Consider the following 215,545-nt stretch of genomic DNA (forward strand, 5'->3'; position numbering starts at 1 on the left):
CATGTTGTGATCCATGAACAACGGCAACCGCAGGGAAGCGAACCAAAAAACGCAACTTCACAGAGGCAGAAATCGATGCATTAGTGAGTGAGGTGGAGAGTCGAAAAATTATTTTGTTTGGTAGCCACAGTAGTGGCGTGACAAATAAGAGTAAGTGTCGTGAGTGGCAACACATAGTTACCTCAGTTAACTCTGTGAGCGGGACAGAGCGGACCATGGCGAGATCAAAAAGAAACCATCAATGAACTGAAGGAAATCAGAACAACACTGCATAATTTGTGTGACATTATGTTCGACATTTCAAACACATTAAAAGAGCTTGTGAAAAAGTGAACCTTATTGTCTGCTTAATCGCTGCATGACCTCCTCACGGAGCCGTGCCCCGTGTTGGAACTCCCTGTGTCTGGGAGGGGGCTGTGGGTGAGGGTCGGCATTCCGAGGAGGGGGGAGGCCAGGAGGTAGTTGGATGCCGTGCCTCAGTGCCAGGTTGTGCAGCACGCCACACGCCCTCACGATCCTGCGCACCTTTTGGGGATGGTACAATAATCTACCCCCTGACGCATCCAGACACCGCCACCGGCATTTTAAAAGGCCGATGGCGCGCTCTACAGTTGAGCGCGCACGGGAGTGAGCGGTATTGAACAGGGTCTCCTCTGCGCTCTGGGGGTTTGGGAAGGGGGTCAGGAGCCAGCGCCGGAGGGGGTAGCCACTGTCCCCTGCATTTCAATGAAACAGTGCATCAGTGGTTGTCAATATAAAGTTATTGTCTTACCAAGAAGCCAGCCATCACGTACAGCGCCTGCCTGCAGTCTCTTCTCTACACTGCTTTGCGCTAGGATGTAAGAGTCATGTGTAGAGCCAGGCCATCGTGCAACTACATTTGTCAACATCATGTTGGATTGACATATGACTTGAACATTGATAGTATGCACATGCTTCCTATTGACATACATGAATTCATCGACATATGGGGCCCTTATAGCAATATGAGTGCAGTCAATTGCGCCGATTACATTAGGAAAACCGGACATTGCTGCAAATTGCCTTTTAATGTCGGCCTGTTCTCCTGCAATATAGAGAAATTGGATGTGGAAGAGTGTAGCAGGACGCATAGACAGCGGAGACGGGTTATGAACTCTTGCCGGGTTGAAGTCATGCACGCTGACCAGTGAGCCGAAATCACATCTGCGGTCATACAGCCAGAGCGCAAAATTAATTGGAGACATGGTGACAGGACCCCACGCTGCCACAAGAGGACTCTGGATGCAGTGTGTTGTTAATTCCCCACCTCTCCATCTGTGTCGCCAATTCCCCCAGCCTCCAAAACCAGCGTACGCATGGGTCAGAGCTGCCGTGAAAGACCGCACATTTTCACGTCAAGTTTGTTTTTTATAAATCACAACCTTTGCGTGAAAAGAGGCGTACGCCAGTTTCAGGCCCCATTTTGTGCGTACGCAACGGTTATAAATGAGACCCCTGGTGATTTGAGAAATTCAGAATTTCATGTAGCATCATTTGCAGTTGAATGGAAATGTAGCTACTGTTTCTCTGTGTGTGTGTCTGTCGCTGTCCTCCAAACTGCCTTGGCCGTAGGATGCCCCCACATGCCCAGGGGTTTCCATCTCATCGTGTTGTTGCGCCGCATTCTTGCCCTGTTTTTAAATCGACAGCAGCTGCTCTCAAACAATATGCTGTTTGAGCAAAAAGAGCCCAGTGGTCAAAAATGCATTAAAAAACACACTTTTTGTTTGTATGCTTTTTGGTTCTTTGGTGCGCATTTTTTTACTTGCACATTTAGCTTTGATACAGCTTTGTACGTCTGTTTTTATGACGTGTATTTATATGTTCTAATCGTGTGAAAATGGGTGATTTGTGCGAGTTGTGTTAGCCAACGACGACATCTGACAAGTTTTTAATTAATAGTCTTAACAGGTTTTCTATTTTTAACATTAATGTGGGGTGATTGATCAGTGTTGTTGTGCACGGGTGTCAGTGATGAGTGAAAGGATTGGCTGCAAATGAAAGAAATGCTTCTTTTAAAACATCCGAATGTGGACGAATTAAACCAGCTTCTAATATTTGAACCTGTATTGGTTGGTGAATGGGTTTAAATTCATCGAATCAATGACAGGATTTCAACATTACAGTGATCCCAAAAAGTATTTGAAGAAACGTATTATTTGATAAGTTGATCATAATGTTTCCAGTATATAGCACATATAGTAAATGGAAACTAAAAATCTGGTGTTTTTGACCAAATTGAAAGGGAAATAATTAAAAAAAGTAAATAATTTCCCTTTGTAATTATAAATCAAATGTTAATCATGATTTTGTTTCCACTTTATTTAGAAAAATTGAGGTATTTAACTAAAACTGAATCTATTAAACAATGATCAGTGGCAGCCAAACATGCTGACATTTAGGCTCAAAGTCCATGTTTGAGATTAATTGTTTTATACACGCTTTGTGTATTCTCTGTAATGAAAAGTTTGCTTGTGACAAGACTGCAAAATTTACACAACAGATAATTCACCAAACCCAAACCCTAAAAAACAGACCCCTTAGGCCTCTGCACATATCATAAACTTACATGAATATGATTTATCTTTAGGCAACAACACGGAGAGGAGTGTCAGAAAACTAACTTGACAATCCTAAACTTATCTTTGCTTTCTCACTCTCATTTCTCGTAATTTCGCTGTAGCAGAGCTTAGATATGGCTGAACTAACCATATGTGTGTGTTTTTTAGCTTTTTCCTCTCGCAGCCACTTGCTGTGTTCAAAGCACAGCTGGACATATCATTACGACTGCAGGTCAAAATGAGGAGCTCATTACTGCAGCAGATACACTGTAAAAACACAACCACCAAACTGTTAACACATCATCACACGCTCTGTTGATTGGAGGGGCAGAAAAGTTTTCTATGGCAACATTAGCTACTTGCCATGTGGCAGCAAGTTAAGGTGTACTAGTTGTAGCTCAGCCACAATTTACTTAGTCTCATAAATGTGCAGCTAGATTAACGACATATTGTTTCTTCATTCTGATATCAGATTATAAATATTCAAAATGAAGTCATTAGAACTGCTAAATTTTAAGTTTTTTTTTGTATTTCATAGAACTTTTAACTTTTTCTTTTTAATAAGCTGACAAAATTAAATACTCACGCCCCCATCATGCTAAACAAACATGGGCTGCTTCTTCTTCAGTAAGTCTGTTCAGTTCAAATACACTTAAATGTATTACTGAATTATTTCTAATAGTTTAATCAAAGCATGACAGAGGCAATGGCCCGAATACTGCAGGTGACTGTAAAACTTTATTTATGGTAAATATTTCTTGTTGGAATCACAATCAGCCTTAATGTATGTAAACTAAATGTACTCATTGTAAACTGCACGTAGACACAGGTTTTCCAAATCTTGTATTTATTTATTGTATAATAAATTATTTAATAATTCAGATATAAACATAAATGAAGCAAAGACATTCAAATTTAAGATGCAAATATTAAAAAAGATTTTGAAGAAGTGGCAGATTTGTGGGTTCCTAAATGAAGTAGCTTTCGATTTTCAAAGTTACTTTAATTTATGCCTGTTTGCACAATGAGTATTTAATTTTTATTTTTTGCCAATTATTCCATGTTGTTCAGTCTTGGTTGTAGAAACACAACATCATAGTGCAACAGCTCGCTAACTGTCCCCATGCAGCTAATAGCGTGTGTGTGTAAGTATGTGTGCGTGCATGCATGCATTTTATAGTGAACTCTGATTGTGTGTCTGTGAGTGCCTGCAAGGCATCTTTACATGAGTGTTTTATTAGACCAAGTGAGGTGTTCACACACATAAAATCTTTGTTTACTAAAGATATCCAAATAATATATTGTATGCTCGTCATATCTTCTTAACAATGTGCACTATGTTTGCATGTACAGTTTTACAAAGGATGCACCAGTTCCTTTTGTTGAAAACTGAGTGTTTTGAAATATACAAATCTATATGAACATTAACTGTACAAAATGGCCTTAAATCTTTCACTGATTTTCTTGGAATTGTGTGATGACTTCTTCAGAAAAATGATTTGCTTAAAGGAATTGACAGGTATCTATTTTGTGTCAGTGTTTCTATTGCTTTCTAGTGTATTTTCTTTGCACAAGTTCAGTTACTGGAAAAAATATCTTGTACTTTTTTGAAACCGTGATTAATCAGTTAAAGCATGGCTGAAGTACTGATTGATAATATATAGATGACTATTTCTGTATTAAACTATGGATTTTTAAATAAATATTCATATCAAACTCAAAAATGCTGGATTGCAGTGTTTTGTTTTTTTCTTTTTTTTGTGTGTCATGGGCAATTTCACTTAACTATTCATTTACTATGCTTTTTTTTTTTCTTTTTTCCATTAGATCATATTAGAACTGGTATCTGGTTTGCTGACTGGGGTAATTATTGCACAGGAAAGGACACTGCACATAACTATTAACTTTAAAACATCTATTTTTTTTCTATTTAAGATTCTTGTTTTCTGATTTATTGAGCATCCATTTTCTATATGTCTGAAAAAAAAGCTTTTTATTTTATTTTATTTGTTTTTTGTCTAATCAACACCTTGAAAGTAGTGCAACCATCAACGCCCTGCCACACAGAAATACCCATATTTGTAGTTAATGTCTGCAGGAGGTTGATGGGATCATTAGCAATTGCTGACTCAGCAAGAGCATTGACAGGTGCTGAGACAGAATTTCACAGTCCAGCTTGTTTTTGTCTCTTTTGAGCTGAGTGGTGGGGGTTACAGAGTTTTGTTGAACGGGGCCTTTCTGCTGCAGACAGAGTTGGGTTCAAATATAAAAAATTTAAAGCTTGATTTCTACAAGAAAAACTATGCCCCTCATGTTATGTCAGGAGCTTCAGATTAGTGACTATTAGCTTAGCTTTGCTAATAGTCACCAATAAAACTAAAACTTTACGGGACTCTTGATATGGGTAGAAAACATAATTTTTTAAGAAAGTAAAACTTAATAACACTGCGGATTATATTTATTTAAACAGACGTAAAGATTACTTCATATGTGTTTGCAGTGTTATTTTATAGCTTCCAACTTGATTAACCTTTATTGTGTGCTTGTTAGCAACATTGCTAACATTGTTATCATATGGCTATTTGCATGAAAATGGCGTACACAGATGAGATGAAGATCAATCCTAATCCCTTCAGCAGGGGTTTCTGGGGTCTAGTTCTGGCTAGTTAACTACCACTCCTTGATCCAAAGGAGAAGAATTATGGTGCATTCAAATTATACTTGGAAGTCAGATTTTCCGAGAAGCAGAGTACTGCCCTTCACCCTTGGATCCCCAACAAATGAAGACAGTACATTGATCATCTGTTGAATATGAAGTTCAGATAGGATAACTTAGGTAGATCAAACACTGGAATAATTCATTTTGAGTAAAACCTGAATGTTGCTGCGTTTTTACGTTGCCTGGTAACCATTTTAAATTTTGGTAGACTAGATTTACATAAACTCATTTTGACATCCTAATATCATCCTAATTCACTCGCTCGTCTGAATATAATGTTAATTTTGGGAAACTCTAGGTTATAATTGAGCAGGATAACTTGACCATCAACATTCATGACCAAATCACCAAGCCGTTGTTTACTGGTGTAAATGCAGGCTGATTTGCCAAAAAGCACAAAGGTTTTGAGACTCCAGATCAGAGCTGAAGTCAGAACAGCATCTGTCCGAAAGCATTATTATTGGCTTAATTTTTCAGACCTGGAGATACCATCCATCTTTTATGCACAAAGTCTATGGTTTCAAGGAAAATAGGGAACAAATTGTCCTACAAAGACAGCTGATAAAACCAATTTTTGGGCAGTATCAACATGTTGCACAATAAAGAGTTTAAATCTTTAGTAGATATAAAGTGCTTTTTCTTTTAAATCTCAGTGTTTGGTTATGGCCGTTATTACTCCTCTCTGCATCCCCACTGACATTTCACTAGTCAAGATCATTTTATGTGATTTAAGGGCTAAACTATAATGATTTAACTGGCTGCACCTCTCGACTCAACTTTAAAATAACACTTTGTCCTTTTGTATGAATTTCATTCCTTTGTTAAAGCTATAAATTTAAGTTGCTTTTGCTTTCACTGTATGAAAACAAAGTCATGAAAAATTGTTTGTCACAGAAAAATCAAATACTTTTTAGCTTTTCTTTGCTTTTTGTGAGAAATGTGTGTTTTATGTCATCTTTGTTGCTGTTCAGAATAAATACAAACTCAGATATTTTACTCATCATTGCAACTTAAGTGGGAACTTACTGCCAAGAACAATTAGTCTCACTTCTAATTTACTTCCCTCTGCTTCCTACATATTCTTTCCAATTCATAATACAATAAGAGGCACCCTGACATGTGCATATGAGCTGTTGTTTTCATGGCAACTGCATTCATTTTTTTTTATGCCATATGCCTGAAAGTTCCAGTTAGTGTTACTTCTTTATACTCTCATGTTGCCTATTAGCTGGAAACAAATGCTAAGAACATTATGATCTATAATAGTCTGTATGTTGGCTAACTGGCACCGTCAAATGTGTTGCTTTGTAAATAGAACGGATATATAGAAAGAAAGGGAGCATCTGTTGCATTTGTTCCTAATTATCTCCTTGAGGAGCAGCACAGAGGATGTCGTTGAAATACTTTTAAAAGTAAAACACGCCATAAGTGCCTTATAAATACTTTGCAGATTTAAGCCAAAAACTTCCATCAATTTCTGCTTATTCCTAATCCATGGTCAGGGCAGAGGGAGCAAGCTAAAACTACAAACTATTAAGTGTAAAATATTAATTTTCAATGACAAGCTGTAAATTTAGCAAGTGTATGGCAAACAGTATTGCATTTATTACAGAAAATAACTGATTCACACTATGATTTCACTAAAAACGATGAATGCAAACTAGTAAAACATCAGGTTAGCGTTTCAAAGTCCCTTGTCTCGGGTAAGTGAGCAACCCACTGTCAGCATGCCAATGTTACGCTGATAGTGACAAAAATAATTAAGCATGCGTACGGCATTGCTGCTATTCACAGGCACCCAATTAAATCAAAATCAGCCCTCTTTTTTTCTTTTACTAAGATGTCAGGTGTTGACCTTCTATTTCTCCCGTCATAAATGCATTTAAGGAGATGAAATGTGCTAATGAGTCTGTCTTATTACAGACCCATGTTTGTGAGATAAATTTACTCAGCCTGCTTCATATTTGGCCTACTAAAAGAAGGAAGTTTTAAACTGTGGTTTGGCTGTGCCAAGTCAAACCAAGATTATTATAAATGCCATGAAAACAACATTTTAATCTCAGTATGGACTTATGAGGCATGCAGGATGTTATTTTGTATGTAAAATTTCACCATTTCAGATGTTTTCAGGGATGCAGAGGGATGTGGCAGGTAATCAGAGAAACTCACCTCAGCTGGTTTGATTCACAGCTGCTCCTTTTAAAAAGCGGTAGTCATGCAGTCAACTTAAACATTTAGTGTATTACTCATGCATGGTTTCCATCTTCTGTCCCCTCTCTTTGTCTCTCTATGAGAAAATATGCAAAGTCCTCTTCGTACTGGGTCAAATCCCTTTGCAGCTACATGCTGTGTGACAGATTTGTCAACCACATTGAAAACAGTTCACACCTGTTGGCGGTGTAGCAGATGCAGTGGGTCACAACATCAACATGTCTCCTATGTCTGTGCTGGTTCTGATGTCCACTTAGAATACACCAAAACAATGAAAATGTTAATTAAACCTTAAAATAGGAATAGAATAAGGGAGAAATTAGGACAAGTGACTGCTAAGTGAAATTCAGGAAAAACTGAATGAATGCAAAAAGACCTATAAAGAAAACTTGGCTAATTAGCCAGGTACATCTTGGTTAGTCTTTAAGTGCTTACTTAATTTGGTTGTACAAGTTTTTTAAACAAGTTTATGCTCAGTTACTGATAAATTGTGGTGGGAAACAAATGAGGCAGGCTAATTAAGCTTAATCTGCTTCACCAGAGATCCTGTAACATCGTTCCAATAGAAAAGCACGAGTTTGATTCACTTCACTGGCATGTTGCCTTATTATCTGACTATTAATCACTGTCAAGCATTATTATTATATTGTACTATTGTACAAATGCATAACATTATCGTATATTTATTCAGTTAAGGATTTGAGCTATGTGATTTAAACTCACAAAGCTACTGTTCAGAACATCTTAATTCTCAAAATAATTTTGTTTAATTTTGTTTTTAATCTGGTTAACACAGATTTTGCTCACATCATGAGCAGAAAAAAGGGAAACAGATATTGACGTTTGCTGTAAATCAGCCTCAAGACAACCTAAGACATTTTATGATCCTCATCATTTTATTACATTTATGACATCGAAGTAATTCAAATATGACTTGCGTTTTTTTGTTCCTGCACAGGGAGAATCTTGTGCATGCCTCAGGTTGCTATAAATAGCTTTATTTTCCCACCGCCCCTGAGGTAAAGGGAAGAGATGGATGGATTGATTGTGGGTTGAAGAGAGGCAGAGTGAGGAAAAGGTGCTAATATCCCTGTCAGTCAAAGCCAGAAGAGAGAGAGGGAAAGACAGACGGGGAGGTATGGCACACAAAACCCTACACAACATGCACAAACACACAGAGGGACAGCATGGTTCGTGAACAGAACTAAAGCAAAAGATAAAGGAGAATATACAGCAGGGACTTTTTTATATGCATCTATAAAAGTGCAATAATATGCTAAATGTGTTTTAAAGAGAAATTAACCAAACTTAAGCAAATGGAGGAATAATACTTTGCCTGTGCATCAAACCCTTTACACAAAGAAAAACTCCCTTTTGCTTCTTAACTGCTGAAATACTGATTCATCAAATTATTATGTAGTTAAAAGTTGATACAAAAGGTTGTGTCAGGTTTTCATCCCTGAAAAAGACTTGATGCCTTAATGCTTGAGTAAGTCTAATGAACACTGTGTTCGATGTCTGTCAGCCAGGGTCGTAATTATGTAAGCTTGTCGCTTCCTGACACAGTCCGTAGCTTAGCAACCTGCCACAGAGACAGAGCTAAAGTTGGATCTCATTTGAATTTTCCTCAGAAGTGAAAAGAAACAGAATATCAGGTGGTATGGATGACACTAACTGCAAAAAGGTGCACTTCTGCAAACTTGAGTGGGATTTGGAAAAAAAGGCCGATTCTCTTCCTATCCTTCCTTCAAACTTTCAAAGACGGTATAGAAGTGGTATGAATGTGGGCAGGTTGCATAATTACCGTGTGCCGTTAATTAAACTAAACATGTTTTGATCGCTCCTCCAGTCCAACTCCCACCACTCTTTCAGAAATAGACTATTTTATTATGTGCGCTAATTGTTTTTGCTTTAAAAAGTGCAAAGAGATGACATGTTTACGGTCAACGTGTTTCTTATATAAACTGCCTTATAAAATATTTGGATATATATAACATCTAAATAAGATCTTTTTCTGTTAAATGCTGCTGTGAAATCAATGTCACACTTTTATTTTCTTGTTGTAGTCACAAAACTCTGTTTAAGTACATTTTCATCTTCAAGCTGACGCCTACATACCCTGACATTTACTTCCTTTATTTTCCCCAGTCACTATTTTGAGTAAATGCTGTTGTTGCCAGTGTGTGATTACATGTTGAGCTTTAGACCGCTGTAACCAGAAAGGAAATACTTTATTCAACTATTCTCATAGACCAGGGATCTCAAAGTCCAGTCCTCCAGGGCCAAAGTCCTGCAGGATTTAGATACACTACTTCTCTGCTCCAACACAACTAATTTAAATTAAATGGATTCAGCAGTTTGTTCTATACAATGACTCATCAAACTGTGACAAGTGGGGTGAATATTTTCAAAGGAGATTTCAGAATTTTTTTGTATTTATATCACAAAATTATTATTGTGAATGCTTTACGGAGGAGATAAAAAACTCCTAACCAGGGTTTCCCCATATTTCCTCCATCTAAATAGTTTCTTATCCAGATATTAGCAACCCAAAACCATCTGTCCCTACACATAGCTTCATCATTGGGATGATGTTTTCGTTGTGCTGGCGAAACGCTGCATACAAGTCAAGCTACAAAACATTGTCCCAATAGTGTTAGTGAGACTGTTTTCCCATGAATGCCTGGATATTAAGTTATCTGTAAACTGAGGTTACTTTGTAAGATTTAGTAAAAGTAAGAATAGTGTTTTTTTGTTTTTTAACCTATGATCCCTGCCGCTGTAGGATAGTCATTTTAAGTCTCTTTCATGTCATAGTAACATATGCTGTCTTCTACCACTCCATTGTGTTCTTTGTTTCTCTGTGTACCTGTTCTTTGAAAGAGTAATTTACTGTAGGTTAAAACTACATTTTTTTTCCCCTAATTAAGGTTTGATTAAAAAAAATAAAAAATAAAAAAAAAAATAAAATAAAAAAATAAAAAAAATAAAATAAAAAAAACCCTCCAAATGACATCAGTAATTTGGTTTGTAATCATGATTACAGAATGAGATAATTAAGGGGAGACCACAATAAACAAAGCAAAAAAATTAGGTCCTTTGTCCAGTTTCTGAAGTTTTGAATGAATCAAAATCACACAAAAAAGCCACTTTAAAATCAAACGTGTAGCTTAATTTGCAGTGCACAAAAAAAAAAAAGAAAAGAGAATCGAGTTGGTTTGTAATGGTTTGTGAGGCACCACAGAGAACAGAAAACCACTATGTCTCAATCAGCACGACACGAGGCTACTTGCCCTTCCAAACTTGACTTAATATGTTATGGATCGCAGCTGCTGAGTGTTTCCACTTTGGAGAGTGATGCATTATATATGGAGACACAAAGCAGATGAACGGGGTGCTTGAGGCTTTGTTGCCTTGTGGTGTTTGTGGGAGAGAGATGGTAAGGTCATTTGAGAATCTGGCGTGTTGCTGAAGCACACTTGGAGTATTTGTTGCCGTGTTTGTGGTCGCTCCAGCCACACATGAAGTCTACGAGGGTTTCCTACCCAGACATGTGAATACATGTATGTGTGCTGACATGAGGACGTAGGAGTGGGAAGCTGACTGATGTACAGTGAAAGGGTCAAGGGTGTCTTGGGGAGTTAGAGAATAATTTGACAGCAATGACTTCACTGTGACTGTGCTGAGTCTACACCCTCACATATACTCACACACACTTATGCACGAGTGCACTGCATGCTGATCTTCTTCAACTCAGAGGAATTAAAGAAGTTAAAACTGTACAAATTAAAGTGCAAAGAAATTAGGAACGATCAGTTACTCATTGCAAAAGGGCCACTGCTTTGATTTTTACAACCTATTATGATTAAAGTTGATTGTTTTATGTAAAATACACATTTCAACATACACTTTAAACATTTTACCAGCAACACTATGTTAAATATAAATTAAATCTAAATTGTTGAAAATAGTTTTAATTTTTTTTTTTATGAATCCACAAAAATTTATTGGTATTAGAGTTTTAGCCTTGTATTGTTTTTAATTCCTATTTAATTTGTTTCTACCATGTTTGATTCTTTCATTTCGTACAGTAAACAGAGATATATTCAGATGGTATAAAAAGCACAATACAAATAAAGTCTGATTGATTTTAATGACAAAACAAATCATTTTAGATTTTGTAGAGTGGCCAGTCACGGCAGGGTGGTAGTCATGGCAACCCCTTAGCTCAGCCCCTGCTGTGTAAGTGCAAAAGACTTTGCTATATTTTCCTCAATTCATCCAACACTGTCTGTGCCATGAACATCTTTCTGCTGTTTTGATTTCATACAGGAGGCAACAAGTAGCTGTTTTTAGCTAAAACCTTCAACAGTATGCCTTTTTGCAAACAGCGGTCAGGCTATTTTTGTGAATATGGTGGAGAATAGCCTGATATTTCCCTAGAATAGTTTGTGGTGATCAAAATGGAGCCACATGGACTGTGAGAAAACAACTCCAAATGAGGCCATATACTATCCATCCTGAGAAGAATCCTGAGTCTTTGTCAATATTTGCTAGGAAGCAGAGGAAGCTAGCTAATTACCTGGGTTTCCATTACCTTTTTACAGCCACAATAAAAATATGTTAATAAGAAAAAGTGGTCTGAGTTGTTATATTTCAGTGTCAGATGTTTTTTTTTAGGTTTTCATTTGGGCTTCCTTGAGTTCAGGATGGGATTTCTGTTGTTCTGTATTGCTTTTAGTTATTTTATGTTCAGCACTTTGTTCAGTGGCTGCTGTCTTAAAGTGCTTTATAAATAAAGTTGGCTTGGCTTGGCTGTATGAGAGGTTCAGTTTAATTGTATTTATTTTTCCTTCCTGTTTAATTTTCACAATTGTTCTGTTGTTTTTATTTCCTGCTTCCCTGTCACACCAAGTCCTCTGTTTTTGATGACCACACCAGCTTCTTATTTAGTCATTAGCTCCCTCAGAATAAATAATCAAAAATACTTCCTCCTTTCATCCTGTTTAGGGTCACAGAGGGTTGAATCCATCCCAGCTACCAGTAGCAGAGCATTATATTCAAGTATAATTCCATTTTTAAAGCCTACATCTGTGGATTTGTTTTGTAGTTTTAGGCAACTATGAGATGGTTCAGGAAACTGTTTTAAAATAGACCCCCTCAAAACATAAGCCTGCCCATGTTTGAAATCATCTTTTTAGCTCAGGATTGCGGCTCCTGCTTCTTCCCATTCTACCAATGACACAAAATGTTATGAAAGAAACTCTTATCTGAAACACACTCCTTTGAAATGTTCCATCTCCACACTGTCATTTTATGTCCATTTCACAATTTACCTTGAGTCACATTACACAACTTTCTGTAGAGAAATATTTTATGATGCTCACCAGACAAGGACTTCAATAACGTTTTGAAATTATTATTATTATTATCATTATTATTTATAAAAGGCAAGCCACTATTCTCTCAGCAAAGGGAGCAGAGTGGAAAATGAGAAGGTCTTGGTTGGGATCACTCACTGTAAGGGTGAGAACAGTTATCTGGAATGGCAGGCTTCTTGCTTTAGACATAATGTCACTGACAGTGAGAGCTCTATTACTCTAAGAGAATCTGCTATAGACGCTGCGATATCCTGTTTCACACAAACGTCTCCATAATGAAAAAGGAAGCCAAAAGACCAGAAAGCTGCTGATGCACAGACATGATCCTGAGAGATTATTTCCGTCTTTTTGACTTTTATATCCAATAAGTTATTTTAAATTAAAATAAAGAAAAAAGTTTTGCACAGGGAACAAGACTGCTTGTATAAATCTGAGAGAATAAACACAAAACGGTTTTTATTGTGAGTTCACAATAAAGTTATGTGGAAGTTACATTTGTCAACAGAGAATCTTAAAATTCTTGTCCAAAGCATATTCAAGCCATCACTGTGCTCAACAGCTGAAAAGAGACATGTATTTTTTATAGACTGATATTCATTAAAGCCGTATGTTGTAGTTACAGCATATGGATTTAATACATCTTCCTTTTATGCACCTTTATGTGTAATTTCTTCTGTAAAGTTTTTGTTGATATATGCGATCTCAACTTAACCTCCTCTGTTCTTACATTACTAAAGAAATTTCTATTTTGGAAAGCCCAACCTCTTTCTGCTTTCTGGGCATCCTTTTGTACGTAACTTCCACAATGCTCTGCAGCTGCTTCAACAAAGGTTTACCGGTTATTATTTGGAAGAGTGAGCATATTTATCAAGATTTTACATTTGCAGAGAACTGGTCAGTCAGTCTGCCGGGGCAGCAGAGCCAGAGACTTGACACTCAACAACCTGATCAAGAAGGCTGGTTCTGTGCTGGTGGAGATGATTGTTCAGAAAAGAATGCTGCTGAATAATAATGGAAGTTTCTTTGCATTCTCTACACAACACAGTGAAGAAACAACAGCGTGTGTTCAGTGTGAGGCTTCGTTTAGTCCAATACAAGACAGGAAGTACTGGAGATCATTCCCACCAGCAGCCATTGCCCTCCGGAACAAGGCAATATCTTCATTTAATTAATTATTAATGGTTTTATTTAAAAAAAAAAAAAAAAAAAACCTGAACAAAAAACCTTCTTTGACATTGCAATTTTCTTCTGGGATTAATAAAGTATTTTTCATAACTTTAATTTCATAATATCTGATTGTGTTTGGCCTCAGATCTTTTTTACAAGTTACTCTCAAAGGTTTGTTAATTTAGTACAATGTTACGTTATGAATGTATAGAGAGAATAACTGATAGAAGCATTCAGATAATAATTCAAAAACTTTTTCTTTTTTTAACTGGAAGAGCTAATTGTGCATTGTGCTTGTCATTTACCCTTAACATGTCCTTTCTGTTTCCCATCCAGGTGAAAATTACTAACTTTTACTTTGCATCAGGAAAAAATACAAAGTCCTAAAAGACCTCGTTGTCTCCATCATGGGTTTTAATTTTCTAAATGCCAGAACTCAGTGGTGAAAAAGACTAGTGTAAACTTTCATCTCCCTCCAAAGTGAAAATCAGTGAGGGAAAAGAGAGACGGAGCCTCAGTGAAAGTCTAATGCTAAATTTTTGTAAATACCAAGTGATTTTCGTTCTGTTGCCCAAAAACTGCACACACACACAGCTGGTTCACACTACCGGAGTGGTGCAATCAGCATTTAGGCAATCATCCCAGTTTGATTTTATTAAGTCTCTCTTGAGAGGCGGCCCCACACAGCTCAAGGTAATAAGGATCTGGGAATGATGCAGCACTGGGAAGATGGAGAGCAATCAGCATTATGCTTGTTTTATAGAGAAGTCGAGCTTCAGTTTCCACTCCACAGTCAGACTTCTGGGATCAGTTTGCTTCCTCTAGACAAAGACTTTAAGTCACAAAACTTGAAGTGCGACTCCACACAAAGCAAGTAGTTTCATTTTGTTTCTTTTCTCTTTAACCTCAGGAGACTTAAGAATTACAAACTTGTTGAATCACTGGTTTGGTATGTGGAATTACAAGATGCTCACAGGAGTATGCAGCTTTGTCTTAAAGCGCCTCCTAGTGACTGATCTGTAGCATTGGTTTAAGTCAGACTGAAACATCCCATCTCTGCTTTGAGTCCTACAGAACAGCTAAGAAAACAAAAACATGGCAGATAATGTTTAAAATTTTATTTTCCACCAGAATGCTTGAGTGGAAAGAATGGAATGACCTGTCGTGGGTCCAGACCTCAACCCAAGTGAACACTTGTTGGATCAGTTTGGTTGTGCTGTACGTCCTTGTGACCAACACAATCACACTGCTAGACTATTAATGCATTGTGTTATTTCCTTATTAGTCTGGGATACCACCCAATCCATCTAGCAAATCAAAACAAGGGTGAATATCTACCTACAGGAGAATATTGCAGGGAATTTGTTTAACTGTGTTTTTTATTCCACAGAAGCATGATTCTTACAAGTAAGGTGAATAGTCAAGCAATACAGCACCAACTGGTGTTATTAAAATGGAAAAGTAATCTACCAAACACAAATTTCCTTACTTTTTGTGATATGTTTAAAGGTGTGGCATTAACTAAATCAGGTCAATGACAGAAAATTTTCATGTATCATTAAAATCTGTGTATCTATTGGTATCTAATCACTTTACTAAAATAAATAATTGTTTTTCTCTTAGAATGAACCATAAATTTCTACTTGACATGGGTCCATTGGCAGCTGCCATATTTGTGCCACCAATTTTACTGTGGTGTCTTTGAATCAGAGTAAGTAAGTCTAGTCCTTGAGATCTACTATCCTACAACTTTTAGACGCCATTCATTTGATTCAGGTGTGTTGGAGATGGGACACATACAAAAGTAAAAGGATTGTAGCTCTTGAGGACTGGACTTGGGCATCCCTGTACTTAATAGACAAATAACTGTGTCTTTGTGTGAGTGAGAATGTTCTGAGCTTTAAAACTGAAGTACCAGAGCACTGTTTGGGATAGGTAATGCCTTAAAGCAGTGATCCCCCAACTCCAATCCTTGAAGCCCACTATCCTGCAGGGATTATATGTTTCCCTGCTGCAACACCTGATTCAAATTAAATGGATCTCTGAACAAGGCTGCTAATGAGCCATTAATTTGAGTCACGTACTAAAGCAGAGAAACATCAAAAGTCTGCAAGACAGTGGGCCTTGAGGACCGGAGTTGGGGATCCCTGTCTTAAAGGGGCACCAAAAGACCTGTGGGGCTGTCATCGCCACACCTGAGGCCACCGGATCTACTCGCAGATGAAAACATGTTTATGTCTGGAAGAATTTTGGATACAACATTTTATTCAAAAGTTCTATCAACATGGGAGCAGCATACTTACAGCTGGATGGACAGTGTGGAACAAAATGGCACAAAAAGAATCACTTACAATGACAGAGGCTTAACAATTCTTTTAACAATTCAAGCAAAAATACTGCATTACACTTTTTTTGTTTTGGGGAGGGGGTAAGCAAAAGTTTAGACCAGGGCCGTCAAAAGCACAAATTCTACAGAAATAACTGGCAAAAAACTGGAAAAACTCAGCACTAACAAACTGTTAATCTAGTATAATGCCACTGAAGGGTACCCAAACTTTTGCTTCAGGTGCTTGTTATGAAATTGTAGAAGATTTAGAAAAAAATTCTCAAATATATTTCTTCACAAAGCATCATCTTTAACCACACGTCTGCATGTCACTGCACAAAATTTTGTTTAATATTTGATAAAACATGGTCAGAAAGGAAACTGAAAATGACAGATTGCCCATTAAATTTAGCCTTAAATCCCAAAACAATTTTCCAAATTTCCTAAGAAACACTGGATGGTAACAGCAAAACTTAAGCACATGTGCAGAAAGCTGGAATGATCAGAGGTACATCGCCAAGAACAAAAACATGTTCCTACATAAAAAGCAAACATTTAAATCAACAAGATATTTCTCAGGTATCTCCACTGGAACTTTATGGCTTTTCTTAAAGAAAAAGAAAAAAATCAAAGTAGAAACCAATAACTAAATCATCAAATAGTCCCATTATTTTAAATTCTTATCCATGTGTCCATCACTGTTCTTCACTGGCAAAAATCAAAAGCTTCGTTGATCCCTCAAACACCACGTACAACAGAAATTCCAACATTTACAATATGGCTGTGATTGTTTTTGGTCTCTTTTGTTTAGTATTTTGTTTAATAATTACTTCTTGCACTGCATCAGAGTTTACATGGTTGTGTCCTTTAAAACCATCAACAGTTCAGGCAGAAATGTGTTTGACTAACTTCCAAATAGACTGAAGATTTCAAATCAGTACCAAAGATTTTACAAGGCTGATAACATCACAGTTCTGCCAACTTTAATATTTTTTTAATAGAAGAAATCTATTGATATTATTATGTAACCATGAAGTGACTCACTAAAAAGGCAGAACTGTGTTTGTTGTTTTTGTCACTTTGAGCTAAAGCCTAAATATGAGCTTCATAAATCCCCAATACTCAATATTCAGTTACACTGCAACCTCCATTTGGATCAGACATTGACATGTAACAGATGCTTTGCAGTGATTTCTGAGATTTTACATGTTGGTTCTCTGTAAAGAAATGGAAAATCTCCCATCTTCACCACATGAATCTCTGAGTGGCTGTGCTGTCTGGCCAGTTGAAGGTCTTAGTGATGAAGATGTAAATGGTGGCGGCATTTACAGCTGTGTACAGGAGGAACTCCAACATGAGTCTTGGAAGAGAGGGCAGAGGCATGTGCAGACGGTACATCAGATATGGAACAATGAAGTATCTGAACTCCAGAAGCTTCTGGGGGACGGTGGCGGACAGGAGGCACGCCAGGTAGGCCAAGCTCCAGAAGAGTGAACGCGTCTTGAAGGAGTCCAGAAAATTCCACCCAGCAAAGATGTACGCAGGGATGAGGAGGAAGCGAACTAGCTCGTGCCTCTGGAACAATTTTTTCCATACATAGAAAGGATAGTGGCGGTTATCTGCCAGGAGATACTTGTGGACAAAAGTGAACTTCCACACCAGGAGAAAGGAGGCGGCCATGATGAAAAGGAAGAAAAAGGGTTGTCTTTTCAGGGCCTGCAGGAAACGGAGGACTCTGTGGTAACATAGCGAGATGGGGAGAGAGAAGAAGAGGGAGAAGGAGAAAAAGTAGAAGAGCTGAGGAAAGTTGAGGCAGGGCTCGTGGCTCGTCCTGTCACCGACCACTATCCCATCATTCAGCACCACAAACACGAGGAAACCAGCGCCAACCACTGCGTAAGGCCAGGCCACCAGCAGGACCGCCTTCACATGACTGGGTGAGGTGAGAAACTCCAGGGAAAAAAGCAGCACTTTCTTAGCTCCACTAAAGGACAGCGGGACCTGGGACGGTGAAGACTTCTCATCTCTCTTTTTTGTGTGCTCCACCCTCCATGCTTCATCCATTTTGGAAGCAACAAGAGTGCCTGCGCAGAAGGCCACCCAGATGATGTTGGTCTGGCGGAAGAGCACAGAGCAGACCCCGAGGAGCGCAGAGGCCTTGTGGCATCCATACAGCGTCATGAGGTAGGTGAAAAGGATGAAGAATGTAGATCCAGCATCAGTGTAGTAGAGAAAGTTGAAGAAGTAGAGCACAGGAAAGGTGGACAGAGACAGCGCTGACAGCACCCGACGTGAAGTTGTCCGTGTCTGGAATGTAAGAACAGTGGCATCAGACGACAAGAAAACCAACAAAGCTGCATCATCATCCTCCTCATCTTTTGGTCTTACCTTCTCTCTGAGGTGCAGCCTGCAGATGAGCAAATAGATCAGATAAAGGTTGCCGCAGTTGAAGAGCAGGTTGATGAAGCGCAGCATGGCTGTAGAGCACACCACATGTCCTGTCAGGTCAGCGAGCCACACCACTGGCTTGATGACACCCACAGAGACAAGGTAAAGGCCCGGGAGAGTCGTGATCATTGGGTCCCACTGCACAAATTACAACAACATTAAAGAAACATTTAACACATGAAATGGGTTTACTGCCTGTTTGAAAACAGACAAAGATCATCAAGAGTAATGAATTCCTTTCTACAGAGACTAATTTGTAACGATAATCCAGCTGAATATAAAAGTTCAGCAAGTTTTAGTCAGTGATAAGGGAAACCAGAAATGGGTTACATGCTGGTCAAATAAACATAACTGTAGCATCATATGTTGTAGGTTGTTGTATTTGGTAGCTGATGAGATGAAACAAGTTGCAGGAATGAGATATTTACCTGTGTGGAAATATTTAGAAATGTTACAGCCAAAGGAGTAAAAATTTCTTATGTAAAATGTTTATCTTAATAATAGCTTTAAACAAAGATAGGGATAAATGGGGTCTTGAATAACTTGAACTATTATGCAATTATTAAATTAAATTAAACTTTTACTGATATACTGCACTACACCACAAGACTTAAAATTAATCAGCAGGTGTCACCACTGAGCACTTAAAGCCTGAGAAATTAACCCTTTTTAAGCACATTTGGTTGTTACTCTTCATTTGCTCCCAGAAGCTTCATCTGTTCATGAATACCCCTGCATCTTTACGATCTTTTTTGCCGATTTAAAGCAGCTGTTTTCACAAGGACAGAGGTATCAGATAAACCTTGTAGGCCTTTACACTGATCAAGAATCCACCAATACCTTTAAATAAAGTGTTTATAAGTTTGTTTTAAATACATATTTAAAAATCAATGTATAATATATAATAACTTAATCCAATGCATATTGATAAACTGGCTCGCTATTTTTAAAGGGGGGTTGTCTTTTAACATAGTCACATGTAATTTTCACAGGATTGTAAAGGAATTAAAGGAGAAAAAAGCCATTAGTCTATAAGCTCTACTTTACTATAAACTTATTTATTTTTGTTGAAGCTAAGCTGTGTATAAAGTACAGCATGCATAGGCTCACAGCTCCTAATGTCACTGTATATATCCGATATGGAGATTAAAAACATTACATGCTGCCATGTCATTTTAGTTAAGCCCCGCAGTTGGCTAACCTTAATCCGCCTAACAATGATGGAATCACTTTGATGGCAACAATGACTGCGAGAAACCGAGCTTACCTCGTTGAATTTACCATCGCAGTATTTCTGAGCTTGCGGAATGTGAAAAATCTCATCCATGTACGGCTCCCTTTGCTCCCGTGTGATTCTGGAAAACAGCAGGCACGATATCAAGAAGTTGGTGCTGCAGAGAGCAGTGAAAATATAGCCCTCAAATTTATCCATGTTTGGCGAGAAAACTCGGCGTAAATGTAAAATCGATACACAGTTAACTGTTATACTGTTATATATAACGCATATCGTTTAGACTTGCTGATAAAAACCCAGCAAACGAAATCTATTCTGTGTTACTAAAGAAAGAGTTTTGATTTTTGACTGCTAAAGGTCCGCTTCGTAAACATGCTCGGCGGCAAAACGCCGATTTGACCATTAGTTCCTATGTTGTGCTTAACACTCAGTTGCGTTGATTTAGTTTAATTAATTATCACAAAATTCGTGAGATTTATTGTGGAATTTAAAGCACTACATGTTAATTTCTTATACTGTGTCCTCTGGGAGGAACGTCTCTTCTCATGCGGTGTCACAGTGTAACAGTTCCCCCAGTGCGTGCGCCTTTCCCAAGTATAGCAGAGTTGTCCAAAAAAAATTGCTCCACTTGGTGGAACAATTGTCAGCATGCACCTTACACAAGAGCTACAGCTTTTTCCCGATTACAGGGTGACTCAAATGCTTTTCAAAGATGTAAGAAATGCGGCAGAGTTGAGACAATATGCGGTGGAGGGAAAAATAAATGGCGCTTTGATCAACCCAACAATGGTGAGCCTAATTTTTCTTGGTTTTTGCTAAATTATTCTAAAATTTAAAGCACACGAGTTAACATAGTGAACATATTTACTAGCGAAGGATCTTTGTAGTTGGTGTGCCAAAAGCTAATACACACTATAATGTGCCTTACATTCAAGATGTACAGTAAAACACCGTTTTTATTTACAGGTGGTGAGTTCTTTTCAAGCAATGGTAGCTGCCAACAAAGCTGTCCACTTAGAAACACTTGGAAAAATGAAAACAAGAAGCTTAAACTCAGAGATAATCTTCAACCTGTCACCTACTAATAATGTAAGTAATGGCAAAAAAAAAAAAAAAAAAGGTCTAACTTAAACCTTAGTGTGGTCAAAAATTACCCAAAGCATTTTCTAGGAACTTTTAATTCTTATCAACTCTGACTGTCGGTATACATTCACTGTCCCACTTACACATCTGATGTCAGTAGTCTCACCACCCAGGAGATAATTTTTCCACTGCAACATACCTGCAACATATCTTCATTTATTAACTTATTTTCCACAACGATTCAGTGATGGAGTATAATGTGTTAGCTAACAAGAAAGTAGGCACTAGTTAGCAAACTACAAAGTAATGTTAGTACTTTAATGTTAGCTATTGTAGTAAGGTAGCAAGCATTACTGCATTTGTTGTGTAGAGAGCGAGGCTCTAACTGTATTTATAACTTCCTTGTGATAAAAGCTGACCCGTTAGGTAGCTTGTTATGAGATTATTGATTATTCATTGATGTGTGCGGGTGCACGCTCATGTGCATGTATGTCTGTGCATTTACTTACATATTGATTTATAGCTTGTGTGCCATTCAAACATTGTCATTTTTATGTTTTCTCATGTCAAGTACCATGGCTGCTAGGAGTCATTGCCTCAGGATCTGACATCTCCAATGTAGAGAACCCAGACTATTGTCTACCTAGAGATGTCATGCTGCCTGGGAATCAACCTCCCCCGAGTGAAAAATATCAGTCAGACACAGAGGAGTCCCCTGATGAGGAAATTGATATCTTGTCCAACAGAATGAGCCGCAAGGTCTCTTACTGGACAGTTACCTTCCAGCCAGGCTAAAACGCAATATTCTGAGAAGTCAATCAGGCCCTGCACCTGGGTTTAGCACCGTCTTCCCAATAGATGTATGGAAGCTGTTTATCACTGATAATCACTGACATGCACAAACATGGAGGGTCAAAGAGTAGCAAAAGACAGAGGAAAAGAATGGAAAAATGTAAGCTAAGATGAGCTCATGGCCTTCATTGGATTGGTCAGTCTTGCAAGAAGTGAGAAAAACAAGGACCAATCTTAAGTCTTTGGGAGTGCTCTAAATAACCCAATGTACAAAGCCACTATGTTAATTAGAAGATTTGAAGATATTTACTATTTCTTGCGCTTTGATGACGAGAGGACCAGAGCCTCCCGACTGCAGTACCTGTGCGTGCAGTGGTCACAGCCATAAGCAAGTAGTTTGTGACAAATGCACACAATGAGAACAGAGAAGATGTTTGTGTGTGTGTACGAACATTTTAAAACATGAAATCACTCTTTTGTTGACCTAAATATAATGAAAATCATCATCTTTAATCAAAATGAAAGAAATTTCTTAAATTTAGTGCAAAAACACATTGAATCTAACTGGGGTAATTTTTTGACATGTTTCAACTCCTGCAGATTTCAGAGGCCTTTAAAAGATTTGGGATTTCAGATGGCGATAACTCTGTCCTAGTGGTTGTGGTACACAACAAAGACGAGCTGCAGTTTCTATCAGACGTCACAGCCAGGGTAGATGGACGGCAGGTTCCAGTGGAAGAAGTTTCCTCGTTGTCAGACGTTGCGAAGATCAAAAAGGTTTCATGTCTCTGTTTTAGTAGTTTTTACTCATTATAATACTAATATGAGCATATCCATGTATTTTCTCCATCTCCATGTAAATTTTACAGCATGCACTAGTACACCACCCTGTCGCTCTGCAGGATATATAGACTCTTCCTCTGTGTTCAGTAAACAAGTATTACAGATACAGCTTTCATATTATAGAAGTGATTAAATGTCATTTCTTAGAAACCTGTATACAACCCTCTTTCCATAACAGCTGACACAATAAAATGTAAATACAAACATAATGCACAGATTTGCAATTAAAAGGCATAAAACTGTTTATTAGAAAAGCCGAGGCAACACTGGTAAAAATGTGTGCCTGTTTGCTTTTTTAAAAGCATGTTTCCATTTCTATATTTGTTGTTGTCCCTCTACCACTTCTGATTAAATTTGGTGTTTTAACGGCCTGTGAATAAAATCCAGGGGTTGATTATTTACACTTTCACCGTTCATTTCAGGAGTAGCTAATAGCTAATATTCTTTTTTCTGTCTCTGTTACAGCTGTACAAAGTCACTCCTCAGGAGGAGAAATGTGGGAGTCTGCTAGATGCAGTTGTATGCAGAATGGCCATCAAGGATATCTTGTAGCTCCTGCAGTGCATATTTATTGCTCAAATTGAAAATATATTGTATTTTTGTCACATACGAATGGGTCGTGCTTCATGTAAACTGATTCAGTCTATTTAAATTTATCAAGTATCTGTGAGAACATGTGTTCATTCCTACCTACTGGATCTTTTCCAGTGAAATGGGTACAAAAAAGGTTTTAGAGTCAGTTAGGAAGTTTCCAGCCCAGAGTTTAGCATTATACTGCAGCTTTTTATCTTCCTCGCTGCTTCAAATTTAGTCTGTGGCATTTGTTTTGAAGCTGGCTTGAGCCTTTCTGACAGCAGGGGACAGTGATATAAACCAGGTCTGGTGTTGAATAATGGATCCAAAGTGCTGTGGGCCACATATCAGCGAAATCTCTTGAGGATTAAAAAATAAATAAATGAAAAATCTCCTGTCCATAGTATTGACATGAAAGCCTTAAACTTCAGTCACACTGTCAGCATAAGAAGAAAAGAATAATTAATAGTCCAGTCATCTGTCAACTTGTCTTCTTTTTATCACAAGTTTCACTTTTAGATTTAAAAATATAAAATTAAAAAATTTCACATCTGTAGACTGGATGTTTACCATCGGTAAACAGCAGTTAATTGTCAGCTTTTCGTTTTCATACTTGGAACTGTATCCAGGAGGTTATGAAGCCCCATGTCCTACACTGGTAATTCTGTCACGTAAACCTAAATTCCAGAAAAGTTGGAAATTTTCTCAAATAAAAAAAAAACTTAATCTGTCTTTTGTTCATTCATTGTTAATCCAACAGATAGAAGACGGAAGAAATAATTTTTTTGTCTTTACTGACTAGCTTTATTAAGAAAATTTAAAATTGGTTCCTGCATTACATGCTTAAAAGTCTTGGGCACATAAAAGATTTTACAATCAGCAGATTCATCTGCAACACGTGATTATGTTCGTTTGCCAGGCTGGACTGCATAAGAAACTGTCATTTCACCATGATCAATACAGCCCCCTAGGCTTAGAAGTACCTCGGCCATTGTCCTGCAGGTTTAAGATGCCACCTAATTCAAATTAAATGGATCCAACAGCTTATTGTCAAGTTGTTCCCAAATGATTCATTAAGCTGAAGCAAAGAAATGTGTGAAACCTGCAGTTGCCTTCAAGGACCGCAGTTTGAGATCCCTGCCATTTCACAAAGTTAAGAAAGACCATCTCAGCTGTTTTCTACCTCTGTCATGGTATTGGGATGCACTAGTGTCCATAGCATTGGGGACTTTTTACATGTATAAGATTCTACCTAAAATTAAGACAAACTATCATCAAGGCACCTTCTTCAACTGGGTGATAAAGTACTTGTTTTAGAAGAGCCATGCTAAAGTTTTTAGTCTGGAAAGTTGGCGAGCTCGTCTTTTCCAATGTTTCCTCCGCTGAGGATGCACACAATGTTCTTCTCCTCCATGTCAGGTATCTTGTTATTATCAATGGCAGCAAAGGCAGCAGAGCCTGATGGCTCCACCACAAGTCCAGCTCTATAGAGGGTGGACACCGCTGTCTTTATTTCCTCATCACTCACCAGGATGATCCCCTCCACATAGCGCTGACACAGCTCATACGGCAGCCTGCCTGAGATGAAAAGGAAAGAAGTCACTAAGTTCAAACTGGTGGTAGTAGGAGAAAATGTATATCAAAACCTGAAATGAGGAGAGCAAACTGGCAGAGACAAACCTGCAAAAGGAGGTGCTAGACCAGAGGCGATACTCTTGGTGTCCATCCCAACTGGCTTCTTCTCAGTAAAGCTTTTGTACATTGTGCAGGCTGAGTTTAAACACAAAAAAACTCAATGAATTAAAACTGAGCTGGTTTTGCAGATGGCTCTTAAAAAGACATTTCTCAGTTTTTACCTCCTTCTGGTTCCACGCCATAGATTCTGGTTTTATCGCAACCTGACAGTTTGATTGCAGCAGCTACTCCGGCCAGCAGCCCGCCTCCACCACAGCACACCACCACCACGTCAGGCTCCGGCAGCACCTCCAGCACCTCCATGCCCAGGCTGCATACACACCATTGATGGTTCATAAGATGATCTTCAGCATATGTGTGGAAAACTGTCACCTGGCATCACAAAGCGTACCTGGCATGTCCAGCTATTAGATCCAGATCATCATAGGAGTGCAGGAAGGTCATGTTGTCATCCTGCACGCATCGGTTCACTACGTTCATCAGACAGGATGTAGGAACTCGTTCCACCTCTACTCCAAAACTCTGAGGATAAGAATTGCATCACTTTATTTTACTCAAACAAATTAAGATGAAATCAGTGAAGTACACATCATTTATTCCATTTTCTGTATATCTTGTGGCTTGTCTTTTTTCCAGTCAGGCAGCATTATGGTCTCTGACCTGTATGAGGATGGACTTGGACTCTGGGGCAGTTTCCGGCATAACCACCTTTCCCTGTGACCCATAATGTTTTGATGCATATGCAAAAGATTTCCCATAGTTCCCTGCAGACATAGTGACAAAGCGTCCTCCCTTTGGTCTCCTGGCAAACTGATTGGCCACCCCCCTTATCTTAAAAGACCCTGTCAATCATAAACATATCAACCAATCAGTGAAAGAGAATGTGAGAAACAAGGAGAACTGAATCAAAGTGATTTCCACCAACCGGTTCTCTGCAGGTTTTCCAGTTTGATCTGGATGTTGCAGCTGACACTCAGAGGCAAAGTGGTCTGGGACCAAGGAATCATGGGAGTGTTGATGACACCCAGAGGGCTGCGACTCACTGTCTCTCGGGCTTCTCTTAACATGTCCAGGGTGACGGAGTCTGCGGATGTCTCATCCATCTGAGTCAGTATCACAAAAATGGACAGTGCACTTAAAAAGTTCCCTAACACTGATATAGTTATCTAAACCGTAATGACACCTTTGCCTTAGTGTTTTTTACAGGTTAAATAAAGCTTGAAAGAAAGGAAAATAGAGTAAGATGGCAAAGAAAAAAAAAGAACAAGTTTTTACTCACTGCAGGTTATCCACTCCTCAAAAATAGTGAATGACAGCAACAAGATATAAAATGGAAATATTGTCCTTTTGAATTAGTTGAAACATAAACTAATGTTTTTAAACATTCTGGACATATTATATAGACATAGCAGAGGAAGAAGAGGGTATGGAGACCATACTGGTCTGCCTGCAGTCCTGACAAGTCCCCCAAGAGAAAATTTTAAAAGGAAACATGTGACTAGGTTTTTGTGGAAGAGCACACCTTAAGATGAATTTGAAAGAATTGAAACACTTCATCTCTTTGTATTTTAAATACTAGAATATCTATTAAATGTTTTAGAAGAATTGGAATAATTGTGAAGTTACAAAAGCTTAACTAATGTGCTGTAGTTTTGAAATGCAAAAATGAAACACAAAAGTCTACACTGTAATAAAAACTTGGCATATTAATCCATTGAAAACCACTAAAAGATTATTTAAAAAAACTGGAGAGCTACTGTAAGCACATAAAAGACATACTCTAAGTTAAATAGACTTCTCAAATTTTTGATGGACTTGATAGATCCTGGAACTTTGTAATCGTAAAGAAACAGACCGTATAACTTAATCTCTTTTGTTATATTCTGTAACCCGCATTGTTTGTAATTTCGTAATTGAGACCGCTGTAATGTTTTTATTACATGAAAATACCATTATCTTAAATATAAAAACAAAACAAGAAAAACAACAACAACAAATGTCATTACTTGAAACAGCATTAATGTATTTAATAAATTAAAAATTATAGTACATTGGAAGATGTGAATACTTCAGTAGATCTTTGTTCCGCTGTAGAAATTAGAGTAATCCACAAACAAAACTTTTGGAAAAGCTGAACGTTAAATTAAAAAGCTAATTTGGAAAGAAAATCCTTAATTCAACCATAACCACGTCCAGGGTATTCAGTCTATTTTACACTGACCTTATTTTTATTCTGCAAGCGAGAGATCCGCGATTTCTCATAAGTGTTACAATATTTGCGGCTCCCTTCTGTTCAATCGTTCCTTCTTATAATGTGTTTCATATCGGACGTTTTTTGCACGCGGACCGTGAGCATGGCGGCTCCTGCGATTGGCAGGATAGTATTGTTGGCTAAAATGTCTTAGTTACGCAAGCAGTTCATATATTGACAGAAAATACTTAACTTGGAAACAGGATGGGGTTGATAAGACACGTTGTGTGCGCCATGTCCGGCGGAGTTGACAGCTCTGTGGCGGCTTTGTTATTGAAGAGAAGAGGTGAGAAAACCTGTCTTGACACACACCTGAGGTGGTTTGTCGGCAAAAAAATGTTTAACTACGCAGTTGGAAAAAAAAGTTCAGTAGCCAGAAACGTAGCTGCTTATTTTTATGAGCTGTACCGCCCAGCACACGTCCAGCTGTTGTTCCTAATGTACATGTTGAGGTCACATGTTGTTTTGTCCTCTGCTGTGTGAAGGCTACAGTGTGACTGGGGTTTTCATGAAGAACTGGGACTCTCTAGATGAGATGGGGGTCTGTTCTACCGAGAAGGACTGTGAAGACGCATATAGAGTGTGTCAGATCCTGGACATCCCTTTTCACCAAGTGTCATATGTCAAAGAGTTCTGGCATGAGGTTTTTAGGTATTATGTCTGCCATTTTTAAATAATCATTGCATATATTGTTACTGCTGTTTATTATTATAAAAAGTCTAATTTTTCTTCATCCAATTGCAGTAATCTGTTGAAGGAGTACGAGAAGGGCAGGACACCAAATCCTGATATTTTATGCAACAAACACATAAAATTCAACCATTTCCATAAATATGCCATCAGCACTCTAGGTATGTAGTAATATTTATGATTATAAAGTCAATAGATTTGCTTTCTATTTCTAACATTTGCTCATGCAAGACACCACAAAGTTAATAGGCTTAAGAGTTTGCGATGTTTGGCTGCTTTGCTTCCAGATACCATGCAATACTATACCATTTTTTTTATTTATAGCACTTTTAAAATAAAGTGCTGCACAACAGATACAATGCAGGACAAATTATGTCCTCTTTCAGAAAATTTTACTGTAACTTGTTAGAGAGGATTTTATCTGCTTTGGATGGCTGTCAGCACATATATTAGTCTGACGAATCAGGGAGGAATTCTGTCAGGAGAAACCAAGCTGGTAGCTGCTCAAAAAGGGAATAATAAGAGTGGATTTTTATCTTCTATGAGCTCATTCCTGACAGGTTGATAAGGAAACAGAAAGGAAAAAAATCAATATCTCAAAATTAGGAGATAATTATGCCAAAATTCTGACTTATAATCTCAGAATAATGAGATTTTAACATTACAAATAGGCATGATTTCTTTGCTTTATTGAATGTAAAGCTGAGGAATTTATGGTTGTGAATGGAAGTTTCACTCACTGTAAGAATTAAAAGAAGAAAAAGTCATGAGTAAGTATTTGATTAATGTTTGTTCTTTTCTTGTTTTAGGTGCTGATGCCATGGCAACAGGGCATTACGGCAGGACTTCACAGGAGGACGAGGAGGTTTTTCAGCAGTCATACAAGGCTCCACCGACCACTCTGTTTAGAGACCGTTTCGAGAACAGAAATCGTAAATGTTTGAGTCTCAGCCTCTTTTTTTATTTTTTAATTGCTTGCATTAAGTCCAGCTCATGTCATAATTAATTTCTGTGCTCCTAATCTGCCCCCATCCACCTCCTCAGCTGTGAGGTTGTACAGAGGAGCCGATCTCATCAAAGACCAGACATTCTTCCTGAGTCAGATCTCACAAGATGCCTTGAAACAAACTCTGTTCCCACTTGCTGGACTCACCAAAGAGTTTGTGAAAAAGATTGCTGCTGAGGCAGGGTTGCAGCATGTAGTGAATAAAAAAGAGGTGTGCAGAAAACACTCATGAGGACAAATACTGATGTCTCTAATGTGTAGAATGTGTGACTAAGCATTGGCGTTTCTTTCAGAGCATGGGCATCTGCTTTGTTGGAGAGAGAAACTTTGAAAAATTCATTTTAGAGGTGACAAAGAAGGTTTTTCTTTGTTTTCTTTCTTTCTCTTCAGCTTTAGAGCTGAATCTGCCCATCTGTTTGTGATTAGCTAACATGATGGTAAACCTCAACTGATATTTCCTTTTTTTTTTAGTATCTGGAACCTAAACCAGGAAACTTTGTTTCCATTGAGGATGGGACTGTCAAGGGAACACACAAAGGTATGGATATGCAATGGAGATCTAGCTTTAATATCCTGTGTATCTTTGTGACATGTCACAGTGGATATGGTGCGTCCCTTTTGTGTCTTCTGTCCATCCAGGTTGGTTCACTCTGACATTGGGCCAGAGGGCGAGGATTGGAGGACAGAGAGATGCCTGGTTTGTTGTGGACAAAGACATTGTTACTGGAGACGTAATTGTGGTAGGAAAATATTTCTTATAAGTAAGCGTAAATGATCCTCCTTGACTACTTTCTTGTCTTTAAGTTTGTTGCCTCCTGATGGACTTTACTGTAAAATAGAAAATATGTGATAATTTTGAGTGAGCGGTACATTTATCTTTTTTTTTCTCTGTAGAAAATTCCAGGTAACATCAAGCAAAACATTTAATTAGATTATTTTTTGAAGACATATTCACTTATGTGAAATTAAAAATACGAAATTCATCTGTCTCAGGCTCCAGCTACCAATCATCCCTCTCTTTTCCGTGACACTCTGCGAACTGACCGCTTCCACTGGATAACAGTTGAGCCACCTCTTGAGTTAGCCAGGACCCAGATGTTGGAGTGTCATTTCCGCTTCATCCATCAGATGCCGCTCGGTAAGTTCTGTGTTTACCAGGTGATAATAAAGTGAGTAACCCTCACACCAAACATGAACTTCTGCTGTGTGCTTTGTAGTTCCCTGCACAGTAACTCTGAACATGGACGGTTCTGTGTGGATTTCGCTCTCTCAGCCCGTTAGAGCTCTGACACCGGGACAGGTAACAGCTAACACATCTGTGGTATTAAATGAAACATAACTTTTCAATAGTCCTCTGAAAGACTATAATTTTTTTTTTTATCACTGCTTCAGTTTGCAGTGCTTTACAAAGACGATGAGTGTCTGGGCAGCGGGAAGATCATCCAGCTGGGTCCCAGTGAATACACTCTCCAGAAGGGCAGAGAGCAGTTTGTGGCAGCTGTGCAGCATAAAGAGGAGCTGAACCCTGAACCTGCCAGCTGAAATGAGCTCATGGTCCAGTCGAGATGGAAATGCCCTCTGTTCGGTACATTTGGTAGAAGATCCTGACCAGGAAAAATGCTATTACTAAGAGTGGATATTATTTATAAATGCTTAGTCTTGACAGTGTTTATAGCCGAAGGACAAATGAGGTGACAACCTAAAGACAAGTTAGCTGCTTGGTGCTCAGATAAACCATGTGTGTCAAAGCCAAAGTGTTCAGGAGAAGAGACTTAATGGTGATAAGAGGGTTTACTAGCATCTTTATGTTGTCAAAAACACTGTTTTAACTATCTAACATTACAGGACCGATCTGCACCGGCCTTGTTCTGAATGTGAACAGTTGCATTCAGTGGAGTGTTATTAAGGAGATGGTTAGACCACTCTTATTTTAATCGACTGTTTTACTTTTGGATGGAGACTTCAGTGCAAATAAAACAGTTACTCTGACATTGGAGAACTGTAGGAAAACGGCTGTTATATAATCATTCATTTATAGCTGTGAAATCTAGTTTAACGTAAGACTTTGCAGAGCGAGTCCTCAAGAATAATGGAGAAAAGAAATTAAGCACACACACACAACCACTCTTACTTAGAGAGGAAAAAAAGGACCAAAACTACACTTTTTTTCTATCAGCTGAAAACCTGATAGAAAAAAAGTGTAGTTTTGGTCCTTTTCATATAGACTACCTCTACAGTGTTGATGCAGCCTGCAGTCTGTGTGCCTCTTTAAGCATGCTGTTTAATCTGAGGCTTCTGGCAGAGCTCTGCTTTATTGCAGCAGTAGGACACCTGTAACTTGTCTGGAGAGGAGCATGGCTACATGTAGGTAATGGAATGGACTCATCTATGATTAGGCATATTTGTTTACCGGCTGGGCGGTGGTGTGGTGGTTAGCACTGCAACCTTACAGCAAGAAGGTCACTGGTTAAAGCTTCAGCTAGGGAGGGGTTCAGACAGTGGCCTTTCTGTGTTGGGTTTGCATGAGTTCTCTCCGGGGAACTCCGGGTTCCTCCACCCGTCCAAAGGCATCAAAGTTGATTAGTCACTATAAAATCTCCCTAGGACTGAGTGTGCATGGTTGTCTGTCTGTGTTGGCAGGGTGTACCTTGCCTCTAGTCTGCTAGTTGCTGTGATAGGCTCCAGCTTCTCCACCACCCTGAATTGTGTAGAAAATGAGTGATATTTATTTACCTGTAGAATTTTTTCTTTCATTTCTTAAGCTGGTCAAGCATCCACAATTTTATCTGTCTTCCCTTTGTCTTTTTCTCACCAGCTGCAAACTTCAGGGCTCATAGAAAATCATTTTAGATTTCAAACCAGGTGAGATCAGTTTAGGATTTTATGAAGATCATTAATAAAACAAGGCAGTTTTTTTTCTGATATTACAACTGAAAACACACACAGTTAAAAGATGACAGTCACTTAATTCCCTAAGGCCACATGTCTAAAGTCTGGTAGTGTAACAATCTGTGGTTGTAAACTGAGTTTTTCTGTGACACAAGGGTAAGTGCAACCCATTAATTTTAAAATATAAGCTGTAATCATGTAGATTTTATTTAAGTGTCTAACCATAAACGGCATTTTTCAACACTTAGGCATGTCTTACCGTGTACATAAATTCTGACTTGAACCATTTACAGAAACAAGTGCAGTCAAATTGTAAAGAAGAGTGAGAAATAAAAAAAAAAAACACATTCAGTCATATTTTTATACCATTGTACATCCACTGTTGGCTAAAATTACACAGATTAGAAATGAGGAATCAACGAAAAAGAGCCTGAAAATCAGAAAAAGTGCCTTTTAGTGAACTATCCTAATTTTCCTAAACTATAAACTGTCCATAACTGAAACATGAACAACAAATAAATAAACTCAATGACTGGTGCGGTGCCTTGTTCTTCATTTCCTTGTGTTCATCAGTTTTCCCATTCAGTGTGATTTTATTGTAAGATTAAAAATTCCACTACAAACCAAAACTGCTGTGCAGTTACTGTTTTACAGTGATCAAACCACAAGAGGGCGCTGTTACACAAAATTCACCTGAAAGGTGACCCTGTTGTTATGCAGCAGAAACCTATTGTACATACTAATGACTTCAAATGAGATTCACGCTACAACCGAGTTACACAAGTCTAAATGAAGCATATTTTACTACAACACGGAGTATCTTTTTTGGTAGTTTTAGAAACTTTGGTAAGTGGTTCGCCAGCTTCAAACTTTTTGAGAAAAGGAAAAATAACAGAAAACACTTAACACACAATTTCTCCATGCACGAAAAATAAGTAAAATTCCTTTTAGGCAGTGATATCTAGTGCAAATAAAAGCTTACAAAACAGTATTTAAATGGCAGAATTTCTTAGCTCTGTCATTAAATGTTATTTTATGTTACTCACTTTTTTTTGCTTATATTCTTATATCAGTTAACTGTGATTTTGCTTAAAGAAATGTATTTTTTATAATAACTAGAAATGTCATTATTAAGCGTACGCAAATAAATTATATTTGTAAGGATTTCTAAATGATTTAACTTTAATTATGTACAATTAAACTTTTTATTACATTAACTGAAGATGGAATTTCTGGGACTGTTTGGAAATTACATATTTACTTAAAGAGTACTTTTTAAAAATGAATAACACCTACTTACAACTTTAATATGAAATTTGAAAAAAAAGAGAGACATCTAATTCATTAAGAATTTTACCCAACTCTGACCCCATTGTAATGACAATACCTTTGCGCTTTGGTCACTCTTTAAGTGGCCCTTCATAAATCTACATAAGAAGGAGGAAAATAACCGCTCTCCCATCCCTCCACCCTCGTGAAGGCGTCCCAGAGGGGAAACAGCAGGTTTATGGAAATAAGCCTCCAAGGAGAAGGAGGAGGAGAGCCACGGAGCCATTTTGTACTCATTTTAAACTCAGTGTGGGTTCAGGGAGCCGCTGCGCGCCGTGGATACGCTGAAACTATGGATACAAAGCGTCTTTCCCCAAGTAAAACTTCACAATGAGGGATAAAAGTAAGACGCGGTGTTGGGAGAGGGAGAGTTAATTCCTAACCGGAGGAGTTTCCGTGAAGCTGGGATCTTGCAGGTATACAAGCATGGAGCCACCGATGTGTTGGGTTTGGGTTTGTGTCCTGCTGACTGTACCGCTTGCGGGATGTTTGGAGATGCACCTTTCAGAGACGTTACAGCCCGGGAGTGTTCTGGCAAACCTGTCTCTCGGCCACGGATGGACTTATAAAATTGACAGGACTTTGTCTCCTAAATTTATTCAGAACTTTTTCCAAGTTGAGAAGCACGACGGGGTGATCCGCCTGTCCCACAATGTTAACTGTGCGCGCACGCCAAGGAACCCAGCGCCTGTTTATTTCAGGACAGGTTCCTCAACGCCCGGAGACGTTATCCTGACACATTTTAACGTGTTTGTCCACGGCCAGGACTGTTTTATTAAATACAAAAGAAAGAAAACGTCAGATAAGCCAGATGTTCATATTAAACACATTTTAAAACTGGAGGCAACTTCCTGCTTACCCGCAGGTAAATTCTTATTGAATGTAACAGAACTTTTGCCAACCTTCGCACGGAGCTTTGCCAAATTGGACACCGAATGTGTTGGAAAAGACTTCGTTGCGCTGTTCAAACACGGGGATTTGTTCCTGGTCAATGACTTGTGTCTTAAGAAAAGGGGGAAGCCAGAGGTGAATTTGCACTGCGTCTTGCGCAGCGCTAAACGCAGCCAACTCTACGTGCAGCTGAATTTGACACTTTTAGAAACGTCTGAACATGGTTCCCATTCACAAACTTCTCCCAAAAAGCCTGACCGATTCATCCACAGGGGGAAGCGACAGGTAAATGCATCTCCACAGTTCCAGCTTCCTAACTATCAAGTGTCTGTGCCCGAGAACCAACCTGCAGGCACAAGGGTTATCACCCTGAAAGCAACTGACCCTGATGACGGAGAGGCAGGGAGACTGGAGTACAGCATGAAGGCCCTGTTTGACAGAAGGTCTGATGACTTCTTTGAAATTGACACACAGACAGGAAGCATAACAACCATCCAGCCGCTTGACAGAGAAGTCAAAGACACCCATGTTTTCAAAGTTACTGTGACTGACAATGGCAGCCCTAAAAGATTTGCTACTTCTTACCTCACTGTCACCGTCAGTGACACTAATGACCACACCCCGGTGTTTGAGCAAAATGATTACCGCGTCAGCTTCAGGGAGAATGTGGAAGTCGGCTTCGAAGTGATAACAATCCGGGCCACAGATGGCGATGCCCCCTCTAATGCCAACATGATTTATAAAATTGTGAATGATGATGGAGTCAACTCTGTTTTTGAAATTGACCCCCGGAATGGCCTTGTGAGGATCAGAGAGCGCCCTGACAGGGAAACCCGGGCCCAGTACAAGCTGATTGTGGAGGCCAACGATCAGGGCAAAGATCCAGGTCCCCGGAGCGCCACTGCCACCGTTCACATCTCTGTGGAAGATGAAAACGACAACTATCCACAGTTCAGTGAGAAAAGGTATGTTGTGCAGGTCCCAGAGAATGTGGCAGTCAACACTAAAGTCATCCAGGTGGAAGCAACAGACAAAGATGAAGGAAACAATGCCAAAGTTCACTACAGCATCATCAGTGGGAATGTTAAAGGACAGTTCTACATCCACTCCCTCACTGGTGTGATTGATGTCATTAATTCTTTGGACTACGAGATGATTCGGGAGTATAATCTGCGGATTAAGGCTCAGGATGGTGGCAGGCCCCCACTGATAAATGGCACAGGGATGGTGGTGGTGCAAGTGGTGGATGTCAACGACAACGCCCCCATGTTTGTCAGCACACCTTTCCAGGCTACTGTGTTGGAAAACGTGGCCATCGGTTATTCTGTGATCCACATTCAAGCAATAGATGGTGATTCTGGAGAAAACTCTCGTTTGGAATACCAACTCACCGACACCAGGCCTGGCTTTCCATTCACAATCAACAACAGCACGGGCTGGATTACAGTATGTGAAGAACTGGACAGAGAGACGACTGAGTTCTACACCTTTGGCGTGGAGGCGAGAGATAATGGGATACCTGTGATGTCATCTTCAGCGAGTGTCAGCATCACGGTGCTGGATGTGAACGACAACGTGCCCACATTTACAGAGAAGACCTACTCGCTGAAGATCAATGAAGATGCTGTGGTGGGGACCAGCGTGCTGACAATGACGGCTGTGGATAGGGATGTCAACAGTGTGGTGACATATCAGATCTCCAGTGGCAACACCAGAAACCGCTTTGCCATCACTAGCCAAAGCGGTGGAGGCCTCATTACCTTGGCTCTTCCCTTGGACTATAAGCAGGAACGCCAGTTCGTCCTAACGGTCATGGCCAGTGATGGAACCCGCTACGACACTGCTCAAGTCTTCATCAATGTGACAGACGCCAACACACACCGGCCTGTCTTCCAAAGTGCCAACTACCAGGTGACGCTCAGTGAAGATAAACCGGTGGGCTCTACAGTGGTGGTGATCAGCGCCACTGACGAGGATACAGGGGAGAATGCCCGCATCACTTACATCATGGAGGACAATGTTTCTCAGTTTAAGATTGACCCGGATACAGGTGCCATCACAACACAAATAGAGATTGATTATGAAGATCACGCCTCCTACACTTTAGCCATCACTGCTAGAGACAATGGCATCCCTTATAAATCTGATACTACCTCTGTGGTGATTATAATCCTGGATGCTAATGATAACACTCCCCATTTCATTAGAGATATTTACCATGGGAATGTATTTGAAGATGCACTCGTCTACACCAGTGTACTGCAGATATCTGCTTCAGACAGAGATTCTGGCTCCAACGGCAGAGTAAGTTATACATTTGTGGGTGGTGATGATGGAGATGGGGATTTTATGATAGAGCCGTACTCCGGTATCATCAGAACTGCTCGCAGGCTGGACCGTGAGAATGTTCCTGTTTACAACCTGAAGGCCTTTGCAGTGGACAATGGGGTTCCTCCTTTGAAAGCAGCAGTTTCTGTTCACATTCAGGTCCAAGACATAAATGACAACGCTCCAGTGTTTGAGAAGGATGAGCTTTTTATTAATGTGATGGAAAACAGCCCAGTAGGGTCTGTTGTGGCCCAAATCACTGCCACAGATCCAGACGAGCTCGCCAATGCTGAGATCATGTACCAGATTGTAGAAGGGAATATTCCAGAAGTTTTCCAGCTGGACATCTTTAATGGCGACCTCACTGCACTCATAGACCTGGATTATGAGACTAGGACTGAGTACGTGATAGTGGTCCAGGCCACATCAGCACCACTAGTAAGCCGGGCTGTTGTGCACATCCGCCTAGTTGACATGAATGACAATAAGCCAGTTTTGCAGAACTTTGAGATTATTTTTAACAACTACGTCACAAACAAGTCCAACAGTTTCCCATCAGGAATAATAGGAAAAGTACCGGCTCATGACCCAGATGTGTTGGATAAACTGCGGTACAAGTTTGAAAGTGGAAATGAGTTGAATCTGTTGCTGCTGAACGAAGAAACCGGAGATCTGAGGCTGAACAAGGTTCTGGACAATGACAGGCCTTTGGAAGCACCCATGATCATTTCTGTCTCAGGTGAGTGATTATCTACTTTCTCAAGCTCTTTTCTGATAAAACTGGCACGAGAAGCAGAGTTTACGTGTCTCTGCTTTCAAACGGTGACAAAGATTGAAATTTGACTACCTGACTGATGCATCACATTGCAGAGTCTTATTAGAAGTTTCTATTAAATAGAGACAGATGCAGGTTTCAGCGCAGCTTTGGCTGTGTGATCAGTTAAGTGTTTGCTGCAGGCGCTGTGCAGGATCCGGTTGTGCTGCTTTAGAGTGATAAATGTATTGTGTGCAAGTGGTTGGTTTGGGTAATAAAAAGGTGCTATTAGCAGGGCAACCTCATAACTGAGCTTCTTTGTGGTGCACTTATGTGGGTTTCTGTCAAAAAGAAGAAGTGCACAGATCAAAGAAGTGCAACCATATATATATATATATTGTCCTCAGTTTGTGGCCCTTTGTGCTGAGAAGTTGATGAGATTGTTCCCAGGATTGCAACAAGAGGGCTTGCTTAGTATACATTTCTCCTTTGAATTTGAGTAGAAGATAGGATTGGAGAGGTGTATCTGTGGATCTAAAACCATTTGCACTGCAAGCTCATGAAGAAAGAATTTAATTTCAGCCTCTTTTTTTCCCAAGACAGAGTGAGACTTTGTTCTTTAAAGTTAAAGATTAGTCAGATGCAAACACTTGAGTGTTTGCCCTTTAACTAGCAGCATATCTGCAGCTTGCCCTCTCACATAGCAGGAAAAGCCCTTTAATATGAAACAGAAAGATAAATCTGATACCCTGATGGACTAACTACCCTGTCACGTATTGACAGCAGGTTGCTGAAATCTCCTCTTGTCTTTCTTTCTCATTGTCTCGCTCGGTTTCTCTGCAGGTTAATCTCTCAAAGTGCATGAAGCAAAGCAGCCCAGCATGGTTAGATCTGTTCCTCTTCTCTCTGTGACCAAGCTCAGCAATGACCAAATATAAAGACAAGATGAGCTGCTTGTCTAAAGTGGAGTATGGAAACCAGCATTTTTAGTCTATAAGTGTAATCACACTTTTAATTTTGTTCAGGCTGCAAATAATTGTGATAGCATTAAATAAAGCAGGAGGTTTTAGCTGGAAATGAACCTGCACCATGATGGTCATTTTTCTGATTTTCTGTCTTTTTCTTGCACAGTAAGGCAGATTGTCCTTTTCCTAAGTTCTTTATTGCCTTTGTAGTTGATCTGCAGAGCATCTGAGGAGGCAAAAACTCACCAAGCTACAGCCCCCCCGTCACCCTTACTCACTGCCTCAGAATTCACTCTTGTCAATAACGGCCGACAAGTTTTGGCGTATCCTCGACAACAGGGACCTCGTGATGGTCCCAGCTGGAGCTGGACATTTTCATTAGTTGTAGTCTCTTGCACAGAAATACCTAATCTGGAAGCATGTGTTCATGCACAATTTAACAGATGTGCAATCACACTAAGAACAGAGTCAGCTCCTCCTTTTTAAGGGTTCACCCCGATGTCAAGTGTTAGATAACCATTACCTGATGTCCTGACCTCTTGACCCAGGGCTCCAGGGGGAGGAAGAACTGAGGGGGATTGGTAGGCAATCAGCTCCTTAACTAGCACCAAGAGACAAGACACCAGTTGTGTCCCAAACTGCCTTGAATTCAGGGCCCTCCGGCTACTCTGGTCAAGTATTTTGTCTCTTCATGTGGTTATTGTTTTGACCTTTCCTCTCTCCATGTCTGCTATAAACACAATCTGAGGTTAATTTAATTCTAAAGCACAAAACGGGGTCTGAGTCAGCCCACCTCTGAAATGCACTCTACATAGGTGGAGTCACTTTTTTTTGTCCTTAAAGTCCAAATTAAATCTCCCTGACTTATGCTTGCTGTTTTTGATTGCTTTCCCATCAGTTCTCTTTTCTGGTTTTCTCTTGAAGGTATTGGCTGATATCATCCTTATCAGCTCTTCAGCTGAACATCTCTCTCAGCATGAACATCCTCACTCCATCCCATTAATCATATGCCCGATCAGCAGAACCTACTTCTACTGATTTATCTGTCTCCTTCTGTCGCAACATTTTTTTCTTATAATTTTTTGTTACCAGACTTGCCGTAAAACATGTGCAACAAAATAGTGCACATGTGTTTTTATTCCTGTAAACAGAAGGCCTGAGAATGTTTCTTGAGCCTTCGTCTGAAACACAAGAGCGCCCTGATAACCCTACTGAGATACACTTGTTAAACACACTTTGCTAGCCACAACACTGCTCCATCTGTCTTCCATTTCCCTCTATATATGTGTGTGTGTGTGTGTGCATGCATGATGGTAGCTCTTTGGTTCAATAGCTGAGGGCTATGTGTTTCTCATTGTAAGAACTCCTATCTTAGCTTGTCAAATTTCACTGAAAACCTTTGGCTTTTTCTCTATTTTTCTAAAGATGAGAATCTGCTAGTGTCAAGCTGTTCTTTGCTTTATTCTTCATATATATTTTTTAATCATTTTTGGGGTTTTTAGAGTCATATCTAGTGTTTTCTTCCAATTCAGGACTCACTTGATCCTGATTTCTTCATATGTTGCTATCAAATCTGCAAACAAATGGAAATGTAGTCTATATATTAAATCAAGTTTTATTTATAAAGCACATGAGTACACACATGAACAGCACAGTGCTTTACATAATAAAAACGCAGATTAAAACAATGTTAGCACATTGAAAACAATATAAAATCTCTCGCACACACACCTTCTCTTAACATAATAAGAATATAATCTGGCTTGACCACAGAGGCTACCACCACAGGGACAGCCCAGGTCTGAGCAGACCGGAGCCCACACCGCAGCCATTTGTGTGCCCTCAGCCCCCCAGACAAGAGCCATCCCCATGGCAACAACCCTGTAGACCAAGCAGGCAAAGGTCCGGGCATGGAGGATTCCCATTAGGAAAACACTGGAGTTAAAAGTAAAAAAATCAAATAAATATATATTTTTTTCTTTTTAACTTGTCCTGTCCAGCATCGTAACAAACAGAATGATGGTCTGGCTTGAAAATCAAATAAAAGCAATGTAAACAAATAAGAGCTATAAGTATGAACGTTTAGGTAAAGGAGCTCAGAAAATAATGTGCCTTGGAAAATCGGTCATAAAAAACTGAATTGGAAAAAGTTACAGAAACGGTCAGTTTTTAAATAAGTACATGATTAAGTAAAATAACTATAATATTAATATATTGATAGTGATAATATATATATAATTAAAATAGAGCAGACTAAACAAGAAAAAATAACAATTCAATTAAAAGCTGTGCTAAAAAGAAAGCTTCTTTTTATAAATATCAACAGTCCCTGCAGCCCTGAGTTTCTCTGGCAAGCTGTTCCACAGTCGAGGGCCTCAATCACGCCACGAGGCCTTGCCTTGTTTAGCAACAACTAAAAGGCCGGTACCAGAGGACCTCAGGGTTCACGAGGGCTCATAATTACAAAGGAGGTCAGATAAATAAGAAGGCCCAAGGCCATTAAGAATTTATAAACAACTTAAAGAACCTTAAAGTCATGTAGTATACATTTCTTAGGTTTCAGGAATAGTTTTCCAGGCTTCCTTGATCTCACACTGCATCAAAAACGTTGAGGTCTGGACTCTGTGGAGGATTCATCACTCCATCACCGATTTTCAGACCAGTTCTTTTGTCATTTGGTCTTCCTCAGCCTTATCTCCCTGTTTCCCTTCTATAAAAACAGCTTCTAGGCAACCACCCTTCCATTTCTGATGAGGTTTCAGCAAACAGTACATGGATCAGCTTAGGTTCTCTGCCAGGTCTTTGTCAGATTTTTTCTTTTTTATTTAGGACTTTCATTGTCACTCCTTTTTTTTTCACTCTCTCTACATGTCGAGTTTCCTCAGAGCACACACTGCACACCATGCAGAGATGTAAGGTTTTTGACTAAAAGCTCTTTTGGAATAATAGTGAAGTAATTTTCTACTATTTCATGTCTGGTAAACTGTTATGTTTTTTACATTTTTCATAGATGCAACTAAAGAAATTGGAACAATTTACCTGTCGTGACAAAATTCTAAGTGATTGCGTTTCTTGTCTGCTTCATCCTTTGAGTTACATACTTTTCTTATACTTGAATGATTCGTAGGTCGATGTTAAGTGGCTTAACAAATGAAAACACACATTTTCTCTGAAAACGTTCTAATACAGTGACTGGAATAAAAATGAGCCAATGTGAAACTACCTTCAGGGAAAGTGGAAGAACTTTTGCTCAAGTCCACTTACAACATTGCTAGAATATCTGTCCGTTAAAGCAACATAGAAAGTTTAATTTACATGATATAGGATCTCAAATAGCTACATACCAGTGCTCACTTGCTAACCGAAACCAAGATTTAATGTAATTCACGAGTCTCTATGGTCATTAATGTAAATAACAACTGATTTGTTTAAGTGGCGTTGTAAAGGCTTGGATTTAATTACGCTCAAATGGCCTCTTGACCTTGATGGGAATCTAAACTTGTCCCAAGAAACCAGTTTTTGTTGATGTGGTCAAAGTTAATGCACAGGCATTCATGACTTATTATGAAAGCAAAATAAAATGTTGCATGTGACACAAAAATTAATTTAGCAAGCATAACTAAATGAAGTTTGATGACCTTTATGTGATGGCTTGGGCTCATTTTGAGTGTTTTTCTGGCCCTTCAGGGGTTCAGTTGTTTGTGGAAAATTATTGCTTCATTTGTAAAAGGCATCACCTTATTTCTTTCCTTTTTTTCCCATCTGATAAGCAGGATTTGTATCAGCTAATGTTTAAGCATGCACAAACAGGCTATCGGATGAGTGTCATTGAAATGCAGGATTGTAGATTGCTACTTAAATGATTAGGAATGATTGATGCTATGTCATCTTTTTCCACCTGAGCTCTGATCTTTTTTTTTTTTCTCAGCAAGTGAGATGACATGACACCACATGCACTTGCATCCCCACCCCCTGTCCTCCCTCTTTCTTGTGCTTCCCCGTTTTTTTCCCCATGGGGCTTTTGCTAAGCTTCCCTGCATTGGGTTTGGCTTTTAATCCCATTGGAGGAGTTGCATAGCTCAGCTTTTTCACATTTCTGTTACTCCCGCCTACTCCCTCTAAGATGTCTTTTCTCTTCTTTCTTTCAATCCTTCTCCTTTAATATGTATAAATAGATTTCTACTGTGACACGGGAACTTTTGCTTCAAGCTTTTTTTAAAATTCAAGTCAAGAGAAAACACAATTTGCTGTTGTGCTTCCTCAGATAGTCAGCTCAGACGTTCCACAGACTACCTCGGCTTTTTTAGTTCTCCTTTTATAATGATGCAGATTTTATCTCATCCGGTCGCTGTTTGGTATTTGGTATGATGTGATTCTTCCTGTATGAATTTTGTGGCTGTTTATTAAATCTGTTAAACCACAAAATAATCTAGTCTAGCAAGACATTCCTTTTTTTTCCCCCATTCCTTTAATCTGTGGTCATAATGGTTTCAAGCCATTAATTGACCCTGAATTACAGCCCTGAAACAACCATTAAATTTTTGTAATTTTAAAAACATTTTTTATTAACCAATAAAAATGTCTTTTTCTGTCAATTTTATTGCCCCATTTGATCTTTTTTGTGCAAAACTTTAGTGTTTGCTAGTGTAATCTCTCAAGTTGTTTACTGTATGCCCTGCTATTTTGTTTTAATTAATTAATAAAATTAATTAAAATTACAAAAGAGCAGAATGGGTCTCCTTTGTTAACAAAAGTTTCTAACAGTAGATGCATCTAATTCTGGCTGCTGTGTTTCCTTGAGAAACAGTTAACAGAAGGAGCAGATGCAAATGGTGGAATTGGTGATCGCAGAAAAATACTATTCCTTTTTTATCCTGTTATTTTCTAAAGATAAAATAGAGAAGATTTTGTTCATAGTTTACATTAAGCTCTAATTATTTTGATCAATAATTAGGCGATGATTTTTTTTAGATCTACTAGACAAATTACTCCTCAGAAATCAAGGACAGCATCCCAGTTCAACTTTCTGTTGCACAAAGGCAGGAAACCTAGATTCCTTCTCTTGACTTGAGACCTCAGGTTGTTGGATAGGACAGACACTTAAAATCCCAGTAAAAGCTACTTTTCAACAACCAAAAAGTGGTTTATTCTAGCAAGCTAGCTTGTTTTTATGTGCAGACATGCCTGCTTTTAGCTCTGTATAAAAAAGCCCACGGGTAACAGAGCTACTTACAAATGTTAACACAGTACCCATGAAGTTTAGGATAGTGTGTACTTGGGCATTGTCTGCAGCAGCTCATGAGTTTCCCCATGTATGTGTGTGTGCGCTTCAGGCCTGACATACTCAGCTGCGGATTTTGGGAGATCCCATTCATTCCTTAGATATCACACTCTCCTGGTTCTGAGCGTCACTCCTTGCCACATCCCCTCAGACTCTTCCTGTCTCTTTCTGTATCACTGCCTTTTCCTCTAACTCTCATTGTCTTCCCTCGTTACTTTTCAGTCACCTCTTTTGCTTCCCTAAAGAATATTTCCTTATTGTTCACCACATGCCTGCAGAGTGTTGGTCTGCTGTCATGTGGGTGCCATGGCTGAATTTGTCCTGAGTGGCTCAGCAAATGAATTAAAATACTGCCCACATTAACTGCCTTGCGTTATTATCTGTCTCTGGAAACATTTCTTGTCAGGATTCTTGTCGTTGATTCTTTTGTTCACGAGTGCATGATTGGCCGAATGCTAGTGGCACGGCTCTGTAAATGTTTGGTCCACCATTTCTGCACCAGTTCACAGACTGTCAAATAGATTGCCATGAAATTTAGTCCAGATATGTGTTTTCAGCAGGATGTATTCAGCTGGTACTCTGGTGATATTTGCATTGGTTTTTTGCCTCTATGTTGTGCTATAATTTTAAGACTAATGTCAAGGGGTGTTGTTGACAGAAGTTTTACAGATGTTCACTCCATTTGCCTTGAAATGACAGCCAGCCAGCAGTTTATTAGATTATTACATATCAGACTGAACCACATTACAGAAAGTGAAAACTTTAAATCAGCCTTCCTGTTCTGACTACCTGGCTATGCTCGGCATCTTGGTATCAGCTGAGTTATGATAACATTGTTGATAAGCCAGCTTGTCCTGACACATACAGTCTGATTTGCCTTTGTTACTGGCCTTCTTTCTGGTGTAGAGCAACAAATAAACTTAGACCTCTGTGCTGCTTCTGTACTTTCACACATGACACTGATGCTCAGCAAAGCTGCATCAGTCTCATTTTGAAAGGCACATGTGAAAATGCTTCAAGGCTGCATTTTGACAGCAAGGAGAGAGGTGTTACACTTTGGCTGGCTTAATTTAACAAAGTTATATTGTGCCTTTGTCTTAAAAAATAACCCAGAAATAAAAAAAAAGTCTTTTAAAAGCTAGAAGAAGCTCCAGAACATTTTAAATTCTCTTTGCTTTTGGTCTAAAATGACTAAAGTCAGCCACAAATCAGTAATGTCTCCCACCCTAAGTATCCTTAGCTTTTCTGTTTTAAATCTGCAGAAAAAAAAGTTAAATACAGTTCTCTTAAAATTTTAAGGTGCAAATCATACAATTTACTTTGGTACCTCTTGCAGTAGAAGCATTACACGGTCTTCTCTTGTCCTGAGACAAACAATTAAAGGGAGCTCTAAAAATATTGTTTATCTCACTTTGTCCCTCTGTTTATCTGTTAAGTGAGTGAGAAAGAAATCACATTCAAACCTAATCTTCTATATTCATCACATGCTTTAATTTGTGTTTGTTTTCTGTTTTTACGTTGTGGCCATGGATACCTCCAGGCTGTAGTCTAGAGTTTGAAGTGTAAATACCAGGGGATCAAGAATGGTCACTGTTTGACTCCATTGATGTCTGAATGCTCAATTACAGGCCAGAGAGATGTGGGATGTTTGAGGATGTGAGGCTGTCTGCTGATGTTGGTGTTTGCCAACAGAAGCATTATGGACACACACCAACTCTGGGACAAGTTAGACACAACTTTTAATTTCCCCAAGGCAAAAGGTGGCCTTTAATTTGAGTAAATATGACAAAAAGTCCCTTTGTATGTGTCAAATAGATAAAATTTTTTTGTTAAGAATAGTGTTTTTATTCCACCGTATCTGTCCACCTTTTGCAGCCCAAGCCATCTTCCTCCCGCTCCCTTTCCCCACAAACAACTCTGTGTTTTGTTTCCAACAGGAAATCTCTCTAAGCGGAGCGCTGCTTTCTGTCATTGCTTGGAAAGAAACTTGCAAAATGAGGCGTCTTCCCATCATGCAAGTGTGTTTGCGCTGGGGATTTCAAAGAGAGGTTGTTTGTTTGCAAACACCTCTCCCTGGGGCTCAGGTTATACAGTAAAAACTGGGGAATGCGCCGGGGACTTTGTCATTCTGAACAGTTTGCGATGTTGACTGATTTTTGTAAGTTGGAGTACATAATTGCATGTTTTTAAGAACATACAATTACACACTCTTGAGTTCCATTTTTGTTACAAACACACAAACACAGGCAGAGTTATCTCTTATTTATATGCTGCAGGACAGTGATTTGACCAACTCCAACAGATTTTGGGTGGAGGGGGGTCGTCTGTAACCGAACACACTTCTGAGTTTCCCCTCCTTTTTCATTCTCTCTCATTGAGAGAGGACAATACTCTCCTTTGTCTGTCTCACCGGGGGGCAAGGGGAGCTTCGCGGCTTGCCAACGGCTCACGAGTGTGACATTACATGCGTCACGATGTGCAATGACCAGCTGCTGGAATGTTAAGTGGTGATGATGGGTGGGGGTTCATGGTGCATGTATACAGTGGGTAGCTAAAGTGATAAGTGTGACAGGAAGGAGGAAGCAGAAAAAGAGAGGACAGGTAGATACTTGGAGCCTCCTTTCACTAGTTTTCAGCTGGGCAGGGTTCACCCTGCAGGGCTTCTTGCTTAACTAATTGTGGCTCGAATGTCATTTATATGCGTATTTGAAAGCTGTTGCAACCTGCATAATGAACAACAGAAAGTAAACTTTAATGATCAAATACATCAGCTTTTTGCAAACAATTTCTGCACTTTTGGTTCCATCTTTATTGTCAATTACAAACCAAAAGGTCAGATTAGCTGAGTATTAGTCACAGTTTTTAAGGTTTTACTGGGCACTACTTGGGTAGTTGAATGGCTTTACTGATCTTTTTATTCCAGAGTTTGTGCTGAGGTATCTACACTCTTTAGGAATTCAGTGTTCATCTTCATAGTCCCTAAAATGATTACTAATATGCTTGAGGATCTAAAGCCATTTTACTTTAAGCAGTTGGCCGATTGCATCCTGAAAATCACAACTTCCCACATATAAAACAACATTTGTCCCATAGTAAACAGGATGTTTCTCTGATTCCCTGTTCAGTCAAAAATGGAGTACAATGTGTGTTGCTGGCTGATTGCTTGCTGGGTCATATGTGTAAATATAGCCAAAATCACTGCACAGATGATGTGTTTAACTGAAGTGGACTGTGGTTTTATCAGATGACAGTGCTTTAAAAAAAGAAGAAAAAAAAAAAATTTCAAGATTACATTAGAGCAGAACAGCAGTCTCGCGGTGCCTTCAAAGGCACCATGGTAGAACATGTAGTCCCAATGAATCCATTTTAGTAACAGTTCAGGCTTGTTTTGCCATCACATAACAGAAACAGAAAAAAATGCAGATGAGAGTAGATTTATTGGGAATTTGACTGTTTTTATATCCAGTATAGAAGTGCTGAAAGAGAGAGAGAGAAGCAATATGATGGGAAGGAACAAAGAATGAAAATGTGACTTAATAGTGTTTTCATTATGCTAATTAGTGTGCAAAAAGTTATCAACATTTATTTTTTTAGCAGACTTAACTACATTTCTTTAGAAATAATTCACTGTGGCATCACTGTGTGCAAAACATCTCATTCTTAGTTTAAGGAGAGAAAAACTGTCCACTTTGTGGATGTTATGCAAATGTTGCATTGTATTGTATTTAAGGAGGAAAAGTCAGAAGATGAGTATAGGAACAACTTCATAGGCTTTGTACTATGTATAATGTGTTTTGAACATGCACCCTGAATAAGTTACTTATTTCCATTTCATATCGTAGCCATTAGTAACATTATTCTTTAAAGATTTTGTTACAGTCCTTTAGGCTATGGGCGACATTGGGCTGCGATTGTCAGTGTTTCTAAATCTCAACATTTTCACTGATAATGCAGGTATTAGGATGAATATTAAACAGTTTAAATGGGTTGGGTTGACTGGCACAAACAGACCTATATCTGGTGCTTAATCCAGAGCTAAACTATAACCTGCCCCCTTTTTAAACAGAAATCCAGTTAAAAAAAAAAACAAAACTCATCAACATAGCCTCTGATCGAGGAAAGAAAAGTCAATAATTGAATATTTAGAAAAAATTCAACTTCAAATAGATACCAGGATTAAATGGAAAACTTTTGCAATAGTTTGATGAGATAATTTCTCTCATCAGCCTGAAAATGAATACCTTCTGATAATTGTTTCCCATGGAAGAAAAATCTTTGATTGAAACTTTAATACTAATCCTGAATGTTGATGTTTGACTTTACAAAATGACTTCTTGTCAGATTATGTTCATAGAGTTGTCAGTTTTAGTCATTTTGCCCTGAGTTAGAGAATCAGCTGCTGACAGGTGTAATCTTGACAGTTAAATAGCTCAAGTGTGTAAACTTGTTGATGCAGGCTTGCCTCTTAAATCCTTGACCCCTTTGTATGTGTCTAGGTGTCTGCCAGACTACACTTGACTTTCCCAAAAACACTGTATTTTGATTAAATCACTACAGCTTTTGTAAGATGCAGCTAGTTTATTTTTCCTGCTTAGATTTCTAAGTAGAAGCATAATAGGCTGAAATTTGAGCTTTTTTCCTATTCATAAAGCGCATTATTTTTTTTAGCAATTGTGTGGAAAAAATGTACACACATTTACTTTATAGTTAATTAGCTTAAGTTGCTATCTTTAGTGCTGATTAGCAAATGTTAGCATGCTAGCAGTATGACACACCACTATATACACCAGCTAGTTAGCATTTAGCTCACAGCTCAGCTAGACATAAAGCTTGAGAGAGCAGTCCTGGGCCAAGACTTTGATATTTAATGTATTTAATGTATTTCTTAGTGACAGCTTGAGAAGACCTGTAATACAATATGCTGATCAATTTAAATAACTAGCATGTACAAATAGAGCTATGTGCTGCCTTTTATGTCAGTATATAAACTCTTATAGATGTAACACTTTTGCCAGTAGATTATTCCCATAGATACGTCAGTGGCTTGAACTCTGACTGTCATGAGGGTATCTGAACCTGGATTCAGAGCCTTGCTCCACTGCTGTCAGTAACAGTGTCACCTTTCAACCCCCTGACATCTTTGCCAGTACATCTCTACTGTCAAGTTGAAGCAGAAAATTACTAATGAACACATACTGACATAAATGCATCAATAGTACTGAAGAAACTGACACATAGTCAATGGAGAAATAAGCCATTATTAGCATCTTATACGACACTCAGCGTAGAGGACTACCACTGTGTTAGAAGGCAAATAACATCACTGCACCCTGGGTCACACTTGACGCTTGCAGGCGGAGTGGCTTAGGCCTCTGTAAGCATTTCAAAGGAACAGAGTAAGATGTGCGGATTGAAGCTTTATTTGTTTCCTCCAGCCCCTTAGGCTCTGTCTTTTAACAGAGAGCGAGTGAGAGATTATAGACAGAAGGAGCTCCAAGGTATACTAGTTGTTACTCTGCCTTTTGATAACTTGTCAAGATTGCCCTTTGAACAGAGACATCCTCCTGTTACATTTTGGATAAGGTGACTCATGCACAGACACAGTAACATATTTGCAGACTTTACAGTAGCGTGCATTTGCACTAGACACATAAGACCCTTGGTACCTGCCTTCATGTCCCGCTTGATCCAGATCACTCGGCAGGTAACTGTGGACTTTACAGTGGCTGACCTCCTCCCCTCGAGTATTGATGCCAGGTTTCACACAAAGATCGTTTGCGCTTTTTAAACAACACAAAAAAACTACCTCACCCTCCCTAAATGTCTTCAGTTACTTGTGTATCAGAGTCAAAGCTGTTTGATATTGCAGGAGCTTATTTTACAAATCACATGGCATTCCCCCAAAATAAACTAGGTTTAAAAAACATGTTAATGGTTTTTGGGATGTCTTGCCCTATCACCATCAAAATTATTATGTTATTATGTTTCATTAATTAAAATAAAAATTCTATATTTATCCCTGAGATAAACTGCAACAGTAGCATTTTTTTTTAAAGGAAATAATAATAATTATTGAACAGTTAATGAGGATGTGAAGAATTGTCTATTATGTTTTGCAGCTTGTGCAGCGTTCTTGTCTGTACAGTCAGTCAATCCTGATCAGTTTTAGTTTTTTTACAAAGCTAGGCGAGTCCCGTCAGTGTAAACTTTTGGCAAGATGACTTTGCGCACTCAGACCCTGCTTAACGTGCGAAAAGCACCACAACAACAATGGCTGACATCTGTGTCATTTTTGTACCATTAGAGATTTTTAGATTATTTGGTCTGTTGAAGCAAAACCTGTTTCTGGTAGAACATCTATGCTGTCAGTGAAGACGCAGAGATTGCATGTGCCAGATTACTAGCAGTCGGCTTGTAACGCTTCTGATGTTGTGTTTTGTGGTGAGGACGCTGTAAATGGGTGTGTTGTTGCAAAGTTTCTCTGCCCACCAGAGGCCTGGGTGTTAGATGATGATTTACCTTAATACCAAATTTTGAACTGTATGTTAAAGACACACTATGTAACTTTCCAACCTTAAAACTGGATTCTGGATTCGTTTGATGACACAGTGACATCTGTTATGTACATTTCTGGAGTCGTTCCAGCCTAGCAGCATCCCAAGGCTGAGAAACTAAACTTTTTCTTCTGGGAAGCCGTGCGACATTACAACTGAGCTGAGTTTTATGCAACGTGTCACACATTAACAAGTGGATATAAACTCACCGGCCATTATGAATACACACCGTGGCTGATTTAGCAAAGAAATTTAAGAAGGTGTCCTCTTGAAAAGAGGAGGAGATGAGGAGATGAAAATAAAAAGAAAAAGGAACAGAGCAAGAGATAAGACAAGAGTCAAGATAAGACTGTTTCACTGGCTGGAGAGACCTCACAATTTAGATAAGATCCAAGATGGATGCTGAATTAGTCCAAAACTGACAAAATCTACAAATGTTCTGTAGTGCATCTTTAATGCACAAATATGAAATTATATAGTTATGTTGCTATTTTATATGCTTTTGGATCTACAGTGTATTTTTTCTAAGAGTCCATTTTAATACATATGTCATTAGATAATGTCATTAACTACTTGTTTATTGACTAGGATCTGACTCTAGACAAACGTCACACAGGGAAGGATTTCTGCAAGTTTCTGCTTCTTTATATGTGGTTCTACAAACTACAGAATTATGAGGTGCAGTTAGCTTTTAACGTGTTTTTGTTGATGAATAATGTCATGTTGTAAAATGACATGTGTTATCTCAGGTTAGATTTGTGATTTTAGGACCTATGACTCAGATGTGGGGTTTTTTTTAGACCAAGTCCTGACAAGTAAACTCTTAGACATGAACAAAGGTATGCTTAGTTCTCCACATGACTGTAAATTCTGCCCTGAAAGATTTACATTTTCCTCCTTTTTTCAAACTGTACCAGACACTGCCACACTAATACTACAAATATAAGCAGAGTAGCATGATTTCCTGGTAAGGCATAAAAAAATACATTGATATTAATCCACACACTTCCACATAATATTTCTCATATTTACTAATTATAATTGAACTAACTGAGCACAATACTTGCAGGTGGCCGTGGAAGTGATGTCTTTCTTGTGAGTAATGTGTATTAGATTTGCAGCAGCATTCCTAACGTCCCTTTTAGGAACAAAAACAAGAAACCACAAAGCCTTTCGCTGTTTCTTTTCACCCCATGTGATATTTGAAAATAACATACATGCTGCTGTCTACCTTCAGCAGCGTCTTATCAAATTACATCTTGGGTTACAGTCAGGAATTGTTTATTGGTGTGTAGTTGTGTGGATGATCAGAAAAGTGCAGTTATATCAGGTTAATGCACAGAATTAGCTCATATTTGTTCCTGGTTATAAGAAATATGAGAAGCAAATTTTCTAAAGGAGAGGACAAACTTAAAGTGTGGCCTGTTGCCAAGTCCTTTCTTTTCCTGAGAGCTCTTAGAAGCTGATGGCGGCACTTTGTGTCTGACCACAGGCACTCGTGACTGCTAAGCATTCACCATACACTCTGCTCAGGATTCTTTAAAATATTGCCAGAATTGATTTTCCAAGCTCATAATGCTGCATAATTTCTTAATGCGCTCATTATAGCTCTTTGAAGCTCAGTATGAACTGAGAAGGAAGCTAATCAAACTCAAGCAGTTTGAAAGACAGAGATGCAGGTCAGTGTCTAATCTACACATTGTTATGAGTTAAAATCAAAATGATATACTTCAAGTCATTTAAAGTGCATCCATCTGTCATGTTTAGTCTGTTTTGTGCCTGCTTTCTGTCAAGATTTTAAATGAATGCTGGTCTAACATTTTCAATCAGATAAAGGTCCATGATTGTTGCAGCAGGGGCCTCAGTGGCTCTAAAAAGTCTTATTTGAGTCAACTTTTACTTTCTACTGGCTCATCTGGACACCACTCCTGCCTCATTCTCTATGTTATCAACATAAATAAACTCTTTTCTGATAGTAAATAAACAGCTCTATATTCTCAAAGTTCGTGGAAAATATGACTCAAACTTACCTGCCGTAAAAAACCACAACCATGAGTAATGCCTTTTAATGTGAACCACTTGGTAATCAGGTGCATCTTGTTTTTCTTCCTTTCTTTTTTCACCTATGATGTTCTGCTGGAGCTTAATGATTAGACCAAAATCATTTACACATTATGATAATAATTTACAGCCTTGTGCCTTGTGTGTGAGGAAATTCATGATATTTTAACTAAGCTGTGCACCAGATAAAGTTGGTAAAGCTAAACTAGGTAAAGAATTTCACATTTCAGTCGGAGAATGCCACACCCAAGTTTCAGACTAAACAAAAGTTCCCAGAGCCCACATTAGAGAGTCTGATATGCATTCACAAGCTAGTTGCTAAAACTAACCTCTTGCTTGGTTTGAACATGTCCTGTAACATGTCTTTCAGTGGAGAGGGCCTTTCCACAGCTGAGTCCAGGTGTGAAGTGATTGTCTTACTGTTAGAAGTCTCACTCCTTCTAATGGTATTAAGGCACAGCATTTGAATGGAAGCCTTTTTTCTACAGGGAACAGTGTGAGTGGTTTTGCAGCTTAATGTGCTGTTACACAATCAGAAAGTTCCTTACATGTTCTTTAGCATAATTGTCTGTCTAGTCAGCTAATGCTATGAACATTTTTTGCTACTCTGAGTTTGTCCTTGTGTCTTCTCATGATCTGGGTAAATGTTATAGATCTGAGCCCTGGGTGCTTCCAGTTTGTGTAGTATTATGCAGAGTTTACCATCCCCCTCATTTACCTTTATTTTAACTGTGCCAAAACTGACATCACAGTACCTGGAAGACAGAGTATACCTGGGATGTTTTAAACAGTCATGCATCTCTAGGTTTTTATAACCGGGAATGTGAAATGCATGTGGTGCATAAAAAAAGAAAAGAAAAAAATAGAATAAGAGAATAAGAGAAAGGGTGTGCCACCAGGTCTGTTTAACTGTTTACTGCTGTTTAACTAAAACGAATCAGCTAAAAGTGTGTAGTTATATTTGTCTAGTATTCCTGCAGTATAGCCAGTCTTTTTCTGTTATTTAGGATGAAGTCTGCAGTGACTCCAGCATGCCTCAAAAGCTACTGTAAATGGTTATGGCACTGTGTTAAAGTCACAATTTACTAGCCCCATAACCACATTTACATGAGAGTTTTAACTCCCCTTTAATTCAAAATAAAAATGAAACCCTCTTTAAAATGACCTTGTAAACACCTAATTCCAAATGAAAATGACCATTCCAAATAAACTTAAATCTGAAGTAAGTGGCTGGTTTATTCTGATTTTAAATCTGAATTGAATAATTCCCCGATCATGTATAAGTTCATTCTGCTTTAAATTAATACCGGTAGCTGTGCATATGCTCGTTCCCTCATCCTGTCATGATGACGCACAGGTATCTCTCTTCTTCTCCTCAGCTGACCAAAGTGAAGTTGTATGCTGGTGTCGAAATGCTGCTTCAAAACTTAAACAAAATCAAGGTGAAAATGGTTCTTATCGTGTGGTCTTCCATGTTGTAGCTGAAAAGAAAAGAAGCAGGAACTGGAGTTTGTTTTCTTCCGAAGGATGTAAAAACATAACTTCCATCTCCGTCCAATCAAAATCCCTCCCAACCCCCAGATCTTAAGGAGAATTGAATAAAGGTGATTAAACATGTTTTTCATGTAAACCTCAATTCGGAATTACTATTTCCATGTAAACAGGAAGTAGAAAACTTTAACTCTGAATTATTTAATTCTGCATTTAAAAACATCATGTAACCGTGACCTTTGACTAATGACTTTAGGCCAAACAGTTTCTCTGAGGGTTACATGGACTGGAAACTCCTTTAAGTACAGGACAGTACCCTCAAAGCCTTTGTGGAAGGCTGACGGGACATAACAGCCATTCAGCAGGTGGTAGATAAGTCAAAGTGACATGGTAATTCCTTTCCTGGACACCACTGATGACCCACATCTCTTTGTTTTAAGTTTTTTGAGTCTATGTGGTTAATGTTTTACCAGTGTTTTTGTAAGTTAAGTTGTAGGTTAAGTTGCTTTTACGTTCAACCAATCATCTAACAGCTTTGTCACAGATAGATCCTCTCATGTTGTGAGGGCTCTGCCTCTGATAAAGACTCTGCAGGCCACAGTTTCTGCAGTGTGGACACACACAAAAAAAGAAAAGAAGAACATTAAGAAGAAGAACTTCTACATTAATATGAGTTTAAAAGTTCCTGTAGTAATAAAGCTGCTATGTTCTCTATGGATGGTGTTTTAAGTTCTGAATCTTCAGCTGTACATCTGATACGTCGTGTGTAGTCGACTACACTTTGAGGAGGTATAGCTGAGATACCCAGGGGCTCAATCAGAAGACTCTCAAAGTTCAACTATGTGAATGATGTGAGGAATGAGTTGCTTCAGCTCCAGAGTCCAGTGCTTACAGTTCCCTTACTGAAGACCCAGAGCTGACAGCTGTCTCTTAGTGCCTGGCATACTTACGGCCTCCTTAAAACACATCCATGACTAAACTTACACTCGTAGTGTATATGATAAACAGAGTGGTTAATGTTTAAAATGGGTTAGAGGACAAATTCTGGGCATCTGTACTCCACAGACAGAGCAATTCTACTTTTACTTTTCCATGACTGTGACTGCATAGACGTTCAGAAAGGCCGGTACCAAAGATAGCTTAAATTGGAATTTTAAGTAAAAGCAGCTAAAATTAAGTGGTTCATTCGTTTAAATTTTACTTATTTAAAATATTTATGTATTTATTTACATTTTTGCCAAATAGAAAATTACATTTTGAGGACACAACCTTTGTATCTTGTCATTATGAGTTGACTAATAAGGAAAAAATAGTGACAAACTAATTAAAATTAATCAAATATTAATTCCAATTTCTGTAGCAGTTTTACTACATTTCAAAAAAGCTTTGTTACTTTGAACTAACACTTCGGTGTGGACTTTGCAAACCAAAGAAAAATCTCCCACACATTTAAGAGGGACATTAATACTTCACACCAAGATGGAAAAGAAGATACTCACATAGACACACTGAGAACATAAATATCCAACAGAAATTCAAAAAATGAAGCTCTCAACGGGGCTTTCACAGCTAGACAATGTGGTTAGAAGTCAAATAACTATTTCATGTATATCTTCAACTAAACTTAAATGGGTGTCATAAGCTCCAAAGTTCCAATTTTTGTAAAGACTGAAGCATTTGTGCATTTAAATACAGACAAATTTCTAATGAAGTTGCTCTTGTTCACAGATTTTTCTGTTTCTTTTGTCAGATGGCTAAACACATCAGAAATTGTGACTGAATAGTTGCACATTAAGACTGTGTGTCTACTTCCAGCGTTTCCCATAACATCCTGATTTTATGGCTGCAGTTGTCTGACTAAATCATCATTCAAGTAATTTAACAACATCTGTGCAGAGAATGAAGCTTTATTTGCAAGTACAAATATTTCCCTACAAAGAAAGTTAGAAAGGGCAGGATGTCTAGAATGATTTCTCACACAGTCAACACCATCGCACATCAAATATACTTTAATTATTCCCTTTTAGTTTAGTTAGTTATTCCCCTCCCATGCATGTAGACTGGGACAGAGACAGTGTAACTGTACTTCACCTCAACTGCAGGTAACTCTGCTGACTGCAACAGGTCTGAATGAGTTACAAGAAGCTGGGAAATCTGGTTGGCTCTTGTTTAATTGATACCACCGACTGTCGCATAGTCTTTGTCTGTAAATACAAGATGTATGGAACTTCTCATTCTAAATAAGCAAAGCCAGTGCAGAAACCTGTAATCCTTTTTTATGATTTTTTGTTGCAAAATGAAGTTCAACTAAAAGGTGGGTTGCAAAGTCAGGGAGTGCACAAATATACACAAGGACCATCTGTGTGTTTTCAATGATGGTATTCCACTTGTATCTTGTATTTTCCATGCACTGACACACTGAAATGAGTTGAGGCCTGTCAGTCTTGTGAGACAGTCTCTATAAAATGAGAGAGGAGAGCTGTGGTTAGTTGTTGTGGTTTTGCTTGGGGGGGGAGACCTGGTTTGCAGCTGTACCAATCATCATTTACCACACACATTCACATGCACACATACGCTCAAGCCTGTCTGACTATCAGTACATGCTCCCCTGTCAGAGGGGTCTAGAAGGCTCCAGGGCTGATAAAGTGGAAGTAGCGTATTATTACTAATGCGATGACAACAGCTGTGGGTGTGTATTACACACTGGCATACCTTTTGGATGAGCCTTACCAGGGCTGTTCTGTATTGGAAGATATTACTTATTATTATCTTCCATCAGTGTCACTATAAAGTCAAGAATCTGTACATTTCTTTAAAGTTGTACTTTCCTACTGATGGAAAATAGTCTGAGAATTATTAACATCTACAAAGAGGAGGATTGATTTTTCATTAAGCTGAAACTTCTGATTCTCTGCAGGAAGTACATGAAACCACAATAAAAATGTAAGTTTGTAGCGGCACGAGTGGTGTAGATGTGTGGCTGTCAATAGAGTGTGACCCAATGGGCAATCGTTTCGACCACCATGTTTGTTCTGTCAATGGTTGGATACCATAACAGGTGCAGTGATTTACTGATATACGTGCAAACATAAATGGAAATACAATATATGAGGAAAAAACAGATAAACTGATACTGATAGTAAACAAGAGCCTAAAATACTATTTAAAATGAATCTTTGCTAAGGTGTCTGTGTGTTAGACACAACGTTGGTTCGGTCACTGAGTTATGCACAATTTTTAATGCTTGAGTGGTTCATAAATCAGTATCAAGTGGTTCCATGGGGAAAAAAAATTCTCAGAAAATGGTCATGCAAAAGGCCTGGACAGAAAATTAAGTGAAAAAAAAATGCTGGTAATGTCCAAAGAAAAACCTTGAAGACCTTCAGAAAGCCTGGAGAACTATTGCACAACATCCTTTCAATTAATGTAGAGTAAGTCTGGCTTCTCGAAAGCAAAATATAAAGAAATGAGGGCGGTTTAAGACTCAGCAGAAAATGTTTGCATTTAAACTTAACTAGCCAGATGACCAAAGTGACCGTCAAACCATTTAAACATTAGTGTGTTTGTATGGAAGCATCATGGTATCCTAATATCAGCATTTATATATTAGGATGGGGATTTTCTATTTCATTTTGCAAAAGGCCACTTTTAATAGGGACTCCCTAGAGTTCTCTAGCTATAGTCACCAGGGGGTCTTTAATGTTAGACTGTAGTAGTGCATGTAAAAATGCATGTACATGGTGACTGCACCTGTTTCAGAAAAGATGTAAAGAGTCCATTTAGATCTAATTTTAGAAGTAATGGCTTGTGTGCTAAGAATTCCATCTTTGTCCTCTTGATCGAGTGTGTTTCTGTGTTTTGACTTATAAGAAGGTGCGTATGCGTCCTTTTAGTAGTAATCTTAACGGACGGTGATACCTGTAGTGAGTCTCCCAATAACTACATTCAAAGCTACATTCTAGACGCATTAAAAACCATCCTGATTAATGAGTTCCATCTTTAATAGTATGGATGGATGACTGAAAATTCAGTTCCTCTTCTTTGAGAAAATATAGACCGCCCTCCTAAATTAAACCACATCTGTTAAATGGTGAGGTATCTAAGCATAGCATTTGTATGGTACACACTTAAGTCTTTACCATATAAGGTTCTCTGTCCTACAGACTGGACTGACACAAGAACATGCATTCCATGCAAATGAGCATCCTATAGGCAAACTCTATGATTGGAGGACAAAGGACTGAGGAATTTTCTTTGTTTAAACCCTATATAAGACTGAACGACACATAATGTCTTTAGGTCTTCGTTCTGGCTTTGGGACCTCCAGATTTTGCTGCAGAAATCTGTTTTGATGTCTGAACTTTTGTAATAAACTTCTTTTTATTATTCAAGTCAGCGTCCAGAGACGTTTTTGCCTGAAAGACAATTTTTCCACATCTCCTGATCAAGATACATCAATGGCACATTTGCAGGATCAATAGCAAACACACAGCCACTTATTGCCACACATTTACCTTTGTTCATGTCTCATTCAGTCATATTTTGGATGTTTTACACACACTGCTTAATAGTCTCAGCATTCCAACGTATGCCACAGGAATGACTTCATCTAAAAACAGAACCAAGAAACATCCACATAATTTCTCTAAGAGCTGCTTGTGAGGGTGTGTGCATGTGCTGTCATGCTCTTCTAGTTTGTGTTGAGCTTTTAATCAAAGGTCTTGAGGTATGAACTCAGGCACAAAATCATAAAATTGTGCAAATGTAATGGCCCCCCACCAGGGCTCCAGACTGCGACCAAATGGTCGCGACCAAGTGACTAAAGAAGTGAGACAGTGCGAGTGAATTTTTCGTCTACTCGCTCAATGGCGACCAGTACATTTGCCGGTCTTTTTCTTGTAGTAGTTATAAATGAATTTATTTTGTCCTAACAAACTTCTGCTCCCCTCTTCAGCCCAGTAGTTCGTAGCAATGCGGAAACTAGTGACTGGTTTGCCGACTCAAACTAACTTCAATATGAGAAAAGGAGACGAACACCAACGAAGAAGACGACAGCCGATGTGCGTGTGAGCGGGACGAACGACCACTGTGACTGATTGGCTTATGTGTGGAAGGAGACGGGTTTTGGGGCAATTTAGACATTTGTTTTGAGACCCCTCTTGCGACTGTTTTTTTTCAAAGTGGCTAAAGACAAATCTAGCAACTGTTTCTGATATTATTGGAGACTTTTGGAGACTGACGTGAATGAACTTAGTTTACTCTTCTCAATGAGGAGCGGGTGCTGTGCAGACCCCTCCCCCGTCCACAGGGGAGCTCCCAGCTGCATTCAGAGACGACTTGACCAGGCTGAAAATTAAACTTACAAAGCTGCTGCTGGATGATCCTGCGCTGGCTTACCGTCCGAGCAATGTCTATTAATGAAGAGTGTAGACAAAAATATTTAAAAAGTTAAGTGTTGTGACATGTTCAAAACTCTTAATTAAAAAACAAAATACACTTTCTTTACAGAAGCATCCATTAAAACTATATGTACCAGGCTGATTATGCTAATTAGCGACTTTTAGGACAGCCAATAGCTACTTTTCTTACTGAGGAGTTGAAAACAGCAGCTGGAGGAGTATCAGTCCCTGAAGCTGTTTATTGCCAGGAACTACATGGACAAGTCATACCATGCCCAATGGGGGACGATGGCGACAAAGTTGTCGTTCTACTTCAACTACAAAGTGAAAATCAAATCAAATCTGATTTGATTTGATTTGACAAGTTCTATGTCTACTTGTTTTGTATTAGTGCGGCCAGTAAGATGTTTTTTTATGTTGTGTCAACTGCTGCACAAAAAGTGAGAACTTTAAATATTGTGAAAGTATTTATCACTACTACACTGAAAATGAGAGGAAATGTGAATATTTGCTATGCAAGGTGATTTCAGTGTGCGCCCCTAAATTTTCTGCTTGCTGTCTTAAAAATTTAAGTTAGGGGCCACTGTGCTCCTTGTAAAAAAAAGTTTGTCTGGAGCCCTGCCCAGTAAATTGACATACATGCCTGGTGCAGCATCTTGAAATCAGCAGTTTTAACATACACACACACATTCACATATGCACAAACAAACAGATAGAGCTTGTGATCCTTACTCATTTGACAGTGACTGTACATTATAGTTCATTCAACAGTACTTTGGATATTATCAACATGTAATAGCACAGTCCAAAAAAACTCAAAAGTCTTCACTTCTTCAAGAGCACTGATATTCTGTGATGATTGTGGGGGAGTGCTGGAACCATAATTCATATCACAATTAAAATGAGTCTCTTTGGGGGTTGAGAATTGCTGTGTGATGTTGGGGTATTTGCCTTCAGCTATAGACAAAGGCATAATTTACTGTTACCAGGTCCTAATAAATCCTCAGAGGAGACGGACCAGAGGATAAAGAGGGAGGGAAAGTATTTTAAGGTGACAACAGTCATGAGACTTACATAAATAGTGGAGCATGTGCAGTCTGCCATTTGGGAATACTGTACCACTTCTAAAGTACAAAATTGTTCACATTTGATATATAAATATAAGCTGTTTTGACAGATACACTGCATTTTTTTTAAATCTTTTTCCTGGGGGAGTTGTATGTGGGAATGTCATGATCAGTCTGATTAAAATTTGTGCAGACTAACTGCCATGCTGGCCAATAAATAACCCTTTTTTTAATGCGGCTGTGTGGAGTACTTATTATCAGTCAGTACTTGACAGAGCACTCTGTGAATCTTATGCAGGCATGTGTATATATAATTATATATTTGTAGCATTTGCTTGAACCACTATGAAATATTTTAGGTTTGTGTTGTTGTAGAAGTAGAAAATTCCACGTTGAGACTTACATCTCTGTGCACTGCTTCTCCCAGCCCCTATGATTAGGTGTATTGATGACTTTTGGGGGGTTAGATTTATCAGAAATACAAAAACAATTTGAGCTGTGGGCTTGGTTGTATTTTCTGGTGTTCTTGGTGTTTTAGTTTTGCTCTGCCGTGAAAAACACAGAATATAAAGCGGACAAAGATTTGTGATGGCGGAAAACCATGCGTTATATAAATACGACTATCTTTTGTATCTGTTCTCTTTGTTTTTGGTGTTTTATCCACTTTGGTTTGATATCGGTTGGCATCTTCCCTTTCAGTCTACTACTTACAATGTTCGGAGAATCAAGTCCGAACACCCTCTACACTTCTTGCCAGAAGCTTCTAAAGAAGATTTTCTGAAGAAACTGTCAAGTTGACAGAAACTGATACATCTCTCTGCATTTTTTTCCTGAGGCTGACTCATTATCAGGCACTGTTCTTGTCACCCGGCACAAAAGAGTGACATTTAACTGACCCCGTGAAGGTGAAGAGGGGGAAAGAAAGGAAGGAAGGGACAGATATACAGGGTGAGGCAATGGGAGTTACACATATAGCTGATATGGAGGCGATGAATCTTAGAAGTAAAGTACCATAAAGTGGAAAAAATTTTGAGGAAAGAAATGCATAAAGGGAGAACAGAAAGAAAGAAGGGTTTTGGGTTGGGGTCCGATCAATTCTTTTTCTACCCTCACATTCCTCCTTTTCTAACTTCAAAGACACTCCTGGTGAGAAGGAATTATTCCTCTCCGCTCAACCGTACGGCTTTGTTACACTGCGGTTTTCTCCCTGCTAGCCTTCATCCTCTGCAACCCCCACATGACCACTTTTACTTATTGCTTCAATTGGCAATAGTGATGTAAATGAGATGTTAAGGGTCTTATTGAATAGCTTTTGATGGTCCCTTTGCTACTACCACTGATATATTGTATTTATTTTACTGTATCTACTATATTTCCACCTGTTTCTTTCTCATCTAAAAAGCAAAACTTTCTACTGTCTAAGGACATTACTAGCATCCCCACAGATTAATATGATGCCCTGACTTATAGACCCCCTATAAATCTCAAAGAACACATGGAGAACAAAAAGTCTCCATGACATGCACCTGAACTACCCTCCACTATCTTTGAAAACCTTTGGGGTTTTGAACTATAGAAAGACAGCTCATAAGATGTAACAGATGTGGCTTGTCCTGGCCAGATCAGTCCCTGACATGGAGCCAAAGCAGGATAGAGACATCAAAAGTTCAGCTAGTAGCCAGTAGCTCCAGGTGGGCTGGTTGAATATAAGCAGCCCCCGAGACATCTGCGTCTGTTTTGACACCGTCTGTCTGCTGGCTAGTTTGCTCGATGACCAGCTGATTGAACGAATGCTTGAACGAATTTTGAACGCTTCACTTGCTGTCTGACTGACACTTTCAGTAGTTTAATGAGTGGCTCATTGATTGAGTTCGACTGAACAACCAACTGGCCAACAACATTTGAACAGCTGAGGTGAATTTGTTAATCCCATGTGTCAGTCAAGGCAATCAGGCAAATAGCTGAAGTGTTTTTCTCAAGAGTCTAAACACAGGCTGATGATGCTTATGCAGCTATGTTTTTTTAACATGAGTGTTTTTCTAGTTCAGTGTTCAGTGGCTTTTGAGAAGCACTTAAAAAGCTAATAGCTCAGGAACTTTGTTATGGATATGTATCAAGTCTGTGTGGGCAGAGGTGGATTTACTCCACTGTAATGGAAAGCTGCAATATAAAGGGGGAATTTCCATTAGAGCACATACTAAAAATGCAACTTTAAATAGTATTAAAAGAATGAAAGCTTAATTTAAAGGACCACCCATTTAAATGTTATTGTAGCTCAGAAGACCACATTTATTAATGGAACTTTCTTGTAAGTCAGTTTACAAGCCTTGCTGTGCATGTAAATCTGACAGCTAAAAAACCAGCAGTGCCGTCTTTAGATGATTATTAGCTGTTACTCCTCCTCTGACAGCCTCAAAAATCTGGCTAATATCATGACAATTTATAGTGTTTCTTTAGACTTCCTGAAGTTGACAACAGGTTTGAAAGCAAGGCTCCAGGCCTCAAATACTCAACAGGAGTGGGGGGAGTTTTGCCAATTAGCACTGGAAACTGGAAATTATTGTAAAAGTCACTTTATTCTTCTGTGTTTGATTTTCTTTTTCTTGCCTTTAGCAGTTGACAGCAGATATCAAGTGAGGAATGACAGGTATTCGTTTCATGCTTGTAACAAGCAGAGCTACCTCTTGCAGGGGGTGCAGTTAAACAGAAAAGGGGAGGATATGACTGATTTCCCTTTGAAGGGTTATAGCAGTACAGTTGATTTAAAGGAAGAACCTTGGGAATAAGTAAGCAAAAAAGAATAACTCATAGGTATTGATTCAATTTTCTTTCTTTGCATTTCATATCTGCTGCTTCTAAGTCATATTATCAGTGGGATGTTAAGTGTATTGGAAATGAGTTATGTTACAACTGTATAACTTGTGTCTCCAGTCCTACATTACTGATATCCTTAGGTTTTATTTGTCCAAAAAATGTTTTGTCACTATTTGACATGAACTGTCTTTTATTGGAGCCAAGGCAGAAGTTTGTTTTCAGTGTGGTTTGGCTGTCTGTCAGCAAGATTACGCAAAAAAATACCAAGATAAATTTGATAAAACTCGGAGGAGACGTGGAGCACGGAGAATTACAGATCCCATCAATCTTTGGTATGGATAAGGTTGCTTAAAAAAATGAAATAAATAAATAAAAAATTGCATAATTTGGCATTATTCTATGTTTAGGACATAGCTGTAGATATGTAAGATACTTTCAGGATGCCAATTTTAAGGGAAAGATTGAATAAAATTGCACATAAACAGTTTTAACTTGTGGATGAGATCATCTCGGGTCTAACTGTCCTTTCAGTTGAGCGGCCTCTATGTTAGTGGGTGGAGCCTGGCAGAGAGACACTTAAATGCCAGCAGGGGTGGAGGCATGATGGGGGTACACACAGCAGGCTTTCAGCAGGTGTCGAAAGGATGCTGAGGGGCGTCAGATGGGTCAGTGTCCCAATGAGCTTTGTCTGTGCACTTGGACACACTTGAATACACACATAAATGCCTCAAAGATTTGCCCTATTTACATTGACACAAGTCTCATGGTTTCCCTAGGCGACCCCCACCTTTCACCAACCCAGCCTTCCTCCACCCCTGTTGTCCCCCCCACTTTTGCTTTGTTGAAAAGAGCCAATCGCGCGTCACTTGGTAACTAGGCACCCTATTTATCAGTAACCAGCACCAACAATAAGTGTAACCCGACTCCACCTCTGAGAGAAACAGACAGTGGAAAGTAGAGTTGGAATGAGGCAGAGAAGGAATCCAGTAGAAAGGCAAAGAGAAAGTAAAGAATTATAAAAGTCAGATTCAGTTGAGAATTTCTATTCTTTATTATTTAATATCATTGGATGCATTTTAACATCCACTATTCTTTACCCAGTTTTGACCTTTAAAATAAAAAAAATAAAAAAAACAACTCAAATCAATATCTGTAATTGAACCCCCCCCCCCCCCCCCCCCCCCCCAAAAAAAAACAAACAAACAAAAAAAAAACAAACAAACAAAAAAAAAGAAGCAACGATTAGCAAGAAGGTAGACGCTAACAGCGGAGGCAGGGAGAAAGATTTAGTGTCTGTGTAATGGATACTTGGCTACTATTAGGCCATTCATGGCTGGGTAGCTCTTAAGAGAGCGGTGCAGGCCAACATGTGAGGAGGCTTTTGATCAGTGTCCACCCCCCGAACCAACTATTTGTCCACAGTTAGCTTATCAAATGGGATCAATGCAAGATAGAGTAAGAGAGGAGAGGCATTGTGTGTGTATCTGCATGTAAGTATGTGCGGTGTGTTTAAATGCATGTGTTTGTGTCTGATTAGTGTAAGTGGTGTGTGAACATGTGCCTTTACTTGTCAGCATTGTTGAATTGAAATGTGAGTTCATATGTTGTGTGTGAGGATTTTGTTAAAGCAGAACATGACCAGCTGTTGACGGCTACACTGCATTTAGACAGTGTGTGTGTGTGTGTGTGTGTGTGCGTGCATTCCTGGTTATAGTTGAGTGATTCCTTCTTACAAAACAGAGAAAGGGCCATTTGACTCTTAACCTCTCTGTGATCTGTTGACTAAGTACTTTAGAACGATCTAATACTGCTAATACTAACTAGTCACCACACACAGGCTAAAAGGACCCTCACCATGATGGTGTAATGGCATCTGGTGTGGCAGCTGTCTTAAGATGATATTGAATGCATTTCTGCATGATTATATCTGGTTACCTACAAACACCTTTTCCAGAAAGCTGCTAAAATGATACCTAATTCGAATTTTAAATATAGTGTGAGTAATAACTTGGTTATTTATCATTGCAACTGTTTCTGTGCTGAGTTGATGTATGGCTTTCTTATGGCTTTATATAGCTTGTGGTGGGCTGTGTTTGATGGAAATGGTTTTCTAAAAGATACTCCTGAGCCCATGTGGCGATATTGTTCGTGGTAGTATGACTGCTTCCTATGCAATGCTGCCTGATGGCTCAAATATCATGTGCATCAGTATTGGTTTCCATCCTTGATTGTTATGCTCTGAGATTTTCCCAGACTCACTGAAAGTTTTTTGCACTGCAAAATGTTTTTTTGTAACTCATTATTGAGTTTTGCACAAAAAAAAAGGTAAACCAGGAACCATCCTTGCTTACAACTAAGTCTTAAGTGAAGGTTGCATGTATACTCAAACCTGACACCCTCACTGGTCTCCTATTAATCTGCTGACTGCAGAATCAGATAAACTCTGTTACTTGTTTGTCATTTAAACTTTCCTATCATTGCCTTACTCTCAACTTCTTTTTATTGGCCTAAAACGTCAAATTTGATTATTTTGTTTATATGCTGAGTGAACACACTGGAAAGATTTTTTTGTACCTCTGTTCATAGGATATTTTTCAACTTTTCTCGAAATGAGGATTGTGGTAATCTACACATTCTTTGCCCTCTGCTTGTTGTTTCTGTTTTGAGTTTAAAGTGTGGTTTAGTGGCTGGTGCTGTCTTCAAACCTGCAGTGTGGGTTAGTAGGCAAGACAAAGAAAAAAAAAAAGAATTTGTGATAGATTGCACAGATCTTGCTGAGGGTTAAATGTGTAATTGCAGTGAACTTTGACCAGTGCAAACATTGTTTGCTTCTTCTTCTCATCTCTCAGCTCTGACAAGCCATAATGACGCTCATTATAGTTTTTACATGATGTCAGGAGCTACCAGCTGGAGATGAATTACATTCCTGTTTTGACTTGTGCTGGAAAAGTGCATTGAGAAGGTCATTAACTCATCTGACCCAAGCCAAGTGTTTCTAAGTTGTGTTTTTTTTTTATCCTTTACCTTAAAAAAAACAAAAAAAACCCAAAACTTTATGTACAGTTGCTGCAGCTGGTAGAACAAGAGGCAACAGCAAGGCAGGCTGAATATTGACATGTATTGTGACGTGTAGGGACCATTTTGCATTGGGGCCTTGTGTTGCATGTTAAAAACACGGGTGTGGGGTAAAACTTGGCCCATGCTATCACCTGAAGGGATTTTCTTTTGGCTGCTGTATCATCTTGTGAAAACCAGCCCTGGTGACACCTGGAAACTGTGAACTCTGAACCATTAATAAGAGGAAGTGGAGGGTTTTAACTTGATTAGTCGGCTCAGGAGAGAAGATGACAGGCATGTGAAAGGGACAGTGAGGGCTGACACAGTTTAAACAGTCAGAGCTCAGAGTTCTCCAGCAGAACAGCTAAGTGGATTTAACTGTATCTTAAAATCAATTGAGAAATAAGAACTGCATTGAAAGAGATTTGATGATGTTGGACTAGCTACATATTCAAAGAGCTAATGGTGCTTGATGGCATGCTTTCAGCCCTGAGCTTCTTCAGACATGATGTTGTGCAAAACTACTGGTGTTATGCTCTGAAATGTTATAATTGAGTTTGTGTGAGCCCTGTAAGCCAAGCATCGCATGACACTCGTCAGATTTAGAAGACAAAGAATGTATTCCGCATTGATTTACTCAGGTTGGGTGGCTTAATTTGTTTTCCCACAAAGTTCATCTCTCTCTTCAACTTCCTATCTTCCCATTAGCGTCTTTATCTGTCCGGAGGGTGTTTTCTCAAGCTTCTTAAACACCAGAATGTGGTATATGCTACCAGGTACTGACTTTATCATTAGAAATCTTGTCACAACAACAAACCTGATACCATTCTTCTCATCATCGGTATTTCCAGTCTCTTGTCCATATCCTTGTGATTAAGTATTGTTTTTGGCAGTTGTCTAGCGGGTGATGAGATAACAAGTGCACTAATACTAGTCAACCCTCAGGCGCTAAAACAATCCAGACGTTCATTAGCGTTCATTTAGCACTGTCTGGCCTCCTCATCCGGGCTCGTTTAGTATTGTCTGGAAAGGAACAGTGCTTTCATTCTTCTCACTGCTCTCTCCCAGGGATCCTAAATGGGACATAGATATTCAAGCTGGGTCGATTCTTGGCCTGGCACTCGATGCCCCTGAGTGCTCTGCTTAAGTACAGCCACTAAGGGCACTTGTGGAAGGCTTGTGAAAGTCCATTCTGTTTAAAGGTGAGGGTGGAGGAGAAGTTGATACAGCGGCACAGGCTTCTGAACTCCCTCGTGTGCCAAGATGAAGCTATCAAACTGCTGTGACACAATGCGAGAGGGTTTGTAACATTGCAGATGTGTGCAGATGACCACAAAGCCAACCTCTACATGTTGCATACTAAGCTGAATTTTTCAATTTATTTGTTATTTATACTTGGGTCCTCTGTCACAATGTAGCTGAATTGACAAAGCCTAAAACCTAACATACATGTAATTCATAGCTTCCTTGAATGAGAAGAGAGCTAATTTAGAAACACCTCAAACTTGCATTCTTTCTAATGTTCAGCCTGCAAAACGTCTAATTGTACTGAAGTTTATGATAAAATTATCCTACTTCTCACTTGATTTAATAACTCAGTAATTGGTTTATTGTTTTTGACTGGACTGCAGATATTAGGCCCACCTAGCAGAGCTAAGAGTAAGCTGTCAGATGTTCTGACTTCTTTCTTTTTCTTTTGTTCTTTTTGTCTCTCAGTGTTTGCTGTCAACTTTAGAGGCTCGGTATGGGATCTTGTGGTCTGTAAATGTGTAAAGAAAAACTGAACTGTGCCCATTCTTGTAGCCTTAAGCCTCAAGCACCCTCATTAAAAAAGAATGTGTGCCCCCGTGAGTTGTATTTCCATCAATCCCAATCAGACCCAGAGCTGATAAATAACTGTGACCACCTCAGTCATTTGACACAGGACTAAATGCAGCTTTCCCATTCAGCTTTAAAGCGATATGTTGGCAGACTAAACCAGTGTTTGGTGGCTTTCTGCTTCTCTGGAGAATCAAAGATTGTTTAAAGCTGGGAAAAGATACTGATGTTCTGCATTATCTAGAAAAATAAAACAACCTAAAGTTGTTTAGACTTTGAGATAAAATGAAGCAGCAGTCAAAATCTGGTCAGCTGACAGCTTACTCTTGTTCTCTAATTTGAGATGTTCAAAAGTTCATGCTTTTGCTCCTGATCAGTCATCAGTGGGCTGTCGTCCCATCTGTTTGGTCTCTTTTTGATTGGTCTGGTGACTGCTCCTGGTTCAGCCAGTGTGTCTTTGTGTAATCCCACCTGTTCTCCGGCTGTGTTCAGGATGTTATCCCTCTGACAGCCGCCAACCCCTTACCCAAACCTCACCCACACTCCCCCCCTCTTAACCACTCAACCCTGAGGAGAAAGAAATCTTTTGTGTTCCTTCTTCCACTTTTTCATCTGTGGAAGCTTAAAGGGAAAATGGGAAGGTGAGAGCTAATCCTACTAGCGTGGTCACTACAGTGAGAGTAGGATGAAGGGAGGAGAAGACAGAGTCGGGGAGAAGGGTTTGTTTGGCCTCCCTCAGAGCTACAGGTGCTTTAGGGAAATCAGTCTGCAACAGCTGAGTGTATGAATGAATGAGTGTATGTATAGGTTTAATGATATATGGTCACACATTTACACACAGTTTGGATTTTTCTTTTACAGTTAATTAGCATTATAGAAGATAGAGATACTTTTTTCCTTTCATTCCTTGCTCTAACTCTTTAGCCATGTTTCCACCAGCGGGTGCAGGTCAGGGTTGTTAGGGTGCGATATAGTTTGTAAACTGTAATCTTGTTGCATTCCCACAACTAACCAAAACCTTACCTGAGAGGCAGAGTATCATCCAGATAGTGATAGATGTCTCAGCTACGTAACAGCTTGACTTCCTTAAAGTATAACCAAAACACGAGTCAGAAACAAAGGAGGAGAATGGTGTCATCCAACAGTTTGTGTTCTTTCTTCTTGGCGGTGCTTCGTGACGGCAATTTAAACAGATATAATCAACAAAAAGAAAATCTGTTGCTCTAAACATAGAGCCATTGGTTTTATGCCAGGTCACACCGGTTTTCTTTTTCAACCAATCAATGGATTGCAGTGTATTAAGTTCCACCCTTTTGTGCCAGGTCGGTTAGATTGGTACCCCAATGGAAGGGTCCCAAAAAAGTAGGACAGGTCGGATATTAGCGTCCCGATCCGCCCCGACCTGCACCCATTGGTGGAAACTGGGCTTTGTCAGAGGCTTTCCCACAATTTCCAGGATTTCACTTCTGACAGCTTGTCGGCCTGCAAGTTTGTCAGGTTTATCACTATGTGTCCGTTGTGTTTAAAGCTTCAGCCTCTATGTCCACAACACTTTGGTTAGACAGGGAGATGATCGTACCTGAGAAATATATGACCGACAGCTTGTGGAGATGACATAGGCTGGAAGCTAAGTTATTCTAGCTAAGTACTCTCTCTCTCACACACACATATATACACATAAATGTCTGAGGAGGTGACAACAGAAAGTCGCCCTCCAGTCCGGATTGTAAGCTAAAAGCTAATTCTCAGTGCTGAAGAGTAAAAGTATGGTTCACTTTATGGGTAAAAACTGGCTCTAACTGTTGGTTTGGCAGATTTTGATAGATTGATAAAACCTCACCCAATTGATTAAAAACTGTTTTAGATAAAATCAAGTACAGTAAGAGTCTGATCTCACAACTTCCTTTCTTAGAACCCATAAATTGTTCTGTCTTTTTCTTTGTATCTGTTAACCTGCTGCCTGTGGCATTCCTGTGGTTAATCATCTATACTCAGTTAGCCCATGCTTACATTTGTAATGATTAAAGCTAAACAAGCAACACACATACTTTATGATATGTTTGTGCATAGAGAATACTACTCTTATCAAAGAAGGGTTTTAATGTGACACACTTTTTGATGGGGTTTTAGCTTAAGGTCAGTTTCGATGCTGGATCCATGTTCTATATCTTCAGCCCACTGTTAATCAGCTTTGTTGTGCTGTTTTGTAAATTAGCTTATTTATTTTATGCTGAGAGCTGGACAAAACCATTGACACAAACTGTCTAATAATTTATTCTGATAATATTGGACATCCATAATATTCCTCTGGTGATCTTTAGTGTACCCAACATTAAAGTTACATTAAGATCCTACCATACAGACCACATACAGAGGTCTCATTACTCCTTTCAGGAACTTTAAAATGGTAACTAGCAACGCATTTTGGGACTTTTTGGGAAATCATCTTAGTACTGTCATCAAAAGCATATTTTTCTGCTTGTTTAAGTAACTCCTGTGAGCTATTTGCAAATTATCTTTGCTGTCCATGGTCTATTAGAAATTTTTTGACTTTCTGTGAATTGGTTTAGAACATCCTATCATTTCTAACGTTCCACGTGAGTGGTCATCATTCATGTTAAAATAGCTAAAATCATAGAACAGATGTTATATTTACTTAAAGTGGAAGGTAAGTTTACTAGATAGGGCTGTGGTTCATCAGAGTGGAACAACAGCCTCAAAATGCTTTGATAGTGACTGTTGGTTAATATGTAGTCTGAACAGGCTGCTTTTTACTCTAGGTTTCATTGTCATTTTACCGTCTGACAACTTAAATTAAAAAGCACATTGGTGGACTTTGTGGTCACTTTTAAAAGTCAGTTAAAACATATCTTTTTAAATATACCTTTTACTAATTTCTTTAGGTTTTTTTATTTGTTTTCTTTTGCTTCTTTGTTGGCTCTTGAGAAGCACTCTGTGATTTTATATCTTGAGAGATGCTGTATAAATAAAGTTTTACTTCTTACTTACTGGGAATTTAATTGCATTATTGAACATTATAAGTAACACAGGAAGTAGAAAAGAAGCAAATAGATGTAATGGGTTGGCATAAGCACAATAAAAATGTTATGTAATAACTTTCCAAATTGGCTTATTAGGATATGATGTAATTCACTGACATTTAGAAATTGAAGACTACTTCATTAGGAGTTACTGCTAAAACAAAAAGTAGAAGTCATTTGACTGCTCAAGTGGTGCTTCTAAGGAAACATTGCCACTAAAAGAATAGCTTGCACCTGAGTTTTGGCATTGCTTAAGAACTACCTTATGAATTCAGGGTGTTTCTCACTGAAACCATTCTCATTTCCAGAGGCATTTCTCACTTGTTTCCCAAATAGCTGTTATTTTCTGCAGAGTTGGCTTTTTACATCTTTTGATTGATGATGGTTTGATTGAGTTACTGTCAGTGGCATATTTTTTTTTTTGGAGGGCGATTTCCCTCTGCATTCAGCAAACAGGATGTCTGTCAGTGTGTCTGCAGCCTGCTGATACATGATCTGATGTTGGCGCTGGTTGGAAAGAGAGACAAAATAGGAAAAAGAGATGGGAATTGACATCTTGTTGGAGCCGAGCAAAATGGTTGCAGTTACTGTTGGGAAAAATATTTCCTTTGTGGAAAACAAAAATGTTTTAATGGACTTAGAACTTACAAAGAGGCATTAGAGAGCAGAGAGGACTAGCAGAAAGATGAGAGATTACTAAAATCAACCCAGAACAGCTAAGAGAGGAGATTAGAAGGAATTGTTGCTTTTCTTTCAGCCTTTATGTTTGATTGCAAATGTTTATTTGCCTCTCATGAGGCTGAAATGTTCAGGTATGTCCCAAAAAGGAGGGCTTGTCAGTTGGAGCCCTGCTCCCTGATTGGCTGGAAGCAACTCGAGCTACGTGCTTTGTATTGATTCAAATATTTCAAAGGCATTTCTGTAGAGGGGAGGCAGGGAGAGGAGGAGAAATGGGGTAAACTGAAAGGAGAAGACAGAGAGGGCTTCCTGCTGTTCTCTATGGGATGTTAAAGTAGCTGAGAGGATTTTTCATGGGCTGCGCTGCTGTAAAACTTTAACTGAGCTGTAAAAAGTGTTGCAGGGTGAAGAAAGGTGGAGAGATTTCCACAGTTCCCTGTTGTATAGCCTTCCTATTTTAATAAAGTTTGGCGTCTTTTGTTGTAACATTTTAAGGTCTCACAATTTTTTGAAGTCAAAATAAATGTTATTATCAATTGAACTTGGGCAAATAAACAATTTTTTATTTTGAACGTTTAAAAAACTATTGAAAGAATACATTTTTAAGAGGTTTATAAAATGAAAAGATGAATTACACTGATAGACTATTAGAGATAAATGCTTAGACTGGATTTTAACTTTGAGTAAAGCTTCAGGAACTGTGTGGAAAGGATGAAGCATCGTGGGCTCGTCACCTCTTGGAAACCTGTTGAAGCTACAAATGTTCTGTTTGTTTTCTTTTGTTTTACTGACCGTTCTAACTAACTGACCAAACACTGCTGTTGACTTGACACTATGGAGTTTAGCAGGGGGGGGGCGGCCACCAGAGTAGAAACTGACCCCACCTTGCACTCAACCACAAAACACTACAGAGTAATGTTGAAAAGAAATGTTCACACTGTTCTGCTAACGATGCTTCTGTCGTCTTATTCAAACTAAAACTAATTTTCTCTGATGGACAGATTTTGGCTCATGTGACAACCATGTGGGCTTTCTTTCAATGCGTACACATTGTCTGTCTGTGTTCTGCATATTTGTGGGTTGTTAAAATCAGTGTGTGCTTGTCACCCACAGTGACAGCTGGCACCAGTGTGTGTCAACGCTCTGCGCTGGACTCTAACCACATGCAGAAACCTGTGCATGTTTGTGTGAGAGGAAGCCAGATCTGTGTGCTTGGACAGGGATGCTGACAGTTGATAGACACATTTATTAGCTTTTTGTTTTTCTGAATGTGTGTCCATAAGAATGTGGTCATCTGTCCTTGTACACAAACGTAAGTGTCATCTGTGTGGTTTGCTTTGCAGCTTATTAACAGCTCTTGCGACTTCTTACTGCCCTCACCACCTGCAAAGTCATTAATTCATGCAACTGCAAGCCACCAGAAGCAATTTATGTGAGGATGTCAGTCAACTGATTAGCCTGACACCTTTTAATCCAAATTTAATGATTCTGTAACTGTGTAATGGTGTAATAAGCCACACATAAACCGATGGACAATAGTATTTTTTTTAACTGTGACAAGAGGATGTTTGATTTTACTTATTGTACACTCTCTGTACTAATTAAGTCCTGTTAAACCCATGTCTTTCAGTGTGTATTTGTGTGGCATACTTAGGAATACAGGGTGTTTTTTTCCATGGTGTCTGTCCTGACACACCCTTTCCAGGGTCCAGCCCATCCTTTACATGTGTGTGTGACCCTATGCTAGCAGCTGGTGGGCTCTATAAATAGTGTGAGTTGTGAAGCTCTGAAATAAGGAAAAAGACAAAACAAATAATTATTCTGGAAATAAAAGTGTTCTAAGACTAAATTTCTTAAATACAGCTGTGCCTTTTATTGCACAGCTAGTGTGATTTCATTTGTCTTTTTTGCCAAATAATTGCAATTCTTAGGTTTAAAAAAGTTTGTGTCATCTCAAGGCAAGGCACCTTTTGTATACCATAAATTCACAGTACTTAAACAATAAAAGCATTACAGCAGGGTGCAGAAGAGGCATTAAAAAGTACATTTAAAGAAAAAAAGAAAATTAAAGAGAAAAAAGCTAAAGTAAAATGGGGCTGATCTGTATTAACCCATTAAGGCCCAACACATGAAAAATGGTAAGAAAAGTTCAATTTTTTAAATATGAGGTCTTTATTTGGCCCTTTAACAAAATGTAACAAGAAAATTAACATTTTTTTGGGGGGGGGGGTATCTACCATTTATTACCATGTGATCTATTAAAAAGATTATAATATGGTTTTCTGCTTCTGGGAGTATCAGATTGTGTTCAACAGGATTTTGAGCAAAGTTTATACCATAAATTAAAGCAAAATGTCTCAGAAACTGTATGTGACAAATATGTCATGCTCCTATGGGTTAAGACTTCTGCTGTATTTTGTGGTATCACTGCTATGTTTTTTTCTTCTTGCATATATAAATGAATGTGCTTCAGTAATGCAGCTCCCTCCCTCCGACAGTGAAAATTCAACCCAGTATACTGTTTTGTGCAAAAGATGTGACTAGTTTATTGTTAGATATGGAAAAAATATATATAAAGATGCATGTGTGGTTTGGCCCATTGTTTAAGAGATTGTGTCAGGACCTACTTGGTTACATAGTTGATTGTACTGGTCTAATTTTTGAACTTGGCACAGAACGTGTGTGTCTGTGTGAAACATCAAACCACCTAGGCAGAATTTATTTCCTTTTTTCCCTGACTGTGTATACAGTACAACAGAATCCATGCAGGATGTGTGTCTTAAAGAGGACCAGGTGATGGATTTCTGGCGACAAGTGGGATAATATTGTATTCCCAGACACTCAGAGAGAGACAGGTGTGGAGCGTTCTGCAGCCAGTAGATACTTTGTCTGTTAGCACTGTGTTGAATGAGCACCTAGATTCCACCAAATTACTGCAGCTCAGTATATCACAGCTGCTGCTTAATGTCTCTGGCTTGCAGAGTGGCGTTTTAAAGGTGTAACTACATTTGTGTGAGTGTTTTTGTCACTAAATGCCATCTATGCACTGTAACTTGTATACATGAAGCTAATTGACAGTGATGTTGCTTCCTGTTGTGACTCTAGACTGGTTAGCTGTTAGCTGGAGGCTAGCTGACTGTGTGTTTGCATTTGCGTGTATGTATAAGAGTGGAGTACTTAGGTTCTAAGAAATTATCTCATCTATGGTGTAGTTATGATATATGTGGGTTGAACCTCAACACGACCCTTTTACCTCTCAAACTACACATATGACACACTCACGCAGCAAATCAGTGCAACTTGACCCCTCTCCCTGTGTCGCTTCAACAGTATTATCCCCCCCTTTGAATTTCATCTGGCCCCACCACCTGTCGTCAGCTGTATTTCACTCAGTCTGTGTCTTCTGCAGCCTATAGCCCCCTCTCTTTTCCTCCACAGCCAGCAGAGCGTACAGTTAGCCAGAAGTAAGTATGAGAACCGATCCAAGTCCCCCTCAGGATTGAAATTTAAGACTGATCTAATTACTGTCTTCCAGGCTTGAAACAGACTAAATTTACAGCACCTGGTAATGACTTAATTAGATCTAACAGCAAAAGTGTTACTCAGTAAACAACTCAATCCGCCAGCCTTAGAACATCCACAATGTATTACAACCAAATAAGAAAAGGTTGGGATGGTATGGATGATAAAAAGATACCAACTTAAAGGCAGTGTGTTGGCAGATCTTCCCAATATGCTGCGCAAAGACTCAGCCTTTCACAGGTCCTCTCAACTCACGTTGACGAACATTACCTGCTTAAAACATCTTTATTTAAACGAATAACCTGCACTAAAATGCCAAAATCCCAATGTTAATTTTGTAGTGTGTTGCAGGCCTGAAATGCAAAGATGAATCACTTTTCATTCTTTAATCATTTATTGCATTTTCTTTCCCAATTTTTTCAGATTTTTTTATACAGTTCTTGTTGCTGTTTTCTGTCATAAAATCCTTTTAGCTTGGGAGATGCACTTTTAAATCAAAAAATGACCGCTAAGTGTTTCTTTTTTTCAGTTTTTTAAAAACATTTTGGCTTTCAGATAAATTTGTGGGATAGATTTATGTCTAAAACGATATATCAAACACTGTAACATGTGGAAAAACCCTAAGATTTTGTCTCAGATCCAGAGCAAGAATATCAGTAAAGATGATGTGAATCTGCAATATTTGTACCGTAACTGGATCTTAGTCAGGAAATAGGTGAAGAAAAGACACCCTTTTAAATCAGATTGAATTCCTACTGTATTGTACAGTGAATCTGTTGTCGGTGCATTCAATTTGAAATGACTTTTGATTATTGGGTATAAATATTGACATGGATGCTTTGCTTTTGTTTGCTGTATCTAATTACTTGGCTTCGCATCTCACGATGCATCCACCCTCTTTTAACTGCCATATAAAGCTGCAAAGTCAAACTATACAACATTCGCAACACCCTCTTTTTCTTTCTTCCAGACGGTATCCATTATGTGGAAGCGCTGTGCACCCTACGTGTCACCATCATCACCGATGACATGTTGACCAACAGCATCACGGTCCGTCTGGAGAACATGTCCCAAGAGCGCTTCCTCTCTCCCCTGCTCAGCCTCTTCCTTGAGGGCGTGGCAGCTGTTCTCTCCACCAAGCGGGAAGCTGTGTTTGTGTTCAATATCCAAAATGACACCGACGTGCAGGGCTCCATCCTCAACGTAACCTTTTCTGCGCTGCAGCCTGGAGGAGTGCCGGGTAAAGGAACGTTTTTCCCATCTGAGGAGCTGCAGGAGCAGATCTACCTCAACAGGACGCTGCTCAGGCTCATATCTTCTCAAGAGGTAACACGCCAGTGAAAACTCAAATTAGCATTTTAAAGGACTGAATAACTGTGTGATATTAATGTGACAAAAATTTTGTTGTCCTTCCAGGTGTTGCCGTTTGATGATAACATCTGTCTGCGGGAGCCCTGTGAGAACTACATGAAGTGTGTGTCTGTGCTGAAATTCGACAGCTCTCCTCCGTTCATTGCCTCTGACACTGTTCTGTTTCGGCCCATCCACCCCATAAATGGGCTGCGGTGCCGCTGTCCGGTCGGTTTCACTGGAGACTACTGCGAGACCGAGATTGACCTCTGCTATTCAGGGCCGTGCAAGAACAACGGGAAGTGCCGCAGCCGAGAGGGTGGATACACCTGCGAGTGCCTGGAAGACTTTACAGGTGAGTTAACCACTCTCAAATATGCATATATTTTCATCTTTATTAAGCCAAAATAGCTTTTCTGCTTTGAAAAATCAAGCAGCTTTTCCCTAAAATGATTTATTTAGCCTTTCACAGTGGTTTAAATAACTGGAACAAAACAGCAAAACCACTCTGGCAGGTTATAAAAGCACTCACCACCTATTGTTGTAACTTGAGGTTGACCCCAGTGCAGGAAGATAACGCGTGCTTTGTATTCCTATCTGCACACCTACATCTACACAGTGTAGCAGATTTATTGCAGTACATAATGCTGTAGGTGAGTGGAATGCAGACAGCACTGGTCAGACCAGATACTTCTTGATGACTAAAGTAAACGTAAATTGGTTAAAAGTTCAAAGTGCTATGTCTTTATCATCTTTATTGAGAAATAGTAAACCAGCTTATGGAGTTGATAAGGATTATAAATTTCAAAACTAAACCATCTAGGCTCAACTGATCAGTAATGAATTAAGGATACTGTAATTATTTTTTTAAACAGTGGGACAATGATGGGAGAATAGCCTGACAGAAATAACAGGGCTATAGTTCTTGTCAGTTGGTCCCTCTTTATTTAATTTTTTGTTATCTGACCCACAAGTGTTAGGTTTTTGTTTTAGCTGCAAACCACCACTATAATCCCTGGTGTTTGCAGATTAGCAGGCATGAATTTTAGAGCAAATATCCAGAATTCCAGTGTTAGCTTCGAGCTAGTATACCATCAAGAGCATCTAGAGTCATGTGGAAAATGATTTTCTCTGAAATAACCACAAAAATCAAGGCTGAAGGCTTTTCTTAATGGACAAAATGCTTTTTAACTGCTTTGAGAAATGGTTTTAAAGCAGCAATACTAAACTTTGTAGACTTTTGGACTGTGGCGCCCCCTAATGAAGACTAATTTGGCATCCGTCTTGCATTCAGGCTCTTCTCTTAGATCTTTCCAGTCCGATGTAGACTCTTATTTTATCTTTTGCTCTCTTTCTTTTCTCTTTGACAATGTTCTTGTGGGTTTCTTTCCCATATCAGCTCAAAACAGCTAGTGTGTTGATATCCAGTTGCTAGCATGGGACACGGTGCTGTAAAGCAAAGACAAAGCTGTCTGAGCTGGAATATTTAATCAATATCAGTGTGCCATCAAAACAAGTCAGAAGCACAAAGTTTCAAGGTTGGAAGCTTAAGTAGTATTTCTTCAACTTCTTGTCCCTGTGGTGGTTCATTGTTCTTTTTTATTGAAGTTTGGTCATGAAGATGATAGATACATGGTACTTACAGTTGGTCTTTGAGCACATAAAACGCTACATAGTCATGTTAACTAGGTTTAAAAGTGAACATGCATTAGATGTGAGTCAGATCTTGAAAAAATGCAATATCAAGCATCTGTAGTTTGTTAAAATTTTGTGTAGTTTATCCTAGCTTATTAACCTGGGTTAAACTGCCAGCTATATTTGCCAGCTAGTTATTGCAACTGCACTGCATTCATGTGGCAGATGAGCTGTGGGAAGACTTGCAAGCTTCATTGTTCCCACTAAAATCACTTTTTGAAATATTTCCCAATGTCAGTGATCTTCCTCCCATACTTCCCCCTTGAACATTTGATACCCGATTGTCTCTACTAGGCTGTCTCTCCCTAACAGTGGGACTGTGACAGCCCTCATGCCTCCTCTCCGTCCGTCTCATCCAGCACTCTCTCCTCTCTTTCTCTTCCTCTACCTTATCTGATGTAATTACCTGATTATACCTACCTTTGTCACTCACAGGGCTTCTCGCCTCCTTCTCCCACCACCCATACCCATCTTCTCCGCTAACCCATCATATTTCCCTTCCATTTCTGCATCCCCTCTTTGAAGGTCACAGTTCACCTCAGATAGTCAGGGCCCATCAGGGACCATTATGGCACCGATGACAGCAGGGGCCCGTTCTGTCCTCCTTGGGTTTCCTACATTACAGGGAAACAGATCCTTATAATTCCCCCTCGCAAAAAAGGATTATATTGAGGAGAGAAAGGCCATTAGCTGGTTCCAGACTGTGGTGTTGGGGTCTATGTGTGCTCAGGATGAAGAGATCTTGTCTGGATAGCAGGTTGATGCGGCACCTTTAGAAAATATTACTGTCAGAAAGAGGTCTGAGGAATTTAAATGAGCCACATCAGGAAGCTGGAGTCAGCTAGCTAAGCTTTGGACAAAGCTACATCTACATGGCCATTAAAGAGGAATTTCCCATGCTGGGAATTCAACCCTAGTTTCTGAGCATTTCCTGACTGACTTTATTAAACTCACTCCATAGAACCTTATCATATAAACAAACCACTGAAGCAACTGGAATTAGTTTACTTTGATAAATTGGCCAAAAAGGTTTGATTTCTGCACAATACCAGTTTGTTAATTGCAGGTCCATCATCTTTTCCACTTTGCTTTCTCCATCTCTTCCCTTCTCCATTTAATTTCCCTGTTTTTAACAAAGAAAACAGAAACTAACCAGGATAAACTAGCAAGTGTCCAGGAACAGGATGATGTGCTCTCATTCCAGCATGCAACATGGCATGATGCATTCTTTTAGATAAAACTTCAAAAGTACAGTTTTCAACATCCATTCAAACATGAAGCTCTTTTACAGCACTAAGCTAAATTTACATTTCATTTATGTAACCAGCAACCCCCTGTACAATCTCCCAGAGGCATCTTGTTGGCAGCATGTAGCAATCTTTGTGAAGTCAGTTATTCTTAATTTATAGGAGGGAAATGGGTGATAAAAGTTGTAGACATCCAAACTGCAAATCAATCAATTTTCAATCAAATCTTAATGTTTAAATTATTGGTGTTCTTTCAGATTTCAGCAGGATTACCAGATTTCAGTAGCACAATTTACTACACCAGTGTCTGTGATATATAAAAGTATCTAAAGTGGTCTGATTTTAGCAAGAAATATTCATGCAAAAAGAAGGTTATGACAAGCAGTGGAATCATGTCTAGTGCTTACTGGGAAGGCAAATGTTATTCCAGGCATTTCTAATTGAAGCCGAAGTTGAAGAGGGTGAGGTGAAGTGGGTTCAGATTCAAATTAAACTACTCAGAAATAAACAGGAATGCAGTTCATTCATTGAGGAGGGGAGTGATATTAAGAAGTATTTGGCTGATCGACCATTACTTGATGTTATCAGCATTAATTCAGCCATGGATTTATTTAATGAAGGAATGTTTGATCCTGTGTGTTATCATTTCTCTTTCTGTCTTTCTTATCATCTGTATTTTCTCCATTCATGGTCAAATAACTTTAGAGTTTAGACCAACACTCCCTTTAAAAGGCCTATAAACATGCCTTTAGCAGTGTTGCTCATGTTTAGATAGAGACAAGTTTTCTCAAACTGCTGTTTCAACAACTCCATAAGCAGACAGCGTTGCATTTAACCAGCAGAATTAACGAGGAGGCCATGAGAGAGTTTTATATATGAGCTTGACTGATAATCAAAGGCATCTTATGAAAACAAGTAGATTCCAAACAAGCTTGAAGTCTGCATTTCAGTCAACAGTGAACAGCATGCTTCACAGAGAAGATAAAATGATGACAAATTGATGAGATGTTATCATGCTACTGTTATTGACCGTCTACATTGTGCTGCATGTCATCCCAGATCGACAGCTTATACACACAGACAACTTGGTGTTGCCTTACAGTGTAGCCTATAGATGGGGAAGCAGTGCTCTGAAATTGTGTTAACTAGCATCCCCCCTTTTTGGCATTTTTTTTCCTGTAGGCGAGCATTGTGAGCTGAATGCTTCTTCAGGCCGGTGTGTGCCGGGTGTGTGTAAGAATGGTGGCAAGTGTGTCAACCGGCTTGTGGGTGGTTTCATGTGCCAGTGTCCACCAGGGGAGTATGAAAAACCCTACTGTGAGATGACCACCCGCAGCTTCCCTGGTCATTCCTTCATCACCTTCAGAGGACTACGGCAAAGGTTCCACTTCACCATCTCCTTCATGTAAGATATTTTTCTTCTTCCCTTCTGGCCAATGATGTAAAACCTTCTTGGTGATATTTTAAAAATCCATTTCAGCAGCATAAAGTGCACAGTGCACAACACAGATGCTCTTCATATACATTGATTGTAAAGAGTGTTTGTTTAGGTAACTGTTTCCTTTCTATTAACTCCAACCACTCTGACTATTGTTTTGTGTTTCTGCTATGAATTTGACATTCCTATCCACAGAATTACAGCTTAGTGGATGTTTGTTTTTTTAACTATTCTTTGTAAACCCTGGCAGTAAAAATAAACAGTGTGTGAAATAGCCAAACTAGCCTTTTTGGAGTCAGCATTCAAACCACATTCCTTTAAATTTTGATTTGGTCTTGAGTTTGGTTTAAACTTGACTATGTTCTCTTGAGCATGCCTACATACCTAAATAAATGTTTCTGTCATGTGACTGAATGATTAAAGATGTCCTTTAATGAGCAGGATGAACAGGTGAACTTCACAAAGCAGCTAATTAGTTTAGCTTGCTAATAGTAGTTAAATAAGCTAATATTAGCTCAGCTGCAAAAAAACATGCCTTTCTTTATTATTTTTTTCCCTCTATCATATCCATATTTGTCACTTTTTTATTTTCCAAAAACAAACACTTTAGGTCTCTGGAAAAGGAACTAGTTACCAGCATAATATTTATGTCTGGGACTTAAAGACTGATGTTAGCTAGTTAATTGGATATGCTAATTATTGCAGCTAAGGAGAAAGATTTATAGAAATTGTTATAAAATAGTGAGTATAGTTTTTTAATACGGGATAGCATGTAGGTCTTTATAACTCATTAAATATTTAGCATTTTAAAAGAGTATTTTAAAAAATTTAAATTTCAACAGGACAAGCACCAATCTGTAACACAAGCTAATGAATGTTGCTCGCTAGTTTGATAACCTTCTGCTAGCTCAGTGGCTGAAATCATCTGCCTGGTTTTTATTGTTTCCAGCTAACCTAAAACAAAACTAGTAAAACTTTTAAAAAGAGACAAGATTTTTACACACCTAATATTAATAGGCCTATAGATCTCAAGCTAAAAGTTACACATTCATAGTTAGCTGGACATGCTCATTTTTGCAGCTAAGCAAACATAAGGAAAAACATTTCCACTCCAAAAAACTGAATATTCATCTAGACTTGTTTCTCATGTTAAGTATGGTGTTTTAAAGGTTATTTCTATTAATTTTTTTTTCGCAAACACAAGTAAGTATGCAGTGTTCATAGAAAAATGTAACTTTAACACGGTTGAGTTCAGTGAACTAAAACGTGCGATGGGACGTGCCGAGACACGTACACATTTTCATTGTGTCTTTGTTCCCTCTTCTGAATACACATGCACACAAGCATATAGAAGACTGTGCACTCTGCATGTAAATGTGCCATTTTTTACTCAAACAGACTAAAACTGCTGGAGGATATGTAACCCAGTTCAAGTATTTTGCACCAAGATAGAAGTTGAAGGTTATGACAAACAAAACTTTAATACCTTTTGTTTCCAGTTATAATTGATGTGAGCCTCATGGTGCAAATTCATCAACATCACGGTGAGAAAGGTTTGGAGTGGGGTGAAAACAGGAAAGGCTGCGTGATGAGTTTCCCTTATCAGTGTTTGGTTACAGCTATCCTGACTTCCTGCCTTCCTGGCCTCACTGGCATCTGTCTGCTGACTTCTGTGCCCTCACCTTATACTCCAAACACTGGCACTAGCAACCACATATCTGATCTTTGTACCTTTGTGGAACACACATCAATAGGTGATGCCTAGTGGGTACTACTCATACATCTTTTAAGGCAGGGGGATGGTTTCCTCTATGCAGTGCACATCCTTTTACACACTTTCCTTGGCAAGAGATTTTTCCTCAAGGGCTCCTCAGTCTGTTATCATAAAGCTATCTACAAGGTCTTGAACCTTTCGGTTATGGTCTGTTTGAGTTGGGAAGGTGCTCAGAATTGTGAGAGGAAATGTGAACATAGAGCAATAGAAAACAGGCATAGTTCATTCAGTCTATTCAGTGACACAAATCTGAATGTTTGCTTTTTTTTGGTTTAAGTGTGACTTTTTATCAACTAAAACATCTGAAATCCATGTGCCCCTGCAGGTTTGCTACAAGAGAAAGGAATGCTCTACTTCTCTACAATGGCAGGTTCAATGAGAAACATGACTTCATTGCCCTGGAGATCATCGCTGAACAGATTCAGCTCACTTTTTCTGGAGGTTAGGCCCTTTAATTTGTGTTTGCTTTCCTATGTATGTCATTACCACTTGAAGTAATTGCGTATATCAGGGCATTGTAAGCAGAATACTTCAGATGTGAATACAATTTATCTAAAGTGACTTTCAAAAAGACCTGGTTAAATTGTTCTTATCAATGTTTGCTTTCTTTTAATAAGGGTATGTTGTTTTGTGAGTGAGTGTAACTATCAAAATGTACCAGTTTAAACACAATTGTGAGAAAAAGAAAGTGTATACTCCTATAAAAGTCCTTTCTAGATTTTAAAACTAAATAAACACAATCAAAGTTAAAGTTCATGACACTGCAATTAGTAAAAGACTGAACAGGTATGAGTTGTTTGGGAGGGTTGCCAGAGGAAAGCCTCTTCTCTCTAAAAAAGAGCAGAGGTTTGGCTTACGTTTGCAAAGTTGAATTTGAATAAACCACAAAACTTGTGAAGCAATATCCTGTGAATAGAGAAGATTAGCATATCAGCACAAACACATGATACCACCTGTCAAGTATTCTGGAGTCAATTATTAGAACATCTATCTGACAGCTAAAGTTTGCCTGAAACTGGTCTTGAAACAGGGCAGTTATCCCAAATTTATTTATTTTTATTTATTTATTTTAAAATCTGCAGCAACAAGTCTGAACAAGCAAAGTATGGATGTGTTGCAATGACCTCAAATCAACTGAAATGTGTATGTGTGGATTTTAAGTGGGCTGTGCATTCGCAAATGTTTGCAAACCTCAATGAACTGAAATAATTTGTAAAGAAGAGTGGACCAAACTGCTTTACAATGATGTGAGACACTGATAATGTCATACAGAAAATTATTACTTTAGGTTTGGCTTCTAAGTGTTTTTTATATGCTGTTTTTGCATTTAAGCTTCATTTTTGCTAAATAGATTATTATATGGTATAATATGTTCTGAGGTTGTATTTACCTACTGTGGCAAATTGTGGATATAAATCTTCAATATGAAAGATTGAATTTTCTTTTTCACATGACGGCGTGCATATCTCTGTGTAAATAGGTAAAAGGGATAGATGTGGGATTCAGCTCCCAGACTAACTAAGGATAGCCCAGTCATTTAAGTCCCAATAATGCCTCTACAACACACATACACTAAATCCCACAAGCAAAGTAACACAGATAAACACAGATTAATAGAATTTTTTCAAAGCATTCATTCACACTAAATATGAACATGCATACTCGCTCAAGTGTAATCCCACATACGCCCTCAGTCATTGTTAATACTGGCAACTGTTGAATTGTAGATCAAACACACATTCTTTGGGGTGGCTACTGTTGTTTTCAGACTTGGGTCACTTTCCCATGGCACCATACAGGGAGGAATCCAGTTTAATATGATTATGTTGGGTGAAGCCGGTTTGGGACAGAAGCCAATTCCTGGTGCCTTAATTCAGCATTTTCAACATTTTAAAAAGACTAAATACATGAATCATCAACTGCAATACTTCTAGTAATATTTAACTTTTTTTTTTCTTTGTTACATCTACAATGTAGGACATCACTACTTTCACATGCGCTCTTGCAAAGACACGGAGACACTACTAGTCAGTGTTGAACTAGTGTTTGCTAATTTCCAGCACAATAAATTTTTCTGCAGGCTGCTCCTGCCCTTGACAAACAGAGTAAACCCTCAGTAAATCTGACACTGTTGTGCTCTACAGTCTTCTCACTCTGAGCCGTTAAAGCCACACATTGATACGAGCTTTCTTAACAGTTGATTGATGTTCTTTGTGTGTTTGTGCATGTTACGATAATTTACCTATTAAGGTGACTTATTAACAGTGTGGATAGTGTTCAGTGTGTTAATTGTTGAATATGTTGAATTTCTGAGCGCCTCTCGTCTTATTTAGTTATTCTTTCTCTTATACGTGAAAAGTTCAATTCAGGGGTGTTCTTGCATCCTTTTTCCCACCTGTTTGCTTAGAATTGCAAAGACTGTTATTGGATTAAAGAAAAAAACAACAAGTTTTACCTGATTTCTGCACAATGTGGCTACATCACAGTGCTGACATATCACTGAGGAGATATGTCCTGCAATGCAAGTTGAGGAAGCTCAACAATCAGTTCCCAGTTTGTTCCAACAGTAGCCAGTTTTCCTTATCCTGAAGAGAAAACTGTGATGGCAACAATTGGGGTGTATTTTTCAGTATGATCACAGTGTACAAACCTTCCTCTTTGATCACAGGAGCTTCGTTCTGGAAACACAGTTTTGTTAGAATAAAGTAAATGCATAAAAGTTACATCTATGCTTCTTCCCCATTCAGTTTCCCCTCTCTTCACTCCTCTCATCTTTATTTATCTTTACATCATCCAGGTGAGCGAAAAACCACGGTGTCTCCGTACATCCCAGGTGGGGTCAGTGATGGCCAGTGGCACACTGTCCAGCTCCATTACTACAACAGGGTAAGGAATGTTATCAACTGACTGCGCCGCGCTTCTGTTTCTTCTATTCTTCCCTTTCCAGTTTAATTTTAGTTTTCAATATTTCCCCTTTAGTACCAGCAAACAGAAGATGGGGTTTTACTGCATGTTGACTTTTCTTTTTTTTTTTTTTTTTTTTTGCTTTGCAGATTTTGCAGCTTTATTATGAGGAAGTGTAATTTATTATATATGCACAGTTCATATCATTTAGTGATCATATTATTATTATTATCCAGTGCTGATAGTGAATGAGCTAAGGAGGTGTATTGTGGGAGTTTTGTGTGTGAAATATGTTTTGTTTGAAGTTACTAAAGAAACTGACCTTGACTGTTGAGTCATGAGATTATCTTAAAAGAGAAGGTTTGACTCTACTTCAGTCAATTAGCTCACTTTCTTTGAAAGAAGCACTGGCACCTTACTTCAGTTTTAGGGGTCAGACATTCACTGACTGTATCCTTCTTCTACATAACAAATGTAAGCATTTAAGTGCTTACTGTTTTCATATAAAGCCTGATACATAGTTATTAGAGGTCTTAGTCTAATTTTAGTTTGAAAATCTTAGTGATTTTCTAAGATGTTCTCACGACGATCTTTTTTCCTCTTTATTTAATCAGAAAAGAGGCAGCGATTATTGCAAAACCTTGCACAGGTATCATCTTCAGCTTGAGTATTATATTATAGAGGCGTACATTGCAGTCAGTAGATGGTATTATTTTCCAACAAACTTCCACAGCCTACAGGTATTGTTCTTATAACATTAAACCAGACGGGAAATAAGATAAGACTGTCCTTCAGAGGATGCACAAGCTATTGTATGGTGTCTGGCTGTTTGTTATGTTATTCAATCATCAGAATTGAAAGTTACGTTTGTTGCTTGTATCTCTGTCCAAAAAGACATACATCAGTTTGATCATTGATAAGAAATGGCAATATTGTGTGTAACAGATGAGTAACATGGCTTATGTGGCAAAGGTGTAGACCTCTAAAGATCAGTTTCACTCATTTACAGTAAGAAAAAAAAAAAAAGAAGCTAAACAAACATTCAATCTTTGTGACATGACATCAGTGTGTTCAACCGTCATGAGTCACCATGTGTTAGATGATTTGCAAACAGGTATGCATGTGCTTTGCTCGGTTTTTACAACACACCTCAATACCCTTTTGCATGCCTTTTCTTTCCTCTTTCCTTTCTGTTCACGTCTTTATGTATGTGATGCTGAAAGCTGCAGCATCACTGGTCTGACCCCAGAAAAGCATCATGTTTCAGCAGCACCTGCCTTTTGCAGTGTATTAAAGGGAGTACTCGTGTTCTTGGTCTAACACTTGCCTACAATGCACACCTTCTCATATTTCACAGGTTGTTCACCTCTTTCTTGTGTCGTTTAGAGAGCCCATAGCATACTCTGTCGCCTTGACAGGGAAGTATTCATTAAAGGTGATGAATCGGGGTGCTGTACTTTACCATGTTAGCTGCAGGGTCACATATGTATCTATTGTTTGAGGAGTATTTAGGCTGTGTCTCCCTCTCTTAAACTTCTAAACAGCATAATGATGCCACACAGACAATGGTTAAACCTGCCTTAGTGCTGCTGCAAGGCCTGCGAATACTGGTGGTATTATGTGCATGATACAGCCTGTTGGCACTGAAGGCTTCTTTGTTTTGTTTTGTCTATTAGGTTGTCAAGCGTTTGTAAGAACATCACTGTGGAAACGAGAGATTAATTGCTGCATTCTAAAAGATTTCCTGCTTCATTCCTGTTCTATGTAGTTTGCTTCTATTTATTTAGCTGTACTGATCCTATAGGCTTACTTTCTGCTGCTCTGACATGCAGACACAAGTAGTCTGCACACAAAAACACACTTGTATTACACCAGCATTATCAGTGCATTGTTGGTGTTATTGGTGTGTAAAGCAGTAGGTGGGTGCGTTCCACCAAGTCAGTCTTAAAATGGAGCAGTGATTTGTAGAGTTGGTGCCACATTCCCATAAATTAGCCCAAGGCCGATTGTGCTGACATGGGGTCAGCTTTTTCCCCCTTTTTTTCTTCATGAGCTGAATGATCAGAAGTCAGATTGACTGATGGTAATTTAATCCTGCATCAGTTGCTGGAGGGATTAGTGGAAATGTATCTGGCAGAAAGCAGTAATGTTCTCACAATGGATTAGGTGTGTTGACATGAGAATGCATGGACATGAATGAAGGGATACATATGTGTGCTGTGCATGAAAAGACACTCGCTCTTAAATTCACACACAGGCATTTGTCTTTAGGCAGGATTGCTTTCATAGCCCAGAGAGACAAGGCAGAAGATCACTGCCCTATTCTGCAACCATGATGTAATCCACATTCATGTCATGTAAACTGGAAGCTTTTATGTTGTCAAGTTGGTTAAAAAATAGTTTAGTTAAGATGGATAATAAATATTGTAAAAAGAAGTTATAGAAACTAATAGCAAACCTTAAACTGCAGCTGAGATTTTTAGACCATCTAAATGAAAACGTATTGCTCCAGACAAACATGTCATGCTGTCAAGTTCAGCTTCTTCATATTAAAAACTACCAGACAACAGTTTTGCACTACTACTATCTTAAAATTGTGTTAGTTGGTTGACGTGTCTTATTTGAAAAACTAAATAAGGCCAACACAGTCAAACCATAAATAACACAGATGGATGTTTTGGCCCTGGTTAAGATCCTCTTGACCTTCTCTAGATGCTCATTTTTGAAGTCTAAAAATTATTGTGCAGCCAGTTTTAGTGAGGCCCTAGTTTGAATTTAACCATCTCAATACATGTCCAAGTAATCTGAGCAACTTAACCCAAAGGTTGATCAACTATCACAGGCCCCAGTTACTGTTTAACGGTCTTAACGACACACTCACACACATGCATGCATACAGCGATGGTGATTTATTGTGTCAGATGATTAGGCGAGTGAAGTTGTGCAGGGTTTCATAAGTACCCCCTTTTAAAGCCGTGGCGGCTGTCCTCACAAATATCATGGTGCCTCTTTTAAAAAACAGGTCAAAGGTCAAGGGAGGGTTGGCATGACAACTGACATGGGCTGCCCATTGTTGCATTGATCGGGTTTGATTGGAAAGCTTTGTGTATGTGTGTGTGTGTCACAGTGGGTAGCAGACAAACTAAGAGTGTGTATTTGTGAATGTGTGTACTGCTTTTAGAAATTTTGCACCACAGTTTCACAGAGTAATGTCTCAATGACAGCTAAGTGTGTCAGCAATCTAAATCTAAACAGGATACACAGACATACCAGCACAGTTTAAAGAGTGTTAAGGGTATTCCTGAAGCAGCAGGAGATTTTGTCTTGGGTTTTGATGTGTTGTTTGATGTGCTACAGGAAATGATGTCTCTTGTTGCAGGAAATGATGTCATTTAGCAGGACGCATGGCAGGATGTCAGTTGTATGATAGTTGTTTGTTGAGGCACCTGGATGGCTGTTTCCACTGACTATAAACTCAGCATAATAAAAATTAATATTTATAAAAGACTTGAATCTAAACTAAATGTAAATTTTATAATTGACCTTGGAGTTTGCAGTTTAAAGAAAAATCTTAACTGACATCAATAGACATTTATTATTTGTAGCCAGTTGTTTGTGAGAGCTCCTGTTTTTTATGAGTATGACCTGCAGCCTTTTTATTTAGACATCCATGCAGCTTTGCTCAGCCAGTCCCTATTTCTTGCAGGGATTATGAGAAGAGTTTGATGTGATGTACAGAATAATGCGCAGAAGAGCAGCATAGATGCAAGAATATGTTAAAGGTTTTGCCCCTCTGATTTGTTGTGCACTGAGATGTTCTGGCTTGCAGCTGTTGCTGATGAAAACTAATATACTGATAGTTATAAATCAAATAAATGAATTAAACTTTGTCACATAAGCTGCATGATTTCAGTGTTTGGATGGCTTCATGTGAAATTGGTGATTTGAAAATCTAGAAACCTTTTTACTCAAAATCATTTCCCCTTTTTTCATGTGAAATCTCACATATGTGCTGCTTTACAGGCTTGAAGTTAGACATGTCAGTAGTGTCATGCTGGATGATGTGTGCTGTGATATTTGCAGAGAAAGTGTGTAGACAGCATTCCCAGACAGACTTAGCTGGCTCTTATCACCAGCAAGTACCGAAAGCTCACTTGTTTCTGCTCCTGCTGTTCTTCACCCAGGCCTCACTGGTGCTGTTTATATAGCACAGCTTTCATCATCAGAGCATATGTGCAAATTGTTTCACAGCATAGTGCAACATACTTTTTAATGTACTCTGAGTAAATTTTGCATTCCAACTCTGCTACATCTGTACCTTAGCCACTTAGCTGTATCTTGAAACCTGTCACTCAAATAAACACAGGTGCAGCTTGAACATACGAAATACTTTTGCAAGTGTTTTTTTAAAAACGTGTAGAAAACTTGACTGTACTTCATGTACTTCCATGCTGCAGCATACAGGACCCTCAAGTGACACCCTCTGCTGCAGCCAGCAGATCTTTAGTTTTATCTTTGCCAGCTTTTAAGCAAAAGGAATATTTTTTTTTTTTTTTTTTTAATGTTTTCATATTCTTTATTAAAGATTTGATTAAATTTGATTTAAACTCAAATACTTTCAAGTAGAGACCTAATTTACCACGGCAACAGAACATAAACAGAAAAGAAAAACAATTAGCTATTTAAGAAGAAAGCTGGAGGGGTTGGAGAGAAGTTAAAGGACTGTAAAATGCAATGACAGCATTTGTTTTAGAGTGTGTTAAGGGAGAGAGACAGATTAAGGTGGGGACAAGTGGGCAGAATGGGACTTATGACTGGAGCTGACTTCACATCGGCCTGAACAGCTGCAACGATCCAGTAATGACAAATCAAACATTTGTCACCTCATGTTTCTGTTAATATCTCTATTTTGTCTTTGCAACTTTACTTAAAGAAATCTGGTTACAGAAAATACTTTTGGCTTGTGTCTGAGAAAGTGAATTATCAGGACATATGACACAAGAAGCCACATATCTTACATATGTGCTGTAATAACAAAGCTGGAGTTGGCGAGTGAAAATAAATACAGTTAAAACCAGCTTGTTTAAAGCTGCTGTTTAATTTTAGAAGTTTGTTTTTTCTTTGATCATACTGGTCTTCATCGTAAGACTGATTCTGAAAGTCTTCTGTGTGTGCTGTAAAATAAACAGGCTCTTATCCTCTTCTTTGTGTTTCTTTGTCTCTTTGTTGATGTTTGAGAATTTATTGGGTTCACAGTAGTTAGTCTACTTACACACACACATACACACACACACACACAGAGGGTTACATGTGGGCTGACAATAGATTAAAATATACTCTTAAGAGCCTGAAGGTGGTTTTTGAGTTGTCATCCCTCTCTTTTTGTTATACTTGTATTGCCCATGCATGTGCCTTTCCTGGGTGGTCACCATGAGATACAGGGAGAGAAGATGTCCTTATTTGGTGTGATGTTTCACCAACTGTGCACAGGGTGTGTGTGTGTGAGAAGAGGGACTGCAACATGATGGGTTTCTTCTCAGACATGGTTATGTTGTCTCCGCTCAGTACTTTTCAGAAAGGTTAAGTATTTATATTTTTTGAGGTGAAGCCCAAGACTGAGCGTTCCCCAGTAGGGTGTGTTTTCAAAGGAAGAGGCTGTGTTGTTCTTTGTTCTTCTTGCCATGGGTTTCCACACACCTCCAACAGTTAAGGTTATCATTAGATGAACACAGTACCGGGGGGCTGCTATTTTGCTTGGAACACCATAGGTAGTCTGTATGACTGTTTAAACAATGTAAACCCTTTATGAAAGGAGAAATCACTAAATAGGCATTAGGGCCATGGCGTGTCAATATGCTCGAAAAATAATCTTTTATGTCATTCCCATGTAACAGCCTCAGCACATGCTGGCACGATTTTGGGGCTTTTGTATGGTTGTGCCACCATGAGTGCCTCCTCCTGTTTTTTCCTGCTGTAAATTTCACCTGCACGTCACACAGCTTAGTTTTTCCCAGTGTGACATAAATCTGTTTGTCCGAAAGGCTTTGGTGCATGAGTTGCAGCCTATTGTGCAAAGTGGTGGGAGAGGTGTTTTTGAAGTGGTGAAAGAGGAAATTATGTCTTGCTTTGGATGTCATTATTGTTAGCAGGCTGGCTGGCTGGCTGGTGGCAGATGTTAACCACAGACACTTGAGCTTGCGTCCCTTTGTTAATACACAAAGCAAATGCACAAGGACATTTCTGTGGATGTGCTGTGCGTTGATGTGTTCAAACACTTAGATAGACATGGACATGCCAACATCCAAAGACACAAAGAACATGCAGGTTTGTAGAGTGTGTTTTTCAGATCACTTAAACTGGAGCAACGATCGGTTCACATGAATAAATGTGCATAAATACTCAACGTACACTGTAGTGAATCGATGTGGCTTGGTTATGGGCAGCAGGTCTAACTCGCTGTCTTTCTCTCTCACGGTGTCTCTCTCCCAGGACGGGGGGAGTCTGGTGGACTCCAGTGGGAGTCTGCGTGTCCCGATTTATACCGCCTGGCTGGAGCTCGATCAGAAGGAGGTAACCTCTGACCTCTAGCCTAGTCACTGGTGCTTTTCTTGCCCTGGGTCTGATATAGTATCTGTTATGTCTCTACACTAGCTGTACATACTGTCTTCAGACACGCAAATTTAACTTGGCCTCTAAAGCATGGGTGTTAGAGGTTTGACAGTCTAGAAAGATGCTGTAGTAGATGGTGTGGGTTTTAGTTTGCCTGTTTGACTGTAGAAGGTTTGTGGACTTTGCTCCTGTGGACTTTCTTCTGGCTCTTAGAGGTAGGACATGTGTCACTTTTGGTCCTCAAAAACCACATGTATGTTATCACTTTTTTTCAAGCCCTGTGGTGCTCTCTTGCTCTTTACGAAGTGTGTGTGCTGCATGATTTGGGCCTTTTTAAATTATAAATTGTTTACATATTTGTTGGCAAGGAGGCATTGTTTACATCTGCATCCATCTAATTTCATGAGTAAAAACTTGGAGTGTTAAACCAAGACAGATACACTTGTGTGCAGTCTTTCACATAATCACATGTAACCTTTTGGATATAATTTTACACATGAAAAGGTGAAAAGCTCAGTCACAAGCTGTATGGGACAATATTAAGTCTTAGTCTCAGTCCACCAAAAAGCACATCTTTGCTTAACTGCAATTAAATTAAAAATCTTTTATTAATCCCCTGCGGGAAATTATAATGTATTATAAGATTATTAAATTAAATTATACAATAATTTAAAGCAGGACTTTTCGTTTGTGTTGCACAAAGGTTAAGTTTTCTGTTTTTTTTTATTCTTGAATGAATTCAGTTGGCTCTAATTAATAGGTTATTTACAGGCTTGTGCAGAATGAAATCCAATTAATTTCAATCAGGTGTGTCAGAGCAGGGAAACATGCAGAACCTCCAAGACAGTTACCCGTAAGGACCAGAGTTACAGAACCTGTAATGACACAGTACAGAGGTCCTTCTTTTCCTTAGACAGCTTTTAGAAATGAGACTTAGTTCTCCTACTAACAAAGCATTTCTCTCTCATTGAGTAACTATCTACAAGCAGAAAGGAAAGTCTTTCTTTCTCATCTGTCAGCTTTCATTAACTTCCTCCGCTGACGTTTGCTCAGGTGAAATGAACATGTATGAGCCTTGGCAGGCAGACAGGTAGGTAGCCACTCAGTGAGTAATAATCTTGTGTTATTTGGAAAGAGACTGGCAGGCTGAAGCACTGACTCTGACAGGGTGGATTAACAACACTCAGCATTAGTCAGAGATGTCTTTTGTAATGGAATATGTACTTCAAATGTTACACAGCTCACAAGCTGGTTCATCCTCTACAATAGTTTTTCAGGGTGTTTATTTTATTGAATACTGTATGAATGTAACTTTTAAACCGAATGAGTTACCCACCTGTAGGAACGTAAATGTGTACAGTGTATTCACTTTAAACCGCATTCACATGAAGGCCTAAATATTATCTTCTTCAGTTTCTACATTCCTTCCTCCTGCAATGCCAAAGAGTTTGTGGCACAGAATAGAGGAAATTTCTCTTACTTCACCTAGCATGACCAAAACCTGTTGGCAGAGAAAAAGTAGGATAAAAATCCCAGAAAAGTGTTGATGTTAAATCTAGAGAGAGGAAACTTCAATATGGTTTTAACATTTTCAAGCTTGATGGTGCCAAACTGTGCCAAAATGGCCATTTTGGAGACTTCGTCTGCACTGTCAGTACTTAAATCCCTCTATTTTTTATTTTTTTTTACCTTTATCAGAGTTGGCCTTTGCAGAGATCGTGTTAACACATTGTACTATAATTTGACAGCTCTTTAAAACTACAGCTGCATCATTCCAAAGGGATATTCATATTCTTCCCTCTTCCTTGTTTTTACGTAAGCCTGAAACTTTTTTTATTTGTGCTGTGTGCCATCTTCATTTATCCTTCATTAGTGAGTACTGATAGTTACTCATCTTACCAAATCTCACAAGTGTTTCTTTTACTATGACTTCAAAATATTCAAACAGACCTTGTGGTTGCAAAATTTACTCATTGAATTTAGGTTTGCAATTTTAAAGCCTAAAAAAATATGCACAGGGCTCAATACATTAAAACAACAAAGTTTTTTTTTCTCCTTGTCTTCATCCTCTCATGCATTTCTGGTTACTGATTCTTTTCTCTTATCTTTCCACACCTATATATCTCTTATCTCTTTATTTAATCCTCATCAAGCTTGTTTTTATTGCACTAAATTTATTGTTAAACATCATCAGGCCACGTTATCCTTAATTGTTTTACTGTTCTGATAGGCTGTCCACAAAATGATTAGATGGTCTCAGATTTAGATACATAACTGCTGCTGTTGCCAACATGTTATTGTATGTTATCAAGCCTAAAGCAATTTCGAGATGACTGGGATTATTCCAGTTCTGCTTGAAAGTGAAATAATTGTGTAAACATAATAAACTGCAAGGTGCCTGATTTAAACAGTTTTATTTGACAAAATGAGCCAGAGAGATACTTATTAAAGAAATTGCCCTTTAATAGTGGATAATCATCAATCACCATTGATGTTGAGACACAATTGTGTGCATGGGGAATTTTCTCAGTCTGTTCCAAAGAGGATACAATTACTCATACCTGACTTCATGTGTCGTCAAAGAATTTGTTTTGCCTCTTGAAAGCAACACGGCAACAGTGGCCGCCGTCCATCTGTTATACTGAGAGGCAGAAGTGAGATGACCCAAGGGAAACAGCAGTAACATATAGGCTTGAACACAGGACATCATAGCATTGTGTAAGGCCTCTAAAAACTGAACTTCTGTGGGAGTGTGTGTGTGTTTGAATAATTCACACTTCTATGTTTACATAGCCAGAAGGCAGATGAAGTAATGTGGACATGACAGAGTTTGTTGCTGATAACAAGAAGGTGGTGTGCACTAGTTTGTGCATGACAGGGCCAAAAATGAACCAGAAATATACACATGCACACACACACTTCAACAAAGACATGCATGCATAGACTTTTATGAAGGAGAGTTTTGGTACATAGCCATCTTTTTTTTTGGATTTATATTTTTTATTTGGATCCAGAAGCAGCACTTAACCTGTGTAACGGGAACTTTATAATAATAAAAAGAGTCTCTAAGTGGTTTTGGCATTTTTCAGTTTAACTCTGGGGAGTAATTTGCACACGTGTGACTTAAAGCTGCAAAAGGTCGTGTTTCCCATTCCCCATCAAGTGTAATTTTCATCCCAGACTTGGAACAACAATGGAACTTCCTCGGGCGAAGGCAGATAAAGTGAAAGACTGTGCACCCTTTTTCCTTTAGGATTAAAATGAACTGTGCGGCCGTCTGCAGCTCTGCTAACCACTTCCTGCATCCCCCCTTCAACACACACACACACACACACACACACACACACACACACACACACACACACACACACACACACACACACACACACACACAGACATATGCACAGTCACTACATGCAAACTTACTCACACACATATATTTCCTTGTCATAAAGCTGTTAAACTGTGCTTTGCATGAGTCTGTTTTTATCCTGTTGCAGACCTGGTTAAGTTGTCATGTTAGCTTTGACAGGCATGGAGGTGTGTGTGTGTGTGGTTGGGTGTGTCTTTGTATGTGTAAGTGGGATGTTGCCTTGCACATGGGAATTTCTGGGATTTTGTCATGCATGTATGTGGTCTTGCAGCCATGCCACTTGTGTCCTCTGCAGTCTTTGTCTTTGTGGCAAGCTGTGTGGATGTAGTGTGTTGTCATGGCTGCAGCAAGTCTGTTGCCCCTGGAGACGACACCTCAGAGAGAGGGAATCTTCAACAGCCCCAAGTCGGGCAGAGGGTAAATAAAGGACTCTCATGGGGCCCCTCAAAGTGAAGTCCAAGTGCAATTTTAAACAAGAGTCAGAAATGTGCCTGTGAATCTTGACAGCTCTAATAATCATAACATCAGTAAACAGACACACTTAGCTAACAAAAGCGACTAATTGGCTAACAGTTTAATTTAAAGTAAGTTAGAGTTTGGCCTAACTGAGACTAACTTTTTTTTTGGGGGGGGGGGATTTGTTCCAACAAATGCATTATAAAATAATAATACAAAAAAACAGACTTGCTATATTTTGGTTAGATTAAATTGAGATGTGCTGTTGTTTGAAAGCATTAATTTAATGGCTTTTTAAAAGATTGCTAATTTTGTTGCTGAAAAATGAGGCAAGATTGATTATTTTTTGTTAAATCCACTGAATTCTGACTAACCTCATTTTACGCTGTACATCCTTCACCAGATCCTTTTTGTTACGTGTACAGCAGAATATTAAATACATCATTCATACATTTGAGTACATAAACATCTGTTTTAATGTCCTTCATATTACATGCACATGATAGACGTACACTGTACACAGCAGTTAATAGTGTAGCACAGTGTCTGCGTCTGTGTGTGTGAGTCTATAAACTATCACCACATGTAACAGCTGCTCTGACAATTTGCGGGTCCATTATGTACAAGATCTGGGTGTCTATCTCCCTCACTGGTGTTTTGCTTCTTTCTGTCTTTATCTCATCTTTTTGCTTGACTGAACTCAAGAGCGATAAGGCTGCAATCAGAGTCACTACAACATCAGCCAAACTACCTTTAGTAGTCCTTGAAAGCAGTTTACACACCATTATCTCACTCTTTTGTGTGTTTTCCCTTTGCTTCCTGAATTTATTTTCAACAGTGTTAGCCCTTTCTTTCTTTATTTATTATGATAATTGTGACAAAAACAAGATTTCTTTATATTTTTTTCCTCTTTAACTTACAGTACGTCTGTGAATTCTGGTCACTGTAAAGTTTCAATAAAGCTCCAGATAGAAGTAATAAGGGCAGATATTCCCGGCTGGAGTTTTTCCCCCTCATTTAATCTGATTTCAGAGGCATTTGATTCTTCTCAGAAGCAATTCTATTTCACTACATGCTACAGTGATACACATATTTGTGTGCAGTCAAACTCCACTATTTACAAAAAGTGTTTCAGTTCTGGAAACAGATATTTCCTCTCTGGTTATTACTCAAATTTTCTAAATGAAAATTAACTGTATTTATATCCCAAGAACCCAACAAATCAGCATGCAGTCTAAGGAAGCCGGGATCAACCCACTGACCTTCCAATTGGCAGATGACCCATGCTAAATTTGTTGAATTTTTTATTTTGAGAATTTAGTTCTTATGTAAGGATTTATATCGTCTTCAACATTTTCTGCTACTCCAGGTTACATGTTCTACTGCTTAGGGAACTTCCTTTTGTTGTCAAATTTCTCAGAGTAACATGGTGGTCAATGATCATAGAATGTCTGCAGGAGACATTCATGCATATTTCACAGCAGGCTTAATGCATCCTCACAGATCTAAGCACAAACCTGTTATTTTACAGACCTGCTTGCAACAGTCAAGTAGTTAACACATTTAATTGTGGTTAAGGAGTTTCAGCAATGATCATCTTGTTTATTGTTTATTTATTTTTAACTAACTTTTGTTAATTCAGCTCAGTGGAGGTGCTGTTGGTTGGTTGACTGGTTTCTGGTGACAGCGTTAAGGCTAATCTACATACAGTAGAGGTTTACTATAGGTTATTAACACGTACAGATCTACTGTATGTTGATAGATTAGTGAAGCTAGAAAATTGTGTGCGTGATGGAGCAGCATAAGGAAATTTAATTCATTTTTAAAAAACAGTACAGCATAAATTGTTGTTGTTGTTATTATTGTTATTGTTAAGTCTTCTTTCTTTACATTGGCTTGTTGTAGTTCAGGTTCTTGGATGATTAATGTTTGTATACATCCTTGGACATTGGGTAGATTGCATTTTGCATTTTATTTACAGGTTTGAAGTGACTATGGAGAAAGTGAATGACCAATCAATGACAAATTAATTCAGGATTTAGCAATGGAAATTGTAATCACAACCTTTTTTAAAAAATAAAAAATATTTTCTCTTCCATCGGTTAGCCATTAAATAAAAAAAATCCCATGGATTATGTATATGTATATATTATATTTCCTGTATTTATAACGCTGTCTGTCTCAAACCATAGCTGCTGTTTCTGTTGCCTCTTCTTCTGTTCAAGCTTAGCTATTTGTCTATTTGTGTGTGTGTGTGTGTGTTTAATTTTGCTTGTGAGACTCTGAGGGGTAAGAAAAGAGATATCAAGGAGAACTCAAATGAGATTAGACGTACAGTATAAGAGAAAGAAAAGAGCTGTGGTGTCGGTGGTGTACTTCCTGTTCATCTAATGGAAAGTGTTTTAGTGTTTTTAGTAGAATAGATGGAAACGAGGCTAGTTGAAGGGAGTGGCAGGAAAACTACAATAAAACTCCCTGTGGGTTAGAAACTATGCCCGGACTGGAGCCCACCTGGGCGAAAATAACAGACAGTGCACCCCTCTGTTGCTCTTTGCTGGCATGTGCACCACTTTCTCTTTTGTTTGTGAGTTTTTTCTGGTCTGTCTACTTCCTTGCTTTTGTCTGTTGTTCTGTTTTTTGTTTTTTGCCCCGTTCTTCTTTTCTTTCTTTGTTTGCCGAGTCTCAGCCCCACCAGTATCTCATTACTCTAATCCTATTTCTGTTGGAAATAAACAAATGCACACCCACAATGTGTTCCTATCCATGCCTCGTTTCTCTCCTCACTTTGTTCTTTGTGTTCCTTTCTCTCAAACTCACATGCAGTTGCAACACACATTATGTAGTCTACATCCAATGTTTAGTTCAGTGTCAAATGGAAAAAAGTATTTTAGTCTTTCAGTTTCCACACGAAACTTCATTGATGTGCTTTAATAGCAGCATGAAAAATGTCTCTTGCCATTGCTCAACCTGTCAACCTGAGACGGTCCAGGTGTCTTATGTAAACATGGCAATTTGATTAGATCTGAGATCTGTTTTACATTGTTGTGTCTGTAATGACACTGAGATTCATCAATTTCCGATGGGAGAAAGTAAAGAACTGCTGGAAAATGCAGTGCGAGAATTGTAATTTCTATACAAGAAAAGCCATTTGTCTATCCGTAAAGGAGAATTATTTATTATTATTACAAACATTGTTAAAACTTCGGCCTCAGGTTTAGTATTAGAAAAAACTAAAGCGATTTGGTGGCCTGGTTTTCTAAGCCAATCCACATTTTCTCTGATCAACATTTGTTGATCACAAACCTTTTTGGAAGAATTAGCCTACTTATTAATTATTAGGTGTGAGCTGATGCACAAAGGCATTATTTGTTACAAGCCAAGCAGGGCCTGTGCACTTCTGCTCCAAGTCAGGCAGACACCGTTTGTGGAGCACCAACCAGAACTGAGCACGCTGCTGTCTCAGCCAACTTTGTCACATTGAATGAAAAGGAACAAAGAAAGGAATCAAGCATGAAATGTTTCACCCAAATTCAGTCCGTTGAGGTTATTTACCATAACAAAAGAGTGTAAAGAAGTTCATTTTTATGAGTAAAGAGGAGTTTATCCATGTTATTTTTTGTTGCAAAGGATCTATAGATTATATTAGTTTATATTATCATAGAAAAAGTAAAAACATCTTTGTTGTGTTTTTCAGCCTAACATTGGGCGTTTAGGCATCCCTCATGGACCCTCTGCAGAAAAGGTTGCTGTGGTTGCCGTGGACGACTGTGACATCTCCATGGCAATTCGCTTTGGAAAGCAGATCGGCAACTATTCCTGTGCTGCCCAGGGAACCCAGACGGGACAGAAGAAGTAAGAACTCTTACCTACTTTTACTTTCCCCTCACTGCGTGCAGTCCATCATACAACCCACAGAGAAACGAGTCAGGCTAAAAGGTGAATATGTTATACCTTAGGGGCAGCTTCAAATTGTCTTCATTACAACAGCTTAGATAACTCACATTCTGCTGTCCTGTCTTCTATTCACCTTTTAATCTCTCTGTTCATCCTTGTGACATTCCTACTGTCAGACATGGCCTAAGACAACCAAAGGCTCATCTCAGCACAGCTTTAGACGACTTACAGTGTGTTTACTACACATTAACCACCTTGAGTTTTTTTTTTTAATGAATCTGTTTGAGAGGTAGCATGCTGAGACACATTTACTATTAGAAGGGCGGAGGCAGAAAGAGGCTTCAAAGGGAAGCTAATGATGTTACATTCCTTTAGGAACTTGTTGCACAGGTCACAGACATTAATATGTATTTAGATAATTCTTTTAAATTTGTGATACTGTAAAGTTAAGACAGTTAACACTCTGATGTGCGATAGTAATTTCAATGGGTTTTATTTGTAGGTTGTTGGTATTTGTGCTGCTGTTTTGGCCAAGTCACCATTGTAAAAGAGATTCTTACCTCAGTTGATTTGCATCCCATGTAAAATAAAGGTTCATTTACTTTTTTTCCCCATCAACTAATTGTTCATGCTCCCTGCAAAACTAAAAGTGTTTGTGCTGTATGCAAGCATACATTCAGTGTCTGTGGGTTGTTTTTTTTTGTTTGTTTTGTTTTGTTTTTTGTGCAGAATTGCACCAAACTAAGTCTCTTAAATCCATTTAGTGTTTGATGTTTAGTGTTTTAGAAGCTCTGGATGTACGTTTCTTCCTTACACGACTCTGTGTGATGAATCTGACTTAGTCATAGTGACACAAGCGTTCACCGTAGCCTTATAAAACGTTAAACCCTTTACACAGTAATCTTATTTTCAGTTGTTCTGAGGCTTACTTTGGTCAGTCTCAGGGGTAAAACTGGGGGCATCACTCACTAGCAATCATTTAGTTGTCTGGTAATGTTATTTTTCAACTTGTATGTAATCTGAGATATTACAATCAGAGTTCAAATATTGGTTGTATTTGATTTAATAATATTTGTCAATGCCAAATAAAGAAATTATTTAACCAGGTGAAAAGCACGATACTTTTAGTCCTCCACCACCTCCACCGCTTCTCCAGGATTAAATCAGTGTATAGCTTTTCCTTGTCCTCCATAAATCCACAGTCATCTCTGTTGTCCTGTTCACATTCATAATGTGGTTAATGCTATAGCCTGGAATGGAAACTCAGCTTCTTGTCTATCACAGACATACCCCACATGTGCAGTCACCAGAGTATTTCTGCAGATGACAGGACTCAGAGTTGTACTGGAAGGCTGATGTGTACAGATTGAAGAGAAATAGTAATGGTAATATTCCTGGGCTGCTCACACTCCTCTCAGACATGCATCCTCTCAGTCTCACCTCTAGCTTGTGGGGTTTCTCAAATATGACTTCAGGTTGAACTGTATTTAAAGCACAAGAGAAATCAAACAATACAGCACTGTAGGATTATAAAATGTTATGAGCAACAAAAAGTGGTTACTTTCTTACTCTGACTAAGCCAACAACTGTCAGTCCTAGACTTTCATAATGTGGGATGTTGTGCAGCTAGATGCATTTGTGGAAGACAAATGGAGAAGATTTTTTAGTGTTAAGATCCATGACTGAGATGCAAGGTGATACAATAAGGTGTGAAAGTGTAGCTGTGGGTACAACAAGGGTGTGAGGTCTCTCTGACTAGAGGCAGTGTAGGAGAGTACTGAGTACTCTAAATTGCACTTATTTAAGAAAAAAAAACATGTTGAGTGGCAAAATGGACTTAAATGTGTGTGTATCTTATTTCATCACAGTTTTGGACAACCAGTGGAAGTTCAAATGAAGTGTATCACATTTTGGGTTTTATTTACTTCTTTTTTTTTTTTTTGGCTTGTCTTTCTGCAGGTCCCTGGACTTGACAGGACCACTGTTACTGGGAGGAGTTCCCAACCTGCCTGAGGATTTCCCAGTCAGGAACAGAAACTTTGTGGGTTGCATGAGAAATCTGAGCATAGACAGCAAACCTATCGACATGGCCAGCTACATTGCTAACAATGGCACCGCAGCAGGTTAGGACAGTTGTTCAGCTGGTCAAAACCAGAGTTAAAGTAATTTCCTGAACCAGTACTCTCACTGATTGAGGAAAAATGATCAGCTTTTCAGGATTTTGAAGATAAAATGTGATTCTGTGTTTATTGTTCAGGTTGTCCAGCAAAGAAAAACTTCTGCTCAAATGACATGTGTCTAAATGGAGGAGTGTGTGTCAACAAGTGGAACACATACAGCTGTGAATGTCCCACAGGTTATGGCGGCAAAAACTGTGAACAAGGTAAGAAATTTCAAGTATTTTGTCTTTTTATTGAAGAAGTCGATGGTGTACCTTAGAAATTTAGAAATCGAAGGGAGTTAGTCTAAATGTTTGGGTGTTTGTATGACCAAACAATTAAAGTGCCTTTAGTTACATGTTCATGTGTCCACTTGCTCATCTTTGCACTTCTGTGTAGACATGTTTGTTTACCTATTGCATGTATGTCTAGAACATTTCCAGGAAACAGTGTGTGTTTGGGAGATCAAGTGGGATAAGATGCATCTCCTTTGACTCAGTCTGACTCATGATGCAGTCATAATGGAAAGTCACAGTAAAGCCTCTGTAGAGTCACTAAATGTGGCCTCAGGTTTGGGATTTTTAGGACAAAGAAAAAAAACTGACTCATGTATCAAAACCTACAAAACACACACACTCCACAGGTCCTCATTACTGTCACTTCATTAGACATGCAACCAGTAGCTTAAACCTGTATACAGTGCGTATAATGTAATTATATTTAGAAAGATAAACAGGAAAATGTCATAATAACTTTGCCATTATTTCCTTGTTAACTAGGAGAAAGTTATTTACACCCTATCTCCTCTCAAGTTCTTCTTTGGTAAGGGGAGAACTTTGATGTCTTCCTTCAGGGCAAGCTTCCAAACAATGCGTGAAGGTGTAAACACCCCTCCTTGCCTTCTTGTCTATGAGGTAGCCAGCCAGCCAATGCCAGGCCCCAGTATCCAGTATCTGAACTGGGCCGGGATCATAGAAAACTGGGAGGAGGTTTTGGCCGCTCTGCTGTTTGTTGACACATTTGGTCTGAGGCTTCACACACTGTTGCCACATGAGAAACAAGAGATATGTCATAGGTTATTTCCCATTGCCAAATTCATCCAAACTGGAATGGCATAAAAAGAGCTGCTGGAAGGCTTTATTGTCTTCTGGTTCTATTAGGTCAGATTTCACATGACAGATTATTCAAAAAGAAAAGGGATTACTGATACAGGCTAAATATAAGCAGAGAAATACACTGGTATCATCAGAGATCTGTATTTATTTTCTTCTTCTTTATTTAGGAACCAGGCTTCAGTACAGCTTAGCCTAAACCCACCATAGAGACTTACCACGAGAAACAACATGTGCTTTATCTCTTAATTACAGCTTGCACCTCAGTAAATTTATGAATGCTTTGATTAAGCTACATACCAAAAGGAGCAGAGAACACACAGGGTTTATGCTGTAGATTATACTGGAGAAAACACATATTTTCCAGTACAGATTTTCTATGGAAGACTGACCCTGTCTTTGTGCAGTTAGGCAGACTGTATCATGTTTTGGGGATTTTGTGTAGATTTTCAAATTCTCTCATATACTGGATGTTTGTCCGACAATAATTGTTTAAAACACCCATATGTGAGAAAGGAATCCAGCATGTTTTTATTTGATGTATGACTTGTTTTTTCCCTTTGTAGCCGTGATCAGTTGGAATGATATTAATGTTCATCAATATAATGTTAATTACATCACGGAAACCCATGTAATAATAAACACTAAGTTTTGACCACAGTTTGATTAATGTTTCTACTTCTTTCTTATTCCTTTGCAGAGATGCCATCTCCTCAGTTTTTTGATGGCCAGGCGATGGTGTCCTGGAGCGAGCCAGACATTACCATCGCTGTGCCCTGGTACATGGGCCTCATGTTCCGGACCAGGCAGCCTGCAGGGACCTTGATGCAGGTGAATGCTGGACCCTCCTCCACCATCAACCTCATGGTGAGATCCAGCATTCAGCATTAGAAAAATGATCAGACCCGATGCCTATAGATTTAACATAGTCACTGAGATTTCACATCTGCTCTTCCTCCAGGTGAGTGAGCAACAGGTCCGTATGGAAGTTTTGCTGAGGCAGCAATTGCTGGCATCGCTGACCTTTCCCCAAGTTCGTGTCAATGATGGGGAGTGGCACCACTTGCTGGTTGAACTAAGAAGCATTAAAGATGGAAAAGATATCAAATACATGGCTGCTGTGTCCCTGGACTATGACATGTACAAGGTACAGAGCATATTATAGCACAAAGGGTGACTATAGTAGAGAAAGTTCGGATTTATTTGGGAGATTATTCATTTCCGCCTGTGTGTTTTCAAGCAGAGGTCAGTGGAGATTGGTAATGAGCTCCCAGGTCTGAAGCTGCAGGCTCTTCATGTTGGAGGTCTGCCTGGAGAGGGAAACCTTGTCAACAAAGGATTTGTGGGCTGCATACAGGTGTGTGTGTGTGTTTGTTGTCTGTGTATGTTTGATTAGATTCATGTCTGGTAAAATATTTTTTTGCAGGTTTTTAGTCCTGAGCATCTTTATCAGTGTCTGTGCTCTCCATCAGGGTGTGCGTATGGGTGAAACATCGACCAACGTGGCCAACGTGAACATGGCTCAGGGTCTGAAGATCCATGTAGAAGATGGCTGCGATCTAGAAGACCCCTGCGACACCAACATCTGTCCTGAGAACAGCCACTGCAGTGATGACTGGAGCACTCACACCTGTGTTTGTGACCCAGGTAATACAAATATAAACACATACACATGCTTGTTTCACTCAGTGAGATGTGGGTGTCATTTTCTCTTCATCGTTTGTCTCGCAGGTTACTTTGGTAAACACTGTGTGGATGCTTGTAAGCTCAACCCTTGTGAGCATGTTTCCACATGTGTTCGCAAACCAAGCTCCTCCCATGGATACATCTGCGAATGTGGACAGAACTACTACGGCCAGTACTGTGAAAACAAGTAAGCTTACTTCCACTACATCAAAAATAAATGAGAGCATTAGCCATCTCTTAAGGATAAATCGTCAGCAGCACTTTAAGAGTTGATGTGAATTAGCCAGTCATTTCCCTTTGAACCATCACTTCCTGTCTTAAGTAGGATGTGGGATTCTTCCTTTATGCTTGATTGGTCCTGTATAGGTGTTTAGTCTGTATTACCCTCATATAGTCGCTCATCCCTTATCGGATCACATGACAGCAGCAAGTTTTGTTAAGTGTAGAGGAAGTTTATTCCAGAGCCACATGTTTGGAGATAAACTGAACAGATAATCAGTTTGTTTGATTTGACTAAGAAGATACCGAGTCAGTAACTTGTCAAAGCCACAGGTATTTTAATGTTCATCCTTATTGTGGGCACACCTATAGTAGGTTTTTGTCTGTCCTGTGCCGTACTTAATTAACTTTCACATTTGTTATGGTTTTTCATGACAGAGTGGAGAGGCCATGTGCTCTGGGTTGGTGGGGCAGTCCTGTGTGTGGGCCCTGTAACTGCGATACAAACAGAGGATTTCATAAAGACTGCAACAAAACTACTGGAGACTGCCGCTGCAAGGTGAATACAGTACAATTTATACTTATACAATACTTTTGTAAATGTACATGTTCCTGGTATGCTTTCTTCTAAGGATGCACTAGAACCAAGCTACATTTGTTGAGCCACCATTGCTGACTGTGAAAACCATCACTGGTGACTCCCACTGGAGTTAGCATAGACACTTCTAATAATATCAGAGCCAGAGATTTTTTTTTTAGTTTAAAGGGAAGCAAAAAAGGAACAAGAGTGAAGGCTTCTTTCAATCTTCTCTTCTCCATTGATCCAACCGGTTGAAGATAGCTGTTCATCAGCACAGTAAACTGTCTGCATTTATAGACTGCTCAGCTATAACTTTATAATCTCTTGCCTAATATTTAGTAGATCCTTCTAATGCCACTAAAAAGCTCCATTTAATCAGGGTCTAGAGAAAGAGTATTTAAGGGCATCCTGGAGTGTTTAGTACTGAGAAGTTAACTACAGTTAACTGTGGGTTGTGAGGTGGATTGGACTTGTTTAACAGAGATGCTGTCAGATCTCATCAGACTGATATCTGAGGTGTTTGCAGACTGGGTGGACGTCTCAGACTATTATGTTTTTTAATTCGTAAGTAGTCTTTGTGGGAACCATTACTGACCTGCTGTGTTAAGCTGCTACTGTACGGAAGTTCTTTTGGCATTGGGTGGTAACTGGTGGTAAGAGTCAGAGTAACATCTGTTTATATGGTGGGATTCAGGTTTCCAAGCATGGAATTTCTTTGTATTTATCACTCTACCTGCCAGTGATTTTAACCCATTAAGAAATCAATGGTGAGTCATAGAACAAGCATGCTGCATCAGAGCTTAATGGGTTCATGTTCTGGCTGATTAATGTATACGTACTTAATAAATCCAACATTTGTTTTCTTTGCTATTCCACACGATGATCACCATATCCTTTCAGTTGTGACTGTCTAGATGATTTATCCAATCACCTGCTGAGTGTTTGACTTTTGATGTCCTCCCACTTTTCATTTTCCAGCAGCAGCTTCTCACATGGTTCTGTGAATGCATGTATAGTTTTTATTCTAATATTTAAAGAAAAATTACATGAAAACAAACCCTGACTTTTACTGATGCTGTTATATGATCTGCTGTCAATGCGTGGATCCACACACCTTATTTAAAGAGACATGGAGATGTTCTCCTCATCTCTCACTCATCTCCTTCTAACAGGACAACCACTATCGCCCAGAGGGTGAGGACGCTTGCTACCCCTGTGACTGTTTTCATATTGGCTCTGAGTCTCGAACCTGCGACCCCATCTCTGGGCAGTGTCCATGCAAAGGAGGAGTCATTGGTCGACAGTGTAACCGATGTGATAACCCCTTTGCTGAAGTCACACCCACTGGATGCGAGGGTATGAAGAAGACATTTTTTTGCTCTTTTGTTTTTACGTTGTTACATTCAGAACATTACCTATGAATGTCATCTGGTATCAAGTTGATAAATAAACCAAGTAATAAATGAATGAAGGGGACAATAATTAGGTAAATCATTTTAAAAGTGAGCTCCATTGCTCCTCCAAATAGTCAAGCTTCACAAAGTTGGCCCTCACAAATCAATAAAGTGTCAGAGAGAAACAAACACGGCCACTCACATCCGCTGGTGCTGCAGCTGAGCTAAGTTTGCATCTTTGTCACCACCCAGTCAAGCAGAAGAGGCAAGTCTGGGTAGTGGGCTTGCTTGACAACACCACTTCACACACACAATACAGTAGGGATGAATGAAAGACAAAAACAACTGTCAGTGCGCTGCTTAACATCTGAACAACATGAAGCTCTTTACAATCCAAGAACGTGGTCAGACTTTAAATGGATTTAAAATCCTGAACCATTGTCTGAATGGTTCTCTGATAAAAACTGTTGCCTTAAATGTTGCACTGTTTACTTTTTTTATCAGGATGCTGTCTCTTAGAAATTATACTTTCAAGTAGATTTCATTGCAGGGAAGGAATGAGGGGAGGGATGATGAGGAAAGGATAAAAAAAAGCAAGAGGTTTGTTTGCTTTTGTTCTGTGGGTCAGTGAGATGTGACCACCCTTGACGAGTCTTACACAGATCTGTCAGCTCTGCACTAAACACAGCTTCAGACCATGAAACACTGAGTAACTTTTCTGGTAAAGTTGCTGTAGCTTTCCAAGATGTCCCACTGCTTCATGTTTTAGAAGAAAATGACTCAAAAAGTCACACATTTTTTTTTCTTTTTTAAATTAAAAATATAAACTGTGATTGAATATACTTGGGTTGGTGAGTTTATGTGTCACAGTGATAAAGTGGCTTGTAAAAGTTAATGAAGCAACAGAGAGATCACAGAGCTAAGAGAAACCTCAAACAAGCCAACAAGTCTGCAAGTCCCATCCTGGTTCTTCCTGGAACCAGATATGCTTAAATAAGTTATGCATCACAGCTTTTGTAAAAGCCCTGCAGGATTAATTTGGATCAACATCACTGGTGTTCCATCAGTGGATCAGCCAGGTGCTGCAGACCCAAAGCATATATGTACCTTTTAAAATGACATCTCTTTAGTAAATGCTTTTGTAGTTGCGCTTCAGTTTATAATTTATTATTACAGTATTTAATATAATACCCACAAATCAATGTTATACTGTCTTCTCTTTGCAGTGGTGTATGAAGGATGTCCCAAGGCATTTGATGCAGGCATTTGGTGGCCCAAGACCAAATTTGGACGCCCTGCTGCCATGAACTGTCCTAAAGGATCGATTGGTGAGTAGTTTAGTCCCTCTGATAATGATTGTAACTTGTGGACTATTTATTTATCACTGAATGTTGCCAGATGTTGTATTTAACAGACCACTTTTCATTGTCAGTTCTCTTAACTGTCCACTGAACTGTTGCTATAAGTAAGCCTACAGTCTATTAGCAGCCATTGTAGCCACCTTGTTTTTTTTTTTATAAAAAGATATAAAGTCATAATTTGAAAAGAAAAATAAAACCATCTCAGTGCCAGATATTCAATTGTTGTGTAACATCAGTTAATCTGTGTGGGCAGCTGTGTTTTTGTGAGTTGATGTAGTTTAAAGCATAGAAACACAATCCCTGAAGCTTAAAAACACAGTAATGAAGCTTTCTTATTGGTCTGTTAATCCAGCAGAGATTTCTCAGCAGGCAGTCATGTACCGGTTTGTCTTTAGAGACTTCTGGAAAAACACAGACTATGAAATGCCTCTCCTTCTTAAGTTGTGTTTGTGTGTGTAAAAACGTGTCTGTGCTAGAGAGAATCAAGAGGTAGAGTTCACCGATCTCCCAGTAACTGTCACCATGGTAGCACTTCTGCTGTCTCCCAAGACTGGTTGAAGAATTTAACATCACTTGGTGGCGTCTTCCTGCTCCAACACTGCCGTTCCTTCTTCTGCAGCATTTGATTTTGAAGAGACTTTGTATCCGGATCATTTTCTCAACAACTCTAACAACTTAGCGATGCTCGTCATATAGATGATAGGAAGGGCCTCTTTTACTTTTTCTACATTTTTTTAAAGGAAATCGGATCAATGAGGCTCCATTACTGTGCACATTGTGTCAGTCATCCAAACCTGATAGATAACAGGCTCTCTTCCCTGAGTCTGTGAGCTGTTTTGAAGGAGATAATACTTTAAACCAGCTCTCTTCTGTTCCAAAAAACTAAACTAATAAAATTACAGAAAAAATTGTTCTTTTAAACTTTCACTAACAAAATCTCAGTCCTGGTTTGTCCTGCCCCGGATGACCGTGTGAATCTCCAGCCTGTGTCAGTGTCAGCTCATGATCATGGGAGGACATAATTAGATATTGCATTTTGATATTGAATTAGTCAATTTATTGTGGTTAATGGAGATTATCATTATCATTATTATTATGATTTTATTATTACTGTTATAAATTTTACTATTTATAAATTATTATATTATGTGAAATATAACCCTGATGTTCATTATGAGATGTATTAATTTATTATTATTTATATCAAAACTGTTGGTATTACTACATCAAGCTCACACAGTCCCACTAACTCTTCACACAATTCCTCAACTTACTCTGTTCTCCCATCTTCCTGAAAAAAGGAGAAAAATAAAATTTTGGAAAAAACCTTCAGACATTTTCAGGCTGGAAACAGCCTTTTAATTGTTTCCCTGCTTCAACACACCTGATTCAAATGAAGCAGATCTCCTCAACACCATCCTGTTAATTAACCATTAATTTGGAAACAACTAAAATCTTCAGAACAGTGGCCAATGAAGACCAGAGATGAAGAACCTTGCACTAAAGATCACATAAGTGGCAAATAACAAAACTTTGAACATGTGCATTGTTTTGTGTTAGTGTTGTGATTACATGGTTTAATAGCTCAGCTGCCATCTTTCCATCAGGACAAATTGTTTGTTTTTTCTTTTCTTTTTTTTAAGGTACTGCCATCCGTCATTGCAGTGATGAAAAAGGCTGGTTGTCACCTGAACTCTTCAACTGCACCGCTGCCACCTTCTCTCTTCTGAAGAAGCTGGTGAATAATTCACACAATAAAAGATCCTGCATTGCATTTCAGAATGTTCATCTAAAAAAAAAAAAAAAAACAAGTATATATTGTTAGAAAGCTGATTGTGTACCACAGATTGTGATTCCTTTACTGCACTGTAATAGATTCAACAAAGTATTCCACAGATTGTGTTTGAAACCTAATACTCGAGGCTTAAACTTTTCAAAGCCTCATAAATCCCAGGATTGTCCGGTTTCTGTTCTTTACTTTGACCCGCTTACTTTATTCCCTCCCGCTTTCTTCCAGAATGAGGACCTGCGTCGAAACAGTTCACGGATGGACGGCGAACAGTCCAAGACCATCGTGCGTTTGCTTCACAGCGCCACAAATAAAACACCACATTTTTTTGGTAATGACGTGAAGATGACGGCACAGCTGCTGAATCATGTGCTGCAATATGAGAGCCGGCAGGCTGGGTTTAACCTCACTGCCATGAAGGATGCAGAGTTCAATGAGGTAAACAAGAAAAGAAAATACTCTGGAGTTTATTTGTATTATAATTTAGATTGTACCTAAATTAGATATTAAAAGAGAAAAGAAGCACTGGCGGCACACTGCCCTCCACTGGTTGATTTTTAACAGAATTCTATCCACCATCATAGATTTCCACCATTTCTTTGTAGACCTGTTATTGCTTTGGTTACTAAATAATTTATAAATCTCTGAAGTTGCAGCAATGTGCTCATTTTTGGACTTTTTCAGAATTTGGTGCGGGCAGGTAGCGCCATACTGGATCCTAAAACCAAGGATTACTGGGAGCAAATCCAGAGGACAGAAGGCGGCACTGCACATCTGCTCCGCAACTTTGAGGAGTACGCTAATACGCTGGCACAAAACGTCAGGAAGACCTACCTGAAACCCTTCACCATCGTCACTGACAACATGAGTAAGTGGTGGAGCTGTGATCGGATGACGTAAACGTTGCATGTCTTATTCTTATCCTTTTGCTTTTTCTTCTGTCTTTTCCCCTCTCTTTTCATGTACCTCCCTTCTACAGTCTTAACTGTAGACTACTTGGATGTGTCTGACCCAGAGAGGGCAACATTACCTCGGTTCCAGGACATCCGGGAGTCCTTCCCCAAAGACCTCAGATCTTCCATCCACTTCCCACAGTTTAACCTGCGCTCTCAGGTCCATAAAGGTTAGAACACCGTCTGAATCAAACCTGTTTTTTTTTTCTTTTTCTGAGCTTCACCTCCATCTCCTTTCTAACACAGTCGAACCCACTCCTGCCCCCCCAACCCAAACTGATGCCCCCCAGGGGGAGGAGCATACAGTGTCTGACAGGAAAAGGCGCCACCTAGAGCCTGCTGCCCCTCTGCCTGTTGCTGTGGTCATAGTTTACAAGTCTCTGGGACAGCTTCTTCCAGAGAGATATGACCCTGACCGCAGAAGTCTGAGGTACTGATGCCAGTACAGTGAAACGCTTTGGTCTCTGATGATACCTTATGTCATAATTCTAATAAAGATAAACATGAGAAAGTGCAAACTTTCTCACCCACTTAGAGAATTAAACCAAAGTGAAGTCCAGTCTAACAATTGGAAGCAGAGAAAGAAGAATTGTGTTACAGTGGGAGAAATAGGCGTACTTGAGCTTTAAAAACTGCTTTGTGTACTTTCCTGGCAGAGTATGTATAAAATACACTGAATAAATGCTGTTAGAAGTGTGTTTGAGTGATGCCTCTGACATGGTTTCATTATATATAGAAAAGTTACCCAGAGAGAGCAAACACAGAGTCAAGAAACATGTTTTGTACTAAATGTTATTGGTTGATGTGCAGCATTTTTTGAGCATTTATGGAGTTTGAGTGACAAAGAACAGGCGGCAAATGGAAACAAAAAGGCATTTAAATAACTTATAATTATATATAATATGTATATATGTGTGTTTATAGGCTCCCTAACCGTCCAGTGATTAACACAGCCATTGTTAGCGCCACAGTCCACAACGAAGATCCTCCTCTTTCACCCATCCTGGACCCCCCCATTACTTTGGATTTCACCCTGCTGGAGACCGAGGAGAGAACGAAGCCTGTCTGTGTGTTCTGGGACCACACCATTGCGTGAGTTGGACTTTAGATACTTGTGCAAAAGCAAAGTTTTAAAGTATTGTAGATAGAATACTTTTGTCTTATCACTGTGTGCTAGCATTTTTTTATTTTTTTTTATTTTTAGGATTGGGGGTACAGGCGGTTGGTCTTCTAAAGGGTGTGAGGTGCTCAACAGGAACAACAGCCACATTAGCTGTCAGTGTAACCACATGACCAGCTTTGCTGTGCTGATGGACATTTCCAAGAGAGAGGTACTTGTCAGAAAGTTTTATTTCCAGATTTTTGTAAAACATTCAGTCAGTTTTGTTCCTGGCTGATGTCTGAATCAATGTCTTTGAACTCTGCACAGCACGGTGACGTCCTCCCCCTGAAGATCGTCACTTATACCACGGTGTCAGTCTCCCTGTTCCTGCTCCTCCTCACCTTCATCCTGTTGTGCCTCTTGCACCGGCTCCGCTCCAACCTCCACTCCATCCATCGGAACCTTGTGGCAACGCTGTTCTTCTCGGAGCTCGTCTTCCTGCTTGGCATCAATCAGACTGACAACATGGTCAGTGGATTTTCAGCCCACACAAAGCGGCTTGTGTCAGCCATCACTGAAGATTAGTGTAGAGGATTGGGCCCATGTTGTTTGTACTTGATGTCAGAAGAGATACTTTCTCATCACTTAGATATAGAACAAGACATATTTCACATGCATATGATACAAAAGCACACCTTGAAATCAAACTCAGCAAACTCTGGTGACATGGCGCAACATGGTGAGAGATAAAGGGGCTTCTACTGGTATTTGCTGTATTAGTGTATAAGAACCTGGCAGACATCATAGGGTATTTATTTGGCCTTCAGGCAAAGCTTGAATGCTGGCTTGACAGAGGATTTTTGAAGCTTAATGGGCTTAGGCCTCCCAGAAAGTCTCTCATTATTTGATTTTGCATTTTTATGATCAACTAATGACTGTAGTTGTTAGGAATGTGCTGTTTGCCAAAATGCCCCTGAAATACAACCTCAGAAGTTAATTTTTAGTCATTTACTGGATTTAACTTTATTATTATAAACATTTTTAATAATAGAAGTGTCAAAATAGTTTGTGTTGAGTTTTAAGAAGTAAATGGATCAAGCTAATCACCCAGACTTCGTAGTTTAATTTGCTCTTGGTTTGGTTGCAGACACAGCCAGAAACACACATATGTGCACAGCGACACACTTGCATTTGCAGGATCAAAAGGTATGGGGTTTCTTTGAAGTCTGCTCGTATAGACGTTTGGACTCACATACACAGGCATACACACTTCTGTATGCCAGTAATGGAGACATGCTTCAACTGGTACCTGTCTGCAGAAGCAGGCCTCAGGGTTGTAGGCTATGGCAAAGATTTCCCAAAACAATGTTTTTAGTTTTAACTTTCTTCAAAGTCTGTAGTACAGAAACATAATTAATCACTTAAATGACAATTAATTTTGCAAAAACAAGGACACTGCATAGACATATGGAGGGACTTAACTGAATAATTTGCATGCCATAGAGCACATTAGTTCCTTCTTGGGAGGTGGATAGGTTTTTTCCTTTGTTAAGAACTGGAATCAGCAGTAAACAGTCTTTTCCAAATGTTTTGACTGACTTCTCACTGACCCTTTTTAAGCTCATTAAATACCCCGTTTTATCTAATTTATTTGATGAATGAAAAAACAATTTCAGCTTCACCCTCAGCCTGTCTTACGATCACTGTTTAGCTTTAATATCATGAAAGTAAGAAATCTAAAATCAACGTGTCACTTCTGTGTAGCCTGGCTAAACCAGATGTGTTTAATCTTATATGCAGACATCAGTAGACTTATCAGATCTATCTCTCAGTCCTGCTGCACTTCACTGGTTATAACTGCCAACCTCCAGCTGTCATCCAAATGTACTTTCTGGCTCAATATCAGTCTTTCATTTCGTTTTCTGAACTATTACAGCAATGTGTTTTGCTTTATTTATGGCAGTTTCACACCTTGTCATTCACACACTTAGCAGAGTCAAGATCAGCCACATAATTCAAGTTTAGGGTCTGATTTACTTAACCTGGAATTAATTGAACAAAAGTTCGGCAGCCGCTGCACATGTGGACAAACCTGCAATAACTTGACTTCTTGTTTCTAAAAGAGAAACAAAAACATTTTGTTCCTTGTTAGTAAAGAATCCTCTGCAGATGTAGTGACCAGATTTGACTAGCAGATGTAGCTGAAGTGAGTTATTCAATGATAACTTCCCTGCTTTCAACTGTACAAGACATATATATCAGATGTTGCAGTGAGGTAAAAAGAGGAGGATCATTTAAGGTTACAGGCTCCTGACAAGTTGAAAGTTTAGATTTTACCTCGTAAAACAATCTGAGTGTTTTGACCGGACGACACGGACTTGACCGAACATGTGCTACGTTATCTGCCTCTGTGTGGAGTTTTGTTAAACTATAAGCCAAGTGTACAATGAATCTAAGCAGAGGAAAAAGTGGGAGATTAATGTTTGCTTTTTTGCATGTCTCTGACCATGCTTGTTTGTATGCGTGCAAGTCCTACATGCAGTTTGGGTATATGTGTCAGACCTGTGGAATGCTGTCAGTGTGTGCCTAAAGCCATATGTAGGATGATTTATAGTACTGTCAAAGTAGTTTTCTTTCTCCTCTGATCTTCACATCTATACACAGATTTAGTTTAATACACTATATCCCAACGACTGGGACATTCCCTGCCATACCACATTCTTCTAACCTGGCAACAGATACGGAAAATTGAAAGAAAGGAGATGAAGAAATGTGAGAAAACTCCACTATAACACAAATTGTAATGGAGCTGCAAACATGCTGGAATAAAATAAACCCATTAAAATGTTGATTCTGCATTCTGGCTAATAAAGAATCACTGTTCATGAACTGTATGGATGGATGGAAAGATATCTCTCACTATTTTCTTTGTCTCTCTCACCCCCTTCTAGTTTGTGTGTACAGTGATAGCCATCCTCCTCCATTATTTCTACATGTGCACCTTTGCCTGGATGTTTGTGGAAGGGCTGCATATCTACCGCATGCTGACAGAACTGAGGAACATCAATCATGGACACATGCGGTTTTACTATGCCATGGGATGGGGCATACCGGCTATCATCACCGGTAAGTAACACACCGGAACTCATATAAACACACTCAGAAGCAAAACGACAGGAGATGGCAGATTGCCAGGAAGGTGCAAGCTGGGACTCGTCTGTTTTGTGGAGGTTGGGATCCTCATAGGAAAATTATTGAGACAGCAGAAGATTTAGACTAATAAATGGCAGACAGTTGTGGATGAATTGGATATCCACACTGTCAAAATGAGATGTAAACAGTGTACTGCATGTAGAAAAGATACAGCTGCACATCTCAGTGGATGAGCCAGGATAGCTCATCCACTTGGTGACAGGTATGGGATGGTGTGTTAGAAATTCAAACATGAATCAGTCCTTAGCTAACAAAATTTGAAATAACCTGGTAAAGTTATTAAGATCTAAAAAGATAACTAGTATAGAGAAGATGTTGGTAGAATAATAGACAAACTAATAGTCTCTTTCTTTACAATGACGCTGGTCATCAGTCTGTAAGTCAGCCCAGGTTCTCTGATGCTGGGTGTGTGCACGTTCATGTAAAATGTTCAGTTGACAGCAGGTGACTAATCACAAGTGTTTTTTTCTGACCTGTTGAAAAGCAACATGGCTGCTGCAGCGTAAGTAGGAAAGAAAGTTGGCATAATGTGAATGCGTAAACTTATAAGTCACTCTCATCATTAAAGCACACGTAGATCTAACAATTATACATGTTTATTAAATGAGTTTGTATGTATTTTTGAGTTATATATGCAGGTAAAGAACAATTCTGTCAGATGCAACACTAGCTGTTTTATCCAAGTTTATTTTCTGTTATTTATACTTTAAAAATGAATATAAAGGATTTAAGTTGTTCAGTTGTTTTGAATAATTAAAGAAACATTTTAAAAGATAAATGGGGACATGAATGCAAACATAAAGACATAATTTGATGCAAGTTGGTGAGTTTTATATTCTGAACACAAACTAGAGGAGAAGATGGCAGAAAATCCTTTAGAATTTAGCGCTTGTTAAAAAAACTAAAAGGAATTTAAATGGCTTTCTTAAGAGTAATCAGTGTCTGTTTTAAGGAACGTAAATATCCCCCTTTGAGTGCCAGATCTCTCACAAAGATGAAGATCAGTGAAAGTCAAATGGCAGCACAGTCAATGTTTTACTGGAGTTGGAGTCAGAAAGGGTCTCTAGCTTCCAGCATCAGTTGCCAGGGTGATACAACAATATGGAAAATCCAGAAGTGAACCTGAAGTTACCTCAATAAGCCAGTAATCCTGCTTCATAATGAACATTTTGGCATTTTTGTGTTAAAACCCAGTGAGGAAAATTTTAAATGAAATGAATAAATTTTATTTAATACATTAATAATAACATTTAATTTGGGAAAAGGGTGAAAACACGGCCCTGAAAAATAAATTAGGAAAAGTAAAGAATTGTAAGGAACTTTATTTTGACTTTTTAGTATTATTTATTTATACGTGAATGTGTGTGTGTGTGTGTGTGTATAGGTTTGGCAGTGGGTCTTGATCCTCAAGGTTATGGAAACCCTGATTTCTGCTGGCTTTCTGTTCATGACACACTCATCTGGAGCTTCGCGGGACCCATCTTTGTAGTTGTCCTGGTATGTGCATGAATTAACAGATTTTAATTTAAAGGCAATAATAAAACATTTGGTCTTTTGTAGATTTATATAAAAAATATTTCCTTAAATAAGTCCATATATATATTCATACGTCAAACGTAAGAGCACTAATTATATAGAAATAACTTTTCAACTAATGATGTTTTTAGAATAGCTTTTTTATGATTATTTATTTATTATTATTATTTATAGTTAAATTGTACGAAAAACCAAACATCTTTTTTAATGAACTTTTCTTTTTCCTCCTTTGAAGGTAAACATAGTGATTTTCGTCCTAGCGGCGAAGGCTTCCTGTGGTCGCAGACAGAAAGTGATGGAGAAGTCAGGAGCAATGTGAGTCTCTCAGCCACATTAGCTATTCCATAAGTAGCACAGCATGCAGTGCTTAGCATCACTTTGCTGTCTCTGTTTTTTGTTTTTAAACTCAGTCCTGCGCTACGTATGGCCTTCCTCCTCCTGCTACTCATCAGTGCCACCTGGCTGCTGGGTCTGATGGCAGTCAACAGCAATGTGATGATGTTCCACTATCTGTTTGCTGTGTTCAGCTGCTTGCAGGTAAAACAGTTATCCATACACAAACACATGCTGTTAGAGTGATCGTTTCATAGACACCATTTTTATGTCTACACAGGGAGTCTTCATCTTCTTCTTCCATGTGATATTCAACAAAGAGGTTAGGAAAAACCTCAAGAATGTCTTCACAGGAAAGAAGAACATACAAGACGAGTCGAGCACCACAAGGGGCTCCTTGCTCACCGTAAGTGAACAGATGGTTGTTTTTGCTTTTGTAGTAAATTTGTTCTTGTCCTCATTATGGCGTCACTGACTTCTATTGGTAGTCACATCTTTTTCTCTTTTCCATTCATCCTCAGCGTTCTCTCAACTACAACAACACATACACAGAGGATGGCCCACTGTACCGCTCAGCCATCGGCGAGTCCAACGTCTCCCTGGATAGTACGCTCAGGTCAGCAAAGAGCCGCAGCAGCTTCCTGGCTTACGCACGCAGGTACAGCACGCTTACTGACCGCATGGCTGCTCTACTAGACTGCTGCATGACGAGTGTGTGTCTCTGTTTGTGTGGACATATCTTTTTTTTTTTACTTTCATTTTCATTTAGAGACATCTGCTGATGCATTCAGTGTCTCACAATTACTAATGCACCCAAAACCATTATTTACCTGCTCACACTGTTCCTCCTGTATTCTCGAGGGTGAGTCCTCTATTTCTTTCTCCTTATGCATGCTGCCATGTGATGGCGCCTGCAGTGGATAGCGAATCTGCTCGTGTGAATGACCATGCTGAGATTTGCCAGTGCATGGCTTATGCCCTGGTTGCACAGGTCCAACACAGAAAGAGAAAAACATATTAACCTTTATTTGTACCTACAAACACAGAGAACCCAATAGAGCTGCACCCATCCTCAAAATTTATTCATTTTCTCATATTATGTGTTGTTTGACACAATCTACTAACATTTATTTATGTGAGACTTAACTTGGTGCTTAGTACTCTGTTTTCATGTGTTAGATTCTGTGATGAAGTAAATCAACTTATCTGTGTGATTTATTGATAAAGTAAAAGAGATATAAAACATCTGAACATAATGCTGGTTTGTGGGCCTGCTTCTGTTTTACTGTTGGCTGCTTCCTTTAGGACATTTATGTTTTAGTAACAACCCATGCTACAGTTTCAGATAATTCAAATGTAGTATCACTTATCACATTAATAATTTCTAAGAACAAATGACAAATAAAGTTGTCATAAATTAAGAAACATCAAACTTACTATATAACATAGATTTTAAACATAGCAGTCATTAAAAAAATAAGCCTGGTTACATCTCAGTTAAATTGCTTCATTTTCTTATTTTTAATATTAATTTTTATGGAACTGATACTTATAATTTATATGATAATGTGTAAATGATATGATTATAATTTAAATGGCCTAATGCACCAAATCAGTCAGGAATTCAGAACTTTTAATTTTGATTGTGTAAAAAATAATTCTTACTTTAGAATAAAATACACACAATTTACTTGGGCTACTTGGAAAAGAGTGTGGAGGAACATTGTAGTCAAAGCACTGATTATTTCCTTGATCCTGTCCCTCCATTTACCATATACACTTAATCCATTTTAGGGTCATCAAGGCAATGCACACCCTGGATGGACTGCCAGTCCTCGCCTGATATAATCATAATTTAATAGATTTCTGGTTATAATTATATAATAGATTAATAGAATGAGTACATTTTTTTTTCTAAGAGATTTCAATGGCTGCTAAATTCACAAATTTATTATTATTATTATTATTATTATTATTATTATTATTCAAGCTATTTCCAGCTGAAATCAAGTACTGGTAGTAGTTGTATTCTTCCAGGGTACTTATTTATATTTAATGAATAATTTAGAATGGTTTAATTAATTTAATTACTTAATTTCTTACAAAATAATTTTAAATTAGACAAAAAACACCTTAAATAATTCTATTATCTATTAATATCATATTAATTACAGGTTCTGTATTAAACTTCATTAATAGCAACTGGGAATTGTTTATTGTTGGTAAAGAAAATTGGGTAAAAGTAATTAGTAAGTGAAGGTTTGTGGGTTTAGTGGTGATACCCTGCAGTGACAAAAGGTAGTTTTACTTGTTGAGATACTATTAAAGCATACAGGGATTGGACTGGCTAACTAACAGTGTAAACTCAACAATGTTTTTTTTAAGATACGGTCTAAACTCTGCCTGGATGTTGTTTAAAACTTACCAGAGCTCAACCACGACACAGTATTGAGCTGATTCCTCAGTGGTCTGGTCTTGTACACCTGAGTGTTTCCAGTGTATCACAGATGTTTTCATTGCAGGTACACATACGTGAAGTTTAAAAGATTTTTACAGAATGAAACTGACTGACTGCCTCAGCTCGTAAAGCTGTCATCTGGGTAATTGGAGCCGCATCAGGGTCAATGAGAGCAAAACCGCTGGCGGGGGAAGAGATGTGGCGTGCTGCCTGCATGAGGGGGAGGAGGGCGATTGGGGAGAAATGTTGAAAGCAAAAGCAGGAAAGAGGGGAGATGAGACGATACCTGCTGAGGTGGGAATGTAATGCAGACATGCATACCTCTCCCCTGCAGCTGTTAACAGGCCTTCAGCTGCTTCCAGAAGTTTCTCTTAGTTCAACCATCAGACAGTTTAGTCTCCAGTAGAAAATTTTCCCTGAAGCCAAATTTATATTCTAACCCGTGATAAGAGAAGACAGAAGAGAAACAAAATTGCTGAAAAACTTTATTACCTTATTGTGTTTGTAATGAATGAGTCATTTGTTTGTTTGTTTCTATAAATAGACAAACTGGTTGAGGTTCATGTTTATCAGTCACTAAACATGCAGCCAATTTACCCAAACCTGACCAAAACACACAGCTTAATCACAATTTTGCTTTTTCTTTTTAAAATCTAATACAACAGGCAGATGTTTTGTAATTAGAAGTGTCTGGTATTTCAGCAGTTGAAACCTGGCTGTCTTAAAAAAAAAAAAAAAGAAAATTGGTTGTCTAAAGTCACGAGTTGAGGCTTGAATTAACTTCCAGGGATGTTGTACTTTCCCCCCTCTGTCTCCTCTACATCTCCACCACCACTTTCTCATTTTCTTTCTCATCAATCTTTTTTTTATTCTCCCATTTGTTTCTGTCCATATCTTCTCTTAGGGAAGAGTCAGGTCAAAAGCCTAGTGTTTCTTCAGGAACGGCAAAAGGACACACAGATCTGGATGGACCTCTTTTCCACAGAGATGGCAACAAAGGAGACGGTGAGTTATTTGCATGTTGATGATCATACACACAGAATATCTGTTCTGTTTTCTTTTTAGAAACTGTTGCATGTTCTTTCATCTGTATAATTCTCCTTCCCTCCTTTTCTCATCAGACTCTGACTCAGATAGTGAGTTGTCAGTAGATGAACACAGCTCCTCTTATGCCTCCTCCCACTCCTCCGATAGCGAGGATGATGATGTGGATGTCAAGCCAAAATGGAACAATGAGAGGCCCCTTCACAGCACTCCAAAAGGTATATGTTGGTCCTGTTAAAGCTATCAGACACCATCTTTATTCTAACTTTTTGGGTTGTAATGCATCCTTGCAATAGCAGAATTTTGCTGATTTTTTGCTATCTTCCTAGGAGAGTCAGCGTCCAATCATGTGAAACCTTATTGGCCAATAGAGGCCACCACAGCCAGTGACAGTGAGGACCCAGGTGGGACAGAGAGGCTGAGGGTGGAGACTAAGGTGAATGTGGAATTGCACCCAGAAAATAAACTTAATCACGTTGGTGAAAGAGAGAGGGAAGCTCTTCAGGAGAGAGACAGGCAGACACCCAGTAATGCTAAAGACACAGCACCTGCCACTCAGTCCAACAGCAACCACCAACCAGAGCAGAGAAAAGGTGAGAGACGTGGATTTTTTTAAAAATCTTACCTGAATATACTAACCAGTTTTATCCAAAGTGCACTAACATGAGCTGCTCATTCTGTGCAGGTATCTTAAAGAACAAGATCAGCTATCCTCCTCCACTGACTGACAAGAACATGAAGAACCGTCTCAGGGAGAAGCTGAGTGACTACAACTCCCCCACAATCACCTCCCCTCTGCCCAACAACAATAACACCTCCTCCCCACCTCCTCCCTCTGTCAACATCATGGCCCCTTCATCCCGGCCGTCTTCGCAGGCCTCTAACGAAGGAGGAGGTCGCAATCATGACAACAGCTCCCTCGTGAAGCCACCCATCGCCCCACGGCCTCAGATCCCAGTTGGAGCACCAGCGACAAGCATCTACCGGGAGACCAATGGGGGGGTTGCCATGCACTTGAAGTCAGGGACGGTGAATGGAGGCAATGAGTCCGACTCCGAGTAAGTAAAGAATGTCTGCATGATGCAGGAATGCTTTGGTATCTAAGAACAAAAACTAATGATGAATTTGAGTTATTAAACATTAAATCAGTGGTTCACTCATAATGTGAATGAATGATGCTTTAAAAAACAAAAAAATCTATAGCATGAAATAACACACATTCTGCTTAAATACTGCATGCAGACTCCCTGCACCCTTGCATCCATTTTTACCTTGCATGTTCTTATCTCCCCTTCTATCTCCCCTCAACATTTCTTCCTACTTCCTCACCCTCCCACTCATTTCCCCAAAAACCTTTTCCTACTTTAACAGTGGCAGTAATGAGACTTCGATCTGACCCGTTAGGAAAATCCAGACCAGCCTGCCCTTGTGAGAGAGGGAGTCTGCTGAGAGAAGAAGAAAAGGAGGGAGACCTGGAGAGTAATAAAATGAAAGAAAGATAAAAAATGAAGGGATGTTGAGCATATGGCAGATAGGAGGGAATAAAATTTATTCCCCCTGCCGTATCTGCCCATCCATTCCTCCTCAGGTTTCCTCTCTCTGGAGAGCAGTATTAACGGCAGACTGGAGGGCTGCCTGGGACAAGATGGAGAGATGCGAGAGATAGTAAAGGGAATGCTCCGTAGGACTTTACCAAGAAGTGATGCAAAGGAGCCACGTGTGCCAACACCACTTAAAAATGGGGACAAAAAGTCAAATGATAAAGAATGCTTTGCAAACCTTACAAAGATGCTCCTCTGTGGACATAAAGAGCCTGTTGCGGTTTTATTACATTGTACTTAAACAGTTAAAGTTACTGAAACATGGACGTCACGTCAGATCAAGTCTTTTGCACGGAGAAAAAACTGATGCATAACAAACTGGTACAGTGGCATGTATAGTCCTAAAGGATTTCAAGGACTACAGTTGCTCCAAGCATAAGACACAACCTGGTCTCTGTGAATTTTGGACACTTTTGACTCAGATACAGAACAACTCTATCACACACTAAGTGCTCTTCTGTTATGTTGTGTGTTTTTTTAAACTCAAAGGCCTCTACAGCCTCTCAGTGCAGTGTATTTAGAGTGTAATTATTGTGTAGATATTTTTTAAGGTGAAGAAGAAATGATTTATTTTTTATTGCATTTGAAGCAAGGACATGTTTCTAAACTGAAAATATTTTACTGGCGTAATGCTGGGAACACTGTTATGAAAATCACTACATATGCTGGTTTCATAGAGAACAAAAAGTCTGTGTGCCTTTGTTCTGCACTGAGGGCTCACACATGCACACCGTTCTCCTGCAGTAGCATGTAGTGAGCTTTCATAGAATTATATTCTGTTTGAGTCCATGACAACCGTAAGGCCTAAAAGAACATTAAACCAGGAATGAAGAGGAACTCCTCTGTAATAAAACTCAGATTTCCAGTTGGAGCACTACGAACCCGAAGCCTTCTTTTCCAGTGTCCTTCCTGCCAGTTTGTCTGATACAGCAAACTCCTGGTTACCAAAGTCATGAAATACAGCACATAAGCAGATTGAAATTGAGGTCAGTTCAGTTAAACTCAATTTGATTCCAAAATTGTTGAAAAAAATAGACATTAATTGATCTTTTTATCATAAAGGTGAAGCACAGTTTAAAGTATTTAGCATGTAATAATTGATATATATATAAATTTGTTAAATTGTTAGAATCCAAATTGCAAGTCCACATGACATGAACTTGTGTATTTTGCAGCTAATATATGGTAATATACAATGTACAGTACATTTACCAGCCATTGAATCCTTTTGTATGTTATAAACTGCACACCCCAAGTGTTTCGCCCTTATGTAATCATGCTGTCGATGAATGTCTTTGTTTTTGTATGATCTGAGACACTGGAAATGTTTTGTAACATAATGTATATTTATTTTTTATGGTTTTAAAACACTGGAAAAATATGATTGTGATTGTAAAATTAAAAACATTAATTTTTAACCATCTTGTGGATTTTTTTGTCTGTTTTTTTGAAGGAGATGTAGCTTGTTGACGCCTGTAGGACTGTCTGTAACTTAGAAAATTAGATATGTACATTTTTAGAAATGTCAAGTAACAGTAAAATATCTACTACTCACTAAAAACAAGTCAACCTGTCAGTGGATTTTTTATATTCTACATGAGAAAGTTTGGAATTACAGAATATTTCCTATGAGTTTGTACAGTGGAGAAGACTATTTATATCTTAATTTTTAGCTGTGCACACAGAGCCGTGCTAACAATGTAAGGTATAGAAAATTTAACAAGACTTTAGTATAAATCTGCTAAATACCATTAGATTTCAAAATAGTGGGATATAGCTTCTCAGGTTACAGGTTTGAGAAGAAAAGGCCATGCTAGCCATTCCATGAGAACATTAAAGAGAATTTTTACTTTTTCTATTAATATTTCCTTATAAAATGTGGTTGCCATTGCATGGAAATATATGGACCAATTATGCCAACAAGATTTAACTTTTTACTATATGAATGCAGAATATATTATTTCAGAACAACTAACAGCTAACAAGCTGCTCAATTGATATCAGACCATCAAAGTTTTAATTGACCAGTGATGCTGCTTTAAAATTAAGAAATTAAAAACTTATAACAAAATTTTTTAAACATACTCATACCAGCTTGTTTGGCAAAAAAGGTAAGAAAATCTGTATTTAGTAGATTATTTCTTGCCCTGTGTTGTATAAATGTTAGAAAATCTGATTTGTCCCTATGAGGTATAACTTGTAAGGATCATGCTGCTATTGAATGAACAAGACAACAAAATGTAAGGGTAGCGCCCCCCCAAAAATGTGTCAAAATCCCCTGCAATATTCTCCTCTTGGTATTTACTATTTATTATGTCTAGTGTATAGGCTACAGATTTTTCAGCATCCGAGCGTTTACATTTTTTCAACAGTTCGCTTGAAACACTGCTACAAGTCTGTTTTGTTATTCAAAGTTAAACTTTAGCATAACTTCATTAATATTTGTCTGTTGGACTTTGTCTTCAGCATAACAGATTATGGGAGATGGCCTTTCTGTAGTTGGCAGTGAATCAGAGAACTGAGTCAGATGATAATTTTGTGTGGGGAGATGCCTGTAACAAGAACTGCAAGGAATCCCTCTTTTGTCTTTATGCCCTCATAGGCTACAGATAATCTTCATGTACTTATGTCTCATATTTTTTTGGAGAGTCGGATGCCATGTCAGAGCCTGGAAATAGCAAATATGTTACCTTCCCCACACAAACATATAAAGGGCCTGCCAGTGGGTATTGCCAAGTAAATAATTGTGTGCAAGTAGAGTGAAAGGTTAGATGGCAGAATCAAGTTTCACAAGCCAATTCGAAGGTTAGTTGCTATAGCAACAAAAGCCAGTCCTCCCCTCAGGTGACAAAGATAAAACAAGGAGTTAGAAACCTGCTGAAATATGACTTGTGGAGAGATTAGTTGTCAAATTCATCATATCTGTGTGTAAAAAGTTCACAGTAGTAACTTCCTTTTTTCTATTTTAGCATTAATAAAAGAAAACCTACATAGCATCTATTATTCTTTTAAAACAACTGCCAGTAGGTTTGGTGGTTTATATCTTTACCTTAAAATAAAACCTTCTTGAAACCTGAGACAGTTAACTGGTCTCAGTGCTGTATCAAACTGACCCTCTGGTATCTCTCTCTCTCTCTCTCTCCTTCTCTCTTTTATCTCTATCCCATAACAGCCAGGCTAACTGAATTATTCAAACTAATGATAGCCACACTTGCCATCCACCATGCAGAAAACAACCAGGCAGGTGACTGGCTGACTGGTACAATTGTGCCATCTACTGGTGAACATGCAAAGTCAGAAGTACAGATCTATGTTGTACTTCTGTGCTTGAGATTGTTTTTGATAGGCTCTAAAGGTCCATTTCATAGAATTTTTTGATTTAATAAACAAAGAAATAGGCATGAAAAGTTTCTTGAAAAGACACTGAGATTAACCTACTACAGCCTCATTTTTTTCTGACCTAACAAAGAACCTGTTTGCTGTTACAAGCCAATACAAGTCCTATGTTCACTGACTTAGGAGATGTAAACACATCAAGACATTGTGATGGTGTAAAATCTTTGTAAATTTATTTGTTAAACCTAAGATTTCTTTTTCTTTTTTTTTTGTTAAACGTTAAATATTTATGACTGAATAAGCAAGGAACAAATAAGCTAAAGCTCAGCAAATGATTTGTTAAGAGCTCAGCTATTAAACTTATTTTCATTACTGTGGAAAAAAAACAAGGTTTTTAAGTATCTCAGCTATTCAGGGTTAGCCAACATTGCCTTTGTCTTGTGATTGCAGGTCTTCCCTAACCAGTCAGATTGAGGGTCTACATCCGTCTATGTCCAGACTTCTCTTAATGTGCAGTGCTGTGCAAAGGACTTGAAACTGAATTATGGATGTACCTAATTTACAAATGCTATATCTCACCCTACTGTTTACTGTTTGTTTTGACCAGTTTGGACATATGACCACCATATCATATGCACGTAGCCATTTGCATTTATTATCTTAGACTTTCTTTTTTGCATGCTGCTGTTCAAATTGCCATTTCTTTTTGTATTGTTGCTTTTATCTTTTTCTTAGTATTCTATATTTATTTGGCATTCTTGTGTACAGCAAAGTAAAAATTTAATAGTGTAGGAAAACCTGTTTGACGCTGTGTGAAAAATCAATCGCTTTGAAGTCTTTAACTGCCCCAGAAATGGGAACATACTATGTCTGTCTTTTAAGTGCCCAAAGACACAATTTAAAATTGGTTCCTTGCTAGGTTGTCAGTTAAGTAAAGACATAACACTGGTTCTTTCCTTGAATTAGGTTTCTTTTATGATTAAATTACTCATTGGTCAGTGTTAAGAAGCTTAAGCAAAAACATACATTCCTCTGAAAAGGGTCAGGTACAATAATCTAAGTGAAAATGAGTGAACACGCAGTCAATATTTAAAGAAAAACCTTTGAAGGATCTTAAAAAGCCTGGAGAACTATTGCTCACACCTCTTTAAAAGATATCATGGGAGTCTGGCGTCTTTCAAGTAAAATATAGAGTAATGAAGGGATGGCTCAAGACTATCGCACAGTGGTGTATGTAATTAGGATTTTGAAGGAATTTAATTAATTAGCACACAAGATTAAAGTCAATAGTTGTGGACAACTTTAAAGAAAACAGTACAGTAACTTGGCTAAAGCAGCTGAAGTTTGGACCAGCTTACTGTAATTTATCATATATTTTATGCTAATTCCAATACTTTATAATTAATGAGAGAAAAAAACATGGATTTTATCAGCTGTCTGTCTATATGTGTTGTGCATCATCTGCATCATCCATTTTCCTCTTGTTCTATAACTGACTCGGGATGCTCTGCCAGTTGCATAAGACATGTTGTGCAACCCTTCAGAAAATACTGGTTTGGGATTAAAAGGTTTATTAAAGAGTATCTAAATGAGCACAGGGGGAGGATTTGGACAATCTCAGCAGCAGTAGTTTTGCTAGAAGACATCAGAAAAGAATGGCAGGCCATCAAAGCTAATGTGTGTGTGTGAGGGGAATCCCATCAAAAAGCATTAGTCTGCGTGTTTGCTTCATAATCTGAAATGACTACAGGAGCTCAGGGTATTTACAGATCACGTTTTGTGATGTAATTTTCAGCGATACAGAGGCAGCGGCTGAAAAACATAAACATAGACAAAAACGCACACAGATTTCTGTTGTCTCTTTAAACACATATTAAATGACTGGATTATAATTAAAAATGTTCATATAATAGAGAATAATAGCAAATCTGTGACTGATTCCATAGTGAATTCAGAATTCCCATGATAAAAGTGTTGTCTTAAAAAACAAATCCCTCATAATCATAACTGAGAACTGAGAAGAAGAATGAGTTTCGTGATTGCACCGTTTCTGTATTGTACCGTAAACTTACCCAGAATGAATGAAACGAAGGCTAAGTTGTATTATTTTTGGTTTTGTGCAATTTCAGAGTGGAACAAAAGGAAATACCACCCAAATCTATGATTATGCTAAGAGATTTCAACTCAGATAAAATTCCTCTAAGCTGACTGACCTTGAAGAGCTTTCTATGGGTATGGCCAATGAAGATTTATTACTAGAAATTTCTAGTAATAGAATTTTCAAATTTGCTAATTTCAACATACACACTTGGGAAAAAGTGTTTCTGGTAAATGGCATGGAGGTCGAACTGAAGTTTCAACTCAAAAGAGAAGTCACCTGATTTGTAGTCAGTACAGTGAAGCTGACTATGAGCTTTATGTAAAAATCAAAAGAAGAAAACCTTTCTTGTGTCTTCCCCACAGTTACGCATCTAAACTACATCTAAACAACTTTTGGAAAGAAGTTTAGTGGGGTGATGATTTAAATTCAATGTTTTGGCATCAAGGAGGAAAGTTATGTTTGGAGGTGGACCAATCATGCTTTGGGCTTGTGTGAGTGATTCTCTGTTAGAGGAAAGAGGTGATACATTTAAATACCAGTTAATTACACTGAACAAAAATAAAAACCCAACACTTTTATTTTTCATGGGCTGAACTTAAAGATTCACAACTTTTTTTCTGTGGACACAAAAGGCCTATTTCTTTCAAATATTGTTCACAAATCTGTCAAAATCTATGCTAGTGAGCACCTCTCCTATGCAGAGATAGGGTGTGGCATATCAAAACACTGGTTAGTCAGCATTATTATTGCAGAGGAGTGCCTTAGGCTGCCCACAATAAAAGGCCACTCTAAAATGTGCAGTTTTATAACAGCACAGTGCCACAGAAGTTGCAGGTTTTTAGGGAGTGTGCAATTAGCATGCTGACTACAGGAATGACCACCAGAGCTGTTGCCCATGAGTAGAATGTTCATTTCTCTACCATAAGTCGTCTTCAAAGGTGTTTCAGAGAATTTGGTAGTATATCCAACCAATCCCACACCTGCAGACCAAATGTAATCACACCAGCCCAGGACCTCCACATTCAGCAACCTCACCTCCAAGATCATCTGAGACCAGCCCCCCGGACAACTCCTGCAACAATCGGTTTGCACAACCAAAGAATTTCTGCACAAACTGTCAGAAAGCTTCTCGTTGCGCGTCAAACTCATTGGGGTCTCGATGCGACTGCAGTTTGTCGCCATAACCGATTTGAATGGGAAAATGCTGACATACAATGCCATCTGTCACGTTGAAAAGGGATTCTCTTCATGGATTCCACTGTACAGGGCAGATGATCATGTGTTGACATGTGGGTGAGTGATTTGCTGATGTCAGTCTTGTGAATCAAGTGGCCCATGGTGGCGGTAGAGTTATGGTATGGGCAGATGTATATTATGGATGGCATTTTGAATGCACAGAGATACTATGACGAGATCCTGAGGCCCATTCTCAGGCTATTCATCCATGACCATCACCTCACGTTGTAGCACGATAATGCTCGGCTCCAAGGTGCAAAGACTGGTACACAATTCCTGGAAGGCGAAAACATCCTAGTTCTTGCATGGCCGGCATACTCACTGGACATGTCACCCATTGAGCATGTTGGGGATGCTCTGAATTGATGTATATGACAGCGTTTTCCAGTTCCTGCCAATTTCCAGCAACTGCCAGAGAAGAGGAGTGGACCAACATTCCACAGGCCACAATCAACAACCTGATCCACTCTATGTGAAGGAGATCTGCTGCATTGCGTGGTCACACAAGATACTGACTGACAAACACACACACTTCAGTAAACTGCACATTTTAGAGTGGCCTTTTATTGTGGGCAGCCTAAGACGAACCTGTGCAATAATCATCCTGTCTAATCAGTATCTTGATATGCTCCACCTTTGAGGTGGATGGATTATTCCGGCAAAGGAGAAGTGCTCACAGATTTAGACAGATTTGTGAACAATATTTGAGAGAAATAGACATTTTGTGCCCACAGAAAAAGTTTTGGATCTTTGAGTTTATCCCATGAAAAATGGGAGCAAAAACAAAAGTGTTGTGTTTATACTTTTGTTCAGTGTATAAAAAGTGATTTTTTACATGATTTATACACATCCAGCAGGGTTATTGATGGCATTGTGTTTCTGTTAACCTTACAAATGAAATTCCAACATTATTTCTTATTTTATGTTTTTTTTTGTTGTAAATAAATAAATAAAAAAAGCTAAACAACCGACCATGAACACAGACATTTGTGTCAGGTTTGCATGATGCACTAATGTTCTGAAAATGGAAAAAACCACTCACACAGTCCCTCATGTATTTGCCTAAACAAATGTGGAGTTGATCTAAATGTGTTCTTTGTGTTAAGCAGCAGCTGAAGCCACACAGACATCAAAAGCTGCACCTGAAAGATGGTGAGACACAGCTGTGAACATATCTATTTCTGTTTAAAAGGCAGACAGATGAGTCATGTAACTCTTCTTGCTAATTTTTCTTTTTTCTGCAGGTTCTGGAAAATGGTATGTTGGTGATGCTAGTGAAAAGAAGGTAACACTGCAGCTGCAGGATAGCCCAGGCTTAAAGTCCAGGAAGTACCCTCGATTACTTCCTTGCTATCAATGTTCTCATCTCGGGGGTCAGGGGTCAGCTGACTCCTGTTTCGTCCTCACTTATTTGTGTCTTCCCTCCTTCAGACCTCTTCTTCTTTGTCCATTTGAACTAGAACAGTGTTAAAAGGATTGTCAGAGTGATCTTTTTACTTGCGGCCACTTCATCACTTGGAAATACAAACACAACTGCGGAAGAGTCTGGATTCAGTTGCTTGCAGTACACAAATAATCTAAAAGTCTGACATAAGCAACATGCAAAGGTGAGTGTAAAAAAAAAAAACACCAGTTGAAATCAAGAAGAGCCTTTTAAAATGAACAGATATTTGCCTGGTTTAGATCTTTTATGTGTTCTGAGGTCAAAATAAGTGAAATAACAATAATTTAATAGACTTGTAGTCCAGGCTAGAAGTAATATTAGTGAAATAGCTGTAGTTTAGACAGTGTGTTTGTGGGAATTTGGAGGATAATTATCATAGGGGAAGATTTTTATTCCACAGTTACTAATAAAAATACTAATATTTATACATTTTTTTGAGTATTTGTCTTGTAGATTCAGTTATATCAAAAGTCTGTTATATTCAGATAATCATTTGTAAGTAAAAGAACTACAGTATGTGATTTGATAAAGAAGAAGAAGAAAAAACTAAATAAACAGAAGATGGTGTTATTGTAGTTGATTTTTTTAAAGGAATTGCCTCATTTAAACATCTCCTTAAGAATTATAGATTTAGTATTTAAAACCAGCACCAGGCCAGGTAACTGTCTATTGTATGGCCTTTTTTCTGTAATTACTGTATGTTTCCCTCAAGGTTGTCTCCTGTGTACTCTACAAGTTTAATTTCAAGAACAAAAGCTGGGAAACTTTCTAAAATGCAAAAGAAAAAAAAACCTCCAGAAAACTAAAAACAAAAACAAACAAATAAACAAAAGAAACCCCAAAACAAAACAAACAAACAAAAAACCCCAATAAATGAATGAATGAATAAATGAATAAATAAATAAAAATTATTTGCTGCTGCACCTTTTACTGATAACAGTCTGTAAAGTCTTTCTAATCTCTGAACATAGAAAACAGTTCTTACATGGAGTCTTCTGTTAATCTGAGCTGAGGTCATGTCCAGAGAACTCCACCACTGATAGATATCTCATTGCATAATACAGTTCAGGTTATATTCCTGAATGCAGCAGTTGACTGTACGGAAAGAAAATCCTTTTTCTAATTGTCTTTAAAGCTCATGTAGCTGTTTCTCATTCATTGCTATCTGCATGTTAGCTAATCTAACAATAGTTTCTGCCCTTTGGGCTTTACACACAAGTATTTTCTAGGATTTCCTTAATATTTTCAGTGTTATGTACTGTGGATGTTGAAAGATTAAATATGTAACTGATATGCATTAAGAAATATTGGCCCACAACCCATCCTAGCTTGGGAAGAGTAATTATTTGATATAAACTCCTTTTATACCCAATTCTGACACCCTTACCAGTCACCAATTAGCCTACTGATTGTATCTTCCAGACCAGTGCTACTTCAGCATAATAGAAACATTTTTTGTCTCACTTTTCTATTAAATTTTTTAGACAATATTATCTAAACATCATGATTCAGTGCTTAATGTAGGCTTTCAAATGCAAGAAGAGCATGCGCTCTTCTTATTACATTAATTCTTATTACATGGTATATGTGAATATGGAATAAAAATGATCATACACAAACAAAAAGAAAATGTTATTTAAGTAAACAAAACTTACAACATGTGAATAATAATGACACATCTTCACAGCTGATTATCAGTAAGTCTAACATGATAGTTTTTGTTTCTCCCCTGTTGAACCACATAGTCGCAGCCGCGGGGCGATAGGCGGCGGCTTAACTGCTCACATCCTGCCTGATGCACCCTGAACCAGCAGCGGCCCCTTTAAGAAAAGCAGCGCCGCACACTGACGAAATTTCCCTGGCCCCGCCGCCTGCTTGTTTCTGCGAAATCAACAAGAGACGAGGGCAAGGCGGCTGGTATCTGTATCTGCAAGCTGAGGGATAACGGCGCTGGTCAGGCTCTCCAGGGGGGGAGGAGAAGGGAGGGACGCAACTGGTATTTTTTTTTCTTTCTTTCTTTTTTTTTAATGATTAGTGTCCGCCTCCACGTCTAAGCACAAAACCAACAGGAGACGACATTTAGTCGGTGTTCAAAATCAAGCGGATATTATTGGGATGGATGGACCGAGAGAGCAGTTTTCCCCGTGAGACTGGCGCTAATTTGGACGTCCTGAGCAGCAGGTGTATTGAAGGATAAAGCGGACTAAAGGCAATCTCAGTGTTAATGAAACTTTGCTACGATTTACGAGCTGGGTAAGAAGGCTTGTGTTATTTTACATGTTTACACAACACTGTTTAAACAAACAAAAAAATATATTGTTTAACGTCATTTGCCCCATCTGTTTCCTCGGGGTCATCCAAAATGCGGATTAGTTGCTTTTTATTTTGTGTCTCCATATAGCGGATTAAAAAAAAAAAAAAAATGTCGGACCGTTTCATGCATTCTTGTAACAGTTGGCTCGAGGCCTGGGCTAACTTCTAACCGAAAAGTCTTAACGTCCACATTCGTGCTCAACAGTGTCAGGTAGTGTGCGCGAGCTAATGTCGTAAACTGTAGTCATACAGAGATTTCTTAACGTTTCTGCAGACTCCAAGGAGTCTTATTTGAAGTGACTGTCAGCATGAGTATCAAAAGCACCCAGAGAGACCTAAAAGAGGCTCGAAACTAACGACTTCGGAGTTAAAATGACACGCTGTACCATCAATAAGAGGGGAAAAGAAAGCAAAAACAGATTAAAATAATAAAGACAAACGGCAACCAAGAGGTGGAAATGATGTGCAAGGAAAATGTAGGCTTGAATTATAACTACAAATGGATGCACAAATCAGAAAAATGTCTTCAAATTGGTCCATGCTTCTGCAATTATCACAATAACATACATCTGTTCAGTGACTAATAACAGCAGCTGTTGCACAGACATATTACAAGTTTTTGTGTCATAAAAATGAAGCAGACTTTAAACTTGACCTGTTACTCATACACGTTTACACATGAAGCATTGCTGTGGGGAGTGCATATGTGCATCCTGTCAGGTTAACCTTACAGAGTTCAAATTTGATTACTCTTTGATTTAGCTGTTGTGTGTTTTTATGAGTGAGGGGTGCAGATGGACGATTGCTGGAACCATTGATTTTTTTTTTATTTTTAAATGCTTGTTTATGTAACTACATGGTGAAATAATAGCAAAGTAGTGCTGAGATCAAGGACGGGACTGGAGGGGAAGAATAAGAGTGTGATTGTCAGCTGCTCCTTTTAGCTACAGTTGACATATTCCATTGAGCTTAATGTTCGTGACAGTGTGGGAGTAACTCTCAGTACAGGAGCTCTGGTATAACCGCTCCGATTGCACGAATTCACCAAATTGATGTTATTTTTGCACACCAGCTATAATATAAAAAAATAAACTGGTAACAAAAAGAACGTATTTCAGATAGGTTGACTACACACACATTGCCTTGAGGGTTGCATTAGTGATTTGGATAAAAGCTAGATAATTCTAGTTCATGCAGTTTTTCCTGTGTCAGATTTAGTTGACTTGGGCCCTGTTTTGTGGTTGAGACCCCTTCCAACTTTAATGTTGTTTGAACAGCTTGCTTAGAATGGTTTAATTCATGGCAATAGCATAACATCTTTTTTTTTTTTAATTTCTCCCATCTGACCATGTGTTTCAGCTCACATTACAAAAGCAAAAAGGTGAGCCAAAAACAAGACGCAGCTACCTGTTTGAAAATTCTAGATAACATATTTCAAGGCCATGTTCCTCCGTCTCTCTGAGTGTCTTATGAAACTTGGCAGAAGTAGATTACAGCTCCACAGGCGTGCATCTTGCTCCGTGCCTCGTCTCTACAGAAACAGGCACAGTAGGTGATGACGATGATGACAGGATATCCTTACATGGGTTAATGCAGCATATTTGAGTTAGAGCATCTTATCAGAGAAAACTAGCTTTGCATCATTTACCACAGTAACACTACACTGCCACATATTGATCAACAAGTGGTTATGACATAATGTGACTACCTAATGTCCCAGAAAATGCCCTTCCACAGAAAGTGGCCCACTTGTGTGAGAGCTTCAGGTTAATTTTATTCAGTATGCAGCCGATTTAGTGGCTCCAGATCCACACGTTCTCTTTCATGCAGAGTTGGTAGGCAGGATGTAATTATAGAGGTAACTCCTATCCTTGTGCCCATAGTATGTTGAAACCCTCTTATTGATGTAAATAGACATGAGTTTAAGGCATACACCAAAGTAGTCATTTATGTTTCAATCTGGTGTTTAAAAACAGATCAGGACATCCAGATTTAGTTAATTTATGTCTGCATTTCTTAGGTTAGATTTCAGTCCTGACTGATATGGTGGCAGCCAAATCGTTGCCATGGTAACAGCAAGTATGGTTTACCAACACAGCGTGCACATAGACCGAATAATGTCTCCATTTAAAGCACCCACACAGAGTTGAATTGTGTTGAGGGGCAGATCAAATTACTTGGTTATCTCAAAGACAGCTTATTGTTGTTTGTTTAATCCCTACAAAATGCAGACACAGATTTGTGCTCAGGAATGCTGAGAACCCCCCCCTCCCCTATTGTTTTTATACATTTTATGATGGTTGCCGTAGTTTCGACCACAATGAGAAAATATCTGCTTGATACAAATTCCTAATTAATAAAGTTGCCTCATGTTTTTTGTTGTAGGGCTGCACGATTCTGGAAAAAATGTGAATAAATATGAAGGATTTTTGCTTAGAACTGAGATCATGATTCTCTGTCACATTTTTTTTTTTTTCACAAAATGTTTTTTGCACTGATGAATTTTAACAAAACAAAAACATTGAAATTCAAGTAGAATATCAGGCAGATTTCCAGAAAATGTAGAAGTTATGTTGTACAATAGGTTTGTTGGAACATTGCTTTGGCCAGTCATATGCCAGTCATCTCATCTGTCAGTTTCACTTTAATTTATTCTCCTCATTCATGTTGAATCTCGGATCGAGAGTGGTGGCTATGTCGAGTAGATTCAGAGTTTTTGGGTCTTTGTACTTCTCCTTCATCCTGTTTCCCAGGATGTTTGTCTTAATTGAGTTAGTGAAATCTGTGTCATCTTCTTACACAGCCAGAACAGAGGTTTCAAAAAGGTTGAGAGGCGGCTTCATAGAGGAGATGCTCGCGTGTTCACTGGAGAAAGCAACAGTGAAGTCGGCCAGTTGCCATGTTAGAATAAAGTGTCTACTTTTCCAGTCAGGGGACATGTGATATGATTGGAAGCTGAAGTATCTGGACAAATTGCTAGCCTTGTTGGGCACTTTGTTTTCAGTTTCTGCTCAGGTAGTTTGAGTTCCTTTTGGGCCTCAGGAACGTCTCTCCTCTGTTTCCACCTGTGACTGAAGGAGCCCAAAATCTTTTTGCAAAGACCTACCTAATGAATCTTGTATTGCATTCTCTAGAGGAAAAAATAAAAAAAAAGACTCAGTACATCATGAGCTGTTATTAGGCTCTTTAAAATGATCATTCTTAAAATAATTATTATTATAGTGATACAAATACAACACAGTTCATTATTGCTTTTGTTGTTGTGACTATATAAAGGAGCTCACCTTTTGCCAGATGGAGTCTATGGCCAAAACATTGCAGCCTGGTTCAGTCATTCAAGGAGATGGCCTTTACTATGTTTTGAGCGTTGCCTGTTGTGATGCAGGTCAGTTTATCCTCTTTCAGACTCCGAGGTGAGAGGGCATCCTTTAATCCCTGTGCTTGCCTGTATGGTCTTCAGGTAAAAAAGAAAAACTGCCTTGTACAAGGTTCCGGTCTTTCTTTCTTGCTTTGTATGGCTTCATTATGCTGTACTTTGTGGTGACGTTTAAGTTATTGCAGAGATTTGTGGTGTTGCCTTGTAGTGCTGTAGCCAGGGCAACACACACTTTACAGTGCAACTCACCCTGTTTGCCATTTTTTGGCTTAAATCTAAAATCCTTCCACACGGCCGAATGCAAACCTTTTTGGGGATTAGTTGGGTTCAGGCAGCTTGGGTGACTCTTGTCACTTATTCTTGGGTTTTCGCTGCCATTCATTTAACCCTCCTTATCGCAGACTTTTCTTCACTTTAACTCTCGCTCACTTTCATGTGAATGTAAATCACAATTTTTTTTTTTTTTTGACGATTAATCTTGCGGCCCTGTTTTGTCAGCTGAATGCTGATGTAATGCAGGTCCTACACAGCAAAAATCCAATGGACTGCTGACATTAGCCGTGTTTCCTTGCATGTTTTTTATGTGCAATTTGAAATGTCATGCTCAAAAGGTTTGTAGCCATTAAAATAGTTGGATAGTCAATTCTCTGTAAATCAATAGATAAATTCAATCCTTTCCTGTAACTTCAACTAAGGAACGTTCATGTCTGCCAAAGGCCATTAGACTGGCTCTCACAGCCTGATTTCAGTGACTGACTCTGATTGGCTGCAGTATCGACTGTGACCAAGAGTAACCTCAAGCTACTACGGGTCATTAGCAGAAGATTACTTGATGACACACAAACTCACCCACACTCACACACAGTGCATTAGGCTGATACGAGGGTGCACACAGAGATTATATAGTTGCTCGACTCTAACGTTGACAGGAATAAACAAACAGTGTTAGCTTGCAGGTGTTCCTGTGTGTCATGTTCTTTCATGTGCATGTTTGTTTGGCTCTGTTATGCTTTATGACTGCATCAGTATCTCTCTTTGCAAGCGTGTCAGCACTGACTTATGATTAGTTAAAGGTGCTTGGAGTTTCTTTATGTTTGTACATGCAAATTGTTCATGAGAACTATTTATGTGTGTCCCCTCAGTAACATTCACACTGATCAAACCTTGAGCGATAGCCCACTCCTCCTCCTCCTGTCCTTTCTTTTCATCCTTTCATCCTTCTTTTTAAGATGTTGTGATTGGCAACTGGCTTCAGACCACTGAAAGAAATCTTTTTAAAAGAAAATAAACCAGAGGTAGCCTGTTGAAAGGAGGCATACACGGCTCTAAAAGAAGACTTAGTTCGGTGTAATTTGTTGCTTGTATGTTTTTAATGTTTGCATGATTAAAAAGGTCCTCTTTTTCTCATGGCTTTTTCTCTTCTGCGTCGTGTTTGCTCCAAGTGGGTCCATGTGGTTGTCATGGGAACAGATTTTGTAGTGACAGGTGTCTTAACAAGTGTTGGAAAGTGTTTATTAACCTGCCACTCACGGCATTTCCACCTAACCATGTGGAAGGAAATATAAACCCACCAGTCAACTCTGTAACTTCTGCTTACATGTGGCTTATTTTGAGAGTGTTGTGTTGGAAACTCAGTATCTGAGTGAAATATTCTCTCACTGGTTGAATGTTCATCTAGTGTATTTGCATAGCAGAAGCTTTACAAAGGTAATGGCAGCTAAGTCTAATTTAGCTTGTTCCATATCTGTTCCAAGCCAGTTTAAATTGACAGTGATTTGCTACTGTCCACTGCTGATAGGTGAGAAACATCATTAGAGCATAGTTTATATCAGAGTAAATAGCATTTATGTAGATACAGGTTAAAAAAATTTAAAATTTTTAAAGGCTAGTTGAGCATTGGGAGCTTCATTTTGTGATTGGTTTGTAAAGACTGAATTGAAAGAAACTGGACACATAATGTTTCTGTCACCTTTCCAGTCAAGCAGATAACGGTTTTGTCATGTTGTGCGACAGTCACTCGGTCAAGTAGATTAAGTTGTCTAAAAGGATTATATCAAGAAGCACCCATAATCCTTTACCAAATGACAAATCCCAACAGTAAGAAAACAACAGAGGCATGTTTGAAATACAGTCTTTGGATCTTTGCATAGCTGCTAGAAAGCGGCGTGGGTTTGTCAGGTCAGAAATGGGATCCTCAAAGGAACACCACAGGGTGTTCCCAAAGGTCTCCAAAGGTAAGCTAACAGCTAAGTGGAGCTTTTGTTATTTCAGGCTTTTGATTTGGAGATCATAACAAGACAGTAAGATAAAAGTTGTTGCTTGTATTATTCAGTTTTGATTATGTAGCAACAAATTCAAAACAAAAAGTAATCTCCAGGCAGTTTACATACAGTGAAAGCCAAAACAATAATTGGCCCTGAAAAGGATTCATACAAATATATGTTTTATCATTTTGTACAAAAAGCCCTCCTAACACACTTTTGGAAGGTATTGCAACCTCGAGGAGATGGGATGTTTGCCAGCAGCAGTGAAGTATCTACTGTGGTTTCAGACTGATTCCTAATTGGATTTGCATCATTATATTTAGCACACTTGTACTTTGGATGGCTTCATAATTGGTATTTACTGTCATGGGGATAAAGTTTACCATGGCGATTCTGTGTGATGACTCAAACAGCCCCACCGCCCCCATTTTCATCCCACCTGAGCCCCTTGACATCAAATCAAAGCTATTAAGCATTTCTCAACCTTGTTTAACCTCTCAGCCACTACTTTAGTTTTGGAAACTGAATCAATAAATGAGGTCAGCTGGTCTACTGCTGTTAACTGTTAGAGGAGAAAAATGATGTGATTGTCCTTCCTTCCTGTGTAGGCCAGAGAGGAAAAAAACCCCAAACACTGAACTTGAAAAGCATTAAAGGTTAAAATATTTGGCTTCACCTTGTTAGACTAAGAAAATTATGAATCAGAGATCTCATGTGCTCATAGTACATTTCTGAAGATGGAGTGTTGTCTGTTGGAAGTGTGATGTTAACGATGGGGTTAATGACTCCTCCATGAACACACTTTTCCCACAGAGCAGCTAGTAACAGTCCTTGTCCTTTGTGTCATTGTACCACAGGGTTGCCGTCCGCCATGTTAAGGTAAAGCCCAGGTGTGCGGTGTTGACCATGCTAAAGCGCCTGGACAAGATCCGCTTCCGAGGCCCCAGGACGAGAGACGACTTCCCAGATCTTGGCGAGTCGCCACCTGCCTCTGACAACGAATGTAGCGATGACATGCAACTGAAACCCAGAACAGCTCTTCGAGACATGGAGGACGTCCTGCGAGACCCTGTGAGTGTGTGTATGTTTTGGGCTCAGATTTTGACACCACAGCCACATGTTTGCATGGTTACTTTTAATGCATATGGTGCCATATGTTTTTTTTTAATGTATTGATGAATAAGAGATGTTCCGACTCTGCATTATGTAGCATTGTTTCCTCTGCACAAAAACCAGAGGGAAGGAAACATGCACTTATCTCGGTTTCACTTCTCTATTGTTCTTTTGCATCTCTTGCTAGCTTGAACTTGAGATGTACAGGTGAAACTAAAAAAAAAATAATATTGTGCAAAACTTTATTTATTTAAGTAATTCAGCTTAAAGAGGAACACTAATATATAGTTTAATTATATATATATATATATATATATATATATATATATATATATATATATATATATATATACAGGCATTTATTTGTTATACTTTTGATTATTACAGCTTATGAAAACACAAATCATAATCTCAGAAAATTTGAATATTACATGAAATCAATAAAAAGAAGGGTTTAAAATACAGAAATGTTAACCATCTGAAGAGTACACACTAAAAAACGTTGGGTTAAATGATTAACCCATCTGCTGGGTTGATGGTGTTGGGTGAATTTATTGGGTTGTTTTCAGTCATGTTGGGTAATTTGTAACAACCCCAGCTGTTGGGTTAGTGTGTTTCCCGCTCTTTTTGTCATCTTTCGGAAGAAAAACGGACGACAGAGGAAACATTCACTCCTGAAATATGTAAGTATTTTTACCCTTATTGTTTACTATTTATTACACAGACAATTGGGTTTAAACATGTACTTTATATATATGTCGAATGTAAGCTATTTCTAGTCTGTCTAACTTTGAAAGAAGGGAGTTTAATGTAAACTGGATAGCTAGCTTGAATAGAATAATCCATTCTTGAATTTCCCTTGGGATCAATAAAGTAATCAATAAAGTAAAGTCTTCGACATTATTTCCCGCTCATCGATGTATAATTCGATGTAGTATTATAAGCCAAGGACGTTTCCAATAAGTAATAAAAGTGGTTTTCTGAATGACGGACTTTCTAGAAGAGATAACGGTTCTCCACAAAACGCAGTCTCACTCCCGACGCGTCACACACTGACGCTTGGTCATGGCCCTTTCGCGTTGTGCACTGAAGCCCAAAGTAACCTTAACCCGCGTCGGAATAAGACGCTGAGAGCATCAGCACACAACGCGAAAAAGGGCCACGACCAAGCGTCAGTGTGTGACGCGTCGGGAGTGTCCTCTACGCGTCAATTATTGCATTCAGAACCGCTATTCAACCGTGTCAACAAGAAGAGTGAACTATCTCGTCCACTGATACTACGCTGGCAAACCACGCGAGAGCACAAGGCTCTACAATTGGATATTTGCACGTCATGTGATAACACTCGATGGTCCGGTTGGAAACTGGCTTTACAGTAGGATTACAGAGCGTGTTTACAACTCTCAAACATGGCGGATATTCTGTCGAAAGTGTCTTCTTTTCGAAGGAAAAAAGTAAGTCTGTGTCTATTACCGTTCCAATTCCAGCGCGAACTAGTAAAACATGTACCGAGGTGTCGTAGGCGACATCGTCAGCTTCGAAGTAAACTGGGAATACTTCAATGCTGTCAGCTAGTTGAGTTATAATATCAGGTAAATGTGGCCTCGTCCTAATGTGTCTGACAGATAAAAATATAAAGATTTTCAGGTGAGTAGCTTTGATGAGAGTGGCTGAGTGGAGTGAGGTAAATGTGGATTGGCATTTCACATTGAATGTGTACAAAGATAGCATAATCGCTTACAGTTATAGACAGTTATATATAACTTTGCTGTGTGAAAAATGTTACTAAACGTGTAGCTCCCTGGCATTTTCATTATGTAAAAGTAGCTCACTGAAGATAAAAAGTTGGAGACCCCTGTTATAAGGCATCTATTTTGTGGTCATCTAAAAGCATAGGCAACAGCCAATGAAAAGAGAGGATAGGAGACAGGAAATAGTGGGAATATATCCAAATAATGATCGACTCTTTCACTCATTCGCCAGTCTGTTAGCGTGAACTCCAAGTCTTTTCAAAACTTACTGAGACAGTGAAAGTCGTGTAGTGTGTCCCCAACTTTTGTATATCCTAGTGAGGAATGTGGTGCTCAATCTAAACTCTCTACTGTTCTCTCCCATCATTTCACAGAACGTGAGCTGAGGATGGATACCTTTGTCCAGGAAAAGTTAAAAGACTGGAATATGGAAGGCCTTCTGGAGATCTTTGAGAGTAAGTTTTGTTAGTGGGATGAATGAAGTGGGAGAACAGTGACACATTTGAAACTCTGTAAACATGAGGATGAAAACAGCATGGGTTGTTAATGGGGGGTTTGAAACTCTGCAACAACAAAAACCATTTTTACACCCAGAGCTCACATACAAAATGATGTGTGCAGAAGATTTTAACATTTCAAAACTTAATTTTCAAGGTTTCAAAAAGGTTGCAAAATGCAGTTTTCAGATCTCATATTACAAGGTTTCAAAAGTGTTTTGCAAACTAATGTGATGGGACAACAATGCTATATTTGAGCCTATGAAAATGTGAGGTTGAAACTGTGATATGCACTTATGAAAAATAAAAATCCAATCCCATAGATACATAGAGGGTGACAGGAGTTCCCAAACATTTTCCATTTTTTAACATGCCGTACTATGCTTCAGTTACAGCTGCTCAGGCAATTATTCTACAACAATGATTCTAGCAAAAAATTGACCTGTGGTTGTAATGGATAGGCCATCAAAATTTGCTATCAGAATGTAGCCACAGTAGGTGTGGAAATTTAAAGGATAGCAGTATTGCATATACAAATACTGTAATAAAAATATGGCAAAATGTTTTTCTACATAAATAAAAATGTTTTCTTACGTCCTGTTTTTCTCTCACTCTCATTACAGATGAACAAATTGACAAAGAAAGCTTCTTCTTGTTGGATGATGCAGCCATTGCAGCACTAATTCCAAAGATCGGCCTACAGGTCAAATTTAAGAAACATCTGCAGCTGCTACATTTAGTGAGTGAATGCTGAAAAGGTTTTTGAGATGGGATACATTTGCTTTAAATGTAAAAAGACTGTTGGTGTTGATATTCGTGTCTTTTTTTCTCATCTGAGGAGAATACACAATGTAAATAGTTCATCTCGTTATTTTGAATGTTGCCAAACCAAGTGTCACAGGACATTCAATTACATTCGCTCATTTAAACGACACCTGGCCCAGCACCACATAGAGGTTAAAGCAGGAGAATCTAGCCAGGCAGTGGACATGTCTGAGGTGATGCAGGAGAGAAACATTCAAGTTATTGTCAGTCAACCACATGAAGAGGAAGATGATGATACTAATATCAGTGATGAAATGGAATGGGATGAGCTGGAACAGGATGCTGTCATAGACAGAGTTGCCCTGTTTTTAGCAAAGCTCAGGGCAAAATCATCCATGACTCTTTCCACTGTCAGCTTTGTCGTGAATGAGACATCGAGTCTAGTGTTTGATCTCGTGAGTGATCTACAGAAAAAGACCATGTCTTTCCTGCAAAGAATTGGCCAGAGTGAAACTCCAGAAGGTCAACGGCTGAATCAGTGTTTTGTAAATGCAGCTGTGCCCTTTCAGAACCTGGAGACCGAACATAAGCAAATGAAATATTTTGCTCAAACAGGGTATTTTGTTCAGCCAGTTGAGCAACCTCTGCCAGGTGTCTCATACACGCAGCAAAGGGACTCAAAGACAGGAATTGTGAAACAGATAGCTGTGCGTGACACGTTCCACAGGATTCCTTTGCGTCCACTGCTGAAACTCATTCTTGAGAGCCCAGGGACGATGGAGAAAATAGTAGAGTGGAAAAGGAAGCTCTGTGATACAAACAGTCTGGATGAAACCACTGTGATGAAAACCAGTGCTGATTTCCTAACTGAGCTTTTTGTTCCTCTTCTACTGTACAGTGACGACTGTGAAGTTGTTAATCCACTTGGCTCTAAGACATCACTGCACAAGCTTGGATTTATCTACTTTATACTCAAGTGTTTTCCACAACAGTGTCTTTCAAGACTTGATTCACACTTTCTTTTGGCAGTGTATAAGGCAGATGATGCCAAAACCTATGGCATAGATGCTGTCCTGGAGTCCGTTGTCGCTGATATCAAGGACTTGGAAAGTAACGGTGTGGAAGTAAACACACATGAGTTCAAAGGAACATTAAAGGTTCGTGTTGTTCAAATTTGTGGGGACAATTTGGGCCTAAATTCCATCCTTGGGTACACAGAGAGTTTCTCCGGGAACAGTGTGTGTCGCTGGTGCCATGTGAAAAAAGTGGACATGCGAAGACAAACCATGGAGGATCCTTCTCTGCAGAGGAATAAAGAGAGCCACCTTTCAGATCTGGCTCAAAATAATCCATCAGAAACTGGCCTAAAAAGACAGAGTGTTTTGAACAACCTAAAGTACTTTCATGTGGTAGACAACGTTGCACCAGATGTAATGCACGACATATTGGAAGGAGTTGGTGTCTATGAAGCCAAACTGGTGCTAGGGTCTCTCATCTCACAGAAAGTAATAACTCTAGACCAGGTCAATTACAGAATCACAAGTTATGACTACGGCTTTTGTGACAGTGCCAACAAGCCTTCCACCATCCGACCCCATGAATTAAAAATGCCTGACAGTGCCATGAAGCAGACGGCAGCACAAATGTGGTGTTTGTTAAGGCTGCTTCCTTTGATGATTGGAGATCTTATTCCTGAAGGAAACATGCACTGGGAGCTACTGCTGTGCCTCTTAACCTGTATGGAATACATCTTTTCTCCATCCTTAACACAGGAAGCAGTGATTTACCTCAAGTACATCATCGAAGAGCATCACAGCCTTTTCCTCGAACTGTTCCCTGAAAAACATCTTAAACCAAAGCATCATTTCATGTTGCACTATCCTGGTGCCATAAAGAAACTGGGTCCTCTAGTGCACTACTGGTGCATGCGCTTTGAGGCCAAGCATGGGTTTTTCAAGCGGCTTGGGCATGTTACATGCAACTTTCGTAACATTTGTAAAACCATGGCCTTTCGGCATCAGATGTTGCTGTGCTACAATGTTTTATCTGATCAGATGTTTCAGCACCAAAGAGAAGTTGGTCCTGGTTTCAGTGTTCCACTATCTTCTATCGAGGAATTTGGTCAGATCAGCCACAGATTTCAACACACTCCAGTCTTAGCAGACGTGTACATTCCCTCTTGGGTGAAGTGGCAAGGAACACATTATCGACCAGGGATGACACTTATTGTGTCTCACTCTCCAGATGGTGAGCCTCACATGGGAACAATCCAGAAGATTGTGGTTTTTGAGTCTGTCATCAAGTTCATTGTAAAGAACTGGGACACGATTGGATTTGAAAGACATTATTTTTCTTACTCTGTCTGTCCCAGCACAGTAATCGACTGTGTTGACATAGACTCCATTGATGATTTTCATCCTCTCCATGTAGTGAGGTCATACAAGGAAGGGGACAACTCCCACTATGTGTCCATGCGCTACAGGCTGTTTTAAATGCTAGCTTTTTGACATTTTTGACCAACCATAAGCTTAAAGCTTAAAGACACTTCCTCAGAACACATTCCCTTTTTGATTGACTGGCAGATAGATAGATAGATAGATAGATATATATATATATATAGATAGATAGATAGATAGATAGATAGATAGATAGATAGATAGATAGATAGATAGATAGATAGATAGATAGATAGATAGATAGATAGATAGGGAAGGACAGACAGACAGACAGACAGACTTTACTGATCCCACAGGGGGAATTTACAGTGAGGCTGATGTGATGAAGACCTTGAATGTGAAGTAGTGGACTCACCTCTACTACTATGGACAAAGGCTTCACATCATCTTCACACGTAAGTAGGTAAATTATATATATCCATATTTGTGGCTGTGCAGAGTGTTGTGTTAGTGCTTCAGAGAGATGCTCCAGTGTTGCCGCTTCCTCAGTAGTAGTAAAAAAAAAAAAGTAGTAATTTGCATAATTGCCTATTTGCTTGCAATTGTATTGGACGCTGTAGGGATGAGGAATAACATTGAGGCAGAGACAGTGTTTGAACTACCACTGTTTTGTTTTTTCTTTGAAATGGGCTTTTTCCGTCTCACTCTGTAAGTCATAATGGGATGAGCAGCAGCTTTATGCATGTTTGGACACATTGGGCTGACACATGGGTGGAGCTCATTGAGGTTCTCATTGAGGAATAACTGCAGAATGATATGTGGTTTCGCGTCAGTCTCAGTCTACAGTTACACCAGAAAGAGTTGCCAGATTTAGCGAGAAAGTCAACAAGTTGCCTACACCATGTCAGTGGGATAAAATGTTTCCTGCACTACTTGCTGTGCATTGTTTTATTCTGTTGCTACTCTTATAAACGGACACAGAATAACTTTCATGTTTCATAACTTTCATGTGACACTGACACATAGTTCACATACAGCGAATCCTACGTGCATCTCAAGTGACTTTTACATCGGGTGTCACACCAAAGCAGGTCAGTGTGGACACAATTGTTGTCCTGTGCACCATGTCCTGAACCAAGCAACACATATGCCCTGTCACGTGTACCGATTTGGATTTTTTCCTGAACCGTCCATCCCTAATGCCCGCCTCGTCTCCTCTCCTCCTACACAGGGAAACGCACAGGAAAAACAAATACAAATACTATAACCATGAGAGAGCAGTATACTTCTGTTGACAGAAATATCTTCATGCAGAGAATAATTGTAAATTGCCTGTAACATTGAAAGAATTTCAAAATTTCTTTTTAAATAAGTAATTCTGTATCATGTCTTTTGTAGGAGCTACAGCCAGACAAGACCCAAACAGACTGCCCTTCTAGGCCTCCTGTGGACCAACAACTGGAAGGAAATCCAATGTCAGAAGAGGAAGAGCCCAGATTTGTATGGGCGTGCAGAGGGAAAACAATAGAGAAATCCACAACCATGACACTATCCTTGGCTTTAAAACAGATATTTCTTTGTCTTATATTATAGAATATTCATGAGGCCCTAAGAAGTAGCTGTGACGGCAGTAGCATTCTGGCCAGTCTTGAACAACACAGTATATCCTTAAAACAACGGAGACAACTCGTCAGAATTCTTGTTTCACATCTTGTGGAGCGCTTTGGAGAAAAGTAAGTATGTAATTCGTGTTTGTGGTGAATTTTGTAGTTTGTTTTAATCATAGATTTTATTGTAAGGGAAAGTGGGGCATTTCATGTTTGCTTGTTTTCACTGTAAAAAGCCAAAATCAGTAACATGTGTTGATCATGATCTGTGTTGCTTTGTTTCCAGCCCATCTGCTGACTGCAAGACAGCTTTGGCTGCAGCTCTGGTTGCAGAGTTTCCTTGTCTGAAGGACACACAGGGGAAAGGTTATGTGAGTATGTCTTTCCTGTATTCACTATGACCAAAAAGGGGAGACAGTATAATGGAATGTGGTGAAAGTTATGAGTCTGACAGAAAAAGAAGTAGGACTTAGAAAGGACTGGTGGAAGTAGACAGCAATACAAGCAACTGCAGTGTAGAGTGAATAGAGGGTTTGCAAAGACCAAACAGGATGAGCTGTATGCCAGGTTAGACACAAGGGACGGAGAGAAGGATGTATACAGGTTAGGGAGATAGAGAAATGGAGATGGGAAGGATGCACAGCAGGTAAGGGTGATCCAAGACAGGTGCTAAGTGAGGAGAGTGCAGAGAAGACGGAAGGAGTATTGTGAGGAGCTGATGAATGAGGAAATGAGAGGGAGAGAAGGGAGGATGAGGTGAATGCTGTCGAGCAGGAAGAATCAAAGATCAGAAAGGATGAAATATGTACATGTGGAAGTGTCTAGGAGAGATAGCTGTGGGGTTTCTAACGGGATTGTTCAACAGGAAAGAGTCGTGGCTGCTAGATGGGAAGTTTTTAAGCAGTATGTCTTCATGCCTACAAAGAGCACTCCAGATGCAGTTTTTGCTCTGAGAATATTAAGTAAATTGTAACATGAAGACTGCTGTAACTACTTCAAATTATGATGGTGTGGTGGTTGTCTTTGGGAGCTATGTTGATTGACTCCTGAGACAACACTGCTTTATCTTTGTTTGAAAGAATATCTTTTTTTGTTTTGTAGGAGGCATGGTACATCCGTGGTCGGAGGAACCGGCCAGCCACAGGCTTCTTGGAGGAACGACTGAGGAACATCAGAAAGAAAATGCGTCAGGAACGCTTTTCAGTCCAGACTGCTTCAACAGCAAACATCGAACAACATATAAGCAGCACCTTGGTTATACCAGGTTTGAATGATATTAAACACATAAAACAAACAATGTTTGTGCTACAGTTCAAATGCAGTTTAGTAACTTTGTTTTTAAACGCTTATTTTACTTACAGACCCAACCATTTCAACTGAGAGGGCACTGCAACTAGCGGAATGGCTGAAGAACAACATGTGGCCAGCCAAACAAGTCACGGATTATATGAGGGAGACAGCCATTCACCGGGCTCATTGGATAAGGAGCAACGGCACTAAATCCATCGATGAGATAAACAACGAATTTCCTCGTCTTTTGGATACTCCAAGCATGGTAGGTTCAGATGTGCTTATATTGCCTGAGACTAAAAATCTTTTGGTTTCTGTCTTTTGTCTGTTAATTATGAAACTTCTTAACTATGCAGTTATTGTAAATTTTGCACACAATACAACTGATTTTTATTTATTATTTTTTTCTGTGCAAGTTAATGGACAACTGAATTGTTCCTTTTAGATTTCTCAAGATTTCTCGATGCTGTTCCCACAACATGCAGATAAGCTCTTTGAAACTTGGACCATAAGTTTCAGAGAGAAAATACTGCAGCTTGCCAGGCAGGAAAAGGGTGCTCAAGATCTGCTCAGCACAGATAATCTGCCTCCAGGTACATAGATACATGTACTTTATTCATCCCAAGGCGGGAAAGTTCACTGTTGCAGCAGCATTGTACAGGCAAGCTATACATAGATAGATAGAAGTACTTTATTCATCCTAAGTTGGGAAATTTAGCTGTTGCAGCATCCATGTACAGGCACTCGGCAAGTTATAAATATATAAAAAAACAGTGTAAAAAAATTAAGAAAAAGTACCTCAAGAGAATAGAGTTCTACTTGATTGCACAGACTGGGATGCACTCTGCCAGCCCCATGTCATGGGGAGGACATCAATGGTATGACTGACAGCATCACAGAATACATCCAATTCTGTGAGGACACGGTCATGCCCTCCAGAGGGGTATTGCACAAAACCAAGATAAGCGATTAAGCCGGGATATGTTGGTTATCCTGGCTGAATTTAGCCCTAAGTCGGTTGCATGAAAGCAGCTCAAACTAAACCCGGCCAAGTTACTGTGGTGATTTATCCGCTGCAGCTAGCCTGCTCCAGACCAGGCTAACTGCTCAGGCTAAGATTAATCCTAGCGAGTCACCTGCATGTCCAACGTCAATTCTACGAGGAATTAATGTGTTTTACAGCATGTCCATGGTCTTCCTAAGTATGGCGCGTCATTTTAATCATCCAGTATTAAAATATTACATATACAGTCACTGTACATTTAATGGAAATCTGTTCGTAATCGCAACAGCCTTTTTATATGGATTCGAGTTGTAGTATTATTACTCAGGCCAAGTGTTATATTGCTATGCTAATGAAGACTGCTCGTCAAATTGCTGTCAGAGGTTTTATAAATATGTGTTTTATTGCATTAATTGAGATTACAAAACACAGCGGATGAGGTTACAAAGGTGTATTCAAAGAAATCCGTGACGAGGGCAATGTAGAATATATCCTCCTGACTACCAGAAAAAAATTGTTTAACCAATTTTTTTTTTTTTTATTCCCCCGACTGTTTGAAGGGTAATGAGAAAACTCTGACAATGAAACTCATTCTTCTTAATTGAAAAATACAGAAAATTCAGGAAATGGCTACAAATGTCCACTACAGAAGACAATTCTCAAACTCTTAAATGTTGTGGTAAGATGTTGTTATATTCATTTAGAAAATGGTTAATGTTTTCTGAAGAGATATCATAAAGAAATATTACAATAATACTTCAGGACTACATTTGCACAAAAAGAAGTTGTGCACTTACTTTTCCTCTTCTTATGAAATGTGATTGTGGTAATGAATGCCATTTTCCTTGAGGAAAAACAGGATGTTCCCAAAGTCCCACCCCTATAAATGTGGTACCATTCAAAAGCCCTGGATGTCCTTTTTAGAGAACAAAATGAGTGGGTTTAATAGCATGCAGGGGGATGGAGGTATTCAGGTTTACAAATGTCCTCCACAGAGGACAAATTTATACTACTGGTAGTCAGGAGGTCCAACTCCCCTTCACCTGTTCCCTCTTCATAATGGCTTGCCCTTTTTTGGAGGATGTGCTGGACGAGGAAGCCCGCATCCTCAGAAGAGCATTCAGACATGAACGAGTCTTCAGGGACAGCTCACATCCCCTGGCCTTTGGAGATGACTATGTCAATGAGAGATACAGATTTTCGGTTACTGGATTTCCAGGTCCAGTTTTCTGAGTGTCCGGCGTTTAATCTCAAGATCCAGCTCCATTCCTTGGAGCTTTCTCTTTTTGAGTCAGCTTTTAACATCTGCCAGCTCTCTCTCTCTCTCCAGGTGCCCTGAATAAAGCGTTCTGACAGTTTGTGAGGTCTGTAAAGGAAATGTCAGTTAGCACAGCAGGATTTGTGCATAACGTAGATTTACTTTAGACAATACTCACAATGTTACCAGGCCGCTTAGGAGACTGTGCAGCATCCGGGTCCTGCTACACATTTTCTATTAGCACCACATCACTGACTTCATATCCTTCATGGAATAAATAAGCAGGCCAATCCCATAAAACTGACGTGCCTCAAGCCTTCTGGACTCCACTGACACAGTCTCCTCATCTGCAGACGTGCATTCTGCAGCTGCAGATGTGCCTTCCTCCTGCCGTATACATGCAGCGAGAGGACTCGGATTAAGATTTCACAGAACATACCAAGCCTGTGATTTCGAGACGCTGTACTAACCGGATCATCTTCTGGTGGCTCCAAAAGTGTAATTGTGTTCCCAGACACTGCAAGGTTATCCAGAGTCAGACACTATATTATATTTGATTGTGTTCCATGTGCAGTAGAATTGCAGTACTTTGTGTACCTTGTATGAAGCGGACAGTTTCTGTGGCTGGGACAGAGTCAGTTATTGTCCCTCCCTGGATCCCCTCCATCACTGGCCTCCCTTTATTTAAATGGAGTGCCAGTTCCTCTGCTGGAGTCCCATCCTGGCTTGGTGGGCCGCCCCCTGTGCCAGTTCTATAGGCCTTTTTTTAACTGCTACAATCATACAGACATTGAACATGTCAGCAGACACCTCATCTATTCACCTCATTTGTTCACAGTTATCTACTTTGGAGTCACTTACCAGCCTGCAAAATGTTCTTATATTTAATGTTTTCTTGCTGCCTGGTCCTTTTATGGCCAGACAGGTTTGTTCTTTATGAAGGACAGAAAGATAAAATAGATAAAAACGTTACATGAGGAAAATAGATTAAATGACACATTGTGGATAATTGTTTGCACCTAATCATACTCTACATTTCCTGAGTAACATGCACCTGCTTGTCACTGTTGTGGAATTTTTAGTTATCAAAGATCACACACTAAGTGAGAATCGAACAAAGTATTATTTATTAAGAGCTGATCAGCAATGAGAGTCCCACAGTCAAAGGAGTTTGTCTGCGTGAGTCTCGGGGAGATACAAGTGAGCTTGGTTAATATACCAGGCATGAGCTGATAACATCACAGTAGGAGGTCATTGTAGTAATTTCCTCTACATAGCAGTCAACAAATGTTAAGGTGTCAAAAGAAAGGGGGAAGGGTGCAAAAGGAGGAAGCTCACTAAACTCTTAACATCTGTTGAGGGGATGAAAAAGGGGGGGAAGGTGTGAGAAGGAGTTCTTATCTAAATACACAGACATAGAAAGTGTAACCTACAAACTATAAGGGTATATGAATAAATTTTCCATTACATCACTCTTAAAGTATACAACAGTTAGTGGATTTGAAAAGTAACTCCTTTAATTGTAGCCTAATTATGACAGTTCCAGTGGAGCACTGTTTATTAATTGTACAGTTTTTGACTTCTTACGCATTGAGCCGGTCGGCTATTGTCTGCCAGGCTCTCTCGCGTTCTTTACTTATGGCATTGGTATTGCCTTTTTTTCCTTATAATATCCTTAACTTCGTCAGAGAACTCCGTCAGGAGCTGTTGTTCAGCGGCCCTGACGTAGGACGCGCTACTTTTATCCATTTCCCCATCGGTGATTCTGTGAGCGATCGCGAGGTCTGCTTCAGTATGCCGCGCACACACACTTATCCCAACTATCTTCACCTGGCTTAACCTAGCCGCACCTTCTCATCCTGGTTCAGCAAACGTGCATCAATTAAGCCAGGATAGGCCGCGCAAGCTAGGTCAAGCTGGGCTTGCTTAATTATCCTGGATATCTTTATTCTGGTTTCATGCAATACCCCTCTGGACTGTTAGATGTTTCCCCAACAACAAGCCGTGGATAACCAGCGACCTGAAGACTCTACTCATCAAGAAGAAGAGAGCCTTCAGGTCTGGAGACAGGGAGGAGCTAAGGAGGGTGCCGCACCAACTGAGGGACAAGTTGAGGGAGTGTAAAGACGCCTACAAGAGGAAGCTGGAGGCCAAACTCCAGCAAAACAACATGAGAGAGGTGTGGTCTGGAATGAAGGTGATCACAGGATGTGGGGGGAGAGGCAGACTTGTGCCTGTACTTGACTGCTGCAACAACTAAATTTCCCAACTTGGTATGAATACAGTATTTCTATCTATCTAAAACTTAGATTAAAGATACAAACATAACATTTCAACAGAGGCCCGTGGTGATGTTGCCTTGCGAGTGCTGCCCTTGATTCTACCCACACCGGTCTATAAAGATGGAAAAAAGATGGTCAAGCCCAGCCTGGATGAGAATATGAAGTCGTTCATCGATTACAAGCATGTAAGTAGTGTAGTATTACAAACATGAGTGTGACTATGAGCCTATTATGAACAAAAATGTATTTTAATCTAAAACTGCATTGTGAAATGAGCACTTCTGAAAGGGTCTGAAAAGCAGTAATCAGTATTGGGTAGACAAGATCCAGCTAAGTACTTGAGATTTTCAATAGTAGAGCCAACAAAGGTCAGATGTTCACGTTTATATACAGTCAGACAATTTTAGCCTTCCCGGTGGGAAGAGACATTTTTATCAAATAACCACATTTTTTAACTTTTACTTAAGTGCAATATGTCAAAATTATGAGCCTCCTCATACTAAATGCATCTTTTGTTGGATAACTACCTGCAGTTGTTTGGTGAATTTCTCAAGGTCAGCCAGATTTGACACTTATTCAGACCAGGCATGGGCAAACTACTCCACAAAGGGCCGGTGTGGCTGCAGTTTTTGTACCAACCACGCAGCTGCATGCCAGACTCAACTAATTCAATCAACTAATCTCAGTCTTCAGACAGCTGATTGGTCAAACTGTGCTCTTTGCTGGTTGGAACAAAAACCTGCAGCCACACCGGCCCTTTGAGGAATGATTGCCCATAGACTGTCTCCTACCACTGGGTTAGGAAGTGACAACTTTCTGTGATCTGAACTCAACTCTGCAGAGTGCACTGGACTTATTATATTATAGCTCACTGGTACTAAAACAGTCAGAGGTTAAACAGCAATAAAATTAGTTTATCTTAATGACATATTACCAGTTCAAAATTCTCTGTTACTGTTTCTGCAGATGCAAATTAAGTTGATGAAAAAGTCATTCATACAGAGCATTCTAAAATATGGCAGAATTATGTTTTTACCTATATTTCAATGCATGTAATGTTCTCATTAATGTAAGGGTATGTTCTCTTCACTTAGGTTGGGACCAACATTGTTGAGTACTTGGGAGTGGCTGAGAGCACTAAACCCTTCCCCTTCATCCTTGCCCTTGGAGACAACAACCAGTGCTCACAAGCATTTGTTGTTATTGGCAAGCAAGCACTGCAACACAGCACCCTTCTCGCTGCCGTTGACACGTGTTTCAAGCTTTTCTATATTTTTGATATAAATTTTCCTAAACAGTGTGCAGCAGTGTGGGAGTTTCTGCAGATAGTGGTGTACAAACTGCCAGGAACAGAATCCTCCTCTATCAGACTGCTGCGTGGTTATTTGTCTTAATCAGTTTTATGGTCTGTATTGTAGAGTTTTCTTGATGATGTTTTGCTGCTTATCCAAGCAGCTTAATCAGTTCTTACACAGTTTGGTGAAGAAACAGATATTTATTTGTAAATAATATTGAAAATATTATATATATTTATTTTATTTATTTATTTAATTTATTTATTTATTTATTATATATTTATTTTACATATATAGCTACATATATAGTTGGTATGAATATAGTTATGTTGAATATAGTTGTGTGTGTGTCTAACGACTATGAGACTAAAGGGGATGCTGTGCTGGAACTTGCTAACGAGCCATCGTTGTTGCTGCGCTCATGTATTATATATATATATATATATTAATATATTTAATGGTATGTACTTTTCTAATTTTACAGCCTTGTTCTGTTAAATAAATGTAATTGAATTATCGCTCAGTGTGTGTGATTGTCTATATTTAAATACAGTGTATTTAGATTAATTATTTTTAACCTTTAAAAAAGCCCATAAAAACATTGAAAAGTATTACCCACCCACTGGGTTGTGATAACCCATCAAAAAGTTCTAATTACCCAGTTGCTGGGTTAAAATATCAGCCCAGAGTGTTGGGTTGAGTGCTCAACCCAACACTCTGGGTTAAAACAACCCCCGCTTGGGTTTGTCCATATTGAACCCATCCTTGGGTTGCTGAAATGACCCAAGTTGGGTTAAAAATAACCCAACTGTTTTTAGAGTGTATAGTCATGCATATGAACTCAGTACTTGGTTTGAGCCCCTTTTGCATGAATTACTGGCTCAGTGTGGCGTGGCATGGATGTTTGGGTGTAATGGAAGACCAGGATGCTTCAGTAGCGGCTTTCAGCTCTTCTTCATTGCCCGGTTCATGTGTCTCATCTTTCTCTTGGCAATACCCCATAGATTTTCTATGGGGTTCAGGTCAGGAGAGTTTTGCTGACCAATCAAGCACAGTAATCTCTTGGTCATTGAACCAGGTTTTGGTTCTTGTGGCAGTGTGGGCAGGTGACAAGTCCTGCTGGAAAATAAAGTCCGCATCTACAAAAAGCTTTTCTCCTGAAGAAAGCATGAAGTGCTCTAAAATCTCCTGGTAGATGCTGCGTTGACTCTGGACTTAATAAAGCCCAGTGGACCAACACCGGCAGGTGACATGGTTCCCCAAACCAACACAGACTGTGGAAACTTGGATGTCTTGGATTGTTACCTCTCCATTCTTCTTACATACTCTAGGACCTTGATTTCCAAATGAGATGCAAAATTTACTCATCAGAAAAGAGCACTTTGGACCACTGCTCAGCAGACCAGCTCATTTTTTTCTTTAGCCCAGGTAAGACACTTCTGACATTGTGTTTTGTTCAGGAGGAATACAACATTTGAAGTCAATGTCCAGTATCCGTCTGTGTGTGGTGGCTCTCGAAGCACTAACTCCACCCTCAGTCCACTCCTTGTGAAGCTCCCCCACATTTCTGAATGGACTTTTCCAGGCTGCAGTCATCCCTGCTCATTGTGCACCTTTTTCTTCCACACTTTTCCCTTCCACTCAACTTTGTATTGATGTGCTTTGATGCAGCACTTTGAGAGCATCCAACTTTTTTTGCAATTACCTTTTAGAGCAGGGGTGCCCAAGTTCGGTCCTCGAGATCTACCATCCTGCAACTTTTAAATGCAACCCTTCTCCAACACGTTTGAATCAAATGTCATCTGCATGTCATTCAGCTTCTGCAGAGGCCTGGTAACGAGCCATTCATTTGATTCAGGTGTGTTGGAGAAGGGTTGCATCTAAAGGTTGCAGGATGGTAGATCTCGAGGACCGGACTTGGGCACCCCTGTTTTAGAGGCTTTCCCTCCTTGCGGAGGTTGTCAGTGATGGTTTTCTGCACAACTGTCAGGTCAGTAACCTTCCCCATGATTGTGAATTCTACTGAAATGAGAGACCATTTAAATGCTCAGGAGTCCTTTGCAGGTGTTCTAGATTAATTAGTTGGCTAGAGTGTGGCACTTAGAGGCTACAACACTGAACCTTTTCATAGTATTCTAATTTTCTGACTTAGATTTTTGGTCTATATTGAGTTACCTTTTTAAGTTGAATTGCTGAAATTGCATAAATTGCTGAAATAAAGTTTTGCGCAATATTCAGATTTTTTTAGTTTCACCTGTAAAGCAGCACCTTGTTAATATTGTAAGCCCATTTATGTGTTTTGAAACCCTGAGGAGGAAACGAGAATGATAAAGAGAAGCCTCAGGGCGGATGACAGCGGTGAGGATTTATGGTGGACCTGACATTGAGATGACAATCAGCAGCGGACAAGAGCGGAAATGGTGAGATGAGGAGATATCGGATAGCAGGAAGGGAATAAAAAATGAAGGAAGGGAATAGATTAAAGCAAGAATGTGATAAAGGAGGCAAGATGACAAGATGAGAAGACCATATCATGTTTTCTGTGTTTTCCTTCTCATGCTTGTGACTAAAAACACCAACATTGTCGTCATCACGATGCTTATACAACGATAGAAGATATCCAAATTAAATATGAATTGTTGCTTGTTTCCTGAGAGTATCTTTGGTTATTGTTTTTAGTTTGATTTTCCCATAACCCTTTGGAAAACTGGTCAAGTCCTGAACTGTACTTAGCCAGAATCTGTGATCTTGCTCCCAGCTTTTTAAGCAGACTCTGCCTGCATGTGCAACATGTGTCTGTATTTGCATGAGATCATGTGTGTCTGCGAGCTGCTGTTTGCATGTCTATATGAACTCTGGTGTTTGCCTGCGTGAGCTCTCACCCTCTAGGAAGGCATCGCCCACATCACAGCATTGATGAGTCACACTCTGAAGCCTCAAAATAGACCAAGCTGGCTCTTATTCCTGCTGGGACACACACACATGCACACACACAAAAGGCTTTCCATTTCACTACGTTAAAGCTGTCACTGCTTGGTGGAAATCTTCTCCGTGCGCTACCTCTCTACCCTCCAGGATCAGATCACATGATTCAGGTCTAAACAGCACCTTCATTACCTCATCTGCTGGAAAGAGGACGGTGTGTGCCCTTGGGCAGCCGAATGCCCGTCCTGATGCTTTTATACAAACGGCTTTTGTCATCCATATTAAATAGGCAGAACGTCACCGGGCAGTTTATACACAAGTTCATGTTCTCTCACCTGCTTCTTCAGCTTCTTAACAAATATCAACGGTCATAAAGCCAAATGTCTGTGCATGTAAGAGGCCTTAAAATCTTTAGTTTCACTGGGTTCATTTTAAGGAGCTATCTAAGAATATTAAGGATTTATGTCTTTGTGGTTAAAGTTTATTTTTCAAAGATGCAAAGTTTAAAAAAATTTTTTAACCAGTTGTCAGTGCTGTACAGCTCTTCACTGCCATTTAACACAGGAATCTGTATCCTCATTGGTTGCATATAATTGAGCCTATAATCGTATCCTTAGGGATTTAAAGTTGGATCCTTTACCTCTGTTTCATATTGAAGGCTAAAGATCAGTTCTGTGCAAACAGAGTAAACAGTTCACAGCTGTAATTGGTTTGGATTACACTTCTGCAGTATTATCCTTCTCCTTTAGAATACTTTGAGTTATTCCCTTGTTACTGATGCTTTATCTGTTGCCGAAAACAAATGATGAAAATTTAAATTTGTTGAGATATCTATGTATTGTGAGGGAGGAAAGTTTGTGATCCTGCAGCGAATGATGCAATAGAGAGTTGTGGCTGTCTTTAAAAAGCAAGAATGAATCGCCTTTCTAGTTCTGCTGGAGATTTGGTTTTGTTTTTATTGATGTTTTTCTGAACGTTCAGAAAGCATGTATGATTTATCTGATGAAAAAACTTAATTTAAAAGTAGATAATATACCCAGCTTTTTGTACCGCAAACAAAATGTTTACCATTATGTGCATTTTTTTTTATATAAGGTGCCATGAAATGAACATATATTCACAAATTCCACTAACTGGTTCATTTTAAAGCAAATCTTTGAGCAAATCACAAAAAGAAAATCATAAAAAAGGGGGCATCCAGTTCTGCAGGACATTGCAAAACAGCACTGATGTTACAAATGAAGGCAAAACCAGATGACCAAAGCAGAGCAGGAACCTGAAACAAGTAGATTTTTTTATGATCATTGGTCTGCAGCTTCTTTATTATACATTTGACCAGTAAAAATATAAAAGTTTTTGGCTCCGATAAAACAAATTTTATTAAGTCCACCTGCTATGTTTATCTAATGTAAACTACTAGTTTCACATAAGCGTGATGAGACTAAATTATTCACTTTACATTAGGGCTGGGCGATATGAACCAAATCTGATATCTCGATATTTTTTACCTGAATCACGATATACGATATATTAGGGCTGCTCGATTATGGGAAAAATGATAATCACGATTATTTTGATTGAAATTGAGATCTCGATTATTTAACACAATTATAGATAAGAGGTTTGTGGGGGGTGGGGGGGACATTTGAAGTGTTTACTGTGGTAATGCCGACTGGTTTCTTTCCACCAGGTCCCTATAGCTATTGTTTGTCTCAGACCAGCAGCTATGTTCCGCCTGGTGTGATCTGGTAAAAAATAGTCTGGATACATTTCGTTTTCACGTTGAAATCTGCGTCAATAAAATGTAGGTGGGGAGTGGGGGGAGGGGGCCGATAGCACCCTGGTTCCCGGGGTGTGCGGCTGGAACATTGGGGTGTGTGCTGGCCTGAGCCGGGTGGCTGTCTGGGGGGGCCTCGTCCTCCTAGGCATGTTGCGGGCCCTCTGCCTTTGGGGGGTGGGGCGGCCGCCTCTGGGCTCCTGGGGCCCTGGGCCCTTCGCTTGGGCTGCCCTGGGTGGCCGGTCCATGGCGGGGCCGGCGGCTGCTGATCTTGGCCCACTGGGGCCTGTGCCCCGGGACCGTGGGGGGCTCTTGCTGGGGCTCTCCTCTGCCGCCCTTCGGGTGGGGCTGGAGTCGTCTTTTTGGTGGGGTGGCTTGGGTTGGTGATCCGGGTCTGCTGCTGAGGGCCCGGCCCAGGCCCTGGTCTGCCTCTGGCCTACGTGGAGGCGTGGTCGCATTTGCATGATCTCACTCACCACTCTTCATCACTGATCACTCCTTGTTTCTCATGCTCTGCATGCTGACACAGTCATTGAGTTGTCTAGTGGGTTTTAATACTAAGCGATAATTATTAAAATATTTTTTTTTTTTTTTTTTTTGTATTTTTCCTGTGAGTTAGTATCTGGTCGCTGTTATGTCTTTTTGATTTGGTTATTATTTAAAAACTCTTAATGACTGGCAGCCCTGTTTTTTCTGTGTGTGTGTTTCTGCTTTTGTAAAAGTTGTAGTAAATTTTCTGGTGTGTTCATGTACAGGTGTAACAGTTTGTTATCTGGTGATGGTGTGGACTGAAGGGTCGTTTCCTTCTGTCTGTGATCTTTTTGTCTCCTTTCTTCTTTCCCTTTTGCTCTTTTCGCTATTTTCCATCTTTTTCTGTCCCCTCCGGTCAGGTCCAGCAAGATTACATAAATTCCGTGATTCAAAGTAAATAAATTAATAAATGAATCAGATTATCAAGAGGAGCCTTACCCATAGGCCTCCCCTTGGCAGAGCAAATTCGTTCAGCACGATACAGCAAACAGATTATCATTTTGCTTGCTATGATGCTGGACAGGACAAGTTTAAAAAAAAAAACAAACAAACAAAAAAAAAAGGAGCCTGACATTTCTATACGGCTCTGGTGCGGCTTTACCACAGGTCCGTAGCGGTGGCGAAACATCGGACTGTCACCACGTCTTTCACAACACCCTCACTACACTCATCATACAAGGAAGAGAGAGACAGTCCACTAACATGGTGTTGAGATGGCAGTGATGCCGTTTGTCCAAAGTGTTGATGAGTTTCTTAAATCCCGGATTGTTCACTGTGTTAATTGAGAAAAAAGTTCTGTTTGTTTATAATGTTTGTCTCTCTGTGTCTCTGGGAGCTGGTGGATTATTTAGTTGCGACTCACAAAAATTGAACATTTTTCTATTTTTTTGTGTTGCGTCGCAAGCCCCCGTGTGCACGTCTGCATGCACAAACGCAACATTTTACATGCACGACTGTCGCCCGTTGCTTGGCTGGAGGAGGGCAGCGATTTTCGCTTCCTCGCGCAAATTTACATAGAAAATGATGGAGAAGGAGCGACGCGACCTCCCGTGTGTCCAGGTGTCTGCAACTCGTTCTGAATAAAACTAAAGCGGTTGTGGGAGGAGTCTGCAGCAAAGCGCTGCAATGACAGCTGCGCTCGATTTGAAAACAGCACAAATCGAAGGACAAAAAATAATCGGACCATTTCATTTTTATGATCGTTGAAAACCCAGATTGTGATTAAAATTTGATTAATTGCCCAGCACTGCGATATATATATCTCGATATATTTTTTGGGGGGTCAAGAAACCAAAGAGACAGTTCTAATTTACAGCCTTCAGTGCTAAATACACTTTTATTAAGAATCAGCAGCACATGTGCATTAAAACAGTTGACTGAAATTAAAGTAGCTTCATATTAAATTAAATGCTCCTAAAACAAAATGAATGAAAAATACTTTTCAATAACCATAACAAAAATACAGCTGTGCAAAATGCGAAAGAAAAGATGCTTTTAACTCAAAATAAGCTATCTCGATATAAACGATATTCCTTCCTTCTATATTACGCCTGATAAAGTTTCGATATATTTGAAAATCTCGATATATTGCCCAGCCCTACTTTACATACATTTAAATTAATGTTTAAGCCTCAGTCAGAAAGAGTCATAATATAGAGCCTAATAACAATACTCAGAAAACCTGCTTTCATTTAGAGAGCGAAAAAAAAGATGGCCTGGGAATATAAGTCAGCTGGTATGCCACTTTGTCTTTACTGGTTTTCATCCATCCATCCATTTATCTTCTATAACCACTTAATCTAATTAAGGGTCCCGATGGGCTGGGGCATATCCCAGCTGGCATCAGGCAAGTGGCAGAGCACACCCTGTACCTGGCAGCCCATCACAGAGCCCCTCGTTTTGTTTTGTACTGTTGTATTCCTTCACATCTGGGATAACAATGGAGAAAATGTCGACAATGACTTCCCAGCCATACAAAATATGGTGTCACATTTCAACAAAAACAAATATTCTTATATAAAATTGAGGAATTCGCACTCTGATCAGTGTTGAAATCAACAGCAAATTCCAGAGCTCAAATCTCCAACTTTTATTCAGATAATATCTGAATTTTACATTCTGAAATGAAAAATCCCATCAATACAAATATAATAGGGTGGCTTACAATCATCACTTACTAGTATGTATTGACACTACTTTTCTTTAACACAGCATAGCAGTAATAAATCACCACTTTTTTCCTTTAACAAATGCTTACACAACAATCTCATCTTTCCACAGAGTGGACGTGACAGATCAAAACCCACTACATTCAGCCTGTTTGATCTTTAACCTGCCAATCATAAAGGTCTCTGCAGACTTGAGTAAAAAAAAATAAATAAATTGCATCGTCTTCATCTTCTCTACTCTGACACACTGCAACCCTCTTCAGAGAGTTGCAGGCTTCAAATGCACACACCACCATAGAGGGAGGAGTATGTAAAAAGCATTGGAGTTCCCAGGGACGGCTTCCTCGCTAAACTAGTTCTCTTCTAAAGCAATCACGCATGAGAAAGCTCATCTTGAGGTAGTGAGGGGAAGGATGGAATGAGGAAAACAAGTACCAAAGCAGATGTAAGACAGAGGAGCTTCTGGGAGATATCGATTAATCTCGAGGACAATGTTTAAGATTCTCACTGAATCCATACAGAAAATCCAGACTGAGCTCAACATATTTAGAGCAGGAAATGGCTACCTGAAGTAGAGACATGCAGGAGGGCGTCCACAGTGTGGGAACCATGCTGAGCTGTGGCTCAGTAATCAGGACATGCCTTGAGAGCATAAACACAATGTGATGAGTTGAAGTGGATTCAGTCTTGTCTTTAACACAACTTGCCTCCATACTTATCCAGTTAGAGATGGGTTTTTTATTTCTTCTCAGTTTCAGTCCAGTTCTTGTACCAGAACATATTTAAAATAAAGTTTTTGCTGCTTATTTTACAAATTATTCATTCAGATGCGTGGAAAATCAGCAACCTGTCGAGATCCTGTTAGCATATAAATGGACAGATTCCCACGCTCACATCAGCCTGAGCCATGAGGTGGAGGTAGAGGGGGACACAGTAATTAACCAGCCGATTATCTACCAGGCTGACGTCAGGGCTTGACCTACTTTCACTAACCGGGAGGTTCTGACTGACGGTGGCAGACTGCATCAAACATTATGCAGGTGTGTTCATGCATCTACTGTGAAATTGGACCAATATGTCGACATGATCACTGTTGACAACGCATGACAATGCAGTAAAAGTTGACCCCCACCGTCTACTTCTTCTGCCTCCTCCATCTCTTCCTCCTTGCCTTTACTTATTCTTTTTTTTCCCACCCTTTTTTCTCTCCTTCAATCATCCATTTTCTTTATGACACACTTGCCGAAGAGCCTGCCATGTATTTTCTTTGCATAGCTTCTTTATTCAAAGGCGCTACATCTTTAAGTCTGTCTACTATCTCCCACTGCACATGTTTTCAGGTCACTGTCAGTTTTGTGCTTTCTCTCCATCTCCCCCTCCGTCTCTCTTTTTGCAGAGAGCAGCTAGAGACATTGCAGTGTGTCTGTGCTGGCACACACAAACCATGCTGGTTGCTATCGGGAATAAGCTGCTGCTGCAGCGTGTGTGTGTTTGGCAGGAGTCTCTTAAAGGACCCTCGCTGTAATCGAACAGCTATGCTCAATCTGCAGGGCTCAGCATCTGCTAGCATAGACATCTCTCCTCTGTCGTTCCTTCCTATCCCTGCATCACCCTCTCGGTTTCATCCTTTCTCCCACTTCCTCTCCACTCTCTCCCTCAGCTGCCGTCTCTCAGTCATAGACATCCACTTCATCCATCTAGGTGTGTGTGTGGGGGGCAGCCGTTTGTGGTGTTTGAGTCATCAGTGTTGCTGTAGTGAGAAAAGGGGGATTCTCCTCTCTCTCGCCTTCCCATTCCTACCTCGCTCTTGTTGGACTTAAACATGAAGAGGAAACATTAGTGTGAGTCATGACAACGTGCTGATCTGTATATGTTGGCTCATACTGCGCAGGCTTTCTCTACTAGTGTTTGAGAATCCTAAATTTTTTATTTATTTTTTTTTCTGTGTGTGTGTGTGGACAGGCTGGTTCGGGGTCTCCCACCATGGCAGCTGCTATCCAGGACTTCCAGAGGTCAGAGTCCGAACGGCTCAGTGAAGTGAAAGGTCACTTGGAAATTGCCTTATTGGAGAAACATTTCCTACGTGAGTACAAACGCACATTAGGAAAAAAAACATACACTTTTCTGGTCAACATGCACAAACTGCACTCCTTAACCCTTTAAATCTGACTATGTCTCTACTTTCCTACGCTACTCACTTCCCTCTACACGAGCTTTCAGAATCCGCTGGATTGACATTGTTAGCATGAATGGTTGAATAATTACGATGATTTAAATAATTCATGTTACTGTCACCAGCGACATAGTTTGAATTTAAAGGGTTAAGCTGTCAAAGTAGTCAAACGTGACTAAATAGTATATTTTTGCTCGAAACAACTGAGTTATTTAGTGTATAAACATTTTCTTTGTTATTTTTGGACAGTTGGATTAGTTTTCCACTGAGTTAAACGTATACCTATAATTTGAAAAAAGATTTTGTACATCTGGGGTGAAAAGTCTCTGTAGCAGGAAGCAAACTCTCTTTGATGAAGAGGCTGTGATGAAGCTGTGGTTTGGCAGTCAAGTTGGGTTTGTTCTGAGTCCAACAACAAGGTTTTTCATCTTCTAAAGCCTGAAAATTTTGTTTTTATTTCAGGAGCTCTTGATTCTACTGCTTAATTTAATGTTTGATATATACAGTCAGCGTGTTTCCCTGTTTCAGTCAGTCCATCCTGTCCTGGGAGAAAATGAGCACTGAATGTAAAATGAATTTGTTTAACTGTGTAATCTGACATTTGGTTTTGGCTCTGACATCCTGTTTTGGTAACTGCGTATTAGCAGCCTTGAAATTACACTGGAAGCAGGCAGCAGCTGAACTGATGTTAATTAGTTTACCATACTGCATCGCAGAGACATGAAATTACGAAGCAGGGGTACACCCCTCAACAACCCTGCAAAATATTTTATCAAGCACTGTACTGCAGTGGTGCATCCCTGGAATATTGTGTTCAGAAAGGATTTTGATGATCCTCTGAAAAAACTGGTAGTTTGTGAGTTTTGGCTTGGTTAATTGCTACTCTTCCATTGAGGCTTATTTTGACAAAATATCAGTTCTCACATTGTGCTTTGTTTAAATCTCTCATTTGCATTTGTCGTTGCCCATCACATTATAACATGTGCTCAGTTGCCATGGAGTTGGTTTAGTTACCAGGTGACGTGGTGACAAATCATGTGACATTTCATTGTTGGTACAACCTTTATTAGAGGTTCATCACCATTTGATGCACATTTTGACAATTGAAAAGAGTTACACATGTAGGCAGATCAATTCTTATATAATAAATCTGTTTCTCAGAGGCCAGTTAGACCATGTGAACAATCAGCTGATTCTGCTTCCAGACAATAAGCATGGTCAATATACCCTATTTAAAAGAATTCCTGGAGACATTCTTTCATTTTTCTCTTGTAAAGTACCCCAGCTGCCAGATTTCTTTGTGTTCTCTTCCCTCTAGTTTTGTTTACAGCTGGTGAAAACTAATTAAACTACGCTGTGAAGCCTGTGGAAATTACCCTGCCATGCCACAGTTCACTTCAAACTGGTTTGTGAAAACAAGCTTATAGCATGCTTTGCAGTGACATTTCAAAAGTTTGCTTTACCGTTGCTTTGCAGTTGGATGGACTTCAACTATTTCCCACTTTAAAAGGAAAACTGATATGACACATCTAGTCAAGAAGTAACATTTCTATTGAAATGCTAAGTGATGCAAGGACAGTCAAGTCTGCTTTATTACTCCATAAACTTCCAAACTTGAGCCTGTTCTGTAGGTTTTGCATTCACGCACATGGAACAAACTATGGGCCCCTGATTCAACCATGTTGGCTCTTCAGATTAGCTTTGCATAACTGTTCTCCTTCAGCAGCCAGCCTATTTTTAGTTTCACTTCTTGACTGAGTGCTGAACATTAACATTCAGGAGATCAGCGGATAACAGAACCAGCTCTGTGATGTCCGAGAAAACACCCTCCCACTTATGAAGTCAGCAGAAAGGAAAGGGAACCCTGATTAGTAAAACATATTGATCGTAATATTTTATTAGACTCTAATGCTGGGGTGCATTAATATTGCATCAAATATTTTAGGTATTTAGAAAAAAATCTATTTTTTATACATTTTAAACTGTACTTCAAAATAATGGCTCTCTAGGTTGAGGAGGCAGCGCGTAATACAGAAACTAGGATGTGGAAATCATCAAGTTGTCTTTAGAACACACTGAGAACAGTAGACGAGGCGTCTTGTGTAGATCTGTATCCACAATAGCAGAGTGAGTGGAAAGCAGCTTACGAGTCAGTTTGTTGTTTGCTAAATTAATTCCATTCTCAGCCATACAAACCTCAGCACCATGACCCAACAAAACTGACCCACAAATGCAGCACAGTTAGAATAAAACCAACCAGTGAAAACGTTCCCATAAGGCCTCGCCCACCCATCTGCTTGGCTACCATGTTTAATTTCAACAGCTAATGACGTTTGTAGCTCCTCCACTGGCATTGAACGGCAGACACCCATACGTCTAGCTCCAGTCTCTCTACCACTCTGACCTTCTTCTTCATCTTGGTGAGCATTTTACGTCATGCCTTTAGCATCACCACTTCTACTGTGCTCTGATTGAAATGAAAAAGACAAACTAGAGATCGTAATTCTACCGTTAGCATCCAGAGACAGTTGCAGCTAATTTAGATAGTATGTGGTCTTTGACTTAACTTAGCTTTTTTTCAGTTTCACTGTTAAAACTGACATCTTGTGCTGAAATTGAAGGTGTTCAGCTTCAAAACATTTACCACAGCTGTTTTTACGTGTTGAAGCAATGATCACCCTGAATTTAAAGCAACAGTTGTAGAAAGGCATGATTTAATGTGGAATGGGGCTTTAGAGTGCAATAAAAGGCCCTGTTGTTACACAAGAATGATATTACTGTACCAGTGATGACAGAGAAACATGGAAGTTTCTGTAGAGATTCCTGGAAACAGGGCTTGGTCGGAAGATATTATGATGTGAATGATGAGATTGCTTTTCCTGTATTCACTCTGAGCTCACACATTTGCAACCTCGTCCAGCTTAGTGTCCAACCAGAGATACTGGTTGTCCTGTACTGTGATGTGTAATGGACTGTAAACTGCCCCTTCACACACACACACACACATCTTCCATTTGTGTATATCTATTAGAGGGAAAGTGAGATACAGTGTGAAAGGGAATACCTCAGGCCATGTCCTCTCTCACAAAGCCTCTGACTGAGCTAAAAGGGTTGGCTTCATTTTTACCCTGTCAGGATTCAAAATAGACTAGCGCTACTTTCATAAACTTCTTTCCCTTCCTTTGCTTTTTCACATCATCCTTTCACCCTTCCTTTTATTATCAACTAAGTCTTTATAGAGATCCCCATAATGTTTTCCCCTCCATCCAGCTGAGCTGCTCTTTCAGTTTCTTTTCCTTCTCTGCTTTCTCTTTCCTGAACAAGTGTCAGCTCTTGCTAATTTCCTTTTCTCCTTACCATCCCATCTGTAGAGATGATGCATTACTGAAGGATGGTAGAAGTGATTTGTTTTCTTCTCTCATCTTTTTTGTATCTGTTTTTTTCCCCACTTCTTTCAGGCCTTCCACTCTTTCCTTCCATCTTTGGTTGATGTAATTGTACTTCAGGGAACACAAGTTTGACAATAATTTAGCACTTGATGGAGTCACGCACTTCAGCCCTGCAGTCTTTTTACGATTAATTTCCTCCTACTTTTAATCGTGGCTCTCATGTACTTGTCATCAGACAATAAACAATGGACCCCTTAGTGTATGTGTTTGCACGCAAAGTTTACATAGATGGTTGAACGCAATTATGTGTTTAGAGCAAATTAATGCTAAGTTATGTGCCGATATACAGTTTGTCTTTAGTTTAAGCTAATGAGATTAGCAGGGGGAAACAAAATGGTCCTTGTAGCAACACATGGGGTTTATGTGTTGTGCAATGGCTTTTCTAAAGCACTGTTTATATAGGAAAGTCAGTTTTTCCTGGTGTGTGTTGTGGTCCATGAGATTTGATCTGATGATTTAGTAACACTGATGCTTTCAGTGCAGAGCGTAGTTTAACAATACAGGGCTCAGAATTCCAGGGAAAGTGTTATCACCTCTCTGAGGGTGTTCCTTCTTCATTTTACTTGTTATAATTCAGGAGGAAAATCAGGGAGGTCGATGTCAGCATGATGAAGTTAAATGTGTTCATGTTAGGTATCATATTAAATCATAATTTGTAAGTTAGTTATTTGCACAAAGGCAATATATAAAGTATATTAACTGAAACATTTTTGTTATTTGACAATTAAACTACTGCTGTTATCATGTTTCGTAAATGCCTGGATCACTGAATAAAATTAATTTCTTACATTTTGCACTCTCTTATTTAAATACAGCAGCTACAGTCACAGTGGTGGTGTCGTACTTCAGGTTTTTCTTAGTCTGTCTACCAGTAGGTGCTCCCAATGATTGTCTACTTTGTTTCTTTGCATAGTAGCAGCTGGTTGTCTGGTTTCTCTCTTTCAGTTGTACAGTTGTTGTTGCTTTTTATCTGGTGTATTGAGCTTTTAAATATTCAACAAAAAATACTTTAAATGTTATTCATATTTGAGGACAACATTTTATGTCATATTAGTATAAAACTTAGTGGAAAAAAAAGCTACAAAAGTTCAAATTGTCACAGGCTGTTCAGTCACTCTTCAGTCTATATCTATTTACACAAATCTGCATTAATTTTTGATATAAAAAGAAAAAATTATTTAAAAAAAGCTTGGTATGTAGAGTTTTGGATAGAATTGTCCAGTTTCCTTTTAATTTTACCTGTGCTCAAAGAACTAAAGGAAGGATGCATAGCAGCTCCAGTCATGACAGCCACTGTGGAGCTTTTCCATAACACAGTATCATGTTGCCTTGACACTTTTTCTGGTTTTTCATTGTCTTAAACCAATATTACCATGCTCTTGTTTTGTCCTGCTCAGCCGTGGTTCCAGTCGGGCCAAGCTGATATCATAGATTAACGATGAATGGTGCAAAGCGTTGATTGGTCAGAGTTATCATCACCTTTGTGTAAACAACGCTGAAGAGCTGCACGCACACACTGAAACCCTTCCATTTTCATTGAAGCCTTTTGCAAGTCTGGTGGAAAATCTACACCATAAGGGATATTTTAGTCCATGGTACACAGACAGTGAGCAGTGAAAACACAAGCATATTTATTTACCGTGAGTTTAGATTCACCAATCTTTTGTTTGTTTGTTTTTTTTTCCCTTAACAGAACTGAGCTCTGCTGCTCAGTTGTTAGGATCACTGTCAACTCATTCACTGAGAAAAACCGCTCTGTACTCCTCACTGTAATTCACCGTGGATAAAAGCATCTGCTAAACACACACCAAGCAAAGTTGTGTGTCTCATGTGTCGCCACAGCTTCACACATGCTTTGCTCACAGTGAGACGTTAGGTTTGTAATGGAAAATTAAGCACTGAATGGCACCATGTACGGGAACATGTAATGGAAAAACACCATTATATGACTGTGTGTTCCAGGTGTTTCAGAATTCTGAACGGTCGAGAATTGGTGACGTCATTACCAGGTAATTGGCACTCAAGCTGCATCAACCTGGAAAAAAGGACGCCTCCAAAACAGCCAATTTGTGGGCATCTACAAATGGTGTATAAAAACTAGAAAATCACAAACCCATCATAAAAATGTGCACCATGACAACAGCAGCCAATTTAGGTGATAATGATTAATAAACCACAAATATTAATGCAATTTTTTTTTACCAGATACCTTGAAAAACAAAATCTCTTTGTCATTATAGGCAAAAGTTTCTCAGAATTCCGAGTTCTGAGGACATCTGGAACGCACCAAGAGACCTGGTCATGTTAATCAGATCATAACATTCAATTAAAATTGCTATTTGCATATATATATTTATGTTAGGGGTTTTCATGTAACCTAAAACATGATTTATTCCTTTTTTTTTATCTTTTTTTCACCACGAGAATGAACTCAGCGTAGGCATGTTTTCTTTCGCTGTATCTCACTGACATGCCTCTCACTGTTACCTAAAATAAAGCCTTAGCCCACGTTGCAACAAACACAAGTGGATGTGTTTTGTCTCCTGCCTTCACAGGAGGCGTGAGTCTGCATCCCAGATGGTGTGGGTGTGGATAAAATGACCCGTGCCTCTTTTTTCACTGGGAGGTTTTTTTATGATTGAGCTCTACTATTCTGAGGACACTGAATTGGTTAATTTCTAACTATGTTTCCAGACGTGAGATCACATAAAAGGCTAAACACGCACATGCACACATCCACACATGCAGGGAGGTCCTGACAGCTTTCTGATGGGTTAGTTGTTGCTTCTCATTTTTCAGCTTTGCAGGTTCATATTTGGTCCTTGCTTCTATTTAAGAAGCAAGGAATAAAACCTGATTAGTTCATTTTTATGTTTTTGACTTCGAGTAGTCAACAACACATGACGTATTATACCAAGTCCCAATGAACTGAACAAAAACTTGCAACAGCAATGTGTGAATTATTAAATACTCTTTCTCCTTTCTTGGTGCTGTTGATCCAATGCACTTGGTTAACTGGTTGTTAACTGAACAAGACTGAACCAGTAGGATTCTTTTGGAAGGGTTTCCAGGTGAAAGCCTCTTCTTTAAAAAACAAAACAACATAGCACAGTATGAGCTTTGCATAGTTGCATCTGAACAGACGGGCGTAGCATCATTTTTAAAGAATTCCCTAAAGTATTAAAATAAAGAGTTGCCTGGACTGTTACAAATATGAATCTCAATGTTTTTTGTTATTAATTATTAATTTGCTTGCACATTACTTGCAGACTAGCTGATCTTACTTCATATTTTGCCAGCAGAAGAAACAGACACATTTACACAAGTATTTTAGCATAGACACATCGTGTCCGAGATGCTTGATGTGGAAATGTGTGCATGTCTTCTTCACTGTCTGCACACTCAAGATTTGCAGGGAGCATTTAGAGAACACACACTCCCTGGGTCACAACCCTGTGATAGTTCAGTGATTGTTATAGTAATGGATGTAAAAGCAGAGGGATAAATCAGCTCGAATCTGTCTCCTGGGTAGCAAAGCTGAGCTGAATTGGACCCCCTGCTTGTGGTAAAATGGTGCCTGTGGAAGTCGCATCATGTCATCATATTAGCTTAACATACTTTTCTCTTTCTTTTACATTCTAAAAGACCTAAGTTTTATTAGTATGGAGTAGGTAGAAATTGGGAAACTACTGCACACATACACGGGCTATTTATTTATAGTACACCCATATTCCTGTACTGCAGTGTACAGCATATATAGGCCTTCCCCTAATTGGAGTTTATTGGATTTACCACTACTAGTTCTCTGAAGTTGGAAAGGACCAGATGTGTGTGTGTGTGTGTGTGGGGAGAGGTGGTGGAGTGTGCTATGTGAAGGTCAGCGCAGGGAAACAGGCCACGCTTTGAGCTTCTACACTGTCTGATCGATACAGTGTCCTAGCAGCTGCCCTACTTCTCACTGGGTAGAGGAATATATATACACACACACACACACACACACACACACACACACACACACACACACACAACGCTGCCGGAACGGTGAAAGCTAAACGAATCAGAGTTGAATTAGGCCTGTAATTCAGTTCTTTCTCTGCAGCGCCATCTACTACTCAATAAAACCCACCAGCAGGATGTTTAAGCCAGCTTCATGCGTTAGGAAGTTTGTTTTTCACCACTAATGAGCATTCAAAAGAGAGACAGACTGTGTGGGTGTGAACAGGCTGTGTTTGATTGGCAGTATTGGGGAGTTCTGCTATAACATATTTCCCTGCACAACTCATTTCACACTTGACTTACTGCAACAAGAAAATACAGGTACCATAAACTAACATGAACAATGTCTCTGTTTTAACAATGTGGTTAACAATGTTCATCAAAAAGAGGGGAAAAACTATGTGGCACTGTAAGTAATATTAGGTTTATGTCAAAATGTTAGCCGTCTTTTGCACTAGAGTTGAATTAAAGAAGAACAAGAAGACAAAAATGATTCAAGCTCTACTTTAAGTACAGAACTAGACTTTGTCCCCAAAGCTTTGCACTGCATTTCTTTAGAAATCCATTAAGCAAGTCAAATGTGACACACTGTAAAATAGACAAGCACTATAGGAGTGAGGGAAGAGTTTTGCTTTATAAACTTAAATATATTGCAAAAAAATAAAAATAATAATAAAGCTGCTTCTTGTCATGCTTGTTTATTAAAACTGTTGAAAGAAGGTCTTATAACTGATGCCATAATCTGATTTTTACTTAATTTTTTTTCTCTTGTAAACCTTGAGTGTGGCAGGAATTTATTAACTTGAGTCAAACTTCCCTGTTTGGTTTTTTTTCCCAGTTATTTACCTTAAGTCAAACAACACCAAAGCTTTAATATTAACTTAGAGTAATTCACAGCACAATAACAAAGTGGAATAGGCAGGGCTCCAGACTGCAGCCATCTTCTGAGGGGCAGTGCAACTAAAAATTACAACTAGGAGTACCAATGCAACTTGGGAGCATGTTCTTATTTGTATTGTAATATTTATATGTTCTGAAGCACCCAATGGGAGTGAGGATTTGTGTGTATGCATGTGCACATTTAGAGAGCTAACGCAAGCCTGTTGTCACCTTTGGTTTGGGTCAAAGCTGTACGGGTTGTCACACACCTGTTTTTTTAGTGTCGGCTGATTATTCAAAACAAAATGTCATTGAAGCCATCGCAGCACTCACCCGTGGGGTGATAGATGGAACTTATCAGTAAGATTCAGCACATTTAACCATGTTGTAACAGAAGAGCTTCCAGTCTCTGTGTTCATAGGTCATTCATTTGTCAGCCATGCAACTCAAACACAATATTTGTTATGCATTTCTGTAAAGTGCCTCTTTATAATCGAATCATTTAACACTTACAGTCAAGTTGGAAAACATGAAATGCTGCGGGTACAGTCAACCTAATCTGTGTTTTTGAACATCTTCATCCTGAGCACCACTGCTGTTAATGGAAAACGTCCCTCTGGATCCCTGCTTTGCACTGTAATGAGTAATGGAGAAGTCTTTTTGAATGCAAAAGTACAATAAACAATCCTCTTAAAACCTTTTATGCTATTTACTTTAGGTTAAATCGGATTGATGAATGTTTAGAAATCAGGAGATTGTTGTAGGGGGAAAACGGAAGCAGTCTTTGTAACTGTACAAAGTGTATTCTGCTGCCTCGTCACTCATTACTTAAATTGTGTGGATGATTCTTGCTTAATGGGCAGCTACAGTACATCTTGCATTATATTGACGGCATCTATCAGAGTGGCAGTTCAGGAAATGGTGTTTTTTATCATTGGTGTTTGTTGTTCTGCAGGAAGTAGTCACTGACACAGAGGGTCTTCATATCTCTGTTTATAAAGGAGAGTTTATGATTAAATGAGCCTGTAATTGGTGCCGATTTAACAATAGCTTCTTTTGCTTTTATCTTGTCCAAGTTTTCAGTGTTTGCATTTGATTCATTGTCTTTGTCACTTAATGGCTGTATCTATGCAACAGAAGGCCAAGTGTGAGAAGGGACAAAGCTCACTAAGTGGAAAATGAAGATCGATTGATTTATCAAAGCAACATAATCACCACAATGAGCTTTTCTTAATACATTTAACAGTGTATGGTTAAAGACAGTAGCTAATTGATGAACTTATCTGCTAACCGAGGATGTAGAGGACTAAATCCCAGTGTTATTCCTTAGCTGTGGAAACATCCTTTGTTTTTTCTCACCACTGCCCTTCAAGTACTCAGTTCCCATCGCTTAGGAGACGCTGCACTGTTGACCAGATATCTGATGTTATGAAATCTATGATGTGATTACACTTCTCCAAACAAGCAGATGGTATCCTTCCTGCTGAAACAACATTGGATTATAGAACAATAATTATCTAGATTATTTATTATATGCTTATGTTTTTCCTCTCTGCACGTAACACAAACCTTTCAGCAACATGACATCCACAGAGAGATGTACAGCAGCTCCACCAAACACTGCAGGAGAGGGAGTGGGGAAGAAGGACTTGATGTAAGAAACGAGGAATTGTTTCAGAATGATTTGTTTGAAGAAGTCATCCTACTGTTGTTGATGGTGGGGGAACTTAAACCAGATGATTAAAATCTTGGTCACCCAGAGATATAAAGGGTTGGAGTCGGAGAATTTTTGGATAATGTGGATAAAATAAGATGTTTCGTTTTTTTTTTTTTTGTTGTTTAGTTCAGTTGCAGCAGGATTACTTACTGTTGTCTGTTGTCCTCTATCCCCTCCTCTTAACCTCCTACCCTCTTTCATTGGTCAGTAACTTGAATTGTGTACATCTGCAGATCAGCTGGAGGCCTGAGTTTAGCCTTCCTTTTGGTTCAAGTCAGCCAGCGTTTTGGCAAAAGTTGTGAATGTGAACAATGAGAGGCTGATGTGAAGCACCTGATTTTCTCTCTCAACCCCCCCCCTCTCTCGCTGTCCCTCTTTCTCTGAAAGAAGAAGTACTTGTTGTAAGAAACAGGGAATTGTTTCAGAATGATCTGTTTGAAGGAGTCATCATTCTGTTGTAGATGGAGGGAGAACTGAAACCAAATTATTAAAATCTTGGTCACCCAAAAAAAAAAAAAAAAATTGTGTGAAAAGGAAAGTTAAAAGCATGCACTGTGCTGGTTTCAAACTGATTGTGGTACTTGTTAATGCCATTTTGTATACACACCAATAAACATATGAAACAGAAAATCTTGGTCACTCAGAGATATAAAGGGTTGGAGTCGGAGGAGTTTTGGATAATGTGGATAAAATAAGATGTTTCTTATTTTTTTGGTTTAGTTCAGTTGCAGCAGGATTACTTACTAGTGTTGTCCTCTATCCCCTCCTCTTAACTTCCTACCCTCTTTCATTGGTCAGTAACTTGAATTGTGTACATCTGCAGGTCGGCTGGAGGCCTGAGTTTAGCCTTTCTTTTGGTTTTGGCAAACATTGTTGTGAATGTGAACAATGAGAGGCCGATGTGAAGCAGCTGATTTTCTCTCTCAACCCCCCCTCTCTCTGTCCCTCTTTCTCTGAACCCCCCCCCCCCCCCCCCCCCCCCCCCCCCATTCCCCCACCTTCGTTTAATGAAAGGAGCCATTGTCTCTGGCCTGGATTGAAAAAGTTTCACAGTACTTTTCCTTTCTTGTCTTAAAAACTTTGCCAACTTAGATGAAAAGCAGTTTCTTGAAGTTGCATGTACAGTACAATAAGAATCACTGACATTCTCCTGCACACACACATAGATTTGCACCAAAATAACCCTCATTTACGTGTACATGCACTTACATAAAGCTGTTGTGAAATATAAACATGCATAATTTGTGTCTGTGTGACAGCTCCAGCGTGTACAGAAATCTCAGATTCCAGGGCCTCTTAGCATTCTGGCCACCCAGCGAAGCCCCACCTCTCTGTACCTCTACTGCCCTGTTCTCTACGAACCAGCTGACCGCTGACCATAGCTCTGTGTAGGTCCGTCACAATAGTCTTCTGTCTTCTTGGTGATGAATTTGCCCAGAAGAACCTGCGACAGATTCATGGAGCACATATCTTAACCTCGATGGGTTTTGGAGGGAAAACAAGCTAGTGGGGTCGGACTACAGAAACCTGAAGCCGTGGCTCGATTTCAAGAAAAAGCCAAGGTGGCCTCCCTGCCGACCCGTTCCTCTGGAAGTCTCCCAGGAACTGGTCGTCTGCAGAGACGCATGGGCATGTGCAAGCTGGAGGACTGCACCTTTGACAGCTTTGAACTACTCTACAGTGGAGCTGTCGATAGGCTGAAAAGCCATAAAAGTAGCCTCAACTTTAGTAAGTTTCAACTTTGATCTCAAGAATCTGTAGGCAAGAGCTTTGAGGCATGTTCCAGACCCTAATATAACAACTGATTTTTATATCTGTAGACCTCCATCTCACTGAGGTATGCTTTTGTAACCACAAATATGAACAACTTCTTCAGGTCATGGAAACTCAGCAAACTGTTAACCCAGACGTATTTCTGTGTTTTGTTTTGTTTTTCACAGTAGTGAATCATTAATGTAGAAAATGTGATTTGTTTGTGTCTCATAATCAAACTAAGTTCATTTTTTTGTTCTGTGATAACTTCTTTATTACTAGTTATTTTTCCTATTTCTAAAATATTTGAGCTGATAAGCTGACTCTTCATGGCTTTTTCTGTTCTCTTATGATACCTTAGCACCCTGAATTTCTCCCAATCTTGATTTATTTTTGTAAAAGTTGGTTAAACATGATTTTAGCGTAATTATCAAGTGAAACCATTTCTGCTGCTAAACAACCAATCACCTTTGACCTCAGAGACATCCAGCAGCTTCTATCAGCATGAAGTGATGTTTCTTGACATGGCATTTTGTTAATCCATTTTCTGTATTACGGACAAGTGGTCTTATCACTGGCCTTTATAATGTCCAAACAGACCCAGTGATGTAACCCAGATAGAGGGCATGAATAGAAAAGAGCTGTCCAAGAAGCTGAACAGGCTTATTGACAGAGGTATTAATATAGTATCTGATATAGAGGGGAACAGAGATTGTACTGTATCTTACTTTGTCTGACACACTTAGCATATTGTGTCATGCTGTGTTGTATCACACACTAGCTGCCCTATTTCTAGCATTTTGGGCTCATGAAAAGAGGCATCTCTCTTTGTGGTGTTAGGAAAGATGATTTCATTGTGGGACAAAAGGAAGCTAAAGAGGGTCTTATTTTCAGTTCATCTTTAAAATGGCTTATTGAAAAAAGTCATCACGACTATAGTTTTAGTCTCATTCGTGCCCCGTAGTTACTTAGTTCAGGGCCGTTTGTTTAACTTCCCCAACACTGTGCCCTTTAACATGGTTAATGCAGGTTGTCTTGTCAGTTTCACTTTCAGGACTTTCTCGCTCTCTCTCTCGATGCCACATGACCCTGACAGGAAGTCTAAAACATTCAGTAATCTTGAAATCCTTAAATACTGTCGACACTCAGATTAACATTCAGCATGAATATTTTGCCTGTACCAAGCAGGGTTCATTGCTTCTGCTGTTTATGTTTGGTTGTGGAACTTCTGGCACTGGACAGCCTGGCAAACGTTAAGCTGCTTAGTCCTCTGCAACCTTTGCTTGTTCTGTAAAGGCAGTATTATAGACACATTCTTGTATTGGCAGAGGGGAGAGGCATACAGACTAACAGTGTTGGACAGAACTGTCGTCAGTTAAACTTACTAACCATAAAGGTCAGATGAGAAAATATCTGACAGATGCATCACGCACAATGTGGAAATACAGTGTACTTGGGTGTCCTCTCCCAGGGTTGAAGCTGATGCTGTAGCTGCAGGAGGTTCAAACAATGAATGTTTTATCAGTATTAATGGGCAGGAGTGATATATGGGTGGGAAAGAGACTGCTAAATTCTTGTAATATGAAACACCTCCCGCATGTGTGATGAAAGGATCTGAATGTGGCGTGCAGGCCTGCTTTTACCTCTGGCTTCACTTCAAGGACTGTTGGTTTCTAAAAGAATGAAGATCTTTGGTCCTGGCGATGCTACTAATTCATGCTCGTGTATTCATAAGATTTTTTTATTTGTTGGAAGTTAAATAAAAACGTGATTATTTCTATGCATCTCTATGTGAGCACATACATGAATTTAGGCACTGGAGTACACATGCCTCTGCACATGTGCTTCTTTTGTAGGCCCCCCTCTTCCAATATTCATGTGCCCTCTTAGTCAGTGACAATAGGCTGCTGATGTTGCACCCCGGCTTTGAAAGTCCAGATACCTGAAACCAACTGGTGCCAAGAGTTAACTGACAAAGAGGAAATACTGTGTGTGTGGCAGGCAACGGATATACAGTAGATGAATGGAGAGATTAAATGGAAAATTTCTCTAGTTTGGTTGGTTTAAACAAAAATTTTATTTCATTAATTTCATTTATTTTTTTTTGTTTGATGACATGAAATTGATCTTAGTTGGGAATAAAAACATCCATTATAGAAAACCATAAAAAAAACAGCTAATAATATCCTTGCTTTGTAATGTTTTTTCCAGAGGAGGAGCTGAGGAAGCTGCGGGAAGAAACCAATGTGGACTCCCTGCGACAGGAGCTGGAGAGAGAACGGAGCAAAAGGCTAGACCTGGAGCAGAAGATGAATGAGGTGCTCAAAACCAGGTAAGGCACAAAGCAGCGACGAGCACGTGACGTTGGGACGTGAGGATCAGATGTGCCAGATGGGAAGGAATGACGAGGCGAGGGACAGGAAGTGGTGACAGCTGCACTTTTGTAACATTTCAGCTTAGAGTTTATCAGGGGTCAAAGTCAGTTTCTGTGTGTCGGTGCTTTTGTGATTCAAGGTTTCTAAATAAAAATATCAGCAGCTTGGTAGGAAGGAAATTCCTCAAGGAGGTGCATGTGTGTGTCTGTGTTTTGAGGAAGATGAAAGGAGAGGGTTAAAACAGGAATGAGTCACGCGCCAGTCTGAGCTGTGCACGCTGTGACACTGAAGCTATGCTGGTGTCAGCCAGGGTCCACATGTATGACCGCCCCGGTCCGTGTGTACGATCAGATGATACGACTCCGGCTGCCAGTGGGAAATTCCACTGGTGATCTCTGAAGTGATTATCAGTACAGTAACATGGCCTCAGGAATGTCAGAGCTGCTTCAGGAGTTTATAAGAAGGGTAAACTCTTCCCAAGTGGAGAGTTGCTAAAACGGGAAAATTTTGAATAAAGCCTAGAATGGAGTGACACTGTCAATGTTTGTCCACTGGAATGACCTTCTATAACCCTCATAATTAGCTAAACATGCTCCTCTGGCTTGCCAAAAGTAACAAAGAGTTGCTTTGAGGGAGATTAATATTAGTTTTTTTTTTATTAGTTGGCATCATTTGGCTTGTCTCATTATGTCAGAACAGCTGATAGAGGTGCATTTCATTCATGTTTTAGTTTTTGCCCCCATTCAGTGGTTTTCATAAAATTGGTCTGACAGCCGAATCAAAACAGTGAATTCAGAGGAAGAGACATGCCGGTCTGTAATGTTGGCTTTTCTTTATCACGTCTTGTTTTGGTATCAAGCATCTGCTGTGAGATTGTTGACTTCACATGAGCAGATTGTGACTCAAACTGCTTCTAATCAGTCTGTCTTTCTCCACCTTGTGACAAGTTGGTTTTTTTTTCCGAGTCCCGAACTTCCTGAGTGTTCTGCTTGTGACTGTTAATCTCTGGTGAAACAGAAGTGAGACTGACACATGATGATCTTTCCCCTCTTTTTTTTTTCTCTGTCTGTCTCTTCTTCAGATTGGAGGACTCGCCGCCACAGCCTCCCCGAAAACAGCAGTCCCCCTCCAACAATGGAACAGGTGAGACACTGAGAGATGGGGTGGAGAGTGGGAGTCGGTGCAGAAGTGGGAGGAAATGAGCACAGAAAGACTTTGAAGTGTTATGAAAGGGGGAGGAAATCATGAGGATGGTTTGTGTGTGTGCATATTAGAGGCAAGGCTGTCGCATGTGTGTGGTGGAGAGCTCAGTAGCAACAGAGGTGGTCGGAAGTGTGTGTGGGTTATAAGGCAGTCTGCGTGACAACTGAAATATAATTAGAGAATGTTTTCTGGTGAAGTTAGTTGCATGCAGAGGCAGAGAAAAAGTTATGTATGAAACCTTCATAATAGAGGTTATTTGCATTTATTTGTCCAAATATGCAACAGCAGTGTGTGTTTATAATAAATCTGAGAAAGAAAAGAGAAGCTCATTAGTGCAACAGTGGTAAAGTGATTTTTCTGATGTATGTGTTGTCTATTTTTTAACTAAATGAAACCAAAGTTTGACCTACAATGACCTAGTGACTTGTGTGTGTTTGTGGGGCTTAAAAAGAGAGCAAGACAGAGGCTAATTTAAGAAAATGGGTTATGATTGTAGATCACTTCATGTAGGGCAGACATATCTGAGCTTTCACCAGCTTTGGAGCCGTTTATTTGAGTCAGTATTGCATTAAGAACGTGTTTAGGCTAGTTTGTTTCCAACCTTTTTCACCATTTTCACTTATTCTCAGAGGAACGTGCTTTTATATTGTTTGTTAGGTCTCTTCAACGCAGAACTGTGAATCATCCAAGTCCGAAAAGGGTACTCAATTCAAGGGATAAGCCAGTGTTGTGTCTACACATAACAGACAACTTAGCAAAGAACCAGTTTTGAAAAGTGTCTTTTAACACTTTTCTCTGAGCAGCTTTTTATGGGATCAGGCAGTTTAACAGATATAAAACCATATTTTCTTCAATATAGTGATTTCTTAACTATCTACAGCAGATGAACACAATCTGAAAGTGTTTTCTTTAAGTAACAGGAAAGAATCCAGCAAAGACCTGACACAGGACCTGAGAGATGAATCAGTTGATCCATGTCTTGTTTAATGAAGCCTCACCAGAGTGGTACGGCTAGCTGTCCAGAAGCCATTCTTTAAGGAAGGGAAATGGGGAGAAAAGACTGAAGTCTGCCAAATGACACAAAAACTGGACTGAAAATCAGTAGCAACTGTTCTTATGGAGTGATGAATCCACCCAAAAGGCCGGACCCTAAGGTTATTGAAGCAGTGGGGGAACAAAAGCCAACAACAGTCAAAGAAGAGCTTTGAAAAGTCCTTCATGAAGCCTGGAAAACTTTTCCTGAAGACTTCTTAAAGACATTACAAGAAAGCTTGTCTTCCCATGTTCCTGGCCACATATATATAAAGTAGTGAAGTGACTCAAGGCTGTTGCACTCTATTGAAAAGCAACAGAAAGAGTGCAATGTGAGAAAGGAGAAGAGATCTGTTACCAGGCTACAAGCTATGAATTTGTGTTCAAGGCTCTGGTTTAGACCAATAAGCTTCTTTTACTGGCGACTGTAGGTGGGGTTTGGTTGCTGTAAAGGTCAGCTCCTAAAGAGGTTGGTGTGGATGCTGCTGGAGGGCAAAGAACTGATTGGCTGAAGCTAGCCTGTAAACGATGGACGGTTCAGCAGAACACAAGTTTTTTCTGAAAGTGCTTGTTCTTTTCCCATTTACAATTTCCCAGATGGTTCTTTGTAACGAACCATCTGGCATGTCGGGCTGTTGTTGCTGTTCAGTTAATCAGTATGCACTTAGGGGTTACATCACAGCAGCTGAAGGTTCTAGACTTTTCTCAGGAGTGCTCCAACATTAGCGAGGGACTGTTTGATAAGCACCGCCTCTCAAGCTACCGTTGGACAAGCTTTTTGCTCTGTCATAGCAAACATGACGTTAACGGTGACCACAGGTTGACTTTAAAAAGGTTGATTTAAAAAAAAAAATTTAAAGTTAGCCATCCTGGTAAATCATCTGTAAGTTGTCATCACTTATCCTTTATGACTTGATTTGAATCACCATCAAATACTGCATGTGTGCCTTTATTTATAGAGAAAAGTTACACAAAAACTTTCTGTTTGTGACTTTGACCTCAAGCTCACTTAGTTATCACATTTCATTACTGTTTTGTATATAAACCACTTCACATATACGGTAAGGGCAGGTGTGACACATCTGGTTATAGTTCTTTATGTATGGCTGAAGACTCTTACCCTGCACCCATCATTTTTTGTGCAAGGAGTTAAGAAATATGTTCCTGCAGAGCCAAAAACAAGCTAACTTGATGTGTCCACTCTGTTTAGCAGAAAAACAGCAGAAGGAGGTGTGGAGCTCACGGCTGCAGAAGTGGCTGTACGAGCGCTTCGGGGTTTACATCGAAGACTTTCGCTTCCAGCCGGAGGAAAGCACTGTAGAGGCTGAGGAACCGCTAAGTGCTAAAAGGTGGGCGAGGAGTATCCTCGAACAGAATATGTGCTCTGTTTTTGATTCTTTTGTTGAAAGTGATGTGGGATGCAGTTGTTGTAGATTCAGTTTTAAATTTGAAGAGTGGAGACCTATTTTCCGCCTCGATGATAATTAAAATCATTATACTGTTGCTACAAATTCGCCACAAACAGTTAAAGATTGTATTGATTGGGAAATTACATCTTCAGAACAGCCTACTTTCTTTCTGTCACCTCCTACTAAAGAAGGATGAGTCATACCAGACGGATGAAGGCCACATTTTTTTATTTTTCTCTCACACAAGAATCTCACTTTATTTATTTTTTTTTTTTTTCATTTTTCTTAAGCTTGGTTGTGTTTTCTAACCTTAATTTTTTGTGTTTTCCTTTCAGGCTGACAGAAAACATGAGGCGACTCAGTAAGTATTCAAACACGTAAACAAATGGAAAATTTCAAAAGAAGCAGAGGCTGTTAGAAAGTGGTTGATTTTTTTTTTTTTTTTTTTTTTTTTTTACAAGTTGCTGCACTCTGACTTTTAACATAGACATTTAACTTTTTTTTGGAATGTACTAAAAGACCCAAACTTGGTAACGTTACATAAGTTAATACAGGCCCATAATATCAGAGATGCAGCTTTTTCAACTGATTGCTTATAACTAGCTGGATGGTCCTTTTCTGTTTTAGTCTTTAGTTTCATCTAACCAGTCTACTTCAGTCCAGTGTAACTAAGCTTTGGTTTGAGGAGACCATAGCATACTGGTTTACATTCACATATAGTTTCATCTTGATATGATCTAGCTTAAATTTGTGGAAAGCATGATCTGTGATCACAGACAATTTCTGAAAGTGTTTGAGCCCATGCTGTGACTTCTATGACAAAACTGTCTGTTTTTAATGCCGCTTTAGATCATGGGCATTGTCTACTAATTTTTCCATCCATGGTATGAAATATATGCTGATTTATGAGATTTACAAGTCGTTGCACTGTGTTTTTAGTGGACAATTTACATAATTTACCAACCTTTTTTGCATAAATGAAATACAGCGTTATAGAAATGAACTGTATTTGATATAAACTGCATTGGAAACATCCGTCTCACCCTGTTTCAGAACGAGGAGTCAGGCCTGTCACCAACTTCTTAAGGAACCTCTCCGCCTTATCTAATTGGCACTCCGTCTACACCTCAGCTATTGCCTTCATTGTGAGTGTGCAATTTTTTCTACTTTAATTTCCAACAAACTTCTACTTGTCAGTGTAAAATATGTTATTCCTTTATGGGGGAGGGGGGTTCAGTCTATATGGAGTCTCTTTGGTTTTTCAGTCTTGGTGCATGACCAGGAAATGAAGTGAATGGCAGTGATTTTTAAGTGCTTCATAATGATTGGTGGCGGAGTCTGCCAAAGACTGTAGAGCTCTGAATAGATTTGTATTGATGTTCGCATGCAGTAGTTATGTAAGATCATCTTCTGCACATTGATTTAAGACCATGTGAGAAGATCCTGCTTTGGTGTTGATCGTGGTCTCTTTGAATAGAAGCTTGTTAAATTAAACTAGATTCATTTTCTGCAAAGAATCATAAGGAAAACAACTCTGACACAATTGTTCTAACATCCAATTTATTTATTATAGGAATTCACAATAAAACAATATTCCAGCTTTTGACCTGGTTCCAAATGGGACAATATTCCAGTTTTGAGGCTTACATGAGTACCAGGTAGGGTTGGGCAATATGAACCAAATCTTATATCTCAATATTTTTTACCTGAATCACGATATACGATATATATATATATATATTTCTTTGTCAAGTAACCAAAGAGACAGCTCTAAATTACAGCCTTCAGTGCTAATTAAATTTTTATTAAGGATCAGCAGCACATGTGCATTAAAATAGCTGACTGAAATTAAAGTAACTTTATATTAAATTAAATACTCCTAAATGAAAATAAATTAAAAATACTTTTCAATAACCATAATAAAAATACAGCTGTGCAAAATGCAAAAGAAAAGATCCTTTTAACTCAACACAAGCTATCTCGATACAAACGATATTCCCTTCTTTTATATTGCGTCAGATAAAGTCTCGATATATTTGTAAATCTCGGTAGATTGCCCAGCTCTAGTACCAGGTACTCTTCTTCCTGTTTACATCTGAATGAACATAGTTCAGTTAATGAATCAGACCCTCATCCCCACCTCTACCATTGTTATGTCTGCACCAATCCCGAGTCTGAATGTTATTCCTCTCCTTCGGCCCAAAACTGTTTTCAGTCATCTGTCTCACAACCATCCTCTTCTGCATCATCTGCCCTGAGCTGATGTCGCCAGACTGAAACGAATCCCAAGCGAGCAAGGGGAGAGAGAGAAACTGAGATCCATATGACCTTGTGGATCACAACCTGACAGAGACAAACCCCTGATCTGTTTGCCTATTATCACATACAATGAGGAATGAGTCAGTTATTGAATAGAAATCTCTCCCCATTTCTTTGAAGACACACACACACACGGTGGTTCTGACCTTATGAGTGGTTGTGAGCTGAATGTGAGTAGCCCCGTTATGGACAAGCAACCCATCCAGGTTGTTCACCGCCTCTCACCTGATAGCAGCTGGGATGGGGCCCCCTGCCACCCTAAACTGGACTAGGAGGGTGTAGAAAGTGGATGGATGAAAATAGCTGAAGCAGTTTTGTCTGAAGTTAAGTGAAGTTAAAAAGAAGCTTGCATAGCTGAAGAAGTGACTGCCTTCTGGGAGTGTGTTTACCCAACTCATCATCTTGTTCTTTATCACTGCTCTAGCTTTTTGCAGACTTGGGAAGGTGGTCTGGATGTCGGTGTTAAAACTGTTCTGCTGGTCTCTGAAGGTTTTGGGGGGCTGTGGGTGATTAAAGTGGAAATGACTCATTCACTATGGGTGCTGTTTTTCTCAGTCTTGGCTAAGGGGGCGTAAAGACATGAAAACCATGATCTCCCCATTTAATTAAAGGCTTACAGCTGACCCATGCAATAACACATATTTACATATTAATCTTTAAGCAGAATGAAATGATTCAGTAAGATACTTGTAGCATTTATGTGAAGCACTATGAAAGAATAAGAATTTAAAGATAAATAATAAACAATATAAAAGAATATAAATCTTTTCAGTGTCTAACATCACATGCTAATTTTTGGCTAGCTTACTTGAGCCCATAATGTAAAAGACCATTCCTATGCTAATGACTCTCAGCTGAAGGTGCCAATAAAACCCACCTCTCCCAGCAGCTTATTTTTCTAATATTAAATCCTTGATGACTCAAACGTTCCTTTTAAATTTAATTATTTTGATTAAATTCATTATTATGTGTTACTGCGTAAACAACTCAACGGTGCCATCTGGTGGTGGTTTTGATTAACAGCAAGACATCACATCTGGCCACAAGAAAGGTCAGAAAAATATTACAAATACTGAGTTCACTCAAATCTGTAATATTTAACTACTAGTCTGATCTTTCTTGTGAGGACTTGTGTGACTTTTTCTAAAGACAATTGTTTAAAGAATGTTATTAAAGTTAGAATTTGTCTTTTTACTTAGTTTTTTTTGTTTTTATTCTCTCTGTATTATTGTTATTTGGTGTTTTATCTTGTTGTTAAGCACTTTGTGATTTTATCTTGAAAGGTGCTATATAAATAAACATTTACTTACTTACTACTTCAATATTTGGAAAGCAAGTTGTCTTTCACAGACATGGAATTTTTTCATGGCAACTTTTCTAGAGCAGGAGATTTTGTATTTTTGTCTTCATGCTTATAAACTGAGTTCAAGGTTCACAGTTGTTTTTACGAGGCGGAGCAAATCGGACCAACGCCAGTTACTTTAAAACGGCAGGATTTAGGTTCAGGATGCTGCGAATCATCATTCCTTGTCGTCCCTGCTGTATTAAATTCTTTTGTATTTTCATTCACTAAATGTTGTTAAATTGATGCAAAGGTTCAAACAGCAGTGCATTCAGTGTCAGAAAACTAAGATCAGCTCATCAAACTACTTGATATTTAACCAGGACAGTCACTTAATTTTGCTAGCTCAAGAGAATTATTGTTTGGAACATCTGATATTTACAACATTAAGACATCAGACCCATAGTCAGAACCTCTAAGTAAGATTACAACCACAGCGTCTACGGACCTGAAGCTGCATCTCCATGTATTTATCATCATGCAGGCCTGGCTACTCTGCAGCCAACAACAAGCACTGTCAAGCAACAGTTTATGCTGCATGATATTGTGTAACAGTGATTGCATACAGAGTACATGTCTTCACTACGCAGCGAATGTGATTGTTTCTACTGATTTATTCCTTTTGACTACAGATTTACATGAATGCTGCTTGGCATGGCTGGGCCATTCCCATGTTCCTCTTCCTGGCTATCCTGCGCTTGTCCTTAAATTACCTCATCGCGAGGTAAAAATATTTCTCTTTTATTAACTGCATTAGGAACAGCAGCCGTTCTGACAAGTTTTATGACATTTTCACTGCAATGTTCAGATGTTCTGTTGGTAAAGCGATTCCTTGGATCATTAGCCACACAGGAAACATTGCAGCTCATCCGGCAGATTTTAAAACGTTTCTTCTAGCTTATGTTAGGGGTTTATTTTTGCAGAGGAACACTACATGATGACAAACATGATCAACTGTTTGATGAACACTGCTTTTAATTTTTATCTTCTTTTTTGGCCAGAGGTTGGAGGATTCAGTGGAGTATTGTGCCTGAGGTCTCTGAGCCAATGGTAAGATAAGTTCACTCTCTTTGTTTCACTGAAGGTTCAGATGCAGTACTCCTCACAGCTTTTACCATTTTCTGCAGGAGCCTCCAAAGGAAGACTTGACTGTGTCTGAAAAGTTCCAGCTTGTACTTGATGTTGCACAAAAAGCACAGGTACCAGATGAAGTCATAATATGGATCAAGTTAGTTTACCAAAACAAGGGGAAGAGCTGCTGGTTCATGATGTTTCTGCTCTCCTTACAGAACCTTTTTGGGAAGATGGCAGATGTTTTAGAGAAGATCAAAAAGTGAGTTTTTAAACGTTTCTTTACAGTTAAAATCACACATGCTGTACTCAATATAAGAATTAAACCTCAATTTATCTTCTGTTTTTGTGTATTTGTCTGTCAGCCTGTTCATGTGGGTGCAGCCCGAGAGCACCCAAAAACTTTACATCTGCTTGTGGGTGGCTTTCATCTCCTCCTGCGTCCTGCCATACAAGCTAATGGGCTTCATGATCGGTGAGAGATGAACACAAAGCTGCTTTATCCATCTGACATTCTGTGCATAATGCCTTAGGACTATGATTGAATGCAAATACTTATACTCAGTCCAGTGCACACAAACAAATAAATTTCATACTGAAATTGTATAACCATCCCCCCTCTGCCTGTGAGGGGCTGCTGCTAGCCGTTGGTTATTTGTTATATAAGGTAACTACTAGTTTTTCCTTGCAGATAAATTGTACCCGGGCTCTTTTTGGTTTAGATTTACCTTTTATAATGAATAACTGTTAATATAATATCTATGGAAACTCTTGGTTGGAGGAACAATGGAACAATCAGAGTTAACGTAACATTGAGAACTATTGAATTTATTACAAGTTATGTAGAGAAATGAGTATCAAATATATACAGTTTTTTTTTTTTTTTCATAACCTCATATTTTAAAGTCTATTTTCTCATTCTTTTCACTTCTGCACCTTTTTTTCCCTCCTGGCAGGTGTGTACGCAGGAATCAAGTTCTTCATCATAGACTTCCTGTTTAAAAGCTGTCCAAAGCTTCGGGACAAGTACGACACACCGTACATAGTGTGGAACAGTCTTCCCACTGACCCCCAGCTCAAGGAGAGGACCAATGCCACCGTGTCGCGGCGGGTAAGAGGACAGAAGCATCCTTCTCACCTCTTTTTGTTTCCTGCTATCCTTATCAGCGCTTCTTTCTTTTCATCATTAAGTCTTAAATTCACTTTAAACACATAAACTTTGCAGTTTAAGACAATAGCACAGATCACAGAATTATTCAGATTATTATATGTTATTAAAGTTGAAAACATTTAATTAGTTGAAATCTCAGCAGCTATACTGTAGTAATCAGTAGACATTATTTAACGCATCTTTCCCGTCCCTACTGCTGGGGGTAGGCAAGAATAGGGCTGTTATAACTCAGAAGGAAATTGGATAAGTACAGTGTATTATTGACCAAAAGGAAATAGCTGAAGACACAGTGTCACATGCATATTTTGAGGTTAATTAAACACCACAGAAGCTTTGTAGTGGAGGCCAAGTACGGCCTCTCATGTTGAGTCCATTGAAGTGTCTCCCACTCTGTAGAGCCTCAAATAGGAAAAAAAAAAAAAGCTAAATAAAGCATCAAACTATCATCCTCCTCAATAATACATCACAAGTCAACCTCTCACTGTTTGTTCTCACTGTGTGGATGTTGTGTGTGCGTGTCTGTGGCATACATGTGAGTGTGTGAGCATGTTCCTGCTGTGGCCTCAGTCACAGGTGTCCTCTGTCCTTTCTGTCTCTCAGCTCTCCTGCATTGAGAAGGTAGGAGCTCTGGTTCCTCCTCTGTGCTTGGGTGTGCTGCAAGCTCACCTCAAACTGTGTGTGTGTGTGATGTGCAGTGTGTGACACATTTTAAAGACTAGCCGTCAGTGTTTGTGAATGGAGCAGATCAAAATGTCAACAACTAGTCATCAAATTATTATTTTTTTTATTAATGTCCTCTTGTTTAGCCTGCCCTGTTGACATTTCTGATCCACTGACACAGATGCTCTTGAGAAGTGTGTTCTCTATTAGTTTAGTTTAGACCAGTTTAGTTTAAAATGAGCTCATTAAAACCTTCCCATAGTTTTTAGTCTTTTTCCTGAGTAAGTGATCCCTTCAGTACGTTTTCAGTGAGATAATCGATGTTTTCACATAATCTGACAAGTGGTTTTTTGCTTTGTCTACTTCCTGAAGTGTAATGGATGCTGAGTGAATGATGGCCTCACTCTTAGCTTTGCACGCTACACCTGAGCCTGATGCAGCAAAGCACATTAAGCAATAATAAAACGAGGAGCTTTTAAAAGCTGTAGATGTGTCAGGATTGATGTGGATTCTTGCAGTAATTTGAACTGTTCCTCTCTTCTTGTTTCCATTTCTTTTTCTTTGCATGATTTAACTCATCTTCCTCTTTCCCTCAACACTATAATTCTTTTATTTCCCTCCTTCTCAATTATGCCTGCTCTCCTTTTATCCTTTTTTTTTTTTTCTTTTGTTTTTGTTTGTTTCTTTGCCCCCTGTTTCTCCTCCCCCAACCTTTCGTCTCTCCCCAGGTTCAGCCGGTGGTGTCCCGGAGCAGCCTGGCCACCGTCCCATGTGGTGTGAGCAGAGAGGAGGAGACTGGTCGCTCTCACAGCACAAAGAAGGGAGCCTTCCATGAGATCTTCAACCTGTCAGAGTCAGAGCGCCCTCTGGCGGGTGAGTGGACAGCTTTATTTAAAAAAAAAAAAAAAATTAAATATTCAAACAAGAGAGATTCCCATTGGTTTTAAACCATGTTAAAAGTGTATATGCTCTCCGTGCTGTGTGTTTTCAGTGTGTGAGAACGGCTGGAGGTGCTGCCTGATAAACAGAGACCGAAAGATGCCCACAGACTACATCAGGAACGGAGTGCTTTACGTCACAGAGAAGTAAGTAGAGCATCGATCTCTCAGGAGAGCGTCTTCGAGCATCAGACAGCAGGAGAGAGGACGAAGTTCCTCCTAAAGTCGGAGCAGACTGTATCTGTGTCAGTCAGTCAGCAGTGCATCAGGCAGGACGGGACTCCTCCTGAGAATATCTGATCTTAAAATGTCTTCACCTCATTGGACGTCTGACTGACAGGAACTAAATTCAGCTTGTGTTCAGTTTTGTCAGCCTGTTTGTTTGATCCGGACCCCATTTACTAAGATTTCCTTCTCTCCTGTCAGTTACCTGTGTTTCGAGAGCTCCAGCTCCAGATCCGGCTCCTCCAAGAAGAATAAAGTAATCAAGCTGGTGGACATCACAGACATCCAAAAGGTAACTTCTTCCTAGAAACTTCAAGAATGTTTTAACAATAAAAAATTGCAGTCCATCTAATCATATTCTATATCCTCCTTCTCAGTACAAAGTGTTGTCGGTCCTCCCAGGAAGCGGGATGGGAATCTCTATAGCAACTCCTTCCACGCAGAAGGTACAGATTGCTGTACATGCTGGTTATGTTTAGTACACTGTTTTAAATTGCAGATACTACAGATTTATGTAGAAAAATCAGCGTTTGGAAGATTTGGCTGCCACAAATTTTGAAATCTCCCACAAGCTTAAAATCTTGAATAAATATTTTTTGGTATTTCAATCAAATGTAATAATGGATTTGCTGTAACTTTTCTTTTTCTTCAGTATTAAACTAAATCCACAGTGATTATGAACACTGTAACACTGCACAAGTCACAAAAATGACCTACTGCAAGTCTTTCCAGGTTTAATGACCCTAATTTAGGATTTCAGTGAGTTTATTGGCAGTGATGGGAACAACAGCGTTAAAAGAAGCAGTTACTATTCATTTTTATTGTAAAATGAACATCCATCAAGTATCACTTCCTTTTTGTAAGACAGTTGGGGTCCTCAGAAGGGTCACTTGATGTTGTGAAGGGACTTCCCTGTTGATTTGCCTCAGGGAGGAAGGATCCTACACCTTGTCACACACTTGGGATGACATCCCCCACAGCAAGGGGTCTAGTCATGCTTTGCTGTTTGGCAAACCTCATGTGACCCTTCGGAGGCTAGCTACAGATAGGTAGCTGAAACATGTCAAAGTAAACAAAGACCTTATCATCTTAACTGTCTTAAAAAAAAGAAGTATGTATAATATTTGAACCAGAAGACTGTAACAAGATTTTTGTACAATTCAACATACAGTTGAATTTAACTTTCCTACTCACTTTTATATTTTATAATGCTGTAACTCAGTTACTAATGCAGTTACTTTTTGAGATAAGTAACTAGTAACTATAACTTTTGTTTTTTAACTAATGTGCCCAACACACTATTTGTGGATCAGTGGTCATAAAAAGAGCTTTCTGGAAGTTGGGCTGTAACATTGCTCTTTGGCGGCCCCAAGTGGAAACATCAAGTAACTGCAGATATTGTGATCAGGATCAGTGTATTCAACTTTGTGCCTTTTTAAAATTTCTTCTAGCTTATTTTCTTTTAGATGACATCAGTCATAACTATGTTTTTTTTTTATAAAGCTTTTATTGTTGTCATAGTTACACAATCCTGTGTGCTGCACTGTATCACCACAGGCAACATCTTGAATATGAGGGCTCATATGCATCTGTTTTTCAGATGAAAGGGGGCAATGAAAGTCTTCCACATGCAATGCTCAGTGCACAAGTTTTTAAATACTTATGGTTTTTCAACACAGGGTAAAAGAAAAATTACAGGCTCCAAAGTCCACATTGATTATTAATTTAGCGACGCTGTAAATTCTTGCTGAGTCCAAGGTCTCTTTACTCATTAGTTATCGTGATGTCAGCTCCTCTGTGCCAACTTATAAAGGGTTTGACAGCTCTCATTGCACTAACCAGCACACAGCGCAGTGGGGATGTCCAAGCAGCTCAGAACAGACTGGAAGAATAAGTTAGGATCATTTCAAACTGTGCATGAGTAGAAGTTATTGGAGTTGTAGCCACTCTGCAGAAGATCCTTGATTTTGGTATAATTAGGGAAATTTAGCTTTTAAATACTACCTGCTAAGTCTTTGTGTCTTCTCCAGCCACTGGTGTTTGGTGCCATGATCCACAGAGACGAAGCTTTCGAGACCATCTTCACTCAGTATATGAAGATCATGACCACGTCCAAACCACTGGCCAGTGCAGAGCTCTAGACTACCTGCTTCCCAGCTGCACACCTCCACCATGGGGCTAAAAAATGGAGGCAGAGTTACCTCCCTGAGTTTCACCCAAACTGGAAGATCCTTTCAAACATCTGCGTGCATGAGCCGCCTCCTCCTCACGCGATGAGCGTTGACTTCCACAGGGACTGCCGTCGCCCGGCTTCAGTCGGCGTTAACGGAGGAGTGAGGATCGGAGTGGTTTTTATCAATCAGAGGGTTGATGAGGGGCTGGTTCTCCTCTGCCACCTCACAGACCAATTGACTAGCTGGCTTACCTGTTTGTGTTTGCATGTGTGAGTGTGTGTGTCCATTATTGGCGTCAAGTTTTTCATCCTCCATCAGTAGAGTGCCGTCTCCTGTGGTCGGAGGACTTGACAAATCTTTAAGCCTGGATGTAAAATCATTAACTAGCAGATAAAAATGGTTATCTTAACTGCCAGACACGTAGAAACAAATATCTTTTTACGCTTTATAATTCACTGCAAAAAACAAACAAACAAAAAAAAAAACAAGCACTTCTATTGAATCATGTTAAGCTGGTGCATCTTGGCCAAGCCCGACAAAAACTGTCTGGATGTAAATGTCTGAGCGGTTCTTCTTTTTTGTCTTTAGTTTTTTTTCTTTTTATCCAAGTGTGTGCTGTGAAAATGTCAGATCACCACTTGACTGACACGGAGCCTTTCTGTTAGTTTACATCGCTGCTGTCTGTTTTATTTTTTCCCTCCAGCAGCATCAGAAGTCGTCACTGTTACAATAATGAACAGCAAATGTTGAGCATCTGCCTGTTAGTCTGCGTTTTATGACATGTAGTAAAAAACTTTGCCTTTTTGTTTTCATTGAAATTTAGTTTTTGTATCAAACAGCCTTTTTTTTTTTTTTTTTTTTTTTTTTGCGATACATAACTGAGCTGCTGATTACGTCCAAGACGAGAGCACAATGCTGATGAAGCAGCACAGTTACAGAGCACAGCCTCCATGTTTAACCTTCACTTTGTAAAGGCACAAGCTGTCTTTTTTTTTTTTTACCTAGCACTTTACTGACATTTAGTTTTCACTCTTTAATAATCAGACCTCCAGCCGGTCAGTGTTTTCAACAATCTGGAAGCTGCTACTTAAGTTAAACTCTTCTGGTCTCCATGAAGGACAGATCCAGGTTAGCTCGCTGTATTAATACCACATCCTAATAAGACTTCAAATTGAAGATTTAGACATTTGAGTCTCAGTATTTAAGCGTTAGGAAAATACATCTAAAACTGCTCATTTTAAACCAGAACACCCTCTCCTGATTGGATGATTTATCTTGCATAAAAGCTCAAATGTTCATCCTTGTTGGTGGTTATATAAGAATAATATTTAATCAGGATTATATGTTTGAAGTCCATTTTTTTAAAACCCCGAAACAAGGATTATGTGCTACTGCTTACCTAATTTATTCGATTTTTTTTCTTCCTTTTTTTTTTTTCCTTTCTGTAAAATCACGGCAAGTTCTCTTCCAAATCATGTTTTTTTTTTTGTGTGTGTTTTGTTTTTTTTTTTTAAAGATGTAGAATATTGTGTACATGGATCAAGGTCAAGACTGAACAGAATATTTCAACTTCACTTAAGTTTGAGATGCTGTTCACAAGACTGAAGCTGGTCTTTGCTCTTGTGTGAAGGCTCCACATGTAGACGTTTTAATGCCAAACTACATCAGACACTTTACTGTGTTTTTTGTGAGATGAATGCAATCCAGGACTGGAGGTTTCTCTTCACAATTTGTTTGTGTGAGAGACTGTAGAGTAGCTCCTCTACATTTCTTACAGCACAACATTTAATTTAATTGTAAATCTTAAAAAACAAACAAAAAAAAAACGTCTAAAAGGGAGACCTTGACATTTCTTTTGAGTGGTCTTTTTTTCTTCCCACTCAGCTCCAGTCTGCTTTTAACAGTCTGTATTGTGGAAAATTCTGAGGATTGTTTGCTTACTGCCCTTCAGTACTGCCCTCCTACTCCAAAGTGTCAAGGCTTCTCTTAAATACAACTCCTCTTGTCATCATCGTCGATCTGAATCAACTGGACTGGATATGAAGCTGGCAGAGATGCAGCGGACCAGTTCAAGCATTCAGATTATTTTTACTTTAATCCAGTTTAATTTTCCTTTTTGACCTTGATTTTCAGCTGCCTTCCCAATCATGGACTTTTATTTTTAACTGAGGAATAAATCGACATATATTGATTTGGGTGCAGGTGGAATCTGCCTCACTGTGTTCAGATGGCTCGCTGAGTCTCAAAGCTTTTACCTGAAGCCTTTTTTTGGAATCTGTAAACTCTGAGGAACGGCTCAACCAGCCCGAACTCGGGTAAAGCACAGAATGTATCACCTTTTAAATGCTTAACATTATTTTTATTTTTCTTACTTTTGCCAAAACGTAAAATTTTCTGTCTGCCATGTTCTGCCTAAGCTCATGTTTACAGAAGGCTGTAAAAAGAAGTTATGTTGTTTTTGTTTGTTTTAAATCCATCCAGTTTGAATTCCTGACTCTGGAGTTATGAAGACTGGACTGCTGTGTCGAATCACTGTCTGCTCTCATTGGCTCTTACATGACTCTCTGCTCACCACTAGGATTAGACCACTCTTAGTGACAACAGCAGTATTTTAAGCATAGGAAAGCATAAATGATCATATATCCAGCGTTGCAGTGCTTGGTTATCGGAGAATCTTTATAAAGAGCAGAGATGGTCGTGTTTAATGAGACGTCACTGTTTTTGACAACTTGTCCATAAGGAGAGAAAAGCAGTTTGACTGCTGTCGATTCAAATCTTTACAGTCAGTTTAGTTTAAAGACTTGCTGTCATAGTCGAAGTAGTTAAAGATTTTTCTAAGCTGAGCTCAATTTATGTGGACATGAAGCACAATCCCAGCCAAAAGGATGTTAATTCAACAGTTTTTATTAATTAAAGAATTTAAAAAAATAAAAATCACAGAGCTGACATTGATTGGTAAAGGAAAGTATTATAAATATTGTAGTTACAGCTAAAAAATTGAGAGTACAAACAAAATAGGAAGACTGTGAAAGGGAAACTCAAAGCAGTTTGTCTGAAAACAGAAAAAGGAACTACAAAAGTAAAAATTGAAAACTAATATGCAGAAATAGAAGTCGGTGTTTAAAAATTGTCTGAAGGAAATGTGATTTACTTCCAAACCAAAGATAAACCAACCCAAACACCTAACCGGGAGAAAATGGTGAGCTAAAGAAAATGGATAGAGTGGATGAAGATGATGATGAACAAGGAGGTGATTAAATGGAACATCTAATGACTACCTGAGGACAAAAAATAAAAAGAAAATTTCTTCAGTCATCGATGATTTCGGGGTTTAAGTTTGGGTAAAAGACCTGGAGAGATAAGTCATTACCTCTACAGTAAATCCACAGGTGTGGTTTTTTAAATTCTGGATGTTTTTTTCTCATTCCATCCATAAAAGTTATTTTGATGATGGAAGTCATTTGTCAGGAGGAGGATGATCTTTCCAAAAATCTTAATCAGAGATTGAATTTATAGGGGAAGTTGACAGAATTTTTCTTCACATACACAAAACACCTCAAAGGATATCTTCCAGGAACGGTAATTATTATATTTGTTACTGAGGGACTGATAACAGCTCAGTAATGTTTGTTTAATTACAGTAACTTGTGAACACGTCAGAGTTTTCCAACTGACCTCTGTCCGTCTGACCCCTGTCAGTCTCATCCAGCTGTGCAAGAAAGCAAATAAACATTCATATTCCTGAAAAGATTAAAGGTCAGAGGATTTCCTAGTGACAAGGACAATGTCAAAAACAGTGATGTGTCTTTTAGAGGTTTTAAGCTGCTGAACATGCAGTTCCTCTAACTGTGTGTGTTAATCAGTATCTGAATGATGCACTCTGATTGCACACTTAGTAACTTTCTAATTTTGGACAAATTAAGAATTAATTGTTTCAAAGCTGCAAAACAGCTTCAGTCTGACGTATCTGGAATTAAATACAAAGAGAGCATTAAAAAAATGTGGTCAGTTCACTGTAAATGAAAGTGTTAGTAGGGGACACTGCAGTCATTACAGAGTGTAAGTTGTCAGTAATAGCAGCTATAATGGCCTCACTTTTTTTTTTTTTTCACAGAGGAATTTGTATACAAATCATTGAAATGTATTGAAATGTACAATGAAAAAAAAACCACTGAGTTTTTAAAAGACAGGTCTATTGTAAAAGATAATGTGATGTACATTTTTTAATTTAAGTAAATGAATTGAAGTTAACTTGTGCCTATCTTTTTTTTACATCTCACCCTTTATGGATCCAGTTTAGCACAGACACCACTAGAGGTCAGTGTGAGACCTTGTGTCATTACAAATTACAAGTTGTCTCTTTTTGCTTTCTCTTTCCCCAGGCAGGTCAGAGTTTTCCCCTTATGGATATATAGCGTCTACATATATATAATATAATATAGACATTCCATTCCTCCCAGTCATGCCCCTCCAGGTCTTGCTGTCATTGCCCACGTGAGCATTGAAGTCCCCCAGCAGAATGAGTGAGTCCCCCCAAGGAGTGCTCTCCAACACCCCATCCAAGGACTCCAGAAAGGATGGGCACTCTGAACTGTTCAGTGCATAAGCACAAACAACAGGGAGGCAATTAGTATGCCCACACCTGGTTTGTGCCTTTTACCAGGATCAACTCCAGAATGGAAGAGGGTCCAGCCCTTCTCGAGGACAGTGGTTCCAGAGCCCAAGCCGTGCATCGAGGTGAGTCCAACTATATCTAGTTGGAACTGCTCAACCTCGCCCACCAGCTCGGGCTACTTCCCTGCCAGGGAGGTGACGTTCCGCGTCCTTAGAGCTATCTTCTGCAGCTGAGAATCAGACCGCCAGGGTTCCCGCCTTAGGCCGCAGCTCAGCTCACGCTGCTCCCGACCCCTATGACCCCACCTGCAGGTGGTGTGACCACAGACAGGGTGACCCACATAAAGGCAAGGGAAACTTGGATCCATTGATTTGACTCATCATAGGGGTGTATTGAGCCATACTTTGTCTGGCCCCTCCCCTAAAGACCTGTTTGCCATGGGTGACCCTACCAGGGGCACAAAGCCCCCGACAACATAACTCCCAGGATCGTCAGGATGCGCCACCTTACCTCCTCCACCGTGGTAAGGTGGCGGCTCAGGGGGGAGCAAAAGTAAAGAACTTAAAGGAAATCCATTAAGTAAATTCTTCCAGAATGCGAGTCTGTGTGTAGTTTCAATTAACATTTTCATTTATGCCCGTGTTAACACAAGAGCTGGGATTTTTGAAAACATTATGTTCGCTGACACATAAAATGAATTTCATTGCAGACCAAACTTGACAGACATGCAAGAGTTCAACAAAAACAAAGAAAAATGAAAAACAAACCTTGATCTTTAAAGGAATGAAAGTCAGTCGTTCCCCAAACAAGAAAAGAATCATTTAACTCTTGCAGTGAAAGCTCAAACTTATAACCTTCTGCTCCTGAACCCAATCTGAGGCTCCTAAAATTTCCTCTTGCAAATCTATTTCAAGACTATACACGAGAGGCAATGTCACAAACTTTCCAACAGTTAAAAGGCAGTTTGAAGTGACACACTGCAAATGACACCACAGTGTCACTCCTGTCTGCCCTGCTGCTTTGTTTGATGGATTCAGAATATTTTTAGTCTGTCCAACAGAGATGTTACTAAAAGTGACACCATTTACCACTTCTATACATGATAAACGGTGACTCAGTTTGACAGCTTGGCTCAGTCTCCGTGTCTACGTGTGTGTTACGTATGTGTGTGTGTTGGATGTAGCGCACACTGAGGCCCAGAAAATCATTTTGGGTGTAGTCTATCTTCAACAGTGTCCTTCTAGTGGGGGCGCTTTTCAGGGATTGAGCCGTAAATGTGTTTATGAACTGGTCAGCTGCGTCTCTGTCCACTTCCAAGTTTCTTTTTCATCAGTGTCCCTACTGATGACGTAAAGATCGATACCTAAATGACTACAGACCGGTTGCCCCAACATTCCACATCATTAAAGTTCTTGAGAGACTGCTGCTGGCTCACCTTAGTAAGCAAGATAAGAGAACAGCACCATCATCTATCTGCTTAACCCAACCTACTTCAACCCGACAAATTAGGCAGCACAATGAGAATCAAGTGTTTTTAACACTTAAAAAACTTTTATGCTCCAAAAATTTCAGGTGGGTCTATCCAAAACAACCTGGATTCCAGACTAGCTAACAAACAGACTGAAAGGGAATCTGAGATGGTGGTCAGCAGCACTGGAGCACCACAAGGGACTGTACTCTGTACACTCCAGACTTCCAATACAACTCTGAGTCCTGTCAACTACAGAAATACTCTGATGACTCTGCAGTTGTGGGGTGTATCAGTGATGGATGAGTACAGAGAACTGGTCAGAAGGTTTGTGAGATGGTGCAAAAACAATCACTTCATCTTCAACTTGAACAAAAGAATTAATTGTGAATTTTTAGAGTACAGGAGTAAGTAAAGCAATATTTCCATTGGGAGAAGATGGAAATAGTTGAGGGTAGTGAAGCACGATAAATGCAGTAATTGCAACACAGAGGCCATCAACAAGAAGAGGAAGCTGAGATCCATTAATGTCTGCACCAAGCTGCTGCATATCTTCTATAAGCCTGTTGTGGAAAGTGCAATCAGCTTTGCAGCCATCTGCTGGGGCAGCACCATCAGAATCAGAGACTTAAAGACACTGAACGAACTGTGCTGGGGATAACTCTGGAGCCGCTGGAGCTGATTGTCAAGAAAAGACTGCTGCACAAGCTGCTGAAAGTAATGGACAATTCTAGACATCCTCTACACAACACAGTGAAGGAACAACAGTAGGTTCAGCCACAGGGTTCTTCCAGAACAGGACAGAAAAGTACAGAAGATCATCCTTCCAGCAGCCTTCACCCTGTGGAGCAAGAACTTAAATAACTAACTTGATTGAAAATTAATTATGTTAAAAAAAAGAAAAGAAAAATGCAACTACATTATAGTTTCCCTTCAAGGATTCTAATCCATTTTTTCATGCATTTGTTCATAATTTTTTCACAAAAAAATGGAAATTTTCTTTTGCAATGTGAGTAGTTATGGAAGTCCTTTTGCAAGTAAAAATTTTCACTTGTTATAATTGTGACTTATTTTCTTCTTATTTTGGCCTGTAGACTGCAATTAAAGATCGGGAACAAAGCCATAAATAATGACATACCCATATGTTGGTGTAGATTCTCATTCATCCGGGTCATGGTAATCCTAAGGGCTTAAATTAAAGGTGACTCGACTCAATTATCTCTTGAAAATATCCTTTGAGGACAGTAATGAGCACATTTTGGACAGTTCATTCATTCATTCATTCATTCATTCATTCATTCAGTTTCTATATGGCATATTTATATTCAGGGTGGCAGGGAAGCTGGAGTGCATCCGAGAAATTAGCAAGCGAGAGGCAGACAGGGTTTAAACTTGAGCTTCTGACTTACGAAACTTCATTTAATTCCCAACTTGTCAGACATGAATGAGCCTCTTGCTAAGACTGTGCTTATGCCTTAAACTAGCACGGTCTGCAGTGGAGGTGAGGACCCAAGTGCAGGCAGTCAGGGCAGAAAGACAGAACTCGGTGCAAATAACAGGGTTTATTTCCCAAAACTCAAGACAGGAAACCACACAAGACAGGGGATAAACCATAACATGTACCGCATATGACCACATAAGAGGACATACGAGGATCTGACAAGGAGTGACTGAAAACCAAGGACATATATACACGGAGGGAGTAATGAGAAACAGGTGAAGTGGATGAATAATTAGACCAGGTGTTCTAACGAGGCAGAAACAGAACCCACAGAGCACACAAGGGAAAAACTAACTTAACATGACAAAACCAAAAACCCAAACCATGATCTTAAAGCAGAAACTAATGACAAAAACCAGAACTATAACCCAAAACCATAACTAGAAAACGAGCATGACCCACACACAGCCCATGATCGTGACATAAACATGTTAAGAGCAAGTAAAGCTTCCTTGTCTAAAAATAAATAAATAAATAAATCCAGCTGTTTGAGGTTTGTAGTTGAGGTGGGTTGAGGTGACCTCTGTGCGTGTGTGTGTGTTGTGTGGAGGCATTTGGCTGCCTGACCATCAGTCATTAGTTAAATGTTGAAGTGATGCTTCCCCTGAAGGATGACTTTTCTGGTTATAACTCACACCTCTAATAGCTGTCAGCATAATGACTCACACACACACACACACACACACACACACACACACACGCACACACAATAAAGTCTCTTTGTTAGCATGATATATCTGCATGTTAACTTCATGAATGTTGATGAACAAACTAAACCACATTTGCTACTTAACTTTCATCTTTCACTTTGACCACTAAAAATCACCTGTTTAACCTCATCTGAGTTTGAGCATCTGCGTATACGACGCCCACAGTTCACAGTCTGGATACTGGAATTCTCATAAAATTGAGCTACTGTAGAAGGAGCAGCTGCAGCTATTTTTTTTAGGTGTTTATGCAGATCTGGGGTCTGGTTTCCTCTTACAGTAAATCTTTTCTTTATCACAATAAAGCCTCCAGATATGAGAATTCCAACAGTGCTGAGACAAAGCTACGATTTCTGTCAGCAAGGCCGCACTGTCAGCTAATCCACAAAACATGCCACACACTGTTTTTACAACAGCTAAATCTTTCCAGAGAACAGCAGAGAAAGACACACCAGTTACATAAAAACTGTAAAAACCCCTGATAGGCGATGATGAGAGCATAACTAGGTAATTATACAGTTGTTAACCACTTCATTATGTTTTGAGGACTAGTTGGGCAAAAATCTAATGAAGTCACTTAAGCTAATTAGAACTGAAGAAATGATCTACTGTATGTGGAACAGAAGATATGTAGCCACTTTACAAAATATATGTCAAAATACTGCAGACATAACATTTTATGCTGCAGTCCAAGTGTGCATGGTGGTGGTTGGCGATGGTTGGGGTCCTTCCCCCTGCCAGCTAATGGTCATTTTGACTGAATAATACAAATTTTTAACTAATAATTGTATAAAAAGAAGAAAAAAAAAGAAGCTAAAATAAACTAGTCACACATAACTTTTTTTTTCATTGTAGCTCATTGCTCTGAGCTCTTTGTTTCCATATTCCATAAAGTGGGAATTAACAACTCTGATTGAGGGCCTGATTCAAATGAAATGGTTCTCTAACAGCTTGTTGTTCTGCACAAGCCTGTTGATGATTTATTCATTAAAATTATCAGGTGTGTTGCAGCAAGGAAACATCTAAAGCCTGGATTTAATTGTCTAGGCAGCGTAGCATTTGATCTTTTTTGGGTCCAAGTGGAAGGACTGTTTTATGCATTGCCTTAAGTTGCAAATATTTATTTTTGCAGTGCTTCTTGAAGCGGGTGATGCGGTTTTAAGCTGACTGATTTGGCGAACAGTTTTGGTGTGGTGTTGCAGTGGTGATAACTGTAGAAGTATAAAGTATGCTGGGGGTGTGGAAGGCTTTTCCTGATTGCATCTCTCCTAACATTGAACTTTTTGATACTTAATGTAAATTGTTGTTTAATTCAAGTATTGTCTGTAGTAATTTAAAGATTCTGACATTTGAGGCAAAACTTCCTGCCTGTGGGGAATTTAGATTTTTAGATTTATTACAATACCTTAAATGTCTGATACAGAATAGCTTTTATTTATAAGTCCAACTGTTTCTTTTATAATGCTCTTTCTTTTTCCTTTTTCTTTTGTTTTTAATTTTAAATTATGTTCTTATTTTCTGACGTTTTAACGTCTCTGTAAAACACTTTGACTCAGCCTGTCACTGAATTGTGCTATACAAACAAACTTGCATTGCCTTACTGCCATTTCCTAAAAAGGGACAATTTGGGGGTTAAATAGTACTTTGTGTAGGAGTAAGTTTTATCTTCATTTTGACTGGGCAGTGGAGGCCAGTTGCAAGAAGTTGTAGTGTGTAAACTGTTTTTGTTGACTTAATTTAACCAGACAGTTCAAAAGAATAAGTGAAAGAAGCTGTATTATACATGGGATATAAACAAGAGCCTCCAACTAAGTGGCAAAGACAACAGCCTCATAGAAAACTCCAAAATGAGAGTTCTACAACTCATGGCACCACCACTATTAATGGCACCACCACAATGCCATACTTGCTGTGTGTAAGCACACACTGATGCAGCGCTGAGTGTCCTCTTGTGGTGTTTGTAAATTACCAAAGAGGAACAATGACAGAGGAACAAGAACATTTTTATTTTGTGACAATAAGGCAGAAATCTATATGTGAAAAAGGCTACGGTGTTATAATGTTAGCTGCCATGTTTTTCTCAAAAGCTAAGATAAGCTGTACCCCTTGTATAGCATGTTATGCCCCTCCCCCTCTTTCCCCTTTTATCATTTGCTTGGATTAAAAAACAAATAATAATAAAATTATACATAATAAATTCATTTTAAATGGGAATGAAAACATACATCTTGTCTTCCCACTTTGGTAATAAAAATAAGATCAAACCAAATTATTCTCATGGTATGCAGTACAGGACATTATTAATTCTTTCTATTTGATTTGTAATATATACTCCATAATATATCTCCCCCTCTCTGTCCCCCTCTGGCCACCTCTCCCTTTGTAAAACTCTAAAATTAGAAACACTAACATTAGCCTTCCATTGCTGAATACATGTGACAAAACTCTAAAAATATGAAATAAATATATCATGTGACAGCGGACCATGCCATCCATTATTTATGTATGCTGTTTAAATTAGGTGGAGATATAATAAATGAGAGGCACTTGAGCTGGTTAATGCTCCACCATATCTCTGTGATATATTGAACATAAGTAGTACTGTTAATGAGGTCATTATTTAAGCTAATTCGCATTCATTAGCAAATAACTCTTTGTCAGCATACGTCTTCACATAATGGCCAGTATTAATGGAGGTTCTGCATCTCAACTTATTAAAGTGTTATAGTAGTTTTTCCCCCTAATTAATATCTACATTTATCCACTGAGGTGTTTCGGAGTCTAATCAGATCATTTACTCTACTAAAGATGAAGCTTTATCATAGTCTATTATTAGGCAGAATTAACTTGAATGCAAACAGAAAAATGTGTGGAACAATGGAAGAATGTGGCATCACCGTCACTGGAAAAATCCCCTTATTGTTTCATTTTAGATGTTTGCAGCCTCCCAATGGTTGTTTTAGATTTTGTACAGGCTTGCGTATACTTTATTATGTTACTTTATAGTGTCCAAATTCCCTTTTCATCTCTGTCCTCTTTGCCTGCACCAGTGGAGTACTAAAAGTCACTCAGGGGTCGGCAGACTTATTCGCATTCATGTGCAGCTTCATTTGTTGGGGAGGGGGAGTTTTGACGTGCAGAGGTGCCAGCTTGGTTCACAGGAACATTTGACATGCTGCTGCCAATTACGTCCAAATCTTTCCCAGAGGACTCGTGCACGCTCTCACGCATAAACACACACGACCTTCCCCAAGGCCTTCAGCTGTTTGCTGTATAATGAAGACTGTGAAAGTCGAGGATGGAAAATCTGTTTGCTGAGCTGTTACCTTCATCTCTAGATCTAGTTGTGATGCAGTTGTGATGCATGTTTTAAATCTGTCTAGGATCAAATAAGCAAGCTGCCAATTACTTGATTAAAAACCTCCTAATATTTAAGTTATGCCAAAGTTTGTTTACACCTTGAAATTTAATGAGGTGTGTTGTTTGTTCTGCCTAGCTGTGCTGTTGGACTGTGTTTGACTTATTCTCTTGAGTATAAGTCATGCTTCTATGTCCAAACCCAATAGCCACTTTGTTAATATGTGTGTTATATTCTGAGAGGCAGGGAAGGTCAGTGTGACTGTTGTTTCCCTCTTTACTCCCCACGGATTAGATCTTTGTATCTGACTATCTAGCCCCTGCTGGTATCAGGGCTCCAGCTGGTCTTGTTTTGCTCATAGGTGGTCTGAAACCATGGTAACCATGGCATGAACTTGGATGGCATAAATGATTGCTTCTCCACCTTTCTTGAGGCCTTCCCTCGCTGTCGAGCCTCAATGGTGTTGAGATGCTTTTGCATGAAGTCCTGCCTGAATAAACACACAAAATTGTGATGGAGGTTTATCTCTGCTCAAGAGTGGGATGTAACAAAGGTGAATGCTTCTCACTCAAAATCAAAACAGTGTGTATTTTTTCAATTAAGACAAGGCATGAAAATAATTTACACTGTAAATTGAGGGCTGCTCTATAAGACAGTATTTTCTAACACGTAAAATGTATGATGAAACTAAAATTAAGGATAAATCGATTGTCTGTTTCTTTGTTATGACTTTCATATCAGAGAAATATCCAGAAGCTCAAAGTCATCATCACTGAATGCTTAAAGGAGTCCTCAGACACCATTAAGTATGACCCAAAATGTCCTTAAACTACTGCCCCCTATAGGTGTTAGGAAGGAACTACAACTCCTATGATCTCAAGCAACAGTGTTAAAGTCTTAAGGGCGCTTCAATGAGCCCTAAAAAGGGGTTAATTTATGCTTTCTTTATGTACATAAAATGTTCTGTCCATGTAAAATGCTGTCAAATGTCACTGCCTATATACTCCCCATGCATGCTTTAGGCAGTACATCCACTAGGGGACAGTAGAGATTTCAGTTTGACAGTGGAGTGGATTATAAAATACAGTATCAGAAAAAGACATAAAAAGAGGCAGTGCAGTTGACAGTGGTGGTCTGTTCAGCTACTAAATACTTCGTGACTTCTTCTTTGCTCCTTTCAGTGGTTGCACATGAGCTGTATGCAAAAAAATATACTTGCTTTTACTTACATGCATACATTTTCCCTCCCTAATGTATTTTGCATTAGTTTAAGGCTCTGATTTTGCACGTTCTCACAAATAAAAGCTATGCAAGTAGCCACTAGGAGCAGCAAAAGGACCAATTAGACCAGATTAAAGGTCAGAGGACTGACAGGGGTAAAAATGATAAAAATGGTTGTTTTAGGAGGCTTTCTTACAATTTATGATACAGCTGCTGTTGTTTGTTTCTGCCATGATCTCAAAACTAAGCAAATGCTAACAAATCCTGCAACTCTACCCAGTTTAAGTTCTGTAATCCACACCCTAGTGGATTCCTCTGGTAACAAGCATAGTATAAAGCCAATGATGTGAACAACTGAGCTTACAGTCGAGCCAGTTGCCCGTCCGAACCTGAGGTTGAAATGCAAGTATATTTTCAGTCATACTTTGCAACACTGCCCCCAGAATTTCTGACAGTACTTGTCAATTTTGTCCTGAGCATGATCAGTCTAGTTTCACAAGGTTTTTTCTATTAAAGTCTGAACATTTATTGCATTTGTTGAAACCTCTGCATGCCTTAAAGTGGGTGTGAGATGTTTTTCTAACAGAAAAGCTGTTTTCATCTGTCCTTAGGTCCTTTTATGTTGATTTGTAAGAATAGCCAGTAACTCTGAATATCTGTTTTCATTTAATGCCGACATTGTGTTGTTTTCCCAGACTGAATGAAACAACCAGGGGCCACATTGTAGATGGAATAAATCTATTGAAACTTAATGTTACGGTTGTATTTGTTGACAAAAAGTCTAAAATAACTCCAACCTTAACCTTTTATATTTGCTCTGGCAATTTCTTCTGAATCAAATGTCTTCAAAGCTTCCTGGAATATTTTCAGATCATCAGATATTTCAGCCTGTGCATCACTACAAAAAAGGTTTAAACTACTGACCCCAACTAACCAACACTCCCCAGAGTTGTTTTTCCCATTTTCACTCACTATACAGTTTAAATGAGTTTGACCTGTCTGAACCTGCTGCACCCCACTGAGGAGCCTATTTATAAATATTTTAACAGAAGTTTGCTTATTGCAGAATGAGCTGTGTTTCCCATGGCTTGGAGCCACTCACATGAAGGTGCTCATGCATAAGGCTAAGTGATAATACACACACATCCACTCACATGGACATGCAGAGCTAAATTTTCTCTCACTGTACTGCTTTACCTGCAGGTACATGTGCCCACATATACACACACGTCCTTAAACATTGTGACATGCACATATATCCTACACACTGTAATTTGATGGCTTTGGATGCTAATTAGCTGCTGTGGTGTTTACCCAACATGCATCATGGAGGCAGTGCTTCCTGCTTTTAATGATGTTTATTTGGCACCCGTCTGAGTGAATGAGGGATGAGTATGTGCACGCTGATGACTGACTGGCAGATGTTTACGGTAAAGGAGTAAAAAAAAAACATCCAGCAGGTAAACTCCTTCACATAGCTGAGAATGTCACAATCCAATCTTTGCACTGCTTGTGCTACTTGTAAATCTCTTGTCTTTCTGATTGCTGAATCACGGATTCCTCTTTGAACAGAGGCAGGTTTGTCAGCGCATCCAAGGCTGGGCTTACATTACTGTTTCTGGTGACTGAGCAATGAAAGCAAAAAAAAAACAGCCCTGAAGATAATTAACAGAAGAGTCTCCATTCTTTTTTTTTGTTTCAGTGTATAAAAAAACAGTTGTGACTCATGTACTGAAGCAGGTCGGTCGGAGAATGAACTGTCCTAATAACCAGCGTGCTCTTGACAATGACAGGACCTTTTTTTTTTTAATTTTGAAAGTAACAGCTTAAAGGATTTATCCAATCCATTTTACAGATGAAAAGCTCCTGGGTTCTGAAGTTAATTGCAGTTTTTGAAGGAAAAGCATATCTTTTTTTCCCGATTTGCCAATCAAGTTTGCCATTAATTATATTAGGAAAACAGCTAACAATGGGCAGACATCCCTTTGCATCTTAGATCGTTATGGATTCATCAGTTTGAGATGAGATGCTTTGTAAAATTGTCCTTTCTCATGCCTGATGCAGCCATTAATAGACTGTGAACTGTAACTATGAAGGGGAGTCAATGTTTAAGTAATAGGGCTTTAATGTGGTTTTCCAGTGGCACCAAGTCTGTACAAATCAGCATGTTATAACAAGTTGCTGCCACTTGGGGGCGGTCTCAGAGACATGTGCAACGGTCTGACAAGTGGGTTGCTCTTGGTTGGAGGTGAAAATCAATGTTTTCTAATTCACTAAAATGATCTGCATTTATCATTATTGTTATTATGATCAGCCTTTATTGATGCACATTTTTACTGAAGCTGGGTTCATAGTTTCTGCATAAGCAAACTGATTGGGACGTGAATGTGGTCCTGTTCATACTACTGTCAAAACTTTGCATGCATGGGCATCTAGTTTGTTAAATCATATGTAGCTGCAGCTTCCTGCAATGGCTCTTTTAAAATCAAACATCCATGTTGTTCCTGTGAGTTGTGATTGATAAGCTACATGTGTAGTAAGCCACTCAGTTTTAAATATTCAGGCTGCAGAACCAGTGAAACCCATTAGTCTATTGCTGAATGCTAGAGATGAACATTTATGTTGCGCCAACTACATGCACAAAAGCAGAAATTGTGAATTGACTTTAACTTATAAAAAATAATACCTTGCACTGACTCCACTGACAGCTGTAAAGAGCCATTTAGTGTATTTAGACTTCTTTATTTATTTATTTTTTTACATTTTACAGGCTGCAAATTTATTTTAACGTAATTTTTTCAGTGTTTGAAGATCAGACAAGTCCAGGTTGTTCTCTATCTCTTATCTGACAGTACCGTACCATACAAACTTTATTTATTAAACACTTTAAAACAACCACAGCTGAAACAAAGGGCTGCACACAAATAAAATCAATATAAATATACATGCACACAATTTATAAAGGATGAAAACATAAACCAAACATGAAAAAACAAGTACATTATCCTCATTTATTTGGTGTCGTCAAGGTAACATAATATGCTGTCAAGTGATGTCTCATATTTTCAGCATGTCAGGCTCTTGCAGCCTCTTGTATGCAATCTCATATAAATCAGTGGTTTGTGGGTTTACTGATGTTAAACACGCCTGCGAAAACAGCAGTTTTACAACAGCAAGATGAGGCAACAACAGGTTCTTGCAATTTCCCTTTTCAACAATGAATGACAAATGTGTGAATAAAAATAAATCATCTTTCCTCATATGCTGTCAATGTACAATCAAAACAGTACAATCTGTTCAACCTGTGAGGACTGTTGCTGGTGAGAATATTTATAGCATGTAAACGCAATTGGAAACATAAATGTGGAATTACAGGAACTGTCCCTTAGTGAGGAGACGGTGATTTGGTCAAAAATGCCTTAATGCCAACAGGCTACAAATGTAACATATAAAACAGGTAGAAACCGTACACTGTTGAGGAAAGTATTAAATTCTGCAACTATTTTTATTATTATGCTGGGGTTCTATCATATTCTATCATATTTGACTTGACTTTAGTAAATTTCGTACACTTTCTCTTTTTGATTGCTTATCTGATCAGCTCCACAGGTGTTTCTGTTTTGCTGGTCATCAAAAAAACACCTTGCAGCTGTTGCACCTGTTGCTGCAGACACTCTTGTCAAACCAGTTTATAGAAATAAGAAAATATATATATTAGGGCTGGGCACATTAAAACATTATGATTGGGTTAACACATTAATTAATCAGTGCCATTCATTTTTCTTTTATTGTGCAACGCAGTTTCTTTTTTCAAAGTTTAATCAGGAGAGAGTGGGTTTAGTAAAAGGGAGAGAATTTTCTGTCTGGCACTTAAGAAAAAAGAAAACAAACTGACATTTCTCTTTGTCCATCAAAAGGGCAGAAAATTGTCATTTTTGAAGGGAAACTGCTCCCAAAAGACAATGAAAAAGTATTTATTTATTTATCTTTTTAAAATACATGCGTTTTATCCTGGTGGATATAAGTTTTGAGACAAGACAGCAAAGGTAAGACATTTTATGACTATGTTTTATTAACATGAAGCAAAACGGGGCTTTCTTTTGTCTCTGGTTCTGTAAGTCTTGGTCATAGCAAGAAGAAAGTTATAGTTTTGAATCCATGAGATGTGGAGTGGACACAGCCATAATTTGTTTACAAATTCTTTCAGACTTTGTGTATCTGGCCGGAATTATTTGTTGTCTTAACTGTGTTTGGTGGTCATAGAAATGGTTTTACTGATACTTGTAAATGTGTATTGTGCAATGTTGTAGAAATTCAATACAATTATTCCATGAAAAATGAAAAAAATGTTAAAAACCTGCATTAGTTATTATATCTATATTTAAAAGCATTAGTTAGTTCTTTAGCATTTTTAGCCATGTTTAAAGAGTCATTGCGGAAGGTCAAGAGAATCACTTGCTGCTCTGGATGTTGCAGACCCCTGATTTAGTGTTTGTAAACCAAAATCTACTGCATTTTCTTCACATAGCAGTAGGCCTTCTCTTAAAGGAAAAGCCTATTTTGCGCATAACAATGTGATTAATTGCGATTAATCACAACATTTAATGCGATTAATCATGATAAAAATTTTTAATCATTGCCCTGTGTGTGTGTGTGTGTGTGTGTGTGTCAATATGTGTATGTATGTATATGTATGCATATATTTATTTATTTATTTTTTTAAAATTTTTTTTAATTGTTAAAACACGTTTGATTCATATCCAAAGCAACACACATGGGTAGTTTTTTTTCTGCAGGAGAATCACTGCACCTGTTTCCTCTTATGAGCTAGTTCAGCATCTTTGCTTCTATCTGCCTGTTTGGACTCAGGAAGCCAGATGATGGTAATAAAAGAACACCTGGTCCCTGGTGTTTGGTTTCTCCTATCCCTGTAGATTAGCTGGGATTTATGATCCTTTTTATTTTTCCAATGGAAACTGCTGTTTTGCAACTACATGTGGCCCCAGAGGCTGATTTATCAATTTATTTATTGCTTTTTTCTTTTTTTTTTTAATTAAATGAACTGCAATGGACTGATGACCTGCCTCTTTCCCTCTAATGGGAGGGATAGGCTCCAGCTTCCCTATGATCCTGGATTGAACTCAGTGGTATAGAAAATGAATGAATATTTTGTTATTCTCATCCATTGTTACACAAACAAATAATGGTTTGAAAACCAAAACTATATATTAAAAATAAATAAATAAATAAAAATACAAACAAAAAACATAAAGAAAGGAAAATAGCTTTTTGAGCAACCCCCCACAACATACACAAAATAAATTACAGTGTGACCTTGTATTTGATGTCTTAATCAAACCAAAAGTCTATAAATATTTAGACATCTTTGCAGACTCTGCAGAACAAAATTATTATTTGAAGAATCCATCCCATGTTATCTTGGTTTTCTTGGTTGTCATCAAACAGAGGCTCTTCATGCGTGCTTCACTTGATCTTCTTCCATTCATCTAATTTTCTCTCCTTCATCTTGACACTCAACTTTTTGCTGTCTTATTTTAATTACACAAAGCCTTTTGAGTGGGTAGGCTGTGGTTCATTACAGAGCTGGAGGTAATCATAATGTAGTTATTCATGTCATTTCCAAAGGAAGCAAGTAGGAAGGTGGAGGTAATTGAGTGTGGAGCGAAAACACAAACCCTATCTGCTGCTGGAAGGTAATGCAGAGTTTTTATTTTGTAAGTCTGTCGATCTATGTGCTTCTGTTTGACAGCAGGATCTGAGAAGGAATAAAAGTTCCTTTGTTTATTATTTCTTTAAGAGACTTAAATTTTAAGAGCTTGGAGAGAAATTTCCAACAAAATAATGTTGAATCCCACATCTCAAAAACGGCTTCTTCTGAGACAGAACGTTGGTTTTTCTTACTATGAACCAAAAAGTAACATCATTAGTTTAAAAGAGCAGTTAATTTAACAATTCTATACAGAAAAACTAAATCTGAAGTTTATTGGGGATGAAAATACTAATGCATTTAAAAATTAATTCTTATATCGACCATGCTGTGGTAACTTGTAACTATGTCATTCTAACAAGCTTTAGGACATAAAGACATCTTTATGTGGTTGCATTATGAATGGGATAAGCTATAAATGAGCTCGCGTAAAACTTTGTCTTGAAATTAATGATGATTGATACAGAGATGTTACCAGCAGGGGTTAACCTTAAGTCTCTGGTGGCTCAGTCCTGGTGTGTATGTGTGTGTGTGTGTGTGTATGTGTGTGTATATATATATATATATATATATATATATATATATATATATATATATATGCTTTGTTTATATAACTTCACATATCCTAAACTGCTTATATTTTATTCACTTTACAGGCAACCAAGGCACCAATTTTCCATGACTGCTTGTAAATTCAACGATCCTGTTTGCCCCACCCCCTCCTCCCCCTCCAAATTGTCCACAACATGTTTTAAACCGTGGTCTTTAGGGCAGATATCGCAGCGTGGGATGCGCAGCGCGATTCGCAGAATGAAGCTGTTTCCCGTTGGGCCACAATGATTATTTTCTGCTTTATTGGCTTTCCCTTCCAGCTAGTTGTTAAAGAAGACGTGATCATTTCCAGTCATTTAATTCCTAATATTGGATGCCTCTAGATTAGCTTTGCACCCATCATAACTCCAAAAGGTTGATTATTTCAGAATGAGAGAGAAAGCTTTCTACTGGGAAACGTGTCCTCCTAAAGATTTGGCTGAAGTGTCTTCTGACTGGTTAACTTGGAGATTTGCCAGGTCAGACGAGAGTATGATGGTGACTTGTGAATGCACACTTTCAGTGGCCAGTCAGGAAGCAGATGCAGCTGAAACTAAAAATCTTAGACAAACGCACTATGATTTTGAGCATGACACCAGGAGAAGTCAGAAACAGATTCAAAATATGAAGATGAACAGCACCATGAATTCCCACAAGATTACAAAAGGACATCTGTGTTTAGTAAATAAACTCATTACTTACAGGTGTAGAATATTACAGGTTATGATAAAATATGTATTTTGTTTCAGTTCAGTTCTGTATGTCAGTCGGTGCAGATGTAGAATTTTTAGTAAAATACCAACCGAGAAAAAAAAAAAAAAAAAAGATCCTAAAACATAATAATGCTCACACATTCCCACATTTTTACTCAAGGCTACGTTGCTAATGGCTTCTATTTGTACATGATATATGATTTGTGTGTGGGCTGGAAAGTGCAAACTATAGTTGATTGTGAGAGTAATTCTGAATCTGAACTGTTGTGAAAGCAACAAATGGATATTTTTCTATCACTCAGTGAATAAAAGCATTAACATAAAGTACTGTTACCCTTTAAGCTTTCTCTTAGAGCACTCATGATGTAAGCAGTGAAATCCATTCATTTGCCTAATACCAACATAACAGAGATTTGAAGCTGTTTCATGTTATGTTTCAGGTTCAGGCTCTTTTATTGTCTCCACACAAAGTTAACGTTGTACTAGGCTTCATTTACAAAAAAAGGTCTGAAATGCAGGATAAAAATCCCCAAAATTCACCAGGTCTTTAGGGAAGCTTAAAACAATTAAATTGCTCATGTAACCAAAAATGCAATTTGTTGGAGACATTTCAGAAAGAAGAGTTCTGAAAGCAGTTGTAGATTTACATCCATGCTCTGGCTGGGCATGCCACCTGGAGAATATAACCATATCAGGAGTCCGGGATGATTGATAATTCTGGTTCCTTATGTCTAAGAATACTAAACCATACAAATTCCTATAGCTCCTTAGCTATGGGTTATGTTTAAGGTACATTTTTTAACACAGCTGATAAGCCAGACAACACATAAAACATGCCATGAACCCTTTAAGAGACAACAGTTCTTCCTGATTAATGACCAACAGAACACCATTTTGTTTAGGTATACCTTAACAGCTGTCCTCAGAAGTAAATATCTAATTTTTAAAAGCTCACAGTGGCCTGCCAGTGCAAAGCCACTCACTAGAAATTTCAGCAAGTCCATTAAAAGTTACTGCTGATGCCTCAGAGACTCGGTTATAAAGTTCACCGCAGTTCTGTGAGAACTAGAGGATTTATTACAGATAAATGGTGCACCTGGATAATTAAAACAATCTTTTTAATTTCTTATACCAACATTTATTAGCAAAGACACTATATTGGGAATTGTAATGGCATGGCTTGGGCTCCCTCCCATGTCCCCCTTAAAAGATTGGGTCACTACAAATCAATACTAACTTGGTCTTTTATCTATAATGAAACATAAGTCTTGATGGAAGTGCTTTCTTCCAGAATAAGAATGTCTCCATCCATGGGCAGAGGGACTGACCGAATGCTTAGAGTATGACAGTTATGTTGGACTTGGTCATATCCCATGGCCTTCACATGGGCTTATATAGCTTCTGTTGAGGCACACTGTGGTCAAACACCCAACGAAAACACTTTTCTCAGTACACTAATGGTCATATTCATTTCAAGGTGAATTTTATGGTTTTACATGTGCTGATGTCTGTATCAAGATATGCACTTGTATGAAAACTGGTGACAACTAAGGCGCAACCCTTAACCTGGATGAAAATCCATCCATCCATATAACAAATATGGAGACTAAGAGAAAAGTCAAGTCTGTCAGAAAACACACAAATGTAACTAAATTGTACCAATCCTGCGAACAGAGGTATCCAGCTCCAGTTCTCGAGGCCACAATCTTGCAGGTTTTCAATGTTTCACTTCTCCAACACACCTGATGCAAATAATGAGTCATGTGCAGAACTTCATAGATCCATTCAATTTGGGTCAGGTGTGTTGTAGCAGGGACACCCCTGAGTTACAAAATACCTAAACAGAATTTTGCCAGAAGCTTTTACAGGTTATCAGAAGGGCGTGGTCAAGGTGAAACTTACTACAGGACATTTAGCTGAAAACATCCTCACCTTGTATAAAATTACACCAATTTCAGGCTTTTAAAATATTTTAACTGCACTGCTCTCAGTGTCCTGAGGGCTTTTGGAGGTATTTCTTCAGACCTCTGTGATAGCGACACTGGCACTGACCATTTTCAATGTGCATTTAATAACCTAAGGATCTTTAAGTTAAGTTCGGCAACCTTTAAGACTTTTGCAGCTGCATCACTTTGCTTGCTTTGCCTTAATTTGGACATTTGATGTCTGTGCGTGTGTTGCACTAATGAACAGTTCTGAGTGTGCCTTCAGCCAGTTTTACATGTCCTCTTTCTGCTCTGTGTATTTACTGGGCCTGCCACAAGCTTTAAAATTGAGCATCTCATTTCCCCCGAATATGAAAGCAGTTTCTAGTATCTCAACGTGTCTCCTCAGCTTTCTTCTCTATTATCTCCTGAATCATCTTTTGTCTGCTTTTTGGGTCTTATTTACTCATTTCTTTCCATCTTTTTCAACAGCGTCCATAATACCTTTTGGGGTTTTTGTCCATCTTTAGTTTCTTGACTGAGAGGAAACTTTTGCCATAATGTTGACAAAAATGTCTCAGATTAGAATAATGATTCATTGATGGTAGAACTGCAGCAGCCAGCACCTTTAAGCAGACGTTTTACTCTTGTGTGTGTGTCTTGCAAAGCCTTAGTCAGGGGTTAGGTGGACCAAGTGCTTGGCTGTTTTTACATTTCTCAGCAGCTCTGCACAACACACTGCACTGATGATGGTGATGAATGATCTAATCCAGTAAAAACCAACATTTCACTGCTCCCTCTTGGCAGCAGATGAGATGATCAGCTTGTTTATGTCTGTATTGTGATTTAGTGGAGAGTTAGAGAGGTTTACTTTTATAAGTACATCTGTGTTAGGCTGTCAGAATTATTTGTGTCAATATGAATGTAATAGAAAATTACTTCCAGTTTTGGGTTTTGGACCTTTTTCCTTAGGGTCCTTAGGAGCTTAAAATCATTGTGTAGGATGAAAAGCTGTGTATTTTTAGGATCTAAAATAGGTATATTTGTAATTTAAAACCAATGCAGAAAGGAGGAAAGATTCTTCATCATGACCTCTTTCTTCCACTTGATGGCAGTCTAGGAACACGTGATGATTTTGTCGTCCTATTTTCATGCCTTTTTTCAATTTACATATGTGCTGTGCCCTTTATGAGCATAAATATTGGTAAAAATATAGACCTGCCAGGGTATTTAAAGCTATAAAAATCAATCCAGATAAAATTAGGATTGGTAAACTCCTTGCTTTTATCTGCATGCATGTTATGCATGCGTCTACATCAATACAGAAGCTGCAGGTTCAAGTCTCAGCATTAAAAAAAATGTCTGAAATACTAGCATACAGCCAGAATTTGAAATGGCAATTTATATCTAAGCACAAGGGGAATTTCAAGTACTGAAAGAGGTTGGAATTAGCAGTAGAAATAGATATTGATATCAGTGTGCTTTGCACTATCAGCCAGATGAAGTCCAATTTAACCATGTGGCTGTTACTATTTTCTCAGGTTGCTTTGCGCTTTGGCTTCAGCATCCTAGCCAAGGTTACATCATGCACGTGTCAACTTCAGTTACAAATCCCCACTCTTCTACACTTCAATCTTTAGGCTTTGTTACAACTCCAGCATTAGGTTGTAAATGCATCTCTTTGAAATGGAAGTTTACTGTGTTGCAGACAGGCGTCTACAAAATACTGAAAAGTTTGAATGCAAATGCTAGATACTGCTGAGTCAAGTTGAAGTTTGCAGTGAAATGCTGAAAGACGCCGAGTAGACAGTCTGAAAAGACGTGCTGGTTGTTACAGTGAAAAATGTCAGCTTGAGAGTCTGACAAAGGCTCAGAGCAAATGGTATATAAAGAGTGAAGTCATGACTGGAAAAAGCTTTATTTCTAATTCAAAGCTGAAGATTTAAAGGCTTGTGGTGTCAGTGAAACCTTAAGCACAGACAAGTGTTGGTTTGTAACTACTGAGACTCGAAGAAAAGCAAGAAATGCACTTGCTTATGAAAGTTGTTAAAAGATTAAGAAATCTGGAAACTTAAAGCAGCACTATAAAAGCTTCACGTTTTCAAATCTCCGAGCTGTCTTTGCTTTGCAGCACATGAGGCTGAGAAAAGTCATTTTAAAACTTTGTGTTGCAGCCTGGAGCATCACAACTTAGCTGCCTTTTACTTTACGGCATCACATCTAATGCCAGCAACTGGATATCAACATACTGGCAGGAGTCGACATTGGGCTACCTTTTACTCGCAAAGTTCAGTAGTGCCATTTCAAGATTATTAACAAAACTATTTCTTCTCAGTGCAGAAACAGAAGTTTCATTGTTTTCTTTCCCTGCGTGACATCTAGCTGTAGGATGTGTAGTTTGTTGTGTCATTCTTACTGCCATACCACTTTAAAAAGACAAAAGGCCCAGTTGGTGCCAGCTTCAGGGTCCTAAAGGCCTGCATGGAAGATCTATATGGAACTTTGCAACACCTTTCTGACTTTATTCTAAGTCAGAGGAAAGTTCCTGTTCTGCTGAAGACATCCAACCTTGTTGCAGTTCTGACTCTTGTTGGCTCACCTCAGCAAACGAGGCTCAGTACAAGGAATTGATCGGCCACTTTGTGGCACAGTGTGGAAACTAACTCCTCATCTTAAACATAAATGCCTCTGATTTTAATCTACTTTAAAGTTTGGTTATTCTGTTTTTTATTTTCTTGTTTTACTGTTTGGTATGTCTGTTTATTTTATCTTTGTAGCCTGCAAAGGACTAAAAACTTCATGTTTCCTCATTTAAATTCCCAAACATCTAAACATTGTAGCTTTTCCTCAGTTTCTCAGTCCTTTTGTTTTGATCTTTGTTCTTC

The 215,545-nt window shown here is 39.0% G+C and overlaps 6 protein-coding genes across 18 annotated transcripts; 4 read left to right on the top strand and 2 right to left on the bottom strand.

Annotated features, from left to right (window-relative positions):
• Positions 1-16,307: 16,307 nt before the first annotated feature.
• alg10 (ALG10 alpha-1,2-mannosyltransferase) lies at positions 16,308-20,490 on the bottom strand. The gene is made up of 3 exons (XM_041977798.1): positions 20,102-20,490; positions 18,775-18,972; positions 16,308-18,693 (listed from the first exon to the last, which is right to left on the bottom strand). The coding sequence occupies exons 1-3, from the start codon at positions 20,264-20,266 to the stop codon at positions 17,632-17,634; spliced, it is 1,425 nt and encodes a 474-aa protein (XP_041833732.1). The 5' UTR covers positions 20,267-20,490; the 3' UTR covers positions 16,308-17,631.
• Positions 20,491-20,613: 123 nt separating this feature from the next.
• Positions 20,614-23,449, top strand: tprkb (Tp53rk binding protein). The gene is made up of 4 exons (XM_041977799.1): positions 20,614-20,857; positions 21,035-21,157; positions 22,544-22,720; positions 23,252-23,449. The coding sequence occupies exons 1-4, from the start codon at positions 20,717-20,719 to the stop codon at positions 23,336-23,338; spliced, it is 528 nt and encodes a 175-aa protein (XP_041833733.1). The 5' UTR covers positions 20,614-20,716; the 3' UTR covers positions 23,339-23,449.
• A 716-nt stretch (positions 23,450-24,165) lies between these two features.
• srr (serine racemase) lies at positions 24,166-27,345 on the bottom strand. 3 transcript variants are annotated; one of them, XM_041977845.1, is made up of 7 exons: positions 27,276-27,343; positions 25,980-26,157; positions 25,715-25,896; positions 25,446-25,576; positions 25,216-25,364; positions 25,040-25,129; positions 24,166-24,937 (listed from the first exon to the last, which is right to left on the bottom strand). In XM_041977845.1, exons 2-7 carry the CDS (start codon positions 26,155-26,157, stop codon positions 24,696-24,698), a joined length of 972 nt encoding a protein of 323 aa, XP_041833779.1. In that variant the 5' UTR covers positions 27,276-27,343; the 3' UTR covers positions 24,166-24,695. The 3 variants fall into 3 exon arrangements, with proteins under 3 accessions (XP_041833779.1, XP_041833780.1, XP_041833781.1); XM_041977846.1 differs by having other exon boundaries at positions 27,105-27,303; XM_041977847.1 differs by having other exon boundaries at positions 24,754-24,933; positions 27,276-27,345.
• A 55-nt stretch (positions 27,346-27,400) lies between these two features.
• Positions 27,401-31,139, top strand: trmu (tRNA 5-methylaminomethyl-2-thiouridylate methyltransferase). Its single transcript, XM_041977844.1, has 11 exons — positions 27,401-27,591; positions 27,791-27,956; positions 28,050-28,156; positions 28,805-28,927; positions 29,040-29,212; positions 29,295-29,348; positions 29,473-29,539; positions 29,641-29,741; positions 29,995-30,139; positions 30,219-30,301; positions 30,394-31,139. Exons 1-11 carry the CDS (start codon positions 27,510-27,512, stop codon positions 30,541-30,543), a joined length of 1,251 nt encoding a protein of 416 aa, XP_041833778.1. The 5' UTR covers positions 27,401-27,509; the 3' UTR covers positions 30,544-31,139.
• A 2,339-nt stretch (positions 31,140-33,478) lies between these two features.
• On the top strand, positions 33,479-123,632 carry celsr1a (cadherin EGF LAG seven-pass G-type receptor 1a). Of its 5 annotated transcripts, none has more exons than XM_041977832.1 (36): positions 33,479-37,177; positions 75,911-76,266; positions 76,357-76,645; positions 80,415-80,637; positions 82,770-82,885; positions 85,242-85,330; positions 99,481-99,638; positions 101,640-101,803; positions 101,938-102,063; positions 103,652-103,818; positions 103,913-104,098; positions 104,192-104,308; positions 104,424-104,598; positions 104,683-104,824; positions 105,295-105,415; positions 106,609-106,792; positions 108,057-108,158; positions 109,835-109,929; positions 110,209-110,418; positions 110,665-110,848; positions 110,960-111,103; positions 111,180-111,363; positions 111,858-112,025; positions 112,138-112,264; positions 112,363-112,563; positions 114,987-115,161; positions 116,633-116,745; positions 117,020-117,099; positions 117,195-117,321; positions 117,398-117,523; positions 117,639-117,775; positions 120,480-120,580; positions 120,697-120,837; positions 120,949-121,212; positions 121,305-121,677; positions 121,991-123,632. In XM_041977832.1, the coding sequence occupies exons 1-36, from the start codon at positions 33,646-33,648 to the stop codon at positions 122,013-122,015; spliced, it is 9,222 nt and encodes a 3,073-aa protein (XP_041833766.1). In that variant the 5' UTR covers positions 33,479-33,645; the 3' UTR covers positions 122,016-123,632. The 5 variants fall into 5 exon arrangements, with proteins under 5 accessions (XP_041833766.1, XP_041833764.1, XP_041833767.1 ...); XM_041977830.1 differs by having other exon boundaries at positions 122,024-123,632; XM_041977833.1 differs by having other exon boundaries at positions 117,639-117,733; positions 122,024-123,632.
• Positions 123,633-132,169: 8,537 nt separating this feature from the next.
• Positions 132,170-195,084, top strand: gramd4a (GRAM domain containing 4a). 7 transcript variants are annotated; one of them, XM_041977372.1, is made up of 20 exons: positions 132,170-132,590; positions 139,148-139,361; positions 162,911-163,031; positions 177,126-177,246; positions 178,371-178,432; positions 180,735-180,873; positions 181,269-181,294; positions 181,987-182,078; positions 185,227-185,318; positions 185,596-185,644; positions 185,722-185,793; positions 185,884-185,927; positions 186,031-186,140; positions 186,622-186,776; positions 187,437-187,454; positions 188,225-188,369; positions 188,488-188,581; positions 188,861-188,951; positions 189,037-189,105; positions 190,690-195,084. In XM_041977372.1, the coding sequence occupies exons 1-20, from the start codon at positions 132,562-132,564 to the stop codon at positions 190,798-190,800; spliced, it is 1,854 nt and encodes a 617-aa protein (XP_041833306.1). In that variant the 5' UTR covers positions 132,170-132,561; the 3' UTR covers positions 190,801-195,084. The 7 variants fall into 7 exon arrangements, with proteins under 7 accessions (XP_041833306.1, XP_041833307.1, XP_041833308.1 ...); XM_041977373.1 differs by having other exon boundaries at positions 180,738-180,873; XM_041977374.1 differs by lacking the exon at positions 187,437-187,454.
• Positions 195,085-215,545: the final 20,461 nt, after the last annotated feature.

This window comes from Melanotaenia boesemani, chromosome 23, assembly GCF_017639745.1.
Source record: "Melanotaenia boesemani isolate fMelBoe1 chromosome 23, fMelBoe1.pri, whole genome shotgun sequence".
Lineage (NCBI taxonomy): Eukaryota > Metazoa > Chordata > Actinopteri > Atheriniformes > Melanotaeniidae > Melanotaenia > Melanotaenia boesemani.

What these genes read in the sequence shown, in the direction of transcription:
- alg10 (XM_041977798.1), bottom strand. Translation starts at nt 20,266, where the DNA reads ATGGATAAATTTGAGGGCTATATTTTCACTGCTCTCTGCAGCACCAAC. An exon ending in GCGATGGTAAATTCAACGAG is followed by an intron (nt 18,973 to 20,101) that starts GTAAGCTCGGTT and finishes TAATTTGTGCAG; the next exon opens with TGGGACCCAATGATCACGAC. An exon ending in GGCTGCACCTCAGAGAGAAG is followed by an intron (nt 18,694 to 18,774) that starts GTAAGACCAAAA and finishes CTTACATTCCAG; the next exon opens with ACACGGACAACTTCACGTCG.
- tprkb (XM_041977799.1), top strand. Translation starts at nt 20,717, where the DNA reads ATGCACCTTACACAAGAGCTACAGCTTTTTCCCGATTACAGGGTGACT. An exon ending in CTTTGATCAACCCAACAATG is followed by an intron (nt 20,858 to 21,034) that starts GTGAGCCTAATT and finishes TTTTATTTACAG; the next exon opens with GTGGTGAGTTCTTTTCAAGC. An exon ending in ACCTGTCACCTACTAATAAT is followed by an intron (nt 21,158 to 22,543) that starts GTAAGTAATGGC and finishes CAACTCCTGCAG; the next exon opens with ATTTCAGAGGCCTTTAAAAG.
- srr (XM_041977845.1), bottom strand. Translation starts at nt 26,157, where the DNA reads ATGGATGAGACATCCGCAGACTCCGTCACCCTGGACATGTTAAGAGAA. An exon ending in TGGCGTGGAACCAGAAGGAG is followed by an intron (nt 25,130 to 25,215) that starts GTAAAAACTGAG and finishes GTTTAAACTCAG; the next exon opens with CCTGCACAATGTACAAAAGC. An exon ending in TCTAGCACCTCCTTTTGCAG is followed by an intron (nt 24,938 to 25,039) that starts GTTTGTCTCTGC and finishes TTTTCATCTCAG; the next exon opens with GCAGGCTGCCGTATGAGCTG.
- trmu (XM_041977844.1), top strand. Translation starts at nt 27,510, where the DNA reads ATGGGGTTGATAAGACACGTTGTGTGCGCCATGTCCGGCGGAGTTGAC. An exon ending in ATATGCCATCAGCACTCTAG is followed by an intron (nt 28,157 to 28,804) that starts GTATGTAGTAAT and finishes TTCTTGTTTTAG; the next exon opens with GTGCTGATGCCATGGCAACA. An exon ending in GAGCTCTGACACCGGGACAG is followed by an intron (nt 30,302 to 30,393) that starts GTAACAGCTAAC and finishes TCACTGCTTCAG; the next exon opens with TTTGCAGTGCTTTACAAAGA.
- celsr1a (XM_041977830.1), top strand. Translation starts at nt 33,646, where the DNA reads ATGGAGCCACCGATGTGTTGGGTTTGGGTTTGTGTCCTGCTGACTGTA. An exon ending in GCGCTCTCAGGTCCATAAAG is followed by an intron (nt 111,104 to 111,179) that starts GTTAGAACACCG and finishes TTTCTAACACAG; the next exon opens with TCGAACCCACTCCTGCCCCC. An exon ending in CCTTCACAGCACTCCAAAAG is followed by an intron (nt 120,838 to 120,948) that starts GTATATGTTGGT and finishes CTATCTTCCTAG; the next exon opens with GAGAGTCAGCGTCCAATCAT.
- gramd4a (XM_041977372.1), top strand. Translation starts at nt 132,562, where the DNA reads ATGAAACTTTGCTACGATTTACGAGCTGG. An exon ending in CCCCTCCAACAATGGAACAG is followed by an intron (nt 178,433 to 180,734) that starts GTGAGACACTGA and finishes CACTCTGTTTAG; the next exon opens with CAGAAAAACAGCAGAAGGAG. An exon ending in CTGAGGTCTCTGAGCCAATG is followed by an intron (nt 185,645 to 185,721) that starts GTAAGATAAGTT and finishes CATTTTCTGCAG; the next exon opens with GAGCCTCCAAAGGAAGACTT.